The sequence below is a fragment of the Canis lupus genome, chromosome 19, assembly GCF_011100685.1.
Source record: "Canis lupus familiaris isolate Mischka breed German Shepherd chromosome 19, alternate assembly UU_Cfam_GSD_1.0, whole genome shotgun sequence".
Classification (NCBI taxonomy): Eukaryota; Metazoa; Chordata; class Mammalia; order Carnivora; family Canidae; genus Canis; species Canis lupus.
Window position 1 is genome coordinate 4,209,874 of NC_049240.1, and position 288,358 is coordinate 4,498,231.

Here is a 288,358-nt window from a genome sequence, read left to right on the forward strand (position 1 = left end):
GGGAGCGGACACCAACTGCCCTGGAGGAGGCGGGGGGCGCTCGCGGGGCCCGGTCCCTTGTGCTTAAAGGCTTGAGTTCCTTAGTTCAAGAGAACGCCCGGGCTCGCCGTGTTTTCCAACTAAGGGGCCCGTGAAACTTCATCGGAGTTAAGAGGATCTCTTCACGAACCCCGTTTGCTGTCCGGCTGCCCCCCACGTTTAAAAGTAAAAAAGAAAGGGACGCCCGGGTGGCTCAGCGGTTGGGCGCCCGCCTTCGGCCCAGGGCGTGACCCTGGGGTCCCGGGATCGAGTCCCGCGTCGGCCTCCCCGCTGGGAGCCTGCTGCTCCCTCGGCCTGCGTCTCTGCCTCTCTCTCCCTGTGTCTCTCATGAATAAATAGTCTTAAAAAAAAAAACAAAAACAAAAAGCAACTCTCTGAAGAAGTCACCAGAGTGGCTTTTCCAGGTGGGGAAAGAAGAATCCCGCCGGCCCCCCCACGGGGCGCCGGGAGCCCCAAGAAGGAAGAGGCCCCACCTTCTCGGTTCCCCGGGGACAGCGGCGCGGCCGGCGGCTCTGAGCTGAGCCGCACCCCTGGGGCATTTCCAGGGCCCCCACGCCCTGCCTTCAGGGGCTTTTCTGGCCTCGCGGCTGGCCGAGGAGCCGCGGGGAAGCTGGAGGCGGGCGCGGGGAGCCCGGGCGGGCGGGGTGGGGGCGCGGTGCGGGCCGCGTGGGTGCAGGGTGCGGCCGGGGGGGCGCGGGGCGCGGGCGGGGCGCGGGCGGGGCGGGTGCAGGGAGCGCGGCCGCAGGAGGCGGGAGCGCACGCGGCCGGTCGGTCCGCGCTCCGGGGCGCCCGTCGCTTTGTTCCGGGAGCGGCGGCAGGGAGCGGGCGGCGGCCGGGCGTGGCGGCGCGGGAACCGGCCGAGGCGCAACTTCGCGTCCGTCCGTCCGTCCGTCCGCACCAGCGCGCGGGAGCTCCTCGCCGCCGGCGTCCGCGCACCGGGGCCCCTCGGTGCCCAAGGGGGTCCGGGGCGTGCGGCTCCCGCCGGGTCTCGCTGCCGGGCTCCCCCGCCCGGGGCGCCCCCGCCGCCTGCCCGCCGCCCTCCCGCCGCGGGCCGAGCGGGGCGCGACAAAGGCTCGGTGCGGGGCCCTCCGCGCCCCGCAGCTGCGCGCTGAGCCCGCCGCCGCCGCCCCCGCGGGCACCAACCGCCGCGCCGCCGGGCCGTTGGGCGGGGGTCATTTCTGGGAACGGGGCGGGGTCGCGGGCGAGCGCGGCGGCGGCGGCGGCGGAGGAGGAGCGGGCGGCGCCGAGGCCGCGAGGCGGGGGGGCGGGGCGGCCGGAGCGTCACGGGCGGGGCGGGGCCGGGGCGGGGCCTGGAGGGGGCGGGGCCGCGGCGCGCTCGGTCCGCCGCGCCCCCGCCCGTCCCTGGCGGCGGCCGAGGAGTGGAGCCTGGGCGGGCGGCGGGGGGGACCTGCGCGGGGAGTTTTCCCGAGCCCCGGCCCCGGTAACGGCCGCACTGGCCGAGCGCGGAGCTGAGCCCGGGAGGGGCCGGAGTGACAGCGGGGCCGCGGGAGGCTGTGCCGTGCGGCCCGGGCGGCGGGGAGCGGGAGCGGGAGCGGGAGCGGGAGCGGGAGCGGGCGCTGCAGGTGCACGCGCTGCCCCCGCCCGGCGCACGGCGGGGCCCCCGCGGAGGGCTGCGGTGGCAGCGGCGGCTGCGGGAGCCCCGAGCGGGGACGGGACAGGTGGCCCGCCTTGACCTGGGCGAGCGGGCTCGGGAGAAGTTGGGGGCCGGGGGCGGGCCGGGGGCGCGGGGCCCCGCGGGGCGCGAACTGCCGGCCCCGGGTGACAGGCGCGGCGGCGACGGGCGGGCCTCCCCGAGCCGCGCGGGGAGGGGCGCGGCGGGGCGGGGCGGGGAGGACGGGGGAGGCGGACGCGAGTGTCCTGGTGGCGGCGGCAGGAGGCCGAGGGGGAGGAGCCGAGGCGGGGGGCGGGGGCGGGGCGGGGGCGGGGCGGGGCGGGGGCCCCCACTGCTCCCCGCGCCGGGCTCTGTGTCGCCGCCGTCGCCTCGGCGGTTGGGCATCGCGGGGCGGCGCGGGCGGGGCGGGGCGCTGCGCGGGGCGGCCGCCGCTGTTTTGTTCGGTCGTCTCCCGGCGGAGCGGCTCGGGCTGCCGGGGAGGCCCCGGGCCCCTCGGGGCGAGTCGGCGGCCGGGCCGGGAGGAGAGCGGCGCGGCGGAGAGCAGGTAAGAGCGCGGGCCGCCGGGGCCTCGCCGTCCGGGTCCCCGCCCCGGGCGCTGCCGGCGGCTCCCCGGAGGCTGCGGCGGTGACAACGGCCGGGCGCCGCGGGGCAGCGGCGGGGCGGCGGGACTCGGGGCGCGGGGGGCGGGGGGCCCGCGGGCGGGGGATGGGCCGCGCGGCCGGCCCGCCGTGTTTACATCTCCGCGAGTCGCCCGTGCGGCCGGGACGGGGCTGAGCCGCTGCCCCGCGGGGAGGCCGGGCGGCGGGGCCGGGCGGCGGGGCCGGGGCCGGGCCGGGCCGGGGCGGGGGCGGGGGCGGGGGGCGGCCCGCAGGAAGCGCGTCCCGGGGGCGGGGGGGCCGGGGGGGCCGGGGCGGGACCGGGCGGCCCCGGGGCGGCGGGGGGCCGGGCGCGCGCTCCTTCCCCGTCGGGCCCTCCGGCCGCCGCTCCCGTGCCCGCCCGGCGGCTCGCGTGGCAGGTTGTGCGCGGTTCTTCTTTTATTCTCGGCTCCGCGCCGGCGCCCGCCCGCCCGCCCGCCCGCTGCCCCCGGGGGCCGGAGGCTCGAGGCTCGGCGCTGCGCGCAGGCTGGGCTGGAAACCAAACAAAAACGGGCTGTGTGGCGCGCGTCCCGCGGCCGCCCTGGGTCCCCGCCGGGCGAGGCTGCCCCCCGGGACCGCGCGGGAGGGGGCCTGGGGCTCCGCCGGGGCGGCTGCTGCGGACTCCCCAGCGCCTTCGCGAGCCGAGCCCCCGCGCCCCCCGTACTCCCCGAGCCCCCCGAGCCCCGCAGCCCCGCACCTCCCGAGCCCCCCGCACCCCCGCTCGGCTGGGACATCTTTACTCCATGTCGGTAAAGGACGGAGAAAACACCCCACAAGGGCCCAGAGCAGTCCCGAGTGCACCGTTCCCCGCGTCTCCCGCCGCCCGCCCCCCGGGCTCCCTTCCCAGGACCTGGACTCGCCGCCGAGCAGCCCGAGAGTTGTTAGTCGTCGTTTAAACGAGGGGGGAGGACGGGGGGGAAACACTTCATTGGAAAACCTGTAAAATTTCCCCCCCTTCGTGGCCATTTGCTCTCAGCTGCGTGGTTTACATTTTAATCCGGTGATGATACAACAGTAATCTTGCGTTTGGTAATCAGATTTGCTTTCCTTTTTACCTGTGAGTCACTGTAGAGAGGGAAATGCGCACTTTCTCTAGGGCCGTGACACAGAGCAGGGCCAGCACCGCGGAGGGACGGCCGCTTTGCCAAGGTAGGATGGGGCACTCGCGTTTCAGAGTTTCTTCCTTTCTTTAAGAGGGAGAAACGACTTTATGCAAGCCTGGGGATCACTAGATTACATGTAAGGAATTTAGGGACGACTGAAGTTTGTATGTCGTGCAATACAGTTCATGCAGTGTGTTGCTTTGAATGTCCCCGAGCTCTCTCCTAGTGCACACATTAAGTAGAAGATTGAAATATCTTGGGCATATGAAGTTTGAACATTTACTGTCAACCTATGTTTAAAGGTTAGTGACTGAACTAGTTACTCTGATTAATCATTGCTTCCCATTTCAGATATGTATATATACATATATATACACACACATATATATGTGTATATATACAGACACACTAATTTACCAAATTATCAGAGTGTGATTGGAAGGTATTTATAACTTTGAGATTTTTCTGTCCTAAATATTAGGATGTTAACTTTGGATGTGGCAGGCCTAACCAGTGTTGTTGGCTTTACCTACTCACCGGTCATACACCAAGGTGGGGTTTTTTGTTTGTTTGTCTTGGTAGCAGTTTTATTGAGATATAATTTATGTACCATTCAATTCACCAATTTAAATTTAACGTGTAAAATTAAGCGGTTTTTACTATATTCACAGAGTTCTTGCACTATCACCATAATCGATTTTAAGACATTTTCATCATCCGGAAAAGGAATCCTATACCCATTAATGGTTACTCTTCTTTTTCCCCTAAAATCCCTAGCTCTAGGCAACCACTGATTTGTCTCTATAGATTTGCCTATTGTGGACATTTTTTTTATAAGTAGAATCAGGAGCGCTGGGTGGCTCAGTGGGTTGAGCTCTGACTCATGATTTTGGCTCAGGTCCTGATCTTAGGGTGGGAAGATGGAGTTGGGGGTGGAGCCTTCTTAAGATTCTCTCCCCTGCCTGGCCGCCCCGCCCTTGCTTAAAGCACACACACACTCAAAAAATAAAAGAATCATATAATATGTAATTTTTCATGACTAGTTTGTTTTAATATACTGTTTTAAAAGCCCATGTTGTAGCATATGTCATTGTTTCTTTTTATTGCTAATATTCTATTGTATGGATATACTACGTTACTTATTAGTGGACGTTTGAGTTTTCACTTTCTTGTTATTATGAACAATGCTGCTTTAAACATTTTTGTACACTTTTTTGTGGTTATGTTTTCATTTCTCTTGGGTATGTACCTAGCATAGAAAGTTAATATGCAAAAAATAAAAATAAAAAAGAAAGTTAATATGCATAAGTCTATTGCATTTCCATTCCCAAATATGAACTATCAGAGAGATTAAGAAAACAATCCCATGCACAATTGCATAAAATACTGAGGAGTAAATTTAACCAAGGAGTTAATAGACCTTACTCTGAAAACTATAAAACATTGATGAAAGAAATTGAAGATGAAAAAAAAAAAAAGAAATTGAAGATGATACAAATAAATGGAAAGATAAACCATACTCATTGGATTAGAGAAATTAATATTGTTAAAATATCCGTACTATCTGAAGCAATCTACAAATTCATTGCAACCTCTATCAAAATTTCAATGGCATTTTTCACAGAAGTAGGAAAAATAATCCTAAAATTTGTATAGAATTTTATTTGTATACAAAAGACCGTATAGCCAAAGCAATCTTGAGAAGGAAGAATGAAGCTGAAGATACTAATCTCCCTGATTTCAAACTATACTACAAAGCTATATAGTTAAAGCAGTATGGTACCTCCCCAAAAACAGACATAGATCAATAGCACAGGATACAGCCGAGGAAATAAACCCATTCTTATAAGGTCAAATAATGTTTGACAGAGGAGGCAGGAAGTTACAATGGAAGAAACGTCTCTTCAATAAATGGTGCTGGGAAAACTGGACAGTTACATTGCAAAAGAATGAAACTGGACCACTTTATTGTTTTATTTTTAAATTTTTATTTATTTTGGAAGTAATCTCTCTGCCCAGTGTAGGACCTGAACTTATGACCCCAAGATCGAGAGCCAAGTACTCCACAGATTGAGCCAGCCAGGTGCCCCTAGACTACTTTCTTTCTTTCTTTTTTTTTTTTTTTTAAGATTTTATTTATTCATTCATAAGAGAGACAGAGAGAGAGAGGTAGAGACACAGGCAGAGGGAGAAGCAGGCTCCATGCAGGGAGCCCAACGTAGGACTCGATCCCGGGACTCCAGGATCAGGCTCTGGCCTGAAGGCAGCGCTAAACCGCTGAGCCACCCGGGCTGCCCGGCATTGGCTATTTTTACATATAATTATTAGCCATTAATGTATCCTTTTTGTTGAAGTAGCCATCCAAATCTTTGCCCATTTTTATTTTATTATTGAGTTCTAAAAGTTCTTCTTTTAAAAAATGTATTTACCTGAGAGAGAGAGAAAGAGAGAGAGGAGGGAGGGGCAGAGGAAGAGGGAGAGAAAATCAAGCAGATTCCCCAATGAGTGGGAAGCCTGACCTGGGGCTCAGTCTCACAACCCTGAGATCATGCCCTGAGCTGAAATCAAGAGTCAGATGCCGGGATCCCTGGGTGGCGCAGCGGTTTGGCGCCTGCCTTTGGCCCAGGGCGCGATCCTGGAGACCCGGGATCGAATCCCACATCGGGCTCCCGGCATGGAGCCTGCTTCTCCCTCTGCCTGTGTCTCTGCCTCTCTCTCTCTCTCTGTGTGACTATCATAAATAAATAAAAATTAAAAAAAAAAGAATAGTTCAATCTTTAACTTTAAAAAAAAAAAAAAAAAAAAAAAAAAAAAAAAAAAAAGAGTCAGATGCCTAACCGACTGAGCCACCCAGGCCCCCTGAGTTGTAAAAGTTCCTTATGTGTTCTGGATGTAAGCCCGTTATTAGATACATGATTTGCAAATATTTTCTCCTAGTCTGCGGCTTGTCTTGACCTTTTTTTATTGGAGCCCTTTGAGATGCAAAAAATTTTAAAATATATGTATTTTTAGAGTTTTTATTTTTTAAAGTATGCTCTAGGCTCAATGTGGGGCTCGAACTCATAACCCCAAGAGTCCATATGCTCCACTGAGCCAGCCAGGTGCCCCCCCCCCAAATTTTAATTTTTATGGAGTTTAATTTCCCAGCTTTTTCTTTCATAGATCATGCTTTTGTTGTAAGAACTCTCTGCATAATCCAGGGTCTCGAAGATTTTCTCCTTTGTTTTCTTCTAGATGTTTTATAGTTTTTGCTCTTAGATTTAGGATCTATTTTGAGTTAATTTTTGTTTTTGTTTTTGTTTTTGTTTTTGGTTTTTTTGAGTTAATTTTTATGTATGGTGTGAAGTAAGGGTCTAAATTCATCTGTTGTAATATGGAGTGTGTTAGAACAATTTGTTGAAAAGATACCATTTCTCCATTGATTATAAACGTAAAGATTTATTTCTGGACTCAGTTCTATTATCTATATATCTATCTTTACACTAGCTGAGACTAACTCCGTCTTTATTATTGTGCCCAGTGGTAACTTATGAAACCAGGTAGTGTAAGCCTCTGGTTTTGTTTTTGTTTTTAAAAGTTATAGCTCTTCTGGGCCCAATGTAAGAATTTTAGGATTAGCTTATTAATGTCTGCAAAACAGTCTTGGGGTTTTTATGGGTAGGCATTGAATCTGTAGGTCAGTTTGGGGAGAATTATAAATCTCGGAATATTTACTTTTCTGATACAGGAACATGAAAATTTCTCTTGATTTATTGACCTTTAATTTTCTCAGTGATGTTTTGTAATTTCAGTGTATAAATCTTATGCTTAATTTTTTAATTTTATTGTGGTAAGAACACAACACAAAATCTACTTCCTGAACTTTTTAAGTATTTAATGCAATACTGTTTACTATAGGCACAGGTGTTGTATAGAACATCTTTATATTTGATAGAGGATTCCTTTTAAATCCTAGTTTGTTCCTGAATTTTTATCATGAATGAGTATTAGGTTTTGTCAAATGCTTTTTCTGCATCTGTTAGCTTGACCAACTGTCACAGTTTGCCCAAGACTGTTGTGGTTTTAGCACTGAAATTCCTGCATTTTGGGAAACTCTTCTGCCCTGAACAAACCAGTATGGTTGGTCACCTCAGTATCTTAAATGATCATGTGGTTCCTGTCCTTTATTCCATTAATATTGTGTGTTATATTAATTGATTCTCAGATATTAAATTTAGCCTTAGTCCTAGGATAAATCTCACTTTGTCATGGCATATAATTCTTACTATAGTTGCTGGCTTTCCTTTGCCAATGTTTAGTTGAACATTTTTGTGTCTGTGTTTATGAAAGATACTGGTCTGTAGGTTTTTTTTTAAATATATTTTTGGATTTTGTAACATAGTAATACTAGCCTCAGAATGAATTGAGAAGTATTTCCTCTTTTATTTTCTATAAGAGTTTGTGAATAGTTGATATTATTATCTCTTGGAATACATCTGATAGAATTTACTACTGAAAGCATCTGGGCCTGGATTTTCTTCTTTTGGAAAATTTTTAAACTGCTAATTCAGATTCTTTATTGGTCATAGGTCTGTTCAAATTTTCTGCTTATTTTTGAGGTAGTTTCTGTAATTGTGTTTCTTGGGATTTGTTTGTTTCTTCTAAGCTATTTAATATTTTTGGCACATAGTTCAGAATGTTCTTGGATGTACTTTTAATTTTACTAGTGTAGGTAGTGATGTCCCTCCTCTTTTTTTTTTTTTTTAATTTTATTTATTTGAGAGAGGGCGCATGAGGGGCAGAGGGAAAAGCAGGCTCCCCACGAGCAGGGAGCCTGATGCAGGGCTGAATCGGGGGACTTCAGGATCATGATGTAAGCCGAAGGCAGATGCTTAACCTGCTGAGCCACCCAAGCATCCCACTCCTTATTTCTTTTTTGTGAATTTGACTTTTGGACTGGTTATTTTCTTTCAGTCTAACGGATTTCGTGTAAGATTTCTTGTGTGGCAGGTCTGTTATCAATGAACTATTTCAATCTTTGTTTTTTGGGATTGCTTTTATTTTGCTTTTATTTTTGAAGAATAGTTTTGCTGGATATAGAGTTCTTTGTTACAGATTTTTTTTCTTTCGGCACCTTGACTGTGTTGTTTCCTGCTTTCTGACCACCATTGTTTCTGATGAGTTGTTTTTCTCTTTGTGCTTTCATGATTTTCTATGCCTTTGGCTTTCAATAATGATATGTCTAGGTGTTGATCTCTTTGTGTTTATCCTACTTTGGATTCATTAAACTTGAATCTATAGATTTCAACAGTTTGGCAAGTTCTGACCATAATCTTCAAATATTTTTTTCTGTCCTTTTCTCCCTCTTTGTTCCTTCTGAAACTTGCAATAAATGTACTTTGGTTGTTTGATGGTATCCCGTAAGTCTCAGGCTGTGTTCATTTTTTAAAATTCTTTTTTTCTCTTCTTCAGAATTGGTAATTTCTGTTGATGGATCTCCAAGTTCACTGACCCTTGTGTCATCTCAAATCAGCTATTGAACTCTGCTAGAGAATCTTAAATTTTGGTTGATTACTTTTTAACTCTTTTTTTTTTTTTTTTTTTTTTTTTTTTACTTTTTAACTCTTGAATTGTATTTTCACCTCCAGAATTTCCATTTTTTCCCATATTTTTAATGTAGTAGTAGTGTATCTTTTTTAAGATTGCCCATTTTTTGAGTTATAGTTGTCATGCTTTCCTTTAATTCTTTAAACATGATCTCTTTAATTGCAGATAAAGTTATATTTTAGGTAGAAGATGATATCTAATCTATGTTAAATTCTAAAACGTTGCTTGTTTTATTTCTTAATTATGTTCAATAATTTTTATCTATCTTATGATAGACAGGAGTGTATATTACTCATAAATGCTAAATTTTATCTGATAGTTTTTATTTAGACATAATTAACAATTCACTTATAATTTCTAATGTTTACTGATATGTAGGATCAGTGTATAACTTGAAAGATATACCATTAATTCTGAAACTTTGAGGGGATCCCTGGGTGGCTCAGCAGTTTAGCGCCTGCCTTTGGCCCAGGGCGTGATCCTGGAGTCCCGGGATCAAGTCCCACGTCAGGCTCCCAGCATAGAGCCTGCTTCTCCCTCCTCCTGTGTCTCTGCCTCTCCCTCTCTCTCTCTCTCTCTCTCTCTCTCTCTATGTCTATCATAAATAAATAAATCTTTAAAAAAAATTCTGAAACTTTGAGTCAGTTTCTGAGCTGCTTATACAGTATAACATCTTCTTGCTGTACATATTTTTTAGTTAACCAGTTCTCTTACTGTAAGTGTTAATGCATAGAAAAAAATGGAAGATGCCTTAAGAGAGCCATATGTGTGAGAATGGTTATAAAATATCAAAATCTTCATATTAGGGACTCACTTAGTTTTGATATGAAAACCTAACTGATATTAATTTTGCCAAAAAATATCAAAATCTGCCTGACTTCTGATCATTTTGCTACTAAAGATGGTTCTATCAAGGATGGTTTGTCTCTTGCCAGAGTTAAGCAACTTGGATGCTAACAAACTATGGTTACATACTAACATGAGAAAAGATCTCAAAAGGAGGTGGAAAATAGTGATAAAGATAGAAGAAACTTGAGGGCAGCCCAGGTGGCTCAGTGGTTGAGCATCTGCCTTTAGCTCAGGGCATGGTCCCGAATCCGGGCAATCAAGTCCCATGTTGGGCTCCCTGTATGGAGCCTGCTTCTCTCTCTATCTGTGTCTCTGCCTCTCTGTGTGTCTCTCATGAATAAATAAATAAAAATCTTAAAAAAAACCCCAGAAATCTCCATATTAGCCTGTACATTTAATAGTATAGTATTAATTCATTTTAGGTTCTTGAGAGATTGTGGTGAACAAGATAAATGCAGTACTTGCTCTTATGGAACTTACATTCTGGTAGAGAAGACAAACATTAAACATAAATGAGTAAGATAATTTTAGTGATAAATATAATGAAATAAAATAGGTTATTGTGATATCAGATAGAGACTGATGAGGGAGCTATATGGCGATGGATGATTGGAACTGGGGAGCCATGATAGAAATGGCTCTTTATTTTTAAAAAAATTTTTTTCTTAATAATAAATTTATTTTTTATTGTTCAATTTGCCAACATACAGAATAACACCCAGTGCTCATCCCGTCAAGTGCCCCCCTCAGTGCCCATCACCCATTCACCCCCACTCCCCGCCCTCTTCCCCTTCCACCACCCCTAGTTCGTTTCCCAGAGTTAGGAGTCTTTATGTTCTGTCTCCCTTTCTGATATTTCCACACATTTCTTCTCCCTTCCCTTCACTCCCTTTCACTATTATTTATATTCCCCAAATGAATGAGAACATATAATGTTTGTCCTTTAAAGGGATGGTTCTTGAGGTGATATTTGTGTAGTGGGTGAGGAGGATTCAGTCTGTGGATGACCTGTAGAGCCTGTAGCCTAGGGAATGGGAGGTCCAGAATAAGCTTATTTTGTTGCAGAATAGGGCCACCGTAGTTGCAGCTCAGGAAGCCAGTGAAGGAGCTGAGGTCAGAGAAGTGGGGTGGGCTAACCTGAGATGCTCTTTATATAGACCATGTTTAAGATTTTAGATTTTTTTTTCTAAATGTGGTGGGAACCCACTGGAAAAATATTATAGTGACCTTCATTCTTATTTATTTATTTATTATTATTTTTTTTAGTGATCTTCATTCTTGACTAAAGAGTTAACTCAGTTTGTTTTTTTTTTTTTGAATTAAAAAAATTTTTTTTTATTTTTAATTTTTATTTATTTTTTATTTTATGATAGTCACAGAGAGAGAGAGAGGCAGAGATATAGGCAGAGGGAGAAGCAGGCTCCATGCACCAGGAGCCCGATGTGGGATTCGATCCCGGGTCTCCAGGATCGCACCCTGGGCCAAAGGCAGGCGCCAAACCGCTGCACCACCCAGGGATCCCGTTAACTCAGTTTGTAATTTTATTCTGTAATGATTTTTGAGTATGAGTAAATGTATGTCAGATTTTTGTCTAAATGATTTTAGCTTTATAAAGAGCAATAGGGAAAATCACTTTTCCTAATGTTTCTAACTTGAAAATTAGCTACCTAAAAATGAAATAAAATGTCAATATCTACAAAACTTTAAATTTGTTATACAGTTATAACAATGACAGAGATTCTTATAACAATTTTATTTATTTATTTTAAAGATTTTATTTATTTATTCATAGACACAGAGAGAGAGAGGCAGAGACACAGGCAGAGGGAGAAGCAGGCTCCCTGCAGGGAGCCTGACATGGGACTCGATCCAGGGTCTCCAGGACCACACCCCAGACCGCAGGCAGCGCCAAGCCGCTGCGCCACCGGGGCTGCCCTGATAACAATTTTAACCAATTTATGTTAATATTATAAAATTATACTCTCAACTATTCATAATTATGAGCTAAAATTTACAGATGGCATGATGTAGTTAGTTGTATGGTGACTTTCTAAATAGAACTATTTTTCCTCTCTGTTCCACTAGCAAAAACAGTCACAGTTTTTTTAAAAAATATTTTTAAAGATTTTAGTTTTTATTTGAGAGACAGAGAGAATGAAGGAGCCTGGTGGACAGGGGTGGGAGCCAGAGGGACAACTGGACTCCCTGCTGAGCAGGGAGCTGAATGGGGGGCTCCATTCAGGATCCATCCCAGGATCCCGAGATTATGATCTGAGCTGAAGGCAAACACTCAACCAAGTGAGCCACCCAGGTGCCCCAGTCACAGTTATTTTTGTTTGACTAATATTAACATAAAATAAATATGACTTCAAGTCACTTCAGATTAGACAAAGTGGAATATAGTCCTCTAAAGCTTTATGTGAATAAAATTTATGAAGATAAACTACTTTTTCAAAATATTACTATTTGTTAAACGACAGTAAATTATGGTTTTTGTAAGTGAAAAGTGAAAGTGAATAGTAACCTCCAGTATTTCCCCTTATAATGTCATGTATATTTTTAATATTTAAAATGTACTTTTCTAGAGGTGCCTGGGTGGCTCCCTTGGTTAAATGGCTGCCTTTGGCTCAGGTCATGATCCTAGGGTCCTGGGATTAAGTCCTGTGTTGGGTTTCCTGTTCAGTGAGGAGTCTGCTTCTCCCTCTTCCTCCGTGCCTGCCCCCCTTTTGTGCCTTCTCTCTCTCTCTCTCACAAACAAACAAACTGTGCTTTTCTATAATATTTAAAATATACTTTTTTGGTATTAGAAATATATTGAAAATTTCAGATAAGCTAGCTATATCAAACCAACTCAGGTATAATATAATTTGGAGGGTACTTTTAAATTACTCTAATTCTGTGTTAATATTGGTTTGCAGTGTGTATCTGAATATATTTCTTTGCCTTTTTTATTCACTAACATTTAATCTGACTATATTCAGTATTATATATATAGTTGTTAAAAGGTGCTTCCTTTTTCCCCCCAAATGATTTATTTTTTTATTTTTTAAAATATTTATTCATAAGAGACACAGAGAGAGAGAGAGAGAGAGAGAGAGACAGAGGCAGAGACATAGGCAGAGGGAGAAGCAGGCCCCATACAGTGAGCCCGACGTGGGATTCGATCCTGGGTCTCCAGAATTATGCCCTGGGCCGAAGGCGGCCCCAAACCGCTGAGCCACCAGGGCTGCCCCCAATAATGATTTAAAGAGCCTTAACAAAGGACACACAGAGATATATATTAGTGATAGTAAAATAGAGGAAGGAAGCCAAGAACAAGAAAACTTGAGTCAGGAGTTAAAATTGTTGTCTATTATGTGCCAGACACTGTTCTGAGAGGTGTGTATACGATGGTGATTAAAATAGCTATGGCTCAGCTCTAATGGAGCTTATATTCTAGTTTGTGTTGGTGGGGTGATAGAACGATTTGCATTAAGCATGTAAGAAAAAAACCTTCACCTTTTACTTCATTCCAGAGGAATGACAAGATGATTTGGGACAGGATAAAATCCAGACAACTAAAAAATTCTATTGTCTAATGCCTTTAATATCCTTGATATGATTCACTTAAGTAGAATAAAGCTAATTTGTTTTGGTTCCCACGCTAGCATATGTTACTTTACATTATTGGATTATAAATTTGGTCAAAAAAACAAAACCAAAAAATTTCTCTAATCTGGTAATTTATATGGTCTATAGGTTTCTACTCAGCGATAATCAGAGATGATAAGGAAGCTTAGAGGGACATTGCTGTAGATTGATTATAGGGCTAAGCTATATAAATAATGTAAAAATAAGTTAAATTCATGAGTTGGGATAAAACAAGCAAATAATATAGTAATTTCAGAATAAATACTAAAATGCAGAGTCCTTTGGTTTCTTATCTATACTTGAAGGCCAAAGTTTCTTTTTTTTTAATAATAAATTTATTTTTTATTGGTGTTCAATTTGCCAACATACAGAATAACACCCAGTGCCCATCCTGTCAAGTGCCCCCCTCAGTGCCCGCCACCCAGTCACCCCCACCCCCCACCCTCCTCCCCTTCCACCACCCCTAGTTTGTTTCCCAGAGTTAGGAGTCTTCATGTTCTGTCTCCCTTTCTGATATTTCCTACCCATTTCTTCTCCCTTCCCCTCTATTCCCTTTCACTATTATTTATATTCCCCAAATGAATGAGAACATATAAAGTTTGTCCTTCTCAGATTGACTTACTTCACTCAGCATCATACCCTCCAGTTCCATCCACGTCGAAGCAAATAGTGGGTATTTGTCGTTTCTAATGGCTGAGGAATATCCCATTGTATACATAGACCACAGCTTCTTTATCCATCATCTTTGGATGGACACCGAGGCTCCTTCCACAGTTTGGCTGTTGTGGCCATTGCTGCTAGAAACATCGGGGTGCGGGTGTCCTGGCGTTTCATTGCATCTGTATCTTTGGGGTAAATCCCCAGCAGTGCAATTGCTGGTTCGTAGGGAAGGCCAAAGTTTCAATCTTTTCTTTCTTTTCTTTTCTGGTGTCTTGTAGTTTATGAGGTTTAGGGTAGGGCTTGGCGGGGAGGGAAGGGTAGGGAGGGGAAGGGGGGGAAGGAAGGGAGGGAAGGGAGAAGGGAAGACGGGAAGGGACAGGGAAGGGAGGGAAGGGAAGGGAAGGGAAGGGAGAAGGGAGGGAAGAGGCGGGCCGTTAAGGGAGGGGAGGGAGGGGGGAGGCTCCTGGAAGGCAGTGAACTGCCCTTCTCCCTCCCTTCCCTTCCCTTCCCTTCCCTTCCCTTCCCTTCCCTTCCCTCTCTTTCTCTCTTTCTTTCATTTTTACAAGATTTATCCATTTATTCATGAGAGAGGCAGAGAGTGGGGCAGAGACATAGGCAGAGGGAGAAGCAGGCTCCCTGCAAGGAGCCCCATGCGGCTTTGTCCCGGGACCCTTGGATCACACCCTGAGGGAAAGGCAGACGCTCAACCACTGAGCCACCCGGGTGACTTTAATGATAAAGCATCTTAATCTTCACATATCTTTTATAGGAGAAGATGGGGGTCTGTGTCTTCTTCATTCCAGATCATTATGATTTTTATCATCTAAAAGTGCTGTTGGGTTGAAGATAAAGTTAGAAGTTTTACATTATCTGCAACTTTCTGTAGCTCTCATCATTATCATGAAGTGATCTTTATGAAGTCTTGCCATCACACTGGATAACAATACTATGATAGTTACATTATAATAATCATAGTAGCTGTGAGGTAGTTTCTATTGTTTTTTCCTTTTCACAGATGAATCTGAGACTTCAAGAAGTTAAATAACTTGCTGCATGGTAGAGTTAAGATAGTAGGTCTGAGACTGCTCTCCTTGGAAAGGCCTGTTTGCAGGGTTGGCCCATGGTTGGCATCTGGGAACTCCGCTCTCAGAGTGTTTCCAGTAACTGATGAGGTTGATTCACTGTGCCTAGACTGTGCAAACAATATGGTTTATGTTGAACACCTGCTTTCTTTCTGGGGGTCTGGAATTTTGGCATACATGTGGCAGAGGGTACCATGTGAGCAGCCCTCAATAAAACTCTGGGTGCCTTCTCTCTGATGGGCTTCCCTGGGCAGAAACATTGCACATACGTTGGTGTTTTTTTGTTGATGGGCTTCAAGTAAGTTCTGCATGCCCTCCTCTCATGGGAAGGAGAGAGTGTAAGGAAGCCTGCTGGTGGACTCCTCCATTTTATACCTGTCTCTCTTCTTTATTGCCTGCTGCATATCTTACTGTATCCATGAATGCAACTGTATGCTGAGATCTGTGAGATCTCCTGACACACTTTTTCAAGACTAAGATTCAGCCCTGCTGAAGCTGAGGATTTGTGTGTGTGTGTGTTAAAGATACTTATTTGAGAGAGAGAGAGAGACAGAGAGATTACAAGGGGGGCAGAGGGAGAAGCAGACTCCCTGCTGAGCAGGGAGCCGGACGTGGGACTCCAGCCCAGGACCCTGAGATGATGATCCAAGCTGACGGCAGACACTTAACTGACTGAGCTACCCAGGCGCCCTGAAGATTGGTGTTTTAACCTCTGGGGAAGCAGTTTATTTACCTTTGCCTGTCGATTAGAGACCTAGGTACAATGGAGAAGATGCTATTTCGTCCTTCAAATAAAAATAAGCCTGCATTCGTTCAGTCATCCATTCATTATACATTCTATGGGCCCATATGTGCCCATGTTCCAGGCCCTGAGGGGGGAGCTGTAAACCTTGGCTTCATTAGGTAAAGAGAGTCACCTTGTAAATAGTTTAGGCCTCAAAGTGGCCTAGGTCTTGTTGCTTCTGCAGGGGGCCTGCCTATCTATCTATCTATCTATCTATCTATCTATCTATCTATCTATCATCTATCAAGATTTTTATTTTTAGGTAATCTCCATAGCCAACTTGGACTCAAACTTAACCATCCTGAGATCATGAGTTGCATGCTCCACCAGGGGAGCCAGACAGGCACCTCTGCAGGGGACCTTTTTGTTTAGCACTATGAAAACGTTTATATTTTGGTTTTAGATAGTTCTTTTATTTGAAATAATAGGTAAACTTGAACTATACGCCCTATATCTGAGAATATTCGCTTGCTGCTAATACAGAATTCCACACCAAAATTTCTTTCTAAAAAGCAAACTCAACGCTGAAGAGAGCAAAGTAGAAAGAATTTCTAATGCTTTCACTTTCTTCCTAAGGCCTATAGAAATTATATGAGAGAATCTATGAGTTGAAGAATTCACACCCCCCCCCCCCCCGGTCCATGCCCCTCCCCCACTTTTTTTGAAAGAGAAAAAAGATCTATATACTTAATGTAGATAAGATATATATAATTTCCACTTAAAACGTTTTAAGCCTTCTAATTAGCCCATGTTATGAGCCAATTAGAAATAAGGAGAAAAATCTCCCATGGTGGGGTGGGAGATATTCTATGCATTTCTTTTACAGTTTTAATAAAACAAAAACAGACGCCTGTATAACCAAGAGACAGAAAAACTTAAAGATTGAGAGCATAGATGGACTCTGGAGCCAGACTGCTTGAGTTGAAATTGTGACTCTGTCACTTGTCTGTTGCTTAACCTTGGGTAAATTATTTGAATCTCCCCATGCCTCAGGTTTTCCCAAATATAAAATAGGAATGATAATGCCTGTTTTGTAGGATTGTGCAGATTAAGTAGTTAACACATATAATGAATTTAAACCAATGCCTGGCACAGAGCAAGTGCTGTATGAATGTTACCTATTATTATCCCTCTTTTGTTTGAGAAAAGAAGGAAAAATATTGTAAACTAAGCTAATTATTGACTGTCCTCTAGGATAAATTCACTTTAATGGATTCATGTCCTATCAAATCAGAATATTTAAACAGTTTGTGCTCATTTCAGCAGCACATATACTAGAATATTAAAATGATTCTAATATAAGGCAGTTTTTCTTTTTTTTTTAAATCCTGAAAGTAAGGAAGTTGGTTAAGTTTTTAGAATTAAATATACCAAGATGTCAGAATGTCAGTTGCTGGACTGGCAATTTATCCCTCCTTAAGAAAGAAAATTTCTTCCAGTTTGCTTTTTGGAATAGAACTTAACTAGATGTTGGGCTTTCTTAATGACTGGGAACCTGCCATATATCCCAACCACCTCTGTCTTGTAAAGGACTTGCTTGGCTACCATGATGCAGTTGAAACAAGACTTCTAAGCTTTTATGTATCTCTCTCTTTTTTTTTTAAGATTTTATTTATTCATGAGAGACAGAGAGAGAGAGAGAGAGAGAGGCAGAGACACAGGCAGAGGGAAAAGCAGGCTCCATGCAGGGAGCCCGACGTGGGACTCCATCCCGGGACCCCAGGATCAGGCCCTGGGCTGAAGGCGGCCCTAAACCGCTGAGCCACCCAGGCTGACCTATGAATCTCTTTTTGTATAAACAAGAGGCTATTGTAACCAGACTTTAGACTTTTCAAATCTCTGAGCAATAGTTAGGGAATAAGCCTTTACTTTGATTGTTACTTTTTCCCTAACTAAACCTCAGAGTATTTGTCCTTTTATCTGGTTCTGAATTGATTTGGAAATTTGCTTGTTTGCAGAATATGCATGGCTAAACATATTTATTCCCACAATTTAGTATTTCTTACAAATAGTTCATGAAGTCAGGGAATGAATAGTCCCATAAATTTGGGGTTATTGATAAATAATCAAAACTTTGTTGCTTCAGCCTCAAGATAGGTTGGATTCTATAGCTTTTGTTGAAGATTTATTTATTTATTTTGATGGGGGTAGGAATAGAGGGAGAGGGAATAAGAAACCCAAACAGACTCGTGCAGAGCACAGAACCCGATGTGGGGCTCAGTCGCAGGACCCTGAGATCACAACCTGAGCCAGAGACTTAATCCAGCTGGGCTATCCAGGCTCCCTGAGATAGTTGGATTCTAAACTGCACTTGATGTGAGTCCTTCCTCCATATACTTATTCTGACCCTTATTATCGCTGCCCTAGACTTTGAGCATTATGTGAACTGGTAACAGAGATTAGGAAGATAATAATATTAAAGGAGTATAACTAGGCAACAGTATAATTTTTTAGCTTCAATGGTGACTGTGGGCAGCCAGGTCAGGTTTGTTTTGCCTTGGTGTCTCTTTGCTCCTCAGTTGCTGTTGCTGCTGCTGCTGTTGCTTCTTCAAGATTTTATTTATTTGAGAGAGAAAAGAGTGAGTGAGAAAGAGCATGAGCAGGGGGAGAGGCAGAGGGAGAAGCCGACTCCCAGTGAGCAGGGAGCCTGACGTGGGGCTCCATCCCAGGACCCTGGGATCATGACCTGAGCTGAAGGCAGCTGCTTAACTGACTGAGCACCCAGACACCGTCATCAGTTCTTTAAATAACTGTAAAGTTTGAGTATTTGGAGTATTTTTAAATGTTGTTGTTTTAAGAGAGAGCAAGTGCCTTTGGGCGCATGTGCAAGTGGAGGGGGAGACAGAGGGAGAGAGAAAATCTTAAGCAGGCTCCATGCCCAGCACAGAGCCTAATGCTGGGCTTAATCTCACAACCCTGAGATCAAGACCTGAGCTAAAATCAAATTGGACGCCTAACCACTGAGCCACCCAGGTGTCCCCAGAGTATTTTTATATGATATGTCTCTTTAGATTTTAATCATCATACTAAAATATTTTGAATAAGTTATCGTTGATTAGGTTACACCTGGGAACCTGGCCATTGTAGTTCTTAGGTTGAAGAAACCAACCAAAGCATGCTTTCAGGGAAAGCATCAAAATATTGTAAACAATTTAGATGAAGTCAGAGATTATATAAATTCAGTTCTTATATGTCATTCATACGTATTGTGCATAAGAATATATAAAGTTAAGAAAATGTATCTTAGTTGGATTAAGAAAATGTATCTTAATTGGATAACAATATCAGGGCCATGAGTAAATAAGGATGTTAAAAATACTGTTATCCATGGTATGGGACTCTTGAAATGCAAAGCTTTTTACAGTTGGTGAGCTATTTCACTCAATTTTCTGATTATTCTCTTCCATCTAATTTTTTCTTTTATAAAATGAGCTCATTTTCTTTTATCCTGTGCAATTTCTACAACTGCATTTATCGTATAAATTTCTAGCATCCAATTTTAAATATCTGGATCAATCACCTTGCCCTAAAGTAGGTCTCATGACATGAACTCTTGCTGCCAGATTTATTTCCAGTCCTGACTTATGGGCCCAAATATTTCTAAACTGTATGCTCCTTAGACTTAGTGAATGGCTTCACTCCCATTTCAAAGGAATCTTTTTTTAAAAGCTTCATTAACTAACTTTTTATCCTTTTATTTATTTAAAATTTTTAGTTTTGTTTATTTTTTAAAGATTTTTATTTATTTATTCATGAGAGACACACAGAGAGAGGCAGAGACACAGGCAGAGGGAGAAGCAGGCTCCTGGCAAGGAGCCCGGTGTAGGGCTCGATCCCAGGACTGGGATCACACCCTAAGCCAAAGGCAGACGCTCAACCAGTGAGCCATCTAGGCATCTCATATTTAAAATTTTTTTTTTTATTTAAAAATTTTAAAAAAGATTTTACTGTATTTATTTTAGAGCAGGATAGAGAATGAGGTGGGGGAGAAGGGCAAAAGAGGGAGAGAGAGAATCCCAAGCTGACTCAGTGTGTGGAGCCCGACGTGGGGTCAATCCCAGGACCTTGAGATCATGACCTGAACCAAAATCATGAGTCAGATGCTTAACTGAGCCACCCAGGTGCCCCTTATTTATTTGTTTTTAAAAGTGTATTCATTTGTTTGTTTGCTTAATTAATTAATTAATTAATTTATTTTTAAGTAATCTCTATATGCAACATGAGGCTCAAACTCAAAACCCTGAGATCAAGAGTTGCAGGGTCTTCTGACTGAGCCAACTAGGTGCTCCTGCTTTTTATACCTTTAAAATGTTGTACTTAAAAAAAAAAAAGTTGTGCTTATTTTTGTCTTAAATCATAAAAATGAACAGCTCAATTTTGCATGAAGAATAGTTAGGTTAGGTTTTAGGCATAATCTATTCTGCTACTGCTTTATTCTTACATCAAGCTTTAGAAATACACAGTTCCAACATTCTACCAAAGAGATGATAATAATAAATTCAATGATATTCAGTGCTCATAATGTACCAGATGCTTTATGTGAGGAGTGAAAAAAACTAAACACACCTACTTCCCAGAGTTGTTTTACTATCTTATTTTGGATGAAGACATTGAAGTTTAAAGAGATAAATAATTGTCCAGGATTATGTAGTCAGAGGTAAAGCCAAAATTCAGCAAATATTTGCTGAGTGCCTACTGTGTTCTGGGGATGCAGTAGCCAACAGGCTCTTACCTGTTAAATCATAGTAGCTCTTAAATATAAAGCATACTGTCAAAATAATCTTCATGTAATAAGGGGGACAATTATACCTACTTCTTAGGGTCCAAGGATGAATAGACAATGCATACAATTGTGTGGTTCAGTAACTAGAAAAATACATGGTGAGACTATTATATTGAGACTATTAGCATTATAAACTATTTATATAATTCCTGTCAGACTTTGTAGATAATTTTTAAAAATGGGACAATGAATATATAAATCAAAAGTATTTCAGGAATTGAGTTCCATATTAAAAACATTTAATTTTACCAGTAAAATGGCTAAGAATAATAAGGATTTGAGGGGAGAGTATTTGAGAATTTACTGATTCTACAGGCAAGGATCAGTTGTGAATTAATTGTGTATGGATTTAGATTACAAGCTATAGTTCTTAACATCATAATATTGTTAATATTGAATAAGAGTGTATCTAATAAGTTAAATTCTAATTTTCAACACTGTCCTCTCCCTCTTTTAAAGTCAAGTTTTTTGAAGTTTATATATAGTGAAATTCATCCTTACATTTCCATGAGTTTTTTTTTTTGTATTTCCATGAGTTTGACAGATGCTTAGCATTCTGCAATCATTACCACAATCAAGATATAGAATATTTCTAGCATTCCAAGGGGTGCCTGAATAGTGTATTCAATTGAGCATCCAACTCTTGGTTTTGGTTCAGGTGCAGATCTCAGGGTCGTGGGATGGAGCCCTGGGTTGGGCTCTGCGCTCAGCACAGAGTTTGCTTGAGACTCCCTCCCACTTGTGCTCTCTCTCTCTCAAATATATAAATCTTTAAAATCTTTTTTTTTTTTTAAAGAACATTTGTATCACCTCCAGAAAGTTTCCTGGTGCCCTTGGAGGTCAGCTCCTTCCCACTGATTTTCTGTTCCTATAGTTTTACCTTTGGTTGAATATCATATAAATGGAATTGCCCTTCTTCCTTCTGTGTAGTTGTTTAGATATGGTTGCTGCAGTAGTAAACAAGATGACTAACCCCTATGCTGATATAGCTTTCTCACAAATTAGGAATTGCAGTAAGAAGCAATTCGATGAGAAACACATGGCTTGTTAAATTGTAAAAAAGACAGTTTGTCAAAGGATTAGTATTTTTCAGTGTATATGACATATTTAAAAAGAACCGGTTTAGGTTTTCATACTTCAGATGGGAAACTAATAAAATCAAAATGGTTTTGAACCTCCTACCTTGGGCCCCAGTTGTACAAAATTAGGTGAGTCATAATCCTTGATCCATGAAACACTTAAATACTTAGCCCAAGAATGGCTGTTTATTTTTTTTAATAATCTAACAAACACACATTAATCCATCATTCAACATGAGAACTAGAACCTTATCAAGAATTCACTTTACATTTACCCATGTGTATCTTGATTATATAAAAATCTTCTTTTTTTTTAAGATTTATTTATTTATTTATCATAGACAGAAAGAGAATGGCAGAGACACAGGAGGAGGGAGACGCAGGCTCCATGCCTGATCCCGGACTCCAGGATCGCGCCCTGGGCCAAAGGCAGGCACTAAACCGCTGAGCCACCCGGGGATCTCCTATATAAAAATCTTTTAATAGAATTTTGGTTATATATATTTCTTATTAATTAGTAGGTGTATTTTCCCCTCCCTTTTTTGGGAGGGGGAGGAAGGGAATAAATTTTCCCAGTCTCTTGTCCTTCAATTTTGTTTTTGGTTTCTGTTGTTATGCATTAAAAAAAAAAGTTGGCGTAGTCAAGTTCATTAATTCTTTGTTTTTTGCTTTCCATGTCTTACTAGTAATTTTTCCTTAACTCTGAGTTCATTAAGATATTGTATATTTTCTTCTAATTTTGCAAAATATTTTGTATATTTAGGTTGTTAGCATACCTGTAATTTGTTTTGTGAATGGTGTGAGGTGTAATGATTTAATTTCTTATCTTGTATGGATAATTACTTGTCTCAGTGTCATTTATTACATTTTTCATTGATTTTAATACACTCCTGTCATATATTGTTTCCAATATGCCTGAGTCTTTTTCTGGCCTTTATATTCTGTTCCATTAGCATATTTGACTGTATATAAACCGCTACTTATTTTACTTACTGCCTAACTGTATAGACTAGGGCAATTCTTCAGGAGGGTCTTAGCTGACTTTTGCCCTGTACTCTTTTACATACTTTTACTTTTTTTCACTATTAAGTTTTTTTGTTAAACGCTTTTGGGATTTTTGGCTGGAAATACATTAAATTTGTTAGATGAATTTGGTGAGAATTGACATCTTTAAGATATTGAGCTTTCCTTTCCCTGGGCATGGGTATCTCTACAAATACATAAGACTTTTTAAATTCCTTTCAATAAATTTTATGATTTTCTCCATAGAGGTCTTTGTACATTTTTTGTTAAATTGAATCTTAGGTGTCTTCTAGTTTTTGTGATTATGTTATCCCATTGATTGATTGATTGATTGTACTCCATTAATATGCTAAAGGTCATTTAGTTATATACTTTATTTTTTAAAGATTTTACTTATTTATTTGAAAGAGAGAGTGAGCACAAGCAGGCAGAGGAAGATGGAGAAACAGACTCATTAGTGAGCAGGGAGCCTGTCGCAGGGCTAAATCCCAGGACCCTGGAATCATGACCTGAGCCAAAGGCAGACACTTAACCAACTGAGCCACCCAGGTTCCTTGAGTTAGATGCTCTAAGTGGGCAACTGAGTGGTATGTCAGTTGTATCTCAGTAGAGTTCTTTAAGGGGCTCCTGGGTGGCTCTGTGGGCTAGTATCCCACTCGGTTTTGGCTCAGGTCATAATTTCAGCTCCATGTTCAGTGTGGAGTCTGCTTGAGATTCATTCTTGCTCCCTCTCCCTTTGCTCCTTCCTCTGCTTCTCTAAATTAAATAAAAATATTTTTTAAAAAAAGTTCTTTAAAAAAGGGTGTGTATATACTTTACTTAGATATTGCCAAATTGTATCAGTTTGCATTCCCACCAGCAATGTATAAGGGTGCACAGTTTCACCAACACAATATACATTTTAATTTTTCACTTTAGTTTTTCACCAATTTGATAGATGAGAGAAATGGTTTCTTATTTTTAAGAAAATTTTTAAAATATTTGCATTTCTCTGTGAGTGAATTTGAACATCTTTTCGTATGTTTAAGGGCCATTTTTATATCTGCTATTGTGAATTGTATGTGTTTTCTGTATTTTTCTCTTAGGTTTTTTGGTCCTTTATTCCTCTATTTTAAGTGTTCTTTATGTATTAGTGATATTAACCCTTTGAAATACATTATCCCATTTCTAATATCATAGTTTGAGTTTTCCTTGCTTTTGCACTTTATATAAATAAAGTTATACACAAACTTTTTAAAAAAATATTTTATTTATTTATTCATAGAAACACAGGGAGAGAATGAGAGGCAGAGACACAGGCAGAGGGAGAAGCAGGCTTCATGCAGGGAGCCCGATGTGGGACTCGATCCCGGGTCTCCAGGTGGCGCTAAACCGCTGCGCCACTGGGGCTGCCCTACACAAACTGTTTTTGATGAGAGTGTGATTTGTACTCTAAGCACCTAAATTATAGTCTGAGCAGAATTTACTTCTGAGTGATACTTAAGTTTTTATCATTTTGCAGTTTTTTTCAATCCTGAGGATAGCATTTGTTATTCAAAGTTCTCATTTCTACGCCAATTTCTATCCTGTCTCCTAGTCCCAGAGCAAATGATGGCTCCTTTCTGAAGTTTTTCTAGAACTCCCTGAGGTTGACTCAGATGTTCCTTTTTTTAATATTCTATACTTTGTAATTTCTTTAATGGGATTTACATGGTTGTAATTGCTTTTATATAGTTTCTTTTTACTAGACTTTAAGCTGTTTGAAGGCTAAGTTCTGACTTCACTTTTGTGTTCCTGGCATAGTTCTGTGTTTGGGAAATACTAAGTGCTAGATAAAGATTATTTGGGATGCCTGGGTGGCTCAGCAGTTGAGCGTCTGCCTTTGGCTCAGGGTGTGATCCCGAAGTCCCAGGATCGAGTCCCACATTGGGCTCCCTGCATGGAGCCTGCTTCTCCCTCTGCCTATGTCTCTGCCTCTCTCTCTCTCTCTCTCTCATAAGTAAATGAATAAATAAATAAAACCTTTAAAAAATAAAGATTATTAAAAGAACTGGTGTAGTAAGAGATGGGAAGGGGATGACATAATTGTAGGGAAAAAATTTGAATAACCAAAGAAGAGGGCATTCCTGGTGAGAGAAGAGCACTAGCAAAGGGAATAGGGATGGGGATGAGCATGGTATGTAAGTGAACAGTGAAGATACTTGTCTGATTGGAACATGTTTGTTTATTCTTGTACTCGTCACGTCTTTATTGTGTATCTGCCGTATGAAAGGCACTAGTTTAGATGATATAAACCACAGATTTTTAAAACTTGGTACTTTGGGAAAGTAGATGTAAGATCAGGAAGGTAAAGAGGAGCAGGATTTTAGAGGGGCTGGAAGGAAGTTGGGCTTGAAGATTGGTAAGAGGTGGCAAGTGAAGGATCTGCTGGAAGTTGTTATTTCTCTGATGTTTTTATGAGGGAGGTACATGTGTGGCTGGGGGAAGAGAGTCCTAGAAGATGATATTAAGCCTGAGGGGATCAGGTTACCTTACAGCCTGAGACCTGTAAGACAGCTGGGAATTGGCCAAATGAGCAAGCAAAGGAAGGATATTCACGATAAGAGAGAGAGAAGGACATACAGAACTATGAACAATGTGGTTTAACATTAGGTAAAGGGAATAAAGGAAGATGAAACTGGACAAGTGAGCATGGTTTGGATTTGTGATTTCTGTACCTGAGCATATCAGAATGAACATTTCATAACTTGAGAAAAGTTGACCTATCCCCTTGCTTGTTCCTACTAAGTTAAGATTTGCACTCCCCTTGCAAAGAGGTTGAGATTTCATTGCACAGGTGATGAGGAACTATTGAAGAATTTTGAGAGTGGCCTAACATTATTGCATCTTGGATCATCCTGATATTGCAGAAGGTAGAGTTGAAGGATGGGAAGATGAGAGATAAAGAGGCAAATTCGGGGCCCATTAAAACAATATAGAGAAATGATAATAGGACCTTGGCTAAGGGAGGATATAAGATTATAGAAATGAGGTCAAGAGTGACAGAGTATGATAGTGTTGATTAACTCTGTTTTTCAGGAACTCTGAACTTCAGGAACTTTACTTTTTAGACAACTTGTGTGGCTGTTAAGGCAGCTTACTGAGCTAGCACAGCAGGAGAAGTAATGTTTCCTAGCAGAGGAAGAAGTGGGTTTAGTTTGGGACACATTGGACTTCTCTTCCCACACTTTCCTCTATCCCATTGAATGGCTATTCCAATGTGCTTTGTTGTCTTTGGATTCATTCTTGATTCTTCTTTTTATCTCATATCCACATCCAGATTGCTATAAAATTTGTCCATTTACCTTCAAACTATATCTAACAGTTGATGACTTTTTACTTTCTCCAGAACCTACCACCCTCATCTTAACCACTATCATTTCTCACTTAATTATTATAGTAGCTTCCTAACTGATTTCCCTGTTTATGCCTTTGTCGGTTTTCAACCCAGCTTTGAATGATTCTTATAATAATCAATCATCTCTTTGCATAAAACTCTCCTTTCCTTGGAGTAAATGTCACAGACTTCAAGGAGGGCCTACATGATCCTTTCTCCTTATTCACTCTCATCTTTTTTTACTTTTTTTTTTTTTTTGCTTACTTCACTCCAGCCACATTGGCCTCCTTGCTGATCCTTGAACTAATCTGACATATGCCATTCTGAAGATATGCATTTCCCTTTCCTTTGACTAGAGGGCTCCTCCCTCAGTCACTGACACAGTTCACTCCCTACTTTCAGGTTTTTACTCATTTGTTACTTTTTTAGTGAATCCTTCACTGACCATCCAGTTTGAAATTATAGTTCTCTTCACTGCTGAATATTCTTTCCCTCTGGTTCATTTGTCTCCTTAGCCTTTATCACTATCTACGTGTATGCCAAACATATTTTGTTTATTTTCTTTTTTTGTTTAAAAGATTTTATTTATTTATTCATGAGAGATAGAGAGAGAGAGAGAGAGAGAGAGAGAGAGAGGGAGAGAGGCAGAGACACAGGCAGAGTGAGACACAGGCTCCATGCAGGGAACCTGATGTGGGACTCGATCCTGGGACTCCAGGATCATGCCCCGGGCTAAGGCAGGCGCTAAACCCGCTGAGCCTCTCAGGGATCCCTATTTTGTTTATTTTCATCTCTTCCTACTGGAATTTAAGATCCATAAGAATGAGGAGTTTTGCTTTATTTGCTACTGTACGTTTAACACTGAAAACTGTTAGCATATAATGGGTACTCAATATTCATTGAATGACTTAAATTAATTGATGGAATGTTTGGGATATCCTGGGATAGATGCTTACTATTTATTTATACCCTTTTTAATTTCACAAAGAAGTAGGCAAGGAAGTGTCTAACAGACAGGTATGCCTGGATAGCTCAGTCAGTTAGGTGTCTACCTTCAGCTCAGGTCATGATCTCAGTGTCTTGGGATTGAGCCTGTATCAAGCTCCCTGCTCAGCAGGAAACCTGCTTCTCCCTCTGCCCTTCGCCCTGCTCATGTCCTCTCTTTCTCTCAAATAAATAAAATATTTTTTAAAAAAGAATGTGTCTAGTAGACAAACTGGAGCCCATTAAAATGGTTTAGATTGGAAGAGAGATATGCATGAAGCCATGGCAATACATAAGATAGCTTAGAGAGAGTGTAAAGAGTCAGAAGACGATTAGGGGTGGGATTCTGGAAACACCTCCATGTAAGGGCTGACCAGAGAGTAACATTGTTCTTTGACTTTGACAAGCAGGAACCTGCTTTAGGCCTTGTGGTTTATGACCTTGTGAAGGTCCTCATCCTGACCTTCATGGAGCTATACCCCTCCTGATGGGATGAGGCGTGTATGTGTGTATGTATGTGTGGCTAGAGAGGGGAGCACAAGGGAACTAGTTCATTTGGTACCCATTTCTAGACTTGAGTTCTGAATATTTGAACCCTAGAATTCCCTGCCCACGTGGCCCTTCTAAAGCCTCTTCTCTTCTCTCTTGACTGAACACATGTATGGGCTTCTCTTGGTGTAAGGAATGACCAAGAAGCTGCTGTTTGCAGGCATGTGGCCAGAACTTGGACATGTAGGATGGGATGTCTACATGTATACATATGAGGTTCCTTATAGTATGGAGTAGAGCTAAAGGTGGGAATAGAAAAAGGGGCAGGCTCCCAAAGAATTTGAGTGACTCCCATGCTCCTATAAAACTTGAGGTGGTTTGAGAATTCCAATCAGAACTTAGCCTTTTAGGTTGTTATCAAAGTATACATATCAAGATAGGAGGATAGAATAATAATTTAACAACCTGTTAGCTTGATGTATAATTTAAAAATATTTAGACATATGGAATGTAGGCTTCCGTTTGTACTCTTGATCTAAACCCCTTGAAAATTAGGGGTTGGCTTACAGGAGGGAACTGCAAAGGAGTAGCTAGAGAGGGAGAGGATAAATTCAAGATAGAGTTTCAAGGAGGGATGATAAATAGTGTCAAATACTTCAGAGACATTAAGTCCTATGAAAACAGATGTATCCATTGGATTTAACCGACAATCAGAATTTAGTAAAAATTTCAGCTGGTGGTGATGGTTGCCAAACTCCCATAAAAGGGAGAATACCTGAAGAATTAGGAAGTGGATATTGAAGATAGAAGTTTGTTTTTTTTATATCTGTCTCTGAGAAAGGAAGAAACTAGAAGAGTAGCTGGAGTGGTTTGTAGGGTCATGGAGGAAGACCTTTCTATGTTTAAGATGAAAATGTCTTACAAATGCTGAGATGTTAATGGAGAGGACCCAATGTCAAGTAAGAGAAGATTAAGGAAAAGGAGGGAATGATTGATGGAGCAAGACCTTACATCCAGTACATGGGTCATTAGATTAGCCTTTGAAGGGATGAGGGCTATTTGAGGAAGCTTGGGATGTTTGGACGTATATGGAAGCTAAGTTTGGAGGATTAGAGAGTCGGAAAGTGACTTAATAGGCAATAGAATATTGATTTTGTTTTACAGTGGTTTTGTGAGTTAGTGTTTTTAAACATGATTTTATATTTCTAGGCATCAGGGGTTATTATACCTGCAACCACTCCTGTCGGTTGATGGAAATATAGCCATACTATGAGGCATAGGCTGTAGCATTTTGGATCTATCATTATTCAAAAGATCCAGTATAACAAATATATAAACTCGGCAATTTAGTGGTGACTTAAAATTTCTGATTCCTCCAGTAGCCTAGAAATAATTTTTTATTATGCTTATTATATATATGTATGTATATTATATAATGTATGCTCAGGATTTGGAGATGGTTTGTTATAAGAAGTACATATTGTCTGAGTCATACCTATTTTGGGCAAAATATTTTTAAATAGAATTATATTAATACTGTCTTTTTCCTCCTCCCAACAGTAGTTCCAAAGAACTGCTGGTTTATATTTTAGCTCTTGCCAAGTTGTGAAAATAGTGAAGGATGCTTACACTACTTAACATTCAAATTGTAAGTAAACTTTATTTCTGCTATTATTACCTTTATGTTAAGAAAACAGAAATTGAAAATAGTCATTACCCTAATATGATAATAGTGAGCTTTAGTGTGATGTGGATTATGGATTTTTACTAATTTTTGTTGTTAAGATATTAATACATCCTATCCCATTTTCTGTGATGAGATCAAAAAGAATATTTATAGTTCTGAATGAATCTTATATAGTAGGTATGAAATTTCTGCTTTTTTCCCCCAGGTATTTTATTGTATAAATTAATGGAAATTCTTTATTATTTTATTTCATATCTGTATAGTGCCAGTGGTCAAACTTAATGTAGGATATAATATTAATGAAATGATTTATTAGAAATACATGTTTAGGGATCCCTGAGTGGCGCAGCGGTTTGGCGCCTGCCTTTGGCCCAGGGCGCAATCCTGGAGACCTGGGATTGAATCCCGTGTCGGGCTCCCGGTGCATGGAGCCTGCTTCTCCCTCTGCCTGTGTCTCTGCCTCTCTCTCTCTCTCTGTGTGACTATCATAAATAAATAAATAATTTAAAAAAAAAAAAAAGAAATACATGTTTATTTCTCTTTAAATATGCTTACTTCTTCTACATTACATGATTTTTATCTGAACATCTGCAAAAAATAAATCTTTAATTCCGCCATGAAAAATTTAACCTATATAAAATCAAATAAAATATAACTTTTTAGGAATAATCTAATGCATAAATCTAGATGATGTATGTATATATCAATATTCATCTCTGCTAGGAGAAAAAAGTTTGAATTATGTTTACTTGAAACCATTTGCTATGTTGAAATTTTTTTTAAAGATTTATTTATTTTAGAACGAGCACGAGTGGTGGGGAGGGGTGAAGGGAGAGGGCATCCTTGCTGAGAGCAGAGCCCTACATGGGGCTTGATCCCATGACCCTGAGATCATGACCTGAGTGGAAACTGAGTCAGACTCTTAACTGACTGAGCTACCTAGGTGCTGCTACTATAGTGAATTTTTTTTTTAAAGATTTTTATTGATTTGTTTGACACTGAGAGAGAGAGAGAGAGAGAGAGAGAGGAAGAGTGGAGGGAGAGAGAGGGTGAGAAAGAGAGAGAGAAAAAATAAGCAGGGGGAGCAGGAGAGGGAGAAGCAGGCTCCCCATTGAGCAGGGAGCCTGTTGGGGGGCTTGATCCCAGACCATGGGATCATGACCTGAGCTGAAGGCAGACTCTTTAGCCTACTGAGCCACCCAGGCACCTCTGCTATAATGAATTTTTAACCAAGAGCAAAAAAACTAGTTTTTTTTCTAAATCAGGATATTTCTACTTTATTTTATTTTATTTTAATTCAATTTGCCAACATGTAACACCTAAGGCTCATCACATCATTTGTAGCAAAAAAACTATAGAGAAATTAAGAATGTTAAAGTAATACTAAAGGCATTCCAAGTGATTTTGCTACTTTATTTTTGAACTACTCTATTTGAAATTATAAATATACAACTCAGATTAATCCGTTTTATATGCCGTATATGGTATTCAAAATCTGAACACAAAATGAGATTGCTACTATAAGCAAAAGACAAGTGTAATTATATTATTCAAATAAAGAAACCAAATGAGCCAAAGAATAGTGAAATATTTACAAACCAATAAATCTTTTAATTTGCTAAATAGGCAAATAGTTTTAGAAGTTGTCTTGATTTAGCATATTTTGTTATCAATGCATAAAAGATTTTTAAAATTTCTACCAAAATTATTTTGGGAATAAAAGTACATCTTCATAAAAGGACAAAGTTATAACATTTTATCTCTTGGAATGTCAATGTCATAAGGTCATCCATGTGCAATAGCTTGGTTGCAATAAATTGTTTATGAACTTGACAGCTCTAAGAAGTAGAATGCTCATTACTGCCCTCTTTAGACCCTGGCTTTATTTTTTTTTATTTTATTTTTTAAAAAAGATTTATTTATTTATTCATGATAGAGAGAGAAAGAGAGAGGCAGAGACACAGGCAGAGGGAGAAGCAGGCTCCATGCCAGAAGCCCGACGTGGGACTCGATCCCGGGACTCCAGGATTGCACCCTGGGCCAAAGGCATGCGCTAAACCGCTGAGCCACCCAGGGATCCCCTAGACACTGGCTTTATAAGCCTAAGCTCCTTTTTCTTGGTTTACAAAAATGTCAAAGATTAGATTGTAAAATAGGTTGTACTTTATATACTTCCTGTATATTTTTAATAACTTTTCAAATTCTTCCTCTTTTTAGGCTCTTTGGCTAATCATCTTTAGAAGACTGGATTTCTGGATATCTCCTTCACTCCATGTCTATTGACTTTTAAAACATAATGCAAACCTGTACCACTGGCCATCATCCATGAACCTTTAAATTACACTGATTTATAGTGTTTGAAGCTTCCTCAGGGAGTAACAATGACATCAGCAGTGGTTGACAATGGAGGTTCTATTTTGGAGCTTTCCAGCAATGGAGTAGAAAATCAAGAGGTTAGGCATCCAATGTATTACATTTCTGTTTTGTTCATAGAAATCATTATATGAACTAATTTTGAAATTAATGGGAAATAGGTATTTTTGAGTAGAGTTAAATGTATGATGCATGAAATTGTATATGTCATGTGCCCTCAAAACTTAGTTAGGCTCATCTGAGTTGTTGGAACATGCATATGTTGGAATGAACTGGAGGAAAAATTGAAAGAAAGAACACAGAAAGTATTAGTTGAGATAGATTTTTAATTCCTGATAAAAATCCATTGTTTTGGATTAAAGTGTTTATAGGTATATACTGTATCTAAGTACATAAATTATATTCATCTTAAATTAGAATTCTGTATCTCCTTTAGTTGTCATCTTTTGTTATTCTACCTGATTCAGTGTGAAGATCTATCATATTTTAATCCTAAGTGTATATACTTAAGAATTTGGATGGTTTGTAAATCAGAAAAGTTTTGAGATTTTATACATATAGATCTCTGCATCATTAACATATCTGGTTATTTTTTTGTTATTGATAACATTAAAGAATAGGAGATAGAGTAGAAAAATAACAGTACCAGAAACATATGGACTTCCAGGGCCTGACTTCTGTTCCCACCATTCACTAAAGACTGAATATTGGGAAGAATCTAAATTAAAATATGGTAATGCTGTTACAATAATAGACAGATACTTGGTCAGAGATGAGAGGGACAAATGGAGAGTTGGCTGTATTTAAAAAATCTGTTTTCTCTATATTCTGTGAAAGATATTGCTGTTACTGGTCCTTAGTACCAGCATATAATACTGTGACAGAACCAAGAAATAAGTTAGGATTTAGGCTGTTTTTGGAGTCTGCTTCTTTTTCTTGCTTGTTTGTGTCTCTTCAATCTTCCAAGATAACTATGGTTAAAGTCAGTGGGAAGGAGATAAACTGAAGATATTACTTTTTCTTTGTTCTCAGTGGACTTGGTAACCAGAATGTTCTAATTGTATTTGAATCTAAAACTGGTTCAAAGTCCATTAAGAGAAGCCACAGCCAGAGAACATACTTAATTCTCTTCATCGATTTCTACTTGTTCCTTGAAGATTTGCTTTCTATATAATCACTTCTAGGTATGACTCACCAAGGAGATCAGGGTCTCAGGGGACTTACTATCCCCTTCACATCACCCAGACCAATTATTATTTCTTTTTCCAGTGCTTCCTCTTTGTTGTATAATTTTACTCTGTAGTATTTAACCCTAAGAAGGGAACCACCAGGAGTAATAGGCAGAGTATATTTACCTTGTACTGGTTTGGTATCATTAATGTGGGAAAAAGAATACAACAGTTTCTGGAAGACACTATATTTTTCTTTCTTTATATGGAACCCAGTGTTCATGGTCTGGAGAACTGATTATTATATAAGAATGAATCTGATAAATGAAATCATTTCACCAAGGCATTGTTGACTAATGATTTATGTGGTAGATAGTCACAGGCATTTTAGGTAGTATGGCACTAGAATGGGAGAAATTGTTCTTGGGGAACTCTTTCTTCAAATTATATGATATAGGTACCCACTTACTTTCACTTATTTGTCCCTTCAGCAGATATTAATTGACCACTTTCTGTGTGTCAAGTACTTTTTAAGGCATTGGGAATAAAAATATTTGGCTATGAAAAATAAATCAGGGCTAGAAATAGAGAGGTGGTAGGGGATATTTTAGTTAGGGTGGTCAGGGAAATAGTTTCTGAAAGAGTAGCATTTTAGTTTAGATCTAAACAAAGTAACGGCTTGGGCTATAGAAATAGGAACATCTAGGGGAAGAGAATTCCAGGAAGAAATTGAAAAGCCACTAGTATCTGAAATATCTCCTAATATTACAGAGGGAATTTTGAGGATAGTGTATGGAAAGATAGATTTAATAACTACACTCTAGAATGTGGGGTGGGGTGAAAAAAATGACCTGTTAAAATTTTATAATCACAGCTCTAGAATCTGAAGAAAAAAAATAAATGTTTAAAAAGTTGTGGGCATTTGAAGAGTTATTGATGATTTTTAGGCTTTATTTTTTTAACTTTATTCCTTATTATAAAAGTAATAATTTTATAAAATTAGAATAATTATATTCCTTATTATAAAAGTAATAATTTTATAAAATTAGAATAATTATATTTCTGACAAAGAGACCTGATTATAAAAGTAATGCATTTTATAAAATTAGAATCATTTTATTTCTGACAGAGACCAAAAACCAAAGATACCTACTTACTTATCGGAGTATAGATGCAAAAACAAAAAATAGAATAGAAATAAATATATAAAATGGAGTCCAGTGCCAAATAGGATTTCAGATACACAAGGATATTTCAATATAAAAAAAAACCTAGTTAATATATATATAAGCCCTAATAATAGGATACATGATCTATGACATGTTAATAGGGATAAAATAACTGATGAAATGAGATTTTATGAAATTAAATATCCATTTCTGATAAAAACTCTTAATAATATAAATATAAGTATATATTTCTGTAACATTGTAAAAAAATAACTGTTACAAATCAGTAGCCAGAATCCTGTTTAATGGTGAAGTACTAGAGTATTTCCTCTAAAGTGTGGGCAGTACCATAACTATTATTTAATATTTTCCTGTAATCAGATAAGATAATGAAAAAATATATAAGTGTTAGAAGACCAAATTATTATTTTCAGATAATATGATTCTCTACCTGGAAAAACCAGAGGAAATCCATGAAAACCAATTAGAACTAATAACAGTGCTTGGTAGTTTGGCGGGTACCCTGATTTAATTAACTTAAAAAATATCTAGCTATCCTTTGTAAGGAAATAGAAGAGATCATGGAAAATAAGATTCCGTTCAGAAAATTAGCAAAAAATATAAAATATTGAGGAATAAATGTAAAAGACATATGGGGCTTCTTTGAAGACATTGAAGTACATGAAAGAAGGTACATGAAAGAAGACTTCCATAAATAAAGAGATATACTTTGTACTTGGATAGGAGAGATGGAAGGAGTCAATATTGTGGAGGATGTCAATTTCCTGCAGTTTATGTATTTTATTCCATCTCTATCAAATCTTAGGGCAAGTTTGGGGGAAATTGATAATGAATGTATATAGATTGTATGGAAGAATAGATAGGAATAACCAGATCAGTTTTTGAAAAGGAAATGTATAGCAGGTAAGTCTCATAAAAGTCAGAGTTAATGCTGAAAAATAAAGAGGATTTAAATACATTTTTAAAAACATAGCAAATACAATTCTAGAGAGCATCTACTTTCAGACAAATAAGATTGGGAGTTCTGTGGAATAACTGAGACCAGATTTTTATTCCCACCATAAACAACTAGGAAAATGAACAAACATGTGAAAGCACAGTTCTGAAACATTGGTGCTATGGCCTGAATGTTTGTGACCCCCCCTCCCAAATTCATATGTTGAACACTACCCTCCAAACATAATGGTATTGGAAGCTAGGGCCTTTGGGAGGTAATTAAGTCATGAGGGAGGAACTGTCATGCATGGGATTAGTGCTCTTTTAAAAGGTTCCATGGAGATCCCTTGTTCCTTCTGCTGTGTAAGGATATACAATAAGGAGTCCTTGACCTGGAAAAAGACCCTCATCCAGTCATGCTGGCACCTTGATTTTGGACTTACAGCTCCCACAACTATGAACGATAAATTTCTACTGTTCATAAGCCACATCAGTGTTATTTTGTTGGAGCAGCCTGAATGGACTAAGACAATTGGACATCAGGAAGCACAGCAGTGTGTTTCTTAAGAGAAGAGCAGATAATCTCTGTACTGACTCATTGCTTGAAGCAACTTTCTGGATCTAGCATAGTGGGGAGGAACCCAAGCAAAGAGTGATAGTCTCACTGAATTGAGGAAGTACAATTTGGAATATGGAGAGACAAACATGACTAATTTGAAGTGCAAAGTATCTGAGAGGAAGAAGCTGCTCAGAGGAAGAATACCAGAATTCAGCCTCAAGTAACCTGATCTTTAGCTGAATAAGCTGCTCAGATATAATATGAAACTCCATGAAACCAGGCAAAGAATGACCAGAAAGGTATAAATTCAATAATATACCGAAAAATCTAGAGTTCAGTCCTAAGCAGTTAGAAGAGAGAGTCCTTATTAAATGCTCAGGACATTCCTACAGACTCCAGAAGTGTTATGCCTTCCAGTAGGGCTGTAGTAGCCGTAGAATAAAGGGTAGTTCAAACTTGACCTAAAAAGTTAAAAAAGAGGCCTTGAAGAAGTTGATCATAAATAACGATTTTTTTTTTTAGGATTTTATTTTTAAGTAATCTCTACACCCAACATGGGGCTTGAACTCACAATGCAGAGATTAAGAGTTGCATGCTCTTCTGACTGAGCCAGCCAGGTGCCCCTTGAGCCATAAAGAACCTAAACATTATTAAGATATGACAACAGTATGTAAATTGTACCCAACAGTGTAAAATTTACATATCTAACACCTAACCATGTTAAATGCAAAGAAGCAGGAATAATGTAACCTATAACCTGAAGAAAAAATGTATCAAGACAAAAACAAATGATAGAGATGACGAAAGGAGCAGATAAGACTTAAAAACAGCCATTATAAATATGGTCAAGATGTTAGAAAATATGCACCTCAGAGGAGAGGCATAAAAGACATTAAAAAAAATTCCAGAGATGAAATATATACTTTGTAAAGAAAATTTCACTGAATAAAATTAAAAATAGATCAGGTACTACAGATGAAAAGACAAATAAATTTGAAGAGAGCAATAGAAACTGCATTATGAAGCACAAAGAAAAACTGAAAAAAAAAAAACATGAAAAAAGACGTAGTTATCTGTGGGAAATACCAAGTTGTCTAAAATACATGTAATTTGAGTCACAGAATGAGAGGAGTGGAGGGAAACAGAAAACAATAAATGAAATAATGACCATCAAAATTTTCAATTTTGATGAAAAATAAAAACCCATAGATCTGAGAATCTTAACCTCAAGCAGGATAAAGCAGAGGCACTGAGGCACATTATTATTATTTTTGACACTGGGCCACATTATAACAAAAATGCTGAAAGCAAATTTCAGAAAGAAAATCCTGAAAGCATGCAGAGAAAAAAAATCCTACAAACAGAAAAACAAATGTAGTGACAACAGACATCTTGATACTGATACTATGCAAGTGAGAAGATAATGACTTCTTTAAAATGTAGCAAGAGGGATCCCTGGGTGGCGCAGCGGTTTGGCGCCTGCCTTTGGCCCAGGGCGCGATCCTGGAGACCTGGGATCGAATCCCACATCGGGCTCCCGGTGCATGGAGCCTGCTTCTCCCTCTGCCTGTGTCTCTGCGCCTCTCTCTTTCTCTCTCTCTCTCTCTCACTGTGTGGCTATCACATATTAAAAAAAAAGAAAATGTAGCAAGACTAAAACTTGTCAGCCTATAAGGATATAGCCAGTGAGAATATCTCTCAAAAGTGAAGTGAAAAGTGAATTTGTCATCAGCAAACTTTTGTTAATAAGAATTGTTACAAGAAGTTCTATAGGTAGGGCAGCCCGGGTGGCTCAGCGGTTTGGTGTTGCCTTCAGCCCAGGGTGTGATCCTGGAGACCCGGGATCGAGTCCCATGTCGGGCTCCCTGCATGGAGCCTGCTTCTCCCTCTGCCTGTGTCTCTGCCTCTCTCTCTCTCTTTCTGTGTATTCTCATGAATAAGTAAATAAAATCTTAAAAAAAAAAAAAGTTCTATAGGCACTAAGGTAGATGATACCGAATGGTATAGATCTACATAAAGGAATGAAAAGCCCTGGAAATGTGTAAATATAAAATTTATATTTATATAAACATAAAATTAAAGATCAGTTCTTAACTTAAAAAAATATTTGTTTAAGACAATAACAGTGTCTTGGGTTTACAACGTGAAGAAGTAAATGTATGACAACAGTAAGCAAAGGATAGGAGAGAACTGTAGGAATACTATTGTAAGCTTGTACATTATACACGAAGTAACATTACGCATATATAAACTGTGGTAAACATATTGTAAACTTTAGAGAACCACTAGGAAATGAAGCAAAGAACTATGGATAGCAAGCAATTTTTGAATTAAAAATTGCTACTAAAAAAAGACTCAGTTCAAAAGATGACAGAGTAAAGAGAGGAATAAATGAAACAACAAACAGAGCAAGGGGGTGGATTTAAATCCCATTTTATTGATAATAAATGTAAATATTCTAAACAGTGCAATTAAAATGCAGATATTGTCAGATTGGGTTAAAAACCAAATCTATTTATGTTTCATACAAACAACTCATTCTAAGTATAACAACATAGCATAAAAGTAGTATAGGAATACACTACAAACATTAATCATAAAAAAGCTGAAGTGGCTTCAGGACAAAAATATTACCAGGGATAAAGATAGATATTTTCTATATGATAAAAGGACCATTTGTCAAGAAATAGGTATGCATTCAATATTAGAGCTTCAAAATACATAAAGCATAAAGTGACAGAAGTGAAAGAAAACATAGATAAATCCACAGTATTAGCTGGAGGTTGCTGCATTCTTCTCAGAAGCTGCAATCCTCTCAGAAGCTCTCTACCCAGTAGTACCAGAATACACATTTATTTTGAGTGCACATAGTGAACCAAAATAGAGAATATGCTGGGCTATATATCTCAATAGTTTTTTATTAATTTTTTTTATTTTTAAGTAATCTCTACACTCAACATGGGGCTCAAACTCAACCTTGAGATCAAGAGTCACATGCTGAGCCACAAAGATGCCCCATACATCTCAATACTTTAAAAAAAATTATTTATTTATTTTAGAGAAAGAAAGGGCAAGCAGGGAGAGGGGCAGAGAGAGAGGGAGAGGGAGACAATCAGATTACCTGCTGAGTGAGGAGCCTGACATGGGGCTCGATCCCACAACTCTGAGATCAACCTGAGCAACCTGAAATGAAATAAAAAGTTGGATGCTTTCCTTCCTTGATTAAAACTTTCCACACTGTAGGGATAGAGGGAACATACCTCAGTATCATAAAAGCCATTTACAAAAAGCCCACAGTGAATATCATTCTCAACAGGGAAAAACTGAGAGCTTTCTCCCTAAAGTCAGGAACACGGCAGGGATTACCACTCTCACCACTTTTGTTCAAAATAGTATTAGAAGTCCTAGCCTCAGTAATCAGACACACATAGAAATAAAAGGCACTGGGGTGGGCAAGAAGAAGTCAAATTCTCACTCTTCACAAATGACATGATACTCTATGTGGAAAACCCAAAAGATTCCACTGCAAAATTGCCAGAACTCATACAGAAATTCAGCAAAGTGGCAGGGTATAAAATCAGTGCACAGAAATCAGTTGCATTTTTATACACTAACAATGGGACAGAAGGAAGAGAAATTAAGTAGTGGATCCCATTTACAACTGCACCAAAACCCATAAGATACCTAGGAATAACCAAAGAGGCAAGGGATCTGCACTCTGAAAATAATAGAACACTCATGAAAGAAATTGAGGAAGACACAAAGAAATGGAAAGATGTTCCATGCTCATGCTTTGGAAGAAAAATATTGTTAAAATGTCTATGCTACCTAGAGCAATCTATACCTTCAGTGCGATCCCTATCAAAATATCATCAACATTTCTCACTGAGCTGGAACAAGTAATCCTAAAATGTGTATAGAACTAGAAAAGGGACAGCCCGGGTGGCTCAGCGGTTTAGCGCTGCCTTCAGCCCAGGGCCTGATCCTGGAGACCCGGGACCAAATCCTGCGTCAGGCTTCCTGCACGGAGCCTGCTTCTCCCTCTGCCTGTCTCTCTGTGTCTCTAATAAATAAATAAAATCTTAAAAAAAAAAATAGAAAAGACCAGGAAAGGGTTGTTGAAAAAGAAAACCAAAGCCGGGACATCTCAATTCCGGACCTCAAGCTCTATTACAAAGCTGTAATCATCAAGACAGTGTGGTCCTGGCACAAGAACAGACATATAGGTCGATGGAACAGAAGAGAGAACCCAGGAATGGACCCTCCACTCTTTGATCAACTAATCTTTAACAAAGCAGGAAAGAATATCCACTGGAAAAAAGAGTCTCTTCAACAAGTGGTGTTGGGAAAAGTGGACAGCCACATGCAGAAGAATGAACCTGGACCATTTCCTCACACCATACACAAAAGTAGACTCGAAATGGATGAAAGACCTAAATGTGAAACAGGAATCCATCAGAATCCTAGAGGAGAACACAGGCAACAACCTCTTTGACCTTGGCCACAGCAACTTGCTTCTAGAAAAGCTCCCAAAGGCAAGGGAGACAAAGGCAAAAATGAACTATTGGGACTTCATCAAGATAAAAAGTGCACAGCAAAGGAAACAGTTGACAAAGCCAAAAGACAACCACAGAATGGGAGAAGATACTACAAATATCTTATCAGATAAAGGGCTATTATCCAAAATCTATAAAGAATGTACCAAATTCAACACCTGAAGAACAAACTGTCCAATCAAGAAATGGGCAGAAAACATGAACAGACATTTCTCCAAAGAAGACATACAGATGGCCAGGAGACACATGAAAAAATGCCCAACATCTCTCAGCATCAGAGACACATTGAACACTTTTACAAATCAAAACCACAATGAGAAACCACCTCATGCCAGTCAGAATGGCTAAAATTAACAAATCAGTAAATGAGATGTTGGTGGAGATGTGGAGAAAGGGGAACCGTCTTACACTGTTGATGGGAATACAAGGTGGTATGGCCTCCCTGGAAAACCATGTGGAGGTTCCTCAAAAAGTTGAAAATAGAGCTGCCCTACGACCCAGCAATTGGACTACTAGGTATTTACCTCAAAGATACAAGTGAAGTGACCTGAAGGGGCACCTACACCCCAATGTTTATAGCGGCAGTGTCTGCAGTAGCCAAACTATGGAAAGACCCCAGATGTCCATCGACAAGAGAATGGATAAAGAAGATGTGGTACATATACACAATGGACTACTACTCAGTTATTAAAAAAAAAAAAAGAAATCTTGCCATTTGCAACAATGTGGATGGAACTAGAGGGTATTATGCTGAGCGAAATCAAGCAAAGAAAGACAGTTCTATGATTCACTCGTGGAATTTAAGGAACAAAACAGAGGATCATAGGGGAAGAGAGGGAAACATAAAGGAAGACTAAATCAGAGAGGGAGACAAACCATAGAGACTCTTAATTTTAGGAAACAAACTGAGGGTTGCTGATGTTGATAGGGGTGAGGAGATGGTGTAACTGGGTGACTGGCATTAAGGCATGTGATGTAATGAGCACTGGGCACACAACTGATGAATCACTGAAATCTATACTTCTGAAACTAATAATACACTATATGTTATTAATTGAATTTAAATTTTTAAAAATCCCTCCACCAAAATAAAATAGTCCATGTTTAAAAAAACGTTGGATGCTTAACTGACTTAGCCACCTAGGTGCCCCACATTCAATAATTTTTAAAGGATTGAAATCATACAGAGAAAGTTGTTTGACCAAAGCATAATTATGTTAGAAATTAACAAAAACGTTTGCAAAATCTTTAGATATTTGGATACTAAACAGCTCACTTTTATAGAACTCATGGTTTAAAAAGAAATCACAAGAGAAATTAGAGACTATCCTAACGGAATGAAAATGAGAACACAGTATATTAAAATTTGAGGAATGTAGGTAAAGCAGTACACAGAGGGAAATTTATAGCTTCTTTTTTTTTTAAATAAAGATTATTTATTATTCATGAGAGAGAGAGAGAGAGACAAAACAGAGGCAGAGGGAGGAGCAGGCTCCATGCAGGGAGCCTGATGTGGGACTCGATCCCAGGTCTGAGGGATTATGCCCTGAGCCAAAGGCAGACACTCAACCGCTGAGCCACCCAGGCATCCCAATTTAGAGCTTCAAATACTTATATTAGAAAGGGTGTAGCCTAAAATCATTTAAGCTTTTATCTCAATCAGCTAGAATATGAGGATCAAATTAAACCCAAAGTAGAAGGGAGGCAATAACCAAAATAAATAAAGGTCAGTGAAGTAGAAAATGGACAAACATTAGGGAAATTAACTATCAGCTGGTCCTTTGAAAAGATTAATAAGGGACACCTGGGTGGCTCAGCATTTGAGCTCCTGCCTTCGGCCCAGGGCATGATCCTGGAGTCCTGGGATTGAGTCCCGCATTGGGCTCCCTGCATGGAGCCTGTTTCTCCCTCTGCCTGTGTCTCTGCTTCTCTCTCTGTGTCTCTCATGAATAAATGAATAAAATCTTTATTTTAAAAAAGGAAAGATTAATAAAATTAACAAATCTCTAAGTAGACAACCAAAGGGAAAAAGAAACAAGTCAAAAATTACTAGTATAAGGAATGAAAGAGCCATTAGTATAGATACTAAATATTATGAACAATTTTATGTCAATAAGCTTCTTAACCCAGATGAAATGGACAAAATCCTTGAATGTCATTCCAAAAGGAATAGAAAGTCTGAATAGCCCTCTATCTTAAAATAAACTGAAATTCTAGTAAAAACCTTTTCCACAAAGAAATTTCCATGGCAAAGTGGCTTTATTAATCATCTGGGCCTGCTCTTTTTTTTTTTTTTTTTTTTTTTTTAAAGTAGTCTCCAGTCCCAGCATGGAGCCCATGGCAGGGCTTGAACTCACAACCTTGAGATCAGGGCCCTGAGATCAGGACCTGAGCTGAGATCAAGAGTCAGACATTCAACTGACAGAACCACCCAGGTGCCCTGGCTTTGTTGATGATTTAACAAGCATTTAGGGAAGAAATAATAACAATCTTATAGAACTCTTTTAGAAAATAGACATCATAGCATTTCCTAACTCATTTTGAGTCCAGCATTATCCTGATACCAAGATAAAAAATACACAGGCAAAGAAAACTACAATGTCTTTCATGGGCACATTAAAAAACATTCTTGATAAAATACTAGCATTTAAACCCAGTAACATATAAAAGGGATCTATGTCCCAATAAGGTGGGTTTAATCAATCAATGCAGTTTATCACATTAACAAAAAAAAATCATGTGATCATATCAGTAGGCACAAAAAACCCTTTAGGCAACTTCTTCAACCCTATAAGTGCATCTGTGAAAAACCCACAGCCACATCATGCTTAAAGGTGAAAAAGGAATATTTTCCTTGTGAGGTTTATAGTAAAGCAAAGATGTCTGCTCTAATCACTTCTATTCAACATTGCAGTGGTGACCTTGCTGCAGGGTAAGAAAAATAAAAGACGTATAGATTGGAAGAGAAGAGTAGAAGTGTCTGTATTTCTAAATGATACAGTCATATGTATAGAAATTCCTAAGAAGGGACACCTGGGTGGCTCGGTTGTTGACCTTCTGCCTTTGGCTCAGGCTGTGACCCCGGGGTCCTGGGATCGAGTCCCACGTCCGGCTCCCTGGATGGAGCCTGCTTCTCCCTCTGCCTGTGTCTCTGCCTCTTTCTCTGTGTCTCTCATGAATAAATGAATAAAATCTTTAAAAAAATTTCATAAGAAATCTATACAACTGTTAGAAGTAATAAATTTAGAACATGTGAATATGTAAAATTCAAGTACGTTCATATGTCTTTGTGAAATACAACTGGAAAATGAAATTTAAGAAGCAGTGCTTCTGGGCCACGTGGGTGGCTCAGTCAGTTAAACCATCTGTCTTCAGCTCAGGTCATGATCCCAGGAGCCCGGAGTCAGGCTCCCTGCTAAGCAAGCAGAGAGCCTGCTTCTCCTACTCCCTCTGTCCCTCTCCCTGCTTGTGCTGTCTCTCACTCTTGCTTACCCTCTCTCTCTCTCTCTCTCAAATAAATAAATAAATAAATAAATAAATAAATAAATAAATAAATAAATAAAATCTTAGGGGAAAAAAGTACTGGTTAGAAGCATCAAAGTAACATAGGGATATGTTTAAGGAAGTAACTAAAAGATCTGTATGGAGACAACCACAACATAATGTTGAGAGAAATTAAAAGACCTGAATAAATGAAGAGTTATACTATGTTTATAGATTGGAAGACTTATGTCAAAGAAAGTCAGAGGGCTTATCTACCTGCTTTAAAGATTTCCCTTGACATTCCAGTAATTGAGACAGTGTAGTTTGATATGTCAATAGACATGTAAATCAGTTGACATAATATGGAGCCACATAAGACTGATTATTTTTCAATAATGGTGGCAATGTAATTTGGTGGAGAAAGGATAGTCTTTTAAACAATGGTGAAACTTTTGGATATCCATATGCAAAAGAATGAACTCAATCCTTTCTGACATCATACACCATGAACTCAAAATTGATCCTGGAATTAAATGTTTAAACTATAAAAACTTCTGGAAGAAAACACAGGAGAAAATTTTTTGAATCAGTGGTTTCTTTAGATTGAACACAAAAACTTGAAAAAACTTGAAAAGAAAAAAATGATGAATTTAAGTTAAAAACGAATGTTCTTTAAAAAATCTTTAAAAAGGTGAAGCAAAATTTGGAAAAATACTAAATATACTGACAAAGGATTTATATTCAGAATACATAAGTTGGAGATAATACATTAAAATGGGGGAAAGATTTGAAAGGATAATAATATGACTGGCTAATAAGTGCATATAAAAATGCCCAATGCTATTCACTGTCAGGGAAACACAAATTAAAACCACAGGCAAGGGTGCCTGAGTGGCTCAGTCAGTTAAGTGTCTGCCTTCAGCTCAGATCGTGATCCCAGGGTACCGAGACTAAGCCCCGTATCCAACTCCTTGCTCAGCAGGAAGCCTGTTCTCCCTTTCCCTCTGCCTGCCACTCCCCCTGCTTGTGCTTTCTCTCTTTGTCAAATAAGTAAATAAAATCTTAAAAACAAAAACCAGAGGGAGATACTACTACATACTTACGCAGAATGGCAAAAATAACAGAGGGATACCGTGTGTTGGAAAGGTTGTAGAGCACTGGAACTCTCATTTATAGTGCAAATATAAAATAATACAATTTGAGTATTCTTTTAAAATGAAGTGTACAACTACTGTATGATCCGGTAAATTGACTCATAGGTGAGTATGGAATAGAATGGAACAGAAGGGTGGGGAAGAGCAGGGACGTTCACAGGAGCATTACAGCCCAGGTTATGATAATTTGTTATAGTAGCTCCAAAAATTAATATACCCACCTTTGCAGCCTTATTTCCTGCATTACTTCTCATAGCTCTTTGATTACTTGCTTTGCCTCTAATTCCGCAATGTGAAAGCCTCTCTGACTTTTGCTCGTGTTCATCTTGTAGCCTACAATTGCCTTCCACATCTGTCCAAATCCTTTTCATCCATTCATGACCCAGTTCTAGGAAGTCTTCTATCATCCCCCAATCTGAATCAATTCAACATCTAACAAGTGGGTTGAGGGTTATATTTCAGAGTGTTAAAAACCATTGTTTTGTGTGTTCAACCTTCGTTTTAGACAAATGAGGAGTCATGAAAGCTTTTTGTACAAAGAAGTAATACAGACAATTCTGATTGTAGTGTGAAGAGATGCCTTCCAAAGTTGAGGGCAAATAGTAGGTTTGAATACTATTGCTAATGTTACAATATGATGATTAGCTGTCACTAATCGAGTATTTACTTTGTTCTAAACGCTGTGCTAAGTATATGTACTTTGTGGATATTTAATTCTCAAGGGACCTTGAGAGGTATGAATATTGTAATTTTTTTAAATGTGAAGAAATAGGTTGAGAGAAGAACACAGGACAGGGAAACAGGTACAGATGTTGACAATTTGTTTTAATATTTATTTATTTATTTATTTATTTATTTATTTTTAACATTTAAACATGTTAAGCTTAGAGTATTAGCTGATTATTCTTGTACTGATGTTAAATTGGTAGTTTAAAATCTGGTTCGGGAGTTCAGGTGATGAGTCAGAGAAGACAAATATTTAGTAATCATTAGTATAGAGGTGCTATTTTTAAAATAAGCCCTAAGAATGGGTGGCCTTGCCAGGGAAGGTAGAAGAGAGTAAAAGGGAAATGCTGAAGACAGAACCATAGAAGGTTGGCTATGTTTTAGTCACTGGAGACGGAAGAAGAATCAAAGATGCTTAAAAGCAGAGTGGTAGAGAGAGAACAAAAATGATGGAAGCGACAGTTTTTAAAGTGAGGTAAGAGTGTAAGAGTCTGCAGAAAGGGAAAGGAGGATGAAAGCTGGAATAGAATTTTGTCCTTCTTGACATTTAAGAGAATAGTTTCAGTGTGGTGGTGGAATCCAGATCACAAGGTAGGTGTAGATAACTAGTCAGGGAGTTAAACTATCTTTTGAGAGGGTATACAGGTAAAAGAAGCAAAGATCTGGAGTTCAGTTGAAAGAAGAATTGAACATTTTTAATAAAGATTTTTCTTTTTTATAAAAATTAAGGAGAAGGATGGGGCGTCTCAGTCGGGTAAGCGTCTGCCCTCGGCTCAGGTCATGATCTCAGGGTCCTGGGATGGAGCCCCACAGGGGGCTCCCTCTCATCGGGGAGCCTGCTTCTCCCTCTCCTCCCTCCTTGTGCTCTCTCTCTGTCTCTCAAATAAATAAAATCTTTTATTTATTTATTTTTTAAATAAAATCTTTTAAAAAAAGTTAATGAGAAGGAACCATTGAGATCTTAAAACCCAACTAACGTGTATAAGAGAGAAGAGTGGGTCTAGAATCCTAATTGGTGGAGAAGAGAGTATAGATGGGGAAATTGGCTTTATACAGACTTCTAGACCTCAAGTATTTCATAGTTTAGAAAATTTATTTCCTGCTGGTAAGGTGGAGGTGGAGAGTTCACAATATAAAATGATTTCAGGTTAATGTTACTATTAATAATACTCTTAGATTTCAGAGGAATGAGAGAAGTTATAAATCTCTTGGGTTATATATAAATATTTACTGGGTGGGTCAGTACTAGCCTCAAATGCTACTTATGTTGTTGCTTTCTGAGTTTTTGATGAGCGTAGATCTCATCAGTCTTTTCTTACCCCACGCTTCTCATTAACAGCTATTACAGCTAGGTGATGCTGCCTGTAGGTTGTGGTTATAAAGCTGAGCAAGCAGCATAGAGATTCAACTGTTAGTATATCCAGTTTGTGGAAAGAGTTTTTTTTAAAGGCTTATTTATTTGAGAGACAGAAAGTGCTTGAGTAGGGGGTAGGACAGAGGGAGAGGGGAAGCCGACTCCCTATGAACACAGAGCCTGACAGGGGGCTTAGAGCTTGATCCCAGGACCCTGAGATAGTGACCTGAGCCGAAACCAAATGTCAGTTGCTTAACCAAGTGAGCCACTCAGACGCCCCAGGATGGTTTTTTTTAATGTTAAAATTTTTTAGTCTTACAGAGTAGGAAATTCAATGTTAATATTCAGCATATGCTTGCTTATTTTTAATTTATTATACATTTGTTTTTAATATGTTTAAAATTTATTGTGAAATATTTGATGCAAAATGAAGTGTATAAAATATATGTTTAAGAGCAAAAAATAGTACGTATCAGTCAGGTTAAAAAATAGAAATTAGTAGTATTTTAGGATATTAAATGTGTCCCCTTTCTTAATAACCCCAGAGATGCCATTATCCTGACTTAATAAATGGTAATATTCCTTTACTTTCCATTATAGTTTTGTCTTTGTATATATTCCTAAACAACATGTTGTTTACTTTGAAAAAATGATTAATGTTCCAAGCTGAGTTAGGAAAGGATAGTATTACCACAGTTAGATTAAAGTTTCCAGGAAAAGGAGGAGTAGTCTGGCATCAGGTTCACTGAGTTTCAAGAGGTTCTACTCAGGAAATCAGCAAGCAATGTTATGAGTTAGTTCTTAGAAACATAGGGCCGTCTTGGTCAGGTTTCAGGCAATAGTATGATCTGGTGTTGAAGGTTTGTTCAGCAGGTATACATGCAGTCACAGGGAAAGAATGCTGGTTGGTTGTTTTTTGTTTTGTTTTGTTTTGTTTCTAGGCTTTGTGGTCTTCTTCCAACACTTAAGGGTAGATCAAAGCAGAACACATCTTGGAGGTGAAATGAGTCTTAACTGATCCAGGTAGCAGTACAAGGTAGAGTGAATAGATAAAGCAAACCAAATATGAATGAAAACCAGGAATAGGCTTATCTGGACACTCTGTCCTTAGGAGCAATGCCAGTGGTTATCTTGGTGATGACAGTTTATAATGCTGTCTCCAGAATCATGTTCCTACAATCCAGACTGGTGGCCCTATAAATCTAGTGCATAGCGGGCATCCCAGAATCTCTCTTCACAAGATTCTCTTGAAGATTACCGTCATCTCTCCCGTTTTGGATCTCCTGTATTCTCTATCTTGAGTTGTTGTCTTTATTAAAATTTTACTTTTGTTTTGATGAAATACACTCTCCACTTGCTTCTTGAGAAAGGATGTATGGAAGGTAAATGTTTTGAGATCTTTTGATTCTGAGAAAGTATCTTATTTTCATAAGGTGATTTGACTGGCTGAAGAATTCTAGGTTAGAAATAATGTTCCTTTACAATTTGAAGAAATTGTTTCACTGTCATTTCCTTCTAATATGACTGTTGAGAAGACAGAAGTCTGAGTCCATATTCTTTGCATGTGACCTGTATTTTCTCTCTAGAAACTTTAAAATCTTCCTTTCTGTCCCCAGCATTGTGATGTTTCACAGTGGCATGCTTCAGTGTAGTTCTCCCTTAACTTTTTATATTAAGTATCTGGTGGGTCCTTTCAAATGGGCAGCTTGTATCTTTCAGCTCTAGGAAATTTTCTGGAATTCTTCTCATTTCTTTCCAACCCTTTTTTCCCCCTCCTCTATTTTCTCCTTCTGGAACTCTATTATTCAGATATTGGACCTCCTGGACTGGTCCTCTAATACTGTTCTGTCTTCTGTCCTGTTTTTCAAAACTTTATCTTTTTTCTCTGATTTCTGGAAGACTGCCTCAATTTTATCTTCCAACCCTCTGTCTTTTTTATTTCAGTCATTGTGTTTTTAACTTCTAGGAACTCTTTCTTTTTAAATATCTTTATTAAATTGTATTCTGTTCTTGTTTTATGGATTTATCTTATCTGAGGAAGATTTATCTTATCTTCTGAGGAAGATTTATCTTATCTGAGGAATATGACTGTGTGTTTGTGTGTGTGTGTGTGTGTGTGTGTGTGTGTGTGTGTATTCTGTGGTAGAGGCTTTTCCTTAGATGGTTAATAATACTTAGCTGTCTGGTCATGATTAAAAGTGGAGGACTAAAAAGCTGATTGAAAATTCTCTTTTTAATGCGGAATCAATGCTAACAAATCAATGCTAACAATGTGCCTAATATACCTCAAAGATGCTCTTGTTTTTCCCTCACCAGAAAGTTAATTCTCCAATCTTCTGCTGAGATGAGGGCCAGTTGCCCAGCATCATGGAGGGAACAGGTCTAGGAATTAAAGTGCTTTTCAAACAGCTTTAATGGAACCTTCCTGTTTGAACCCCTCCTTTCTCTACCACCTGCTGCTCCACTTCCAGGAGTAATGGGTACTGCCTTCTGTGGGTTCTCCACTGTAAAGTGTGTCATTTCTCAGCTTCTTTTTGCTGCCAGACTGTGATTTGGCTTTCCCGGGTCTGCTAAACCATTTCATAACACTTACCCATCCACTTTCAATCTTCCAAGATTTTGTTGCTCTTATTTCTTCTCCTTTGTTGCTCTTCTCTCTTCTCTTTATGGATTTGTGTTAAAAAGTCTTTTACTTTGTTTTTGTGGGTTTTGTGAGACAGTGCAGTTGCATGCATGTTTTTAATTTGTCATCTTAATTCTGAAGCCCTGCTTATGTAAAATGTTTATGTCTTACCTCCTGAGATTTGAAAAGATGATTAAAGTTCCCTTTTCATCTCGTTTTGGTTTTTACATTCATACTCGTAATACATGAAACTTGTTATGTAGCCCCCTTGACACTATGTGAACTCAAGTATTTATAAGTAAATCCAGAATTTGTGAATTAAAAGGTTGTTTTCTAAATTTGCTCTTGCAGGAAAGTGAAAAGGTTTCTGAATATCCAGCAGTGATTGTGGAGCCAGTTCCAAGTGCCAGATTAGAGCAGGGCTATGCAGCCCAGGTCCTGGTTTATGATGATGAGACTTACATGATGCAAGATGTGGCCGAGGAACAAGAAGTCGAGACCGAAAATGTGGAAACAGGTAGATGTCTCATGAAATGTTCATTACTTGTGAGTTCTTATTTGATGTGTCCACAGTACTATTGCTAAATGAGTAATAGAGCACAGAACCTCTTTCTGCTTGGAAACTGGTGGCAAATCTTTCATTGAAGGGAATTTTTTATAAAGTTCAACATTACAATTCTTTGAAGTATAACAGGTTTCAAATCATGGACCCTAAGGACAAGTTAATAGGCCCATAATAATAAAATTATCTTTATCATTTTTTTCTAAGAGTGTGAGTATTGACTAGTTACTTATAGAAGTCTTTAGGCTAGTAAAGGAGGGTAACTAATTCAAAAACAAACACAGTATTCTCATTCTATAACCAATTAAGAATTTCTTTGAATCAGTATTGGTGGAGCAGCATGATTCCTTTTTTCTTAGATCAGGAGCATCTTTCTAACAGTCTATCAGAGTCTCCTTCCCTTTTTGTCTTCTGAGAAATTTTGGTATTTCAGTCTGTCTGTGGTGAGATAACTATATGTTTAATTGGAGGTTAATCTATATAATTCTTGGAAACCATTTCATTTTTGCCACTGACCATAAAGAAAATAGAGTATTTTACCAGAAAGACTGTAATGACTATTTTTATAAAAATAAACATTAAAATTTATCTTTAGCTCTTAATGGAGAAAAAGAATCCTTATGCTTGGTTTATAATTCTAATGAACACCCTTAAGTATGTATGTATGTACTACGTATGTATTTATGTAGGCTCCATGCCCAGCGTGAAGCCTGACATGGGACTTGAATTCATGACCAGGAGATCAAGACCTGAGCTGAGATTAAGAGTTAACCAACTGAGCCACCCAGTTGCCCCAGCATTCTTAAGTATTTAGATAAATTTCTATAAATGTAGCAAAGTCTCATGATTAAAAATTTTGAATATTTGATGTTTTTCTGCTTGTGGAGGCCCAGTAGCACACCCTAAGACTATTAGCTTAGTCTAGCTTAATGGCTTAATGCTGCCCTTCCTCCAGTTTCACTTTTATTTTGTTTTTTCTCTCCAGTTTTATTTTTTATTGAGCTAAGGGATTAAAAGTTACCTTGCTCTGCAGAGCAATGATTACAGCAGTGCCTGCAAACCCCATGTGAAGGGATAATCAGTTCATTTTCTCAAAATAGGTAGCTACACACTTTATAGAGACTTTGTGACTAGACTGGAGTGGTACGTGATGGACAGTAGATAATGGAAGTGGCAGGAAGATATATATGTATGTTTTTTTGAGGGTTTTGGAGAGTTTTCCAGTCTGAAGCCAGAAGCATCATGGCAGAGATGAATTTTCTTCTTGAGGAAAAAAATTGTGAGAACAGTTAAAAGTATTATGCAGGATGATATTTTGAAGTAGATTTTGTAACTGATTTTATTATGGAAGTATAACTAGAGTGTAACTAAACAAAACTAGTAGCACAAGAAAAAAAAGCATGATAGCTTAAATTGATTGAAAAAAAAAAGAGCCGGTTTGAAATTTCTTGAAAGTGTTTTGTTTGTTTTTTGTTTGTTTGTTTTCAAAATTTATTTATTCATGAGAGACCCACAGAGAGAGGCAGAAACACAGGCAGAGGGAGAAGCAGGCTCTGTGTGGGGAGCCTGATGTGGGACTCGATCTCAGGACCTTGGGGTCACGCCCTGGGCTGAAGGCAGATGCTCAACCAATGAGCCACCCAGGCATCCCCTGGAAAATGTTTTGATCAAAAAAATAAAAAAGACTATTATTTTGGTAACAAATGGGAAACTTTAAAATATGAAAACTACAATACCAAATTCCCATTAAAAAATTTTAAAAAAGGGCAGCCCAGGTGGCTCAGCGGTTTAGCACGCCTACAGCCCAGGGCGTGATCCTGGAGACCCGGGATCGAGTCCCACGTCAGGCTCCCTGCATGGAGCCTGCTTCTCTCTCTGCCTCTATCTCTCTCTCTCTTGATTAAATAAGTAAAACCTTTAAAAAAAATTTTTTTTTTAATTTAAATTATGGATACTTATCACATTAAAATACCAGAGCAGGGCTGAGCCCCGGTGGCTCAGCAGTTTAGTGCTGCCTTAAGCCCAGGGCTTGATCCAGGATCAAGTCCCATGTCCGGCTCCCTGTGTGGAGCCTGCTTCTCCCTCTGCCTGTGTCTCTGCCTCTCTCTCTCTCTCTCTCTCTGTGTCTCTCATGAATGAATAAATAAAATCTTTAAAAAAAAATAAAATAAAATGCCAGAGCAGATCAGCCAAATCTTATTGGTTGTATAAATTGATGATTAGTGCTTCATTGAATTACTTAGGTAAAAACAATTTCAAATAGGAAGCGAATATCATCTGTTCAAAGGATTTTACTTTCTTAGTTATCTTGAACTCTAAGGGTGATGACAGTCATTTGCTGAGCACGGGTATGAATGATTGTGATATTGAAAAATGGAATATACATCATCTGGCTAAAAAGAACAGTTACTTTTGTGATATTTTAAAAATGGTTTTTGACTAGTTGGTAATATGTTTTAGATTGATTTTTCTTCAACACTAAAAGGAAATGTTAGTAAATAACTTACATTATTCTAAAATAGTCTAAAAGTACTTGAGAAGTTCATCTTAAACATTTTTTTAAAAATGTATGTTTGCTTTATTACTTCAAAAAATAAAGAATAGTATAGTATAGCTATTCTTGTCTCTCTTTATAGAATAACACTGAAACTTAGAATTCATTTACAGCTCTTTTAAAGGCAATGCCAAATTCAGACTGAAATCTGCTGGCTCATACATCTCATAAATGTATAATTAGAACAATTTAAAATACTCCCATTTATTCATCATAAGGCATGCAGAACTTGAGACTACAATATACGGACTTACTTGAAAATACATGTGGCTAATGTAACTTTCTAAGGATTGTTAATATGTATAGATTAGTTTAGAATCAGCTAATCTAAACTTAATTTTTTAATTTAAAGAATAAAATGCATTTTTAAAAAGATTTTATTTTCACATAATCTCTATACCCAGCATGAGGCTTGAATTTAACAATCCTGAGATCGAGAGTCCCATGCTCTAATGACTGAGCCAGCCAGGCACCCCATAAAGAATAAAATGCATTTTTAAACAAGTTAAAATCTGAATAAATATTTTTTCATTCTTCTGATATCTAGAACATATACAGATAAATAAAGCTGTTATGACTTATCCTAATGTATGTTTCCTTTTAGGTAGTTGATTAGGATTAGGTTCATTTCTTGTGGTGCTAGACATTTTTAACCTAAATTCCAGATATGTATAGGCTTTGGAAAAGAAGCTGACTAGGGAGAAAAGGAAAAGGAGTATTTATAAGATGTCTACAGCAGTTTTTATTTAGTGAATTGGTGGAAATGAGATCGTATAGAACAAGATTTCCTTTTGTACATCTAGGAACTACTTCCTGGAATGCTCCTGTATTATAACTTAAATTATATTAGTCTAAAAATGTTCATAATTACACTTACTGACCTGTTATATTTGTTTCCTGCATGTTTACACTGAAGTTTTTCTTGTTTTATTCCTATATACCCATATGTATATGTCTCCAACAGAAATAATGTTCATGATGAAATCCAGGCAGGAGTACTAAAATTATTTAGTGATGTACATTTAGCCATCCTAATTATTTTATGTATAAAATGATTTCTCATTTTGTTAGTTGTAACTGTTGGCTATTTTGCTTCACCTTTTGTATAGACCAAGAAAATGTACATTTTCCTCACAGAGCTTATATGTAATAGTAATCCTCTCAAATTTTATAGGAAAAACCAAACATGTTTGAGACTTTAAAAATAAGCGTATTCATCTATAAATTGCCTTTTTAAAAAATAAAATTGTTTTTTGATGATAACTGGAGATCAATAATCATAAAGTGTCTTTAAGGAGTGGTAATGGAGTATGAGTGAAGGGTGGTCTTGACTGGCAGGCTGAAAGTACCTTTGCCAGTAGCTGCAGACCCCACCAGCTCTGGAGGCCCGCTAGATAGACTGAGGTGGTGAGTTGGGGATGGAGAGGAGTCTCTGGGATTCCCTACTAAGATTTGAAGATGTAGCTTTTATGTTCACTCTCAAAAAATTATATATGTGTGTGTATATATATATATATATATACATACACACATGTATAAAATACATATAAATTTTAAAGGTTATTAGACAGATTACCATTTAACAAGTAGTAAGTTTATGCCAATGCAACCAATAGTAGCTAAATGTTGATAGAAATATTTTAAGGCTTAGCTGAGAAGATTGACCTATTTAGGATCTGTTTCTTCATTTTGCACTTTAACTTACTGTATTTATCCCCTTAAACTTCTACTTTAATTTATGATAATATATCAGTAAATAGTTTGTATTTCTTATGTACGAGAGTACTATCTTCAACATGTTTCTTTCCCTCAAGGGGTTAATAATTTACATATATATATATAAGTTAATAATATATAATATATATTATATTGAAAATATAAGGCAGTATAGAATCAACTGAGTGCTATTTACGAAGTTAAAGAAATTTTCAGAAGAAAGTTCAATTTACAGAATTAGGGAATGGTTAGAGAAAGTAAAGGAGGACAGATGGTGGGATTAGGATGGGACAAGATAGGAGGTTAGTGAAAGGCAGAGGGAAATATAATTAATAATGGGTGGAATATTAAAGTTTAAGGCATGTTTAGAAGTTACTGAGTAAATGAGACCATGACAGGGAGTTCCACTAAGAGTTGTGACTAAAATACCATTTGAATCCAAGAGTTAGTGATAAGGCATGTAAAAAGCAGAAAGACTTGGAAGGTTTTGAGTAGAAAGTACTATGTAATTAGTATCTCAGGAGATACAGGATGATTGTAGGGGAAGGGATGAAGCAGGAAGACTAGCTGTCGTAATATGAGTTAAGGGATGACTTGAGTTAAACAAGGTAGAAACCACAGGAACAGAAAGGGCTTATCTAAGTAATACTACTACATAAGATCTAGCAATACTTTTTTTTTTTTTAAGATTTTATTTATTTATTCATGAGAGACATAGGGAGAGAGAGGCAGAGACACAGGCAGAGGAAGAGGCAGGCCCCATGCAGGGAGCCTGATGTGGGACTCAATCCCTGGTCTCCAGGATCAGGCCCTGGGCCAAAGGGGATGCTAAACCCCTGAGCCACCTGGGCTGCCCAGATCTAGCAATACTTGACATGACAAATTAGGGGGACAGGCACAGGTAGGTAGATATTACTCAGTTTTTTAACCCTACGTGATGACCATAGTATCATATAGGGATTTGAGGAAGGCAAGACTGTTTTGGGAACCATATAAGTCTGGTAGTAGTGTTGATTTTGAGTTGAAGCAGAGCTTCTAAGGAGAAATATTTAGGTATTTAAAGGTGCACAAATGTATAGTCAGGGCCCTATCACAAGGGAGATGTCATACTCAAATTAGAACAATTTAAAAATATTTAATAAATGACTAGTCATAAATATATGGGCAAGTATAGGGTGACCATAAAAAATAGAACTGTAGTTCAGAGGTGGCAGTAGCAGAGTTGTTTCTTCCCATAGGGAGGGAATGATTGCTGGAACCCAGAAGGAGAGAGCCCTGGAGAACGAGGATTACCTTGGGAGAATCTGGAACCTTTGGTCAAGGATACAGCTGGCTTGAGGGTAATGGCACAGAGAGGGAGCCAGGGAATAAGGACTCTGATTTTCTTCTCCTTCTTCCCTCTAATCCCCTGGCAAGGCTCTCCACTGACCAAGTGCAATCTAAAGCAATAGGATGTTGAAGTCAGCCTTCTGGGACAGAGAGCAGCATCAAGAAGGGTGGAGAATAGATCTGGAGGGGCAAATAGAAGTTATCTAGTACAAGTGAAGCTTAGTAAAGAAAGGTCAAGGAGAGATAGTTTTAGAAATCAGTAATTGATGCCATGGAAATAAATGGAATCTCCAAAAGCAAAGGTATTTGAGAGATTTCTCCAAGGGAAAGATATTTAGATTCTGTGTTTGACTCTCTGTGATCAAGAACAAAGGACACAGGATTAAGAAGTAACCTTAGGGAATGTTTACATTTTGAGGAACATGAAGAAGAGCCAAGAATAGTCAGATATGATAGAAAGTCCTATTCCTGGGATTAATATTTTTTTCTTTTAAAGCCTTTTTAAGTAGTTGTCTTTAGAAGAAAAGGGAAGAATATTGATGGTTAGTCTTGGTTTCAGATTCCTACTTTATTACTTACCTGTCAGTGTTTAACTTTTTTGAGTCTGTTTCACAGTCATAAAATAGTAATTCAAGATTGTGAGGACTATATAAAATAAATATACAAAGCACAGTGCTTGTGATGTAGTAAGTGCTCCATAAGTATTTCCTTAACTTCATTAGGACCTTTGCTTATGTCTTCGAATATGGAGAAGGTCTTTTATACATTAAAACAGAACATTTGTTTACTTCTCTGTTTTATTTTTCTCTTTCCTTTCACTTCACTTTTTTTAAAAAGGAAAATGCTCTATACCTTCAGTCTGTGCTTTTTCCTTGTTATTCCTTCCTTAAGTTACTGTGCTTTGGCACCTACATTTATCATTCTTCTGAAGCTCTTTATTAGATTTCAAAAGCCACTCCTCTGCCAAGATCAGTTACCCATGGAATCATCCAGAAGTAGATCCTTCTTAATCTGGACTTCTTATCTACTGAAACATTGTATTCTAGGTTTCCTTATTACCCCTTGCATGGACTGTGCTATTTATGCTTCTGAGCTTTTGTGCAAGTATAGTTTTCTATCAATACTGTGATTAGATATTATCCATTTCTTCAAGGCCCAGCTACATGAAGCTTTCCACAGTGGTTATGGCCTACATTAAGGATGCTCTTTCCTGATCTTGTGTTAGACCATCTGGACTAAAGCACTTGATCATTTACTTTCTTATACTGTTCTTGTGTGTATACATACTCCTTTTGTTTTCAAAGTGGATATATAAGTCTCTTGAAGACAGAGACCATATATTTAAATTTTGTTGAATATAGTATATAGTGTTTAACACATAGCTCTTAGGAAATGAAGATTGAAATAAATTGATTTTTGCCTCAGTATTGCAGATAACTGAGAACCATCTATATAAAATCTTAAATATATTTTCTTTTTTGAAAGGTTTATATGCTAAACCTTGAATACTTCAGTGTTATTTAAAATATAAAAAGGTAGTCATCCAAAAACATAAATATGACCATCCAAAATATATCAGAGCCATAATGTTGTCATATTAGATTAACTTCATCTGAAGGTCACAACAGGTTTTAATCATTCATTCTTATACCTAAATTTGATTTTTTTCTTATAATAAAATCAATACATGCTCATTGGAGAAATTGGGAAGTATTAAAAAGAAAAAAAGTGAAAATCACTCATAATCTTACCAGCAAGGGAACAGCAAGTACTTCTTTTTATATTTCCTGCTGGTCTTTTAAAAATGTATATTTTAAGCAAAATTAACATCATGTTCTGTAATACAAGTAGATTTATTAATCTTTACAAAAGACATGGCTGAAAGCAGTCTGGTAGCTTCTTACTTCTCTCTTCTGATCCTTAGGACCAGGACTTTGGTTTTTAACCAGGTAGCAAAACATAAAAATTTGGTGTTAATAGTTAAATAATTCAAGAAAACTTTTTTGTGATCAACAAAATTGCGTTTAGATTCTAGTTGAAAAGGTAGACAAATGATAAGAATTTTTACATAATTCAACAAGAAAGAACTGCTTTTTTTTTAAGTAAATGAAAGCTTAGCTTTTTAAAGTGCAGTTTTAAAAAATAAAACGAGATTTCTGTCTTGAAAAATAAGTTCAAGAGCCAAATTTCTTTCTTGAAAAATCTCAAGATTAATTTGACTTCATGATGAGCTGTGATAACTTTTGTATTTGTTATACCATCAGAAATCCTCCCTGTGGCACAAAAGGACTCTTTTAATTAGAACATATTGTTGCCACAGGGAGGTAGAAGATCGACATGAAAAACTGGGGATCTGAAAAGGAGCCCCTATCCTAGGATTACCTGAAGGTGAAACAGATTGAGCCAGAAGGAAGACAATGCTGGTAGGTTGGTTTTTAATTTACTAAGAATGTTTACAATTTTACATTTAATTACAATTATTTCAACTACTTCTACCATATTTTTGTTTAAAGGGTGACAATGATTCCTCCTTAAGGAGAAAAAAATAATACAACAGTATCTTTCCTCCTAAATAATTTGTTATCTTTGCTAACCCCTGCCATGTTCCTAATATTTGTTTCTTTTTATAGATTAAGCTCTAGGGCTATTTCATGCCTCCACTTCCTTGGAAGCTACTACTGACTGAACATCTTCAAGTCTTTTTTTTTTTTTTTTCATTTCTGTTATTTCTGCTTCTTAAATCTAACTTCTGCTGCATTTTTATTTAAAGAAGCATTTTCTTTCAATTATCTACTTTTTGAGTTTAGCCTAGTCACTAGTTTTCTAAAAAGGTAAAACATGAATCTTAAGTTTATTTAGTTTTGATTCTAGAACTGTTTGAATTATTATTGTACTGTGATTTAGACCAGTTAGAAAGCATTATTAGAGAAAAGTTTAAAACATTTTAATAACTGTGTTTCATTTAGCCAAGATACAATCTATTGTAAGAAACATTTTTAGACCAATAAAAGAAGTAAATGCTGCCAATTATAAATTTTAGGATACCATCAGTTGTAAGACACATCTTGATTTCAGAGGTGTTAAAATGTGAAAAAAAAAGTACATCTTAGAATTAATGAAATACGGTATCATGCAATTAGGAATATTCCTGAAAATCCCTATTTACTGGGAATTGGACATTACAAGTATCAAGTTTATAAAAAATGGAGGTGAGTTGTGTTTGTGGAAGCCCGTATATGCTGAGTAAAGTCACTAAATTCTTTACTTGTCTTTTAATAGAGGGTGTTTAAGTGAAAAATCATTTAACCATAGTGTTTAAAAGTATACAAAGTAGCTATAAGGTATTAAATTATGAAGAGTGTAGAAGATGAGTGTTTTAATATGACACATTTACTTAAATCAATAGAGTTTTATTGTAGTTGTTACTTTTTATAGAGATTTTGCGATCCAAAAAGAAAATAAAACAAAGCTTCTGCTTTGTCACCTATAATTGAAAAACCAGGATCCTTTAAGGCCTCTTTAAAATAACAACTGATTCTTAGTGCACTTGAATATATGTTTTACAGGTTGTTATGTAAAGGAAAAAAATAGTGGCCAAAAGTAAAGAACTACCTTGCCAGTTAATAAAGCAGAAACGAAAAGGAATGGTTTTAAATGGTATTTGTATGCTCTAAGAATCATGTTTTATATAGAAGGAAAGAGAAGTATATATAGCTAGAAAACAGATCAATAAAGGGCGTTTGCTTTTGGAAACTAGTAGCACTCATTCTTTTGTGCTCAGACTTTTAGTTTTTATTTTTTATTTATTTTTTAAAAAGATTTTATTTATTTATTTGAGAGAGAGTGAACGAGCAAGCAAGGGGAGGGGCAGAGAGAGAGGTAGAGAATGATCATAACCCCGAGATCATGCCCTGAGCTGAAATCAAGTGTTGGTTGCTCAACCAACTGAGATACCAGACATTTTAATTTTTAAAACACTAGTTAATTCTCAATTTCACTATTTAACAATGTGTCTAAGTAATAAATTTTTACTCATTTAGACGGAGGAGAAGGCTAAATATTGATTATATAGAATTTTAAATGAGTACACAAGGTTTATAAATGTCAAGTAGGGATAGCTAAAGGTTCTTAAATGTAGGAATGCTTTAAAACCTATCTGTAGGCAAAGTATCCATCTATTCATCCTCTACCAGCTGTTACTGAGGGCTGTAGCTGTCAGGCTCAGAGCTGAGTGTCTTGTGGTAAATAAGACCCTGTCTTTGCTCTCACCAGGCTTTCAGCTATATGGAGGAATGAACAATTAAACATGTTATTATAATCAAATGTGATGAGCCTTATGAAAGGATTAATGAAAGGTTTAGGGAGTATACCACTGGGGAATGCCTAGGAGGGCAGAGAGTGCCTCCCTGAGGAAGTGACATTTGAGCATATTTGAAGGGTTTGAAGTAATTAGCCAAGCAGAGACTAGCATGGTTGGAAGTCTGGAGGAAGACAAACATGGACTATTTGAATTATAGAAGGAATTGAATATAGCTAGAATATGGGTTATGGGAAGGAAAGGGGATTAAAATGAAGCTGAAGAGGTAAGAGAGTCTTATTGCTGACGACTTTGTAAGGTTTGTGTCTCTTTGTTGGGCTTTATCTAAAAGGCAATGGAAAGCCTCTTAAGAGTTTTAAAAAACAAAGTCTGTTTCTTTTTTTTAAAATTTTATTTTTAATTAATCAATTTATTTATGACAGTCACAAAGAGAGAGAGAGAGAGAGAGAGGCAGAAACACAGGCAGAGGGAGAAGCAGGCTCCATGCACCGGGATCCCGATGTGGGACTCGATCCCAGGTCTCCAGGATCAGGCCCTGGGCCAAAGGCAGGCACCAAACCCCTGCGCTACCCAGGGATCCCCACAAAGTCTGTTTCTTATACAAATTTAGTTGTTTCCCAAATAGTACTGTAAATGAAAAGTAAAACAAGACAATCAAGGCATTACCTAAAATAAAGTCTGAACTCCTTAGCTTCTTATTCAGAAGTCCCTACTAGTTGGTTAACTATTTTTATTCACCTTCCACTAAATGGTCTGCCTCTGTAGATCGGAGCTATAGGTATGCCCATCGCTTAAACTAAACTAAAAATGATAGAGATTAAGGTAGTCGCAGCTTGCCTTTCTTTCCAGAATGCAAAGCTGCGTGCCTTGGTACAATGTTGTTTCAGGAAAGGGAGTCGTTGTCCCTTATGCGTCCTTCATGCCCACTTGTAAACTGGGAAAGAGGCTTGTGGGTTTTCTCAGGTTCATGAAAGGGCATCACTTAAAGGGGGTCAAAGAACATTTTCAACATAGCGATGAACTTTTCTAGAGTTTTTTTCATCTTTTTTGTGTCAGGCCTCTTTGATCATATGGTGAATTCCAGCCTCTGGGCCTTCTCACAGAACAATTTTTTAAAATATATAAAATATAATATCTAGGATTACCAAGGAACCAAATACAGTAAAATGTAGCTTTCAGACTATTTTTAATTGTGATATATTAATGCACTTGCCTTGTTACTAATGCATTAAATAATGAGAGCTAGTGGCAGATCTAATTTATGCCTGTAATTTCAAACTAGTGATGACCATAAATTATATTTTGAGATATCTGTAATAACTATAAATATGAGAATATTTATGATTTCTGTTGGTTATAAAGTCACAGATATTGCCAGAACTATTGTGATTGTGCCTTTATTTGAAATGAAAGTGCTTACTTTCAATTAGAATATGAGAAGCAGTTTTTCTAGGTCTCATCCATGTATTATTTTTCTCATACTTTCCTGCTCTGTAATTCTGTCTACCGCTGTTGTTTTTTCCCTAATAACTCATAGTAGGGATCTGAAAGCCATTTTATTTTATTTTATTTTATTTTATTTTATTTTATTTTATTTTATTTTATTTTATTTTATTTTATTTTATTTTATTTTTTTTGTTTTTTTTTTGAAAGCCATTTTAAATGTCGCTTGAATTGAATACACTTTTATGATCCTTGCTAAGGAAAAAAAAATGGCCTTCAACTATGTAGTGGTAATTTTCTTTCTATGTCTCTTAAATTGATTGACCTCATTTAACTTATTGTAGGACACTCTAATTTTTGAACATGTAGTATATTTCTTTAAAGCCTCATGTAATATTTTATGACCTGTGTTTTGAGATCCCTCTATTTCCAGACAAAAATTTCTGTGGCCGGTGGTTCTCAAATTTGACCACACATCAGAATCCTCTGGAGCACTTGTTAAAATACAGATTGCGAGCTGCACACCTCCAGTGGATCTGGGATGGGACTTGAGAATTTACATTTTTAACAAGTCCCTCGGTGGGTGATGCTGATGCTGATGTTGGCCAAGGGGTCATACTTTGAGAACCATTGCCTAGACTATTAGGAATGATAGTGCTGGAAGAGAGCTGCTGCTATTGTGAAAACCCAGTTAATGTACTAGCTTTTATGATACTGTGTTAGACCTATCACCAAATATTGTTATTGGGGTGGGGGGGTAGATACTAAAATTCTTTTAGGTTTATATGAGATAATGTAATGAATTCCTATGAATTAATTTATCAGTAAATATTAATTGAGCATCTACTATATGCCAGGCACTATTCTAAGCATGGACTAGAGGGGCAGACCAGACAGGCAACATACCTGCATTCAAGGTGCTTAGAATCTTAGAATCTAGAAGAGAAAGCATATACATTTGCCATACTATAGAACTGCTCTGTCACAGCTCAGATCACATAAATGAACACCTCCTGAAATTGTTCTTTAATTCGCAATTAAGCTAAGACCATTTCTTTTCGAACATTTTGAAGCAGCAGAAGTTCTCCCTCTTCCTCTGTCATATGATACTCATTAAGTACAGTTGAGATACTGGTAGGCTTCACATTTATATGTACAAAGTACTTACATTCAAACAGCGTCGTGGCTTCTAGGGAGTAAGTGATTCAAAGTTGAATAAGGCATGGGGCCTGGCCTCAAGCTTACCAACTAAATTAAGATACACAAGCATTCAAGGAAATAATACTATGGAGTAGGGAGGGCTGGGGAAAGTTGAGAAAAGACAAAGAATTGCCAAATAGGGTAGCTAATTTAAAGGTTCCACATTATTGCATTTTTGCTATGTGGTGGGACATTTTAAGTTTCATCGTGAGGGCATAGTTGACAGTTAAGGCCTCTGGGTTTAGGGGCAGAGGAGCAAGTCAAATGGAATTAAGCATTCCTAAATGTCACCATTTTAATTTTTTTATGTGTGGAAATGGGCCCATGAAACCCATGAGCGACTTTTTTTTTTTTCCATTCACAAAATCAGGACAATGAAAAAACACAAATTGTTTGCAGTGCTTAGTTACAATTTGGGAGTGGGTAGGAAATGAGATGGGACTAATTGTTATTTTTAAAATTGTGTTTCTGTAATTTTTTTCATTGGGTATGTCAGAGAAGAAAATATAACCCATTTCTTCTCTTTCACTTAGTCATTTTTAAGACAGAGTGCCAGTTTTTATAATAGATATCCCATATTCTCCTAGATTAAGGTCAATGCCTGATCGTAATTGGATGTTTGAGTTCTTTCCACTTTGTTTCTTAAAGATTTATTTATTTATTTGAGAGAAAGAGCTCCTGGGAGAGAGGGGTAGTAGAGGGAGAGAATCTTTCAAGCAGACTCCCTCCTGGATCTATCAATTTCTTTCCATCTTTGTTGCTACTAGCTTAGACCAATCTGTAGTTATTTGTTATTATATAGGTTACTACCATGGCCATTGGCCTTCTAACTTCTTGTCTTCATTCTTGGCCTTTCTCCCTTTTACTCCAAGCAATGTATTCTCTATATATTAGCCAAAATGATTTTAAAAATATATTTGTAAATTTAATCATTACACTCCCTGCCCTAAAACCTTTCAGTAGGTTTTCTTTTTTCTTTTCTTTTCTTTTTTCCTTTCAGTAGGTTCTAATTGCACTTAGGATAATATTCAGAAATTTCAACATGGCCTTCAAGACACTGAATAATTTGGCTCCTCTCACTCATTTGGAAACAATAATAGCAACAAAACCAAAACCCTAAAAAACAAAAACAAAACCCCAAAACCCTAATATTTAAAATTTCTTTACTATATTGTCAGGAATAGTTCTTAGGGCTTGACATATTAATATATTAATATTCTAAACAACCTTAGTCTGAGTAACCCTTCCAAGGTTAGACAGTTCTTTAAGTGGTGGAGCAAGGATTTAAATTCAGATAGTAAGTAGGGCTCCAAGAGTCCAAGCTCTGAAGCATTATACTCTGATGAATTATATTCCACCCCTTTCACGCCAGTACTCACTCACACCCCCCCCCCCCCCAACACACACACAGTTATCTTTTTGGAGTTCCACAAATCCAAACTTGACCTTCATAGGGTGCTTACATAACACTGTTTACTTTCCAGTTTTTCGGTTTCATACTCCTGGTCATTCTTTAGATCTCAGTTTGAATGTCACTTTCTCAGAGAGGGATTGCCTTTAGCTGGTACTCATCAATCTCAACTAGAGGCTGTTCTGTTATTTTTGTCCTAGGCCCCCAGTTTTCTTTTTTGGTTAGTAGCTACAACTTGTGATACAGTAAACTCCCACGATGAGGTGATTAAATAATTCTAAAAACCTTAGATCACAAAAAATATGGCTTTATTGTGAGTTTAATAAAACGACCCAACACAGTGTGTTGAGGAAGATGTGTGGAAGGGGTTCCAGGACTCAGATAAAGACCTCCCAATCAGTCAAAGGTCTGGTTGTGGTTTGGTGCCACCTGGTGGGTAGTTGTGTATTCCAGTGACAGTTGTTTGAGGGTATAGTGGAAGACGGGAGCCAATTACCACCAGTTAACTTAGCTGAATTCATTCATGTATTCATGGTGTTCTATTCTGTTCTATTTATGTTTATTTAATGTTTCCACATGATGCTTCATAAAACCAGGGACCTTATCCTTTGCATTTACGGTATTGCTCAGAGTTAGGCACCAAGTAAGTTTTCAATAAATTATTTGTTGATTGAATGAGATAGTAAATGAGAAGACATCACGAACCAGAAGAGAATGCCAGGAATTTTGTATTTTATTTAGAGATTGACAAGCAATATGGTTTAACTAGATGTATGGCTTTGTAGAGGCATATGGTAGAGAGAGAGGTAAGGCTAGAAAGATAGAGTGGAACCAGACTGTGGTGGCCTTTGAATAAAATAGTTATTAGGAACTGTGTGAAATGTGATCTGGAGAAGATGAGAAGTGAAAAGGACATTTATTTTAAGCAACTAGCACATACTAACATAATAGAAATAGAAGGTATAGCTTCTAAAATACTAAGTTGGGGGTAGTAAATAAAGTAAACTTGACCAATCTAATAAAAGGCAACAAAGGAGAAAAAAATGGAAATACAAATCATAAATCAAAATAGTAGAAATAAGTCCAAAACACCAGAAATTATATTAAAATAATCTATGGTGATCTTAACATGAGTCTGTGTTATTTTTAACAGATACACAAAACAAAATGTTATAAAAAGGATAGAATAATATCTTCATCCAAAAAATCCTAACCAATGTAAGCTGGTGTAATAAAATAGAATTTAGTGTAAAAAATTTTTTTTAAAGATTTTATTTATTTATTCATGATAGTCACACAGAGAGAGACAGAGAGGTAGAGACCCAGCAGGCTCCATACAGGGAGCCCGACATGGGATTCGATCCCAGGTCTCCAGGATCGTGCCCCGGGCCAAAGGCAGGCACCAAACCACTGTGCCACCCAGGGATCCCTAGTGTAAAAAAGTTTTAATTGGGGGCAGCCCCGGTGGCTCAGTGGTTTAGCGCTGCCTTCAGCCCGGGGTGTGATCCTGGAGACAAAAGATGGAGTCCCATGTCAGGCTCCCTGCATGGAGCCTGCTTCTCCCTCTGCCTGTGTCTCTGCCTCTCTCTCTCTCTCTCTGTCTCTGTCTCTCATTAATAAAATACATAAAATCTTAAAAAAAGTTTTAATTGGGACAGAGACTCTTCAAACTGCTAAAAGGAACAACCCAGAAAATAGAATCATCATAAACTTATATGCATCTAACAACATAGCCTTGAGATATCATTTAAAGCAAAAACTTTTAGAATTGCAAGTAGTGGACATGCCTACAAAACATGAGACTTTAACACACCTCTGCCAAAATTGAAAAATGAAACAGATAAAAAATGAAAAATGAGATCAAAGAATTGAACCACAGGATTGACAAACCTCATAAACTAGAGATATGTGGAACATTGTACCTAACCTAATAAAATGTTGTACAGGGTTATATACTTTTTTCAGTTATATGTAGGTCAGCTTTTAACTGTGTACTAGGTTATAGACAAATCTCAACAATGTCCAGAAAATCTGTATCATTCAAAATGTATCAGTTCATCATAAAACAATAAAATTAGAAAACGAGGTGAAAATCAAAATACTTTATATTGTCTCACTAATTAATGGATGAAAGAGAAAATGAACACTATAAAATATTTGCAACTAAATAACAATGAAAGCATTGCATATAAAAATTTGAGATGGGATTTAAATAGAACCCACTGGAAAATTTAGTAGCTCTAAATGCACTTATTGGAAAATATGAAAGATATAGTGAGCATATGTTCATCTAGATGGTAATAAAGGTCCAACAGAATAAATCCAAATTAAACAGAAGAAATTATAAAGATAAAAAATAAATATTAATGAAATATAAAAGAAAATAGTAAAACCACAAAGTTTAAAAAAATAGATGAACCTCTGAGAAGACAGATCAAAGAAAAATGAACACTATGAAGAACAAGAAATATGACCAATAGAATAGTTTGAAAATCATAAGAAAATACTATGAACCACCTGTTGCTAAGGACTTTGAAAACCTGTGGACAATTAAAAAAATATAAATGTATGTAAATTACAACTGACTCAAGAAGAAATAGAAAACGTTCAAGTCAGGCTTTTAAGTTCTTTAATTTTACATATGCATTTCCTCATTCAAATAAAATCCATCAGACCCAGGCCTATTACTAAAATTTCAAGGAATACATAAGCCTTATTATACAATTATGGAAACAGTAAAAGAGAGAAAGCTTTCCCAACTTATTTTATGGAGGTGTAGTTAACCTTAACTTTAAAATGGACCCAGCATTTAAAAAAAGTAAGTTTCTTGCTGAATTTATGTATCATAATAGCTACAAATATTCTAAATAAATAATAGTAAATCTAGCACTGGTTTAAAAACACAAAATGGGGTCCTTGGGTGGCTCTGCCTTTGGCTCAGGTCATGATCCCGGGGTCCTGGGATCCAGTCGTGCATTGGGCTCTCAGCTCAGCGGGGAGTCTGCTTCTCCCTCTCCCTCCGCCCCTCCCTCCTGCTCATGTGCATACCTTCTCTATCTCTCTCAAATAAACTCTTAAAAAAAAATACATGATGACTAAATACATACTAGGAAGGCAAAGAAGGCCATTGGAAAATCTGTTAATATAATTTGCCATATGAATAGATTAAAAGAGAAAACCCATATAATCATCCCAGTAGATCCAAAAAGCATTTGTTAAAATTCACCATCTTCTGAGACTCTTAATCTGGATTGGGACTTGATAAGGTGTCTATATTAAAGATTTATGGCAAGTATCATATTTATTATTGATATATTTATTTATTAAATAATATCATATTAATTATAATAGGGAAACAGGGTGTCAGCTCCCATCTTTCTAACAAGCGTAATTTCCAGGGATTCTAGCGAATGGGAGTAAGAAAAACAACTAAAAGTCATGAAGATCAGAAGGGAAAAAACAAAATTGGTATTCACGATGTTTTAACACAAAAATTCTAAGAAACTGTATAGATTTTAAACCTGCATAGAGAGTTAATCAGGGATACTGTATACAAGAACAACAATCAGAAAATGATAAAGATGTGGTGTGTACACACACACACACACACACACGCACACAATGGAATATTACTCAGTCATAAAAATAGAATGAAGTCTTGCCATCTGTGACAACATGGATGGACCCAGAGGATATAATATGCTAAGTGAAGTAAGTCAGACAGAGAAAGACAAATATCATACAGTTTCATTTAATATATGTGGAATCTAAAAGAAAACAAAAACCACAAACAGGTCCATTAATACAGGACAAAGTGTTGGTTGTCAGCTATGCTTCAGTAATGAAAATTTAAAAATAAATTTTTTTTTAAAAAAGATCCCATTCACAATGGTAAAAAAAAACTTAAATAGGTATCTAGGAATAAATCTAACAATAATATGCAATGCCTTTATGAAAATAATAATTTAACTTTATTGAGGGGCATAAATAAGTGAAGAGATAAACAACTTAAGAGAAAATAGACCAAAACCATTTGATTTCCTTTAATCCTTAACCCACAAACACACATGGAAAGATGGACAAGATAGAGCTGTTAATTCTTCTGCATCTATATATTCAGAACAATTCCAGTCAAAATCTCGAGAGGACTTGGTTTTGGAGGAATTTTATAAACTCTTAGGTAAAGATCCAAAAATCTAGACAATTATGCAAAAGAACAAATTATAGGGTGCTTGCCCTCCTTCCTACAGGAATGATTCTAAGGCCCTAGAAAAATTTTATTTTATTTAAAGATTTTATTTATTCATGAGAGAGAGAGAGAGAGGCAGAAACACAGGCAGAGGGAGAAGCAGGCTCTATGTAGGAAGCCTGATGTGGGACTTGATCCCAGGACTCTAGGATCATGCGCTGGGCCGAAGGCAGGCGCTAAACTGCTGAGCCACCCGGGGATTCCCCTAGAAAAAATTTAAATGTGTTGTTGGCCTGCAGACAGTTTATGAGGATAGACTAGAGACCCCAGAAACAGAGTAAGAATGTATTTATACCTGGCATTATACCTCTATAATAGACATAGATTTATAAGTCAGTGGGAAAGGATGGACTATTTAATAAGTTACATTGATAATTGACTTTTTATATAAAGAAAAAGGTTTTAGCTATTTCATACCCTGTTTTTTCAGTTGATGTATTCCTTTCTACCCTTTTTTATTTATGCAGCAGTCATCTCCCTCGCTCATAAGCATCCAATGTAATTTGATTAATACATATTTTTAACATATTGTGTATATGCTGTCGTATATATTTAACATTTATATAAATGGTCTTATGTATCCTACTGTTTCCTACTCTTTTTGGTAACTACTGTTTTTAACATCCATGCATGTTGCTTTGTATGTATCTAATGTGTTGCTGCTTATTGCCGCACAATACTCCACTGTAGATATCCATCACATTTTATTTTTGTAGCACTGTAGATATCCATCACATTTTATTTTTGTAGTCGCCCAGTAATGGATACCCATAACTCCTTACTTGTGTCAGCTATTGTTGCATAACAACCACCACTCCCCCTAAAGTTTATTGGCTTAAAACGAGAACTAGTTCTTGGTTTTCCTGACACTGTGGATTCTAGCCATTTGGTTCTGCTGAGATGAGCTGCACTGATTTCCCTATCTGTGGTCATCTGTGGATCAGTTGGGAGCTCACCAGTCTAGGTGGGCTTCAGCTGGTACAACTGAGCCCTCCTCCCTTCTTTCCAGTTATCTTACATCTTTTTCTTACAATGTTGGTCAAGAACTCTAATATGATGAGGAGTGGTGATAATAATTGGCATCACTATTTTGTTCCTAATCTTGTAGTGTATTTCAAATTTCAACTTGAAGTTTAATGTTTGTTGTAGTTCTTAGCGTATAGGGAATTCCCATCTATGCCTTTGTTTTGGTTTTGTGTTAAAGATGGTTTTTCTGCATTTTTTGGGTAGATCATAATTTTTCTCCTTTAAATCTATTAATGGGGCCAGTTAATTTATGGATTCTCAGATGTTGAACTCTCCTTGCATTTAAAGATACATGTTGCTCATCATTTTGCTTTGTTTTCCTTTAAGTTTAGGACCTTTCATAAGTAATATGGAAAGGAGGTTTTGGACTACATTTTAATTTCTTTACTACTTAGTACTTATTTTCTTCTTTATATAATTTACACAGTTTATACAAGTCATCCACATTTAAACTTAACATATAATTGTTCAAAATACTGACTTATTTTTTATATGTATTGTCTCTGTGGTTATTTCTCCCCCTTTAGCTTTATATTTGCGCTTTCTTTGTTTTTGATAATTCTTGCCGAGGTCTGTTTTACTAATCTTTTCAGAATCATCTTTTGATTTTGTGAATCTGTACTATTTTTAAAAATCACTGTTCTCAGGACACCTGGGTGACTTGGTTTGTTAAGCATCTGACTCTTCATGATCTCAGGGTTGTGCGATCAAGCTCCCATTGGGTTCTGTGCCAGGTATGGAGCCTGCTTAAAATCATCTCTCTCTCCATCTGCCCCTTCCTGCACCCTCTCTAAAAAAAATTATTGTTTTCTATTCATTTTTCCTATTCTTTTTAAAAAAAATTTTTTTAATTTTTATTTATTTATGATAGTCACAGAGAGAGAGAGAGGCAGAGACACAAGCAGGCTCCATGCACCAGGAGCGCGATGTGGGACTCGATCCCGGGTCTCCAGGATCGCGCCCTGGGCCAAAGGCAGGCGCTAAACCGCTGCGCCACCCAGGGATCCCCACATTTTTCCTATTCTTTATTATTTATTTCCTTCTATTTCTTTGGTTTTGTTCTGTTGATTTGTCCATCTTTATGAATCAAATGCTTAGCTTGTTTAAGACCTTTTCGTCTCCTGACCTCTGAGTTCTCTTTTGTGTCACACCTATTTGACATATTATATTTTAATCATAATTCGTTTCTACATATTTCTTAGTTTCTTTATGATTTCCTTTTTTATTCCAGGGACTATTTAACATACATTGGAAGGTAAAATGTGTATTAATTTGACTGCATCAAAGTCTAAATTTTTGTAGGACAAAGGATACTATAGACCAACCAAATTAAAAGTCAAACAGCAGTTTGGCTGAAGGTATTTGCAACACATATCTGAATTATCATCTAGAATATGTTAACATTCTATAGATCAATAAGACAAAAAGTATCACAGAAAAATGACAAAGGATGTGACTAGGCAGTTTAAAGGGAAGTATTATAATAGCCAATAAGTACGTGAAAAAGTAACCTCAGTACTTAAGTACATGCAGATTAATATGACAGTTTTTTTGTCAGCCAACAGATGGAAAAAATTTTAAAGTCTGATTATATTTTATATTGACAAGAATTTGAGAGAAGTGGATACTCTTAAAACATCATGTGGAATTTTAGGCTTTCACAGCTACTTTGTGTGAGTGACATAAAATTAAAAATGCACTACTCTATTATGTAAAAATTCTATTTGTATGTAAAAATTTATATTATATACTGTGGAGACAATCTAGCACGCATGTTTAAGGAAACACGGAGGAGTTTTTTGCAGCATTGTTCATAAAAGTTCAAAGTGGAAATAAATTTATTTGCTGACCAGTAGATAATTTGATGAATAAAGTGGGATAAACTCATGCAGTGGAATAATGTGTAGCATCTAAAAAGCATAGCTATATTTATTTATACCAACATGGATAGAATGTAAATCTTGAATGGAAAGAAAGAAAATTTTAGCATGGCATATATAGAATAATGTCATTTATGTACCCAAAGCATGCAAAATAGTATATATATTACTCTGGGATTCACACACACACACGTACACAAAAACATAAAAGTGTAAAAAATAGACTAGAGGACTAGAGATAAAACTTAATGGTAGTAGTTTTTTCAGAGAGATGGGATGGTGAATGAGAACTGGGGGTGGTAGTATTCAAAGATGCTATCTTCCCCTGTAATGTGTTATTTCTTATGGAGAATAAAACATTTTTAGGCATAAATAACAAAATGTTAACAGTTGTTGGTTCTGGGTGTTGGGAAGGTGACTGTTATGTTATTTTTTATAATTTCATGTATCTTTTAAATCCTCCTCAAAAGTTGTATAGTAGACATGTTCCTAAACTAGGATCATAAGTGACTCAGATTTGTAACCTGGGATGATGGTAATGTTATTGATAGAAGAAACAAAGGAGATTTGTAGATAAAAGACCTTTAAGTACCAGTGGGTTGGCCAAATAAAGATGTTTGCTATATAATTGGAGATTAGAACCTAGATCCAAAAAAATAAGTCAAGCCTGTAGTCAGTGATTTTTGAATCAGTAAAGAAATAATATTGAAAATCCCGGCAGTCACTGGACAATAAATACAATTCTTGGGAGAGTGAAGGATGAAGAGAGAAGGTGGTTAAGGATCCCACTTTGGGAGAAAACCACATTTAAGGGTTGTGCGAAAGTGGATGAAATCAACTGAAATAGAAAACAAAGGCGGACAGTTTATTCTCATGAAAATTAAATGAAGGAAAGGTTTTCAGTAGCAGGTGATTAATAATGTCACTTGTTCAGAGAAGTAGAGTCAGGTGAAGACTAAGTGGAGATAGATGGATTTGGCAATTCAAAGCTCAGTGATGACCTCTGAGGAACTTTTGGGTGGGTAGAGTGCAGAAGCTCTCTTGTAAGAGTGAAGAAATTAGTTGTTCTGAATATTCCTTTAGGAATCAACCAAAATAGTATTTGATTTAACTCCATTATAAATTTTTTTCATGAACATGCTAAATGAGAATGTGTGTTATTAGCTCTTACACAGTTTCACAGGAATTGAAAAAAATTTCCAAAGTATTCAAGATACTCCATATTCTCTAATGATAACAAACCCAAGCCCTTGAAATCACTTGTCATAAATGTTATCTAAAATATAGAGATCATTAATTATTTAAACTCATTTTGCAGGAGGTCTTGTACATATGGGTGCTTAATAAATGCTATTTGGAAAGAGCTGTTTGTCTAATACTGTTAGAAAAGACTAGCTACAATATCAGTCTTCTAGGAGTGGCTGCTAAGAATCAGAAGCAGTGTGTCTACCTTCACCATAGAGTGAAGAGTCAACAAGCTCAAGGAGGGTCTTGCCCAGGATAACTTAATAAGTAAAATGCAGAAAACGTGAATCTAAACCAAACCATCAGCTTTTTTTCTTAAGGCTTTTATTTATTTATTTTAGAGAGGTAGAACATGAGGGAGCACGCGGGGGGGGGGGGGGGGGGGGGGGGAGAGGGGAGGGGAGGGAGGGACAGAGAATCTGGAGCAGACTCTGTGCTGCCCTGAGTGCAGAGCCCCACTTGTGGCTCCATCTCACTCACTGCCGGGAGATCATGACCTGAGCTGAAACCAGGAATTGGACTGAGCTACCCAAGTGCCCCAAAACTATCCATCTTAAAAATGGTACATAATGAATCTTTACTCAGTGTAGAGTGTTTGTAGTCCATAAATGCATATGGCAAGGTAGCTTATGATAAAATAACTTTTAGTAATCATGGATCTCTTTGAGAATCTAAAACAAGCCATGGCCCTTCTCTTTAGAAAAATGCTCATTGTACTAACAAAACGTTGGCTTTGTGAACCCCTCATTAAAAATCTATCCTTTATAAAGGCTTTTTATACATATAAATACTTTAACTTTCCAGGGTCATAGTCCAAATGTAGTATATACTCACTATTTCTCTAATTTCATGTATAATCAATTTCATATATCATACTGTCTTTAAGGATTCGACCCTTAGTGGGAGGTCTGTGTGAATTAGGAAGGCTTAATTTTTTTCTTTTGTTATATAACAGTGCTACCAGGTGTAATAATAGATGCCTAGGACAGAAACTTGCTCAAAGCAAGTGCTAGATAATTACTTGTTGAATAAATGGATGAATATGCAACTATGGGTTCAAACACCTTCATTTTAATAATACTTTATAAAAACTGACTATTAGGGATCCCTGGGTGGCGCAGCGGTTTGGCGCCTGCCTTTGGCCCAGGGCATGATCCTGGAGACCTGGGATCAAATCCCATGTCGGGCTCCCTGCATGGAGCCTGCTTCTCCCTCTGCCTCTCTCTCTCTCTCTGTGACTATGATGAATAAATAAATAAAATTAAAAAAAAAAAACCAAAAAAAAACTGACTATTAAGTAAAACAAATCAGCAGTATAAAAAACTGCAAATAGATAATAGCATAAAATGTGAAATAATTCATTTTTTTCTCTGTAAATCTGTAGACTGTACTTCTACATCAGTTGTCAAGGCTGATGAATTAAGCTTTGCTGAGTGGTCCTAAATCACTTGATTTCCAGTTTGTCCTTGATAAGCATATTTTTCTTATAGTGTAGTTTTCTTGACTTTTTTTTCTCTTAAACATTGCCAACACATCATATCCCAGCTTTAAATTTTGTTAGTAATTCAGTTGTATCAGAAAGCTTAGACCATCTGGCCTCTTACTCTCCTACCATTCACTGCTTAAAATTTTTTTTCATTTTTTTTCTCAATTTGTCAGAAAGACATTAACCGTTGCTTTAACGTTTGACATTAAAAAGCAAAACTTCAATCATTTTGCAACTTATAGTTCATAAATACAGTAGCAGTAAAAGGGATTTAACTTTTAATCTATTTTAGGGCACCTGGGTGGCTCAGTGGTTGAGCGTTTTGGCTTCGACTCAGGTGGTGATCCTGTGGTCTTGGGATCGAGTCCATGCCCCGTTCCCCCCCCCCCCCCCCCCCCCCCCCCCCCCCGCAGGGAGCCTGCTTCTCCCTCTGCCTCACTCATGAATAAATAAATAAAATCTGTTTTTTTTTTTAAGGATTTTATTTATTCATGAGAGACACACAGAGAGAGGCAGAGACAGAGGCAGAGGGCGAAGCAGACTCCATGCAGGGAGCCCGATGTGGGACTCGATCCTGGGACTCCAAGATCACCTTCTGAGCCAAAGGCAGATGCTTAACCGCTGAGCCACCCAGGCGTCCCTAAATAAATAAAATCTTAAAAAAAACCCTTTTCATCTGTTTTTTAATTTCTAAGTTTTATAGAAGATTGCTCTTTAGAATTTTTGACCTTGAAATAATAAGATACTACATGACTGATCAAATTATTTAATTTCTTGGGCCCTCAGTTTTTCCTGGCAGACACAGGCAGAGGGAGAAGCAGGCTCCCTGCAGGAAGCCTGATGTGGGACTTGATCCCAGGTCTCCAGGATCATGTCCCAGGCCAAAGGCAGGCGCTAAACCGCTGAGCCACCCAGGCTGCCCTAAATTGGTGATTCTTAAATAACTCTCATTGTTAGAGAGTTGTTATTACTAACATAGGAAATTGGCATCCTTCTTCCGAATTGTAGGAAGATAGCATTAATGCATGGAACGTCTACTCCCTTAGATTCCAACCCATAATTCTTTTTAAACTTTAAAGTCTGTGCCTTTTGTTTTTATTAGTATCTAATAGAGCACATAATTATATATTTGGTTTTTAAAATGTAATGTATCTAACATGGTAGTGAGGAAGAGAGATCATGATATTCAGGTTCTTTATTTTTTGAAAAATTCTAGGTGATGTTTCCTCTAGGATTTTTTCAATCTGTAACATTTTATGATTCTTTATACTAGTTAAATGCAAAGCACAAATGAAATCATCAAGGTAATCTAAAAATAAAAACATCTGAAACTTATATGGTACTGGAAACAATTATATATCTATATCTCTCTCAAGAATGTTTTCCATTTTGGTTACTATGGGACCGTAAAATCAAAAAGCCAAAGGAATCTATTTTTTTTTTGGTTATATTAGACTGTAATGATAATGATTATATTATAAAGACTTATTTTTAAAATGGAGAGGTTGGAGGTTAAGAGTTGATGCCCAGACTATAAAGAATTAAGAAATGGGAAGAACTGCTCAGGATTCTGTAGTTAAAAGTTAAAGTTATTTATAAACTTTACCCTTTTTTAAAAGCCTAAGCTGTGAAATGTAACAAGAGTTTAAATGCCTTCCTTCTGTATTAATTTTCCTTTGCAAACAAATTACCCCAAATTTAGCAGCTTAAAGCAGCAGTCATTTATGGTAGTTTTTATGGTTAAGGATTGGGGAGTAGCTTACTTGCTGGCTGTAGCTCAGGGTGTTTCCTGAAGCTGCAGTCCTCTGAAAGCTTGGTTAGGGCTGACGGGCCGGTCTTCTAATTAGCTCAGATGTAAGGCTGTCGGCAAGATACCGTTGTTTCTTGCCTAAAGGGCCTCTCCACAGTTACCTGAGTGTACTCATGACATGGCAGTTGGCTTCCTTGTAGAGTGACCCAAAAGGAAGGGATCAAGCGGACCGTTTCTGAAGTCCCACACCATCACTTCAGCTTTATACTGTTGGTTAGAAGTGAGTCACGAAGTCCAGCTCACACTCAAAGGGAGAAGGGCATTAGGTTCTATGTCTTGAAGGAAGGAATATAAAAGAATTTTCAGGGATGCCTGGGTGGCTCAGTCGGTTAAGCATCTGACTCTCAATTTCGACTCAGGTTACAATCTCAGGATTGTGAGATCGAGGCCCATGTTGAGCTCCACACTGAGTGTGGAGCCTGCTTCAAATTTTCTCTCTCCCTCTCCTCCTGCCCTTCCCCTGCTTGCTCGCTCTCTATAAAAGAAGAAAAAAAAAGAATAATTTTCAGATGAGAAAATGGACAGGTACTAAATGCATTATAATTAATAGAAAGGTCTTGTTGCTTTGGTGCTTCAGTGGTGTTTGAGGTTAAGGGCTCTGGAGTTAGTACTTCAGTTCAGATCCTGGACCAGCCTTCCATGAACTGTATGACCTTAGTCAAGGAACCTTAGATTGCACATGTGTAAAATGAGGACAACAGTAATATATATTTCACAGGAACATGGAGAGGACTCTGTGAAAAAAGTGAAGGTAAAGCATGCAGCATAGCGGCTTTTGTTTCAGGAAGAGATAGCTATTTTATTTTATTTTACTTTATTTTATTTTATTTTTTTTGCCCTCGTAGGACATAGCTGGGATTTTGATGTAGGAGAGATCTTTCTGTAATGTCATTAGTAGAGTATGAATTTCTCTCAAGTGTCTACCATGATAAGCAATCCTTACTCAGTTTTTTATTCTGCTTATTAACACCTGCTTACTCTTGAAGACTTGAGAAATGCAGAGGAGTGTGCACACGTGCATACAGTATATTACATACACCTATTCACATGTCCTATAGAGTTTGAGTCATGATGGTGTTAGAAATATATATTTAAATCTTGGCACATGTGTATTTTTACTATCTTACTGTATTGTTAAAGATTTTTCAAACTCTTTTTAATGGAACAACCCATTGAGTGTCTTACTTCCTCAGGCAAGGTCCAGGAAATGAAACTCCTGGGGTCAGAGTGTGTGAACCTCTTTCAGGTTCTTGACATATAGTGCCACGCTGCTTTCCCGAAAGTCTGTACCAATTAATACCTCCAGCAGCAGCCGCCGCCGCCGCAGCCTATCCTTACTTGCTGTTTCCAATACAGTGTTTTTGGTTTCTAGGAAGTGTTGGTGGCTCTTGAAAGCCTGGTTTCGGTAGCAAGGCAGGACTGCATAGAGCCCGGGGAGTTGTGTTTTTACAAGAGCTGTACATTTATAGGAATATTTTCCGGCCTTTCTGAATTTATGGTCCCACGCCCGTACACTGTGCAGTATTAGGCAGGGGTAGATGCAGCTCCTCTTCTCCTGGCGCTCAAAGGGCAAGGCGGGGGGAATACATAGGATCAACATGTACAAAGTAAAATTCTCACATACCATTGACTTGTTAGGATCTATCTCAAGAAGCCAATTGTGAGGTGGAAGTTACCCATCAGGCTGCAAATCGAGTCGTGTACTGCATGTTCCTTCTTGAGCCACGTTAACCTGTTGCCTCCGGAAAAGATAAGCTTGTCTTCCTTTTTAAGTGTGTGAAAAGCTACTGGCTGATAGTGGAGATTCCGGTTTCTGGTCAGTTTTGGTGAGGTGTCAGCGCCGGCCAGGGCTCCCCGGTGTCCCCTGCCCCCCCATCCCCCCGTTAAGGTGCTGCGTGGAGCGGGCGGCCCCGGTTCACACCGACTAGGGGCGAGGGAGCTCCCGGCCGCGAGGCGCCTCCGGCCCAACAGGTGAGGCTGGGCCCGGCGCGGGAGGGGGCTCCCCGGGTTCGGGGGCCGTGGCCGGGCGGTGGCCTCCCGGCCGCTGCGGGCGGGGCGGGGCGGGGCGGGGCGGGGGCGCGGCGCCGGGGCCCGGGGCCGGGGGGAGCGAGGCGGCGGGCGGGGGGGGGGGGCCGGGGGGGCCGGTCCCGGGGACTCCCGGCGACTCACGGTGCGGACGGCGCTGCTGTGCGGCCCGCGCGCGAGCCCCGGGGCGGCGGGGCTTCGGCCCCTCAGGGTCATTTCAGTGAGGCTTCCCGCGGGGGCGGCCCCTCGGCGGCGGGCTCGTCGTCCCCGCGTCTTCCTCCTCGTCCTGGTCCTCATCCTCGTCCGCCGCCGCCGCCGCCGCTCCGCGGGGGTCGCCCCGGCCCCTGGTCCCTGGTCCCTGGTCCCTGGTCCCTGTCCGGGCGCGGGCCTCGTCGTCGTCGTCCTCCGCCGCCTCCCCCGCGGGCCGGGCCGGGCCGGGCCGGCGTCCGCCTCAGGTGCGTGCGGCCGGGGCGGCGCCGGCGGGCGGGCGGGCGGGCGGGCGTCGGGACTTCCTGTGTGGGCGCGGGGCGGAAGGATCGCGCCGCCCGCCGCCGCCGCCGCCGCCGCCGCCGCCGCCGCCGCCCCTGCCGTTGGTGCTGGGGCCGCTGAGCCCCGCGGCGGGAGGCGGGAGGGAGGCGGGAGGCGGGAGGCGGGCGGCGGGCGGGAGGCGGGAGGCGGGCCGGCCGCGGCTTCCTGTCGGCGCGCAAGGATCCGGGCGTGCGAGTGTGTGCGAGTGCGTGAGTGTGTGGGGCGCACGGCGTGGCCCGGCCGCGGGTTCCGCCTCCTCCCCCGCCGCCGCGGCTCGCGGTGGAAGCCAATGTGAGGCGGCAGCTCCAGCCCCGGGGTAAACATGGCGACGTCGCTGCAGGAGGGGCCCACGAACCAGCTGGATCTGCTCATCCGCGCCGGTAGGGACGCGGGAAGTGCGCCCCGCGCGCCGCGGCGGCCGGCGGGGGGCGGGGGCGGGGGCCGGGGGGGCCGGGGTCGGCGGCGGGCGCCGTCACGGGGCGGCCGGGGAGGGGGCGGCGAGCGCGGCCATGGAGGCGGCGGATCAGGAAGTGAGCGCCGCGGGGGCGCCTGCGGCCGGAGGGGCGCTGTCGCCGCGGGCTGCGCTGGGCGGGCGGCGGCCGGGACCCGCCGCAGCCGACTCGGGGCCCGGGGCGCGCGGCGCGAGCGCTGGAGCCCGGCGCCGGCAACCAGGAAGTGAGCGAGCCCGTTGTCCGCCGCGGCGCCTGCCACGCTGTCCGCCGCCGCCTCCGCCCGCCCGCCCGCCCGCCCGCCCGGGGCTGCCGCGGGGCCCGGGGTAACGGTTCCCCCCGGGGCGCCGGGGGTGCCTCGGGGCCCGCCTCCCGCCCCGGCCCCTGCCCCTGCCCCTGCCCCGTCCCCGCCCGCGGGCTGCTGCCCGGCGCTCGGGGGCGGCGGTCCCGGGGGAGGACGCGGACGACGGCGCGGGGCGGCACGTTTACTGGGGCGCACGGGGGCGCGGGCGGGCGGGCGGGCGGGCGGCGCGGGGAGCCCGGGCGCCGAGCGGCCCCGAGCGGCCCCGAGCGGCCCCGCTCCCCTCCGCTCCCCTCCGCTCCCCTCCCCCCGGCCTCCCACCGCAGCGGAAGCGCCGCGCAGAGGACGGCCCGGCGCCGATTGACGGGCCGCGGGTCCCAATCTGCTCGCCGACAGGTTCCAGGCGAGAACGCTGGCCGCGGGGGGCGGGCCCGGGCGCTCGGCGGCCAATGGCGGCGGGGCGGGAGCGAGGCTGACAATGCACGCCTGGAATTGGAGGGAAGAGGAGTGTAAACACGGAAGTGGCCGCCGTGGGGGATGTGCGGCGCGGCGGCGGCGGCGGCGGCGGAAGGGCCCGGGCCGGGGCCGGGGCCGGGGCCGCGGGGGGCCGGGCGCGGGGACCCGCGGGGACCCGGGGAGGAGGGGGGGCTGCGGGGCCCGGGGGCGCACCCGCTCTGCACCGTCGGCGGGGGGGCTCCGGCACACGAGGGCGCGTCGCCCGACCTCGCAGGACTTTGAGCCCGAATGAGTGGCCTCCGTGCTTCGGCTGGGCTGGGCCGGGCGTTGTGGGGCACGCCGCGAGCAGCCTCGCACTCTGTAGCATGTCCCATCCCACGACTCAAAAGGCCCCAAGGAAAAGAAAATCACAGTTCACGGCGCGGCCCCTACAGCACGTTTCCCAGTTATTTCAGGTACGAGCAGGAACTCAAGGATCAGGAAGGCAGACCTTGGGGTCCTCCGTGTACGTTGGGTCCGTTAACACGGGCACATGGCTCCAGGGCCGGTGCCGAGGTGCCTGCGCCTGTGGGTCGCCCCGGGGAGCCTCGAGCCACTGCAGGTTCCGGGCTGACGTTGCCAACGAAGATGCCGCTTTGGCCAGCGTCGGAATCAGGAAGCTGAGCGGCCGCAGGTGCTCTGCGGGGAGCGCAGACCTGGAGCCAGCCCAGCCCCAGGCGCAGCCGGTCTCTCCCCTCCGGAGAAGGCGGCTTCTGGATTCTGAGGTTGAGCGTCGTTTTCTGGCCCTGGCGCATTCCTTCAGTATTTGTGGATCTTAACAGCTGAAGTTTCCTTTAGGATAATAGTGTTTTGTAAGGAATGTTTTACATATAGTTGTGTTCAGATTGCTTCCTCCATCATTTTCATGTAAGCTGAAGCTCTTACAAGCCCCTGTCGTAGAAGGAACTTGAGACAGGTTTGCTGATTGACCCAAGTGTTGAGGAAGGAAGGTGGTCGCGGATGAAGAACCACGGATCTCACTCAGTAAAAATTTATATTGCCGCCAGTTTCCAGGGATGTCGGGAGAGGCATGTTTGTGAAGTTTGTATGTGTAAAATAGAAGGGTGCCTTTTTTTCCCCCTTGAGGGGACTGTGTGTTAGGCATGATTCTTCCTTACAAAGGTCTTACAGTCTGAGTGAGGAGACAGCTGTAAATCTCCCTAGTACGGAAATGCTGATACAACTACAGTGATTGCTGTAATGGTTTGATTACTAGTGCTCTAATGACTGATTATTAATGAAGACTTACAGAGGCGATAAGCTTTAGGTTGAATATTGGCAGCATAACTCTTGTTTCTAAGCAATTACAAAGCACTTCATATTACCAGTGCTGTATTGTTATATTAGGGTACCAGGGGATATACTTTTGCTGTTAATTTTCCTTCTTTTGAGGCTTAACAGTCAACTTTAGTTATCAGCTTCAGCTTTAGTTACCAGCATTTTTTTTTTTTTTTTTTTTGCTGTCAGAAGAGTCTGAGTTAAGAATGAAATAAATAAGCTTGTTTATTAAAGATCATTTATTTCAACATACAAAATACTTTTGTGGTGAAGATTTGACACATTTTGTGAAACTTTGACTTACACCGTGATGTATGAGAAAGAGTCTAGACCTGAAGTCAGGAGAGGAGGATCACATCTCACTGTCACGGAACTAGCTCTGTGTTAGTGACTTAACTTCTTTAACGCTTCATATTTTGGTAAAAGGACAAGATTGGCTAGGTGATCTCTACATAACTTTTAAGGCTCTAAAATTATAAGTCGTTTCAATAATTTAATGGAAAGTGAAGGCTTCTTTTTCTTTCTGGATTTTTTACATTACATGGTGTGAATGAGGTGTGTCTGTAAGGTCATTACATAATTGGGAGGTTCATTTCTGCTAGCCAGTGTTTGTGCCAAATTGGAACTTGCAGCCAGGTCGGTCTATACATTGAGTGAGACTAGGATACAGTTTTGGATCATCTTCATATACGTATACATAAAAGTTCTATATATATATATCATATATGTATATACACACACACTGTTAATCTTTCATGTATAACAGATTACAGGAAAAACATGCCTATAGGGAAAAAGTCTTTATGTGAAAGTATTGTGTACCTATGATCTAGATTTTCTGGAAGATTTTCAGTTTAAAATGTTCTGCCTTCTTATTTTCAAGTATACTTTCTTTGACTTGTTTCTTCTCTTTTTGAGAAACTGAGAATTAAATTGGAGAATTTGAGAGTTGAGAGATATGGTCACCCAACTTTTGTTCTATTAGGTCGCTGTTATTAAATGGGAGGGAGGGAGTTTTCTGGAAATCTAGCTTAAGTATTTTAACTGATAAGACAAATCTGTCTAGTTTGTCAAAGTTCATTGTGAAATTTGAACTTGAAAATCTTATTTCCAGTTTACTGTAAATGGAAATATCTGGTATCAATCTTGAAAAGTTAAATTTGAAAACAATTTAGGATGTGAAAAGATGAAGCATATGTTGAAATAAAACTGGAAGAATGGCATTCACTTTTTGTTTTTATTTTTCAAGATCTATTTATTTTAGAGAGTGAGCGTGAACACAGCTGGGAGGGGCAGAGAGAGGGAGAGAAACTTCAGCAGACTCTGTGCTGAGCTTGGAGTCCCAACGGAGCCCAACGCGGGGCTCAATCTCACTACCCTGAGATAAGGAAGGACCTGAGCTGAAACCAAGAGTCGGAGGTTGAACTGACTGTGCCACCTAGGCCCCCATTATAAAAAAAAAAAAAAAAAAAAAAAAAAAAAAAAAGGAAGAAAGAAAAAATAAATTATTTAAAAATGTGTTTAAGAAATTACTTTTCAGAAGTCATTGCAGCATTATTAGTAAAATTCATGAAAAAAATGAGTCGATGAATAACATCAGTATTTAAGGATTCAATCAGGATAATTGAACATAAAACAATTTCCTTTAGAAACATGTGGCTGGTGGAGAAGGGCAGGCAGGAGCATGTTCTTGATAATTATTTAGATACCTTGTGTTATCTATAGCTTAAATGTTCAAAGGGATGCAAAGAAAGTATTTATGAAAAACTTGACAAAAACTCCTTTATGTGTAAGTGGACAAAGTGCTGCTGTACTTACGGAAAATGGAGTCATCGTTTTTCATCTGTACACTTGTTTAAAAGCTAAAGCTTATAGAAACATGAGGATAGAATTGGGTGTTATTACTATGTTTGGTAATAAATTATAGCTGCAGTTCTTAAAGACTGAAATAAAATCTGATCTGAGGATCTGGGGAGTCAGTCCCTAGACTCTTTCAGGGAGTCTGTAAAGTCAGAATTGGCTTCATAATAATTCTAAGACATTATTTGCCTTTTCACTTTCAGAGTTTTCTAGAGGCGACGTGATTTGATTTTACAGGAAATTCAGTGAAGAAGCAAATATGAATCCAACTGCTTTCTACCATGTATTAAAAAGATTTACCAAAATGTACAACAAAGCTACTCACTAATTTTATTATAGAAAAGCTATTTTTTCATTAAATTACTTAAAAGTGTTAGGTTTATTATCTTAAATGAATTGATAAATATTTTAATGTCTTCTTAATTTCAATTGAATAGAATAATGTCTAAAATTAGGACTTACATAAACAGAATCTCTTTGTGGTCCTCATTAGTTTGAGTGTGAAAGTTTCTTTTGACCAAAAAAGTTTGAGAGTAGCTGTGTTGCAGTTTTGTTTTTGTTTTTTGTTTTTTGTTTTTTTTGGTTTTCTTTTCTTTTTTTTTTTTTTTTTGGTCTGCACTTTTCAGTACCATAGCCAGTAGCTATTTGTATTTGTGGCTGAAAAACTGAATTTTTAATTTTTAAAAATTTTAAATGTAAACTTAACAAGCTGTGGTAAACTTTTATATTGATTACATCTTGAAGTGACAATAGTTTGGCTATCCTGGGTTAAAGGAAAGGCATTAATTTCAGTTTCCACTTTTTAAAATCTGGCTGTCGGAAATTTGAAAATTATACGTGGCTCACGTATTTTCATCAGGGAGCTCTGTTTTAGAAAATAATTTTAGTTCCTTTTTCCTTTTAAACTTTTAAATTGTAACTATATTGATTAGAAAGTCAGAGAAACCAGAAAAGATGGAGTGTCCCAGAGTTTCACCTTTGCCTCTCCCCCTCCCCTTTTTATTACATTCATTTGTATTCTTCACTCACCTATTATGCCTTGGGGCATTAGAAGATAAGCTGTGGTAAGTCAGGTGCCTGCTTCTGCCTGCTTGAGGGATGACCTTGTATTATTAGTTTATGGTCTTTTGCTTGTAGGGACATACTACTATCATTTAAGGAAGGGTTTTCTAATTTTTTCCCATTGCTCTCAAATTAATTGCTATTTTTATTTTTGACTTTAAGAACTTTGTTATGAGCTAGATCCATTGCCAGTATTCTCTTCTGCAAAGCTGAGAGGTATGTCTCTTGTCAGACTTAATTACCAAGTTTGGTATTTTGTAACAGCTGTTGAGTGAGTCTGGAATAGTCTACCATACAAACACCAGTTGATTAGAAAGCTGGAAATGGAACAAGAAGACTTTTACCAATAGTAAAGGAGGACATGAGCAAATTTGATTTTTGGCACTATGATTAAAGTTAAAATTCTTTTGAAATTTATTTGATACGTTTATTTCTTCAAGAGGAATTGACCAGCAACACCAAGTACTACTCTTTAAGTAGAAAATGATACCTGTCAGATTACTTTTAGCTTCATTGTTTCTATTTTTAAAAGGAATTGCTCCCCCCCCCCCCATTAATTTCATACACAGGTCTAAAAAGATCCTAGTAAATCAAGTTTTAAGTAAGAGATAAGGATTTTTCAGCCCTTGCCTATAGTGTGCTTATTTGCTTCCTTGGATTGTACAACACTGTTAAATTCATGTTTATCCTTAAGAATTGTGCATAATTCTAGTTTAAATTGTATTTTAATTACTGAGTTAAACGAAATGAATTGAAAAATTTTCAAAAATTATCAAAAGCTATTGACATAACAAAAATTTTTTTAAAGTGCTTTCTTTTTCAAATGGTGAAGTATTCTTGGAAACTGGTAGGTACACTATTGTAAATTGATCTAAGTATGAGCTGTTAGGTATTTATTCGCATGTGCTCAGAGTTACTTGATAAAAATGACAAAAAGTAGAATTAGAAAGCATAAAAAAAAATCAGTGCTCTACTTAACAAGCTCTTAGCTTACAGAGTAAATTATTTTATACCTTTCGCTAGTTTTGAACTGTTTTATTTCCATTTGTGTTTTTGATACTACTGTTTATGTTTTTGAACTATTAGTACAAGCCTCACGAGGCCAGAGATCCATTCACATTTATCTTTCACATTTATAACACAGGGTCTGGCATATGTGGTAAATGCTCAACACCCAAATGTTGACTGTACATAGAGTACTAGATCTGATTGAGAATATTCACAGAGAACGTATGCATTTTTTATATTCTCACCCTAAATTTAAAATATGAATTAATAAACTGCATTCTTAAGTTTGTATGTGTTCTGTTTTACTCTGTAAATGTAAAATATTTCTGGGAAATAATATGTTGAATTTAGGGGGAAGGGGAATTTGAGGTCAGAGATAGGAGCAAGAAAATGCACTTTTTAAGAAATGATTTCCAAGGACATGACTAACATGAAATCATGGTTTTATGAATGGGCCTCAAACTACATAAAAACCTGGGGCACCATTACTTGTAATTGTTAGGCATGCTTCATTTTGCTTATAACTGAAAACATTAAAAACTTGGGTAAAATTCTGTTGCTGTATTATCAAGTCTTTGAAGCACTTATTTTAATATGGCAAGGTTTTTAGGGTGTGTCTTAATACAATTACATAAGGAATTAGTTTACCCGGGATAGTTTATTAATAGCACCTAAGACAACACCTAAATTGCAACACAAGCAGACTTTAAAGAGAATGAAGTTCCTAGAATAAATCTAAAACCCTGAGAATTTGCTTTCCAGGGTTCTTTAGTATATGTGAGTATTGTGGGAAGCACTGAAAAAAATTCTTGAGAATGGTAATATATTTTATACTTACTAAGTTTCTTAAAGTTGAGCTAGAAGGACTGATTGAATCCTTTGCTTCAGTGAAGCTGCAGATAAGAGTAAGCAGGGTCACCTAAAGATAGATTTACTTAGAGGTTTGGCTGCCTCTCTGGAACTGTTTAGCTTTGAGCAGATTTCCATAAATGGAAAGAGCAACTGGAGAGACCCAGTACCTTGGTTGAGAGTGTGGATGATGTGCAACAGGTGGTAAAACAGTCGCTGGATTTTTTTCTTTTCTTTTCTTTTAATAAATGCTCTCCAAATGACTGCTGTTTAAGGCTTTATTATTAGCATTTGGTGAATTTTGTGATTAAGTAAATTTTCTTTTTCAATTTAAAGTTTGCTGGAAGCAGTTTCTAAAAATTCGTATCATTAGTGTATAGAACTTGTGAATTTGTGATAAAGTTTATAAGATATGTACAGATACTTCCTTTTTTTTTTTTTTTTTTTTTTTAAAGATTTTATTTATTTATTCATGAGAGAGAGAGAAAGGCAGAGATACAGGCAGAGGGAGAAGCAGGCTCCATGCAGGGAGCCCGATTTGGGACTTGATCGATTTGGGACTTGATCCGGGGTCTCCAGGATCACGCCTTGCCCCAAAGGCAGGCACTAAACCGCTGAGCCACCCAGGGATCCACCCCCCCCCCCTTTTTTTTTTTTAAAGATTTTATTTATTCATGAGAGAGAGAGGCAGAGCAAATACTTCCTTTTAGTCTTTTTAGAGGACATCTTGAGAAAAATCTATCAAATTAAAAACTTACATATTCATGTTTCAGAACCAAGTAGAATATCCAATATTTTTAAGGTAATATCATTTATATAAGTTTGTGTTTGAATGGCCAGTTTCCCTGGGTTGTTCTTAACCTTAATATATAAAAGAAATCCTTGCGTGCCTGTTGTATTAAAAATCTACATTGGGAATTGTAGCAGATAATAAAGATGAAGTAAGATAGCCCCCACAACCTCAAGAAACTTAGAATCTTAACAGAAATGATAAGAAATTATCACCATCTATTGAATTCTTATCCATCTGCCAGGCATTGTACATGTTTTTTTATGAGTATTACCTCACTTAATTCTCACAACTGTATGAGGTTAAGTGGTACTCCTCCGTTTTGGGAAAGAGGAAACTGAGCCTTACAAGAAATTAAATTGCTGGTCTAGGGTAACCTGTAAGTAGCAGAGTCTAGGGCCCAACCTTGGACTTGAAAAGCCAAACGATCACTGTATACTTGACTTTTTCACTAGTTATTCAAGCAGCACAGCATAGGGTAAGTGCTAAAAGGGAGTTACAGAAGGTGGCAGGATTGGAAAAAGGCTTCAAGGAAAACAGACATAGACACTTTAAAAGCAAATTTATTGGGTAAAACCAGAAAAAAATTGAGTGAAGTCTTGAAGAAGAAGAGACAAGGTTATTGGGAATTGAGTTCCTGGGTATCTGGTGCTGTGCTGCTGCACTCACCTCGGAAGGTCTGTAAGAATCCGAGTAATTCGTTTAACTTAGGAAATGCATGTTTCTGACTGATTCTGCAAGTTCCTGCCCCTGATTTCAGTGGCTGTATGTATATCACGATACATCATTGACCTCCTGGGATTGTTCATCGCCAGCCATCCTCCCACCACCTCCAAGTTAGTTTTGCTCTAAAATTGATACAGGGTTCAGATTTCAAGGGTCTTTCTTTGTTTTCCTTTGGATAAGATTCAGAAGTTTCTCAGTAATCATTGCTTGATAATCAACATCCATTTTGCAAAGTATAGATACTAGTGATTTCGTTTTTAAAATTATTTCTGTAAATAATTTATATGGACTGATATGTGTCAGTGACTTAATTTAGAGTTATCCACACAAGAATTAGTTTTTCATAGAGTAATACATTTTAATTTAGTCATGTATTCAGTGCATTTTTAATTGAGTAGAACTTCTTTTCCCCCCAGTGGAAGCATCAGTTCATAGCAGTAATGCACACTGTACAGATAAGACAATTGAAGCTGCTGAAGCCCTGCTTCATATGGAATCTCCTACCTGCTTGAGGGATTCAAGAAGTCCTGGTATGTGACTTGTTCTTTTTTATATTAAACACGTCACATCACTTCGCATATCTACAATGGGTGTTTTTCTTAAATACGCGGGGATTATCGTTGTTCTCAAGGTTTATTATGCATGAATACCTGTAGCAGCAATAAATGATCTTTGTCAAAGTTCCCAAGTCTCACATACTTGAAATACTTAATTTTTTTATAATAAATGATACAGAAAATGCCTACCGTAGACAGATAAATGTTTGTTAAATTGCTTTTTTTTTTATGCCCTTATGTCTTATTTCCTTAACTCTGGGTAAATTTATAATTTTGTACTAATTATATAACCTTTGTAGTCAGTCCTTAAGGCAGGTGGGGGTGGGGGAGTTGTGTCCCGTGACTACTTTCTATCTTGTATTCAGTGGTAAATAGGCAGTAGCTCCAGGGAACCTTCCATGGTGGAGAGAGGAGATAGCTTCCACCATTTCCTCATACTCTCTCTCAGGCTGAGAGTTTCCTTCTCTTTTGGTCTCTTTTTCCTTAAGAGTGCCTTTGAGAGCCATTTTGCCCTCTAATTTTAATGCCCGAGTGTTAATTTCACTTAATTCAATAATATTGGCCCTTCTTATTAGAGGGATTTATAATAACTACCAAGAGCAACTGTACTTTTCAATTAGAATAGGAATGCCATGTATTATTCAGTGATGTGAGAAGAAAATCAGGGCATATTGGTCAGTGTATTAATCCAGTTTTAGCACATGTGCTGCTGAAGTGAGCGCAATGTATTAGTCCACAGTAGCAGTATTAACTGTCTCTTAATTGAAATAGTAATGACATATCATGACTATTCAGGCACTTTGGAAGGAAGCTGGAGCAACACTGTTGTATCTAACAGAACACCAAATGGCAGTCTCTATGTACTGTTTTAGTGACCTAAGACATCAGGACTGTTATATTTAATAAAATTTTAGATACTGAAAGATGATATTCCTTGGGCTTTGATGAACAGGTTTTTCTTTTCTTCATATTTTGAAATGATCTGTAAGTGCTTTCTTTTCATTGGAGACACATAAGAATGTTTTTAATTTTATACCATGTGCATGTTTTACCTAGTTAGAGAATAATGGTGGGCAGTAGTGGGAAGGAAAGTGACTGTTAAAGAACTCATTATTATTCCATTATTTTATTTCCAAATGTTTTCCCAATTGTCAGAATAACTCAAAAGTCTTCTACAGTAAGCTTGAAAGTATGTCAAAATGTGAAGAAAGGGGGTGATTCCTCATGACCCCTACCTTACTTATGGGATTAACATTTTCCTTCAAGGTGATTTTCTTTGCATTTATTTCCTAACATACTTTAAACTGTATTACATATTCAGCAAAGTAACTTCAGGCTCTTACCCTACTTTGATGAATTGTTAAATAAACCTCACCTCTATTAAATATTGAATTGTCCACATGAGAAAGTACTAATGGGGGTGGGAAATTTTAATATTTCAACTTTTTTTTATAGTGGAAGTGTTTGTCCCTCCTTGTGTATCAACTCCAGAATTTATCCATGCTGCTATGAGGCCAGATGTCATTACAGAAACTGTAGTGGAGGTGTCAACTGAAGAATCTGAACCAATGGATACCTCTCCTATTCCTACATCACCAGATAGCCATGAACCAATGAAAAAGAAAAAAGGTAGAGTATATTTACAGATTTCCAGAAAAGTGGGTGAAATATCTTTCCCCCCATCAGGGGACTTAGGAAATATATGCTGTAGATTTAAGATTGATGTTATCTTTACCTAGGTATTCTCAAAGTATCAGTCAATTGAGATTTTAATTTTGTGTTAAGGTGTTCATACTGTTTAAAGGAGTTAGTATTTGAGCTCTAAAGAAAGTTGCCTGCTTGTGTTGGACAAGCAGAAGGAAGATCAGAGATTCACTGCTTGTTTGCTTTCTGATCCTTTTAGGGTACTTGGTTATTTTTAAAAAACATTTTATTTTTTAACTTTTTCTATTTTTCATCTTATCTTCCCACTCTTTTTGTGGGCTTTATAATAAAAAGCCCAATGCTGTTTTCTCCCCTGTACCTTCCGTCTTAATTAAAACACCCAAGGTTGCCAACAAGGACTTTTAAGTGGAATAAACTCACCAGTGGGTAAAGAGCATTTCATTTCCACTTACTATTTGACTCCTGCTGAAACTTCTCCTCACTCGATCCTGATGGGTGAGGCCGAAGGCCCCTCACACCTCCAACAGCACTAGGAGATGGGCAGCAAGTGGGTCCTTTTCCTGTCTGAATCAGAAGTAAAACTTGAAAGAAATAAAATTCTGTATAAATGAGTACTCATCTAATTCCACTTTCTTCTGTATCTTTTTTTCACATGTTAGAAATCAAAGGCAAAAGTAAAAAAAAAAACTTGTGTTAGAAATAATGGTATTTTCTTTCATTTGTTAGAGGTATTTCAAATTGTTGTGGTGTTGGTGGGTCTGTGCTCGTTATTGTGAGGGACAGAGTGAAGAATAAGATTTGAGTGTCTTCCCTCCTGTATTTTGTGAGATTACATGTATTTTGTGAGAGGTATGACCGAGAGAATTTTGAAGGAAGGATTAGTTGCTGCTGTAAATGTTTAAAAAAAAAAAAAAAGGCAAACATATTAATAGTCCTGTTTACCTACTTCCTCACTATCGCCTTTGGCTGGTTGTATTTGATAGGAGCTATTAAAAAATATTTAGAAAATTTTTAGATTTATTTTTTTAGGGGGTGGGGGGTGGGGGGGACACAGAGAGAGAATCTCAAGCAGGCTCCATGCCCGAGGCAGGGCTTGGTCTCACGACTCTGAAATCAGGACCCTGGCCGAAATCCAGAGTTGGACATTTAGCTGAATGACCCATCCATGTGCCCCAGGAAATTTTTAGATTTAAAAGAAGATGAAAAAGACCATAAAAAGCTGGGAACCAAGACCTCTAGATAAATAAATTGATCTGCTTATGTGGTCTGATATAACCCAGGAAATGATTTGCCAATTTAATATTAATTTTATTTATTTGAAAATAGATTATCTTAATGATCATTTAGAAATTATTTATAATGTATATATAAATATACATATATTATGTATTTATTTGTGCTTAAGTTCATTTGGGACGTGCAAAGTTAGGTTACTTTTTAAACTTTTTATTTAAACTCAATTTTAGAGCTTCTAATATACTAATGTGTGTTGTGATTCTGCGAGAGAAGATAACATGCAGTGTTCTAAAGTTAATTTGACTGTAGAACCTTGTTTCTTACTCATGAATAAACTAGATCTTAAGAAGTATGATTTAGGAAATACTGCTTTATATGAAAATAAATTAGGCCTTTTAGGGCTAACGTTTTGATGAAGGAAGTTGAAGGATTTTTTTGTTGTTGTTTTTGTTTTTTTTTGCTTGAGTCTTATCACTGATTGATTTATACTCTGTAAATTGAGAAATTAATTTCTGTTCTAATAAAGGAGACCAGAGAAACTTTCCATTTATTTTTGCCAAAGCACACTTCTTACTGATTAGTTACCATAATGAAATCCGAGAATATAATAGCTATGTATTTTGAAATAAATTAAAACACTTTGATTTTTAGGTATTTATTTAGCTCTAAATACACTCTGCTAATAAAGAGCAGAGTGACATCAGAAATCCCAGATGTATGACAGTCACCAAATTAGTAATAATATACTCAATCTGCAAATTATAATAAACTCGACTATTCCCAGCCTTTCTGGAGGCTTCCCCTCGTCAGCCAGCATTCTTTTACCAGTGCTGAGGATTGAAAACAAGGCATTTCAGCCTTATGCCTTCTTTGGTATAATTATAGCTTTTGCTTTTCCTTTCATTGTGGATGCTAGTCTGTCTGAGAGAACCTTACGGTAGAAGTGAAGAGAAGCGAAAGGAAGGGCACACTTGGGACACCTGCATGGCTTGGTGGTTGAGCATCTGCCTTGGGCTCAGGGTGTGATCCCGGCCAGGGTCCTGGGATCGAGTCCCACACATCGGGCTCCCCGCGAGGAGCCTGCTTCTCTGCCTCTCTCTGTGGGTCTCTCATGAATAAGTCAAGTTTTATAAAAGGGCACACTTATTAAATATGGGAGATAATTAATTTTTTTTTATCTGTATAATGTACCTGCATATCAAGGTGGGGAAATTTGAACACTTATGCTTAAATTCTGGTGAATTGATTGGCTCAGAGCAGTTGAGTGTTTAAAATAATATTTTTTACTTTTCCTCGTTTGAGCTCAAAGGGCCTCGCAGATTATCAGATCCTCTGCAATAGGTAGGTAAAGCTTTTTCTAACAATCCTGTAGAACAGAAAAGAAAAAAGTTTTGTTCTAGAATTTGTTTCCCTTGCTATACATTATTGGAAGAGGTTTAGCAAATTGAGGCTCTGACCGAGTAAATAATAGGTTGGTAGCACCTGACTTGCCATATACACTGAAATTATTGCCAACTAACTGCTGTAATCTAAAATTACAGAAGTGCTTTTAATGCTCCTTTTAAATGCAACTTTTTGTATACACACTGAGTATATTAATCCACAAATTAGTGTCTAATTTCATGAGTAATGTGTTATCAAAGAGTCTGCTAATCATGCTTCTATTATTTTTCCTGTTTTCAATGTGTGGTTTCAATCTTATTTTTTCAGTTGGCCGTAAACCAAAGACCCAGCAGTCACCAATTTCCAATGGGTCTCCTGAGTTAGGTATAAAGAAGAAACCCAGAGAAGGAAAAGGTAATTTGGGGAGGGCTGTTTTGGAGGTTGAGATGATCGTTTTTTTCAGTTGACATTTTTTGCATTTGTAAGAAAGTTTGTGAAGACCATTATTTCCAGTACATGTACAGGTGAAGTACTGTCTTTGGTAGTAGTAGTATCCTTAATCAGAGATATATATGAGCATTGCCTCGGGAGCTTTTTCCCAGTTCCTACCCCACTGAGATTCTATAGTCATAGATACACTGCAGGGGAATAAACGATAGTAGGCATTTGTGTTTGGAAAAGGCCATCTAACATGCAGTCTGGGGATGGCCGGGTGGCCCAGTGGTTGAGCATCTGCCTTTGGCTCTGGTCGTGATCCCTGGGCCCTGGGATCAAGTCCCACATCGGGCTCCCAAAGGGAGCCTGTTTCTCCCTCTGCCTGCGTCTCTTGTGAATAAACAAAATCTTTAAAAATAAATAAATAAATGAATACATACATAAATAAGTAAATAAATACATAAATAAATAAATAAATAAAAATGCAGACTGATGCACAGCCTTCTTAAGAGCCATTGTTCTTAAGGGAGGTACGTGTGTATAATAGCACTCCTCTTCACATAGAGCCACTTGGAATTGAAGGGGGGTAGGTTTATAACTAAGAGTTATTTCTAATACCTAATTTTTTCACTGATAGAAGTAATGCAAGAATTCTCAAGGCAAGTTGAATTCAATCTCCTAGTCAACCAATTTCAGTCATACCAGGAATCAGAAAAAAAAAAACCTTACCATATTTTGGCTTTAGAATTTATTTTATTTTCATTAAAACCAAATTAATGACAAACCTCCCACATTCTGCACTCTTAGTTTGTTAGATGATTTAAGGTAGTGTTTTAATCGTGGTTTTAGGTATGTTCTGATAATCAGAATTTATCATTTCTGTGAATGTTTTTAGACTAATATTTAATAGATAGATTTTGGATTAATATATTCAGGTTTATTCTATCCTCAACAGATGGTCTTATATCTACTCTTAAATAATTAAATCAAAAATTAAATCTCTAGGGGAGAAAAAAAAAGTTCTATTAAGTCTATCGAGAAATTTAGAACAAAAAAAATACAGTTACATTTAACTGTTACTTATTCAGGAACTAATAAAATTCAACATAGGATAAATTTAGGATATTTTTCTGTCTTTGGTCATTTTACATTTCTAACATCTTAGGTTTTGTCTTTTATGTTGAAAACTTTAAAACTTACATAATAGTATTAAACATTAGATAAACTGTAAGTCTGTAGTTATTTTATTGTGTTTTAAATAATTCCCATCATCATTGGTCTCTTGTACCCAAAGACCTTATGCTTAACACTGGAGAAACACATTGTGATGACCTGTTTTTGCCAAAGTTTCAGTCTTGTATCATCAAACTTGAGGCAACATGTTGAATGCAAAGATTAAAAATTAAAAATCTAATACAGGGCATCTGGCTGGTTCAGTCAGTAGAACATGCGACTCTTGATCATGAGGGTTGTAAGTTCAAGCCCCATGTTGAGTATAGGAGCACTTAAAAATCTTAAGGAAAAAAGATCCAGTGTTTCTTCTGTAAAATATCAATCTAAATGCTGATAATGTCTGTCATAGGCTTAATGAGCTACCTTATCTGATAAATGTGGCTTCCCTTTCTGAATTGTTCTCCTTAAAATGAGATAGAGAACTTTGAGTTTTAACTTGAGGGTGGGAACTGGGGTGGAGTGAGTATCCAAAGAGAACCTGAGGAGTGTTGTTGAGGGTTTTTTTTTTTTGGTCTGTTTTTTTAAGATTTCATTTATTTGAGAGAGTGCAAGAGAGCACAAGCAGGAGGGGGGGAGGTGCGGGGGTGGGCAGGGGGTGTTGGGAGAGGGAGAAGCAGGCTCCCTGCTGATGTGAAGCTCCATCCCAGGACTCTGGGATCACCACCTGAACGTAAAGGCAGATGCTTAACCGACTGAGCCACCACCCAGGCACCCCGGGGCCAAGTTTTAAATGCTTTTCTGTATCCTCTACTACACTTAAGCATATAGTGTATGATGAATAAGTATGTTATTCTGCAGAAATACCTCATTTTCAGATTTGGATAGTCATGTGATCAAATGTTATAGTTAGCATTTGATGAATGCTCGACTAGTTAAAGGAGTTGCTTGTTACTTTAATGCTGAAGCACAAATGTATTTACTCAACTGTTCATATATAGATGATGAAATCCTAATATATATTGCTGGTCTGCATCGTGACCAGTAGAAAGAGATTAGCAATAAAAAAAAGAACCTGCCAGTTTTTAGAGGTGGGAGGTCTCCTTGATGATCAAATCCAAATTAACTAGTAGTCCAGAGGGTAATGGAAAGCTGTTTAAAGAGTCATGGGTAATTTGTACTAATTTATACGCTTCAGAGTTCCTGCATAATGGTGAATCAAAGAAAAATATATGTTTTGGGGTACCTGGTTATCTCATTTGGTGGGACATGTGACTCTTGATCTTGGGGTTCCAGCCCCATGTTGGGTGTGGAGATTACTTAAAACCTGAAAGAAAATTAAAATAGGTTTCTTTTAAAGACACTAGGACTGATGTCTACAAGTTTTGCAGATTTCACTGTGTATTGCTTGTCTTTTCAGCAAATAAAGTGCTTTTTGATGAATTTTGATCATGGAATTGGGGCTTATATAACAAACATACTGGTGCAAATTTTATTCATGGTTTATATCTGTGTAAATTAATAAATTAGAAAACTCTGTTTAATTCAGGTTCACTTTGTGTCACGCATTATGCCTTTGCCTTGCCTTTACTGAACTCAATTTAGGATAAGATGATGCATAATAGTACAAAATCCAGGACCTCTATTATATTAGTATCATAACTATTAGTGACTAACAAATATATTTAGGATTATGTTACAGTGTATATGAAACTTACTAGGCAACACACTTTGATACTGTATAAATGATTGCTCATATAATCAAATACTTAATGACAGACTGCTAGAATAGTTGTTCTACCATTAGGTAGTGAATTTTTGTCCAGTGTAGTTAAATACTTGCTTTTTGTTGTTGTTGAGCGAGAGGACAAGTGGAGGTGGGGTGGGGGAGAATCTTAAGCAGGCTGCACACCCAGTGCAGAGCCTGACATGGGGCTCAATCTCAGAACTCTGAGATCATGATCTGCAGAAAATAAGAGTTGGATGCTTAACTGAGCTACCCAAGTGTCCCTGAATATTTGCTTTTAATTATATTAATGAATTTTTAACCAATGTCTTTTCATTTCTTCAAAGGAAACACAACCTATCTGTGGGAGTTTCTTTTAGATCTACTCCAGGATAAAAATACTTGTCCGCGGTATATTAAGTGGACCCAGAGAGAAAAAGGCATATTCAAGCTTGTGGATTCAAAGGCCGTCTCTAAACTTTGGGGAAAGCATAAGAACAAGCCAGATATGAACTATGAAACTATGGGACGAGCTCTGAGGTAGGAATACAAGGAAATGAATTTTTAAACAAAACCTACTTGCCTCTGTATTATCTATTAATTGTTTAATAGAAAAGCTCTAAAAACCTAACCTTTTTCTAACTTTGAATTTTGGGGGATATTCTAGAGGAGTTCTTGGACTTGGAGGTAGATGGAGATAAAGATTTTGGTCTAGATGTCTGAAATCTCAGCCATCATTGGAAAAATGTGTCTTAACACTTAGGACTGACTGTTCCTTAATCAAGAAGTTGGAAGGCCTTTAAGAAAATTAAACCCAGATGAAATAATAGTTTCCAATACAGCTTTTCAGTTCTTGTGGATTTATCTTAATAGGAATATTTCTCTGAAGTTTTGTCAGTTTTTGAGAAACCCACAAAACTGCAGTGTAGATGGCTTCTAATTAGGGATGTTTGTAAATGGACACAGTTTATATATAGGACAGTATTCACGTGTCCCACAGATTTACCTGTTTTTTTTTTTTTTTTTTTTTAAATCACACAGAGAGAGAGAGGCAGAGACACAGGCAGAGGGAGAAGCAGGCTCCATGCACCAGGAGCCCGATGTGGGATTCGATCCCGGGTCTCCAGGATCGCGCCCTGGGCCAAAGGCAGGCGCCAAACCGCTGCGCCACCCAGGGATCCCCAGATTTACCTGTTTAAGCACAGCTTAATTTTTCTATATAATGCCAGATTATTCTTATAACCTGTGTAAATCAGAGTTGAATTTTTGCTGATGCTGTAAAATACAATAAAATATTCAGTATTTAGTTTGAATTATTTCCTTTTAGAAAGAGATCTTTTAGCTACTTTATAGACCTAAAGTTTTAAAGGACCTTTGGTACTAGGTTCCACCTGCATTCCTAGCCAGATTCTTAGCCTTTTAAAACAACCCAGCCAATAAGAGCTCCTTCTCATCTCTAACAGGAATAAGCGAATGTTTCTACATGGTGGGTTTTTTTTTTTGGGCGGTGTGTGTGTGTAAAATACAATACACTTGACTCATTTAGTACTGTCTCCGTTACAGGTATTATTACCAAAGGGGTATTCTTGCAAAGGTCGAAGGACAGAGGCTTGTCTATCAGTTCAAGGATATGCCCAAAAACATAGTGGTCATAGATGATGACAAAAGTGAAACTTGTAATGAAGATTTAGCAGCAGCTACTGATGAAAAGTCATTAGAACGAGTATCACTGTCTGCAGAGAGTCTCCTGAAAGCAGCTTCTGTTCGTGGTGGCAAAAACTCATCTCTAAACTGCTCCAGAGCAGAGAAAGGTGTAGCTAGAGTTGTGAATATCACTTCCCCTGGTCATGATACTCCATCCAGGTGTCCTACTACCACCGCATCTGTGTCAGCAACAACAGCTCCAAGGTCAGTGAAGGAAAACTACTTGTGTTTATTTCTCAGCAAGTTCTTTAGCAAAAAACGATTATGTTCCTTTTTTACCGTTAGCAGCTTAAGAATCTACTGTCGTCAAGACTTTGAAAAGTGCTTGATGTTTAAAAAAAAAAAAGTGCTTCATCTTTTAAATGTATTTTATTTTGTTAAAGTAGAGGTCTCAACTAACTTGAATTGGTTTTTTATGGTTTTACAGATGGAACTTAATGTGGGCAGCATTTTAAAAATATATTTCATGTTTCATATTCTAAATGGTCATATACCTGTAAAATTTGGGAACATTCCTTCTGTACATTAGATTTGCATCATCTTTTTGCTCAAAAAACCTATTGTTTAACATTAAATCAACTTTTTTGAATCTACCAGGACAGTTCGTGTGGCAATGCAAGTACCTGTTGTAATGACATCGTTGGGTCAGAAAATCTCGACTGTGGCAGTTCAGTCAGTTAATGCAGGTGCACCATTGATAACCAGCACTAGTCCCACAACAGCAACCTCTCCAAAGGTAGTTATTCAGACAATCCCTACTGTGATGCCAGCCTCTTCTGAAAATGGAGACAAAATCACCATGCAGCCTGCCAAAATTATCACCATCCCAGCTACACAACTTGCACAGTGTCAACTGCAGACAAAGTCAAATCTGACTGGGTCAGGAAGCATTAACATTGTCGGAACCCCGCTGGCTGTGAGAGCACTTACCCCTGTTTCAATAGCCCACGGTACACCTGTAATGAGACTATCAGTGCCTACCCAACAGGCATCTGGCCAGACTCCCCCGCGAGTTATCAGTGCGGTCATAAAAGGGCCAGAGGTAAAATCAGAAGCGGTGGCAAAAAAGCAAGAACATGACGTGAAAACTTTGCAGCTGGTACAAGAAGAAAAACCGGCAGATGGAAATAAGACAGTGACCCACGTAGTGGTTGTCAGTGCGCCTTCTGCTATTGCCCTTCCTGTAACTATGAAAACGGAAGGACTGGTGACATGTGAGAAATGAAAGAGCAGCTCTGCCGTGGGCTTTAGACTGTTAGTGGGAGTACTAACATAAATGTTCCCAAGGGAGGTCATCAAGAAAAGTCAAAAGACTTTAAAACATTTTTAATGCATATAAGAAAACAATCAGACTTACTGGAAATAAATTACCTATCCCATGTTTCAGTGGGAAATGAACGTACATACGGAGATGCTGACAGAAAACTGCCTCTTACAGTAGGAAACAACTGAATCCTGTCGACGAGGAGGAGGAGGATTGAAAGGGACCAAGCAACTCACTACAATAGCAAGTTACACTAAGACTTGGAACACTAACATTCTGTAAGAGGTTCTATAGTTTTCAGTGGGGAGGGGTTGGGATGGGTGATCTCGTTGTTACATATAGCAATTTTTGATGCATTTTATATGCATACCAGCAATTATTACTGTGTTCACACAGAACTCACTTAACTGGTGCTATGTGAAGACTGCTAATATAGGTATTTTAGAATGTGAATTGAAAATGGATCCAAAAGCTTTTCAGAAAGAGGATAGCAAAAAAGATCTAGTGCGATTTTTTTTTATATCATATAGCTTAAGCTGATTTAAAACAAAGGCCTTAGACTAATTTTCAGTTTTCTTTATTGAAATAAGCTAATGGCTTGTTTGTGTAAAGCTTTTTTATTAAAAGAAAAAATTTAAAAATCTTGTACCTAGCACAGTATTGTTATAGAATTTACATGTAACATTTTATATGGTAGTTTTAAGTCTGTCAGTTTCTTAATTGTGGACAAATTAACAGTTGGCTCTGGCCTTTTGCTGTAACCTGCCTGTGTCACTCACTTAGCCCTGGCATCTGTGCAGACATATCAGTTTCAGTTCTTCTGTCACTTGGACGTTCAGGCTCAGCATGAATTTTTGTCAGGTAGCTCTAATACCTGGTGTTTTCGTTTGTTTTTGTTTTCCTTCCTTTTTTTTTTTTTTTTTTTTAGTTAAAGTTTAAGAGGGAAAGTACCAGTGTTCAGATTTGAACTATAATAGTTTGTATATTCAACATTTGAAGTATATTCTATTTTGTTGTACTCTTGTTTCAAAGTGTATTCAAGTAGGTTTTCTGAAATATAGAAACGAAATTTATGTTGTGTTTTGGTCTCTGGTATTTATAACAATACTCAAAAGTAGTATAGAGACACCGTTTTAGTTAAGAAGTCTTATTTCTCCTTCCCTACTGTGTGAAGAAATTTTCCTTCTGTTTTGTTCCATTACATCAATATCTGGCAAATATCTGCATGTTGCCACTTATTTTCTATCATGAACTATAATGTTCTATTTACCATAATGAGTTTATTATTTTAATGTTGGCCACACTTAAAGAATTTGTATTTCAAATCAGACCAGTTACGTTAAGAAGATCAAGTAATACCCTAGCCCTTTTACAAATTTAGCAAATGGAGGTACCGGAGGGATTACATGAACTTCCTAATTTCACACCAAATTAGGGCCTGTGACTCTACATCTTAATGCTCTTTCTACTACAAAGAAAAGTTGTCTATTTTTACATCTTTTAGAAATTAAATAAACTGATACTTAATGTTTTGTGGCCTTCAGTTGTGCATTTGATCAGATACTAATACTTAGGTCGACAAAAATTTTTTTTATGACAGCACCCTCTGTACTTGTTGTCTTTTCCATAAACATACCTGATGGTACTTTTCAATAAAAGCTCAAAGAAAAACTCCATTCTTATCCCATTTGGGAATTAAGTTCAAATTCTACCTACTTTTAAAACATTTCCTAAATATTTATTTCAGTTTTCTCTGGCGCTTAATTGTATCGTTTCCTCTAGTCCTCCTGTCTCCCATATTTTTAGAGGGCAAAGAGTAAATAGCTTACACCATACCTACACCTCTCCCCAAATGCTGAGCATACTGAACGCTCAGACGTGTCCTGGTTTTGGTAACACATCTGCTAAGAATCTAAGTCCGTTGCCGTGGAGGACAGCTAACGGGACTCAATACTGTGTGAATAATGCCCACCCGCAATGTATTTCTAGTCGGTTCTAACTGGGGTAGGTCAGAACTACCTAGGTTATCTCCACCTCTCTTCCTAGACATTTTTCTGTCTCTTTAAGTACACCTGAGGTCTTATTTGGAAACAGATGTAAACAGTATGTACTGATCAGAGTGTTTCTGCGGATTAAGAGTGGCAAGGCTTTTTGTCTTAACCCGTCCAAACTATAAACCACTGTAGCTTACGTTTACTTTTTGTCCAGTATCTTAGAGAACTAAAAACAATAGCTTGATGCCACTATGTATTCCAGCTTCACTTAGGGCCTTTGAACCATCACCAGCAGTCTGTTCATTTATTCCCTAGGTCTTCTTCCAGCAACAGCTCCGGCCTTACCCAAATGACCAGTATACCTTTTAAAGAGAAGGTGGAGGTCACGAGCTGTGAACTCCCTCCACTTCTGGACCCTTTGCCCTAAGAGCATCTACTCCCTCTGGCATCCATCCTTACCCACCTGTTTCAGGAAGGAGGCAGGCGTGTCTTCCTCCTGTACTCAGCCTTTCCTCTCCTTTCACACCTTCTTGGTCTCCTTGTTCCAACAAGTTTTATAGCTATTACTCTCTCTTGAGGTAGCTGAATCCTGGCTCAGAGAAACAGTTCTCATTAAAGCCCAACAATCCAGTAGTAAAATCAAACAGACACTTCATTTTTTTTTTTATGTGATCTTGTGTGTCAGCCTACTTCTTAAAAATCCTTTGGTTTTCCACAACATCCTCCTCCTGGTTTACTTCAGTCGTCTGAGTCTGCTTTGCTCTCCTTCAGTTTCCCATTTAGCGTTAATGCTTTGCAAGATTCTGTGGGTCTCTTCAGAGAGTACTTGCAAGAATTAAATGGATATATTAAGGACTTAGAGTCAGTGCCTGGCATATAGCAAGCACTCAAAGTGTTTACTATCATGATTTCACTTCAACTTAATGGTTAGATAATTTCATCCATGCCTGTGGTTTCCACTCCCAAAAGTGTTCTAGCCTAGGGTTTTAAGGCTCAGATGGGTTTATCTAATTGCCTAGGATTTTGTTTCCTCCTGAATGACCTTTGTTCTAAAATCTGTTCTTATTACCTCAGTAAATGACAATTTTACATGCAGCCCATTACTCACGCCACACACAAAAACCCATACCACTCTAGACAACTTACTTCCTACCTCCAGTCATTCATCAAATCCTGCTGATGGTATGTTTACATAGCTTCCTTCCCCAATCCCCCCTACCTTCGCTGTTTTTCCTCTTATGAAGCCTCCCTCTAATCCGTTTCTCAAGCTACAAGTTGAGCGCATTCTAAAATGCAGATTTTGTCACTCCCCTGCAATTGCTTTACATTCTTCAATGGCGGGACAGCCTGGGTGGCTCAACCGTTTTTGAGTGTCTGCCTTGGGCTCAGGGCGTGACTCCAGAGTCCTGGGATGAGTCCCGCATCGGGGTCCCCACAGGGAGCCTGCTTCTCCCTTTGCGTGTGTCTCTGCTTGTGTGTGTGTCTCATGAATAAATAAATCTTAAAAAAAAAAAAAAACAACTCTTCAATGGCATCTCTTCCTAAAAAAGTCTAAGTCCTTTGATCCAGCCTCTGGCCACCTTCCCAAGCCTTATTCTATTTAAAAAAAAAAAAAAAAAAAATGGCCTTATTTATTTGAGAATGAGCGAGCAAGGGCATACAAGCAGGGGCCAGAGAAGCAGGGAGCCCAGTGCAGGACTCGATCCCAGGATCTCAGAATCATGACCTGAGCCGATTGAGTCACCCAGGTGCCCCTCTTGCTGCTCTTTTAGTCGTCTCTGGCCTACAGACATTCCAGGCACCTGTACCTCACTGGGCCCTACCATGGATAGCTACTCTCTAGACCATTCTGCTTTCACTGAGATAGGAGTTCACTTTATTTACGGAGTTAGAAGTGACAGACATCAAAATAAAAATTTCTGAAATAGGCTTGAAAACACCCAGGTTGCAGAGTGGTCCACTTTGCATTCTGAGTCTAGTGACTAAGAGGTATAAAGTATGTGAAGATGAGGGTTAGGGGGAGGAACAGGAACCTGCAGGGAAATGAAGGGCTGTTGGCAGAGAAAGCACAGAGGGAACATTTCCAGATGGGGTGGGTGGCGCTATCAAGGATAGCAGGAAGGGCTACGCGAGTAAGAGTTAAAAAAAAAAAAAAAAAAAAAAAAAAAAAGCCAGAGGTTGATATGAAAATAAAAGGGCAGTCCCAGCAGGGAGATGGCCTTGGCAGCAGATAGGGGAGGGGCACCCGGTATATCCCCATTTGCTAGCCTCACACCTTGCAGTACTTCACCACGGAGAAGGCAGCTCTGATCACTGTATATATAAAAAGTCGTGTGTAAGCAACGACCAGCTAAACTTCTACGCAAAGACCACCTTTGGGCTTTGGGGTTATTTACGAAGTATCCTAAGCTCCTCTTATTTGAAGTCACCTGGCCTGCTCCAAGCAGGAGTAACAACCCTACCCTAGTTCCACAAGTGTCACTGCACCTTCTCCCCGTTACTACAGGTTTGACCCATTCCTAACACAACCCCTCTGTAGTTGTGATTTATCTGGACTTCAGCGCTCTGTTGTACGATCACGTCCCCCATAATTAAGACCAACCGTATTCTGCAGGAGGGCGGCACACAGTGATGCCCGTCCGAAGGAGAACGAGGTTACTATTCACCCTTTCAAGTGTGCTGATTGGCCTTTCTGCACCACCCTTCCGAGGCTTTGAAACCTCAATGGCAGCAGGGAAATGGACTGGATTCTCATCTATTTTACTTTTTAAGCAACCATAACTGTTTTGTGAACACTGTGACTCAGCAGTAATGTGGAGTTCAGGACTTAAGCACAATATATCACAACTTCTAAAGTGCGAACTTCTAAGACAGGACACGACTGCTTAATGCAGAATACTGCAGGGGCGCCTGGGTGGCTCAGCCAGTTAAGTGTCCAACTCTTGGCTTCAGCTCCATTCGTGATCTTGGGGCTGTGGTACTGAGCCTGGCATCCAGCTCCCGGCTCGGTGGAGTCTACTTGAGATCCTCTCCTCCTCCTGCCCCTCCTGCTTGTGCTCTCTTTGTCTCTCAAATAAATCTCAAAAAAACAAAACAAAACAAAAACAAAAACAAAAAACCCTCCATATCAAAAACAAAACAACTATAAATAGGCTGTAAACCAACAGTTGTCTTCTCCCAAGATGTTTCTCCCTATCCCGTTGTTGTAATGTTTAACTTTGAGAAAATGTCTATTTTAGAAGACTTTCCTTAATGAAGTGATACCATCACTGTCATAACAGGTGAAATACTGCTTATATGCAAATTATTTCTGAGTTACTGTAGCACATTAATTAGTTCACTGTAACACAATGGTAATGTTGCTGCCCATTAGAACCACCCGGAAAGAATTACCAATCCTGTTGCCCAGGTCACACTCCATACTAATTAAATTACAGTGTGTGGGAGTGGGAGCCAGGCAGCAGGATTTTAAAAATATCTCTAGGAAACTTCATTGTTGCCCTCAAGTTTGGGAACCACATTGCCATCCAGATACAATCAAGGGAAGCTTTATGTTCAAGGATCTGTGTCCTAACCTAAGCTTTTCTAAAATGTTCAGTGGAAAAAGGTAGTTTGAGATACATCTATTAAGTATTACAAGGAGTTTTTGAAAAGCCTATGAACTGTAGATTTCATCAATTCTTAGGCCTTTATCTCCTATTTAACATCTCTGTAATTACAATGAAAGAGTCTTACACAACAGTACACCGTGCTAAGGTGCCTCGCCCCTTTAACAAATTATTTTGGGAAGCTATACTAATGCCGACAACGTTACCATTGTTCAGAAATACTTTTGAATTGCTTCCTGGAGCAGTGCCTAAAACTTAAAACATAAATAATACAGGCAAGTTCTCTGCTGAGGAAGATTTTAGTTTTAGAAATAGTCAGATCACTTGAGGTTAAGAAACTGATGTGAATCAAGCTAGGTGATGCCCTATGTGGCTATTAAATTCACACTGGTTTTGAGACCTTCATCAAACTGGATACGGAAGCAGTTCCACAAAATTGCAAAGATATTTTTGAGCAGTGGCAAATCTTGTTGAAGTGCCTCAGTTTAATGTTTTAAAAACCCTTAGAGATTTTCTTACCTATTGCCTGTATTTACAAATAAACTAAAGTTCAGGAAAAAATGGACTCCTCGGTCTCAGTTCAGCTAGTCAGTGGCAGACCTAAAAACAGAACTCCCCTGCCTCCCAATTTAGTTTAGGTTTAACCTCAACCTACATTCCCTCCCATTAAAAAAAAAGGGGGTGGGGTGGGGGCAGAGGTTGGTTTAGGAGTTAGGTCTATCCTATCCTACCACATCATGATCCTTTCTCACAAACTAAATCTTACAGTGCCGCAGAATTTTGCTGTGTGTTCTCTCTGGGTGTACCAATCTGTGGGAACCACAATGAGAAGTCCGACACAGTCCTTGAGTGGTGCTTCTCCATATTAGAGAAGGCTCCGTAACCCTACGCTGCCATTCTTGTACACAACTCGTCTCCATCTAGAGGCCTCAATCTATTTAATGTAGCAAGATACTTTATACTCTGCTTTATTTCCAAAAGAATTTCTGACAGTTTACATCACCTAAGAATAAGTGAAAGTCAAAATGATAAAAAAGGTAAAAGAAAAGTAGGCAAAGAAAAAAGAATGGCAAAAAGATGAAAGCATTACAGATCGCATACGGTAACACTACATTGTAAAATGTTACCGAGTAAGATTCAGCTGTAGGGTCTGGCTTTGAAGGTCTTGGAAGACAGAGCAAAAGAGACGTTCGTTGATCAGTAATGAGAATCATATGATCCAGTTTACCAGCAACAAAGCTTTTCCTGGTCTTCTGTCAAGAGGACTGGCCGTGTCCGCACGTCTAACCTCAGGTGAGTGTTTTCTTAGACCCGAACTTCCCACAGAAATCCAGGAGACAAGGGCCTGGAATTTTGAATATTCTGTTTCAAGGCACTATTTTTTACTTTACAAATCAAAGTAGGGTTGGCATCCTCTCATGGGATTAAAGAACCAGATCACCTACAACCTCATGTATGCACAAATAGGAAAAAAAGTATCTTGCCATTCTATCAGCTCCTCGCCTACTTGGGGCTTAATTTTCTTAACCCTGTTATTTCTCCATTTTCAAACTAAAAGATGATGATTTGTGGAATAGTAAGAGTGGGTTGTTAGAACACCCATGGTATTGATCAGGTACAATGCCCTTCCCTGTCTTGCTCTGAACTTTTGAAATGAAGTTCAGGGATCCTGTGTATATTTTACACGAGAGTTTGCAATATTATTTTACAAACATCTCACAAAGCTATGGGGTTGGCAGGGCAGGTGTGACGCAATTGTCTGTGGATGAGAAAACGGAGGCCCTAGAGATGGAGCCCAGTTCTAGGCCATACTAGGCCGAGCTGTCCTCACCTAGAACCGGGCCCCTTCTCCCTGATGTTGCTTGCTTTCCCCTCCCCTGGATTTAGAAGCCCAAGCGCCAGCCCTCTACAATTCTGGTATCTCTCTCCTCTAGATGGAAGCTTGCCTGTGCCATATTTTTATACATGGCATTAAAAAAAGCTCTTTCTGCAAGTGCGTTCGTTTTTTTGGATGCCTTTCCTTTTCTAAAATTGAGATCAATTACGATTATGAGCATGTTTTTATCCCTTCTCAGAATTTATATCTTGGATATAAACTTCCTCAAGCCTAAAACACATTATCTAATTATATGCAACATTCCCTTCACTATCGTAAAATCTTGGATGTTTTAAAAAATGGCTCAAATACAGAATATCTGCATCAATTTCTTCTAGTTTGAAACACTTCCTAGAGTAACTGTTCTTGCTTCTTTCTAAAAAGCTACCATCAAAGTAAGCAAACAGGGCAGCCCAGGTGCCTCGGCGGTTCAGTGCCGCCTTCAGTCCAGGGCATGACCCTGGGGTCCTGGGATCAAGTCCCACGTCGGGCTCCCTGCATGAAGCCTGCTTCTCCCTTTGCCTGTGTCTCTGCCTCTCTCTCTCTCTGGGTCTCTCATGAATAAATAAATAAAATCTTAAAAAAAAAAAAAAAAAAGAAACCAAAGTATGCAAACAGTATTAGATGTTCTACTTTTGAACTACCTTCATCAGAGGAACTGAGATCTGCTCTGGCAGCCATGAGCTGGCCTCTGAATCTTGCTTCTATACTGTAGTGCACATGTACTACAAAATACTTGCTTCAGGTGTCTGGCCATTTCTCACTGAACAGATCTCTTCCTCCCCCATGTATCACTTTTCTCTCCAACTGTACTCCCTCAAGGCCAACGGGGGGCACGTTGGTGAAGAAAGAAGGAAGCACTCTGAAATCAACACAGACCTGGGTTTGAATACTGGCTGTACTACTATTAAACTGGTCAAAATGATTTGATGTTTTACTCCTCATTTTAAATTAAGAGTAGGTATAGACAAATTAAAAGAGAGTAGTTGGAAGATTGTATGTAAAGCTCTTAGAGCCAAAGGTAGGGAACTCAAAATGTTAGTTACTTCTTACGTAGTATACACCATTATCCTTTGCTTAAATAAATGAAGAGGTCATTGTATTCCTGCCACCTTGTAGAAGGGAATCTACTGAAATACAGCATGGAGGAGGAAAAAATCCATTGCCATTCTCTCTTCAAATCTGCAGTTTACTTTTTAAGACTCTTACTACCATGATTAAAATATTATGTGATAATATAAAAGGAAAAACTGAATCAAAAAAGGTACAGGCGATGGAATAAGAAAAATTCATTAAGTGGAACATGTCTAAAAACTTAGAATACAGATGTGTTACTTACCATTCTGCTTCCGGTTACTGCTAGTCCAGAAGGCAAGGGTGTCTGTCTACGAAGACTTAAAAGGAAAAATAAAATATGAAGTACAATGCAACACGATTTAATATACTACTAAAAAATTGTTTACTTACACATAAAATGTTCACGTAACTACATTTTAAATAAAGACAAATACAAAAGCAGCAAACAAGCATACTGAAGTGTTTAGCCTCCTATAATAACTCCAAAGGATCAGTCATAAGGAGAGAGTTCCATCAGAATTTTCCCCCTAGCTCCTTCATTTACAGGCACATTACAATCACATGGCATTTCCAGCTTTTTTGCTCATTAGCATTCCTAGCCACCCCTCGTCTAACCCTCAGTCCATAGCCTGTTAATTCATACACTGGTGGACAACATTTGAAATTCAAACATTTTTTTGGCTTTCATACTCATCCGGATTTGCTCATCTTATGGCTGTTGTGATAGTTTCTCTTCAGGTTGGTGTATTTTGGGGCACGCAAACAATACCTAATGACCGTATACAAGACCTAATGCCTGTATCAATCAGCTTTTGGTTTCTCAACAGCATATGAGTACCATTCTCATGCTAGGATTTCAACCAAATAACAGTTGGTACGGATGCTCTTCCTGCTTGACATTACAATGTACTGAAAACCTTGTTTGTTTCAAAGGTAGTTCCGATGCAGAATATTTGGGTGAACCATTTTGGGGAATTCCAACCTTGATGCCTAGAGATGTTACATAAGCATAGATGCCTTCAGTGTGCAGCTACAAATCCACCTTTGTCCACTTTAAAAATGAAGGTCTGTGTGTAAATAGTAATCCATTACTGTGGGTCACCAGGTTAACAGTATTCAAAGATCAAATGTACTCCCAGGTTCTTTCTGGACTAAAAAGACAAGATATTAAAAGCACTAGCTTTAAAAGACCATTTATTATTCTTAAATATTTACAACTCACGGGTTATCAATTTATCACCAACAGGTTATTTGTTAGGATTTTGTTTGAAAGGGGCTTCACCTTGTGATCTTTACCACTTTTATTTCGTCGGAACAGAATTCCAGGTTACCTTTCTAAGTTTTTACACTCTTCTAGATGTTTTGGACTAGCCACCTGGCTATCTTAGGAGATTTCAAGGACAGCTTTGTTAATAGGCTTCCTAGTTTCCCATCTCTGAAAAGAAGGCCCCACTTACTTTTTAGCTACTGCCACATAGCAGTTCCTAAATAACCTAGTGTGAAAAGCACGTCCAATACAAATAGACATTGAGTGACCTCAAATGTATACCATAGCCTTCTAATGGAAAACGCTTAAGCGCGTAACACTGATTCAATAATGAAGACTGATTGGCCAAGGAATCTCTTTAAGAACCCAACAATGGGAACATGGAGGCATAGCAAGGATTACTTATAAAGAAAGTATCAAGGACACCTGATATGTCCACTTATAGAACAAACAAAAAGCCCCGTCTAAATAGTCCCTTTGTATACTACTAGACCCCCAAATAAAAAGATCTTAGAGATTTAAGAAAATCACTATAAATTACTCTATATAACTTATGTTCTGCGTGGTTTTAAAACATTCACAATGCTCTAATTACTTAATCTTACATGAAAATATAAAAAAAATAAATATTGCCATGCATACCTTGCTGACATTGTAACAACCACAAATAAATAACCTGAAATGCTGTCTAGAGGAATTGTTCTTGTATACTTGTTAATTATGGAGGGCTCAAGCAAGTCTATCCTTAATCTGAAAAGGCTACAAAACAAACCTAATTTTTAATGCCCTTAAATGATGAAAATGTAACGCTAAGGGAAAGAAAATCCTACAAGCTAAAACTGGAGTGCAAACACCTTTTTTGCTATAGGTTTTAAGGAAAACGTTTGTAGACTAATGGGGATTCCTTCCCAAGGGCATGCTGGAAACATGGAAAATGATGTAAGAGAAACTGGGAATCCTTCCTCAAGCAACTTATCCTATTTCAGTTTCCTGAAACATCCCTGGTTAAGACTCTGGTGATTAAAGAGACATAGACAAGCATTTATAAAAGTCCATCAGGTTCCTCGTTAAAGCTGAAGTCACACACTAGAGACAGGTGGTCTGAAGGATAATTAAAAGATGGTAGCCGGTTGGGTCCAATCTGTTCTTCTGTGAGCAAATCAAGAGCTGACTTCACACTTAGAGCATGTTTAGAATACCATATATAATCCAGTGTATGCCGGCACTCCCCTGAGGTCCGGATCTTCCAGGTAGTATACGGAGGTTCTGACTGCCCATCAGCACTCAGCAGCTTGTACGCACTGTTCAGGTTGAGGCTGGAGGAAGCAAAGTGCTTGTAGACCTCCTCTGTTGGCTCTGCATTGAAGTCCCCACAAACAATGAGGGGAATCTTGGCTCCTTGGGTGATGTTCTGCAGGTTCTGGAGAAGGTCACAGCCTTGAGCTGAGCGAAATCGTTCCCAGCCTGTACGTGCTTTTAAGTGAGTGACAGCAATACAGAACTGTCGACTGGACTCCTTGCACTCCAGAGTTTGTACAATGGCCACCTGATTGGTTTTCAATGTCATGGCCGTCAGCCTAATATTGGCACTATTGACTAACTTGAATCGGTTCTGGAGAAAAAACAAGGCACAGCCATCTGGTCCATTGTTGTGTTCTACATCTAGACAAGGTGACCAGGGCTTTGGGAAAAACGTGCCCTGATAGCCCAATCTACTGAGGAGTGGTTGAAAGGTGTCAAAATAGTGGTCCACCTCTTGGAGACATAATATATCGGGCTGGTAGGCTAGAATTTCTTCTAGGATGAGACATTTCCTTTCTTCCCACTTGAGGGCTTCCACAGGGCATTGTACAAAGTTGTCTTTTCCTTCTCCAAGAGCTGAAATAAAAAAGCCAGTCAGTTGTCACAGGGTAGTTAGAAGTCATGGTTCTATAGTAGCTAAGTACCTGGCAAGTCTCTTTCGGTTTGACACGACTCAAGACCCTCAGAATGCTTTCTCTACTTCAGATGCTTTGGGCGATTCTTGTCTGTCTAAACTGTATTAATCTATCAAACTGAGGTGCCTGGGTGGCTCAGTCAGTTAACATCCATCCAGTACCTCTTGATTTTGGCTCAGGTTACAATCTCAGGGTCGTGAGACTAAGCCCTGCGTTGGACCCTGCTCTGCGTGGAGCCTGCTTCAGATTCTCTCTCCCCTTCTGCCTGTCCCCCAGGCTCATGCGTGCACATGTCTGTGCTCGCTCTCTCAAAAAAACAAAACAAACAAACAAACAAACAAAAACAGGGGCGCCTGGGGTGCTCAGCGGTTGAGCATCTGCCTTCAGCCCAGGGCGTGATCCTGGATATCCAGGATCGAGTCCCACATCAGGCTCCCTGCATGGAGCCTGTTTCTCCCTCTGCCTGTGTCTCTGCCTCTCAATCTGTGTCTCTCATGAATAAATAAAATCTTTTTTAAAAAAATTAAAAAAATAAGAAGTAAAAAACCCCCAAAACCAAACAAAAAAAGCTACCAAACTAAATAACCTCTTACTATTCAGATAAAGGAAGCTATTTATTTTCTTTCATATTAAAACTATTTCATGTAACTGTATCCTAGGACATAAGAGCTTAAATTTTTAGCCTTAAACAGTGTTCTTCACAGTCCCTGGGATCTAAACCATGTCGATGAAAAATATATTTAACTTTTTATGTCAATTAAAAAAAAAGATTTTATTTTTAAGTAATCCCTACACCAAACATGGGGCTTGAACTCACAACCCATGATCAAGAGTCGCATGCTCTACCGACGGAGTCAGCCAGGTGCCCCATCTATAATTTTAACACTATGTAATGAGCCATATGAACCAATGTGGATGGAACCTATCTTAAATAGGCAGCTTTTCCTACTTATGGACGAACACCTAGGAGGATAAAAAAACAAATCTAAGATGGAAAAGTCGGTATATGCCCTTCTTTAAAAAGCTGCCTTGCTTCTTAAAATTTCAACTGCTACATGAAAGGGGGTAATACTACAGAGTTCACTAATACATTTTCGGCAGACCTAGGTTGTCCTTTCTACCGTAACAAAGTAACATTTTAACTAACATTTTAACGAATAAAGAACTAAAGCAATGATCTCTTTGGCTTCAAGTTACAGAGACACACACAGGTGGGAATCTGGCTTCCACACTCGCACCACCTCACTACCCCCAGAGAGTCCCCCCCATTCCTTGAAGAAAGTTATACATGTTACCCCTTCAGCAGGTTTAGTTTCTCCCTTGCAAGTGTTATCTTGGTGCTGAGGAATGAGAGAGGCAACAGAAGTTTGAGGCTAATAAAACACAAGGTCCTTTAAATACGGACATGCTGGGAAGTAGATACTGTATTAGGATAGCCTGCAAACATGGAAGGTAAGGTATAAATCTTGAGTGCAAGATTTATTTGTGCAAACTGGATGGGCTTCTTTCTTTCCCTCCCCTTCTGGGAGCTCCTCACGGCTGCCCTAAGTCACCCAATCCTCCTACACCTCTACCTGCCCACACCTCTTCCCTCCACATAACACATCAGTGCTCCAGGCACGTACAGAAACGGAAAGGCAGTCATAGCAAACTTAACTGCTCAGGCACAAATGCATCAGACATACCTTGGGCAAGAATGTTCCACTGCATGACTCGAATAGGTGGGTGGCTACTGGGGCAGTCTGTCCTCAGATCCACAAAATCCCTCTGGAACCGGGGAGGTCGAGTGTGCAGGACAGCCCTGCATTCCTCAAGGAGTTCTTTGGGATCAATGGGCTCCAGATGTTCAGAGTCAGGTGATACCAAATATTCTGGGTGCTGGGAGGCAGCACTGCCGTTCAGTGTCTTGGCAAGAGCACTATAGAGTCTGCTCGTACCGTTTCCCATGGAACACACTGTAGAAAAGAAAGGCACAATCATACACTCAGCTCCCTTTTCTGCCCTTCTTCCATTTTCACTCAGCTCAACTAGAAGATAAAATATTTATTGTTCCATAGAAGCCAAAGGAACTCCACTGAGGGCAATGTTGCCAGGTTCATGTATGAAGCATTTCCACAGAGGTGGTGGCTTACAGGGGTTTCCAGGTTCTAGCTTCCTACTAGGGCAGGTTAACTGAAATACTATGTTCATAACAGCCTCTGATTAAGATAAATCTTTTAAGGGAGATATACCTTGATCTTTATGTCCTCTTCCAGTTTAGGATTTCTTTGTAACTTACAGACCCAGTCTTATTATGAAAGCAGGGCATGACAAAAATCCACATTCGTCTTTCTACATGTTTTAATAAAAACTTGAAGGCCAGTTTGTAAAAAGCCAGATGTTAGAAAACCCGTGATAATCCTGGAGAAAAGATCAGGTGATAGCAGGCTGCTGCTCTGGCCACCTCATCTATACAGATCCCTCTGTTACGGAAAGTGAAAGCTGGGTTAAATCCATATCCATTTTTTCTTAAATGTTAATTATCCATCAGAGCTCTGGCTTTCTGCAGGACTCTGAACATCACTGAGCAATAGAGTCTATAATATCAATTGCCAGATGTTTTAAGAATCCAGAAAAAGGGTTGGAGGTAGAAGGGGTAAGAGAAGGTTGCCCACATTTCCTGGGATCCTGGAAAGAGAAATGATATGGAGAGGAGCAGGATCACACCGAGCTCAGTGCGTTTCCTAGTGCTTCACTCTTTATCCTGATATCCTATTATAATTCACTGAGGAGAGGAGAGCACGATCTCCCACTATTTAGCTCAAGGGAAGCTGCACCTGGAAGCAAGTGACCGCTCTTTCTGGCTCCTTATTACAGTATAACTTAGGGTCAAGTTTTTGCTTGGAATAACCTCCAAGATTCTGTATATGACAAACCGTGGTAGGGAGGAATCTGGGTTTCCGTACCACATCCATATCCTTGCCTCTCGAGAGAAACACAGTTTTCTAGTAAAATACATAATCTGGCAGGCTGTTGACGGAATCTGAAGCCAGCAGTCAATCATGTTCACTGATAGAGGTCACAAAAGCAAATTCAAATATTTACCACCAAATGTTCTTAAATATCAAGGTCAATAAGCATGCACGCATGCTCTGTTGTTCCTTTTCATCAACTCAATGTAGACGTGGTCTTTTTCCCCAGTAAGAATACTAGATTAAGGCAAAGAAACGCATTACCCCATTTAAGTGTACGTGCAGCCTCAAGCAAGCCTGTTTGTTCTCTCACACACATACATGCGCAAATGCATGCACACACTTGTTTCCAGTCTGATTTGAGCATATTAAATTATTTTTATTTTTATTTTTTTTAATTTTTATTTATTTATGATAGTCACACACAGAGAGAGAGAGAGAGGCGGAGACGTAGGCAGAGGGAGAAGCAGGCTCCATGCACCAGGAGCCCGATATGGGATTCGATCGCGGGTCTCCAGGATCGCGCCCTGGGCCAAAGGCAGGCGCTAAACCGCTGCGCCACACAGGGATCCCATATTAAATTATTTTTAATCAATCTGCTTGCCTATCTGAGTGCATGGGTCCAGAGGAAGGAATTTTCTTCTCAAGTGGTAGTACAACTTTGAAAATCTTTCTTCTGTACTTCTAGTTTTTAAGAAAAAAGAAGTTAACGGTCTTACTGGTTGGTTTCTCAAGTGTAGTCTACAGAGCAGTAGCACCACCCAAACTGTACACCAAAATGTCACAGGGGCACCACGGGGCAGGTTACATTTGAAACATATGGCAATGTTTGACATACGTCAGGCTGGAAGCACACTATTGGCCTATTGTGGTAGTTCAGTTAACAGGTTTGCTCCACTCTTTTTGATGTATCATTGTCAAGCAGAGTTGTGGGGTCGTTATTGTGATAAAAAGCAAGTACGCAAAATTGAACATGAAGGATGGTCCAGGGATCCCTGGGTGATGCAGCGGTTTGGCGCCTGCCTTTGGCCCAGGGCGCGATCCTGGAGACCCGGGATCGAATCCCGCGTCGGGCTCCCGGTGCCTGGAGCCTGCTTCTCCCTCTGCCTGTGTCTCTGCCTCTCTCTCTCTCTCTCTATCATAAATAAATAAAAATTAAAAAAATAAAATCTTTAAAAAAAAAAAAAAAAAGATGGTCCAACAGGACTCCAAGGTTTGACGAGTTATGTGAAGCCAGATTAAACCATCCTGAACCTTTGACGTGGATGGAACTGGAGGGTATTATGCTGAGTGAAATAAGTCAATCGGAGAAGGATGAAGGACAAACATTATATGGTCTCATTCATTTGGGGAATATAAAAAATAGTGATAGGGAATAAAGGGGAAAGGAGAAAAAATGAGTGGGAAATATCAGAAAGGAGACAGAACATGAGAGACTCTTAACTCTGGAAAACAAACTAGGGGTGGGGGAAGGGGGAGTGGAGGTGACTGGGTGACGGGCACTGAGGGGGGCACTTGATGGGATGAGCACTGGGTGTTATTTTATATGTTGGCAAATTGAACACCAATAAAAAATAAATTTATAAATAAATATAAACCATTCTGAACCACACTTCCTTCTAAAGTTAGAAAAACCTTCACATAAAGAGCAACATCCATTTCAGCCAATGAAAGCGTACCAAATATACATGCCCAGAAAGCAAATAAAAACTGTATCTTAATACAAATGACCTGAAAGTCACTAAGAAAATGACAGGATAGTCTAAGTCAATTAGAAAACTCAGAAATTAGCAACAAAAGAGAATTAGGTAATAAGAAAATGAGATAGTGGCAAATATATGTGCTTAATTTAATCAAAGATCCAATATACAGGTAATAGGAATTCTTGTAGCAGGAAAACCAATGCAAGGAAATGAAATGAATACTTAACTATAAATCAAGAAAGTTTTTAGAATACAAAATTTCAATCATGCAGGGTTGAATTAATTTCTGGAGATATAATTTCAGCATGTAACTGTAGTTAACAACTGTATTGTATTCTTGAAATCTTTTAAGAGAGTAGATCTTAAGTGATTTCAACACACACACACACACACACACACAGTAACTGTGAAGTTGAAAATGTGTTAATTAGCTCAGTTGAAGTAATCATTTCACAATGCATATGTATACCAAAACATCATGTAGTATATCTTAAATATATACTATTTTTATCTGTATTAATTTCAATTAGCTGGAAAAAAATAAAATGATTTTTTAATTTTTTTAATAAAATGGTTTAAAAGAAAAAAATTATGTAAGGTTAGAAAAGACAGACACAAAGGTCTGTCTTTTATCTAAAAAAAAGAAAAAAGAAAAAAAACTGGAAAAAAAATACTTGAAACTACGTATTGAAAAACACAACACATACCTGAGAATATCAACCCAGAATGACCAACACCAAATGGACTGTAAAGAGAAAAAAAAATCTCTTGGGCATCCAGGCAGAAACATTAAGTAACTTATAAGGAAAATAAGAGTATCACCAGACTGCAACTGCAATGTTTTATGCCAAGAGAAAACGAAGTTACATATTTTAAATTTATAACTCAAACTTTATATATAAAGCTCCTCCATATGTGGGCAGAGAATTTATATCCAGCATGGAAAACTGACTCCATGAGCCTTTCTTGAGGAAACTATAGAGCAGGGCTGACAAACTGTAGCCAGGCATATTTTTGTACAGTCCTCTAGCTAAGAATGGTTTTAAAGGGTTGTTAAACACACAGACTCACACATACACACAGTATGGAATAGGATCTCTCCCCTTGTGCTCTCCCCCCCCCCCATCTCTGTCAAATAAATAATTTTTTTTTTAAAAAGCAAGACTCTGGGACCTGTGGGTGGCTCAGTGGTTGAGCATCTGCCTTTGGCTCAAGGCGTGACCCCGGGGTCCTGGGATCGAGTCCCTGCAGGGAGCCTGCTTCTCTCTCTGCCTGGGTCTCTGCCTCTCTCTCTCTCTCTCTCTGTGTCTCTCATGAGTAAATAAATAAAATATTAAAAATAAACGAACCTACAGCAAGTCAGAAAATCAAGTCTAAATGAGGTTAAGAGAGTACAATATGTAACAGCTGTCTAATCCCACAACGAACTTGTGAAAACTTATACAACTAAAAGGGGGAAGGACAGGGACCAGAATAAGGAAAATATATTCAATTTTGTAAATTTTATTAAAAAAATTTTAAACTGGGGGTGCCTGATTTAGTTGCAAGAGCCTACAGTTCTTCATCTCAAGGTTGTGAGTTCAAGCCCCACGTGAGTGTAGAGGTTACTAAAAAAAAAAAAAAGAAAAAAAGAAAAACTTTAATTGTAAAGCATTTACAGTAATCATAATTAGTGGCAGGATTTGATTGTTACTGTGACATTGTTGTGTAGATGTGAAACGAAGCAAATGAATATTCTGATTCCATCATTCTCTATTGTCTTTTTTGGGGTTTAGCCTATAAATGCATTTTCAAAACTATGAACTACAACACTCAAGGAAAGCACTCTTGGTAAAGGCAACTCATTTTGGACCACCAGCAGATTATTTAAAGTTTGATCATCTATCTTATTTGGCCTCTCAGTCTTCTGGTGGTTTTCAAAAATTAAATCTACCCTCAAAAGACAAAGCTTTGCAGCAAAAAAGATGAACTGTAGCATGACTAAGTAGTAAGGCCTTGAAAGGGACAGGCATCCACAGACCAATTACCATCCAGTTCTATCACGGTTTAGCTGTGCACAACTCTCTAGACCTGCTTATAGACCTTTCAAATCAGGGCTTTCTAAAGGATCCTAATTTCCTCAAGATTTTTTGGGAAAACGCATCCAGGTTAGAACAGGTGGCGACTTCAAAATAACATGTTATTTGTACTACAGACACATATTTATATTAAGAAAACTTGCATGTACTGTTAAGAATGACTTTTGTTCCTCTATTTGAGACCCATAATGGACACTTTCATGTGTTAACAGTACAGGTGACTCTGAACAACACAAGTTTGAAGATGTGATCCAATTATATGTGGATTTTTTTATAGTACAGTACTCTAGGTGTATTTCCTCTTCCTTATGATTTTCTTAAAGAGCACTTTCTTTTCTCAAGAATACAGTATATAACACAACATACAAAATATGTGCTAGGGCAGCCCGGGGGGCTTGGTGGTTTAGCGCCACCTTCAGCCCAGGGCATGATCCTGGGGACCCAGGATCGGGTCCCACATCGGGCTCCCTGCATGGAGCCTGCTTATCCCTCTGCTTGTGTCCCTGCCTCTCTCTCTGTGTCTCTCATGAATAAATACATAAAATCTTAAAACAAAGCAAAATATGTGCTAGTCAACTGCTTATGTTCAGCAAGGCTTCTGGTCAACAGAATATTAGTACAGTTTTGGAGGAATCAAATTACATGCAAATTTTTGATCATGCAGGGGTTTGGTTCCCCCACCTTCCTTGTGTTGTTCAACAGTCCATTGTACTTGGGTATGAAATACCTGAAAATAACCTTTAAAAATGTTTTACTAGCATAGACCTTTTGCTGTTATTTCACTGTAGTTTCATTTGCCTGAGAAAGAGGTCATTAGGCTAAATTTCAAATGAGAGACTAGGTGGAGGGGTATTGTTAGGAAGTATTTATTATAGTCCTGTACTCTGCTCCTTGGATCTTATAGGAAACTCAGAAATGGTCCCTAAGGTGGACTGATGCAAATGTGAACATCAATTTATGTAATAACAAAGCGACCCAGCACAAGCCTTCTAATACTAAAGTACCTAGGAAGCTGATTAATGAATCAACCTGTTGCATAGTGAGCCTGAATGAAGAGAGAGCGCCAGATGATTTGAAAGATGTCTCTGCCAGTCCACTCTTCTGCACACTCAAGGGCCCCCTGTGTGTCAGGTTCTGTCCTCATAGTACACTCTGCAATTTAATCACCTCTACCTTTTCCTCTTTCCGGTGTGGTCTGGAGCAAAACTCTAATCTTCGTAATCTAGTCTAATTGCACAGTCCTTAGAGACAATTGGCCGGGCGGTAAGTTAATTTTACAATCTTATTTCCCTATGCTGAGTTTCAGGAAGGGCACTTCAAACCAGTAAGATACATGTTGATCTTTTCTCTCAAGAATTTGGGGAAAGGTTAATACACATGAACTAATGAGAGAAAAACTGAGTGCTTACTATGTGGATGGGCTAGGGTATAATAAGGGTTAAAGCAGGATAGGTAACAGTAATCAGAAAAACACTGTAAAAAAAAATAAGACTTAAAATATGGAACTTTAATTCCATATTAATTCCAAATGACTAAGCCATTTCCTTGGTCCATCATAGGTCGCCACCATAATTTCTTGCCTCACTCTCCCAAACACACAGACACTAGATACCAGACACATTCTGGCCCACTGCAGGTGGATCACTGAATAGACTAAAATCTCTGTCCTCAGGGAGCTTATACTGTAGTATGAGCTTTAAGACGATGGTCACATGGTGAAAAGTACCATGGAGAAAAATAAAAGAAGAGGAAATAGAGAATGCTGGTGACTGGGGAGTTGTTGATTTACACGGGATGCTCAAGGAAGTCTCACTAAAAGATGGAATTTGAGCAGAGAGACCTGAAGGTGGTAAGGAAATAAATCTGGAAGTCTTAATGGAGATCCAGTGGAAGAACCTTCTGGACAGAAGGAACAGCAAATGCAAAAGCCCTGAGAAAGGAACATGTTTGGCAAGGTTGATAAACAGGAACACACTGAAATGATTTACAGAATGAATGAGAGAGGAAGTCAGTGAGACAGTAAGGACAGGAGGGCAGATTATAGGGCATTGTAAGCCATTCAAAGTACCTGAGCTTTTATCTGAGATGGGAAGCCACAGGAGAACTGTAAGCAGGAATAAGAATCTCATTTACGTTTAAAAAAAAAATCTCATTGGGGATGCTTGGGGGGCTCAATCTGTTAGGTGACAGACTCCTGGTTTTGGCTCAGGTCATGATCTCAGGGTTGTGAGATCAAGCCCCACGTTGGGCTTCACGCTGGGCAGGGAGCCTGCTTAAGATTCTCTTCCTCTGCCCTTCCCCCATGCCTCCTCTCACTATAAAAAAAAATAAAATAAATAAAAAATAAAAAAAAACCTCACTGGCTGATGTATTAAAAATATACTACATTGCAGGAAAATAAGAGGAGACATAGAAAACCCAGTAGAGGATAATTAACAATCATCTGGCAAAAGACAGTGGTGGCTTAGAGTCGTGATGATAGCCGTTAAAGTGGCTGGATTCTGAATAAATCTAATTTGAGCCATGAAGTTTTAGTGATAACCTGGATGTGGCCTGAGAGAAAACAAATAGTCAAAAAGGTCCCGAAGGTTGCCAGCAGAGCAGCTAGAAAGATGACGCTGCCAGTACCAGCCAGGAAGATTTGATGGTTGGCCAAATAGGAGTTTGGCAATTAGACAGGACTGAGGCTTAGGAGAGAGGAGTACACTGGAAATAAATGGTTGGGAGAAGTCCATGGACACTGGAGACTGAAGTGAGTTGAGAGAAAACACGTCTAAGGGCTGAGCTCTGGGGCAAACTGGGGAAGATGTGGTGAAAATCTGAGGATGACATGCCAGAGAAGCAGGAGAAGAGGAAGGGGAGCATGATCTTCCTGGAAACAAAGTAAACAAAGTGTTTCATCCATGAAGTAGTTACCGCCAGTGTCAAACACTACTGACAGTTCCAGGAAAATGAAGTCTGAGACCATCTGGATTTAGCAGCATGGAAAACTTCAGTGGCTTTAACGAGCAATTTTCAATTTTTGGTGGAGTTGTGGGGAAAAGAGGAGCTAGGACAGAGCAGAGAACCAATCTGAGGAAATTTTGCCCTGAAAGAGTCGAGAGAAATGGAGCAGTGGCTAGGGATGGAGGCAAGAGAATTTTTGGAGGCTATTATTATACATGCTTGTTTGCTAATGGCGATACAATAAAGGGAAAACCACAGAAGCAGGAGACTTTGGACCTGATGGGCATGCGGGAGCCCACAAATCCCTCTCCTCCCAAAGCTCTATAAACCTAAGGAGAACTCTCAAAACCAACCATTTCAACGCTCTGAATATGGATCAAAGGCATACAGCAAAAAGGAGCTTTGATATTCATGGGAGCTTCTGGACTTCAGGAAAGAAGAGTATAATCTGCGATACTCCTGCACCAGAGCTAGTCCCCCCAGCCCCTCAAGCTCTATGGGAGTAGTTCAATTAGTGCAGCAAAGAGACTGAATTATCAAGCCCAGGCTCTGATGCTTCACTGGTATGTCTACCAAATATTTATTTATTTATTTATTTATTTATTTATTTTAATTTCACTCATTTATGACAGTCACACAGAGAGAGAGAGAGAGAGAGGCAGAGACACAGGCAAAAGGAGAAGCAGGCTCCATGCACCGGGAGCCTGATGTGGGATTCGATCCCGGGTCTCCAGGATCACGCCCTGGGCCAAAGGCAGGCGCCAAACCGCTGCGCCACCCAGGGATCCCTCCAAATATTTAAATAAGAAATGATACCACTCCTTCACAAACTGCCATTTATTGCTTCCCATGAACAGCCCCTCTGGAAGACAGTTTGGCAGGTTTTTATAATTTTTAAGATTTATTTATTTATGATAGACATAGAGAGAGGCAGAGACACAGGCAGAGGGAGAAGCAGGCTCCATGCCGGGAGCCCTATGTGGGACTCGATCCCGGGACTCCAGGATCATGCCCTGGGCCAAAGGCAGGCGCTAAACCACTGAGCCACCCAAGGATCCCCAAGGTTTTTATAAATTAAACACAAGACTAACCATATGGCCCAGAACTCCTGCCCCTAGGTATTTTACCTACAGTAACCTGAAAACTTATGTTCATGCAAAAAACATATGTACAAAAACGTTAGGAAGCAGTTTTATTAATAACTGCCCCAAACTGGAAGCAACCAAGATGCCCTTCACCATGGAATGGTAAACTACTGCAGCACATCACATCCTAATAATAAAACAGTATCCAGGAATGAAAAGGAACAAATTGTTGATTTGCAAGATTCATACATGTAACATGGATGAATCTCAAATGTATTTTGTAAATCAAAGAAGCCAGACCCTAAAACTTACATATTATATGGTTTTGTTCATACGACATTCTGGAAAAGGCAAAACTATCTGGATTGGTAGCTGCCAGAGGATGGGGGGGCAGGGGTAGGGGGACAGTGGTGGCTGACTAGGGGAATTTTGAGGGTGAGGGAACTGCTCTGTACGGCCCTAGGCTGGGATATACACAACCCCATGCATTCGTCAAAATCCATACAACCATCCATCAAAAAGAAGAAACTTTAACATGCACAAATTGAAAATACCAATCAGAAGACGGAACAATCAGGACAGAATGTAGACTTCGACATACGAACCTAACTGTAGTACAAATGTATGGCAATCTTACAAAAGGGATTCAAGTGAAAAAAGAGCTGTGATCTGAGTAATTTCGGGAAACAGCGTTTTAATGGGAAACTACCCAGCTCAAGCCTAAAGGAACTGTACTCCAGTGAGGAAAGTTTCTCACGGGGGTGGCAGGTGTTAACAGCTCCAGAACTGCTTCGCATACACATTGGGGCTGAAGAAGGGGCGGACAGTGGAGGGTGGGAACCATATTTCTCACTGAAAGAGGCAAGTTACAGACAAAGGAAATAAGGAAATAAGCCAGGATGAATTATGCCGTACTGAGCTAGAGTCAGAAGTCTCAGGATGAATCCATGTTTCACTGACTATACACACAGGTGTACAGATAGAGATAAATTACAGACACGTATATTGTAGGACTCTGATTTTCCACATGCTGTCTGCCATTAGCTAACCATTTAGCTATCTCTGCCATCTAGCTGCTTTTCCCCCATGCTACAAACATATATTTTATATCTTCATATGTCCAGAATTATTGTGAGGATAAAATAAAGACAGGAATCTAAAGCATTTTTAAATAAAATATAACATTACATCTAAGGAATTCTGCTTGCATTTATTTATTTACTTATTTGTGATAGAGAGAGAGAGAGAGAGAGAGAGAGAGAGAGAGGCAGAGACACAGGAGGAGGGAGAAGCAGGCTCCATGCTGGGAGCCCGACACAGGACTCAATCCAGGGACTCAAGGATCGCACCCTGGGCCAAAGGCAGGCACTAAACTGCTGAGCCAGCCAGGGATCCCCTGCATTTATTTGTGGCCTGAGATGGTCCCGATGCCTTGTCTAATCACTCCTCAGCAGATACTGCATTTCTGTGGTGATGAACACATTAGGTTAAAAATGTCATTAAAAAAAGTCATTTCACATGTCACTCTGTGAGCATATATAATAAATGCATATGAATATTTATATACTTATATGTATAACTTGGTAGGATACATATTTTAAGCCAACGTAAAAACTTAAGCAACAAATGAAGCCTATGTTCCCAACTCAGTACACACCGTGGCATATATAAATATCTAATGAGCTTCACAAAATGATTATTTCTTATGCAGGAATGCTGGTCTTGACCCAATGAAATTGAGTTAACAGCCCACTAATGAAGCTGTTCTAGCAGCGGTTCTCCAAGGGTGCCCTATAGACCCTTGGGGATGTTTGAGACCCTTTTATTTTTTTTGAGACCCTTTTAAAGGTATGCGTGACTCTTACTTTCATAATAATACTAATACACCATTTTTCTGTTTATCCACGAACATGTTAAAACTGCTTTTGCCTTAACATGAATCAAGCATTGGCATCAGACCATCAGTAGCCATAGTATTCTTCACCACCACACACACTCAGTTTTTTAAAAAAGTCAGTTTTACTTAAAAACATCCTTAATGAGGCAGTGGTATTTTTGTTAAATCTGGAACCTTGATAACATGTCTTTTTAAGGTTATTTATTTATTCATTCATTCATGAGAGACAGAGGGATAGCAGGCTCCCTGCAGGGAGCTCGGTGGGACCCCACGCCAGGACTCCAGGATCACACCCTGAGCAGAGGGCAGGCGCTCAAACACTGAGCCATCCAGGCATCCAGATAACATGTGTCTTTTTATATGTGACAATGGAAAATACGTATAAAGCACTTTTGCTGCATACCAAAATTCAATGTCTTACAGAAAAGTACTTGAGTTGCAAAATGAATAGCCCCCTTTTTCACAGAGCACCATTTTCACCTGAAGGTAAACCTGACCAAGTATAGTTAATCAGATAAGGACATCAGGCATTTTCACTAAAATGTGTGAGGGACGCCTGGGTGGCTCGGCAGTTGAGCGTCTGCCTTTGGCCCAGGGCGTGATCCCAGGATCCAGGATCGAGTCCCACATAGGGCTCCTTGTGGGGAGCCTGCTTCTCCCTCTGTCTGTGTCTCTGCCTCTGTGTGTCTGTCATGAATAAATAAATAAAATCTTTTAAAAAAATGTGTAAGTGAGCCTGTCACTTTAAGGAAAATAAAAGATAGTTATTTGCATCAATGATAAAAATTTTCACGTGAGGGGTGCCTGGGTGGCTCAGTCGATTAAGAGGCTGCCTTTGGCTCAGATTGTGATCCCAGGGTCCTGGGATCAAGCCCCATACCGGGAAGCCTGTTTCTCCCTCTCCCTGTGGCTCCCTCTGCTATGTGCGCTGTCAAATAAATAAATAGAATCTTTAAAAAAATTTTTTTTTTCAAGTGAAAACTTTGGAAAACTTTTACCTGACATCAGGGGCATGACAGGTTCAAAATACTTAAAGACTTCTGAGAAGATGGGTAGTATATTAACTAATGCTATTTTCTGATACTGTATAATATTTGAAAGATCTGCATAACCCAGGTAACCAACATTTTCCAAATGACAGATAACAAAATCACTCATGGATTAAAAAATTCAAAACAACATATCATTGATTTTAATGTAACAATACAAAAAGTTCATTGATAACGGCACCATGTAGCAAATGACTACTAACATAGAAACTACCACAAATAACCAAAATTACCTAAAAATGCTGTTAAAAGTAATTTTTTTTAAAGTAATTTTTTTCCAACTACATACCTGTGAGACTGGATTTTCCTCATTGACTTTTTTTTAAAGATTTATTTATTTATTCATTCATTCAGAGAGAGAGAGAGAGAGACAGGCAGAGGGAGAAGTAGGCTCCATGCAGGGAGCCCGACATGAGACTCGATCCCTGGACCCCAGGATCACTCCCTGGGCTGAAGGCGGCGCTAAACTGCTGTGCCACCGGGGCTGCCCTTCTTCATTGACTTTAACCAAAACAACTTATTGAATGTAGAAGCAGATATGAGAGTTCTAGCTGTCTCCTATTAAGCCAGACTTCTTCAAGAGATTTTCAAAAATGTAAAACAATGCCACTCTTCTAATTTTTTTGCTTTGAAAAATATAGCTACTTTTCCATAAAAATGTTATTTATGGGGGCAGCCCGAGTGGCTCAGCGGTTTAGCGCCTGCCTGCAGCCCAGGGCGTGATCCTGGAGACTCGGGATGGAGTCCCATGTCGGGCTCCCTGCATGGAGCCTGCTTCTTCCTCTGCCTGTGTCTCTGCCTCTCTCTAAAATCTTTCAAAAAAAAGTTATTTATTTTAATACTGATTTTATTAAGTGACTTGATATTTTTACATTTCTCATGTGCTACTTTCTAACATATTTATCGATACGTATACCAAATATAACCCACATAAACAAAAGTTCTTTAGGCCCTCAAAATTTAAGACTAAAAAAAGGATCCAGTAAGTAAAAAGTGAGAATTTCTATTCTAGATCAACCACCTTAAAAGTGCAGACATCCTGTTTTGGGAGACAAGGCAATCTCCTGGAAAGAAAATGAAAACTTTTTTTTTTATCTAAAAAAAAAAAAAAAAAAAGCAATAGATTGAAAGCAGACATGTCACTTAAATCATGTGAACACAAAGCACATATCTAAATTTGTTTTAGGGATGCCTGGTGGCTCAGTCCACTAAGTATCTGCCTCCACTCAGGCCAGGATCCCAGAGTCCTGGGATTGAGCCCCACTGCTCATGAGCAAGCAAGCCCGTGCGTGTGCTCTTTCCACCCACATAAGGACTGCAGTGTAGTAATAAGGCTATGTCATCTTGAAAACAAAAGCAAGCTAAATATATGGGGCACTTCTCTCTTCCCCCCATCCTAAAAATGCCAGCAGCAGCTAATAAGGATTACTGAATCCTTAACATGCACCATTTACAAATTCTTCTGCCTGCTTTGATTGCATTTTCAATTAAATCTCATTACAAATCCTAAGAGGTAGCTGCTCTTATTATGCCCTTTTCACAATGAGGAAGTAACTTAGTAACAGTTCTCATTGTTTCTTACCTGTTTTTAAAAAGATAATGTTTATTTTTCTTTTAGAGTATGAACCAATTTAAAAAAATTATTTCCATTCGTAAACAGATTTCAAGCCATTGAACTTAGCTTTATGCCATAATAGGGGTTGCTATATGGAGCTCTGTGAAAACTGTCCAAGGTTCAGAACAGCTCAACATCCAAAGCCAATTTCCCCAGGTGAGATAGCACAAATAATTCATCCCTATGATAATTAAGATGTTGAAAAGTACAAAATCTTGCCAAAACCTCTGTTAAACTTTATTTGGCACTCATACTGCCTTCTAGGTGGGTTTTACATGTATTTGTGGAGATGGGTATTTTTTATTTGACCCTATACTGCCTCGCTGCTATCTTATTTTATAGAACAGATAAATCTTCCCTCTTTCATAATAGCCTTTAAAGATTTGCCAGAGAATTGAGATTTAGATTCCTGAAGTACAGTGGCAGTATGTAAACAACACCCGTTTACTCATCTCTTTCCTAGAAAACAAAGCAAAAGTGGGCTAATCAGTAAAATACAGAACACACGTTTACTCTTTATGTCACCAACTAACTATATGTGCTTCTGAAGCAATAGGCAGAGACCGCAACACAAGCTCCCAGGTGTCAACCATCAGAGGGAAATGAACGGGGTTTAATGAAACACTTTCACATCAATAATCAAGACGCTGGATGAGAACGCTAACAGTTGAGACCCCAACTGACCAGGCTTTCCGTTCCAAGCATCCTAACAGCACCGAGAAATCACACCAGAAAGATCTCTCTCCACGCAGTGTGTCTCGAGTTACCCAGCAGTTGCATATCCTGGCCTTTGCCCGAACAATTCAGTCTGTGAATAATTTCTCTCACAATTAATTTGAGTTTCGTCTCCTGAATCTGTGACTTGGTCCAAAAAAAACAGATCAAACACCCAAACCAAACAAACCCCAAGGTAATCTGCATACACACCTGGGAAGCTGCTGGAGCTGACCAACCTCGGCCCAAGAAAACCTCACACGACAGAGCACACGGAACTGTAAAGGACAGACGTCACACGAAGGCTGGGGGAACGGCAAACTTCTGCTGCCATCTACTGGCCACTGTTGAACCATTCCAGAAAATCCAGCTGGCTCAGCAGCAGACTCCCACTAGGCTTCCCGGATAAACGTGGCCTTCAGGACCAGTGAGTGCTAACACCGGTAAGACGAGCAACATGACCAGCCTGGATGCTTATCTAATACTTATTGAAGAAATCAATAAAGATTTATGGCCTCCCGGCCTGCGCAGCTTTATCAATCAAGCCCTCTTTTTTTTTAAGATAGATTTATTTATTTATTTATTTATTTATTTATTTATTTATTTATTTATTTATTTATTAATTATAGACCTAGAGAGAGAGAGAGGCAGAGACACAGGAGGAGGGAGAAGCAGGCTCCATGCCAGGAGCCCGACACGGGACTCAATCCCGGGACTCCAGGATCACGCCCTGGGTCAGAGGCAGGCGCTAAACCGCTGAGCCACCCAGGGATCCCCCAAGCCCTCTTTCTTACACCTGGTTAGCTTTGCTTATTAAATTGTCCTTGGTATTTGTACCACAATCCTGGTCCTTTACCTATTAGACTCTAAGTTCCAAGAGGGAAGGGACTGTGTCTACCTCCTTTACTTCCTCAAATACCTAGCCCATAAAAGGAAAGATGCTGAAACTAATAACACCACTAAGTGCTAACTATCCTGGACTTAAAATTTTAAAAATAAAGAAAAAATTAAAGATGCCAAGAGACAGCAAAGTGCCACGGAATCCTGTCAACACTGCCAGAGGAGCTGCCTCACGCTGATGGAGGACCGTGGTACCTGTTAGGGTCTTAAGAACTCCTTGGGCTCTTTCAGGGATGAGGTCACTAAGGCTCACAAGTTTAAGTCACTTGTCTCAAGACCCTGTGAAAGATAACTCTTTCTAGAATTTTGTGAGATCGTAGTTGGGGCCCTCTCTCCGTGTTAGTACGGAGGCCCACCTGGTCCATGCACATGATCACCTTCAAACTTTGTGTAGGACTGTGGACGTGAAGCACATTAATTCCTGGATCCTGTGGACTAAGGGCCAATTTAGGAAGATACTATTTTCCGGTGGGGGTTAAATACTGTAGTCGGTGTCCAGTCTTCAAATCTATTGCTGAGCACCGCTGACTGACCGTGACGGGCCGCACAGAACACTTAGCAGGCAAGTCCGTTAGTACAGAAAGTCCTGTGACCAAAGCTCCAACTTTTCTCAGGTAAGATGAGGCTGCAGGGATCCCCGGGTGCCTCAGCGGGTGAGCGCCTGCCTTCGGCCCAGGCCGTGACCCTGGGGTCCCAGGATCGAGTCCCGCGTCGGGATCCCTGCAGGGAGCCCGCTTCTCCCTCGGCCTGTCTCTCTGTCCCCCCACCCCCCGTGTCTATCATTAATAAATTATCTTAAAAAAAAAAAAAAAACCCACATCAGGCTACAGTTCAGCAGACGCGAACACAGCCCTAGACACGGGCACGCAGGTTGGGCCGCCTCGCTTCAACTCCCAGCTCCTCCTCCTCCGAACAGGATCCCGGACCAGTTATTCGCCTCTTTTGTCCTCGTTTCTTCATGTGGGGGTCACGCTCTCTTCACTGGGTGACCGTGAGGTCGCAGTTCCCCTGGACGCCCCGGGAACCCTCAGGTCAGTGAAGGGTCGCTCCCGTCCCACTCGGCGAGCGCACTTCCGGGGTCGGCCCCCCCCCCGCCCCCCACCGTCCAGCGCCGTCTGACAGAAACGTACAGAAACGTACGGACGCGAGGGGTCGGAGAGGGGGCGAGGGGTGGGCACGCAGCGTTTCCGGATGGCACAAGAGCTGGGGCCCGGCCCTGGAGGGGGCCTGAGGGGGCGGCTGCGGCGGCGCCACCCCGTGGCCTTGCCGGGGATGCCGAGGGAGGGCCGGCCGGGACCCTCAACCCACCGGGTCTACGAACACGAGGCCCGCGAGCCAGCGTGGCAAGCCGCGGGGCCCTCCGCAGGCCGGGCTGAGGCAGCCCCCCGCCCCGCCGGAGGGGACCCCCCGAGGCAGCCCCCCGCCCCGCCGGAGGGGACCCCCCGAGGCAGCCCCCCGCCCCGCAGGAGGGGACCCCCCGAGGCAGCCCCCCGCCCCGCAGGAGGGGACCCACCGCCTCCACAAGCCCGGCTCTTCCCGCGGCGTCCTCTGAGGTGAGAGGTGAAAAGGCAGAAACTGACTGAATCTGGCGGGACAACCGTTCCCGGCTCAGAAACGAAGCCTGCGTTACCACAGGGCGCCCCAGAGAGCGGCCCATTTGTACAGCTGGGAATGCAAAGGAACGCTCTGCTGCGGGTGCGGGTGCGCGTGCGCGATCGGAGCCCACCGACCACAGCCCCGCCTGCGCTGCTGCGGATCGTGCACATTTTTTAATGTTTGGGGAAAAAAAATTCACCATGATACTATTTCATGGCAAGGGAAACTATAGGAAATTGGAATTTCGGTGTCTGTAAGCTGACGTGTTGTCCATGGCCCCTTCCACACTCGCGGTAGCGGAGTCGCCGGGACGCAGATGCATGGGCCCCAAAGCCTAAAATATTTCCCACCTTACAGCACAAGTTTGCAGATCCCTGTTCTAGATTATATTGCACTGAAATCAATCGCCAGTTTGTATATATTTCATAAAACCAATGAAAAATTTTCAGTCACTTGAAATAGGGGAAGACAATCTTCACGTATGAATTTCCACCGCCTGAGGGCCTGGGTAGGGCCTGGCTGGTGAAGCGTCGGCCTTCAGCACAGATCAGGATCCAGGGGTCCTGGGATCAGTCCTGCATCCCGCTCCCTCCTCGGCAGGGAGCCTACAGCTCCCTCTCCCCCTACCCCTGCTCATGCTCGCTCTCTTACAAAAATAATAAAAATCTTTAAGTTAAAGAAAAAAAAAATTCCATGGCCTCCCTTGAATAATTAAAGCACATGTACAGAAAAGAATGATCTTCCACAATCTGAAGTAAAACTGTAAACAGCTTTAAAAATCTCTATTCCTACCACTCATTTTTAAAATGGGAATTGAAACAATTAAAAAAATAAAATGGGAATTGATAGGTTACACTCAATAGGTCACTCGGCATGAAGTAGAACATACATTCACTTTTCCTTCCTAAGAGCTTTCAGGAATAAACTATGTGTGTCAAAATTTTTAAAAAGAATGAAACAATAGACAAGAAAGGATGCCATCAATGTGCCCAAGGTTCCAGGAAAGCAGAAACGGGCAGGTTGGCGTTAGCAGAGAAACCAGAGTGGAGGAAAACCAGCACAAGTTACCAAAGTACATGAAACATGGTTCTTCCCAAGGGACCTCTGAAGAAACTCCAAGCTGAGTCAACAGAGACAAAGGGCAGGGGGGGCAGGGGGTCAAGTGTTAGGGTAAGTCCATTTAACAGGGGCTTTTGAAGCAGCTGTGCTGGTTACCCTACTTTCCCCTCTCCTAGATAGAAGCTGGCAAAGGTGGTTTCTACCTGGGGCAGAATCAGAGAACACGTCCCAAAAAAGTCGGAGCTATGTCTTGGAAGGGCTATCAAGGGTGAGAGACCTAAAGGCAAGGCGGACTAGAGGCTCAGGCACAGGAGCAGGAGACTCTTGATCTCGGGGTCACGAGTTTGAGCCCTCTGCTGGGTGCAGAGATCACTAAAAAAAAAAAAAAAAAATACATAAAAGATCAAGGTCTAAGTCTGATCACAAGAAAATTTTAGAAGTACAGTAAGGAGTTTACGCAGATTAGCACACACAGAAAGAAGCCTTCCTAGCTTTGGCAAAGGTGGAGGCCTCCAGCCCGCTCCCTCTTCGGGGTGCCTACCTGTCCACCCACCGTGTGACTTTCCCATTCACAGGACACGGAAACTGCTCTCCCCTTTAGGAGACACCCGTGGGAGGAACAGGCATATAGAGCTATGGATATTTAAAGCTACAGGAGAGTCCTGTGGACACAAAACAAGAATGGGATTCTAGAACTAGAGAATATCTAGAAATTTTAAATGACTGCAATAGAAATATTCAGGAAACCTCACAAAATGGAGAAGAGATAAAGACATTAAAAAATGAGAGAAGACACAGGACAGATCCACATGGCCACCAATCTGTCTAACAGGAGTTTAAGAACATGAAAAGATGACAGGGTTGATAAAATGATCCAAAAACTAACAGAGTTTTTCCTTTGCTAAAGAAAGGTATGCTTTCAGATTAAATGGGCTCCCTCAATGCTGTGACATTTTTCCTGATGGAATTTTGGAACATAAAGGATTAAGAGGGCAGCCTGGGTGGCGCAGCGGTTTAGCGCCGCCTTCGGCCCAGGTCGTGATCCTGGAGATCCAGGATAGAGTCCCACGTCGGCTCCCTGCATGGAGCCTCCTACTCCCTCTGCCTGTGTCTCTGCCTCTCTCTCTCAATCCTCTCTGTGTGTTCTCATGAATAAATAAATAAAATCTTAAAAAAAAAAAAAAAGGATTAAGAAAAATCCTGTAAGCTTCTAGAAATACTCAATAGACATTTAAAGTTTTGAAGGCAAGATTATTAATGGGCATCTGTTACTCGTAATTTTCTAAAAACTGAATTTTAAAAATCATAATGACTTTTTTCCAAATAAAATTCAGAACAATGAACCACCTAAAAGAGAAACTAATTCCAGAATACCTCAGCAAACCTATCTGACGTATATACAATTTCAAAGACAAAGTTCTTTCAGCAGTCCCTCCGTAATCCACAATAACAAAACATAAAAAAGAAATATAAAACTATTATATTAAAGGTATCTTTAGAATCTGCAAACTAGGGGTGCCTGGATGGCTCAGTCAGTTAAGCGTCTGCCTTCGGCTCGGGTCATGATGCCTGGATCGCCCCACATCGGGCTCCTGGCTCAGTGTGCTTCTCCCTCTCCCTGCTCATGCACTTTGGCTAACTGTTCCTCTTTCAAATAAATAAATACAATCTTTAAAAAGAAAAAAGAATCTGCACACTAATTTACTTTGTACCCTGTCACAAGTGTATCTGCAGGTTGGCAATGCACCTACTCAAGGACTGGAAGCTCAAAGAGCTGGGGGAAAGGAAGACAGTGGGAGGAGGCACAATAGGGACTCCCTGAACTTCCTACTGCAACTGTTCTCTGCTGTAATTTTGTCTGCATTGTAACTTTACTTTCCTAGACTTTTCATACTACCTCTTTTCTGAAGATGGAATAAAACCGGCTTTAAAATTTTCCTTTTGGGGTACTTGAGTGGCTCAGTCGGTTAAGCACCTGACTCCTGTTTTTGGCTCAGGTCATGATCTCAGGGTTCCTTTAAAAAAAAAAAAAAAAATTCTTATTTATTCTTGAGAGACATAGGCAGAGACCCAGGTAGAGGGAGAAGTAGGCCCCCTGCAGAAAGAGCCTGATGCAGGGACACAGGGACTGGACCCTGCGATTCTGGGATCACGCCCTGAGCCAAGGGCAGAGCTCAACTACTGAGTCACTCAGGCGTCCCTGATGAGGGTTCTGAGATTGAGCCCTGGGCTCTGAGCTGGGTGTGGAGCCTACTTGAGATTCTCTCTCTGCACCTCCTCTTCCCGAGCTCACTTGTGCTCCCTCTCTCTCTCAAAGTATATACACATACATGGATGTATAACACATATATGTGTGTTTGTATGACACATATATTTGTATAGGATACACATATATATAATCCTCCTTCCTCCATAATCCCTCATAATCCAATAGCAGAATCTAACTTTTGGAGGCATGAGAATCAATGTATCAGTAAGAAACTTCTGGCAGGCTTTTGTGCATTTAGTAAAACAAATGTCCTCACTGGCTGGGTGTCCACCTGTGTTGTAACTGGCTGTCCTCCAGGCTATACACCAGAATCACCAGATGCTCAGGCCCCACGTGAGAAGATCAGAATAGGCCCACACATTTTTTGATGCTGGAAGGAGAAAAAAGTATTTTTTGGGGGGAGGGAGCATTCAAATATGACAATAATAATTTTCTTTATCCCTCTTTTTCCAAAGCATGCCTGCCCAGATCCCTGACACAGAATTCATGGTACCTGGTATGTTAAGTGTTCCTTTGACACCACACAGAGACAAGAGAACAGCTAAAATTATCCACTTGAGGTCCTACTCCCTGTGGGAAGGCTGGCTTTTGCCTATTTTTTTTTTCTTTTAAAGATTTACTTATTAGAGAGAGAGCAAACACGCAAATAAGAGGTAGGGAGGGGTGGAGACAAGGCGTCTGAGTCTGGGGTTGATCTCACAACCCTAAAATTATGACTCCAGCTGAAGTCAAGACTCAGATGCTTAACAGAATGAGCCACCCAGGTGGCTATCCACTTGGCCTATTCTAACAATAAACCCAAAACATTTTACCTGTTTTTCACGAAAGTACAAAGAAGTATGAAGCCAAATATCGGTGCACATCTTTGAATTTCCCAGTATTTATTCAAGCAGATAAATCCTGAGAATTTAAGCAAATAAAGATGCTTCCTCCCTTCCGCCGCCTAGTTCCACGAAATCAGAAAATTGCTTCACGTCTCCATTAGCAGACATCATCGAAACCTACACGGTATATTTACCCACCTACCCACGCCCGAGGTTGTACAAGTCAGTCTCAAGTTTTTCCTTACTGAGCTTTCACAAATACACCAATTCCTTCCCTTTCGTAAAGCCTGCTTTGTTCAACTATTTGTTCTTGCTCAGAGGCCTTCTAAACTGCCTTGGGGCCCAAGCTCAAAGATTTTAACACTATCAGAATCCTCTCCCAGGTTTCTCAAACTTTCCAGAAATAAATATCTTTAGAAAGGAGTGGAGCTTATAAAATACTCCCCAAGTGTTCCAGAATCACCCGGGGCACTTGTTAAATATACAACTTAACCAGGCTTCTCCCGGAAGTAACGGATTCAAGTGCATAGGTGAAAGACAAGAAATTTGTATTTTAACAAGTGTCCCAGATTCTGGAAGTACATCTTTTTCTGATGGTATCACTACTCCTGTGCCTGCCAGCTTCTCATGCGGTTTTCCCTCCCTGTCATCCACCGTGCTCCCTTCCACGGATATACCTTCCTGTTACCTATTCATAGTAGTTTTTTCCTCCAACAAATCCAGCCACACGGATTTCTCATTCTTCTCAATTCCTGACACATATAAGTCCTGTGATACAGTATTTGACCTTTAAGTGTACTATATTCAGTATAACTTGTGGATTGAAGGGTATCTATCTTGTTTATTTTTTCTAGTTAAAGTCCAGTGTTGAAATAGCAAGCAACATTAAATGATTTGCAAATGTTCATAAAGTGTGTTGAATGTGCTTCTGAAGCCATGTTTATTAACTCAAACGCCCCCAGTGGTTTCCTAAACTCTTAGCATTGATATGCTACAAGAAAATGATACCTTAGTTCTCCCACAAGGAAAGCAATTTTTTCTGTAGAAACTTGATAATTACAAGCTTTCCCATTTCTCCTCCCTCATCAGCAGCTTACTCAGAGTTAAGGGACACACTAAATACAGCGGCCTCCTGAAATGAGGTGGTATTTGCTTTTAAACTTGTACCAAGAAAAATGCAACGTGTGATGAACAGTAATTCAGCCAACTCTTAACTATCTGAGAAGGACTCTGGAAGACAGCATTTATAAACCCACAGAGGACTCCGGACTGCTTTTCACCTAGTACAGTAACTGTGGCAATCGCTGCTTCTTTGTGGGGGTGCTGTCCTTGCGTGAGAAAAGACAGCAAAACACTGAGACTGTCTCCCAGTTCCCCTTCAAATTCTAGTATGGGAGGATTGAATGGCTGTACTTATCTTCCTAGTGATCTCTGATTGCCAAGGGGCAGAAGTTAGGAAGGAAATGATTATCAAGTGGAGTCCAGAGTTGGGACTCAATACGTCCCCCCAGGCCCTCAACCATGTACTCTCTCAAGGGAGAGTACCTATCAGGTACCTGTAGACTTCTCTTGCCAGATTGCCAAACGCCTAAACTTTGGGCATAGAAGAATGATCTGGAGCTTCATTATTATTGTTAGTTTTTTAAGTAATGTGGACTCTGGGGCCCAGCAATAACAACTCTATTAATAGGTCTAGAGTAGGATCCATTAGTCTATATTTTTAAAAGCACCTAATGCTGGTTCTAAGCCTCTTTGGAAAACATTATAGGGAGGCTCTTCTCTCACCCTGCTGCATCGATGCTGCATGCGTTTCCCTTTTTGCTCCTCCCTTTTCCTAAGTAAAATGTTTTAATTTTTTTTCAAACCTAACCATATTTCAAGGCCCAGCTCAAGTTATCTATCAGTTCTTGAAGCCTTAAAAAAAAAAAAAAAAAAAAAAAATCACCTTTGCTGTAAGGGACTTCCCAACCTCCAGGACCCTTGTGCCAACTGTAAAAGAATAAAAGGTGTTCCCTTAAGGTAGACACTTCATGTGCAAGCACTTCTGTCTCTAGGGAGTAAACTCTGTAAAGGCAGACTAAGGTTCACACTGTTTTACCACCTATGATAATAAGCACATACAGTGTATGAGGCATCCTGCAGACTTCTGGAATGAGTGAGTGATCAACCAATGAGCGAATGAATGTTGTTTCTTCTAACAAGTGGCTGAAACTAAAAATGCATGAAAAAGGAAAACTGCCTAGACTCTGTAGTAACTAAGAACCATAAAAGTCTCTCAATTTGTCAAACTAGGGTTTCAGAGACTTTTTAAAAGTTCATTAAACACCTCTCTGTGGGGATCCCTGGGTGGCTCAGCGTTTGGCACCTGCCTTCAGTCCAGGGCGTGACCCCGGGGTCCTGGGATCGAATCCCGCGTCAGGCTCCCTGTATGGAACCTGCTTCTCCCTCTGCCTGTGTCTCTGCCTGCCTCTCTGTGTCTCTCATGGATAAATAAAAACTTAAACAAAAACAAAAACAAAAAACCCTCTCTGTGTCAGAAGCCAAACATTCCAAATGCTCTTTTTCCCCTCAGCTAACAGCACGGTTATCCGTATCTGCGTTACACAAGATACCGGTAATTGCAGATGTATCTAGGAACCTGGCCTGAGGGACTCAGATACGAGCTGGTGCAGGAGACACCAACTTGTTTTCTCTTTCATTTCTCCCACCTCAAACCTAACAACGTTCCTTTTTAAAATTTCCAGCAAGAACGAATGCTAAGAGTCATTAGGTGGCACCCATTCTAATAGCTATTTCACAACGAATTCCTATTTGGGGCGGGGGGGTGGGGGGGGGGGACCCAAAATCCTGGGAATAGGATCAGGGTGATTTCATGTAATGAATGTGTTTACTGCACTATTAAAAACAACAACCAAAAGCATAAAACCTGAGTAATACGGAGTGTAGAGTCTACAGTAACCAGGTTAGCCACTCTAATTTTAAAAGTATGTCTCAGCCTAACCAGCCACCAATAATCTAAGAGCTTAAAGTCTTAGCTTCAATCGCTTTTAGATTTCAGATGATCACTTTCGTTAAAAACATGAAAGCCACGTTAGACATATTCTACCTCTCTGTTTGTCCTAATTAATCCAAGACTTTTGAGTGAAATGTACTTATAATGTAGGATGGTTGGACCAATGTCCTGGACGGTAATAACCTAACTTGAGCACAGCTAAAATACGTTTAGTGCAGTGAATTGCCAGTTTTGAAAGAGAATCTTCATTTCTCATATTAAAAAGTATCATTAGAGGGCTATCTCTGGGTGGCTCAGTGGTTGAGCATCTGCCTTGGGGCCAGGGCGTGACCCCGGACACCCCCGATGGAGTCCCACATCGGACTCCCTGCAAGGAGCCTGCTTCTTCCTCTGTCTCTGCCAGTGTGTCTTTCATGAATAAACAAAAATCTTAAAAAAAAAAAAAAAGTATCATTAGGGACACCTGGGTGGCTCAGTGGTTGAGCTTGGGCTCAGGGTGTGATCCTGGGGTCTTGATGTCAAATCCCCCCCCCCCCCCCCCCCCCGCATTGGGCTCCCCGCAGGGGGCCGGCTTCTCCCTCGGCCTGTGTCTGAGCCATGAATGAATCAATGAATCAATTAAAAAAAAAAAGTATCATTAATTTGTATGTAATCTTTGGCCACAGTACTGTATCCTCGGGCGGAAGAGGAGGCAGCAAAAAAGGGCAAGTCCAGGGAATGTGATGTAGGAAATTGGCTCCCGACAAACGGAAGGCATCACCTTTACAAGATCTCAACCCAGGCACACGGGACACAGATGGACTAGGTGGGAGAGTGCAAGGCTCCGAAAAAAAATCCAAATAAATGTAATAGGAGTCAATGTGTGTTACCATATGGTGAACACGATTAAAAAAAAAAATCCGTACCATCTAAATCATGCAATTCCGTGACCAAACGAGTATCACCTTAGATGACTTTTGTACGCAAAATTCCCATGATTAGCACAATAAGCAGGAAAACCGTCAGACGCTAATCCGCGGCCAAGTCGGGAAAGCGATGCGCCCCGGGCACCGCGTCTGGGGCCCCAAGGGGGACCCGGATGACGCGCAAGGAGGGGAACGCGGGGACGGGGCGCAGGGACGGGGCGCAGGAGAGGGAACGCGGGGAGGGGGCGCAGGGAGGGCAAGGGGGGCGCCGGGACCCGGCGCGGGGAGGGCAAGGGAAATGCGGGGAGGGGGCGCGGGGACCCGGCGCAGAGAGGGCAAGGGGAACGCGGGGGGGGGGGGGGGCGCGGGGAGGGAACGCGGGGGGAGGGCGCAGGGACCTGGCGCGGGGACCGCAAGGGGAACGCGGGGAGGGGGGGGGGGGGGGGGGAACGCGGGGGGGGGGCTCCGCTTCCCGGGCCTGACCCCCCCGCCCCGCCCCGCCCCGCCCCGCGCCGCGCACTCACCGGTCCGGGGACACGACCTGGCGGGGGGCGCCGAGGCCGCCGGGAGCCGGGAGGCCGCGGGCGGAGGCGAGCGGCGGCGCAGGCCGGGGGCGGGCAGGCGGCGCAGGCCGGGCGCGTCTCGGTGCAGCAGGGCGGAGCAGAGCCGCCGCGGGCTCTGATACATGCCGGGCGCCGGCGCCGAGGCCCCGCGCGGGAGGGGAGGGGAGGGGAGGGGAGGGGAGGAGCGGGTCGGGCCGGGGCCGGGGCCGGGGCGGGCGCGCCCAGCGGGCTCTCGGGGCGCTCGGGGCCGCGGCGCTCAGGCTCCCGGCCGCGCGGCCCAGGCCTCGGCGCAGCGCGGGGCAGGCGAGCCCGACGGCGGCGGCGGAGCAGCGTCCCGCGGGCCGGCTAGGGCTGAGCGCAACCGGCGAGCTCCGCGCGCTGACAAAGCGGGCGCGACCACGCGAGGCCGGGAGGGGGGCGCCGAGGGGCCGGGCGGCGGCAAGACCCGGCTGCGGCTGCGGGACGCCGGGGGCGGTCCTCGGGAAGCGGGCGGGCGCCGGGCTCCGCGTGCGGTGGAGGCTGTGCGCGGCGCAGGCGGACGAGGGGCGGCGAGAGGGTTTTAAGGAGACGCGCCTCCCCTTCCGCTGGCGGCAATGGAACCGCCCACAGGCTGGGCGTCGGGAGCCGCGCGGCTGTGGCCCCGGGGACACGTGTGCGTCCAGGTGGGGGCCGCGTCCGCGCGAGCGGCAGGGGCGGGGGAGGGGTGCGGGGAGGGCGTGCGGGTGCGGGTGCGGGTGCGGGCGGAGGGGGCCCCGGGGAGGGCGTGCGGGTGCGGGCGGAGGGGCGGAGGTGTGGGCCGGGGAGGGCGTGCGGGTGCGGATGGAGGGGGCGGGGGAGGGCTGCGGGTGCGGGCGGAGGGGCGGAGGTGTGGGCCGGGAAGGGCGTGCGGGTGCGGGCGGAGGTGCGGGCCGGGGAGGGGGTGCGGGTGCGGGCGGAGGGGGCGGAGGAGGGGGCCCCGGGGAGGGCGTGCCGGTGCGGGCGGAGGGGGCCCCGGGGATGGCGTGCGGGTGCGGTGCGGGTGGAGGGAGCGGAGGTGGGGGCAGGGGAGGGGGTGCGGGCGGAGGGGCGGAGCAGCGGCGGGGTCCCGGGTCCCCGAAAGCCGCCGGTGAGGCCCCGTGGGTGCGGCCGTGCCGCGTAGGCCGGTGCTTCTCTCCTGGGCCGCGTTTTACTCACGCTAAAGGGCACAAGGTGGCAAGAAAAATCAGGCTGCAAGGCTCTGATGGAAACCAGCGCTAGAAGATCCCCAAGCTTCGCAGTAGAGGTTACAACAGGCTTGAGAGGGGAAAAAGAAAGGAGAATTTGAAAGTAAAAAAATGTTCAAGAGAGGGGGGGGAAAAACCAGGCTCGAGGATTCCGGGAGGTTTCCTGGAACCGGCGTTCGAGTTGGGCCTTGACTGGGTGTAGGTTTCAGCACGGGGAAGGGGGGCGGGGAGCGGGGGTGCGGGTACCTGCGGAAAGGAGAGGAGCAGAGGGCCCGGGGCGTATTCGGGGAAACCCGGACTCTTAGTTCTGTGGGATGGAAGCTAAGGAGCCAGATGCATAGATGAACCCTAGTGTGGATGGCACAGGTGATACCAGGCGTTGGGTAGGAAACGTGGCTTGTTAATGTTTTGTGAGCTATGCAGAGATATGAGGGTCATTTTTATTTATTTATTTTTACTTTTTTAAAGATTTTATTTAATCATGAGAGACGCAGAGGGAGAAGCAGGCTCCATGCAGGGAGCCCGACGTGGGACTCGATCCCGGGACCCCGGGGTCACGCCCTGGGCCGAAGGCAGACGCTCAACCGCTGAGCCACCTGGGCTGCCCAAGGGTCATGTTTTAAATGGAGGTCTTGTGTCTCTGCCACATGAAAAGGCAGGAGAAAATAGACCAGCTGAGATGAAAGATCTTTCTAGATCAGCATCTGGTATTGCAAAAGAATGGATGGAAGAAGCATCTCCCATTGGGCGGGAAATGGCTGACCAGGAGTGGAAGCGGAGTGAGGGGGACGGTGACCCGAGACTGGATTCCTCTTTCAATGAGTTATGAGCCAGAAATGTTTTCTTGGTTTTCCCATGATTTCCCTGATTTCTCCTATCTTGTGGAATTGGAAGCCTTTCATTAGCAAGGATATTCAAAACATTTTTCAGACCCAGGTTATATGTCTAATACCCACAGGGTATGGATGAGTCACCTGGCACAAGTTGATCATAACTCTAGGAGATAATCTCTTTAGCAAATCCTTAAGTTCTCTTGGTCTCCATTTCCTTATCTATAAAACATAGAATTATACTTCAGTCATTACATGAAATAAAAGGTGATAAGAAAATTAGCCTATAAAAAGTGGGCTAATATAACAATATAACAATATGTTGAACTAGAATCTAGGTAATGGGTATGTGGGTGTTCATTTACAATTCTTTTTCTTTTCCCTATGTTTGGAAATACTCATAATTTTTTTTTTTTTTTTTTTTTGGAATTACTCAGTGCGGAAAAGTGCTCTGAAAAGTTAAAAGTGGGGATCCCTGGGTGGCGCAGCGGTTTGGCGCCTGCCTTTGGCCCAGGCGTGTGTCTGTGTGTGACTATCACAAATAAACAAAATTTAAAAAAAAACTAAAAAGTTAAAAGTGCTGTTCAAATATAAACTCATTAAAAGGATTTCAAAGGACAATTCTATGCTGGGAGTGCATCAGTACTATTATTTTTATGATATACTAAACCTGCCTATTTTAAACAATCAGAAAAACATAAGACCTACTTAAAAAATTCATCCAGTAAACATTTATTGAGTGCACGGTATGCCCCAGGCTCTATGTTAGGGCATGCAATAATGGACTGAACAGTCTGTTCACTGTTGAGTGGGTGAAACATTGTATAAACACGAAGATAACTACCCGATAGTAAATACAGAATCATGATAGGAGCAAGATACCATGGAGACACAGGAAATACCTAGTTGCCTGGAGAAGTCAGGGAGGCATTTGGAACAAGGTGACTTCTAAGCAGAAAGGGATGAGGGATGATATCCCCTGAGAAGAGCGAGGCAAAGAAAGGAGGGATGTTCCAGGAACAGCAAGTACCACGCTTTGATAAGGCTTGAGTGCAGGGTGCCCATACGGGAGTGGCAGAGATGAGGTGGAAGCAAGAACCAAAGTGTGAAGGGCTCTCAGAAGAGTTTGGACTTTATCCTGAAGGCTCTGAAGAACCTCTGAAAAAATAAGCAGATCGTTTGCACTATCCTGGTTGCATTTTTTTTTTCCCCCATGCCGTCAGCAGTGGGAAGATGGACTGGAGACCAGGGAAGAGTAAGAAAACGCAGGTAAGGAAGAGCATGTGCTGGGTCGGAATCCCAGGAGGAGAGGCAGGGCAAGGATGCCTATTTTTAAAAAACAAAACACAACACACAGGTGATTCTGACGCATATCTCTCTTCCTCTCTCAGCAAATAAATTGGGGGCAGTGATGGTGGAAAAGAGAAGGGTTTTAAGAACTATGATGGAAACAAACCACAGGGCTGAGTGGCTGGTTAAATCTAATGGTCGAGGGAGGAAAGGACAGAGTCTAGGTCTGACTTGGGTGAGGGTGGATAGCAGTACCAAATAAGGAAAAGAGGTGGAAATGCTGCTCTCCAGGGAGCACTGAAGGTCAGCACATATAATTGTGATGTGCTCATGGAACTCCCAGGTGGAGTCACTTTGTAGACAAATAAAAACGATGGACTTGGAGTTCATAGGGTCAGGGGCAAGCACTTTCAAGAGCTCCGGAGCTGAAGCCTTGGATAGTGAGGTCATCCACAAAAAGTCTTTTGAGTGAGACAGGAAAAGCGTGAAGGAGGAGATCCCTGGAAACACGTACCTTTAAGGATTGGTAGAAGGGAGACTCGACACCTGGTCAGAGGAGAACAAGGAGAGGTTGGTGTCTAAAAGTAAGGGGGCAAAAAGCTTTGGGGCACCTGGGTGGCTCTGTTAAGTGTCTGCCTTCAGCTCCTGTCATGATCTCAGGCTCCTGGGATCGAGTCCCTTCCTGCTCAGTGGGGAGCCTGTTTCTCCTCCCTCGGCCCCTCCCTCCAGCTTATAGGCTCTTGGTCTCTCTCTTTCAAACGAAATCTTAAAAAAAAGTTTCTAGAAGGATATAGTAATGATGAACGCTCCCAAGAAATCAAGGTGGGGACTGAATCCTTTGACAGAAGGCGGGTCTTTAGCTACTGTGAATAGTTGTAGACAGGCATGGGAGTGGTGGAGGAAATCAGATTGCACGGATTAGTGGGGCTGGAAGGCTGGAGGTCCATGAAAAACAATGGGATAAAGCCCCAAGTGAGTTTTCTTTGTTTCTTGATATTGGAGCAACCTCAAAATAGAAGCTGAGGAGAGGGTGCCCACTAAACATAGGAGACGTAGTTTTTCTGCTGTTAAGACTTTCTGCTTAGTGCCATTGTTGGCCTGGGAATTCTGTGACTCTGTCTACTAGCTAATCTCTGTTTACTAACATCAGCTGTCTGAAGCAAAGCTACACAAAAAGAGCACGTGTGAAGGCTGGAGGGCAAGGGAAATCTCTCTCCCTCTTTTTTTTTTCTTTTCCAGATAATCTCTATGCTCAACATGGGGCTCAAACCACCCCAAGATCAAGAGTCACATGCTCTATCTACTGAGCCAGCCAGGCATCCTCTCTCCTTTTTCTAATCAGACCATCAGTCCTTTTGGATTAGGGTGCTATCCTTATGACCTTATTTAACCCTAATTACCTTCCTAAAGGTTTTATCTCCAAATACAGTCATGTTGGGGGTTAGGGTTTCAGCATATGCATTTTGGGGGACACCAGTCTGTAGCACTGTCAAAGATCGGAAATACATCAGTTGGTTAGTAATCAAACAAAATGAAACAAAGTAAACAATGCTCAAGTTGTCACTTTAAGTTATTCTTTCATTTTTATTAACAGTTAATAAACTGAGTTCATTAATTTATTTTTAACTAGCCTCCACACCCAATGTGGAGCCCAATGCAGAGCTCGAACTTACAACCCTGAGATCAAGACCTGAGCTGAGATCAAGAGAAAGACACTCAACTGACTGAGACACCCAGGTGCCCCAATAAACTGAATTTAATAACAGATATTATCTTGAGCATATTTAAAAATGCAGAAAAATCTCAATTGTTTTAACTAGATTTTTTTATAGTTAATAAATTCATTTGAATATCTATGTTAGACTCCTTTGGAGTTTTTTTATTCATTATATGCTTTTTTCTCAGAAGGTCACACTTTTTGTAAGTTGTCTTTTCAGAGGCTGGATCATCAGGCATCCTGAGTCAGGAGAATGTGTCTCACATCTCCTGTAACTGCAAGCAGGTTTGATTGCTCTGGACCCCATAACTGCTGTGGGGCTGGGGTCTTGCTTCCCATAACATGCGTCTAGCTCGCAGCTGATGTGCCCTGAGCGCGCCAAGGTCAAAGGAATTAGGTTCCTGCAAAATGTAGGACTACTTTGAGGAGTAATTGAATTTGGCTCAGTAACTCCACACAGGCCTTATAAATTCTCTGAGAACGGCATTGCTGCCTGCCATCCCTTCCTCCTTTCCTCCCTGCCTGCTTTCTCTGCATCTTGCCTCAGACCTGCTGTAGGATGACCGCTCTCTCAGCCTCCTCCAAGTCTTTCCTGTTCCCTTCACAGACCTTGCCCTAACAAATCTTTTGCATGTGTTAAATGCCAGCTCCCAAATCTCAACAAGATGGAACTGAGTTTGTTGCTCACTGTTGCACAGGAGAGTTACCACCTCCAGAGAGCTTTGTTGTGTCCCAAAGGGGAAAGGGTGAGGCCTGTTTCTATGGAGATTTTGAAGTTTGATTTAAGGCAGGTCCACCAAGGAGGAGATCAGTCAGGTTCAATTTGTGATATGATAGTGATTTAGGATTGGTGGAAACGGGGAAGGATTAGCGAGGTTGGGAGAAGAGTGGTGGTAGGAAAAATGTCAACGGTTTCTATTAAAGAGTTGATTTTTCTTCTTTTCTTTAGGTTTATTTGAGAGAGAAATCGAGTGAGCACGTATGGACACACAGAGGGAGAAGCAGACTCCCAGCTGAGTGGGGAGCCCAATGCAGAGCTCCATCCCAGGACCCCAGGATCATGACCTGAGCCCAAGGCAGATGCTTAATCCACTAAGCCACCCAGACACCCCCAGTTGATGATTTTTCAAACAAGTTCCTGAATGAACAATAAAGTCATTTGCCCGGATAAGAGGCTTCTGGAATAGTACAGTTATGCCAATGAAGACAATGGAACAGTAAGTCAGGTTACTGTAGACTGGGGTGGGGGGTGGGGGTGGCTGGTTTAGGTTTCACATTCATTCATTTTAGGTTAATTACTTGGCCTCTACTTCTTGGAGGACAGACTTACACAGCTACAAATATAAAAGCAAATTTCAAAAACCTTTCCTTGTTTTCTTTGTCTCAGTAATGGACAAACTCTCGTAGCAGTCCATGACCAGAAATTAGATTTTAATCTTTTATTCTTCATGGCCTCAAGGAACCATCAGATTTCCTCTTTATTCCTGAATTGTAACATCCAAAGCTATTTCATGGTCTTACTCTTGCAAGGTAAGGTCCAATGATGCCATATGAAATGACTATTCCCTGCTTCCAATTTATGGGCCAAATATTCTTTTTCATGATTAAAATTAAAACATGGCGATTAGCTCAATAAGAAGCTCTTCTTATTCTTTAAAAAATAAGTACATAAAGCAAAATATCTCTTTTTTAAAGTCACCAACTTTTGTTACAATTCATGTATATCATAGAAAAAGGAATGTAGCAAACAGGGTAACATGAAGAAATGTTTTAAAACTGCAGGTTTGTACATGCTGCTCTGTTTACATCTGGAACAGGTTCTCCCTCACATCAGGCACAGCAGCTGCACTTGCCTGATGCCTCCTTGGCAGATGCAGCCCTGGGCATGCTTGGCACAGCCCATGGGGCAGCAGGGGCAGCAGCTCTGCTTACAGCATATGCACGAGTGGGCACAGATGCGGGAGCCACGGGGGGAGTGGGAGCAGTTGGAGTCCCTTTTGAGCCAAAGTGAGGAACAAGGCCCAGAGCAGGTAATGCTGAGAGACACTGGTGTGGCTGGAGGCGTGGTCCATTTCTCCCTTTTTTTTTTTTAAATGATTTCATCTATTTTTTTTTTTTTTTTTAATTTATGATAGTCACAGAGAGAGAGAGAGGCAGAGACACAGGCAGAAGGAGAAGCAGGCTCCATGCACTGGGAGCCCGACGTGGGATTCGATCCCGGGTCTCCAGGATCACGCCCTGGGCCAAAGGCCCACGCCAAACCGCTGCGCCACCCAGGGATCCCTGATTTCATCTATTTATTCATGAGAGAGAGGCAGAGACACAGGCAGAGGGAGAAGCAGGCTCTCTGCAGGGAGCCCGAAGTGGGACTTGATCCCAGGACCCCGGGGTCACGCCCTGAGCTGAAGGTAGACGTCTGCTCAACCAGGTGTCCCCATTTCTCTGTATTTTTATTTTTTAATTTTTTTTGTGTTTTAATTTTTTTCCTCTTTTTTCTTTTTTTTCTCTTTTTTTTCCTCTGTGTTTTTAAAGAACATTCATAGTATGACTGAAATCTTCAAAGCTTTACAAAGAGGACAGCCCATTTAGTTCATCGGTTTGAGATTGTGTTTAGCTGATAAGAAACCTGAAATAACTGGCTTAAAACATAAAGATAGTGCTTCCTTTTTTTTTCTTATTTAAAATAGCATAGAAGCAGGCAGTCCAGGGGTTGGTGTGGTTGACCAAGAAAGAATTCACTGACCATTTAAGCAAACGGGGATTTTTTTTGGGCAATTAGAATTGTGATTCAGAGACAGATTCAGGTAGAAACCTGACTTGTGTTCCGAGGAAGAGGAAGGAGGAGCAGAGTTATGAAGATGAAAGGTCACGAATGCAATCCTTATTTAGGATCAGTGAGCCAAACAGGGATGTGAAAGTCGGTCAACTGGGATTGGTTGGGTTAATATGCAAAAGAGGAATTGAAACTTGTCCTCAGATTGAGTTGGCTCCTTTTGAAGTGAGAAATGTGAAAAGTCATTCAGGTGTCCTGGTGAGAAGAGAGTTAAGTCCAGGCTGAGAGCCTGCCCCTGGCAAAGGGTTCATAGTTTCTCAGGTGATGATTTGCATAAATTCCTCCCTTATGGCCTCCTGATCCATCGATCTATCTAATCTATTTAAAGAAACTGAAAACAGTTTAGGTTTTTTTTTTTTTCTTTTTAAGATTTATTTATTCATGAGAGAGAAAGAGAGGTGGAGACACAGGTAGAGGGAGAAGCAGGCTCCCTGCAGGGAGCCCGATGAGGGACTAAATCCCAGGACCCCAGGGTCACGACCTGAGCAGATGCTCAACCACTGAGCCACGGAGGTGTCCCCCTCCTGGTCCTATTTAAAAGAAACTCTTAGCTAGGCTTGCTTGCTCCATTTTGAAATCTTTTACATCTCCACATCACCTGAGATTGTGATTCTGATGATGGATAGTTGGAAGATAAGGATCCCTGCCTTTGGAGGAACTCATCCTTTAAAAGATTTTACACCACCCTGGAAGGAGCCCTCCACCCTTTCCCACATGATAGATGACAAAGACCTGATCAGATGACAGGCACATGTTTGATCAGATTAAAACACCCCACCCACAAGCTCATAAAAACCCCTAGACGTAGAAACTCCCCATGGCAACGTTCTTGGGTCCCATCCCTCTTTGGGAGCTTTGTACTATCACTCAATAAACTTTGTTCTGCGGCCCACACTCCGTCTGGTCCATCTCTTCATTCTTTGAAGCAGCGTGACCAAGAAGCACGGGCATCGAAGGAAACGAAATCCTGCAATGGGATGCCTGGCGGCAATGGGATGCTCGTTCTCTGTGTCTCTCATGAATAAATAAAATATATATTTTTTTAATCCTACAATGATTCCTTGTATCTTTCTGCTCTATCACCCACTGAATAGAGTTTCCAGCATTCAGTTTACCTCATTGTTCAAGATAGGGCTGTTGGAGCCATCACGTTCACACCGTAGGCAGGAAGCAGAAGGAAAACAAAGGACCACACCAGCTATTTGTTCCCATTTTCAAAGAGCTTTCTTTAAAGGACTTCCAACAAGTTCCATGTAGATCTCATTAGTCATTTGGCCACACCTGTCGGCCTGTAGAGAAGAGTAGAAATGAGGGCTTCTAGTGGAGCACATGGTCTTCAAACAAGCTAGAGAACCTGACATTAGATTGGCAACTAGTAGTTTCTGCTACACATGAGAACCGAGGAAGTGTGACTTTTATATTTGGAGTAAGCATGTGATACGTCATCAAAGCTTAAATTGTGTCACGGTAAATAATACCAGAGGATGGGATGAATATAGGAACATCCTCTTTTGCCCGTGCTGTTACAATCTGCTATGGAATATAGCTGCTTGAGTATCAGAACTGATAATAATAATGACCAAAAAAATAAACTTCCCCTATTTCTTTTTTAATTTTTATTTATTTATGATAGTCACACACAGAGAAAGAGAGAGGCAGATACATAGGCAGAGGGAGAAGCAGGCTCCATCCACTGGGAGCCTGACGTGGGATTCGATCCCGGGTCTCCAGGATCGCACCCTGGGCCAAAGGCAGGTGCTAAACTGCTGCACCACCCAGGGTTCCCAAACTTGCCCTATTTCATTTCTTTTTTTTTTTAAAGGCTTTTAAAAAAATTTTTTATTCATGAGAGACAGAGAGAGAGAGAGAGGCAGACATAGGCAGAGGGAGAAGCAGGCTCCATGCAAGGAGCCCTACATGGGACTTGATCCCAGGTCTCCAGGATCAGGCCCTGGGATGAAGGCAGCACTAAACCGCTGAGCCACCCGGGCTGCTGTATTTCATTTGTTCTTTTTTTTTTTTTTCATTTGTTTTTAAAACAAATATTTAAGTGTCAGGCACTGTTCGAGATGCTTGAGATCTACCAATAAACCAAGATTCCTGCCCTTGTAGAGCTTAGATTCTAAAAAGGGTATATAGATAATGAACAATAAGTAACTATTTCTTTAAAAAAAATTTTGTTTGAGAGCAAGGTAGTGAGGGCAGGCTCCACGCTGAGCATAAGCCCTATGTGGGACCTCATCTCACAACCCTGAGATCATGACTTGAGCCTAAATCAAGAGTCAGACACTTAACTGACTGAGCCACCGGCATATGCCCCACTAAATATTTCAATAATGAAGACCTAACTTAGAAATTTCAGGTCTTAAATTATACTTTAGGACACTAAATCTATCTTAACCATCTCTATCAAATGACAAGACTACAATTTAGTAACCAATTTGATGTCCATTATTCAAGGGAAACCAATCTGTGTACGTCTAGGGAAGTACAGTGCCTCAAGAGCGATGGAGTGCTCTTCCCGAGGGATTTGGTGCAAGTCTCACAGAGCTTTAGAAGGAGCAACTGAGAAACAGCATGATTGGCTAGGAGATCAGGGATTTCCTTATAAGGCTAGCAGGTTTGGTCTTCTAGGGTAAGGTAAGCTAGCTAAAGCTGAGTTGGATGGTTATGATTGGTGTACAGTGGGATTCCTTGACTGGTGTTTCTGGTCCATGCAGACTGACTTGAGTTTAGATTTGTGACTTGGACTGGGCCACTGGGTAACCTTCATTTTGTGGGTCCAGTTATATAAAGTAGATTAATGATATCACTACTCCATATAAGTGTAAATTGGTACAACTTCTTGACAAATGCTATGAAATGGTCATATCCTTTGATTCATTAATTTTAATTCTTAGGAATCAGAATCTACCGCAGGAAATAATCCTAAACACCAAAGGCTTTCTGCATAAAGATATTAATCTTTTTTCCCATTGTTTCAGATAGAGAAAAACTGGAAGCAATCTATCCGTCCAGTGATAACATAATGGTTAAATAAACCAATACCTCCATTGACATTAAATGATGTTTATGAAAACTACTTAATGGCATGGAGAAAAAAAAATGGCATGGAGAAATGCTTCTAGTGTTTAGTGACAAAAACCCAAAACACCTACAGTGCAAAATTATTGGAAGAAAATACACTGAAATATTAATAGTGATTATCTTTGAAGGTTGGGGTCCTTATCCCCCTACTTGGATACATTTTTTTCTTATTTTCTTGATTGGTCATTTATAAACAGGTAAAAATAAGAAATGAACACAATTACTGGAGACTGATTTATTGTTCTAAGGTGAGTACTAAGTAATTGACCTCCACAAGTATTGACCTCACATTGTTATGCATCTGTTGTCTTTCTTTTTTTATTTTTTTTATTTTTTATTTATTTTATTTTATTTTTTTTTATCTGTTGTCTTTCTGTCTATACAAAGATCTGCTATAAGTTTTTCATAATCGGCCCTGCTAATCATCTAAATAAATTGAAATCATATCAGATTTTGACTAGGTCTAAGGAGAAGAAGAAAACCAGCACTTCCACTGATGGAGTAGTCCAAGCTCCTTCAGTGTCACAGGAAGAACTTTCAGAGATTATCTGTGCAATCTTTTTTATTCACAAATGAGAAAAAAACAGAGGCCCATAAGGTTAGGCTGATAATAGCTAAACAGGAAACGGGAGTTAGGGTTACTGACTTCCTGAAAAATCAAGCCAATCTCTAAAGTCCAACCAGAGCTTCATGATTCAATTCCCCAGTACTGGCTATAATTAAAAAAAAAAAGAAAAAAAACAAGCTATCTGAGAATGCTGATGGTAAGGGGAAGCAGAATAACTAGCTGTCAACTCGACATTTGGACATCTGCTTGAATATGGAAACAGATGATTTAAGGTTTTCGTTTTAACAGCTTTTTTGAGATAAATACCATAACAGTTCACCTGTTTGAAGTATACAATGCAATGGTTTTTAATACATTTGCAAAATTGTGCAACCATCATGGCAATCAATTTTAAAACATTTTGATGATCCTAAAAAGAAATCCCATAGACACTAGCAGTTACTTCTTCATTTCTCCACAAGCCTATCCCCGGGCAATCATGAATCTCCTGTCTGTCTCTATAGATTACCCTATCATGGACAGTTCATATAAGTGGAGCCATGCAATATGTGGTCTTTTGGGGCTGCTTCTTTCACTTAGCATAATCTTTTCAAGATTCAGGTACTCATTCATTGTCATGGCCAAAAAAGTTCTATTATAAGGATATACTGCATGTTGTGTACCATTTCGGTTGGTATATTTGAGTTTCCACTTTTTGGCTATTACGAATAATGCTGTTGTGAACATGTGTGTGCCAGTTTTGTGTGGACATATGTTTTCCTTTCTCTTGGATTTATACATTAGAATGGAATGGCTGAGCCATATGGTGACTCTATATTTAGCCTCCTGAGGGATTGTCAGACTATTTTCCAAAGCAGCTGTACCATTTTACATCCTACCAGCCATGTTAGGAGAGTGCCTATCCGCCCACCCCCCCTTAGCAGCAAGTGTTACTTTGTTTGTTTATAGCCATTTTAGCTAGCGGGTATGAATTGATGTTTTATTGTTTTTGATTTGCTTTTCCCTAATTATTGATGACGTTCAGGGAAATGTTTATTCATATTTTTGTGCCCATTTAAAACATTTGGATGATTTGTCTTTTTATTATTGAGGGTTTTTTTTTTTTAAAGATTTTATGTATTTGTTCATGAGAGACACAGAGAGAGAGAGGCAGAGACACAGGCAGAGGGAGAAGCAGGTTCCCCACAGGAAACCTGATGCGGGACTTGATCCCAGGACCCAAGGGTGACACCCTGAGCCAAAGGCAGATACTCAACCACTGAGCCACCCAGCACCCCTATTATTGAGTTGTAAGATTTATTCTTATATTCTAGATAGAAGGCCTTTATCAGATATAATTTCCACAACTTTTTTCCTATATTTTAGGGTTGTCTTTTCAGTTTCTTTTTTCTTTTTTTTTAAGTTTTACTGTTTTTTTTTTTTTTAAGATTTTATTCATTTATTTATGAGAGACACAGAGAGGCAGAGACACAGGCAGAGGGAGAAGCAGGCTCCATGTAGGGAGCCCGATGAGGGACTCGATCCCAGGACCCCAGGGTCATGCCCTGAGCCAAAGGCAGAGGCTCAACCGCTGAGCCACGTGTGTTCCTGTCTTTTCAGTTTCTTGATGCTATTATTTAAAGCATAAAAGTTTTGAGTTTTGATGAAGTGAAAAAGTATTTGTTTTTATCACTTGTACTAAGTGGTTTTGTATCTAAGAAACCATTGCCTAACCCAAAGTCACAAAGATTTACCCCTATACTTTTTTCTAAGAGCTCTGTAGTTTTAGCTTTTACATTTGGATCTATGATTTTTTTTTTTAATAATCTCTACACTCAATATGGGTTTGACCACTCACAACCCTGAGATCAAGAGTCACATGCTCTTGCAACCAAGCCAGCCAAGTACTCCTCTATGACCCATTTTGAGTTCATTTTTGTATATGGTGTTAGGTAAGGGTCCAACTTTGAATTGTCTTGGCACTTTTCTTGAAAATCATTTGACCATGGGACACCCAGGTGGCTCAGCGGTTGAGCGTTTGCCTTTGGCTCAGGGCATGATCCTGGGATCTGGATCTGCATCGGGTCCACATCAGGCTCCCTGCATGGAGCCTGCTTCTCCCTCTGCCTCTCTGTCTCTTATGAATAAATAAACAAATCTTAAAAAAAAAAAAAAAAAAAGAAAATCATTTGACCATGAACATAGGAGTTTATTTCTAGACTTTCTATTCTATTCTATTAAATTATATCTATCCTTTGAGAAAAAAAAGGATGGGGGAGGGGGGGAGGGGGGTGGGGGAGGGGGGGGGGAGGGAGGGAGGGAGGGCGGGAGGTGAGGGAGGGAGGGAGGGAGGAGGAAGGAAGTAACTGGAAGGACGAGGCAGGAAGGAGGACAGTGAGGGGGATGGAGTAGGCAGTGAGGGCTGGTGGTAGTGATGGAGTCTGTTATGTGGGGAGGGAGGCCGGAACGGAATAAAGAAGTCTCCGACGGCAACGTGTTGGTAGTTTTTCTTACTTCCTTATTCCTAATTCCGTACGTCTTCCTTCCTATCTCATTCCTTCTTCTGTCTTTTCTTTCTTCTTTCTTTCTTTCTTCTCTTCTTTCTTCTTTCTTTTTCTTTCTTCTTTCTTCTTTCTCTCTCTCTCTTTTTTTTTTTTTTTGAGAGAGGGAGCTGGGAGGGTCAGAGAGAGGAGGAAAGAGAGAGATTCTTAAGTAGGCTCCTACTCCCAGTTTTGAGCCCAACACTGGGCTCAATATTATAACTTCAAGTTCATGACCTCAGCCAAAATCAAGAGTTGGACACTCAACCAACTGAACCACCCAGACCCCTCAGACTGCCTTGACTACTGTAACTTTGTGGTAAGTTTTGAAATTAGAAAGTTGTGAGTCCTTCAGCTTTGTTCCTTTTTTTTTTTTTTTAACTTTGTTCTTTTTCAAGATTGTATTGGCTATTGTTGGTTCCGTGAATTTCTATGTGAATTTTAGGATCAACTTAATTTCTGCAAAAAAGGCCAGTTGGGATTTCGATAAGAAATGTGTAAATCTAGGGATCCCTGGGTGGCGCAGCGGTTTGGCGCCTGCCTTTGGCCTAGGGCGCGATCCTGGAGACCCAGGATCGAATCCCACATCGGGCTCCCGGTGCATGGAGCCTGCTTCTCCCTCTGCCTGTGTCTCTGCCTCTCTCTCTCTCTCTCTGTGACTATCATAAAATAAAAAAATAAAAAAATAAAAAAAAATAAAAAAAAAAAGAAATGTGGAAATCTGTAGATCAATTTGGGTAATATCGCCATTTTAACAATAATAAATATTCTGATCCATAGACATGGGTGTCTTTCCTTTATTTAAATGTTCTTTAATTTTTTTCAACAATAATTTTGCAGTTTTTAGAGTATAAGGACCACCTGATTTCGTGGAAAGAGCAATAGGTTTGGGATTAGTCAGGTCTGGATTTTTTTTTTAAAAGACTTTATTTATTTATTCATGAGAGGCACAAAGAGAGGTAGAGACACAGGCAGAGGGAGAAGCAGGCTCCCTGCAGGGAGCCCGATGCAGGATTCAATCCCAGGACTCCAGGATCATGCCCTGAACCAGAGGCAGCCGCTCAATCTCTGAGCCACCCAGGTGCCCCAGGTCTGGATTTTAATCCCAATTTTACCACCCAGAAACAGTGACATTGGAAAGTTACATAATTTCATGGATGTACATTCTTCATCTGACTAATGAGAATGGCCAAACCTATTTTACATTAAAGTTAGGGTTAGATAAGGAAAATACCCTTAGCAATTGAGTCCAGCACATAGTAGGTATTCAATAATATTAATTCCTTTGGAATATTACTCAGCCATTAGAAACAACAAATACCCACCATTTGCTTCGACATGGATGGAACTGGAGGGTATTATGCTGAGTGAAATAAGTCAATCAGAGAAGGACGAACATTATATGGTCTCATTCATTTGGGGAATATAAAAAATAGTGAAGGGGAATATAAAAAATAGTGAAAGGGAATAAAGGGGAAAGGAGAGAAAATGAGTGGGAAATATCAGAGAGGGAGACAGAACATGAGAGACTCCTAACTCTGGGAAACGAACTAGGGGTGGTGGAAAGGGAGGTGGGTGGAGGGTGGGGGTGACTGGGTGACGGGCACTGAGGGGGGCACTTGATGGGATGAGCACTGGGTGTTATGCTATATGTTGGCAAATTGAGGCTCTAATAAAAATTAATTAATTGATTGATTGATTAAAAAAAACAAAAACCAAAGGATGGATTTAAAATTTTAATTTATTCTTTTGTGTGGCTTGGAAGCAGGTCCTAAGAAATAAAAAAATAAAAAATCACTTAAAAAATTATTAATTCCTTTGGGAAATTCCTCATAGCATTACATCAGGTCATGGTGTTACCCTTCTTTCCTTCCTTCCTTCCTTCCTTCCTTCCTTCCTTCCTTCCTTCCTTCCTTCCTTCCTTCCTTCCTTCCTCCTTATTTCTTTCTTTCCTTGGCTCCTTGTCCAATGTTGGGCTTGAACTCATGACCCTGGGATTAAGAGTCCCATGCTCTACCAACTGAACCACCTAGGCACCCCTCATGATCTACTTTCTGATTGATCGATGTCATTGTTTTATTTTTGTGTGGACCTGTTTTTAAAGTGTAAGTGGCCTGTCTACTCTTGTCTATTTTCTGCACCATGGTAGTCAGACCAATTTCCTACAATACCGTTTCCAATTATATTATACTCTGTTGAATAGCTTGCAGTTTTGCCCTGGTACTTTCTCTATAGAGTCTAAACATCTCCAACTTTCCAGGTCTCATACTACCCTGTCAGCATTCTATTCAGGTTAGTTTTCTCTCTCTAGAAATTAGACCAGAGATTCTATGTCATGTAGGAAAGCAAAGAGAGTTGGGATGCCATCTTGGGCTTTCTGCCACAGACATCTGTCCCTCCATCTCCACAATATGTGGGCAACAAACCAGGTTTGGACAATTGTAGGCAGCTAGACAATTAAGAGCATTCTGTCTTGTAGGCTTCAGGTTGCATGGCTCTATAATTAAGCAGAACTCCTCTTTATTGATCGTGAAGTAGTAAAATAGAGACTGTCTCAGTTATACAGACGATTGATAAGATTGGAAATTTAGAAGGTTAAAACCGATAGTCCAAACCAGCCATTCAAAATGTAAATAAAACAAAATGTAAATAAATAAGCAGAGAAAATATTACATTGCATTTATTAATATAAACATGATAGGATAGATCCTTTTGACTAGTTATCAGTCTCCAGCTGACCGAATCCCAAGCCTACCATGGCAACCAAAATTTATTTAAATCCCCAGTGTCCATCAGTGAAACCTATAACAATAAAAACAAAAACAACAGATAAACAACCCTATAACATTCCAGTTGGTTTAACGATTGGAAGTGTGGGTTCCACACTTCCTTGGAGGTGTTGTTTTGGGAATAAGAGACCAATTGAAAAGTTTCTCCCTGATTATCTCTCTAAGATACCGCAGTGGGCTTGGAAAGGTAGATGTGATTATTTCAGTCCAAACTAATGACTTCACAGGGCCTACATACTGACACAGATCCTCTTCCTAATGGACTCTTGTATAAAAATAGTCCTCCCACTCAGAGCTCCTAATTAATCTGGCCTGCAGTTTGTTCTGAGCACATATCCAGTTCTGAGTCTTGCCCCAACAACATTTCTGCCTCATGGTCATTATGTTTTACATATATTTCTCTTTGGCCTCTTTCCCAGTTAAGGAAATGTGTGCCTCAGCCCAGTCCTCATCTCCCACGCCGTGTATCATCAATTCTAAGACACAGATTTGATTTTTTTCCTCACATTTTAATACCTTGGAATTTGAGATGGTTTCTTAAGTCCAGTGAAATTTGATATGTACATTCATCAGAGGTATAATTATAACCAATCTTTTCCCAGATCTTTTTTGAGATCTGGTTTTGTTCACCTAATGCTGACCAGGAAATTTATGGTTTTCCTGCCTTTTGCTAAATCCTGGTTGGGAAACCCTATGACAGGGTCATCATAGAACCCAGAGTCTTGGATCCCAAAGGACAGAACTTCTATAATTTTCAGGATGTCTTAGACATTTTTTCCCAATGTCTAAATATTGTGTCTTCCAGTGCAGCAGATGCAAGGGTCCCAACCTTACTTTTTTATTTGGCTTAAATGTCATCTATTTGTAAAAGCCCAAGGCATTAGGAAGTGTAGTTTCCCATATATAATATTTCAGATGTTCCCTCCTCTGTTTCCCCCACCCAAACGCCCTGAAAAACTGTGTTAGTACTAAGGCAAACTGATTGAGCTGATTTTTATTAACATTAGAAAGTCTCTGAGCTACTTGTCCATATAAACTATAATCCATTTATCTCATAATCAAACTTTGGTACATGTTGCTAAGCTCTTTGCTATCTGTGCCCTAAAAAAAGAAATGTTTTTTATATATATCATTTGCAGATCTCCCTGTCAGATGTCTGGAACTAATTTGATAGTCCTCCAAATTGTATTCCTAAACTTTTCATTAGCTTGTATAATAATTGTAGGGAGCAAACACCAAAATTGGTAGTATTCTAGGGAGCTTTATTTAAAATTGAACCAGGACCTTTAAGCAGACACTATAATAGGATCTCATCAGCTGCATGAAGCTCTGCAATTAAAACTTCCATCCATGAAAGATTTATCTGCAGAAAACTCTGGTACCTTTAGCATCAAAGGAACTGCTAGGCTGGAAGTATAATCACAAGTTAAGACTGTATGCTTTCAGGGCCACATAGAATTATTTATCAGAATCAAGACCCTTCCTTGCAAATCAGCTGATATTCCTAAAGCTGTGTGAAATGGCTGGGAAATTATATTTTGTAGCAGCAATATTATTATTACATAGGGACTCTATTTAAATGGGATCACCAGTCATTTTCCAACTTTTAAAAACATCAGAACATTTCTATTAAAAATCATAATTAAAAAAATCAATTGGCAATGTTAAAAACACAAAATGGAATCAAGTAATTTTGAAGTTCTAATTGGCATTATTAAATGGTTAATGAAATTAAGTGTATTGGGCAGCATCCCATCAGTAAGGAGAGGACAGCTCCTGAGTTGTACAAAATCGAAGGTTTTAATAGGAAGGAGGGTGGGGCCGGCAAGCTATTAGCGAGAGAAAAGAAAGGCTTGTTTCAGGCCAGATCACCCACCTTCCCTCACAGGGGAGCGCGAGGGTCTTATTATGCAGATGACCTCATCTCCCTTGGGGGGATGGAGAAGGCCCCCGGGATGGATTATCTTACGGGTATTTATGGGAAAATGCCTGACTCACCCATTAAGGTTTCTCGTTTCTGGGGGAGGTTGAAACTGCAATTAGGTTAGGTATTAAGTCCTGGCTTGGTGACTTGGCCTGGCCTAAGTGACACCATTTGGGGCCTAGTTTTCTTTAAACAGCAGCTGGTACAAATCAATACTATGTAAGACAGGAGTACTATTGGGATGTAGAGGCTACAGGCTCCAAGCAGAGTAAACTCTGTAATTGGTGATAAGGTCAGAAAACAGACAGCTGTAACTAGAGCCAACAAGTAACAACAAACAGGTGTGTAGTGGAAACAGTGCTGGGCAGTGGGGAAAGGGGGTGCTTCTCAAGCTTGGCCAGTCCACAGGGACTAACCCATGATCAAATTTCTTCAGGTCTCTTGTTTAATCATAAAAATAAGTGCGAGTCTGGTCTTATTGTACACCATAACATGGTTATGTTTGTGTTAAGTAAACTCGTTTTATTCCTAAATCCTGGAGCAAAATGTGTATCACATAAATATGCTGTGTGTATGGTGTGGCTTTGTTACAGGATTTCTTTTCCTTCTGTTCCCGAGGTTCTTGGCCAAGCTGCTTCGAAGAATGGAGAGGTGGACTAGACAGAGAGGTGGGCAGCAGAGCAAGGTTTATTGAGCCCCAGCACACAGCTCCCAAAGAGGGAGGGGGCCCCAGAGAGAGTTTCTACCTCTAGGGGTTTTATGGGTTTGTTGGCGGGCTGTTTTAATCCGATTAACCCTCTCTGGGCTGGCCACCCAATCAGGTTTTTGTCATCTACCTACCACATGGGAAAGGTTGGGGGGGGGGAGTGCTCCTTCCCTCTTAGGGTGGGGCCTCCTGTCCCTGCCTGCCTCTCCTCTGGCTCTCCTGCATTAGCTTCAGAGAAGCTGGCATGGTGCTGAGCTCTAAACTGTTGTGCACTGAGCTGGGCTGGGGGTGGGTGTTGGGAAGTCTGCCGGCTTTGGGGAGAGAGAGCAAGAGAGCTGAGGTGCAACAGTCCCAGCTGTAACTCCTACAAGCTGCATGAATGTGGGCAAGTTATTTATGCAGTCTGAGCTCTACGCTTCAGTTTCCTCAGCTCTAAGATGGTCTCAGTACTGCCTATCATGGAATGGCTATTCATTTTTCCCCTTCCTCTTAAGTAACAGCACCCTGGGTTTTAGCAGGGCACAGGGTTCAAAGACTACATTTCCCAGCCGCCTTTGCGTGATGATGGGGCCATATAACTAAGTTGAAGTTAGCAGGTGTGGAAGGGACTGCAATAGGGTGCAGTTGTCTCCTGGAAGGTGGGTATGACCACTGGAACTCTGGAAGTCTTTTTTTTTTTTTTTTTTTTTTTAATTGTTCTTATTTAATCATGAGAGACAGAGAGAGGCAGAGACACAGGCAGAGGGAGAAGCAGGCTCCATGCCGGGAGCCCAATGTGGGCCTCGATCCTGGGACCCCGGGGATCACGCCCTGAACCAAGGGCAGATGCTCATCCAGGTGTCTCTGGAAGTCCTTTTGAATCATGAGAAGAAGGGTAACACTCTACAGATGGTGGAATGGAACTGAAAGGACCACTTTATTTTTTTATTTTTAAAGATTTTATTTATTTACTCATGACAGACACAGAGAGAGAGAGAGAGAGAGAAGCAGAGACACAGGCAGAGGGAGAAGCAGGCTCCATCCAAGGAGCCTGATATGGAACTTGAACCTGGGACTTCAGGATCACACCCTGGGCTGAAGGCAGGGGCTAAACCGCTGAGCCACCCAGGGATCCCAGGACCACTTTACACACTGGCATACTACTCCAGAACCGCCTACCTCAGGTCATCTCTTACATGAGAGAAAATGAGATTTATGAAATACAACAGGAGGGAGAAAGGGTTCTTTTATATCAGTTGAACCTAATCCTAACAGATAACTCTCTCTCTCTCTCTCTCTCTCTCTATATATATATATATATATATATACACACACACACACCCATACGAAATTATTATATGTAACGTATTAGTATATTACATGTATAGTATTAATCAAAGGAGATAAATTATCTAGACCAGGCAAGATCTGGAGCCCAATGAATAACTTCTGTAAAGTAGATTCTATTGATGATTTTGTCCTAAATCAATTATTACTGTGATTGTTGTAAAATAATAAATTTGACCCATCATTCTGTCTATATTTATTAACTGGCATTCCATTTTATTTATTTATTTTTTTAAAATTTATTTATGATAGTCATACAGAGAGAAAGAGAGAGAGGCAGAGACCCAGGCAGAGGGAGAAGCAGGCTCCATGCACCGGGAGCCTGATGTGGGATTCGATCCCGGGTCTCCAGGATCGCGCCCTGGGCCAAAGGCAGGCGCCAAACCGCTGCGCCACCCAGGGATCCCCTGACATTCCATTTTAAAGAAGAGCTTTCCCTTTTCCCTCACTAATGAATGTATGTATGTAAGTGAATATGTGTGTTTCTATGTATGAACTCATGGGTATTTATTTTACTCTTACAGGTTAAATGCCATTATGTTTATTATTTATTTATTTTCATAATTTTATTGTAGTGTATTATGCCAGTAGGCTAGCTCTTGTGTCCTTTTCACATGTTCCTACCATTTTGGGGGTTTACCTTCATTTTCTGGCACAATACCTTGTCCCAACCCCAGAAGTATCCATTTCTTTAAAGAGGCCTGTTTTTTTTTTTTTTTTTAAAGAGGCTTGGTTTTTTTCAGTGGGAAGTGGTATCATTTTCTTTTTCTTTTTTTAAGATTTTATTTATTTATTCATGAGAGACACACAGAGAGAGACAGAGACACAGGCAGAGGGAGAAGCAAGCTCCCTGTGGGGAGCACGATGTGGGACTCCATCCCAGGACCCTGGGGTCACACCCTGAGCTGAAGACAGATGCTCAACCACTGAGCCACTCAGGCGCCCCAAAAATAATTTTTTTAATATAAGTATGTCCTGTGTAATATTTGGGAATATGGATACCACAAAATGATTCATTTGTTTGGGTCTGAAATTCAAATTTAACTGGACATCCTCTATTTTATCGGACAGCCCTACCTTCTCAGAATCTCTCAAAATAGCACAGACTGCTATCTGAGCTCCAGAATGCTCTGTCTCCCATTTGGCTTTCCAGCTTCATATTTCTCAGTCTCCCTTGAAGTTAGATAGAGCCAGGTTATTAAGTTTTCCAAAGAAATATAAGCAGGCCATGGTATGTGCTACTTCTAAGCCTGCTCCATAAAATACCCCCTATGCTTTCCTTTGTGTGTGTGTGTGTGGTGTGTGTGTGTGTGTGTGTGTGTGTATGTGCTTTCCTTTATATTCTTTCTTTCCTCCTCTCAGGGGCTGAATTTCCGATGATAGAAGTGGCCAGAGTGACTTGGGGAGTGATTTATTCAAGATGTGGAGACTCAGTCAGCCTGGGTCCCTGAATGACTGTGTGAACCAGAGCCCTCAACAACTTGGGATCTCTGGCCCTGAATGTTATTTGAAAAGGAAAGAAGTCTGTTTTTGAATCGCTAAGTTTTAGTGGTTCAAACTTGTCAGTACAGTTTGCCTTACTCTAGCTAACACACACATTTTAACTGTTTTTCTCAAATCTAAATGCCCTCTACCCTGTTGTGTGCTGGGGTGGCTTGTAATGGGGAGTGTCTCTTTTCAGACCCTGTTCAATAACATCACATTGGTTGCTTGAAAAATGCCGTGCTGGGAATATTTACACCAGGGAAATGGACAGATACCCCCAAATCAGGGCTCCCATACCCACCAGAGCTGTTTGTTAAACATTTACCAGCACACCACTGCCCTTCACTGTATTTCACTCAGGTGCTTATCAGCTTATACTTGGCATATTTTGTTACCTCTTAAATGATTTCCTTGCCTTTCAATTTACCTTAAAAATCTCTTATACTTCCTTGATGGCTTCAGGTTTAGTTCAAATTCCTTAAGCTTCTTGCAATCCAGTGTCTTAAAAATTTGCCTCCATTTCTAAGTGAGTTTTGTCGAATGTATACACTTCTGTCATCACTGACACAATGAAGATGACAACATTTCCAACCCCCTGGAAAGTTCCCTTGTGCTCTTTCTTAGTAAAAACTCACCCCCCAAATCCTGACCTCGGGCAAACAATGATCTCCTTCCTATTTATTATTATAGACTCAATTTTTTTCTAGAGTTAAGTGAAATATGCAGTATACACTCTTCAACATAATGCTTTTGTGATTCATGCATGTTGTGTGTCTCTTCAGGTCCCTTCATGTTATTACTGGAGAGTATTCTGTGTGCACTACAATTTGTTTATTCACTCACTGGTTTTTGGACATTTGCATTGTGTCCAGCTTTGGCTTTTAAGAATAAAGTGCTATGGATGCTCATGTGCTAGTCTTTGTGTGGACATATGTCTTCACTTCCTTTGGGTAAATGCCCGAGTGGAGTTGCTGAATTGTGTGGTAAATGTACATTCATGAAAAAAGACAAATTACTTTTCAAGTGGCTGTTTCCCAGGAAGACAGTCTCATTCTAAGAAGATAAGTTAGAGGTTTATTTTAAAAGTAAGTTTATTTTCTCTTTTTATTATATATATACATTTTAAAGATTTTATTTATTTATTCCTGAGAGACACACAGAGAGAGGCAGAGACACAGGCCGAGGGAGAAGCAGGCTCCCTGCGGGGAGCTTGATGAAGGACTTGATGTCAGGTCTCTGGGATCACTCCCTGAGCCAAAGGCAGATGCTCAACCACTGAGCCACCCAGATGTCCCTTCTGTTTTTATTATAAATGATGCATGAATACAGGCTCACTTTAAGACATTAAATCGTTCAAACAACAGAAGGACAACCCTCACTTGTGACTCCTCCTTCCCTCCTAGGTAACTCTCATCAGTTTTCTGGGGAGGAGCCTACCCAAGGCAACTGGGAGAAGCAGTTCCTGGGCCACCAGGGTGGAAAGGAGACGGGGTACCTGAGCGGAATAGCACTGGAGCAACCGAGTCTCTTTCTCAGTTGCTCCTTTGGCTTGCTAGCTTCGAAAGGATTGCTTTTCACTTTTGCAGCATGATTATGTTTAGAGAAGGACTGGCTATTTAGAAGCAAATATGCTCTTTCCTAGAATACACAGTGTTTGAGAAACACAAGCAGATTCTTCCTTCTGGTGCTCATTTTTTTTAGACTCCATATGAACCACACCCCCCTGTGTGTAACTCGAAAGAAGTTTAAGTTTGTTTGTTTGTTTGTTTGTTTGTTTGTTTCTTTCTTTCTTTCTTTCTTTCTTTCTTTCTTTCTTTCTTTCTTTCTTTCAGATCTTATTTATTTGGGAGAGAGTGATAGAGAGCGAGAGCACAGATGAGCAGGGCGGAGGGGTAGAGGGAGAGGTAGACTTACCACTGAGCACGGAGCGCAATGGGGGACTCAGTCCCAGGAGCCTGGGATCATGACCTGAGCCAAAGGCAGACAACCAGCCGAGCCACCCAGGCACCCAAAAGTTTAAGTTTCTTAACATCTCTGTATTCCAGTCCTGTCTTCCTGAGGATACACCCTAGGTGGCGACTTAGCAAGCACATGATCTTTTCAACGTCTGGAAGATGTGGGTACTAGCCATTGGGTGTTCTCTTTGCAAATGGTAAATTTATCAAAATTTTATCTCTTTTGGGGGTGGGATAGAGACACCTTCTTAACAGTAATTCTTAGCACATTAAGTATTTGCCTTTTTCTTTAAGAACAAACTTCAGACTATAAATTCTTGGATTGCGGGATACTTGTCCCACGATGTGGTATACATTGGGGAGCTGTTTTATGGCCACTAAGATTTGAGGCAGAAGGTACGGATCTTTACGCACTCCTTCATTTGTTTATCCACACTTACACAGAGCACCCACTTTACTCAGGCAGTGCCAGGTACTGCACACACAACAGTAAACAAGACAGACAACAGTGCTGTAGAGAGTTTACGTTTGAGTTCAGGGAAAAGACACAGATAATAAGCCAGCAAAATATATAGGACAGTTATACAGTGTGGTCAGTGCTATGAAGGAACTAAATCAGATGATGTGATAGAAAGTAATATTTGAATTGAGACTTGAAGGATGAGAATGAACCCCTGTATGGGAAGAGCTGAGGCAGGGAGCTGCCAGGGTAATGGCTTTGGGGTGGGAAAATCATTTAATGACTTTGAGGGACAGGGGCCAATGTGATTGAAGCCAGATCACACTGACATATAGAGTTTGGATATTACTCTAAGAGCACTGGAAAACCATTAGAGGCTAAGCAACAAAGAAACTATCTGATTATGTTCTTTTTTTTTTTTAAGATTTTATTTATTTGTTTATTAGAGAGAGAGAGAGAGAAAGCACAATCAGGGGGAGTGGCAGGCAGAGGAAAAGGGAAAAGTGGTCTCCCCACTGGGCAGAGAGCCCAACTGTGGGGACAGGATGAGGACGAGGATGTGGGGCTCCATCCAAGGACCCTGGGATCATGACCTGAGCTGAAAGCAGACACTTAATGACTGAGCCACCCAGGTGCCCCATGATTTATGTTCTTAAATATAAAACATATTTAAAAACATAGCATATAAAACATTTGGCTGTGGGGTGGAGAAGGCGTTGTTAGGGGGCAGAGTAATAATGGAATCCGATTCTGCTATCTCCCTGGTGACTTCCTAGCTGAAGACAGCAAGTGCTATGCAAACAGCAAGAGCAGGAAACTCCACTTTCAACTCCCCTCTTCATAACCACAGGAGTCTTTTCCCCTGGATCCTAGCAGTATGGAAAAGACCTGTGTATGTGTGAGGAGAGCACACCATTGACAACAAGACTTGGACGTCAGGGCCTACGGGCTGGGAGAGGTCTTTTCTCAACTCCTTTTCCAGACTTTTTTGGACTTTGTCCATGGTTCTCTGGACTAATGGAAAGTTCCAGTTGGATGGGTGGTGACTCAATGATCCGGCCACAGGACCTGTGTCACAGGAACTGGGGCAATACCAGTCCGTGATAACGAAAATGACAGTGAATAATGAAATATGAACAAAATACCAGAAGAAATTACAAAAAAAAAAAAAAAATCAGCAAATAGCAGGAAGAGGACCTCTAAGTCTTTTGACCCAGAAAAGAAACATAAAGGGAACTTAAAAAGTCTTGTCATCCCAGAAGTTTGATATGTAAATGAAGCTAAATATAAAATAACTTCCTTCTCAGAAGTAAATTTACAGCAATATAAGCAGTCTTTAGGATGAAGATATAATTTATTTATGTTGCTCTGATGCGGCCTTGACGTCCTGTCTAGATTATTCATGACATGACTTTCTATTATATAAATCTCAAGATAAAGATAGATTTAACCTTTTAAGAAGCTCATGTTTCTTAGAGTATTGAAAACAAAAGTGAGATATTAGACACATTTTCTTTACTCATTTTTTTTCTTTTGAGGAGAGTACATATAGAGCCAACCCTTTCATTATAAACTAACAAAGTAAAAATTCTTTTTTTTTTTTTTAAGATTTTATTTATTCATGATAGAGAGAGAGAGAGAGAGAGAGAGAGGCAGAGACACAGGCAGAGGGAGGAGCAGGCTCCATGCAGGGAGTCTGACATGGGACTCAATCCTGGGACTCCAGGATCACGCCCTGGGCGGAAGGCAGGCGCTTAAACTGCTGGGCCACCCAGGCTACCCAGTAAAAATTCTTATACAGTTATGTATGTGTATATATAACATCTCTGTCTCTATCTCTGTGTGTCTGTATCTGTATCATCCCCAACTGGGTTATGTTTCAGTTGTGTTAAAATATACATAACATAAAGTTTACTTTAGCCATTTTTAAGTGTACATTTCAGTGACATTAAATATATTTGTATTATTGTGCAACCATTACCACCATCAATCCCCAACTAGGTTTTTTTTTTTTTTTAAAGATTTTATTTATTTATTTATTTATTTATTTATTTATTTATTTATTTATTTATGAGAGACACAGAGAGGGAGAGAGGCAGAGACACAGGCAGAGGTAGAAGCAGGCTCTATGCAGGGAGCCCACTGTGGGACTTGATCCCAGGTCTCCAGGGTCAGGCCCTGGGCTGAAGGCGGCACTAAACCACTGAGCCACCTGGGCTGCTCCCCAACTAGGTTTTATCCCTGTGTGGAGCCTGATACGGAACTTGATCCCAGGACCCTCGGGATCACAACCTGAGCCAAAGGTCAACCACTCAACCTCTGAGCTACCCAGGTGCCCCTAAACTTAGATAATTTCACTGGAGATTTCTACCAAACATTAAAAAAAAATGAACACCAAGTTTCAGCAATTTTTTTTATTGTATGCAATTTCTTTTGAAAGTAGAAAAGGAAGAAGCATTTCAAATTCATTTTATGAAGCTAATATTACCTTATACCAAAACCAGATAAAGAGAGTATAAAAAAGTAAAGTACAGACCCATATCTTTCATGAATACAAATGCAAAACTTCTTAAGAAAATATTAGCAAGTAGATTTCAGCAACATATACAAAGACTTCTATACTGTAAGCAGATTGGACTTATCTAGAGATATCTAGAATATCTAGAGATATTTCAATATTTGAAAAGGAATCAAATATAATCTACCATGTTAACAGGCTAAAGAAGAAAATCACATGATTATATTAATTGACATAGAGAGAGCATTTCACAAACTTTAATACCCATTCGTGATAAAAATTCTCAGAAAAATAGGAATACATGGGAACTTCCTCAGGTTGATAAAGAACATCTATAAAACCCCTCTACACCTTTTTATACTTTTTTTTTTTTTTTTGCTAGCATTATACTTAATGGAGAAAAGGTGCATGCATACTTTAGCCTTGTATTAGTTTGTTAGTACTGCCATAGCAAAGTACTAGACTCAGTGGCTTAAACAACCGAAACTTACTTTCTCACAATTCTAGAAAGTATAGCAAAGTGTGAATAGGGGTGATTTCTTATGAGGCCTCCCTCCTTGGCTTGTAGATGTTCATCTTCTATGATGTCTTCACAGAGTCTTTCCTCTGTGAGTTTGTGTCCTAATCTCTTCTCATAAGGATGTCAATCATACTGGATTAGGGCCCACCCTAAAGACATCATTTAATTTATTTACAACTTTAAAGACCCTACCTTCAAATAAAGTCACATTCTGAGGTTCTGAGGGCAAGACTTTAGCATATAGATGGGAGGGGGACCACAATTTCAGCCCATCATACTCCCCAGGTCGAGGGACAAGGCAAAGATACTCACTTTCACCATTCTTATTATGGTATTAGAAGTTTCAGCCAGGACAATATGACAGGAAAAATAATTAAAGGCATGTGGAAATAAAATTGTCCCTATTTGCAGATAACATGATTTTCTTGGTAGAAAACCCTAAGAAATCTACAAAAAAACCCTCCTACAACTAATAAATGAGTTCTGCACATTCACATGATACAGTATAAACATGCAAAAATCAATTGTACTTCTGTATTCCAGCAATGAACATGCAGATATTGAAGTTAAAAATACAATACCATTTACAGTTGGTTAAAAAAAGTAATACTCAAGTGTAAATCTCACAAAACATGTACAGAATTTGTATGCTAAAAACTACACAAAGTTGGTGAAAGAAATCAAAGCAAACCAAAATAAATGGAGAGGCATATGTTCATGGATTGGAGAATTCAGCATAGCAAAGATGACAATTCTCCCTAAACCCACAGAAAAGTTTAATGCAATTCTTATCAAAATCTCAGTGAGACTTTCTTTTTTTAGCTATAGATGAGATTACAATTTATGAGTAAAGGCAAAGAAATTAGAATAACTAAAACATTTTTTTAGAAGATATTTATTTGACAGAGAGAGAGAGAGAGTGCACAAGCAGAGGGAAAAGTAGAGGGAGAGGGAGAAGCAGGTTCTCCGTTGAGCAGGAAGCCCAATATGGGACTCAATCCCAAAATCCCAGGATCATAACCCAAGCCAAAGGTGACACTTAACTGACTGGGCACCCAGGTGCCCCTAACTAAAACAATTTTGAAAAAGAATAAAGTGGGAAGAAGGAATCAGTTGATCCAATTTCAAGCTACTTGTAGCTGTAGTAGTTAAGAGTGTGCAGTACTGGTAGAAAGATAGACAATTGAATAGTGGAACAAAATGAGGGACCCAGAATAAACCCCACAGAAATATGCCAACTAATTTTTGACAAAGATGCAAAAACAAGTCAATAGAGGAGAGGTAGTCTTTTCAACAAATGGTACTAGAGGAACTGGATACCCATAGGCAAAAAAATAAACCTCCACCTAAGTCTTATACCTTATATAAAAATCAGCTGAGAATAGATCACAGACTTATGCATAAAATAAACAAGTATAACATTTTTGGGAAAAAAAAAAGGAGAAAATCTTCAAGATCTATGGCTAGGCAAAGAGTTCTTAGACTGGACACTAAAAACACAATCCCAGGGATGTAAAATTGATAAATTGGACTTCATCAAAATGGAAACTTTCGTTCTATGAAAGTCTCTGTTAAGAGGATGGAAAGACATGGGCAGCCCGGGTGGCTCAGTGGTTTAGCCCAGGATGTGGTCCTGGAGTCCCAGGATCGAGTCCCATGTCGGGCTCCCTATAGGGAGCCTGCTTCTCCTTCTGCCTGTGTCTCTGCCTCTCTCTGTGTGTTTCTCATGAACAAACAAATAAAAAAAATCTAAAAAAAAAAAAAGAGGATGGGAAGACACACTTAGAGTAGGAGAAAATACTTGCAAACTATATATCCTACAAAGGATAGTATATAGTATACACAGAGAACTCTCAAAATTCAAATGCAAAAAAGTAAACAATCCAGTTAGAATATGGGCAAAAGCTATGAAGAAACATCTCACCAAAGAAGATACATAGATGGCAAAGGAGCACATGAAAATATGCGCAATGGCATTGGCTACTAGGGACATGCAAGTTAAAATCACAATGAAATGTTATCACATACCCATCAGAATGGCTAAAATAAAAAAATAGTGGGAACACCAAATGTTGGCAAGGATGGGGAGAGACTGGATTTCCCATACATTGCTGGTGGGAATATAAAATACAGCCAATCTGGAAAGTAGTTTGGCAGTTTCTTATAAAACTAAACATGCAGCTGCCATACAAACCAGCCATAGTCCTCCTGAGCAGTTATTCTAGAGAAATGAAGACTTATTGGACAAGAATCTATGCATGAATGTTCATAGCAGCTTTGTTAGGAATAGCCCAAACCTGGAGACAACACAGATGTTCTCCAACAGGTAAATAGTTAAACACACAGTGCTACATCCACACCACGGAATAATACTTAGCAGCGCAAAGAGAGAACTAAGGATTCACACAACAACCTAGATGAATCTCTAGAGCATTAAATCCTGAAAGATTGGGGTGCCTGGGTGGCTCAGTCGGTAAAGCATCTGCTTTTGGCTCAGGTCACGATCTCAGTGTCCTGGGATGGAACCCTGTGTTGGTCTCCCCCCTTGACAGGGAGCCTGCCTCCACCCTCCCTCAAATAAATAAATAAAATCTTAAAAAAAAAAAAACAGCCCAGAGATTATATACTGTATGATTCCATTTAAGTCACATTCTGTACTGTGAGACTTCTAGAAAAGAACAGATCAATGGTGCCTCCGGGTTAGGGTAGGAGGCAGGGAGATGTGACTAGGAAAGGCCATCATGAGGGACGCTCGTGGTGGTGGAGCTGTGTCCTGGCCGCGTCACTGCCAGTATGCTGGTTGTGATACTGGATATGGTGTGGCAAGATGTTACCACGAGGGAGACTGCGTAACGGCTACGCAAGGCCTCTCCCTATCATTTCCTACAACTGCATCTAAATTTGTAATTACCTCAAAAAATTTAATGACTAAAAAAAGACAAAATCTGCTTGTTCTGTTCTCTGGCTCCCCTTTGTCGGCATTTGCCTTGACCTCTTAGGGAGGCCTTGCTCTGGAAGCCTTGTTCTTACCGTCTTCCTGCCCGGGGCACTGGGTCAGTTCTCCAGAAAGTGTTTCTGAGGACTCTTCCAAATATGTCAGAGAGGACTGCGGTTCGTCAGCCTGTAGGGGAAGTTGCAAGAACGTTTCCTTAGCAGATTTCTGGGGCTCCTCTGGCTAAAATTGGCAACAGGGATATTAGTGGATTGCTAATTCCCACTGGGAAACTCTAGGAGGGGAAACAATGAGAGTTTAGAGCTCTCGGTTATGTTCCCTAAAGATTGAGAGGAAGCCAGTGGGGAAGAAGTCAGTAAACAACTCTAAATGGATTTGCAGCATTTTGCAACCTTACTGGCTTCTTGTCCTCTCCCTTGCCCCTGCCTCCTAGAGGATACATTAAAAAAAAATTTTTTTTTTGACGATTTTATTTATTGGGATGCCTGGGTGGCTCAGGGGTTGAGTGTCTGCCTTTGGCTCAGGGTGTGATCCTGGAGACCAGGGATCAAGTCCCACATGGGGCTCCCTGCATGGAGCCTGCTTCTCCCTCTGCCTGTGTCTCTGCCTCTCTCTCTGTGTCTCTCATGAATTAAAAAAAAAAAAAAATTTATTTATTTGAGAGAGAGAGGGAACCAGCCGGGGAGGAGGGGCAGAAAGGGAGGGAGAAGCAGGCACCCCACTGAACAGGGAGCCCGTCCATGTGGAACTGGATCCCAGGCCCTTGAGATCCCAACCTGAGCCAATGGCAGAGGCTTAACCAACTAAGCCACCCAGGCATCCCTGGAGAATACATTTGAATTTATTTTTTATTTATTTATTTTTTTAAATACATTTGAATTTAGTTGGCTATCCCTAAGATATCCATCTTTGTAGTCCTTGTCGTTTTTTTTCTTTTTCTATCGGTATATGAATTTTTAAAATTAATTTATTAAATTTTTAATTTAAATTTTAAATTAAATATAAATTTAATTTAAATTAATTAAATTAAAATTTTTTTCTTTATCAGTATATGAATTTTTAAAATTAAATATTTTTGCTTGTTTTGATAAGCAAAAGGGAAAGGAACTCATGTTTATTGAGTGACAACACGTTGTGCTAAGCATTTTACATTCGTTATTTGATTCTTTTGGCCGAGTAGTCACTATTTCCCCCAGTTCCTAGATGAGGAAATTCAAGCTCAGGTTATGTGACTTCTCCAGAGATCAGACAGGCAGGCAGTATCAGAGGCAGCTTAATGACACATGTCTATGTGGCCCCGGTGTCACACCAGTCTGTGTATCTATCTAATCATCTATTTATCTACCTATCCCAGAGAGTAAAAATCCATGTTGTATATGCTGAACTATCACTTTCACATGGGGGACACATCAACTCTAAATTAATATATTTAGTGCATTCTCTAGGGTGGCCAAATAAGAGTTTGAAAGCAAGTGTCTAGCTCAGGTGAAGGTTAACAAACAGCCACAAAGTCCTGGGTGGTCTCTTTCATGAGGAAGAGTGCCTATGGCCAAGTGAAATTTTTGCTACCGATTTGCTTATGACATTTATGCGGATGCGCTGTAAATCATAGATTCTAGCAGCAAAGCAAACAGAGGTGCAACCTTTCTAGTTTACTGAGAAGGAAATTGAGCGCTTACCTGCCCAGAGAGTCAGTTAGAGCCCAGATCAACTGTCTGTAGGCCAGTGCTCTTTCCAGTTTAGCATGTTGCTATGGAAAGAATATCCGGTTTATTTTCCATGCTCATAAACTCTGTCTTTTTTTTTTTAAGATTTTTTATTTATTTATTCATGATAGACAGAGAGAGAGAGAGAGGCAGAGACACAGGCAGAGGGAGAAGCAGGCTCCATGCCGGGAGCCCGACGTGGGACTCGATCCCGGAACCCCAGGATCACGCCCTGGGCCAAAGGCAGGCACCAAACCACTGAGCCACCCAGGGATCCCCTCATAACCTCTTTCTATGGGAAAAGCCTAGCCTGCTGCTTAAGGTCACAGACTCTGAAATTACCTGGCTCCACCTCCAGGATCTGTGACATGAAACAAGCTATCAACTGTTTCCTCTTCTGTGAACTGGGATGATGATAGTACTGGGATGAAAATGAGATGGGACATTGCATGTCAGTGCTTAGAACAGAGCTTGGCCTGCAGCAAACACTTGATAAGCTTTAGATAGTTTTGCATTTAAGCAGGGGGTTTGCGAGGTCATCATGAAGGGATGACCAGTGCTTATGGAGATTATTGATATCTAAGGCACTGGAACTCAGAGTAGACCTGTGTCGTTAAGCTGCCTTTGACGTTTACTGGCTCTCTGATCTTTGGAGAAGTCACATGATCCATCTGAGCTTTATTTTCCCCATCTAGGAAATGGGGGAAATAGTACTTACCTCGCCAAGAGAATTAAAAAACACGTGAAATGCATAGCAGAACATTCTGGCACTCAATAACGAGGAGTTCCTTCCCCCTTTTGCTTTTTCAAACAGTTATGTAGCTTTTTTTTAATTTAATTTTTTTATTGAAGTTCGATTTGCCAATGTATAGTATAACACCCAGTGTTCATCCCATCAATTGCCCTCCTCAGTGCTTGTCACCCAGTTACCCCAACCCCCCATCCACCTCCCCTTCCACAACCCTTTGTTCGTTCCCCAGATTTAGGAGTCTCTCACAGTTTGTCTCTCTCTCTAATTTTTCCCACTCAGTTCCCCTCTTTTCCCTTATAATCCCTTTCACTATTTCTTATATTCCCCATATAATGAAACCATATGATGCTTGTCTTTCTCCGACTGACTTACTCCACTCAGCATAATACCCTCCACTTCCACCCATGTCGAAGCAAATAGTGGGTATCTGTCCTTTCTCTTGGCTGAGGAATATTCCATTGCATATATAGACCAGGTCTTCTTTATCCATTCATCTGTCAAAGGGCATCATGGCTCTTTCCACAGTTTGGCTATTGTGGACATTGCAGTTATGTAGCTTTTGGTTTGAAATGTTGTCTGCTGGCCGTCAGGTGGCTTCAGGGTTCATTCACCATGAATGTGATCATAATTTAATCTGGAACAAAAGTAACTCCAAAACTCCCCCTACACAGGGGAACGTGTTGTATGTCAGCCATGCTTCAGGACCTATGCGCTATCCATCTCATAAGTCATGTTTAGTTACTGTTTTAATGCTTCGAGAGAACCAGTGGCAACCACCTGCAAAATAGCAGGCTGTAGAGGAGGGTCAAGGCTTTGGGCTCACAAAATGTTGGGTGGGAGAGCTGGGGCTGCGTGCTAGCTGAGGACCTAGGGCGGGTTTCCCAGTCAGAGTTTCCCATTCAGGGGGGATTAGAGAGAGAAACGTAGCCCTTGAAGGGTTGCTGTGAGGCTGGAGCTCTATACAAAACACAGAGAAGCAATAATAGCTAATATCGAGCATTTATTCTGTGCCATCCATTGTTCTAATTATTGCATTTAATTGTCACAAACATCCTGGAGGGGGGGTGCAATCACCACCATATTGTGGATTAAAAACCCAGGCACTAAGAATTTATGTCTCCTGCCCAAGACAACACAGCTAGTTAAGCAGCAGAGTCTGAATTTAAACCCAGGCATTGTGGTTCCAAAATCTCAACAATTAGCTACCAAGCTTTACTGTCACCTTGGCACATAATAGATAATAAATATTAGTTTCCCATCCTTTCACTACAGATTAGCTTGTTGGGACACCTGGATGGCTCAGTGGTTGAGCGTCTGCCTTTGGCTCAGCCTAAACTCGCATTTCCAGCAAGGGGTGGAGCCAAGAGTCAAACCAGTCATGTCTGAGTCTTCAGCTGACGGCCTCCACTCCATCCCTGCCTCTGGTCCAGGAGTCACATGGCCATATTTCTCAGAGTCTGCCAAGACTTCCAAGTCAGGAAGTGTCATTGGCTGGGATTTCCAGTGCCTGTGCTTGGTTATTCCTGGAAAGCCTTGTTCCTAAGTATGGCTGTTGAATGAACGGGTGCAGGAGGAGGTCCTCCTCCCCTCTGAGCCAGGACAGTCTCGGCTTGCTCTTTTCCTACCACTGGCACGGACATCCTACTGCTTTCTCTGAATTTAGCAGGTGTCCAAACTTGAGACTTACTTCTGTTCCTCTTAAATGCACACGGGCCTGGGGTAAATGGGGGCCCATGCGGTAGGCCGTACAGGGGACTATTTATATGAGTCACCAAGGAGGATTCCAGCAAAGAATTTGTCCCAAGGTTAGGGTCAAGGCACATCAGTGTGATCTGAGCCTTTGCTGCCAGACCAGAGGGGAGAGATGTGTGTCTTTTTTGCCAACTCTGAAACACTCCAGTCTCGAGCCGTGGGGAGGAAGGTCTGGGAGTAGAAACAGAAAGAGCGGCTTGACTAAAATCTCTGTGATTGGAACCCACAGCTCATGCGTAATAGCACAAAGCTGGGTCTGAGGAACGTGGAGGCACCCTGCTGCAGGGAGCCAGCACCCACCAGGGAGAGCGCGAGATATCTAAGGGGACCAGAGGAGCCTTCAGGGAGACCCACCCAGGACCCCTGGAGCCCTAAAGTGGGTCAGGGGCAAGGGGCTGGGGTGGACCTTGAACCGAGCTTGAAGGATCCATACTAGCAAGTGAGGTAGATTCGAAGAGATAGTTTTGATGCCATCCCATTGGCCCCACTCCCACTCCTAAATTGGAATGTTGAAGGCAAGGTGTGTTGGGCTGTGCTTTCAGAATGCCTCTGATCCCCAGAGACATGGTTTGCGACTCTGAACCTAATCTGGAGGAGACATCTCACACCTGGTAATTAAACATTCACACAAATACGTAACTTCAAACTGAGCCAAGTCCCATGAGTGGGGAGTACAAGGTGCCTGGCTGGTGCACACAGGGAATCTGATTGGCCTGGGGGATGAGAGAACAGTAAGGAGAGGTTTCCTGGAGGGTGTCATGCACCATGGGGAGGGCTGCCAAGATCCTGCAGCAGATGTGGGGAGGGCAGGTAAGCTTCAGACTGCCAGGGGGCGGCCCAACACGACCTACGGGCTATTTCTTCCCTAACCTGCATTTTATTGATTTATTTATTTACTTTTAAAGATTTTGTTCATTTATTTGATAGAGAGAGAGCATGGGTGAGGGTAAGAGCAGAGGAGAAGCAGATTCGCTGCTGATCGAGGAGCCCCACCCAGGACCCCGAGATCTTGATCTGAGCTGAAGGCAGACAGGGGAACGGACTGAGTCACCCAGGCGCCCCTCTGATCTGCATTTTATTTGTTTGTTTACTTATTTTTAGGTGTATAAACTATTAACAGACGAGGCCTACAGATTCATTTCCTCTCGGGCACACCCATGGTGCGGCCCTGTGATCGTGGTGGGCCGGCCTCCCACACAAAGTCCCCAGGAGTGGCTCAGCCTCCGGGGGCCCGCATCTTCACTCACTCCAGGTCTTCACAAAGCTTGTTGTCCAGACCACTGGCTGGGACCTGGCTGTCCTCTCCATCCTTCTCGTCCTTTTGTCTGTTCAAAAGACCGGTTTGGGATCTTACACTGGCTTAGATTCTGCATTGTAGTGGCCACACGTCCCATGTCATCCTCAGTGAGCTCTCTGGCTCTCTTGGTGAGCTGACGTCTGTTTTCCTCAACGTCACTGGAGCACAACTTCGCCCCACACTGTTAGCTGCAGTGATGGCAAAGGCTATTACCTGCGTATCCACAAAATCTGCCGGACCTTCTCAGGGATCACTAGAGACATGGCGGTGGTGTGTAGGCCTCTTTTGGGAGAGATGATCTGCATTTTGTTTTATTTTATTTTGATCTGCATTTTAAAACACGGATTATATTTATAAAAGCAGAAGTGAGTCCTTGAATGGTCTGTTTTGCCCAGTGGGTCAGCTTGGCCTTTCAAGGTGTGTGGATGGGAGGGGGGATGGTTGGGGAATCCAATAACCTGAACTCTACTTATGACTATTGGCCAACAAGGTGTATGAGTTCAAGCCGATTTTATCACCTCCATTTCTCTACATATAGAAGGCAGAGACAGGAGTGGAGTCTGCCAAACGGTCTCTGCAAGTCCTTCCAACGCTTAAAAAGAAAATCTAATAGCAGCTTTTTAAAAAAATCCCCTGATATTTAACTTTTTAAAAAAATATTTTATTTAAATTCAATTTGCCAGCATATAGTATAACACCCAGTGCTCATCCCATCAAATGCCCTCCTTAGTGCCCATCATCCAGTCACCCCATCCCGCCTGACATTTAACTTTTGGAGAAAGAGCTTATTCTTTTAACATCTTACTTCCTCAGAGGGATCCAGTCTTCCCTGTTGACTCTCAAAGTGGGCCTTAGGATAATAGAACTTAATTTGCTACCGTGTGAGGTGTCATTATTTTATGGAACACATGTTGCCATTCATTACTTCACACCCGGTCTGGGTGCCAAGCATTCAAAGGAGACTAGAATGTGTCACTGCCCCTTCCAATGGCCCCTGGGCCGCTGTCAGCTTGGAGGACAAACGTGTTATCGGGTAATTGCAATATAATGTGATGAATGCATTGCTAGAGATACATGGAAGGCGTTAAGGGAAACTAGAGGAAGGCCACCAAAGCATGCGTAAGCGTCATATAGTTGGTTACGCTGGGGCTATAAAAAATTGGCATGTCAAGCATAGTGGCTGCTTAATGAATGGTTGTGGCCCAACAGGTGAATGGGTTGTATTGCTGTGACTTTAACCTCACACTTAGATGCCGATTCTAAGACCCCTATTGTTTTTTTTCATGTCATAAAAAGGAAGAAATTAATAACAGTTGGCAATTGTGATTCTGAAGAGTACCCAAGCGCTGCACATACCCACATGGGTAATGTTTACCTGCGCTGTGTTTTTTCCCCTCACTTTTCATTAGGTGATTGTTTCTACCACGAATCTTTCCTCCCAGAGACTGGAAAGTCTGCCCTTGGCCATGTTCATCTCGTTGTGTTAAACTGTGTTAGAAGGCGAGGGGTTCAATGTACATAACACAAAAGACAGGGAGAAGACTAAAAGCTGGGGAGAGCAATTCAATGAAAGTTTGCTCCCCAAGGATGGAGGCACCAGAGGGAGTAATGCGAGTCTGCGAAATGATGCAGTCATTACTGCGCTGTGGAGATAGTGAGGTTGAAAGATCAGAGTTTCCCCCTCTCCCTCTAATTTGCGCTGAACGCTTGCTATCGTAAAAAAATGGGATTGGGAGCCCTAAGTGAAGATCATCAACTTCAGAAGAAAAATGTTACTTTTATGCTGTCCATTAAAACATTTACCTGCTCCGTATGCGCCAGCACTTACCAGAGAAAGAGGGATTTGCCCAATGAAAATTGAGAGCACATTTCTGAAAAATTGTTTTCCATAAATCTTGCAAACTGCCATGCTCAACTATTCTAGGTTGTAGCCAGACCAACCTCTGGGGAGCGATTATCAGGGAAATAACCATGAACAGCAATGAGATCTTGCACAGATCTGACTAGCAACGCCAGGATGTGACCTTTTTGTGCAGAAGGCATGCATGTGGGCCCGCCCGAGTTGCCAGGAGCACGGTAATTAATGGGGCGCCAGGGAATGGCTTCTTCTCTATGAGCTGCTAATGAGTCCTCCCGGAGACACATATCCGGAACCATATCCAGGGTTTCATGTTCCGATCCTGCTTGCTAAATGGAATTGGATGAGTGTGTAAGGGCTACACTGACTAAATCCCAGCACCACCGTGCTGTGCTCCTGCCTTTTCTCCCAGTGTGGTCCCATGGGAGGAAAACTCTGGGAATTGAGTAATACCTAGTTTCTATTTTCCTTTTTTGGATGGAGGCAATGCGTGATTTCATTAGCAGTATCATGAGTATCAAATATACAATGGTTTTGATCTCACAGATCGGTTTTGGCTTCATTTTTACAGTACGATGTTTTGGGTGGATAGTGTGACACGGAGAACACTACCCCCCAGAGTCAGGGGGTGTGGAAACCTACCTGCAGGGTTGGGCGGGTAGGACCCTGCACAAGGACGCCAGCTGAACCTAGCCCACTGTCCACCCACTCGGCATGTGTCTCAGCACATTGGAACCCAGCCACTCTGGCTCCAGAGTTTGAATTTAAAGTCTTAATCACACACCATATGGACTTTATCAATGAATAGTGGCCCTGGAAACCAGCTCTATCATTGACCAGCTAGCTGTCATTGAAGCCTTAAGAGAATATGAAGGCTGAAGCAAACCTTTCTTTTTTTTTTTTTTTTTAAGATTTTATTTATTTATTCATGAGAGACACACAGAGAGAGGCAGAGACACAGGCACAGGGAGAGGCAGACCCCATGTAGGGACCTTGGGATCATACCCTGAGCCAAAGGCAGACCCTCAACCACTGAGCCATCCAGGAGCCCCTGAAGCCAATCTTTTAAAACCAAAAAGTAGGTTAGGTACTAGGATATGGCTTGTGATTGGTATTTCCCAAAGAAAGAATCACTCACCCTAGCACCCACAGCGTGTTTTCCTTCTCCTACTCAGTAGGAAGGTCTGTGAGTAAACAGATGGGATTGTTTATTCACATCTCTTCCAGCGAGACACGAAGGCCTGGTTCACCTGGGTAAAGGTTGCCCTGTAACTGATGTTTAACATCCGTGTACGCAATTCTGCTGAATCGGTTCGCAGACCGAGGCTCTGTCCTTGGCAATGGTGCTCTGCAAGCACTGCTGGAAACCCTGCGGGCTTGGGGACGGGCCCAGCCTCAGCCCTTGCCAGCTGAGGGGACTTCAGCATTTAGCTTCCGAGCTGCAATTCCCTTATCTGTAAGATGCCCTGTCCTCCTTAGCAGGAAAGAAACAGCTAAGACCTCTAGCACAGAGCCTGGAGCAACATCGCAGGTTCTCAGTCGATACTGGTTTTCTCCAGCCCCTCTTGAATACCTTGGACGATTCCCATATTAGTTTTCTAGGACTGCCGTAACAAAATACAACAAATTGGGTGGCTTAAAACAACAGAAACTCATTCTTACAGTTCCGGAGGCCAGAAGTCCAAAGCCAAGGTGTTGGCAGGGCCATGCTCTCTTGGAAGCCTCCAGGCGAGGCTCCTTCCTCACGTCTTGCATCTCCTGCCAACCTCATGTGTTCCTTGGCTCCTGGCAGCACAACTGGGTCTCATCACAGCCTGTGTCCTCACAGCGTGTTCTCTCTGTGTGTCTGTGTCCAATGGGTCTCTTCTTTTAGGAGGCTGGTCATAGTGGCCTAAGGGTCCATCCTGATAACTTCATCTTAACTTGATTACATCTGGAAAGACCCTATTAGGTCACATTTATATTGTATTGAATTGAATTTGTATTGTATTGTATTGTATTGTATTGTATTGTATTGTATTGTATTGTGTTGTATTCAATGAGGTCACATTTGTAGGTGCCAGGGATTAGAGTGTCAACATCTGGGGTGCCTGAGTAGCTCAGTTGATTAAGAGTCTGCCTTTGGCTCAGGTCATGATCCCAGGGTCCTTGGGTGGAGCCCCGCAAGAAGCCCCGCATGGAACCCCTGCATCAGGCTCCCTGATCAGCAGGGAGTATGCTTCTCCCTCTCCTTCTATCTGCTGCTTTCGAGGCTGGTGTTCTCTCTCCCTCTGTCAAATAAATAAATAAATAAATAAATAAATAAATAAATAAAGTCTTAAAAAAAAGAAAAAGTCATTTAGTGTCAACCTTTCTTTTCAGAGGACAAGTTCAAGACATACCAATTTCTCATCATCTGTAGGAAAATAATAATTAATAATCATTGTTTAATGACTTGAGGGTTTCTTTCTTCTTTATTTTTTTTAAGATTTTATTTATTTATTCATGAGAGAGAGAGAGGGAGAGAGGCAGAGACATGGGCAGAGGGAGAAGCAGGCTCCCTATCAGGAGCCCGATGTGGGACTTGATCCTGGAACCCGGGATCACCCCCTGAGCCAAAGACAGATTGCTCAATTGCTGAGCCACCCAGGCTTCCCAACTTGAGAGTTTCTAAAAGTCTTTTATTATATCTGCCCTGGGAGACAGGACTTTATATTTTTTTAAAGGGGGAAATTTCCATTAAATCTAGGTGGCAGTTTTGTTATAGGAGGTGAAGATACCAACTTAGGTTTGGTGTAAAAATCTCTTGTTTTAGAAAATATCACCAGAAGATACCATTTTTCTTTTAAGATTTCACCACAATCACTTTTCCATGTCAGAACATAGTTTTTATAATTTTCATAATTGATATATGCTCTAGTTGATGTACCACATTTTATTTTCTGCTTGTTGGGTATTTACAAGTCTCTGATCAAGAATGTTTTGGGGTGCCTGGGTGGGTTAAACGTCCAACTCTTGATCTCAGCTCAGGTTTCAATCTCAGGGTGGTGAGTTCAAACTGTGCTTCACCATGGACATGGAGCCTATTTAAAAAAAAAAAAAGTCTTGACTGGGGGCACATGGCTAGCTGAGTCAGTAGAGCATATGAATCTTGATCTTAGGGTCATGAGTTCAAGCCTCATGTAGGGCATGGAGCCTACTTAAAAAATAAAAGAAAATGCTATTAAAAAAAGTCTTGGTTGAATTAAGAATTCAACTGATGTCATATAACTATATAGTACTGCTAAACCAGTCTTCCCAGATTGGTGCTAAATTATTGGCAACTGTGTACTGGAAACAAAGTACGTCCTGGAGTGATACCAACAGTCATGTCTCAATGCCCGGCCTTTGCAGCTATGTGAACTTGGCATATTAAGAAAAAAAAGAAAGTGGTAGAACCATATGTAAAATAAGCATATATTTATATTCATGTGAAAAACTATATTTTATCTGCCCAGAAAAGAATCTGGAAAGATCCTTAACAAAAACTGTTAAGCAGGGCAAGCCCTGAGAAGTGAGAATGGAAATGAGATGCGGGGAGTTCACATTTTACTACATGTACATTTATATTAAAAATATTTTTTCAGGGTTGGTTGGGTGGCTAAGTCAGTTAAACATCCAACTCTTGATTTTAGCTCAGGATAGAATCTCAGGGTGGTTGGATAAAGCCCTGAGCAGGGCTCCTGGCTCAGTGGGGAGTTTGCTTGAGATTGTCTCCCTCTGCCCTTCCTCCCCCACTCCATGCACTCTCTCTTTCTCTCTCTAAAATAAACAAATAAATCTTAATTTTTTTTTTCAACAAGCAGGTACTTTTCCTAATTGTTAAAGAATCAATTTAAAATAAGCAAAGAGGGGTGCCCGGCTGGCTGAGTTGGTAAAGTATCTCAGCCAGTTGGTAAAGCACCTGATTTCGGGCAGTGAGTTTGAGCCCTACTTTGGGCAAGGAGCCTACTTAAAAAAACAAAACAAACAAAGAAAAACACTTATTATAAAAGCAGGTCATCATTTGGAAACTAAAGGAATTTAACACTTTGAATTTAACCATTTCCTTTCTATCACTTACTTACCAGTTAGAAAAGATAAATGTGGGGAAAAGACAACTTGAAAAGAGAAATGGAAAAGAGAAATCTTTATTGCTCTTACTCGTTTCCAATTATAATTTCCTTGTAACCCACTCATAGTTCACTCAGACCTCTGAGTTTCTTTAATGGTCTTCCTTTTTTTTTTTTTTTAATTTTTTTTTTTTAATTTTTATTTATTTATGATAGTCACACACAGAGAGAGAGAGAGAGGCAGAGACACAGGCAGAGGGAGAAGCAGGCTCCATGCACCGAGAGCCCGATGTGGGATTCGATCCCGGGTCTCCAGGATCGCGCCCTGGGCCAAAGGCAGGCGCCAAACCGCTGCGCCACCCAGGGATCCCCGGTCTTCCTTTTTATAGAAAAAAAAACCTTCCTTTTTTTTATAGAAAAAAATTAAAAAAAATTTTTTTTTGGAAAAATAAATATATCCTTTTATTAGAATTGTCAGAGAAGTATTTAGAATTTTTGCTTTTCCTGTTGCTGATGTTGTTTCTTAAGGTTTTATTTTACAGCTGAAACTTGGTTTTGCATTGTAAGCAAGTATTCTTACTTTTATGGACAAAAGTTATCCTTAGTTTATAAGGTTCTGGAAAGTATATGTACTCAGTAAAAACTTCAGAATGATTGTAAGTCTCCTTGGTATAGTAGTAATGATTCCTCAATAATTTTTTCTACAGTTCTGTTCAATAAATTGTTTTCTCAAAGAAAGCAGATCTCAGCATCACACGTCATGTGTTATTACTTTTTTTCTTTCTTTAAAGTAAGCTCTAGGCCCCAACATGGGGCTTGAACTCATGACCTGGAAATCAAGAGTGTCCTGCTCTACTGACTGAGCCAGCCAGGCGCCCCCTATACCCTTTTCAATGTCTGCTTTTGAAAAAGCAGTGTATACAAGTTTTAAAAGATCAAAATTCTTCCACTTTACTCTCCTTACCATTCTAACAAATACTTTTGAAAAACTAGGAAGTTAGTGATGTACCTGGGAAAGGAAATGACTTTAAAAAAATGTAATTTCCTTATTTTTTCTTCAATATCTTTCTGTTGTTATTCATTTAATTTCCATTTGGCTTAGAGAACGTTTCTTTCTTTTTTCTTTTTTTAGTTTACTCATGAGAGACACAGAGAGAGGCAGAGACACAGGCTCCCTGTAGGGAGCCCCACATGGGACTCGATCCTGAAACTCTGGGGTCATGCCCTGAGCCGAAGGCAGACACCCAGCCGCCGAGCCACCCAGGCGTCCCAAGAGAAAATTTCTTTATGCAAGATCATTCCTGTTTGATTTATACTTATTGAGGTTATCGAGAGTTTTCACAAATAATTGGGCCTGAAAAAATTACATTTGATTTATAAATTATGTATTAACACAAATTAATAAGATCTGTTTCAGTAAGTATAGGAAGTTTCATCATCAATTATTGACAGGTTGAAACAGATCAGTTAGTGTTATTTGAATACTTGACAGATTCTGATGAGTGAAAACAAGAACTAAGTTCAGGTTGAGAGGTCATTGAGAATATTTCGAAACCATTCGTACGTCACTGGTGAGAATACAAAGATGGTTTAAATGACCTTATGTACGTATATGGTCCTACATTGATTTCTCTAATGCTTCTTGTGGCTGCCAGTTCTCATTATTCTTTAATACTCTCATCATCATCGGTTTTATTTAAAAAGAATTTATTAGTCACCTAACGACACACAGATGGTTAGTATGATGGTATGCGCGGATGATACCTAGAGAGGTCCGTGTAGTAAACAGTAAACAGTAAAAGCTGCTGTTAATGTTTGATATTGGGCCTTTTGTGCATTAGGTAGCATAAACGTGGCCTCTCTCTGAGTTTATAGATAAAAGATGAGACCCAGATAATCCTGTGTTGCTTCTGTGGATTGAGGACAGACTAGTTCTTAGGTATTTTGAAGCCTTATAACAGCAAGCCCAGAACCTGACACATGAAAGCTCTTTAGTAAGTGCTTACCGCATGACAAGAAGACCTCCAACTGAATGTGAATGAAAGCATAGAGAAAAAAAATCTCAGGAGAGTAAATGTAATGCTTGGGCCACACGCTATAGTATCCACTTGCCCAATTGTTTTTTTAGAAGGAAACAAAAATACAAACACATTCTTTTGTGTGGCTATTAGGGCTTTGGACATTGGAAAAGCAGAATAATTAGATTTCCACTTTCAAATCTTTTCAAACAACGTGGGATAAAAATATCATTTCCTTTTCTATCAGAAATTTTTTTTTCAAATTTTTTATTTATTCATGATAGTCACACACAGAGAGAGAGAGAGAGAGAGAGAGGCAGAGACACAGGCAGAGGGAGACGCAGGCTCCATGCTGGGAGCCCGATGTGGGATTCGATCCCGGGACTCCAGGATCACGCCCTGGGCCAAAGGCAGGTGCTAAACCGCTGCACCACCCAGGGATCCCCTTTATCAGAAATTTGAGACATACTGAAAAATTGAGAAATGTAACTCCCAGGAAAATAAGCAATTTCAACATTAGGAGGCCCCAAAATGCAATTAATTAATTATTAATCAATTAAAAAAGAATAATCAAATAATGACCTTATCAGATGCTGAAAAGACAGTTGACAAAATTCAATATGCATTCTTTATTTTAAAAGAAACTTTTTTTTTTAAAGATTTTATTTATTTATTCATGAGAGATAGAGAGGGAGAGACACAGGCAGAGGGAGAAGCAGGCTCCATGCAGGGAGCCCGACGCGGGACTTGATCCCGGGACTCCAAGATCGCGCCCTGGGCTGAAGGCAGGTGCTAAACCTCTGAGCCACCCAGGGATACCCTTAAAAGAAGCTGTTAATAATAACAATAAAAAGCTGTTAATAAACTTTGATAAAGTAGGAAAACTCTGCGAATAGCATAATAATGAGACATTAGGAGATTTCCACTAAAGATAGGAATGGGATACCATCACCATGATGTCATGTTAAATTTTTGTTTCATACCACACTCAGAAGCATATTCCAAATGAATTAACAACTCAAATATTAAAAAGCTTTCATAAAAAGTACTAGAGGAAAGTACAGCCCCCCCCCCCCTTTTAAATCATCTTGGGGTGAAGATGGCCTTCCAAAGGAGAAACTGATGCACCTGCTCTCGGAAATATTTTTTAAACTTCTATTTAATGAATTATGCCTAAACAAAACGAGATGTCAAGCAGCAGAGAGAGAGGAAATGTTTCCCCAGAACCATATGAGAACCATCATATATAAAGAACGTCCTGAAACCACAAGAAAAAAAGTAGGGTTCTCTTCCCTCAAACAGGGGCCAACAGAAGGCAGTCGACACATAAAGAAATACAAATGGCCAAGAAACACGAAAAGTTCCCCAACCTCACAAATACTCTGGAACATCCAAACAGGAACAATAATAAAATGTGATTTTCATCTCCCAAATTCGTAAACATAAATAAAAATAAACTCAGATTCAATCAGTGGGAGTGTTCATCGTTATGAACTTTTATGGAGAGCAATTTGGCAACACCTAACAGGGCAGTAATGCTCCTGGACACGTTGACTCAGCAGTGTATGTCACCGCGCGTGGATATTCATGGCAGCGTTGCTTGCATCAAACAGCCACACTGGGAAATAGTGGAATACTTTATGGTACAGTGGTAACTATTATTTGCTAAGGAGGGTGAGGCAGGGTTACATGAGCTGACGTGGAAAATGTTTCTGACTCAACGTTAAGCAACTTTCAGAACAATGTGTTTAGCACACACCAGTGTGTGTAGAAAAATAAAATTCACAACACTTATACATATAAACAGACGTATATACATAGAAAAAGTTCTGGAATAACACATGGTGGACATTCCTACCATATGGGAGGGTTCCCACCCTTGTAGGGCCCAGGGAAATATGATCAGAGATTTTGACTTTTTAAAAAAAAATTTATAGAGATTGTAGTGAATCTCTCTCTCTCTCTCTTTTTTTTTTTTAATTTTTATTTATTTATGAGAGACAAGGAGAGAGAGAGAGCAGCAGAGACGTAGGTAGAGAGAGGCAGGCTCCATGCAGAAGCCCGACGTGGGACTCCATCCCAGGACTCCAGGATCATGCTCTGGGACAAAGGCAGGTGCTCAACCGCTGAGCCACCCAGGGATCCCAGATTTTGACTTTTTTACTCTATACACTTCTGTCTTGTTTGAGTTTTCAAGCACAAATGCATATTTGTACTGTAAAAAGTTAATTATAAAAAGAGAGAAAAGTAAGCCGTGTAACGTATAGATTGTTGTTGTTTTTCATAAACATATTAGGGGGCAAGCAAGGTGCATGAAATTATGTAGGACTTTAAAAAAAGCGCTTTCATCATAGGCAGGGAAACTGTTGTCTCATTGACAGAAGATTTTTTATTTTCTTTGAATGTCAATTAATGTAATTTGCTATTTTTCACCCTGGAGGAGTATCTGCTGGGCCTTCCACCCTGGTTGTTGAAATGGAAATTTGAGTATAAGCAGAGCTCAGTTAAATGCAAGGATTTTTCTTATTGGGAATGTAGCATTAAAAGAAAAGCTGAAAGGAGCACCTGGCGGGCTCAGTCAGTTAAGCGTCTGCCTTCCGCTCAGGTCATGATCTCAGGGTCCTGGGATCAAGCCCCAGGTCCGGCTCCTTGCTCAGTGGGGAGCCTGCTTCTCCCTCTCGCTCTGCCCCTTCCCTCCTCATGCTCACACACTCTCTCTGTCTCTCAAATAGATAAATGAAATCTTAAAAAAAAAAGAAAAAAAAGAAAATAAGAGAAAAACTTAAAAAAATTAAAAGAAAACGTTTATTTTTTTGCTTGTCTTTTTAAATTTTATTTTTTCTTTTATTTAAATTCAGTTTAACATATAGTGTATTTACTTGTGTTTTTTAAAGTTTTTATTTAAATTCTAGTTTGTTAACGTACAGTGTAATATTGGTTTTAGGAGTAGAATTTAGTGATTTGTCACTTACGTACAACACCCAGTGCTTGTCACAAGTGCCCTCCTTAGTATCCATCACCCATCTAGCTCATCCTCTGCCTACCTTCCTTCCAGCAACTCTGTTTGTTCTCTTTAGTTGAGTCCTTTATGGGTTGTCTCCCCCTCCCCTCTTTTTTTCTTCCTTCCCCTATGTTCATCTGTTTTATTTCTTACATTCCACATATGAGTGAAATGATATTTGTCATTCTCTGACTGACCTATTTCACTTAGCATAACACTCTGGCTCTATTCACATCACTGCAAATGGCAAGATTTCATCCTTTCTGATGGCTGAGTCATATTCCATTGTATATATGTACCACCTCTTCTTTATCCATTCATCAGTTGATGGACATTTGAGCTTCTCCCATAATTTGGCTACTGTTTTTTTTTTTAAGATTTTATTTATTTATTCATGAGAGACACACACACAGAGAGAGAGATAGAGACACAGGCAGAGGGAGAAGCAGGCTCCCTGCAGGGAGCCCGACATGGGACTTGATCCCAGGACTTCAGGATCACGCCCTGGGCCCAAGGCAGGTGCTAAACCACTGAGCCACCTGGGAATCCCTTGGTTATTGTTGATAGCACTGCTACACACATCAAGGTGCATGTACCCCTTTGAATCAGTATTTTTGTATCCTTTGGGTAAATACCTAGTAGCGTAATTGCTGGATCATAGAGTAGCTCTATTTTCAACTTTTTGAGGACCCTTCCTACTGTTCTCCAGAGTGGCTGCACCAGTTTGCATTCCCACAATCAGTGTAAGAGGGGTCTCCTTATTCCATATCCTTGCCAACATCTCTTGTTTCCTGTGTTGTTAATTTTAGCTCAGAAGAAAAACTTTTAGGGGATCCCTGGGTGGCTCAGCAGTTTAGCACCTGCCTTCGGCCCAGGGCGTGATCCTGGAGTCCCGGGATTGAGTCCCACGTCGGGCTCCCTGCGTGGAGCCTGCTTCTCCCTGTGTCTCTGCCTCTCTCTCTCTCTCTCTCTCTCTCTGTGTGTCTCTCATGAATAAAGAAATAAAATCTTAAAAAAAAAAGAAGAAAAACTTTTAAAGGCATTGCTAGTTGAAGTCTCTTGTTGAGTATGATGGGCTATTGTGACTTTTAATTTTTTTTATTTTTAAAATATTTTATTTATTTATTTATTCATGAGAGACACAGAGAGAGAGGCAGAGGGAGAAGCAGGCTCCCCGTGGGAGTCTGATGTAGGACTCGATCCCAGGACTCCTGGATCACACCCAGAGAGGAAAGCATATGCTCAACCACTGAGCCACCCAGGCATCCCTATTGTGACTTTCTAAAAACACCTTCCTTCATCTCTTTTCAATATTTCTGGTCTTGGACAGGCCAGGGAAGAAGGAGGGCAGGTAAACTGAAGTTATGCAATGAGATCTACATGGACAAGAACAGAGGCCAGTCTCACAGTGTACTACCTAGCCTTGACTTTCTAAGTACCCTTAGATGCACTATGACACCTCAATCAATCCCGAGGCAGCCAGCCAGGAGATGAAAGGAAGAATCTGGCACAAGAGACAGGGAAAGCTTGCCTGGCGTAGAAAGAACCCACTGGAGGTGTCCAGTCGACTGAATGCCAGGCTTCAGGGTGGGGAGGTGACGTGGAGCTGGCACATGGCAACAGGAGGTTGAGCAAAGTGATACCTGGGAGCAGGGGAATGACAGAAATCCAAAGCTTATATAATTCCCCAGAAAGACTCTTTTCTAAGAATATCTCAAAAGAGATGTTACGACTTCCTTCTCCAGAAGTTGTGCTGATTAATTGGAATTAGAGCTCAGAAACAAGGGAAGGAGGTCATCTGTCTCTTCCAATGGAACAGATCACTCTCCTGATTACCAGGAGTGTGTACAAAGCCAGTTTGTACAACACTTTTGCACCACAGCAGCGAAATCCTTACTTTCTTAAGGCAGGTAGTTCACTGTTTCTAACGTCAAGGTGCTTGTTACCTCTTATGTTTCTTTGTAGGTTACAAGCTCCCAATAATGGGAAGACAGGCCGTCATCTTGTGTTCCTTGGGATGTTTTGTTCCATGGCCCTGAAACATAAATCTCTTTCCTAACTTGAGTTTTATAACACCTCTGTCTCAGCATGTCTGTTCCCCTGGCACCCTGTTTCCTATACATACAGGATTCTGAGAGTAAGGTTATTACTCTTAGCAGAATCTATTTATGATCCCACAGGCCTGGCAGGGATGTTGAAATATTGTTAGAACAATATTGAAGTATAAATCTTGCTCCCTCCATTGTCAAGCCTTCAGTACAGGTCAATCATTTCCTATTGCTTAACCATGTATCGATGGTCTTTTCTATCGATCATAGGTCAATTAGCTGGCTTCAGCCAACCCAGCATTTTGACTATTGTATGTGATTTTGGTTACCTGCAGTGGCTCCTAGGGCAGGAGGTGTTCTGGAATCTGAAGATACCAGGTGTTTATTCAAAACTCTCTCTTATCTCACCCATGACTGCATTTTTTGTTTGTTTTAAGTGACATCGCCTTGACCTGGGGCTCCAAAGGGTGGCTCTTTTTCCTTTCATTTTGATTGCCATTTATGTCTCAGGGGTTCTTGCTTAAAACCTTAAAAACCTTAACACTTCTCGATATTTCTAATTTTACACACATTTCTAAAGCACTGGGTTCCGACTTTGGCTTTGACTGTTAATCAGTTTTGAGATCTTGAGATTTCTCCTTATGGAATCCTTGTTTAAGCCAACAAGGAAGACAGTTGTAGCAGAAGGTCCTTGACTGAAATCACCTGCCTCCACACAGGATGCTTCTGATTTACCCAGATTTAGGTAGATAGGTAGATAGATAGATAGAAAGATAGGCTGAGAGAAATTGATGTTTGGTTTCCCTTATCATGAAAGAGTAGGAGGCTCAAGAGTAGCCCAAATATGGGCCGCTGTGACTTGTTCTGTGATCACATCTGTTTTTTTGAGCAGAGCAGAAGGCTCTGACACACCACCTACTTCCTTCCTGGCTTTGAAAATTACAAGTGAGACTGAGTTAAGTTAAGGTGGACACGCCACTAGTTAGGGTGTGAAATTCAGAGTCACACTGGGTGAGACATAAGCCAGCTTCATAAACAAACAAGCAAGCGAAAAGGATGGTTCATCAGAGAGCAGACATAGGTCAGAGACAGAGTGTAGTTACCCTACAATCTAGCAGCTCCACTCCTAGGGAGAGCCCCGTGAGAAATGAAAACGTAGGGCTATGCAAAACCTTGTGCATGGGTGTTCATAGGAACATTATTGATAGTAGCCTCAGAGTGGAAATGACCCAAATGCCCATCTGCTGATGAATGGTGAGCAAAATGTGACATATCCACGCAATGGAACATTATTTGATGACAAAAAGGAGTGAAGTCTGGCATGTGCTACACGAATGTGGATGAACCTTGAAGACACGATGTGAAGTGGAAGAAAAGCTGGACTCAAAAGGTCACATATTGTGTGATTTCATGTACATGGAAGACCCAGCATAGGTACATAAATCCATACAGACAGAAAATAGATATGTGGTTGCTTAGGGCTGAGGAGTTCGGCAGGATAGGGAGTGACTGCTGATGGGTATGAGGTTCCTTTTATAACAATGTTCTAAAATTACACTGTGGCGATGTTTGTACAACTAAGTGAACATATTCCAGACAATTCTATACTCTTATTTTTTTATTTTATTTATTATTATTATTATTTTTAATTCTATACTTTTAATGGGTAAATTGGATGGTATGTGAATCATATCTCAATAAAGCTGTTTTCTTATTTATTTATTTATTATTTTTGTTTTCATTTTTATTTTTATTTATTTTTATTTATTTATTTTTTTGTTTTCATTTTTAAAGAAAGAAACAGCACATTTAGAAGGAACGAGTAAAAATATAGTATTGGCAACAGACATCTAGGTGTGTGTGGCAATCAGGAAGCCACACCCCAACCCCATTTCCTCCCCTGGCAATGTCTCCTGCCTACCACCCTCCAACTGATCTTCCTAAAGTCCTGTGTTTCTTGCATCAGAGCTGCTGCTCAGAACTAACATCGATTCCCCACTGTCTAATGGATTCTGGATCTCAAATGCACCTTTCTAACCTTATGTCCCACAATTGCCCTTTGTTCCAAGTTTTCTGGTCTCCTCACCCTCTGCCAAACCCTCGCATGCATTCCTATTCACTCACACTGTTCCGCCAACTGGAAATAACATCTTCCTAGCCTTCCCTCTTTCCATCTGCAAGATAAACTAGTACAAGCCCCACCATCTTCTCTGTGTGCCCTGATCACCTGAAGGGCTCCCCTCTCCAATTCACATCTTCCTCATTGCTCCATTCCCTTTCACAACATAGACACTGCCTGTGTGCATAGGAAAGTGTCACACATTTTCTCGTGTGCGCATTTCTCCCTGCCTCCCCATCACTCATATGCATTTGTTTTGGGGGTGATGGAGGAGTAGACTGGGTTTTGAAGGATCCCTGATTCTATTGCACCCCTCCCCAACCTGCTACGGTCAAATGATAACTTCCAACACATTGAAGAGTTAAGGATGACACGAAACAAAATGGTCTTTTGAAAATACGGTTTTCCTATTGCTAGGAGAAAAACACATTGGAATATAGAACACTGGGAAATAGAGGAGAGCACAGAGAAAAAAATAAAAATTGTCCTTAATTTCCCTGCCCAGAGGTAGGTAACATTAGCATATTCTTTTTTTTTACATTAGCATTTTCTTCTATGACATTGTGTATGCACACGTCCACATATGTAGCAGTTTTAAAACTCAAAGGGGCAGAAATGCAATGTGTGTGTGTGTTTGTGTGTGTGTGTGTGTGTGTGTGTGTGTGTGTGATTGGATTCAACCTGCTTGTCATCTCTCATTTCTGCTGATGGAGAGGAAAAACACTGTCTTTTGGTTAAATATTCACTCAGATTAAGGGATCTCCTCGTCCTTTCCGCTTGCCCTTGCTCCTATCCTGCCAACGTCTCTTCATATTAACCTATCCTGCACGTGGCTAGACTGGTGAAAGGATGGTGGTTCCTAAACACAGACGTCGTCATGACGCTCCCTCTCCCCACTTGAAGATCTTCAATGGCTCCCATTGCCCATCGGAAGAAGTCCTCATTCCTTAGCAGGCCTCAGAAACCCTCCACAGCCTAGCCCCAATCTCCTTTGCATCTCCTATCTTGCTGCTCCTACGATTGCATTCTCCCTACCAGATACCAAGGTATTTGCTTTTTCCTGAACATAGCAAACATCTGCAGCCTCTTGTTCACTCTGTTTCCTCTACATGGAATATTCTTCTCAGCTTTGGTCACCAGACGAATATTCTTTGCAATGCCCAGTTTAAATGCTACTTCCCCTGGGTAATCTTGCTTGACTCCTTTACATTGAACTAATCCTTCCCTCAATTTTCCCCCCTTGGGCCCTTGCATATGCCTCTCTTACTGAACTTGTTACGCTGGATTAAAATCTGCGAATCTATCCCCTCCTCTGGAATGTGAATTTATTCAGGCCTACTTTTATTTTTATTTTATTTTATTTTATTTTATTTTATTTTATTTTATTTTATTTTATTTTACATTTGGCCTTCTACAGTGGAGTATTACACCCAGAATGTTGAAGGTGCTAAATAATAGTTGAAAACAAAATGAAATAATATCTCTCAGTACATATGTATTGGTTGGCTGAAAAAAAAAAAAAAACAGGATAGATAGGTTCAGAGATATGGAAAGAAATGCAGAATGCCCAGGTGAGGAAATGCAGACCGTATTATTTGTTAGGGGCTCATTCATGGGCTGCCAAAGAAAAGCTAACTGCGAACGGTCCCCTTCTGATTTCTCATTGACCTCAGAAAGAAAATCCCCGAGTCCTCACGCAAGTATGACCAAGGGACCGCAATTGCACATCCTGTAGACTTGCTTCTACAGCAAGGGCATGGCTTTCCAAATGGTTGCATGCATTTATCTTGAACTAAAAAACACAAACAAATGTCGATGCATAGATGAATGGATACACAAAAGATGGTACATACAGACAGTGAAATATTAGTCTTAAAAAGGAAAGAAATCCTGTCACTTGCTGCAACATGGATGAACTTGGAGGACGCTATGCTAAGTGAAAGAAGCCAGTCACAGGAAGACAAATACTATAGGATTCCACTGACATGAGGCATTTAGGAGTAGTCAAATTCATAGAGGTAGAAAGTAAATGGTGGGACTTACTGTCTTGTTTTGCAAGCTTCAGTTTTGCAAGTTGAAAGAAGTCCTGGAGACAAATGGTGGAGAGATGGTTGCACAACAGTGGGAATGTGGGGCAGCCTGGCTGGTTCAGTCAGAGCACACAATTCTTGATTTGGGGGTTATGAGTTCAGACCTCATGTTGGGTGTGGATATTACTAAAAAAAAATCTTTAAAACAAACACCAAATGTGAGTGGACTTAACACCACTGACTTAAAATGGTTGAGATGGTACGTGTTGTGTGTATGTGTGTGTGTGTGTTTACCACGATTACCATTTAGAAAGATAAAAAAGTGTAAGAGCACATGACCCATTGTTTTACTTGCGGAGGAGAGAACCCAGGTTTTGTGGGGTCTGCAGCTTATAGAATTTAGAGACCCTTTTCTAGAAAAAGTTTACAAAAGGAAATTAGATAAGAAAGCAAGTATTTATTGAGAAGGAGACCAGGAAGGGATTCTGTAAATGAGGGGTCCTGATGACTAAGCTTCCCCAGCTTTATGGAGAACCTGTTTCTGCGGATCAGAAAAGTTTTATATTTTATTTTATTTTACTTATTTATTTTTTATAAATTTATTTTCTTATTGGTGTTCAATTTGCCAACATACAGAATAACACCCAGTGCTCATCTCGTCAACTGCCCCCCTCAGTGCCCGTCACCCAGTCACCCCCACCCCCCGGCCACCTCCCCTTCCACATGCCTAGTTCGTTTCCCAGAGTTAGGAGTCTCTCATGTTCTGTCTCCCTTTCTGATATTTCCCACTCATTTTTTTCTCCTTTCCCCTTTATTCCCTTTCACTAAATGAAGAAAGAGAAATTAAGGAGTCAGTCCCATTTACAATTGCACCCAAAAGCATAAGATACCTAGGAATAAACCTAACCAAAGAGGTAAAGGATCTATACCCTCAAAACTATAGAACACTTCTGAAAGAAATTGAGGAAGACACAAAGAGATGGAAAAACATTCCATGTTCATGGATTGAAAGAATTAATATTGTGAAAATGTCAATGCTACCCAGGGCAATTTACACGCTTAATGCAATCCCTATCAAAATACCACGGACTTTCTTCAGAGAGTTAGAGCAACTTTTATATTTTATACACACCGTAGTACAATGTGGATTGTAGGGCTCACTACCTTTCCTGTGCTTATTAATGCTTAGATAAGAATGAGATTCAAGGCAACCCAAAAACCCACTTCCTCTTGATTTTCCTGGAATAAGTATTTGAGCCTTTTGTCTGGTGTAGACGAGTTTGATCTCTGTATCCCCACACACTGTTGTAAGACTTCAGTAAATATAGCTGGTGTAGTCTTTGTGTGTGAAGTTAATGCTTTCATATGTGTGCCTTTGGAACACCAAAGCTGGGGTATTTAAATTGGTAGATTGTCAATCTTTTGGCTCTGGGGCAGGGGCAAGTACAAACAGAAAAACCAAGAAGAATCATCTTTCAGTTTCTCAGTTAATGCCTTTTTTGGAGAAAAAGAAGGCAGCACGGTGTGGGTGTGGGGTAATGGGCAGGCCCGTGTAGGAGCCGGGGATGTGTTTTGGGCACATTTGGGGGCGCAGCTGCCTCCACCATCCTCTCTGATGATGTTGCTGGGCTCAGATTGGTCATGCAAGCTGTTTGCAATCTCCTGACTTCATTTTCAGTTGCAAAGAATTCCCTGGAAAATGACAAAGTTAAAAACGCGGATGGGGACTTCCTCCAGGAGAGTTTCTGGGGAAAAACAAAACAAAACAAAACCAACCTCCCTTTCTCCTTACAGAGTCTGAGCTGTCGAACTCCCCCTTCCTCGGGCTCCTGTTTAATCGTAGCAGCCAGCAGAGCTGTTCTTCAGAAATGTTGTTCACGGGTTACGTTTATTTTCAGGGTCTGTTTAAACCAGAAGACAGGAGTGGATGAGAATTTATTATTTTGAAATGATAAGAAAGGTCAGGATATAATCTTTATATTTAACCCAAGATGCATGGGATGAGATGAAGTGCAGAATGGAGCACAGTTTGAGATTTTCCAAATTACCTTCTGGTCTCAGCTACCTCGGGTTTCAGATGATGGCTTATAATCCCTCAACTAATGAATAAATGGGATAGAAGGCTGGGCTCTTGAAAAGAAATGACTTTTCATCTAATTATAGAAGCAATGTGTATGCATTGAGGAACGTTTTTATCTATAGAAAATAATGAAAAAAAAAATAAAAGAAATGTGTCCTGTCATTTTACTGTTCGGAAATAATCCCCGTAAACTTTTAGGTTAATGTTAAAGTATGTTTTCCTTTGATGTTTGACACAGATAATAACTTTTACGTAAAATGAGCAATTTGAAAAAGTAGAGAAAAAAAGAAAAAAAAAAGGAAAAAAAGAAGGAAAAAAAGAAAATCTAGAGACTATGTTAAATCATGTAGACTCTTCGCATTCAAGAATTTAACGTTCAGAGCTTTGGATATATTTAGCAATCTGCAAGGGCTGTGACATGTGGAAACACGGTTTTTTGCTGACAAGCTGGTGGGTAGGAGTGAGTCAGCGGGCCCGTGAGTCACAGAGTGGCCGCCAAGTGTCGGCATCTCCATTGGGCTTTGCTGTTCTCCATGGGGGAAGAGCAAATAATGGACGATTTGTGGTCAGCACTGCGTTAGTGCCTCCCAGGACACATTCTCTCCCTCTTTAGTGGCTAGCCATGAGGTTGTAGAACCAAAAGAAAACATTTCTAATTTCCTTTGTAAACCTGTGACTGTCTTTTGGTCAATGAGAAGTGAGAACAATTCCTGGGAAGTGTTCTTTTGCCCTTTCTCCTGGGTGGAATGCGGTTGCTGTGGCTGGAGTTCAGCAGCCAGCTTAGCCCTTGAGGATGAGGGCCACTGAAGCTGAGAAGTACGCTAGCTACCTCCTGAGCATGTTAGGGGGCTGCTGTGCCAGTGTTGGGCTGCCCAACCCAACCCAGAGCGATAGGTTTCTGTCTGGTTTAAGCCAAAGTAAAATAAGTAAGTAAGTAAGTAAATAAATAAATAAACAGATTTTTTTTTGTTTTGTTCTTGTATTCAGTTAAATGTATCCTAATGAATATAGGCTTGTTCACTATCATTTATCTAATGGGGGGAGTTGTTGACTCACCTGTGGGAAAACCAGGATTGAGTGATCTCACTGTGGAGGATTGAGCCAGGAGGCATCCTGACCCTGGTTTGATGTTTACTCATGTCTATTCCTGCCTTGTGCTGTCTCCCAGGACCCAGGTCTGTGGACTCCTCTGCAAGCACACCTCTTAAAGGGTGGGCCTTGCTCTGCGTTTCTGGAGTGGACTGGGGCAAGAAGACCCTCTGGCCTCACAGGGAGGGAAATAACAGTCAAGAATAACCAGAAGTGGGGCGCCTGGGTGGCTCAGTGGTTGAGCGTCTGCCTTTGGCTCAGGGCGTGATCCTGGTCCTGGGATCGAGTCCTATATCAGGCTCCTTGCCAGGAGCCTGCCTCTCCCTCTGCCTGGGTCTCTGCCTCTCTCTCTGTGTCTCTCATGAATAAATAAATAAAATATTAAAAAAAAATAACCAGAAGGTGAAGGCATTCTCAGACGGTTTTTTTTCCCTCAGGCCCCTGTTCCTTTCTTTTCCTTCCTTCCTTCCCTCCCTCCTTTCCTCCTTCCTTCCTATTTATTTATTCATGAGAGACACACAGAGAGAGGCAGAGACATAGGCAGAGAAAGAAGCAGACTCCCTACGGGGAGCCCCATGCAAAATTCAATCCCAGGACCTCAGGGTCACCCCCCGAGCCAAAGGCAGACGTTCGACCACTGAGTCACCCATGTATGCCCCCCACCCCCCCTTTAAAAGATTTATTTATTTGAGAGAGAGAGAGAGAGTACATGAGCTGAGAGGGAGAGGCAGAAGGAAAGGGAAAGCAGACTCCGCACTGAGCAGGGAGCCCAGTTCCCAGGGCCTTGGGATCACCCACCTGAGTCAAAGGCAGACACTTAACGACCGAGCCACCCAGGTGCTCCACTAAGGCAGTTGTTTTTAAAGTATGTCCTGGGATACCCAGGATTCCTTGAGGCCCTCTCAGAGAGTCCATGAGGTCAGAACTATTTTCATAATACTCACAAGTTACTTCCCTTTCCCAAAAAGTTTGAGAGCTGCTTTAAGGTTTTCCTTATGGAGAGCGTCCCCCAACCAAACCGATGGCCTCTAGCCGCTGAGAGCAGCAGCTGCAGGTCATCCTCACTTCTTGGGCCGTGAATGGTTCTACCTAAAGACTCTTCTGGACTCGATAATCTTCCAGGAAGATAGACTCAAGGACCCGAGAGTGGAGGAGACAATGCCAAGTACGGGCAGGGGGTATTACGGCTGAAATGTGTCTCTGCCAACTTGGTGCATTGAGTTCTCACCCCTTGGACCTCAAAGTGTGACTTTATTTGGGACGTAGGTGATTTTCTTTTTAAGGTTTTGGTTTGGCAATGTTTTCCTTTTTTAAATTGTGGTATGATTGACATATTACATTAGTTTCAAGTGTACACTGTGAAAATTCAATATTTACACGTATTAGGAAATGATCACCACAATACATCTAGCTAACGTCCTCACCATACATAGTGACAATTTTTTTTTTCTTGTGATGAGCTCTTTTAAGATCTACTTTCCCAGGAACTTCCGAATATGCAGTACACTATTATTAGCTATAGCCACTGTGCTGGGCATCGTATTCCCATGGCTTATGTATTTTATAACTGGAAGTTCATACCTGTTGGGACCCTTCACCCATTTGGTCTACGTGGGAGATGGGTGATTTAGATCACAGACGTGCTTAAGGTCATTGCGGTGGGCCCTAAGCCAACCCTTAGAAGAAGAAAAAATTTGGACACAGACTTGTATGAAGGGAGACCCTGTGAAGACACAGGGACAATATGTCATTTATAAGCCAAGGAGAGAGGCCTTTGGACGCAACCAGCATCTTGATTTTGGATTCTAGCCACTGGTCTATGGGACCTGGTCCTGACAGTGCTGGCAAATGAATAAGGCAGCGGGTGTCTTGGATCCCTTGCTGCCAAGGAGGGGGGTGAGGCAGCTAGAGCCACTTTCCACCCCGTGTGCCTTGAACCATCCTGACGGCTGTGACTCCTCATTTGAAAAAGCTGTCAGTTCCCCAGAATTTGAAAAAAGGTCTGAAAAGTTAAAGGAACATAACTCAAAAGAGTGCCCTAAGAGGAAAATCTCTGCTTCCCTCATTTTACAGATGGGGTGACAATACCAGATGTGATTTCCCCATGGGGAGAGCATGGCTTCCTAATGAAGAGGCAGGGTACAAGCGCCTGGCCTCAGGGGCCTTACACAGAGCTGATGTTTCTTCTTCTTTTTTTCTTTTCTTTTCTTTCTTTCTTTCTTTCTTTCTTTCTTTCTTTCTTTCTTTCTTTCTTTCTTTCTTCTTCTTCTTCTTCTTCTTCTTCTTCTTCTTCTTCTTCTTTATTTTATTTTATTTTATTTTATTTTATTTTATTTTATTATTTATTCATGAGAGACACAGGCGGAGGGAGAAGCAGTCTCTCTGCACGGAGCATGATGTAGGACTCGATCCCGGGGTGCCTGGTTCACACCCTGAGCCCAAGGCAGATGCTCAACCACTGAGCCCCCTAGGTGTCCCCAGTCTGGATGTTCCTAAGGCCTTCTAGGCCATGAGGAGGGGTTTAGGGTGTGTGTGTGGTAGGAGGGAAAGAGGAACCCCCGGGAGACTCCCTCTGCCCCCTTTCTTCTCCCCATGGCTCCCTCTGATTGGAAGAGCTTTTTTTTTTTTTTTTTTTTTGGTCTGATCCTCTTCAGTGGGATGGCCAGCCTCGTGGCTGAGTCAGGATGATCAATGGTTCCTCCTTTGCCTGGGATTGAGGGGTGCCCTGCTGAAGCTAGAACAGTCCTCAGCCCACTGGGCCGAGCTGGTCCCCTGGGCCTAGCTGTCTATGCTTACCTGCCTTTAGTCCACACACACCGAGGCGAACCTTGCAATATGAAGTGAGTTGGACTTGGGTTTGCGCTGTGGAGACATGGGGGAAATCTCTGTGGCTTGGTAGTGCTTCACTAAGGGAAATCCCATTTCCCTAAGGGCATTTGGAAACGCTTGGGAGCATTTCTTATTGCAACTGGAACTGCACTGTGCTATTGGCATTTATTGAGGTGGGGAAATGTCTGCGAAGGTCTCCAAGTACAATAATTGTGCTGCTTGAAATGCCAGTGGCGACCCACTGAGGACCCAGGCGAGAGGGTGTAACCTTGCCTTTCAAGCTCAGTGTTTTGCTAGAGGCCAAACCCTTCTCTCTTGCCCTGGGGCTTCAAATCTTAGTGATGTGTCCTCCTAAGCATATCTTAGGAGGCTTCTAGAAGATATACTTTAAAAGGAGAAATTACATGCAGAGGTAGGATGTTTGCAAAATACTCGCCTATTCACAAAACAAAGGTCTCGAGCTCTGATCAGTGAAGAAGGGCCTAGAGGAAGCACTAGGGATCTCACAGAGGACAGGAGGATGGGACAAGAACAAGCTAAACTACTGAAAAGTAAGATATGACATGAAGTTGAATGAATCTCCCAGCTGTTGGGCTCAAGGGTCCTGACCCACTCTTCTGTGAGGAGGAACTTAAGATCAAGTCCGGAAACTTCCATGGAACCTTTATAGATCGTTGTATGTGTATAGAGTTCTCCTTACAGAGCAAATCCATTTGTCATCTGAATAAAATTTCAACTCAGAAAAGACATTCAGATGTTGTGATATACAGCTGTTGGACAGAGCAACTTTAGTATCGAGGTTTTGAGGCTCAGATAGGCAAAGATGGAGGAGGAATGTGGTCTTCAGGAGGCTTTCCCCTGCGGCTGGGGTGCTCTACAGCATAGAGCGGGGGAGCCCCTGCAACAAAGACAGCCCCAAAGAGTTTTCAGTTTATACAGAGCCTCTTTCTTTGCTTACACTAAAGTTATTGTAATACTTACATGATCATCTTTTTGGAACAAATTTATGCACAGACTCTCTAATATTTACTCAACGCCCACTGCAATGGCCTTCTAGCACCATCGTGCTTTGTTTCTGGCTGTGTGGCATCTAAACCCATTTCCCTGGTCTTAGGGGGTGAGGTGGGGGCAGGGGGCAGTCTATAAGGTTCCTAGTGTATAGTATCTATTTCATCAATTCTAAGATTCACATAATCCCACTTTTTTTTTGTCTTTTCAGTTGGGATGCTTCTTACAGTCAATGGCATATTATAGTTTAATGAGCAATGTTATATTTGTCTTAGTTGATAATAAAATAATGATGTGCCTTACAAATGGTTGCACCTTAGTTTTTTTCTTTTTTTTTACCTTAGTTTTAATGGAAAACAGTAATAAATACCTTACTACTTGTCTTAGCTCGGGCTGCCATCACAAAATTGCACGGATGATGTGGCTTAAGGAACAGAAGTTTATTTTTTTCAGTTCTGGAGGCTGGAAGTCTGAGATCAAGGTTCCAGCTGCTTTGGTGTCTGATGAGAGCTTTCTTTCTAGCTCACAGACAGCTGCCTTTTCACTGTGCCCTCACATGGCCATGGCCTTTCTTCAACAAGTGCACAAAGAGAGAGCGATAAGGAGAGAGGGAGAGAGGGCTCGAGATGGAGCCCGAACACTCTCTAGTGTCTCTTTTTACAAGGACACCATCCCTATTGGGCCTGGCTCCACACTGACAACCTCACTGAACCTTAATTACTTCCTTAGCCAAATATACTTCCAAATACAACCACAGTGCGGGGTTGGAGTTTCAACATGTGAGTTTTGTGGGGACGTATATTTTGTCCGTAGCATCGTTTAAATCAGATAAAGTAGATTATGTTGTTTGCAACTGAACATTCTGAAATATAGAATACAGACAGAAAAGGACCTGAAGGTAAGATGGAATTAAAGTAACTGAATCCTGCCCAGGTCGTTAAAAAAAAAAAATTCTATCTGGTTTTCTAAAAAGAAAAAAAAGTTGTGTGCATCAGAGCTTTCTAGAAATGCATGGGATATTTTGCGATACTTGACAGCTTCTTAAAAACTATTACAAGTTCATTTCCAGGATGATCAAAGTTTTTCTCCATCACTCACCTTCTACGCCTCATTATATCTGAATTTCTCCCAACTCTTCTTTTTTTTTTTCTCTTTTTAAATCATAAGAGAAACTTGTATAAGATGTGATTGTTACCTAACACTGAGTGTGTGTGTTGTTGTTGTTAACTGTTTTCCCATAATGTAATCCAGGACCAAACAGATGTATGTAATTCTGCATTAGTAGCATCACCACCCATCCTGATACTATCGCCCCAGGTATTTCAGTGCATATGTGATCACTGTGGTAAATGTCTGCCATCAAGTCTAACTGTTCTTATTTCTGACCTCGCTCTTGAATCTGACTCCTTTCATTCCCACTGGTACTATTTTGGCTGGTCTCTCCTCTAGGTAATTGCAGCATTCTCCTTGCATGGAGCCCTGTCCTTACCTTTTCAGTCTACTCTCCTTATAGTGATCAGAGGTCTCTCAGGCAGCTTAGGACCTTGGGTCTTGGGGGTTGTGGCTGAGCAAAGCAGGTACGCAGGTGCTTCTGTTGAGAGGGATTAGGCATTTCCCTACCCCCAGGTATTCGTTTATATTTTTGACATCACTTAAGAGCAGGGAAAATTCCCACAAGAAAAAGCAAATTGAACCCCTGTTCAGCCTTGTTAGGTTCTGTTATAAGTCAGATTATAGGAGGGATAATGGTGAGTACACACACACACACACACACACACACACACACACAAATCAGAATTCATGATAGGAAATGTAGTACAATTAGCCAACTCAAAATCAAAGTCTAAGTATTTTTTTTAAGATTCTATTTATTTATTCATAAGAGAGGCAGAGACACAGGCAGAGGGAGAACCAGGCTCCCTGCAGGGAGCCCGATGAGGGACTCGATCCAAGGACCCTGGGGTCACGGTCTGGGCCAAAGGCAGATGCTCAACCACTGAGTCGCCCAGTGTCCCAAGGTCTAAGTATTTGATGGGGGTGAATGTTCTACCTGAAAGCCTTACCTGGCTACATGTATGAGTCTTGTAGGAAAGAGCGATGTGTAGGCTAAAACTAGACTGCTGTAACAAAGAGACTCACAATATTCAAGAGGCTTATGGAAGATTGAAGTTTATTTCTTTGTTAGCTGTAGTGCAAGGTGAGCTCTGCTCCGTGAAGTCATTCAGGTACCCAGCTTTCTCATTGTGTCTTTTTTCTGCATTTTTCTCATGAGCTTTTTCTCATCTTTTAAATCCTGGTTTCTAATTAACATGGTTGAAACTGAATCACAATCAGTCAGTCTTCCAGTTTGAGGGCAGATGAAAGTACAGGGAGGAATACATGTATAATATCCTAAGGCCGGGGACTACAAGCGGGGTATCCCACTGTGCCCATGTTCCATTGGTGGGAAGTCATATGACCTCATCTACATTGACCAAGGAGGGCTGATGTCATCTCTAACTAGATGGCTGTGTGCTTGGATATAAATCTACTATTATAGTAGATGGAGAGAATGGATTTGGGGAGACGATGTGAATATATAAGATTATGATGCTTTGAGAACCAGACAATTTTGATATGGGACAACCTTGCATTGAGCTTTCTCTTTCTTCAAAAGGGACCTCCTGGTTCTATCATCCAGGACTGAGGTGGTGGTGGTTACAGCAGATCTCTCTTAACATAGTGGAGTGCTCCCTTGAGGGATATGCGAGAGGTCCCACACCACGGGTCAAGGCGGCAATAAGTTATCACCAGGATTGACTGAAAAACTCATGTAAACAACCCTTGGAGAAGTTGGAAATATACAGGAAGAGAAACCCTGGGCAAAGATTGGACCTCCTGTTACTCAAGCAGTGGATAGTCAGAGTAAGACCTGGGGTAGCTATTCAAATGTGGCCTGATTTATACTCTTAGGCTGGTGAAGCCTGGGCATTCCAGGTATTCATAAACATGATTATGTAATCTATATATTTGCATAAGAAAAACCTTATCATTTTCTCTTGTGGCCAAAATAAAGTACAAACTCTTTTACATCTTATTCAAGATTCCTCATGGGCTGACTGCATCTAACCCTTCACATCGAATCTTTCCTCACCCCCTTCCGTGCTCTGGCTGCATTGCATTAATTACTCTCCTCCAGATGCCATAGAAATTTTCATACCTCTGTGCCTTTGCTCTTACTGTTCCATATGCCTGGAATGCCCTTCCATGTCTTGGATTACTTTTATTCAACCTTCAAGTCTTGTGGCAAGTAATAATAATGATGATAACTAGTAATTAGGTGCTTGTTTTACACCTGGCCCTGTTTTCAGCACTTTACATGGTTTATCTTCCTTAAGTTTCACAACAGATAGAAGATAGGTACTATTATTATCCTCATTCTACCACCAAAGAAAGAAAGACATAAGGAAGAAAGTGAGTGTCAGAGCCGGAATTTGAGCCAAGTGGATCGAGCTGATACAGTGTGGTACACTTAATAACTAGTTTATAGGGCTTTAATATCCTGTTTCTTGAGTTCTAAGTCTACTCCAAGTTCACTCTAGTAGGAAGTGAATTGGAAAGAAATTTTACAACAATTTTGACAACAAAGAAATTTTACAATTGTTGAGAAATTATAGACTTGATTTGGATCTAAACGAAAGGTATCTTCTTTACTCACCTTCAGCATTTTTATTAATAAAGGAGAAAATCAAGAAAAAAATGGACTGCAAAACAAAAGTGATTAAGGGGAATGACAAGATCCATTGTAATTGTTTTTGATATCAAAAAGTGAATTTTAGGGACACCTGAGTCCTAAGTGCTCAGTTGTTTGAAAGGCTGACTCCTGATTTTGGCTCAGGTCATGATCTCAGGGTCCTGAATTGAGCCCCACACTGGGTTCCACACTCAGCAGGGAGTTTGCTTGAAGATTCTCTCTCCCTCTTCCTTTGCCCCTCCCCCTGCTCATTCTCTCTCTCTCTCTCTCTCATAAATAAATAAATAAATAAATAAATAAATAAATAAATAAATCTTTAGGAAACAAAGAAGTGAATTATGATAAAACTTTTTCAGTTCATGCCATAGGTGGTAGTCCATTGAGAAGAACTAAATTTTGAATAGAAATAATGAATAAGGTCTTAGGTGTTTGATAGCACAACTGATGAAAAGGAATGAATTGCGTAAACACATTAGGAAAGGATCTACATTTCTTTTCTTTTTTTTTTGAAGATTTTATTTATTTATTTGAGAGAGAGCGAGCAGGCGAGAGAGAGAGAGAGAGAGAGAGAGAGAGAGAGAGCACCAGCAGGGGGGAGAGGCAGAGGGAGAAGCAGACTCCCCGTTGAGGTGGGAGCCTGAGGTGGGGCTCAATCCCAAGACCTTGAGATCACGACCCAAGTTGAAAACAGACAGTTAACTGACTGAGCCACCCAGGTGCCCCAAGATCTACATTTCTTACTTATTTGATAAAATACTGGTATTCATAAAGAAAATAAAATTCCTAATATGTCATTGTATTGAGGATATTGATGACAAACTAATGAAATGTCAGCCAATACTACTTACGATTAACTACTGCTCAAGAAAATTTAGAAATGCCCTGAATTTTTATACCTCATTTATAAAAGAAACTTGTTAGAGGTCTTTTCAAATTTGATAATTCTAAACATTTTACTTGGGTTCAATAATGAGTTGTGGAACTTCGAAACTAAAAGAAACCTTTCTACACTATCAATAATAAAAATACATTTTAGTCAGTTATAATGGAAGAGGGACTGAATTATCTTTTAATTTTTTTTCTATAGAAAGTGATTTTCTAAATCTCATGATATGAAGAGGCAAAGGATAGGCAGCCAAAAAAAAAGTAACAAAAAAAAATGTTTTATAGATGTGTGTCAGGTAATTAATAAGACTATCAAGTTACCTTTCTAATGTTGGTGATTATGGTGTTTGACAGCTTTATTTTATTTTTTATTTTTTAATTTTTTTGGTGGACAGCAAAGCAAAGTTTGTTGAGCCATAGTAAAGTGATAATACAAAGCTCCCAAAGAGGGAGGGGACCTGAGAGGGGTGCTCCTGTTTGACAGCTTTAAATAATTCATAATTTGCTGAGCTGTCTTGTTTGGCTGTATACAGATATATACCTAATTAAAAAATTCAGTTTCTTCTAGAGGAACCCCAACTGTAGGATCCTCAGGCTCTCCAAAACCTAGTTTTCCACTTTGCTAATACTTTTCTTCTTATCTGTTGCCTTTTCCCCCTCTAAGAACTGGAGATTAGATTTCCAGGGTTTCAGAGACTATGATGACATGTAGAAACCCACAAGGTTGGACCTCAGACTAGGCTCGATTCAAATTTATATCTCAGTAAAATGACAAATCATTACCTGCCATCAATCTTGGGGGTTGCCTGAGTATAACTGACACCTCAATGTTGATGAGCAAGACTTTAGCATCAAATCTTTGTCCTCAGGGACAGTTATCTGATCTCCTTTGAAAAAGTTACTCCTCCCTCCAAAAAAAAAAAAAAAATAAAAACAAATAAATAAATAAATAAAAATAAATAAAAAAAAGGAAAAAGTTACTCCCATGCTAATTTTAGATTTCAGAATATCCCCCGACTACCCTTATTTTGTGATTGGATGTCAGCTTTCAAATATCCGGTTTCACTGCCTCAAAGAGCAAGAGGCCTTCTGTCCTTTGGAACTAGCAAATGTAAATCAGGATCTGACAGGGCCCAGCCATTTGTTAGTGGGTTAATAATTCTTGGTGCCCTTACTGTATTCAGAGAAGGCTTACTGAACACGGAACTCTTGTTAGTGGTGTAATCCCCATTTCAGCAAGCAGCTATGGTCTGGCTATCCGTATGTATCTCGTTAGAAAAGTTTTTGCGTCATTGACAGAAAGGACAAGGTCAAAGATGGTAATCCCCTTTATGAGGAAACACTCAGGTTCCTCCTGTGGAATACCAGGCATCTTTTTCCTTCAATCTGGGGGTTGTGGGGGAGAAGCTTCTGTGTATATTGCTCACTGTCAGTGATGGCTCTTAACAGGGGACGCCTGGGTTCTGAGTTGACCTTGACAGATAGAGCTGCCCTTGCCTCTCAATTGCCACAGGTGACTGTCCACCGGCTTTTCTGCTGTGCTTCAGGCTCCCTTTGTGGGCTCTGGCGATCAGGGAACACGGGCATGCGTCCCTGATAAGTAGCAGTGATCTGAGCCACCAAGGACCTGGGGAGAAATCCCTCCATGGGCAACAGAGAGGCTGTGCCAGATGATACCTTGCCTCGGAGTCGCAGGTACCACCTGCTGTTCAGTACCAGCGGATTAGCACTCAGAACTGTTCATGGTCTGTGATTTTGCTCAGGGGCTTGCCTTGACCTGGAACGCTCCTTCTTCCCATTTTCACATGTCAAAAATTTTAGTCGTAACTCCACCAACCCAGCTAAATAGTTTCTGTTCCTTCTATAAGATTGTCTTCTCTCTCTCTCTCTCTTTTTAAAATTATGTATTTATTAGAGAGAGAGACAGAGAGGGAGAGCGAGCAGAGCAAGCAAGAACGTGAGTTGGAGGGAGGGACAGAGGGAGAGGGAGAAGCAGACTCCGCACTGAATGGCGAGCCCGATGTGGGGCTCGGTGTGGGACTTGATCCCAGGACTCTGGGATCATGACTTAAGCCCAAAGCAGGTGCTTAGCCAACTGAGCCACCCAGACACCCAACGTTGCCTTCTCTTTTGCATCCCTATATGAGCACTGTATTTATTTTTCGATTAAGGCATTTGCCTCGTCTTGCTCCATCTGCAATTTCTGCAGTGCAGATGCTGGGCACCCTGAGAGTCTGCATACATCAGTGAGATTGGCAGTGACTGCTTCCCCTTACATGAGGTTGGAACACTCCGCTTGTATAGCCTGGAAAAATTCCCGGGATGACAAACTCCTAGAGTTCAGAGGCAGCTGGTCATCACTGACGCCTTTCACTTTAACTTTAAAGTGAAAATTACTTTTCTGACCTCAGGGAGAAGCTATATTTCATCTCTAAGGTGTTATGACCCTACCCTGTCCCCATACAAATTGCTTTTAGGATCAGCATGATTCTTTAGACAAAAGGTGCCTTTAAACATCCCAAATTTTCTATCCGAAAAAAAACCCCAACCTTCCCCATAATTTCAGATCTTGAAACCTCTATGATGTCACCCTTGCATTTCCATCCAGCAATTCGTATCGTATTGGAATGGAAGTATTTAAAAGTCATGGTTATTAACCTGGATCTTATGAGGCCCTTGCCCAAATTTCTCTATTTCAAGTTCTGTTATTACACACTAGATGTCACTCTCTACCCAGTGAATTCCAGAGCAAAGCGTGTGTCATGGCAAGTTAATTAGAAAAGAAAGCTATTTGGAAAAGAGTTTGTAAGTGGCTGCAAAACATATTTTCAATTACTTCCAAATAGGACATTTTCTCCCACGGTTTGCAAGGGGCATTCCTTATTTCTTTGATAAAAAGAAACCCTTCAAAACTCATTAAAGGGAAGAAGAGCCAAGTCAATGGCAGTCTTTTCTCCTTCCAGCCCTGTGGGGTTGAGACAGGTGTGTAGCTGGTCTGAAATAAAGCTTGCCTCGGAAATTCTTTCCTCATCAAGGGCAGAGCCATGGAACGTGGGCACCGAGTCTGTTTCCAGGGGTGCAGGGGTTCTCTCACTCCTTGCGCACAACACCACCTCAGAAAGGACCCCCTGACTGTGTAGGAAGCCTCGTGACTTAATTTCATTTTCTAGATTCACCTGGCATTTCCAGTCATGACACGTACGCCTAACCTAACCTTTCAGTTGCATTGCCAAGGTGCAAGAAACCTAAAGAACCCTCTGCAGGCGTAGAGCTGTCTATGGGAAGTTCTTCAGGTTAAGCAGCCTTTGATGCACGATTGCCATGTCTCCCTTATTCCAGAAGGTTGGCTGAAGAGCGATTGTCTTAGAGCCATCGCCTTGGAACCAAAGAACAAGGCAAGTTAGTGTGGCCTTGCTTTGTTTAAATTCTGTCCTGCAAAATTCTTTACGCCACGGTTGCCCCCTAAATCACAAAACTTCTTTATAATTTCAAAACTTGAGAGGGAAGTAGGGACTTGAGTGTCTTGGTGGGTTGTGGGCGATCTTACTCCACGTGGCCTTGGTAAGCCCGAGGCGTGTAAAGGAGGGATTCCAGAACTGCTTTTCATTTTAAGCAACTGAAACTTTTTTTTTTTTTTTTTTTGGTTTAAAGTGACTCTCATCCCCAACATTCCCCAAACCACAATATCCCCAAAATGATGAAAATAAAGGCGACAGCTCAAAGGATAGGCCTGTGGCTTCAAGTGTGAGCAGACTTGCTCTCTATTTCCTAGAAATCTGTGGGCCAACTAAGCTTGTGACCAGAACTTTACCTGGCAAAGATTTGCCACGTGTTTGACTGATGTGTCATCACTTTGCTGGCACTTCGAGATCTGCTTTGCACGTTCATGTGTGTACATGCATAAGCAAAAAAAAAAAAAAAAAAATTATGGGGTTTTATAACAAATCAGGTTTATTATTTTTTTATTTTATTTATTTATTTTTTTACAAATCAGGTTTATTAAATTAAATTTTAGATGTTTATCTGCTTTGAAGCTAATAGAATTCTCAAATAGTTCTGTCTTTGGAGAAGCTGGGTCACTTGTGGCTGTTGCCAAACCATTACTCCTGAACCATAATCTGACCATGTTTGGCTGCTATTAGAAGGTCACATGGTCAGTCTTCATGTGTACATGTCTGGGTGTGATGACATTTTGAGATAATTCTTGGTGGTCTTGTTCATGTCTCAGTGAGGCTGGGTTTGAATTACACCTGAACCTTTTCTCCCCAAATGACAAGTTTACATATGTAGAAGGTCCTCCAAGCAGAAGCAGTATGTAAGGAAATGAACTGAATTCATTTATTCCTCAAGTATTTGGAGGGTATTTACTATCTCTTAATAAGGACATTTTTCTCATTATAAAAGTAGGACATGTGCATTGTAAGAATTTGGAAAATATAGATAGGTACAAGGAGAATATATACTCCATTCATAATTCTACTATGTAGAGATTTTGATATTTATATCTTGGTGATTTACTAATATTTGGTTGATAAATTTCTAGTTTCAGCATCTGTTTATTTATGTGATCACGTTGTGTGTACTGTTTTGTAAACTATTTCTCTCTCATCTACATTATAATTAAATGTTTTTCAACGCCCTAATTCCTATAGGAATAAAAGCATTTTGTTATTTAGACAGTTTTAAAAACCAATCCCGCATGGTTGGACAGTCTCACAGCTAATCAAATCATGTATACTCATGAGTAAGTTCTTCAGGAAACATGAAAGTTTTGGGGTCAAGGGAATTAATATTTTTAAGTCTCCTCCCTGTTGCAAATGACCTTCTTATCTTTTGAAAGTCAATTTACATTTTTTTTTTTTTTGAATAGTACACAAAAGTTCCTGGAACTTTGTGCTGTTGCCTTAGAAGTTTTTATTAAAAAAAAAAACGAATTATTTATTTATTTGAGAGAGGGAGCAGGAGCAGGGGAGAGGGAGAAGCAGACTCCCCACTGAGCAGGGAGCCTGATGCGAGGCTCCACCCCAGGACCCTGAGACCATGACCTGAGCTGAAGGCAGATGCTCAACTGACTGAGCCACCCAGGTGCCCCTGGAAATCTTCTTTATTTTTATTTTTATTTTTATTTTTTACTTTTAATTTTTTAAAAATTTTTAATTTTTTTAATTTTAATTTTTTGGGAAATCTTCTTATAGTAACCTCCAATGCTAGTGTTCTTAGTAAAAACCACACAGGTTTGTTTAACATCAATCTTAAGATAAAAAAGGAAATTTTAGATTGGATTAAAGTGAGAGCAAATAAACAATAAAAAGTAAGAGTATCGCATCTCTGACTCTGCATTTATTCCAACAGGAACAGCTTAGTTTTAATTACTGGTGATAAATACCTCGTAGTCGACTAATAAACATCCTGCAGTATGTCTTGAAAAATGCAATAAACTCTTTGTCAGGTGAGAATTCACTATAGCTCTTGGCCTCTAAATCTCTGGTTGAAAAGAAAAATAAAACTGCCATTTTTTTCCTGGTGAGAATTATTGAGAAGACTGATAAAGAAGTGAGACTTAGCAAGGTTCTGAAATAATTACTGCCATTAGGACAAAAATTGGGAAAATATACCTGAGCATTAATGCAGCACTAATATTAGTTCAAGTCAGTACTTTGTAAGAACATTATAAACATTAAGCACAGTGCTCGAGAGATAAATGAGAAAGTTCAGACTAAGTTAGTTTGGAAAGAAAACCATTTTAGTTCAGATAGCTGCATTTGAAAACGTATCGCTGGATCAATAGATTAGGGATGAGTTTGCGTGGGGGCTGCTTTGACATTCTCTTTTTGGTAAAGTTGGCAAAATCGAGGCAAAAATATTCAAGTCAGAGAACAGTCAGGTTCTAATTTTTGTGCTGCCTTTAAGGATGCTCTTGGGAATCAGGAAGACATTCCTTTTTATTCATTTTGTGGAAATTCTTTCTTTCTTTTTCTTTTTTTAAAGATTTTATTTACTTATTCATGAGAGACCCACAGAGAGAGGCAGAGGCCCAGGCAGAGGGAGAAGCAGGGTCCATGCAGGGAGCCCGACGTGGGACTCGATCCCAGGACCCCAGGCTCATGTCCTGACCCAAAGGCAGACGCTCAACCACTAGGCCACCCAGGTGTCCCTTGTGGAAATTTCTTACTCATTTTAAAGAGTTCAAAATAGAAATAGCTTTTTGTTTTTTTCTGATTTATAAAAAGGATATGCACTCATTGTAAAAATAATCATACAACATAGAAAAGCATAAAGAAAAAAGGAAAACCTCATTAAAAGTACCACTACTCAAAGGTAAATTGCTGTTAATATTTGGTGAACATCTTTTCAGCTAGTTGACTCTCCTGTCAAAAGACACACAATTTTATCCAAATGTACTTGTGCAACATGTGTTCCTCAATAACCTTCTTTTCTTTTTCAGAAACCTACGTCATGACCATATTTTGGGGTCAATGTGACTAGATCTACAGCATCAGTTTTATTTATTTATTTATTTATTTATTTATTTATTTATTTATTTATTTATTTATTTATATTTATTTATGATAGTCACACAGAGAGAGACAGAGAGGCAGAGACATAGGCAGAGGGAGAAGCAGGCTCCATTCACCGGGAGCCCGACGTGGGATTCGATCCCGTGTCTCCAGGATCGCGGCCTGGGCCAAAGGCAGGCACTAAACTGTTGCTCCACCCAGGGATCCCCAGCATCAGTTTTAATGGCTACTTAATATTCTTTTGTAGGGATGTGAAGTCAGTGATTTTAATTTACTTTTAACATTTGAATTTTTAAAATTTACCGCAAAGATATATGCTTCTGTCATGGTTTTTTTTTTTTTTTCTCAATGTCACAGAAGTACATAAAGGATGAGTCTCATTTATTTTCTCTCTGCTACAGTGAATTCCACCCCCAAAGGTAACCCTGAAATATGATCTCCTCCAGAAACATTTAAAAGAAGGTATAAACTTTTATACACATCTTTCCCCCCAAATGGGATCATTTTGTGTTCTATTCGCAATATACTGTCTACGTATTCCAGATCATCGTGTATAATGTCACCTAATTCTTTTTTAACACCTGCAGATGCACTATGGATTTACCGTAATCGATTAGCCCTGTGCCCAATAGATGGCTGCTGCTGTTATTATGATTGTTAGAGACTCTAGTTAATGCTGTGGTGAACGACCTTGCGTATTCGCCTTCATAAAACTCCTCTTGTCTCTCTAGTAGATTTCTAACAATGTCATTGCTGAATCAAACACAATAACATTTAATATAATAAATTATAATAATAATTATAATATAATATATTATAATAATAATAATTTTGGTATTTTGATCCGTGTAGTCGAAGCATCCTCCAGTTACCTTCGGCTTCAGGTAGAAATTAATACATAAAAAAAATAAAAAAATAGAAATTAATACATCATTGTTGTTTCCTTTTGCATTTCATTTATCAGTGAGTCTTGAAACGTTTTCCGATGCTTCTGGTTGGTCACGTGAAATTGTTTTGTGATGTGCTGGACACCGTGTTTGGAATGGTCATCTTTCTCTTAATGTTTTGCAAGAGCTTTTGAAATGTGCAGGACGTTTGTTATCTTTCTGTCACGTATGTTGCAATCGGTTTGCCAACTGCTTTTAGATTTTCGGGTGCCCTTGAAAAATCATTCAAAAGTTTGAAAACTGTGATGTGGTAAGGAACTCAGATCAGCTTTTTTCCATTCCAGGTAAATGTCTGACTTGATAAAACACATTCTACCAATCTCTCCCATTGGCTTGCTAAATGAGGAAAGATAGGAGAGGGAACTACGGGCTGTTCTATCTCTCCCCTTCCGCCCATGTCATAATTTTCAGTGTGGTTGGCCAAGCAGATAGAACAGGAGCGGGAAAGGAGGTGACAGGGTTCCTTGCCCATGCTTTCTGCTTACAATACTATTGACTTCTTTCAGGCCCCAAACATTTCTTTCTCTGGTTTGAAGAGAAAATGTGGCTTCTTATGAGGGCTGGTGCTGAGGGGGGGGCACCCCTTAGTGGTGATGCAACAGAGTCATGGTGGACTCCCACACGTCACGGCAACACTGGGAATCTACACATGGGCACTGCACATGTGAGTGGGTGGTGAGCAATGCTGTGACCCCATGTGAACACACGTATCTCCTCCGCTCATGCCCCTGCTCCATTGACCTATTGGACCTCACTTATAAACCAGAGGTTCAAAGATAAAATTATCAGGCATTTTTAGATGGCAACACGGGAGTATGAAATCAAGCGTGAGGTCCTTTTCAGTGGGGGTTCTACATGGCTGCACATAAAGTTGGCCCTTTGGGGACCCCATGTTGATTCCTGCTGGTGGCTGGGCTCTGGGGGTCCAGGCTGTTAGGGAGAAGAAAGGGACTCTGATCTGCCGGGTGGTGGTAAAAAGGCCCCGAGACCCTTAGGATTGATCCATGACGCAGTCTCCTATCTCCAAAGAACACTGCTCCCTCTCGCACTAGCTCTGCACCCCTGACCCCCAGTTCCAACTGCCTGGGACATTTAACTTAACACATTTTTGCTCATTCGAGCCATGACTGTAAGGAGGGTGAAGGGTGAGTGGACAGCACATCACAGGCCTCAGCTCACTCCTACTGGAATAGTCCTGAGCCTTGTACCCACCAGCCCACCTCTACTCTCATACAGAAATGCCCTGGAAAAAAAAAAAAAAAGAGAGAGAAGAAAGAAAGAAAAATTAGAAATTTCATAAGCACACTTATAAAATAACCTTTCTTCCTGAAAGCATATTTGCTTTCTGGCTGAGCAGCTGTCTTTATTCCACCCTAGACACAACTGCCTTCAGATGACTGGTGAGGGACCCTTTATAAAAGTTTGTAAAATGCTGGAAAAGGCGTCCAGAAAAAAAGATACCATGCAAGCATAAGGCACTATTATCACTTGTTTGAAAGTCTGCTTTGCTACCGAACATTCTCCCCTGGTGACATATAGATCAGCATGGCTTATTATAAGCAAGGCCATGTGTGGCTTCCCATAGTCCCACCACTTGCCTGGAGAGGGTCCTAGTCTTACTGACTTTCCGCATCAGAACAAAACCATCCATAAAGCGCGAAGAGGCACACAGTGAGGCTAGGGGGATTTGAGAATTCTTTATTTTCCCTACCAACAAGTGAAGAATCTAATGCCCTAATCCATCAGATCTCCCAGACGGAAGCCACAAATCTTTTTTGTTTTGTTCAGCATATTGCCACAGTGACAAGTTCATATTACACTCCGTCTACAATCTCTCTCGTTACCTCCCCAAGTCTCAACAAGTTCACAAAGAGGGCTGAGGCAAATAACCCTGGAATGCAGGTGATTGTTTATTTGTGTATTTACCTTGTTACATAGGAGTCTATACCCAGGGCCTTTCCAGAAGAGCTTCATAAAAAGTAATAGTAACTGACATTCATCACACGCTGAGCCTCTCTTTCCATTTCCTGTGTCTTTAATAGATCCCTACAGAGGGTGCGCGGGAAAGCTCAGGCTATTGCCAATCGTATTACTCCACTCTCTCCAAGCTCATCAAAAATTCTTCTGCTGCTGTTTGAGTGAGATGTATTTTTGAAGAGATGACATGGGTGTCATTTGTAGATATGTCTGCCAACGTTTGGCCACCATTTTCCTTGACCTCAATCACATTCATGCCAACCCATTCCCAACGTGCACGATTCTCCCGAGGGAGGGCCTTACAGATCAGGGAAGAAGGAGGGGGACGTGATAACCCCTTCTTGCACTTAGGGTCACTACTCAGGAAATTTCGAAACACTTCGCAGTGTAAACTTCCTCCATTCCTCTGATAAAAATAATGAAAAGTGTTTGGGTTTATGATGAGAGGCTCTCTGTAGACTCTGATCTGGGTAGACCAGGTCCATCTATGGGAAGAAGGTTTCTCCATATAAAGGAACATTTCCAGTTCCTTTCTGCTGGGGGGCCTGTTTGGCCTCCTCCTTCCTCTCCCTCTCTTCCTCCTCTTTTCTTGTTCCGGTTTGAAACTATTTTGAGATGTTTCAAAATATAAAGATATTTTGAAAATGGATTATTTGATCATTCAGTTGGCTTCCATGTGACAACAGAGTAGTCTTCCAAGGGCTTGGAAGGTCCCAATTACAAACTCCCTTCCTTGGGTTTGGATATACTCAGTATGTGGATTTAGTCATTCATTTCAAATATGGCCATGCCTGCAGACGCTCCCTGCCCTTTGATGGACTGACTGATGACTTTTGCCTTTGTCATGCTGTAGAAGTAATATATGCATTTGGTTGGAGACTATACTTTGAGTTTTGCTCCTTTTCTGGGCTGGAATGCCCTATGTGGGGTGATATGCCCTATGAAACTGTCTCATGATGCTGGCCAGTGGCAGCCATGCAATCATGAGGGTAAATAACTGGCATAGGCTTACAACCATGTGTGCCCACACGGCCATTCTGTTTTCGCTTTCAGCCCAGTAGTCAGTAAATTACATGAGGTACTCACCACTCTATTACCAAATAGGCTTGGTGTTAGAGGATTTTTGCCAATCTTAAGCTAATGTCAATGCTCTGAGCACCTGGAAGGTAGACAAGGCTAAGCTGTGGTGTTTGGCAGGTTAGGTGTAGTGAATACATTTTCCACTTGGTAACGGGTTTAGTGGACTGATCCTAAGGAGAGGACGATTTATATTTGGATACAAATGGAAAGGAGGGTGGAGCTGCAATGGGGTGAGAACAAGTTTTAAGGCTCAACTGAGTCCCCTGGGAAGCCTGCCTCTCTTCTTCTTCTCTTCCACCCCTCCAACTGTGTTAGGAATGTTCCTCGTTGCTTCTGCACAACTATGCACACAGCTTGGTCGTTGCACTCACTGCTTTTCTTTTCTTTTCTTTTTTTTTTTTTTAAGAAATGGGAGGAGCAGAGAGGGGGCAGAGGGAAAGGGAGAGAGAGAAAATCTCAATCTCTGTTGGGCGTGGAGCCCTACAGGGCTCTGGTCTCAGAACCCTGAGATCATGACCTGAGCCGAAATCAAGAGTCTGACACTTAACTGACTGAGCCACCCAGGCATCCTTCACTTTTTTTTTTTTTTCCTTTCTGAGTTGCCTGAATTACCTAGTGTTGCCAGGACAATTTTTAGTTATTGTTAAACAAAATTTAATGGGAAGACTAAAAATAAATACTTCAATTGCAGTGATTTTTAAAAATGATAATAATTCAGAGTTATAATAATTTCTAACTAATAAGAAAGCTTTATTTTTTAATTAATTTTTTATTTATTTTATTTATTTATTTTTTATTTTTATTTTTTTAAAGAATGCTTTATACTACCTCTTTTTAATTCTATTAGGTGGAACACATAGAAATCAATATTGGTGGGAGATCTCCTTGTGGGAAACAATTTGATAAAAAAAAAATCAGTGTGAATCTGAGTGCCTGCCTTGGTGGTTTTGAGACAATACACTTATTCACTGCAAATGCTGGGAAGCAAATGGAGGTGATTTGAGGGGATTACTGGGTCCAAGGACTAATTTCTGATTTGTCTTGCTTACATCCTTCAAAAATGTACTATGGTGGGCTCTTTTAGAATGTTCTGGAATCTGGATGATAAGGTCCTGACTTTATCATCGAAATAGCCACTCCTTTAGACTTTCTATTTTAGGGCTTGACATGCAAGGTGAATTTCGGATCTTGAGCCACATTACATTCAGAACAATCAGTTTCGGGCTCACTCGTTTGAAATTGTATTTGTATTTTCTCTCCGTGACACAAGTGGCACAGCTCTTCAGGTGGTCTCCAGATGTATCTCCGGTTCCTCCCTTGGATGTCTTCCTTGCTCAGGGTTTTGGCTTCTGGAAGGACGCTGCCCATCTCCAGGTGCTCAAGAGTACACCTGGCTTCTCCCTCTGCCTGTGTCTCTGCCTCTCTCTCTCTCTGTGTGACTATCATGAATAAAAAAAAAAAAAAATTAAAGAAAAAAAAAAGAGTACACCTGGCTCTTGCTTCCGGTCCTTGGGGGCCCCCCGGTGTAGCCCCAAGTGGCGACTACATGGAAGAGCCTCCTTGATCAGCCCTCATGTTGCTACCTCTTTCTGTCATAAAAGATCTATGAAGCACCTGCTCTGTGCCAGATTTTGGACTAGAAATTGAGGACGCAACAGAGAAAAAGATTTAGAGTTTTGGACTCTTACATCTCTCAAATTTTCCTAGCCCTTGCTGATGAGGAGCTAGGATTTGTTTATCCTCAAGATGACAGTTTTCCCTAGCATGATTTCTTATGTGAATGCACAGAGGAGAAAAATAGAAAAATTAAAATGGACAACTGTGAGGAAAATAAAAATCCTGAATATTTTGAAGTCCTCTTTACCATCCAGAAAATTACAGCAACATTCAAAATATATAGATTTATAAATTTAAACTTTCAGCATATTGTGTTACTCTGAATGATGCGATGTGTTATTCCTTTGCAGGACAAGAAAAATAATTGTTGTTCCTTCCTGCTCCTAAACACCCTTTCCCAAAGTAGACTTCAACTCTGTCACATAGCCATGTATGACACCAATTATTTTGGTGCCAATAACAAAGAAACAATAAACTAAATTTTATTATGTAGATGATTAATGTATGTGTTCTTTTCCTAGAGGGTGAGGAGTCTGTTTTTCACATTACAGTAGCTAGAGCCCAGTATACCTAGAACATAGCAGGGATTTAATGGATGTTTGCCGGATAAATAAATGAAGGTGAGCTGGATGATCCAGGAAGCTTAAAAGAGGATAATCCTTCTCTTGACTTGATTATGCTGAGTGGGAGGGAAAGAAGGGAATGAAAACAGAAAGGTCAGGGCCCATACACACGTTGTGTGTTGATTGTGCCCCTAGTTGAGCTAAGTGCTTTGCATACATGACAGGTAGGAACTCTCATACTTCATTTCATGAAAGAAGAGGCATCAGTTTCATTTTACAAATGAGCTTTCAATTTTTTTGTAAAAATTTGAAGCTTAGTGGGTTTATGAAACATGTTCAAATCACACAGCAGATTGCCCGGCAAAGCCATCACTGGAACCCAGGTCAGAAGTTCAGGTTCACTTCAGATTTAGCGCTTTTCTTAAAAAAAAAAATTATTATTATTTTTTAAATATTTTATTTATTTATTTATTCATGAAGGACACAGAGAGAGAGAGAGACAGAGACACAGGCAGAGGAAGAAGCAGGCTCCATGCAGGGAGCCTGATGTGGGACTCGATCCCGGGTCTCCAGGATCACGCCCTGGGCTAAAGGCAGCACTAAACCGCTGAGCCACCCGGGCGGCCCTAAAAAAAAATTATTTATTCATGAGCGACACAGGGACACAGGCAGAGGGAGAAGCAGGCTATGGGAGAAGCTCCTATGGGGAGCCTGATGCAGGACTCGATCCCAGGACCCTGTGATCACGACCTAAGGGGAGGGCAGATGCTCAACCGCTGAGCCACCCCCGTGTCCCTAGATTTAGGGTTTTTAACTATTAAAATGTGCTGCACATTACAGACATTAGTGCTTGGGTTTATGCAGAGCTGCTGGTAGGTCCCTCCCTGATCCCCTACCCCATTCCCCTCTGGCGGATCTTGTCCTGTTCCCCCACCCTTCCCCAGCCACCTAGGATGTTGAGTCTGCAAGTATTAGTGTCAGGAGAGAAAATATCAAGGTGTGAGTGTTCCTGGAACATCATTAAACATAGATTCCTGATGAGGAGTTATTTGAGGATGAAACTATTGCCTTATTTCAGGAGGACAGAGGGTGTGTGTGTGTGCTGGGGCAGAGAGAGAGAGAGAGAGAGAGAGCTATGAAAGCTTTCCTGTGCTTGAATGTAGTATTAAGCCGATTAAGCATAGTATCAACCAAATTTTTTAAAATAAAAAAAAAATAAATAGAAGAATAAAATCTCCCACTTATTTCTGGGAGCTCCTGCTTCTTCTTTGCCCTGAGCCTATTCATTCAATCATTCATTCATTTATTTCAGGGTAACAGCACATATTACTGAAATTCTGAATAATGGAAATATCTGCTCTTTAAAAGCAGGAGCCACCCTGGGTGCAGACGGACGCTTCCCTTCAAATATGGGCCAGAGAATTTTCTTTTTGAGGACAGGGCCCCCTCCCACCTTCAGGGTGAAGGGCAATACTTGACATACTTATTTAAAGCACGTCTGGCTATTACTGTCTGAATGGGGAGGGGGACATTTCCTCCCTCGCCTGCTTGGGTTTGCAAGGACAGCCCAGAATGGGTATGTCTCCTCCCTGATGGAAGGAGGAGAGTCTAAAAGAAGGCACTGGAAACATCTCTCCCTTGTATCACTGGCCTCCTTGCGTCTGTCACAGGCCCTGCCCGACTGACACAACATTGCACAAATAACTCTTCTTCTTAAGCAGCGACCAGGCAGCAGCAGGCATTTTTTCCTTTTGAGTCTATCAACTGAGAATTGATAAAGTCATCAGAGAACAACGGTAGCTTAACCCTGACCTGACAAAAGAGATGGAAAATGTCTGGCTGGAGAGAAAGCGAGGGGGCCGGGGACCTCATGGGCCCAGAAAGAAGCTGTGAGTGGGCTCAGGGCTGGCAGCTGAGCATCTGGCCGAGTGTGCTTAATAACTGAGGAGTAAATAACAGAAGGGCAGTCAATAAACAATTGTGGTTTAATATATTATTCATTTTAACAATACTTGCAGGGTTTGCCCTCTGAACCTGCTTGGATGTGGAGCGAGCGGGTCCCAGTCCGGCCGGCAGAGGGCGCTCGGGTCACATCCGCAGGAGGCGAGGCAGGTGGAGAAAGGAGGAGATGCCCGACCTCGAGAACAGCTACCGGGAACCGTCCACGAGAGGTACCGGCAGGATAGCAAGCGAGTGGGGAAAAAAAAAATCATGTACTAAAAAATTCTGCATTTTAACTAAACCAATTAAAACCTATGCAAAAAATTTTGTGTTGAAGTTTAGTTACTGCAATTAAGAAAATCCAATGCAATAAAGACTTAGAATAAAGCATGGAAAAAAAAAATAGAAAAGCTAGTGGAGAGGCATGGAAATGAAAAAAAAAAAGAGATATTTTTCACACCGTAGATCAAATCCAACCCTGTACCGAAGCAAGGCAGGAGAAAATAAATAGAAAAGAGTTGTTCTTTATTCCACGGTTAAAATTACTTATTTATTTGAAAGACTGTAGAATGACAGATTTGGAACAGTCAGGGCAAGGGCAAGGGGATATTTGATAAATCCAACAGATTATTTCCATCTTGAAAGCCAGACTCTGATTTTCAGGAAATACTCTCAGGGATCAAGTGGGTCTCATGGGCTTCGCTGCCCATGATCAAAAATGCTGCACAGCTGCTGAGAGGCCCTAGGCCGCTTGGAACAAAAACCCTACCACGCTTTAAAGTACGCCCTGCATGGAAATGAATCCCTAATATGGGTCAAACTCTGCGTTCATTTTCCGTGCTCATGGTGTGGTGCTGCAGCCTTAGTTTCTTTAGGAAACCGTGTTCCATGAGGCAAGACTCCTGTCCTAGGTTGGGGAGGGCCGTTATGCTTCCTGGGATGTTTACTGTATACCTAAGGCGCTGACGTATGATCTGTCCTGTACAGTAATGCAGATGCTAAGGCGAGTGTATTTCTTTAGGCTAAGGCTCGTGGGAGGCAGCCCACAGGGAAGTGTCATCTTGTTTGTAATCAATCCTGGCGCCAGGCCGTGTTGCAGCACCATCAGCCTCTGCATTAAGTGACAAGCTGGCTTCGTCTTCTAATTCTGACTGTCATTTTTCTTCAGTGGAGATCCATCATCTTTGCTACAAGGCCTTGGAGCCTATTACCACAGACACACACACACACAAATGTACATCCCGTGGCCGTGCTCAGGAAAAACCCCATTATCCCCCTACGCCCACGAGCAAACCCCCTTTTCTACCACTGCTCAGGGGGAGCACTAAGATGTGGAAAGGGCAGGCAAAGCAGAAGAGTGTGTTGCGCTTGCGGCAAGGTAGACACTGAGGCATCTGGTGATGGTGAGTCGTTACTGAGCTAACATTGGTATCGTTTGAGTTCAGTCAGGAGCTTGGTGAGAGTGCGTGCCTCAGTCCACAGGACCAAGCCAATGAGAACATTTAAAAGGAGACTTTTTTTTGTTTTAACGGTAGATGAAGTCTTCTATCACCCTGTGGCAGACAGACTCTTGATATAGTTCCTCTCCTGCCCCCCCCAGTCCTCACCTCCTGGCGATCACACGCTTATGACTCCCTTCCCTTGACTGAGGGAAGGGTCTGTGACTTGCTTCCAACTGATAGAATATGGCAAAAGTGATAGGATGTATGAGGTTAGGTGTTCATGATTACATGATCCTATTACATAGGATTATAGCTCACGTCTTGCTGGAATCTCTCTCTTTATTTATTTTTAAAGATTTTATTTATTTATTTATGAGAGAGAGAGAGAGAGAGAGAGAGAGGCAGAGACATAGGCAGAGGGAGAAGCAGGCTCCACACAGGGAGCCGGATGTGGGACTCCATCCCAGGACTCTGGGACCACACTCTGGGCCAAAGGCAGGCGTTAAACCACTGAGCCACCTAGGCATCCCTCTTTATTTATTTTTTAAAAAGATTTTTTATTTGAGAGAGAGAGAATGAGAAGGAAGGGCAGAGGGAGAGGGAGAGAATCTTAAACAGACTCTGTGCTGAGCACGGAGCCTGATGCAGGGCTTGATCTCACATCCCTGAGATCATGACCTGAGCCGAAGAGTTGGATGCTTAATTGACTGCCCCCTCTCCCTTTAAAGAAGCAGGAAGCCATGTGGGAAACCCCAGGTGGCAAGGAAATGCAGTTGGCCTGTAGAAGCTGAGGGCTGCCTCAAGCTGATATTCAGCAAAAAACTAAACCCACAGTCCTACAACCTCAAGGAGCTGCATTTTTGTCAACAAACTGAAGAAACGAAAAGCAGATCCTTCCCCAGCTGAGTCTCGGGTGAGATTGCAGCCCAATCAACATCTTGATTGTGGCCTTCCCGGACTCTAAGCAGAAGACCCAGCCCAGCTGTGCTCAGATTCCTGACCCACAGAAATCTATAGTTATAGAACAACTATATGTGTTTTTAAAGCTACTAACTTTGTGGTAACCTTGTTACACAGTAGTAGGTAACAGTCCAAACTATATCCCCTTTTTCCCGTGTCACTGTCTCATCAATCTGTCAAAAACTAAACTAATGAACTACTTCTAAAGTGAGCTGAATGAATTTTCTTGCTTAAGCAATCTAGGCATACCTTGTTTTATTGTACTTTGCACTTCAAAGATATTGAGGCTTTTTTATAAACTGAAGATTTGTGGCAACCCTGTGTTAAGCGTGTCTATTGGTGCTATTTTTCCAATAGTATTTGCTTACTTCATGTTTCTGTGTCACATTTGGTAATTCTTACAATATTTTAAACCTTTTCATCGTTATTGTATTTGTTTTGATGATCTTTGATTGGTGATCATGACTCTCTGAAGCCTCAGATGGTGGTTAGGATTGTTTAGCAATAAGATATTTTTAATTAGGCACCTGGGTGGCTCACTTGGCTAAGCATCTGATTCTTGATTCTGGATCAGGTCATGATCTCAGATTGGGGGATGGAGCCCCAAGTCAGGCTTCGCATTCAGCACGGAGTCTGCTCGTCCCTCTCCCTCTGCTCTTCCCTCCTGCTCATGCACATGCTCTCTCTCTCAAATAAACAAATAAATGAAATCCTACAAAATATATTTTGATGAGGGTATGTACATTTTTAAAGGATAATGTTATTGTACATTTAAAAGACTATAGGAGGGATCCCTGGGTGGCGCAGCGGTTTGGCGACTGCCTTTGGCCCAGGGCGCGATCCTGGAGACCCGGGATCGAATCCCACGTCGGGCTCCCGGTGCATGGAGCCTGCTTCTCCCTCGGCCTATGTCTCTGCCTCTCTCTCTCTCTCTCTATGACTATCATAAATAAATAAAAATTGAAAAAAAAATTAAAAAAAAAGACTATAGGATAGTGTAAGTATAACATATATGCACTGGGAAACCAAAAAAATTCATCTGACTCACTGTATTGTGAGATTTGCTTTACTGAGGTGGTCTGGAACTAAACCCACAATATCTCTGGGTATGCTTGTATCAGCTCAGGGTTGGATTTTTGTTTTTGTTTTTGTTTTTGTTTAAATTCCAGTTAGCTGGGGCTCCTGGGTGGCTCAGTGGTTGAGCATCTGCCTTTGGCTCTCAGGTTGTGACCCTGGGATCCTGGGATCGAGTCCCGTGTTGGGCTCCCTGCAGGGATCCTGCTTCTCCCTCTGCCTGTGTCTCTGTCTCTATCTCTCTGTGTCTCTCCTGAATAAAGAAAAATTAAAAAAAATTCCAGTTAGTAAACATACAGATTCAGGTGTACAATTTAGTGACTTATCACTTATCAGCTTAGGTCTTAAAGACAAATTTGTCAGACAATTTGGAATAGGATTTGCTTTGTATTTAGAATAAACCAAATGTTAGGTAGAAAGTGAATCCAAATTACAGTGAAACTGAACTGATGTAGTTAATAATAACCAGTGTGAGGACTGGATCTGGTTATAAACTAGATTATGGTTATTTGGTTAAAGGAAGAGGTTCTCAGAGAGCATGCAAAAGTGGGAAATATGCAGGTTGAATGCACTAGTTTTTTTTTTTAAGATTTATTTATTTGTTTTAGAGAGAGAGAGAGAGAGAGAGCATGAGCAGGAGGGGCACAGCGAGAGGGAGAGAGAATCTCAAGCAAACTCCATGCTGAGCACAAAGCCTCATGTGAGGCTTGATCTCATGACCCTGAGATCACAACCTGAGCCGAAACCAAGGGTCAGATGCTCAACTTACTGTGCCACCCAGGTGCCCTGCTCTTGGCCCTTTTTGAGGGTCTACTTTATGTTAAGTGATGGACATCTTCTAAAGTTGAGAGTCTTGAAGCTCTAGGGACATGTAGAAGTCCACCAGTTGCTGGAGAAAGAATACCAGTGATGGGAACCCATACAACGGAGGAGAGAAAGAGAAATGGTAGGTGGTTCTAGTGAGTTAAGACAATGTAAAACCAAGGTGACTAAGTGTCGGCCTACGGCCTACTCACTGAGCGTGAAGCACAGAGGCTCTCTGAGAACTGTCACGCCTGAGAGGCCAATTCTACAAACGGGGGGTTAAAGTATCACAAAGGCATTGCTGCTTTTGATCAGATCACTCTTCTTTTCTGGAAAGTTCCATATACCATACTATTCAGTTCCTTTGGGCCCAAACACTATACCCTCATGAAATCTTCCACCAAGTTCTTGATTTCAAGCCATAGAAACTCTCTCACATTCTTTTAAATAATAAAGAGATGTTATTGGTTCCTGTCACTGAGTGGTTTATAGGTAAATTAGGCTTTGTGTGAGGTTGATCAAGTGTATCATCACCAACACAAAATCATCGGGACACTAGCCTTTTTTTTTTTTTTTTTTTAATTTCAAAGTTCTATTTCCTTCCGGCTCTCCTCATGGTAACAAAAATGACTTTATTTCACACTTTTCAGAGGAAGAAAAAAATATGTTTGTCTTAAAGTTCCAAGCAAAGCACTAATAATTGATCTGTATGACATGCTTAGTTGACAGTGCTCAGCTCTGAGCCTGACGAGGGGTTGGTAAGTGCTGACTGGCACGGACTATGCGTGAGGGTCTATCCCTGGGATAGAATCAGCTGGAACCACATGAATTCACAAACAGAAAGCCAGTGTCCACCCAACAGTTATTAACTCTAGCCCATCCCTGTTTATCTTTGAAATAAAAATTTAAGAAGAATATTGAATGAATGAACAAATATTTAATGTTTTTGGCAAGTCAGTATTGTTACTTATTTTCTTAGTTCCTTAATAGAGTTAGAATGCTTATTTCCAATTTTTAAAAGAAGATTTTATTTATTTGAGAGACATTGACAAAGAGAGACATAGCGAGGAGGAGGGGCAGAGGGAGAGGGAGAAGCAGGCTCCCCACTGAGCAGGGAGCCTGATGTGGGGCTTGATCCCATGACCCTGGGATCATGACCTGAGCTGAAGGCAGATGCTTAACTGGCTGAGCCACCCAGGTGCCTCTGTTTTTTTCCAATTTTGATCCTTCCACGTTTCATGCGTGGGTTACAGATCTTTCCTAATGAGATCATATGCCTATTGAAAGCAAGACCTACACAGAATTCCTCAAGGACTTGCCCCACCAGATGCAGGTTATTGGATTGATGCCTCGTAGACCATCCTCATGCATTTTCATCAGTTATTCCCATTACTGCTTTGAAATTTTTATTGTGGAAATGGATCTGATGGAACTCAGACATCATGTTTGCTTTTTTACGTCATACTTATGAAAAGATTTGGGAGACAACTGGAATCTCATTTTTGCGCTCTTTCTGAACAAAGGACTCCATTAATAGTTCCTTTGAAAAACAACATAAGATGGAATGGGTTGGTGGTTAAACTCTCAGGTTCTGGAGCCAGACAGACTTGGGTTCAAATTCTGACCCATCCCTTCAGAATTTTATGTCCTACATCATGGTTTTATTTTCTCTAAGCCTCAGTGATCTGATTTAAAAAATGAGGAAAACAGTAGAAATGGAAAAAAAAAGATGGACAAAGCATATGAAAAGAGAGCTTACCAAAAGGAAATATAAATGTCCCCAAAATGTTATGAAAAGATCCTGAACCTTACAAGAGAAAATTACAGGTACATGGAGATATTATATTTTTAACCCACCAGATTGGATGAACTCAGAGCTTTGACAAAACCTCTCTTGTTAAGGCCAATGGGAAGACAGGTGCCCCCACCTCTTGTTAGCGCCACCGGTGTATCTCCTACAGAGGGCAAATTGCCATTAGCTGTCTAAATTGCAAGCACGTATATCCTTTGAACCAGGAACCCACTTTTGGGCATTTAACGTATAGATACACTGGCTTACGAATGAAATGGCGTATGTTCAAAATCATTCATTGTAATATCTTTCTTAGCGGCAAAAGATTGGAAACAACTCAACTGCCTGTTAATATGGAACTGGTTAAATCAGTTGTGATCAATACAAAAGGATGCTAAGCAATAATACACTGCAGTGTAAAAGAAGAGGGAAGACTCTACCGTATAAAAGAAGAGGGAAAACTCTTTCATTGGTGCGGAAAGACCGACAAGTCTGGTTAAGTGGAAAATAAAACAAGGTGCAGACCAGGATGTAGAACATTCCCTTTTGTGAAAAACAAGGAAGAAACAGATGCGTGTTCATATGTGCTTGTATTTGCATGAAGGAACTCTGAAGAATATCCTCAGAATTCGATACAGTGGTTACCTTTTTTTTTTTTTAAGATTTTATTTATTTATTCATGATAGACATAGAGAGAGAGAAGCAGAGACACAGGTAGAGGGAGAAGCAGACTCCATGCAGGGAGCCCGATGTGGGACTCGATCCTAGGACTCCAGGACCACGCCCTGGGCCAAAGGCAGGCACCAAACCACTGAGCCACCCAGGGATCCCCTGGTTACCTTTTTTGGAGAGCCGATCAGGGATGGGGTGGGAATAAAGACGTTTCACTCTGTACTTCTGAAGATGGTTTGATTTTTGAAACCTGTGTTTTCCCTATTCAAAAAAATTGAAAAAAATTCTGAGCATTTCCAAGGCCTTTTTCTGCCACCGGTCTGGGGAGCAGTGGTTGGAACACCTCCGTAGACTCATTTATCATTTATATGGCATGTGTACTGCCTCTTGCCTTAGGCCGGAGCGAGGGGGGACAGACTGTAATGGTAAAGAGTATGCCTGGAGTTTGGGGTCAGTCAAACCCGGATTCCTATTTCAGAGCCATTGCTTACTAGCTGTGTGATCAAGGCAAGCTACCCGGTCTCTCTGAGCTCTGTTTCTTCATTTACCAAATGAGGATAAATGTCAATTTCCAGGTGCCCTCTCACCCCTCTTTTGACACTTATGATTTATTTGAAAAATAAATCAGGTGTCAGGATGCTTAGCGCAGTGGACGGCCGCCCCTAAATACTCCCTAAATGATGGCTCGTAGGAGATGATAAGCGCCACACGTCAGAGGCTTTTTGATTTGTGTTTTTGTTTTGTTAGTTGCTCCCTCCAAATCAGTTTTTTTTTTCCTCTCCAAATCAGTTTTGAGAGTATTTTGTACAAAACGCAGAGGGCTCTTCAGGAACATGACATGATGCGGCTGGTGACGCACTTGCTGTTGCTTGAGGGATTGCAGGGAGACAGGTATTTTCATTTTTAACTCATAATTAAAAAGAGTAAGTCCTCACCTAGGATTGGAACAGGAGGAAAGAAACTGCTGCTTCTCTTCCCCCCAAGGCATGACCTACCCCGGTTTCCAGCGTCAGCAGGGAGCACGACAGGACAGCCCCTGTGAACTCAGGAGCTCCCGGTGGACTGGCCCCGAGGGAGCAGGGTGGAGGCTCAGCAGGTGAGCCTCAGGTGCAGGTAAGCATTTCACAGACAATTCTTTCCACACTGATGCCAGGACCTGGGGACTATCATTAGTTTAACAAATAATTACGAACACCTAGCATGTGCCCGGCGGCTGCTTATGAATCCGGAGAGATAAAGACAAATGAGATCTGGTTTTTGATCATAGGTAAAGCCAGTTCTTAGAACAGGTGCCCTTTGTTTACTGTGAAGGTTGAAATATGTGGATTTTCCCCAGCTCCTTCCATCTCGGGTCTGTCTTCCTATCCTCTTAATTTAGACATTTTAGATGTAGCTGAGACCATGCTCACCTAAATGAACAACGTTTAAGACCGTTAACCTGAAGGTCCAAATGCAGGGAGAAGTCTAGGTTGCGCAGGGATGCGTGTAGTTGGAGCCACACGAGCAGTCACAGAAGAGCAGCGAGGATGCAGCCAATTTATTTGCATTCCCCCCTCTGCGTCCATGCAGGGCAGGCAAGAGAGGTATCCTCAGATGAGTGAGAGGAGCTTGTGACCCGGACCCAGAGCTCCTGCCCTCTCACCCCTCTTTTGACACTTACGACCTTTGGCAAACATGGAACTTAATGGGACTTCTGATTTTTTTTCCATTTGTCAGATCGAGGCTATGATGATAGCAGTGAGAGGGTGGCACAGGGATCATCGAGGATTTCTAAATGAGAGGACTCTATGTAACACCCCAAATACTGCCGAGGCACTTTGATGTCCTAATACCAAGAAATTGCTGAACTTCCCTGGGGCCCGGAGAGAACCCTGCTGCCTTTTCTGAGACAGCCTGGTTGGGTCCAACAGATGAAGATGCAAATAAAAGGGAAGTTTACACCTATTCATACTGCCTGTTTCCTACCTGATGCATTTTCTCTCTTCCCTTCCTTCCTTTGTAGCAGGTAGTAGCTGTCCCTCCAGCAAACAACAGACCCTCACGGTATAGGAGGCCCGGCTCTCCAGGGCCTGGGGTTTGGCTCCCCTGTGTCTCGAGCCCCCCACCCACCCCACTCCTGGGGTGGGGGGTGATGCTCCCAATCCGTGGGCTCCGCAGGGCTCCCTCCATGGCCAAGGGGGTGAGGGGGTGGGGGTGATGCTCCCAATCCGTGGGCTCCGCAGGGCTCCCTCCGTGGCCAGGGTGGTGGTGGTGGGGGTGATGCTTCCAATCAGTGGGCTCTGCAGGGCTCCCTCCATGGACAAGGGGGTGAGGGGGTGGGGGGGACGCTCCCAATCCGTGGGCTCCGCAGGGCTCCCTCCGTGGCCACGTGGGTGGCTGAGTGGCACCGAAGTGGGAGACGAGCAAAGGCTTTAAGAGGCCGTGGGTGTGGGGACGCCCGGGGGCGCCGCGGGTGAGCACCTGTCAAGGCCCAAGGCCTGACCCCGGGGTCAGGGGATCGAGTCTCGCATCGGGGAGCCTGTGTCTCCCTCTGCCTGGGTCTCTGCCTCTCTCTCTCTCTGGGTCTCTCAGGAATACATACACAAAATAATAAGAAAAAAATAAAATAACAGGTCGCGGGTGGAAGAGAAGGGCGGCCCCCACTGCCATCCCCCCGCCCCGTGTCCCCCGCCAGCCAGAGCAGCAGCGCTGCTATGGAAACTGCAAGCACCCGCAGTCCTGGCTGCACTGGCACTTGCAGTGGAGACAGAGACAAGGGCTTCGTCGTGCTCTGTTGGATACTGATGCTCAGTCGCCGGTACCCTCGGGCTGCACCGTCCCTGCTCTTTTGTCCCCTTCCCTGTGGCCTGGGGGTGCAGGCTGCAGAGGACCCCCCCCCAGCCGGGCCTGCTCACTATCCTGATGACAACCCGAGCTTTGCACTCTGCTGGCTTCACTCTGGGAGGTGGGGGGCCCTGCGCTCTGTCCCCGGGCTGCTGACCTCCAGCTCCCTGAGTCCAGCCTACTGGCAAGTCGTGCATCAGTGCCCCCCCGCCCCGCCCAACTTCCCCGACCCCCCCTACTAATAAACACATTGTCCTGGAGACACCTGCCACTCCGAGGCAGTATGATGGGCAACACTCGTCCCAGCGGGAGCAGCCCCGGCCCGCACTCGGAACAGGTGGCTGGACACTTTCCTCCCAGAGCGAGCACAAATCACAGCCCTCTGCACACCCATCTACTACTGCGAAGATTAGTAAAACTTCTCTGCTGGCTGCAACATTTAAAAAGAGGTCAGTTGATCATATCCAACCTTAACCATAATAATGCTGGGAGGACGAGAGTCTTGGAGATTGAATAATGGGGTGCGAGGGCCCCTCACCCCGGTGGCCAGGTTAGATCAGCCACAGCGTGCAGGGGGTCGCTGTGGACAAACACAGCTGGGCTTAGCACCTGCCGAAGTCTTGGTCGGCTTTTCCAATATTTGCACTTTGAGAAGAGCTTTCTGCTTGAAATGCAACCTTTCTTGCTTGAAGCTCCCGTGTGCAGTGGGAGAAAGTCCCTGGCCACCTCTGTGTCTGAGCTTCTCAGGGACTGGCTTTCTCATACTCCTAGGGTGTCCCCGCCTCTCCCCCCTGCCACCCCTAAGCAACACCCATTTTCTCTGGTTTCAAGCTGCTCTGTTCTGGGAGAGATAACCGTGGAAAAATCTTCTGACCCATTTGCTTGCAAATGCTTTTCTTGGGTGAGAAATATTTGATATTCTTAAAGCTCTTGCCATATAAAGTAGGGTGATTTTCAAATTCTATTTGATCCATCTAAAAGCTAGCTAGGCTTGTTCTCAGAGAAATTGTGGTACAGGGACACACAAAAATAGTCCTAATTCCTGACTGTGATTTCACACTCGCAGCTTGCTGCTCACCGGGGTATTTGGATGAGATGGGTGGGTGGGGGTGAGGACATAATCACTAATGGGCCTCCACCTTCTTTCCCCGAGAGAATGGAGCAAGGAATCTCTGGCTAAGAATTTAACAGAGTCCTTGCATATGGTAATTTTATTTTATTTTATTTTATTTTATTTTATTTTATTTTATTTTATTTTATTTTATTAATTTATTTATTTTTACATAAAAAAAATTGGAGTTCAATTTGCCAACATATAGCATAACACCCGGTGGTGACGGGCACTGAGGGGGGCACTTGATGGCATATGGTAATTTTAAAGCTTAGGGCAGGGCTTCCTGTAATAAGAGAGCTGCAGTTCTGTGTGTGTGTGTGTGTGTGTGTGTGCACACCTATCAATGGGTTGGTGACCATAGAGGCAGAGTTTGAATTTGAGGATTTATAGAGGAAGACATAGACATGGCCAACAAGCACATGAGGAAATGCTCCTCATTACTGGCCATCAGGGAAATACAAATCAAAACCACAATGAGATCCCACCTCACACCAGTGAGAATGGGGAAAATTAACAAGGCAGGAAACCACAAATGTTGGAGAGGATGTGGAGAAAGGGGAACCCTCTTACACTGTTGGAGGGAATGTGAACTGGTGCAGCCACTCTGGAAAACTGTGTGGAGGTTCCTCAAAGAGTTAAAAATAGAGCTGCCCTACGACCCAGCAATTGCACTGCTGGGGATTTACCCCAAAGATACAGATGCAGGGAAACGCCGGGACACCTGCACCCCGATGTTTATAGCAGCAATGGCCACGATAGCCAAATGTGGAAGGAGCCTCGGTGTCCAACGAAAGATGAATGGATAAAGTAGATGTGGTTTATGTATACAATGGAATATTACTCAGCTATTAGAAATGACAAATACCCACCATTTGCTTCAACGTGGATGGAACTGGAGGGTATGATGCTGAGTGAAGTAAGTCAGTCGGAGAAGGACAAACTTTATATGGTCTCATTCATTTGGGGAATATAAAAAAATAGTGAAAGGGAATAAAGGGAAAGGAGAGAAAATGAGTGAAAATATCAGTGAGGGTGACAGCACATGAGAGACTCCTGACTCTGGGAAACGAACAAGGGGTGGTGGAAGGGGAGGTGGGCGGGGGATGGGGTGACTGGGTGATGGGCACTGAGGGGCACACTTGGCGGGATGAGCACTGGGTGTTATGCTATATGTTGGCAAATTGAACTCCAATAAAAAAAATTAAAAAAAAGAATTTGAGGATTTGGGGGTGGGGGAGGGTTGGTGGTAAAGGGAAGGTTTTGCTGTGCATAATTATAGGTTGTTAACTCCGCTGTGAGAGAGGCGGCCTTGCAGACTATGGGGCAGGAGTTCAAGAAACCATACAGGGTTGAAAGGGGTGATGCGAAAAGGTAATGTGAGAAGGCGCGGGCAGGTGTAGCAAGCGTTCAGTTGTGTTTGACGTGCAAAGTGTTTGTTTTTAATTTGGGGTGATTGCCAAATCACCAAACTTTGGAGACTTTAGATAGAAACCCAGATTTCTATCTTCTTTTAAGCAATTGGAGGATCTGCACGGTAGCGGTTGGAGGGACTGCTAGAGGCTGCTTCCTTTAGGGAAGGCGCACCTTCCTGGGTCTGCCGTGGGTTTACACCTGGCCGGCCTCTCTCGTCGGCATCACCTGTGTGACTGCTCCAGACGTGTGAGTTTGTGAGTCTTGGTCCAAGACTATCTTGCTGGATTCCCCTTTGGAACTTGAAGTGCCAAAGTCATCACTCGGGGTTCTGCTAAAGGCTCGCTTCTTTCTTGGGGCATCGTGTGGGATGGCTGGCTCAGATCTGGTAGGGGAAGGAGATAGGTCCTGGAGCCCCTGAGGGTAGGGGTGTCTTGCATGGTAAATGAAGTGTCGTAGTCCAAGGTGTGTTTGTGCAGGTAACCAACGCTGTGCCGCGCTAACGTCTAGGCCTTAGATTCACAGAGGCTCGGCACAGTAGGGGTTTACGCCTTGCTCACTGCACACACTGGGTCTCAGGTAGGTGGGCACTTGCCCATCTTGTAGTGATGCTGCACCTGAAACACGCAGCCTCCAAGGACTTTGGAGCTGGAGAGGAGGAGGAGTGGAGACTCCCAGGCAAGGAGTTCATGACCAGGCCTAGACGTGGAAAACATCACTGGCAATCATCTCCCATGGTCTAGGCCCCAGCCATATGCCCTAACATTAACTGCAAGTGAGCTGGGAAAGGAGGCTTCCTGCATGCCCGGGAAGAGGAGAAGGAACGAGGACTGGTTAACACAGTGTTGTCTACTACAGAGCATCAAGGAAAGACACGTTTTCTTTCTTTCTTTTTTTTTTTTTAGAAAATTTTTTTAAAGATTTTATTTATTCATTCATGAGAGACACACAGAGAGAGAAAGGCAGAGACACAGGCAGAAGGAGAAGCAGGCTCCATGCAGGGAGCCCGATGTGGGACTCGATCCTGGGACTCCAGGATCATGCCCTGGGCCAAAGGCAGGCGCACTAAACCGCTGAGCCACCCAGGGATCCCCTGACACGTTTTCCAGATGTGGGCAGACCTGAGGATAGGAGAGCAGTGTTGGGAAGTGGGATGCACCTCTTGATGGAGGGGGTTAGTTTTCTGGGTCCATTTCCCCCCGGGGCCATGGGCAACATCGTCTTTAGCATAGAACCTTGCGTTCTCTTCCAATGTTGTAATTCACTTTAATTCCCCCAACCTTTTAGGGAAATCCAGTACACATCCCTGTGTGGCCTTCCGCTGAGTGATGCAGAGAATAAAGAGACAGCACACTAAAAGGAGGAGCCGTCTGCACACGTGCCTCTCTGCTGGCTCCCTTAGAGAAGCAGCAGCCGCCGTCTGAAGTCTACGTCGCGGGTCCCAGACAGTGACCAGCCCCAAGGTGAGTGGTGACCTGCCCTGGAGGAGCGAGTGCTTCCCAACAGGGAGCTCAGGCAGGAGGTAACTGGAGCCTTGCTTTGTTCCTGCCTACCAAAGAAAGCTGACCTTTGAAAGAGGGACGCTAATTGCCGGGGTTGTGCTTTCCCATAAAAATAGCTCAGAGCCCAGGTCTTATCCAGTAGCCTTTACTATTGATTAACACCGTTGACTGAGAGCCTACGGAGCCAGGCACTACACCAGCCACAGGCTTTGCAGCCTCATCTCACTAATCCTCATGACAACCTCATGAGGTGGATGTAGTTCTTCCCATTTTACAGGTGACAAAATAGAGTCCAAGAGGTTATTTAGTCTCTGGTCACAAAGCTGGTGAGTGGCACAGCCAAGAGTTTAACCCAAGTCTGTTTGATCCTAAAGCCAGTCCTCTACTTTCCTCACCAGCAATGGGGCAACTCCATTATAGTCATTGATGAAGGATGACTGTCATTTTCTTTAGCAGTTAAGACTCCTCAGGGGATCCTCAGTAACTAGGCCTCTGTCTGTGACTCGTTGGGGTCTGCTGATTATATTCCAGGATTTGAGGCAGGTTGGAGATTCCTCTCAGGTCGTAGTTGGAACCAAAAGTCCTACTTTGTGAAACGCTTTAGAGCTAGACGTCCTAAAATCCTGGGAGAGCTGAGACGGGAACAGATTCCAAGCCTGCTCAGCAGTTTCTATCACTTTTTCGTAGTACAGAGAGTCCTGGAGTATCAGGCTGAAAATAGATGAAAGGGATGAAAGAAAGAAATAAGGAAAAAAGGAGGGAGGGAAGAAAGGAAGGAGGATTCACGATACAACACACGTACATACGAATCATCTAAACGCCGTGATTGTTAGTATTTTTTTTAAAGATTTTATTTATTTATTCATGAGAGACAGAGAGAGAGGCAGAGACACAGATCAAGGGAGAAGCAGGCTCCATTTGGGGAGCCCGATGCAGGACTCGATCCCAGGACCCTGGGATCACAACCTGAGTTGAAGGCAGATGCTCAACCGCTGATCCACCCGGGCAGTTCTGTTAGTGTTTAAACTTCCACACACCACTCATATTTAAAAAAAAAAAAAAAAATAAAAAAAAAATAAATTTACAAAAATTATATTCAACTCTAGTAGTCTTTTCGTAGCAGGCTTTTGAGTATTCTTGTTGAACGTGTTAGCGCTGTGGGGCTGCTGAGCATCAGTCCTCAGGTACTAGCTGAGATCCAGGTCCACCATGAGACAAGACGTAGGCCTAGAAGCCCTATAAGAGGGGAGGGGAGGACTCATTTCAGAGCTGGGGAACAACCAGATGATCCCACAGGCCTGTGTGTGTGGTGTAGTAGTGACCTGACCCTGAAAGGGGGCAAAACCCGCATCTTTCTCATTTGGTTTTTAAAATTTAATTTACTTTTTATTTATTTATTTTATTTTAATTTTTATTTTTTTCTCATTCGGTTTTATAAACAGTTTAATAGGAGGATGCCTTGGAATTACCTGGGATGACATCAGTGATTTTCTCTCCATGTTCTATCTAGGTCTGCCTCATTTAAAAAAAACAAAAACAAAAACAAAAACAAAAAAACCCCACAACTTGGCTTGGGCAGGGGTCCAATGGATGGAGGTTCAGAGCTGGCATAGTCTTCTTCTCAGGCACAGAGGTGGACACTCACAGAGCACAGAGCTGATGCCCCTTCCCCCGTGCCCCCTTCCTCCTCTAGTTCAGGAGCTTGGTCTTTGCAGCACCTACGCTTTTACATTCCGAAACTGAGAAGTAAAATCTGTCTTCCTTGGCCTTGCGTCTGAGGGGGGCCCCGCAGAGGAACACGCAGGGCCTTCATGGTTTATAAATGAATAAATGAGTGGATTAAACTGACTGGAGGTTGGAGTTCAGTGAAGTATCAAGTTTTTCATAGTTTCCTCCAAGTACAACATTGAAATGACCTCATTTGAAGTGTTGGTTTAGGGCTTTTGCTTTTTAAATAAAGGCTTCAACCCGTTCCATTAGGTAAGTCAGGCTGCATTACCTAAAATATGCTGTTTTCGGCTGCGGGGAGGAAGGGAACAGAGGGCGTGTTGGAAGTCAGAGAACGTCCCTGACAGTTAAAGTGGAATCAATACCCATTTCTTCTTGGGACCCAAGTGTATCGTTTAATTTCTAGGCATGGAGAGAACCCAGGCCTTCCAATTAACAACTCATTTTTCTTTTTTTCCATACTGAGTGTAATAAACACTGTAAACTCGAAAAAGAGAGGAAAAAGAAAAACGATGAAATAAAATGTGAAAGACAGAAATCCTGTTGCCTTAAGGCTACTTAGGGGCTTTTATTCAAAACAAAGGATAAGGTAACCATGTTATCTCAGGTCTAAACTGAGGCTGCTTTTAGAGCAGCTGGTAATCCGAGAGGGTGCTTGGGTGTTGGGGAGGAGGTGGGGGGGGGGGCAGGTGCGGTGTAGGGGGTGGAGTGGGGAGGAGCTGCAGGTAGGAGTTCCCACATCTCCTCCCAAGAGGATGGGAGTCCTTCATTGAGGAAGCTGAGAGGAGGGACTCATTGGCTCCCTGGTGCCTGTTATTTGAAGACCAATAATCCTCATTTATTGACATCCACTGATGCCAGCGACATTAATGACCTTGAATCCTTGCATTTCTTAAGATGACTATTATTTCCTCATTTTCTAAGAGTAGAAATGGAGGCTTGGAAAGGTTAAGAAATTTGCCTGCTGACTTGTTAAAACAAATGGAGTACTTATTATGCATCAGGTCATGCTCTAGGTACTTTCAAAGTATCAGCTTATTTCTTCTTCGTGATGTTCCTATGATGTAGGCCACTTGTATTCTCCCCATTTTACAGATGGGGAAACCGAGGCAGCAGAGGTAAAGGGACTCATCCAAAGTCACGTTATTAGTAATGGAAGGGCCGGGATTCAAAGCAAGTCTGTCTGACTCCTCCAATCTTTTTTTTCCCTGCCTCACCATGTTGCAGGTCAAGAAGCTGAAAAATTTCACAAACATCACAAAATCCAGAAAATAACATATTATTTTTACTGATATATTTTCCAGGATACCTTTATATTTTTTTCCCCTACTCTTTTTGGCAGTGTGCTTTGGTTGCCTCTTTACATGACAAGGATTTTGTAATATCAATTCTTTTTTCTTTTTCTTTTTACTTTATTTATTTATTTATTTATTTATTTATTTATTTATTTATTTATTGTAATATCAATTTCTATGGTGCTAATACGTAATTCAGTCCTTCCTTCAGCATGATCAAAGCTTTTTCATTTTACTTGTTAGAGTTGAAAATACATAAATCATGTGATGCCACACAGAGACAACCTTGTTTAATACAACTACGGTATTTTGGCCTATGATAAGGGAGTTATGGTAAATTCTGTTTTGTACAACTCTCACCAAAAAAGAAAAAAATACTGAGTGCATGTATAATTGTGTATCATGTCTTATTGCATATATTTCTGACAGAAAAGAACTTTTGTTTTGAGTAGGCTTCGACGCCTAAATGGAATCTTCCAGTTATAATATTACATGTTTGAAGATTCAAATGATTTTCCATATACTGGCTTCTGGTTCGCTCCATTTCAAATCTTGTTTCTCTTCTGCTACATACAAACTTCCAGTGGGCACCCACCTCCCAGGGGGATGCTATAGATAGGGTGACAATCTATTCTGGGGTTTTCAGGCCAGTACCAATTTATACTTGTTGTCTTGGCATAATTATTAATACGGCCTTTCCATTCCCTGTCAAAAGGGTCCAGGGGGGAGGAGGAAGGAATTAAAGAGGCTCATCCATTTCTCCTCTGATTCTTGGGGGAATCCTCCCAAAAAAGTAAGGAGGTGGCTTGGTGCCACCTCCCTGTAAACATGCTGACAACTGGACCTCCTGATAGACTAATGATTTTTGATAGGAAAAGTCTTTATATATGGAATGTTCTTGCCTGGATATTTCTGATTTAAGATTACTTATGGTCAACAAATCTAGATGTTAAACATTTATAAGGTATGATCCCCGGAGGAGATCATGTCATCTGTACAACTATCTGGGTATAAACTGAGGATGTTTCATAACCTAAAAACCCCCTGCTGTGAGAGGGCATGTGTAAACCTCATCTAGAGACCCCATGTGTTATTACTCCGGGCCAGAGGATGTGTGTCTGATGTGGGACGGAAAGACCTGGTGGTCATGCAGACCTCACTCTGTTTTGCCTATGTTTCCTATTTATTTATATCCTTAAAATTACTAGTACAGCTTGGTTTTGGGCAAAGTCTCTGATTTGAGTCAGATGTGACAACCTGAAAAAAAAAAAAAAGATTTGACAACCTGATCCTGTAGGTTGGCTCACCTGGTTGGAACTGTATATATATATATAGGGGGCACCCTAGCCTTCAGACATAGGCACAGTGTCATGTGACCTCTGGCCTTGTAGCTCTGTGTTGAGGTGCTGGGCGTGTTGGCCTTGAAGGAGTTTTTCTGGGATCCTACCGAGATTTGACTAGACACAGAAATGACTGGCAGCTTCCCAGGTGCTGCTGCTGTTGCTGTTCTGAGAACCTCTAGCTTAAAACCACTGATTGGACTCTCTGGGTATCGGGCCCATTCTTGGGTCTTGCTCGGACAACAGGAATCTGCGAGTCTTTGATACCTCACTTCCCAAATCATGCTTATGAGAGCTTTTGGGCCTGACCTTGTAGGACTAAGGTATGAGTCTATCTGACTCCCAAGAACCACTGCATCAGCACATTTTTGAGTCCCAGGCTCCCTCAATGACTTTAGCATCATTTAAACCAGAGAATTTAATTTTCCGGGGGACCTAGTCAGAACAAGAACCTCACAGACCTTCAGCAAATTTCTGAATTCGAATGAATCAGAGATACGGATTATACGAAGGCTGTTGAGGACCCAAGAAATAGTACCTTTCCCCTCTGGCCCTATTGTTGAGCATTGCATATTAGAGAATCCAGAAGGAGATTAAATGGCCTAATAATAAATGCCAACAACAGAGAGATACCCCAAAGTTGGGTAGAAAGTCTTTCTCATGATCATATTCCCAGGTTGAAATTAAGGTTCAGTAATTAAATGCCCTTGAAATTTCAAGTCCAGAGATGGTAAGGTCCAAAGGATGTAGAATTAGAAATAATTACCTTTTGTCCTTCAGTTAAACACTCTTATGTTAAAAGCCCCCAGATCACTGCCTCCATTTTCTTATTCTGCTGAGTCACTGGAACCCGCATCATGCATGTCATGTACAACCAAGTCAAGTCGTAGCAGCCTGTACCACTTCTGCTGAGACCTCCCTCATGGTCCCAGAGCCTTAGCTGAAGGCCAAATGGCCTGAACCCTCCCCTAGTGGCTCATTTGCCTTTGCCAAAATCTGGGGTCTGTGAGAGGCCAGAGTGCAGGGAGCAATGGCTGGAAGCCACCATGTACACAGCCTTCCTTCTAAGGAAGCAGTCACTGGTGTGAGGACAAAGCCACCGTAGTCTGCAGAAGAGGGAAGAAGCTTTTCCCATTAACCCATACCAGTGGGCTTCACCACTCAGTGTGGCCTCTGAGGCCCACAGACCCAAGGTTCCGTCCTGAGGGATTCTGATGAAGGCTTGGAGCAGGGCCCGGAAATCGGTATTTTCACAAGCACCTGAGGTGATTCTGATGAAACTTTGGTCGGCTGCATTTGATTGCAAATTCTTTGAATGTATTCCCAGTTTATAGCACAGCATCTGGAACTTATTAGGAGCTCAATGAATATTTGTGTACTGAATAAATCACATTGAATCTGAAAGGTGAGAAGGGAGGATAAAAAAAAAATCTGTGGAAGAATTTCATACTGTTCTTCAGTGTACCGAGAGTTCTTCTACAGCTTTGTCAAGGATAGACATTTCCCTTACAACGTATTTGTTAGTAAGTCCTTAGGTCTTGATGGAGGTGGGACTGGGAAGGAGTGGGAGGGGACATTATAAAGTCAATTGCTTCTAAAATTACGGGGACTGTGTACGTATATCAAATGATCACATTGTACACTTTAAACATATTATAATTTTATTTGCCAATTATACCTCAATAAAGCCAAAGTTATGTCAAGCTGTTTGCCAATGAATGTCACCTTCTACAGTGAATGGTGGGGACCATTAAACAGTCAGGTAGAACCTACATTGGATGCAGAATCTAATTTATTTTCTCATTGCTTTATAGTCATAATTTTATGCAGCCACTTCTGACTTGAGCTCCCCTTTGGCTTCCACCTGTATCCTGTTAGCCCTTATCACTAACACCCCTGCTTTTTAAAAACTTAGGAATTACGGATCAAATTCTTGTCTCCGTGGAAGTTTCTCGCATTGTGTCATGCTTTACTCCTTCTCTCCCCACATTGCCTGCACCTCTCTAAAATAGATCGTTAAATCTCTGCAGCCAATTTGATTTTCGAAGAAATCACTGAAAATCCTTCGATGAAGGAATTTAGTCAACAGCAATCTGTATAGAATGAAGTTTAAACTTACACGTGCCCATGCTCTGTATTTTTCAGCAAGTCACAGATTTTACTTATGTTGGCTTAGTGGTGAGTCCTCAAACAGGATGAGGCCTGTTTTCCTGCTGGTTGGAAAGTTGTCACCAGATCTAAGGGAGATGAAGTAGTTATGGAGCAAAATGTGGTTTCTGTTGGTTGGCCATGTGGTGTCCTTAAGGTTAATAGAGTAATCCAGGTGGGCATGGGAATGTGTGAGAGCGGGTGTGCCACCAGCAGGAATCAGGGAGATCAGGAAAGGCTCCTGAGCCACCTAGCCACCGCTCTCCAGGCCTGAATACCTGCAGGTGAGGCCGGCTGGGTCCACTGTAATGTGAGCCACCGTGCAGTCAGTCTGCTCCTCCCTTTTGTTTCCGAATCTCCCATTGCAAGGGGAGAAAACCCAAATCCTCAGACATTTTATACACTGTGTTCTTTGGGGCATATCCTAAATTTTTCGGACTTTCCCCTTCCACCCATGAAGGAAGAAGACCCAGCTCTAAAAGCAACTCTGGGTGCTGACAGTGTCACATTCTAACACGGTCCCTATCCCCTTAGTCCCAGAGTAAACAGGTGCAATGGCTGCGGCCTCCTTCCTCCCCTCCTGGTGCTGCTTGTGTGCTCCTTTGGTGGGGACCCAGTACCTCTTCTATGAAGTGGCAGCTGAGGACACTCTGGCACTCATCACAGCCAATGAAAGGCCCAAGGAAGGAGTGAAGACTGAGAACAACGACCATATTAATTTGAAGGTGGTGGGGCAGGATGGTTCTGGGGTGTAGTTTAAGATTAAGAGGCACACATCACTTAGGAAACTAATGAAAGCCTACCGTGAACAACAGGGTTTGCCAATGAGGCAGATCAGATTCCGGGTTGATGGGCAGCCAATCAATGAAACAGACACACCTGCACAGTGGGACATGGAGGGTGAAGAGACCATTGATGTGTTCCGGCAGCAGACAGGGGGTGTCTACCAAAAAGGGAATCTGCTCCTTTATTCCAGAACTCTGTTCCTCCAGACCAAGAAGACATTCTCAAATAGAAAGCTGTAATTTGGTTCCTCCGCACCCTGACTACGACAGTAGAGTTTTCTCTATTCTTTTGTTTTCCCCTTCCCCCCTCCTCTATTGTACGTAAAGTGTGTATGTGCACAAGCATATTCTCCTTCTTCTTTTTTTTTTTTTAAAGATTTTTATCCATTTATTCATGAGAGACCCAGGGAGAGAGAGACAGGCAGAGATACAGGCAGAGGGAGAAGCAGGCTCCACACAGGGAGCCTGACGCGGGACTCGATCCTGGGTCTCCAGGATCACGCCCTGAGCCAAAGGCGAATGCTCAACCGCTGAGCCACCCAGGTGTCCCTCCTTTTTTTTTTTTTTTTAACTAAATGGCCAATGGTATGTTTTGATTGACATCAAATGGAGATGGGATGGGGGAGAATACTGCTTCTGTGAAAATACCCCCTCTTTCCATTAGTGGCAGGCGCACTCTGCTCTTATGTTCATATTCCAGTAAGTTATTTTGCTCGCACTGTTTAACAACAACAACAACAACAACAACAACAAAAAGACAACATAAAAATCCTTGCATACCTTGTTCGATTGGAGAATTTTAATGTTTTTCATTTATCATTGTAAAACCAAGGACAATTTTATAACTTTTTTGTATGTAGCTATTACATGTAGGGCAATCTGTCTTTAAGTAGGGATAAGTTACTCTAAAAGAAATGCATCCTAGATAGTTTTCCCTCCAAGTCAAGCATCTTGTTGTTTATTTTTTATTTTTCTAAAGATTTTATTTATTTATTCATGAGAAACACACACAGAAAGAGAGAGAGAGAGAGAAAGAGGCAGAGACCCAGGCAGAGGGAGAAGCAGGCTCCACACAGAGAACCCGATATGGGACTCGATCCTGGGTCTCCAGGATCACAACCTGGGCCAAATGCGGCACTAAACTGCTGAGCCACCAGGGCTGCCTAGCATCTTGTTGTTTAAATAAACTTCTTGTTAAAAAAAAAAAAAACAGATGCATATCATGTACGTTGGCCAAACACAGAAATTGGGTCTCAGCCACTGCACTCATCTGCCATCTCTGTTGGTCTTCTGCAAATGTATGCAAACCATAACCCAGGGGTAGTTGGTTTTCATCAAAAAACCTGCTTCCCGTCTTGCATCTGCAGTATCAGTTTATTTGCCCAGAAATGATTTTACCTAATCTCTTCACTAGAGTTCTCGAACATTAGCATGCATCAGCACCACCTGAAGTTTGTGAACATATAGCCTGCTGGGTCCCACCCCTGAATTTCTGATTCAATTGGTTTGGGGAGGGGTCTGAGAATTTGCCTTTCTACAAAGTCTCCAAGTGATCCTGATGCTGTTGCTGGTCCAGGGACTACACTTTGAGAACCACTGCCCTAAACCGATTTTATTGATTCTGATTAACTTCTGTGATAAATGTAAAATATCATCTGGGTAATTTAAATAACATCAGGTGGAAATGATGTTTAATTAAATTAGATTAAATAAATTAAAGCGATTAGATCAATTTAAAATGCCATCAGATAAATTTAAATACCATTGGGTAAATTTAAAATACCATCAGTCAGAGATAATAGTTCACCCACAGATCCTCTGAAAAGTGGCAACAACAAAAAAAAATCAAGAGTAAGTGAGAGCTTTGAGAACCTCTTGCTCCTACAAATTCTTCAAAAATATATAGGAAGCAATTGAGGCAGTGAATTGTGCACATTTGTGTGTTGATACAAATACAACAGAACATACTAATGTTATGGGGAATGATTATATCAGCTCAGCTCAATTATGGCTCAGAATATATCACAGCCTGATAAGGTCCAATATGCTGATAAGGCAGGAGTTCGTTCTATCACTTACTTCAGAAAATGGTTATTGAGGGTCTATCATGTGCATGATGTTAGACTAAGCATAGTCATGGAGGTTAGATGACAAGACATGGTTCTAGGGGTTTGCAATTCGGGATGTGCTGTTAGAACCACAATACAAGATGTAGTATGAGTGTCATGAGAGAAGCACAAACACATTATTTTGGATGTTCAAAGGAAGAAAGGATCCTTTGAGGCTGAGCTGTATAATGGAGAGAGAGAAGAAGTGTGATCGAGGGGGTCTTCCGAGGGGACAGTGAACTTCCCAGGTCAGAGACTGTGCCTGTGTATTTGAGGGCACTGCTGTGGCTCCTGTGCAGGTAGGTGGTCATAGAGTGTTTGTGGGCACGTGTCTTGAGGGATGATTATGACTTAGATGGGTGGAAAGGGGCAAGGGCTCTCATCAGAAGAGCAGAGAATTTTGAGGGGAAGCTCAAGGAAGATGGCAGGTACAACAGGGTCAGAGGGGAGGGCTCTACATACCAGGTTGAGAAATTTACTTTCAAAGTCTTTGGGGGGACTCCTTGTGGTTTTTGAGCTGGAGAAACAATCTGGGCAAATAAGAGGGATGAATTGGGATAGGCTGAATAGAATGGGTTACGTCCAGTAAGCATGTGCTGCTGAGCTAGGCTCTGTGCTAAATGCTCCGTGTGGAATATACCGTTTAATCCTCATACCGACTCTGACCAGTCAGTACATTGTCATTCTGATTATCCAGATGAGGACACAGAAGCCTGGGAAACCTGAAGGGAGTTGCCCAGGGTCTCCTTATTACTAGCAAATACTGAGATGCTGAGGAAGGTGATGGTGGCAGGAGTCCTCAGCAGGGGACATGTTCCGGCAAGAAGTGTTGCAGAGATGGTATCCACAGGGCTAGGCAATGGTCAATTTTGAGATGACGAGGAGAGAGACAAGTGAAAGGTGATTCCAAAATCTCGAGGCTGGACAACTTGCGGAGAAGTGTTACCATTACCTTGTTTTCCGGTCCTGATGACATCAGTGTCATAAAGAGGCTTGCATGTTTTTGAGAAGGAACTTTAGAAAACAAAAGGGAGAGGGATATGTGGTTGAAAAGGATGTGAAGAGAGGGAGATGAGGGGGGGGACCATACTGCCAGGACGCTGCTGTGTGAGGGGCACAGACATAGCATCCACTTTGATCCTCTTTTCAGCACCACCAAAGCTCCAGAATCTCCTCGTTGTCTCTGCCTCTCTATGCTATGAAGTATGATTGCAAATGGTCACAATTTCTTTGCACCTCCCTCCATAAAGAGATAGGGTCAATTTCCGCGGTCTTTGGATTTGGTCTGACCTTGGCCATGTTTGATGTGGTGGACGTGAAGTTGTGCAAATTCTAAGCCTGCTCCTTGAGATGGGTTGCGCGTTATACTTGCTCTCTCGTAGCGTGGCCACCATGTAAGGAAGGCCCTGCTGGCCTGCTGAGGAGGAGCCTAGAGAGCAGAGATAAGCCAGTACCAGCTGGGTCTCCAGACAGGTGAGTGAGGTCATCCTAGCCCACCTGGTCCCACCTGAGCCAGGTCAAAACCAAAAAAACCATCCAACCAAACTTTGGAATCATGAGTCAATAAATGGTGGTTATTTCAAGCCTCCAAGTTTTGGAGTGCTTTGTTACATAGCAAACGCTGGCTGGCTCACCATGTCACTTGGTGGACCCCTGGTCAATATGATCGGTTGTGGCTTTCCCAGACTTCCACAGAGCCACAGGACCCTACCACTTATTGTGTCACCCCACTGCAAACACTGGACTTCCCAGTCCCGGAGGGCTTCATCTTTTAACAACAAAACAAAATAAGAAGTCAACTTGATGATGAACCTGGGAAAAATGTTCTCCTGAGTTCAATCGTTAAACGACTAGATCCCTTTGACTCAATCTCGATAAGAAAATTTCTCATAAAGGATAATTATTGTTGCCTACATTGGTGACTTCTAATTTCTAATGGGCATAAGTATAACCTGAATAGCTCGTAAAGTGTGTATTCTTGGGCCCCATTCTCAGTGATGGGGCTCAGGAATCTGTGTTGGTGAGAAGGGGCCTGGGTAGTTATAATGCAGGTACTTCACTGATCACACTTTGGGAATATTGGCCTGAATATTAAAGATTGACTTTGAAATAGCCTATGTCTGCTCTCTGGGCTTGCTCCGTGATTTGCCCTTAATTATAAGTAATTGGAAACATTTCCTGAAACGGGCCAACTGGTAAACAAATATCAGTATGCCAAGAATGCCAATCTCCCATCCTTCTGCCATACAGATGCTGGATTTACTCGTGTAATTCCCTCTGTTCTCTTTGATATTTTTATTCCAAGTGAGGTATATTGAGGGAATTAATATAACGAGCGTCCTGTTCTGCAGGCATCTTCTTTAACTTTCATCAATCATTGACATTCTTATTCCCAGTTACCAAGGAGGCTTGAAAAGGTACACAGCAAGCAGGGGGCAAAATTAATTGGTGTCTAGATTGCCTTAACAGTTCTGTCTCCTTTCTTCTCAGTGTCATTCCTGAAAAGTGTTGTTTGGATGAGAAATATTCAAAATGTGTATGGGGGAGGGGAGAGAGAGAGAGAAAAAGAGGGAGAAAGGGAGAGAAGGAGGGAGGGAGAGAGAGCGAGTGAGTTGAGTTAGGTAAGAAAAAGGAGAGAATGTGTAAAATTATTAAAGAGCGATGTGTACAGCTGTTATTTCCTTTCAAGTTTTCAAGTTTCGGGAAAATTTGCGCAGACTTGAAGAAAGGACCCTGTCCTTTGAGTTTGCATGGTGTCAGTTCAAGTTTGCGTGGCTTCCTTTCTGACCAACTTCTCCACCCGACAACTCAGTAGTTCCTGCAAGATGGTGATAGTTGAAGTAAGAAGAGAGCTGGGAATCTTTAGAAGAGGGACGGATTTTCCCTGTGCTCAACCGGGACTCTTTAAGTTCACCTTTTCACTCTTTTCCCCACCTGGCTAGAATACAGAACTTTTTCCCTCCCTTTGGTAGTTTTTTAGGGTTTTGATGGTGTCTGCTGGCTGCGTTAGTGAGGGTTTGAATGAAACAAAAGTGAAGTGACCATTACACAGGGGAGAGGCTCTGGTTTTTCTTTGTAGTAGAGGGATCAAGATGTGTGGGTGAAAATGAGAGAAGCAAGAGAGTAAGACGCTAGGCCTCCTACGATGTCAAATCACATCTGAACTATTTCTAGATGATTTCCAAATAACTAGTAACTTGCTTTGTTTCGAACATACCTTCAATTTAGTGAAATAGAATCGGTCCATCTGATTTTTTGATTGGGTTAGCCTCTCGACTTGGCTAAAGCCACGGTTTTTCAACCCAAGGTGGTGTGTTTGGAGGGTGGCGGGGGAGGGGGGGGGTAGTAGGGAATTCCAGATCTGAATCTACTAGAGAGACTTCTTTTTTTGCTTCAAAACACACCTGCTCAGGCTTCCCTCACTTTTGGTTGCTTTGGGGGTCCCGAAGGGGCACCCTGTTGAGAGTCTTTCAGTTAAAGGGCCACATTCAGGGAATTTGAAAGGCCTAAGATGGTTCCCTGTCCTCAGCAGTTTTAATAAAAAATAAATAAATAAATAAAAGGGAGTGAACTGATGGTTGATTTTCCAAAAGAGAAAACATGAATGATACTATGCTTATCCTAAATGATTGGGGAACCATTTCTTCTGGGGAGGCTTAGCGGCCTAGGCGCTTCGGGTCACGTTCCGGGGAGGCACTGAAGCCTACAGCACAAACGTGAACCTTTGGTTCATCTGAATCCTTGACTTCTCCTTTGAACTTCTGCACGGAAGCCGTTTTCAGCTGCCTCTGACAGTGGAGGCCTTTCTCTTTTGAATGTTTGTTTTATGATCTAAAACCCAGCCTCACTCGCAGAATAGTAACTTCCCTGCACGACAAGGCCGTGTGCCATCCGGGGATTTACTAATGGCTAAGCCGCATTATGAACGGAGATTTATGATCACCTTCCCAGTCAATTAAAATTCCAGATATTACTAAGACAGAATTCAATTAAGGTTAATTGGGGCTTCTGAAAACTGCTTTTCCAAAGGGAAACCGTGATGGGATTGTGACTCCTAGTGGGTTTCGATCAGTTTTAAATAACTTTCCGTGCCTTTCTTTTCTTGGCACAAGGCACATCCTCCCCCTGCTGCCTGGCTTCTGCTATTATCATTCGATTCAGATGTTGATTTTTCTGTCATAAGTTATCACGGTGACTTATTTGGTTTTCGCCTTGTCTTTTTCTTAAAAGCGACACAACAGCAACAACAACAAAAAAAACCGAAACAAAACTCTGGAGCCTCTCAGCAGCCCAGAACCCTAACGAAACCCTAACCCGTGTCGTGCAGAAATCGCAGTGGTCTGACATGAGAGAAATATAGTCATTTGCAAGACTGTGACAACATTTCGGAAGCGATTACCCAAACTGGAAAAACAACCCATTTCTTTTTCTTTGTCATTAAGGTGGATGGAAAGGTTGGCCAGCATGGCCAGCGAGGGGGGAAAGGAAGCAAGAAGGGGAGAAACAGGTGCAGACCAGAATTACCATGCGAGTCAGGCTTTCCATTCTCCCCTAAATTTTATTTTCTTGTCGTCAGGGGCTATTGTGACAGTTCTTAGCACAGTTGATTGAACTGGGAAAACACATGGGACGGGGCCCGAGTCACCGAATGCAGAGCATGTAGCCCGCAGCTCACAGAGCAATCTGGAGCAAGGAGTGAATAATAATTGCAGCGGTTTATGTTCCCCGAATTGCCAACCTATTGTTCATCACTGGAGGCTGGTAACACAAAGCTAGAGAGACATTTTCCTTTTTGGCAAGAAGAAATGAGAAGTGTGCGAGTTGGGGAGAGACGTCTCCGCTGCTTCGATGTGCTCAGCAGGGCCGGGCACTTGCCACAGGCAGACAGGAGCCCCGACCGAGGCTGCCTCCTTCTAGAATGAGCAACTGCCTCTGCGTCTCCCAGGCCCGCGGCCCTCACTGTCCAGCTGCCCTCAGGAGAGACAGAGAGAGATAGAGACACAGGCAGCGGGAGAAGCAGGTGCTCTGTAGGGAGTCTCATCGGGACTCGATCCCGTGACCCCGGGGTCACAACCTGAGCCGAAGGCAGACACTCAACTGCTGAGCCCCCTGGGTGCCCCTCAGTGAGCTTCTTTCCAGTGAACCTTTAGTTGGCAAGACGGACGCACCCTGGAACTGTTTTGTAGGGATGACGGTGATGGTCTCATCAGCCTGGTGCTCCCCCCCATTCCTTTAATCCGCCAGTGGTACACAATCTAGGAAGGAAGGTACCTTTCTTTCTTTCTTTCTTTCTTTCTTTCTTTCTTTCTTTCTTTCTTTCTTTCTTTCTTTCTTTCTTTCTTTCTTCTGCCAGTTTCCTGTTTCTGATCTCTCTCTCTCTCTCTTTTTTTAAAAAGATTTTTAATTTATTTATTCATGATAGACATAGAGAGAGAGGGGCAGAGACACAGGCAGAGGGAGAAGCAGGCTCCATGCAGGGAGCCCGACATGCGACTCGATCCCAGGACTCCAGGACCGTGCCCTTGGCCAAAGGCGGGAGCCAAACCTCTGAGCCACCCAGGGATCCCTGGGTCGACTGGAAGAGGAGACCGGCCAAGGAGAGATTTTAAAACTGTACAGAGGTGAAGGGGAGAAGTTTCTGTAATCAGAAATCTGGGGTATAATTATAAGATAGCCAGAAGAAAGAAAGATGCAGGTGGAAGAAGTCTCTAGAGCACGATTACTAATGAATTCTCTGTTCCTTATGGAAAAGAGCCACATTTGTAAAATTAAAAGTCAATGCCTCTTTGATGAGAGGATTTGCTGGCTGTGCCGTCCTCTTTTCAAATATTGTGTGCCTGGGAAGATGAGTGAGGAAGCTCAGCCTCTAGTCTGGGGCATTGGAGCAGAGCAGGGGGTCTGGCTTTTACCCCCTATTTCTTTTTTAAAAAGATTTTACTTATTTATTCATGATCTATATCTATATCTATATCTATAGAGAGAGGCAGAGACACAGGCAGAGGGAGAAGTAGGCTCCATGCAGGGAGCCCGATCCGGACTTGATCCCAGGATCCTTGGGATCATGACCTGAGCCAAAGGCAGCCGCTCAACCCCTGAGCCCCCCCAGCAGTCCCTTCACTGTGCATTCCAATGTTGGGGGCCGTGTAGAGTTCCTGGCTATGTGTTTCCGCTGACATGAAGTACAAGAGCAGCGGCCACCAGCGGGCACAGGGTGGCCCATCTGTCTGGTGGTAGAGCGTCTACTGAAAAACACTTACAATTTGACAGGAGAGCGAGAAACACCTACTGCATAGACCTGCAAAGTTACCTGCAGAAAAATTCGACCTTTGTAGTTGATCTCTTGAGTCACATAAAAAATGTCACCGATTAGTCGTCCCCTCGGCAAACCAGAGACAGGGCCCCAATGGGAAGCGGGTGGGACGGTTTGCTGCAGGCAGCCTCTGTGGGCAAGATAGAGCTCACTATCCTCTGGGCACTCGTGAGCTGGTCTTAAACACAGCCGTTGTTGTCATGAATTAAATTCTATAACCTACAATTGAATAGATTACGTTAGAAACAAAGGTAATAAATGCTAAAAACTCATCATTTTCTAATTATTTTATAATGCTTGATGTTTTGAAGCTTTCCGCGCCTGCTGTGTCCGTGTGGTAGAAATGCTGTGTAAGGACGATTCGGTGTCTCTTCCCGACTCCCCATCGGGTGACATCCTGTTGGTTATTCGAAATGAACCATGGTGGTAGTGTTTATGCTCTTGAAGAGGCAAATCTTGCAAGTCAGGGCAGTTTTTCTTTTAGAGCTGGACTGATGAACATTTACCAGCACAACACTGCGTACGTGTGAGTTGGGGGTCAGGGGTGGTGGTGGCCCAAGGCCTTGTGTACTAGATAAACACACATGTTTGTTTCTAAGTTGGGGGGAGTGTCTTAGTTCCAGCTGCTACAACCAGAATACCAGATTGAGGGGCTTAAACGGACATTTATATCTTATGGTTCTGGAGGCTAGGAAGTCTGAGGTCATGGTGCCAGCATGGTTGGGTTCTGGTGAGAATGTCTTCCTGAATTTCCTCACATGGGGATGACAGGGGGAGGGAGAGGAGGAGGAGGAGGAAGTCGGAGGGAGGGGGGGAGAGAAAGAGAGAGAGAGAGAGAGAGCTCGAGCTCAGCTGCCTCTTCTTATAAGGTCACCCATCTATCATGAGGTCCCCATCCTCATGACCTAATTGCCTCCCAAAGACCCCACCTCCAAATACCATCACATTGGGGATTAAGGTTTCAACATACGAATTTTGGGTTTTTGGGATTTTGGGATTTTGGAATTTTGGGAGGACACACACATTGAGTCCACAGTAGGGAGAAAAACTCTCAGCAGAGGGCAGACAGGGGGAGGTAGGCTCCTGGAGACCCCGGGCTTCCCTGGAGAGGGATGCTATCCAAGGATGGGAGGCTTCCGAGAGAGGGGCTGAAGGGTCCCGGATAAACTCTCTACACTTTGCAGTTGTGTCTGGGGCAGCCTGAGGTAGGAGGAGGTCTTCGAGAGCTCTTCTCTTCTGCTTTTTCCACTTGCGTTGGCCATCGGCATGTCAGCACTGGTCAATGGTCTTTACCAATACCCAGCCTCATTACTTACTACCGGAAACTTCTTTTTTATTTTAGAAAGATTTTATTTATTTATTCATGAGAGACACAGAGAGAGAGAGGCAGAGACACAGGCAGAGGGAGAAGCAGGCTCCACGCAGGGAGCCCAATGGGGGACTTGATCCCAGGACCCAGGATCACGCCCTGAGCTGCTCAACTGCTGAGCCCCCCAGGTGCCCACTATTGGAAACTTCCGACAGACCCTGGGTTCTGTGGTTCAGGTTACATCATGGACTAAACGACTGGGTCCCCCCAAAAGTCATATGTTGAAGTCCTAATGTGTTGGGATTTGGAGATGAGGCCTTTGGGAAATAATTAGGTTTCAATTAGGTCATGAGAGTGGAGCCCCATGATTAGTGTCCTTGTAACAGGGGGAGGGACACAGAGGCTCTCTCCCCGAGCCAGCGCAGCGCACACCAGCAAAGACCAGGCAGGCACACCTGCAGGAGGAGGCATCCACAAACCTGGGTGGGGGGGCAGCTCATCAGATACCACACCCGCTGGCACCTTGACTTGGGTCTCCTCAGCCTTCAGAACCATAAGAAATGACATTGAGCCCACTGCACCTTTCCCCTCATAGCCTGCATTTTCTTTTCATGATACTTAATTTTCCTCCTTTATCTCTTATTTTTATTTTTTCCTTCTTTTTTTCTTCTTTCTTCTTTCTTTTTCTTATTTTAATTTTGATCTTCTTTCCTCCCTTCTTCCTCTGTTTTGCTCTTCCAGTCCTTCTCTTCTTCCCCTCAATCATATAATATTTAGACTTCGTTCCCTTGTTTAAAAATATCAGTATCCCCTTTTGTTATTTGCTCCTTAAAGCCTTACCTCCTCCTGAAATACTTTAGTACCTTTTACTGCTGTGGGACCCTCAAGGATTTCCTGACTCGTGGCCCTAATGTTTCTCACCCCGGGAGTAGGTTGCGGGAATTGCTGGGGGAATTCATCTAGGCCGGGCAGGTTGATGCTTGCAAAAACGGTGCAGCTGAGGCTTCGCATCCCAGCTTTCCCTGAAAGAGGGACGGCAATTAACCTTGGCAGTGGAGCAGAACTCACTTGAATTTGTGCTTGTAAATGTGCATCTCTCCTTAAACAAATAGGAGGGGAAGAATCCAGATTTTCATCAAAAATAAATTAAAACTAGAGTCCTCACATTATGAAAGAATTCATGGGGAGATTTCTTCAGTGAACAGCTCGGGCCTGGCGTATTGAAGCTGTGTCTTGATTCACAGAAATTCAGCCCTGATAGGGCTTTGCCCAGTAGCACCCTGAGAACGTGAGGCGCCCCTGGGGGGAGCCACGTAGGCACTTCATGTGCTCAGTACATTGATTAACCAGTATCAATCCTTATTTCTTGTGGCATTTTGCTGCTTTTGGGGTTTTCTCCTGTTACGGGGGAAGCCAAGCCCAGGTGAGCCTGCTGTTTCACTCCCACCCATTAGGGCTTAAGACACAGCTCATTTATTGAGACTCTTGGCTCCGTCCTCTTTTCACTTTAGGCACGGATTTGGGTTTGTGCAACGCGTGGAGTGAGAAAGTAGGTCACTAGTGAAATGCTGCGTGCCACGGAAAAAGGATCTCCATCTGAACAGCACACAAAGGACCTTCACCAAAGGGACAGTCCAGACAGAGAGCAAGAGGCGAAGCCAGTGGAGGAAGGCCCTCCAGGAACTGTCCAGGACGTCCTGGCCAGGCCAGGTGTCTGCCCTGGAAACTCTGGTCTGGCGGCAGATTCACGCCAAGGTTGCCGGGGCGCTATTGACGGGTGGTGGGTGGTCCCCACTTTCTTTGGGACAGAGTTTCCCAGAGGTCGGATGGGGAGATTGGAGCCTTGGAAGCTGGTTTTTCAGCTCTGTGTTCACAAGGCCTCATCTCTAAGTCTCTCCTGCTCCCTTCGGATGATCTGGAATGTGGGGCCCCAGGGAGAAGGTGCAGCCCGGAGTGAAGTCGCGGAGACCACAATTCCCCTTTGAAGATGTTCTCTCCTTCCATTTACCTGCCCCCTCACGGCCTGCAGTGGCTCCCTGTTGCGACCGTTGCAGAGCACCCCAAACTTGGTGGGTTGAAACAACAGAAATTCATTCTCTTACCAACCTGGGCGGCTGGAAGTCGGAGAGCAGTTTCCCTGGGCTGAAATCCAGGTGTCTGCAGGGCCGTGTTTCCCCCTGGAGCTCAGGAGGGAATCCGTTGCTCACCTCTTCTCGATTCTTCGAGCAGCCAGGTTGCCTTCTTTTCTGCCTGTGTCAAATCTCCCTTTGCCTCTTCTTTACGAGGCTGCTTAGGATGGCATTCAGGGCCCATTGAGACCATCTGAGACGATTCCTCCAACCTCAAGCCCCTTAATCACCTCTGCAAAGGTTTCGCCAAGTGAAGTAACATTGACGGGCTCTGGCTATGAAGACCTGATATCTTGGGGGGCCCTCCTGCGGGCCCTCCACGGCGTCACCTCTCTTCACTTTTCCGCAGGACTGTGGTTCAGGGTTAGGGTGGCACTAACCATTCGTAACTACTGAGCAGCATCAGAAAGCTCTTCCGGGGACTTCCTGCCAACTGGGGGCTCTCTGTCCTCAGAGCAAACAGGTGTCTGGGTGTGTGTACAATGAGACACCCTGGCCAAGAGGGGCGTTTTAGCAGACACTGCTTTCAATGGCCTTTGCAGGGTGACAATAGAAGGCAGGGCGACCGAGCCAGGTCTATCCCTGTATCCACATTCTCTCGTGACCATGCACGTCTCTTGTCCTGCACGCGGGGCTAAACATTCCCACATCCACCACCTTCGTACATTGTTGCTCCGGCCAATGTCTCAGTAAAGAAGCCAGTTCCTCCTTTGGGAGGCCCAGAGAGGTAGAGAAGACCTGCCCACGGGGTCACGCCCTGGCCCCGCGCTCCTGGCCCCTCGCTCACTGTTCCGGGCTGAGCTCTTGGGACTTGTACCCTTCAGGTCCCACCGCTGGCTTCTCATGTACTGGGCGATGAGGGCTCCAGAGGGTCAGCCTGACCCTCGGGCTCCTCTTCTGAGTTGTCACCCTCTCCCCACTCCAGGGTTTTTGCCCCCTCTTTTCCCAGTCCAGGTGTGGTTAGAGAGCAGGAGGTTCTTTCTCTAGCTCTCCTGCTTCCTGCAGCAGGTGGAGCATCTGGTCCAAGGGCCCTAATGCTGCTCATCATGCAGAAACAGAACAGGGGGGACAGAAACCAGACACGGAGGGGGCGGGTAGCAAAGATTCTAGGCATCTTGTGACATTCCTTTGGCGACGGGTCCTATCTACAGTTCTGTGCTCCCTCTCTTAAATTGTGTTGGGAAATCCCACGGAGACGTTCCTGGACGTCCTTCTTGCCCCATGTGGCCCGTTTTAGCTACCCAGGGCTGCGTAGGCTGGATGCAGCCCATGCGGCTCAGGCCGACGGGCCTATGGATCTTCCCAGTCCTCCTTCCTAATATTTTCGAGGTGTGGGGGGCCTTATATCGGCTTCGGGTTCCCTGAGGTGGCTCTTGGGAACTGCTTTGCATGAGCGCCTTTGCACAGGCCGCCCATTCCTGTCTTGTGACATTCATTTCCCTGGACCTTCCCAAAAGCACGTGCGTGGGGTGCAGAGCCAGGCAGAGGTTGGACTAAAGCCCAAGACCAAGGTAGAGACTGCAAGCTCGGGCGACTTGGGGACTTAGGGACTCCTCTTCCTGGGTCAGAAATAGCTTTGTGTGGCCTCGGACACCAGAGGAAGGCCAGGCGACCTTCGGGACCCGTCTGGCCTACTTCTGTGTCCTCTCCGCCACCGCGACCATTCTCAGAGGGGGGAAGCTCGCAGGAGGGCCCCCCCCCCCCCCAGGCTTTCCTTCCTCTAAGTAAGTAGTCGTGTTCACCCTTCCCTGAGAGCTCCAGGCTGTTGCTCCCAAGGTCCAATTCGTATTTTAAACTTCGATTCATCCATGTAGACATTGCTTTCTGGGATGGGTGGAGTGAGGATGGGCTACCTTGCAGGTCACCGTCCTGTCCCCTTTCCAGATGCCTGCCTGCTGCTTCTCTTATTTCCCCTCTGTGTTCTTCTCTCCCTGCTCCCCTCTTCCCCATGCCCTCGATGGAGCAGTCTTTTAAGATTTCATCTTTAAAAAAGGAAATACTTTGAAACACAGAGACAATGAAAGACCTAATACCCACAGAGGGACCACGAGATAATTTTCTCGCGTGCATTTTTTTTTTTTTGGCACAGTTTTGGCAAAGCTGCTTCCCAAACAGATGCATGGAATATTCCCCACCGCAGGTGTGTGCCTAATGTGGTCGTCGAGTAAATAACACTCAGAATTGTAATTGCCGGGTGGCCCTGGGACGAGCCAGGCCGTCTACCCAGGTGTCTTCCCTGTGAATCAGGGGTGGAGGAGGCCTGGGACCGGGGCTCCGGGGCTGCAGAGCTAGGTTTGCTTCCGCTCAGCAGCGTGGAGCCACCAACCTGTGGTTAATTCAGCTACCCTGCTAGCCCCCTCCTGCTTCACAGGTGAGAAAAACAGGCCCTGAGTAGCTAAAGATTAGAGCCTAAGTACCTCAGTCCCCTCATCTCTGAGATGCAGAGGAGGGCCTAATGTTTCTCCTCATTCTAAAATGGTCTGATTCTATAAAATCACTCCTTCCAAATTTATACACCACTGCTGATGAGTGCGGCTGCCTCTCTAATTTCCGAGGGATGTGAAGGGTTTTCTAGCAATCGGCAGGCTGAGCTGAATGCCTCTTTGTGCTCGCCATCGCAGCCTAAAAGAAAATCTTTGGAATCATAGCAGGGGGAGAAAAAAAACAAAACAAAACAAACCCAAGACACCAAACCCATCCCATCTGAAAAAGTCTAGGAAAAAAGAAAAGTGCCTTCCCTGTAGCCTCTGTTCCACAAAAGGAAAAAAAAGATCTTGACATTTCCCCGGGAGTGAATAAGCAGGTGCAGCGATTGCACGAGTTAATGGCAAGGTTTCCCGAGCGCTCTGGGGTCAGGACAGGACCCCGAGCGAGCTTCTCACGGAGCCTCGAGGGACGACGCGCGGCCGGAGCCGGGGATGTGTGTGCTGCTGGGTGAGGACCAGGGAGGACCAGGGGCTCTCGCTGTACCCCTCGCCTTAGCGGCCTGGGGTCTGTCGATCTACGTATCTGTGCGTGTGTCTGTCTGTCTCTGTCGTTCCACGCGTGTACGTGGGCACACACGTGTGCATCCATCCATCATTGCGCGTGTGCGTGCGCCTGTGTCTCCGTGCATCTGTCCTTCGGGGGAGCCCCCCATCCGTCTGCCTGTCCGTCTCATCTTCTCGCTCGCTCGCTCTGTCTGCCTCTGCTCATTTTCGTCTCGTCGGGCTGAAATTACTTGTCTTCCCAGGAAGGATGAATAATGAAGCGCTTTCCCCCGCCCGTGGCATGTCAATCTTTCTCCTGAGTGGACTGTTGGGAGAGTGTCACTGAATTGAAATTCCGGGTGTGCCCTGGAAGTGGAAGCACGCATCTAGACTGCTTGCCAGGGGTTTGCAGGGACCCCACGGCGGGTGATCCCCACCATGGGGCTCTCTCCCTGGAAGGGTCCCCCGGGGAGGCGGTTGCGCGTGGTCATCCAGGAGGCCTTGCAGGGTGCAGGGCAGCAGCAGAGTCCCCAACTTCCCATTGCAGTTCTCCCGGCCTCCTGACGGGTGGGTGGAATGGGGGGGAGGGGCTGCAGACCCCCATGGACTAGCTCCCAGCGCTTCCTCCTCCTTATGGAGCTTGAGGCCCTGAAAGGATGACGTGCATTTCCTGAAAACGTAGTCATGCTACCTACCCAGAGAATTTTCGAAGAGCAAACAGTCATTCTCAGCCCCCCGGCCCCGCTCGTTTGGGGTGCTGCACGTGGGGAGCCGCAGCCGCGTTTACTGAGAGCACAGGCGCCGTTACAAGCCTTGCACACGTATCCACACGCTCAACTCTCCACCAGCCCAATGGGCTGGATGCTGGGAAGGGCTCTGTCTTGCAGGTGCGGGTTAATGAGGTCACTGATATGGTTTTGATGGTTAAGGTTCACATTTTTTACTTGGGCATTAAATAGGGGAATCTGAAAAGTGAGTTGCTGTCCCACCCACATTTTGCTTTTAAATTCCCAGTTGGCAGGCAAACATAATTTAAAAATAATGTAAAAAGAAAAAAAATAGGGCAATAAAGATAAATAGGGCAGGGGGAAAGATAGAGCAGTGGCGACGAGATTCCCGACCTGCCAGGGTTGAGGTGAGTGGAGGCTGTGGTCGGGACCCCAGGGCCCTCCCCGGCCGCCAGCCTGTCCTTGGGAAGCTCTGGAAGGCAGGGGGGCTGTCGCTCAAGCTTTAGTGCCACAGGCCTCCCGAGCCCGGCGGGGACGGTGGTGCCCCCCCTTCAGGTCCCCTCCCGGATGCAGGCTTGCTGGAGGAGCCAGGATCCGGGTGTCACGGATGATCGGCGTCTGTTCACCCTCTTAGAGGTCACGGGCCAAGTCGTGGGGCTCCTGAGGGGTCGGGGGAGCACAAGGAAAAGGGGGCGACGGAGAGCAGGTGTCTAGGCCTCTGACCATTTTGCCCCGTGACCGTGGGGCAGGTTCAGGGTCGCAGAGGGGGAGGGGACTGGCCCCCCCGGTCATGGCCTTTGTGAGGCCGCAGCGCCAGCTGCCGTGTGACCTCCTGGACGGCCCCGCTCACCGCCAGCCTGCATCGCCTTGCATTCGGGGCCTTTTTTTTTTTTTTAAAGATTTTATTTATTTATTCATGAGAGACACCCAGAGAGAGGCAGAGACCCAGGCAGAGGGAGAGGCAGGCTCCATGCAGGGAGCCCGACGTGGGACTCGATCCCAGGACCCCGGGGTCACGGCCTGGGCCCAAGGCAGGCGCTCAACCGCTGGGCCCCCGGGGGCCCCGTTTCTGGGCCTTTGAACCAGAGCATGGACAAAGGGGGTCCCTCTGGTTCAGGGTGTCGACAGCTGACTGAAATGTGGAGGCCCCGGGGAGGGTGGGTTGGCGGGGTTGGCGGCCTGGAGGCCAGCACGAGGCCTGAGGACCCTCCTGCGGCTTCCCCACAACACACACACACACACACACACACACACAAACTCACACACACTCACACACGCTCCCCCCCTCCCCGCCCCGGGTGTCCCAGACAGTGTGTCTCCCGCAGGTGACTGAGGCACTTCACGAATTGGCTTGAGATGGCTAATTCCTGTCACGAGGCCACGCCGCAGGCCGCGGCTCTGTCCTGTGAGGAAATGCCGTGCCCAGCCCGCCCTTCTGAGGCCCCGCACGTCCTGTGCCAAGCCCTTAGGGCAGGAGCTCTGGAGCTTTCTTCCACTGCCAGGGCCTCCCCTTCTCCTCAAAATCTGAGGAAAACGCTTGTGAGAGACCTCGCGGCGCAGCGCACGGCCACTAGATGGGGCCAAAGGTCCGTGCAAGATCTTGTGCGGGTGTGTGCGGGTGTGAGCTGGGCCACCTAAATCGGTAATTCCGCCCTCAGCTCAAGACTCCTTGTGGAAGAGAGAGACTCGCTCATAAATCCCACACGCACTAACGGGTGCATAATGCAGCCTTGTGACTACATGTTGTATTTTTTTTCCTCCCGCAGAAATAAAATTTCTCTCTCAGCGGAGAAGGACGTTCCTGGACATCTGACACGTGCCACTGCTACTGTTGAATCTCCTTCCCAGGAGGCCCGCGCTAGGCCCTTAACGTGCACTGACCCAGACACCTGGGCAACGTCCGCAGGGAGATGCGGACTGGGAGCTTGAGGGACGCGGGTCACAGAAGCCACAGTCCCGGCTGTTCTTCCCCCAACAAAATGAATATTCGACTCGTCCAAAACATGTTCTCATTGATCCACTGAGTCAGGATCTGCAGGTTCCAGAGACAACCTGACAGAAACTCTCCTTCCCTGTGGAAGGGGCGTTAAGGGGGAAGCACAAGAATTTCTTCTGTTGAGAACGTACCCGCCTATGGCGCAAGTGAGTTTAAGAACAAAATATTGGTGGGCAGAAATACAGTTCTTTGTGGCCGTGACTCTTAGGTGACTCTTAGGTTCCTTCAGTCTCGCGTGTTCCCTGGGCACTGGGAGTCGCAGAATGTGGGACAATTGTCAAGTGAGAACCGACAGCAGCGTCTACATGAAGCCAGCCCCACACATTCGTGGACGTCTCAATTTATTCTCAATATCGACTCTTTTCTTAGCGGTGCCATGAACAAAAGGCTGAAATTTCCTACTTATGATGCCCCTTTCGGTATCTTACTGATGAACTCTTTGTGTGCTCATTGTTTATTTTGTGCAAAATGTACTTACGGGGAGCTAAAAAAAAAAAACCCAAGCCCCCCAAACCCACATACCTACCCTTAATTTGATGTTGAGTTACAAATCCTTTGAAATCTCTTACCTGTCATAGATCTCCAGCTAATTCTCCAAATTAATTTTCTGGAACTGCACTAGGAGGGCAGATGCCTTGCACGTCTTTTTCACTCTCTTAGGCTCAGCTCCTGGCATCGTGTTTGGCACACGGTGGGTTCTCGGTCTACTTGCTCAACGCACGAATGGCATGAAGGCCTGGCCTGCATGGACTTGGCCTGGAGAGAACAGGGTAGTTGCTATGTGTGCAGGGCTCACATTCTGGGATCTGCCTGTAGCAGAGGGACCCTTCCGGAGGCAGGGACTTACCTAGAGACCTTGCAAGCTTATGATTGGAAAAAAGTAGGCTACAAATCAGTGCATTCTCCTTCCAAAAATGGGGACTAACCCTGATGCATCTCAAAGAAATCAAATCAAGATTCCCAAAGGTGAATGTGGCACAGTGATTTTGAACAGGTTTGTTGTTTTTATTACTGTGTATTGTAGGTAAGAGACAGTTAGTCTGCCAATGTTCTCCCCACACCCACCCCGAGTTCCATGGTGTCTTATTGGTTTCCATCATGCTAAACAGTCATCCCATATTGACTTCGGGCCCACGTGGCCATTTGCAAAAGAGGTGCCAGTGTACAGTAAGGCACGCATGCATGTTTATTTATTTTTAAAGATGTATTATTTCTTGGGGCGGGGGGTACTGCAGAGGGAGAGAGAGTCTTGAGCAGAGTCCACACTGAGGGCAGAGCCTGGTCTCAGAACCTTGAGATCATGACCCAAGCTGAAACCAAGAATTGGACCCTTCACCAACCACCACCCAGGTGCCCTGCACACATTCATGTTTAGACCCTAAGCTAAATAATGCAGAAGCTCTCAATGAGATGAGAGCTTTCATCAACAGGCTTTTTGGACAAACTTCATTTCCAGAGTAATAAAGGAAGCAGATGGATTTGCCTTTATCTTTGATACTTCCAAAGACTTTATTATTTATTTGTTTGTTTGTTTATTTATTTATTTATTTATTTATTTATTTATTTATTTATTTTACCAGCAATGTCTTTCTCTCCATCCCCTCTCTTCCCTTCCTCTCTCCTCTTCCTCTAGGTAAGGAGATAGGTATCTGTCTTTCCCTTCAAGATGAGGTAAATCATGGTCCCCGGTCTTCAAATGGGGAATAATGGTTCTATCTCCTTGGGCGGCATCCCCATTCAGTGATGTGGAGCCACACATGGGTCAAGGCTGGGACTGTTACCTGCTGCCCAACATCCAGACCACAGAGGTTGAGATGTGACCACAGCAGGACCAGAAATGTCTACCTCCTCCCCGGCTGCTGAAGCCCCTGACCCGGTAGGGAGGGAGCCAGAATTGGCCTGCAGCTCCTCCTCCAGCCAAATTCTCTTCCTTTCAGCCTTCCTTTGGCTGTCGGACTCATGAAGCAAACTGAACGCAGGGCAGATCTCCTGGGTTTTCACATTTCAATCGCTCTTTCTTCTGAGCGTTGCTTACTCTGGTCAGAAGGTAAGGAGATAGCTACATAGAACGCTTGCTCAGTGTGCTCCTCTGAAGTCTTCTTACTGCTCTGGGTAGGACCCCACCTGCCCCACAAGGAGTTTTGTTGGGTACTCAGAGCAGCATAGCTGTGTCTGAAGACATCTTTATGGATATTCTCATCAAAACACCTCATCAAAGTTATTGGGCCTCGATGCCCTCTTTTCATACCCTTATCAGAATACACAACCAAGGGTTGTGGAAGGGGTTCTGGGACCATCTCTATGAATCTGCTGGGAGTGATGTGTCCCAGTCATCTTGATAGCAGATACCCTTTTTGTGGCACCTCAGTTGGGATGGGAGCAGAGTCTCATTCTAATATCCCATTCCTTGAGGACTGAAGGGGGTCTGCAAGAAAGCCAACTGTGAAGACGTCTCTGTCAACCATAAATTTCTATGCACATGTCACTCACCAGCCTCACCACTCTCTGTTAATCTGATAAGGGAGTCTTATTACAACTTCTACCAGGAAGTATTAAAAACCCATTCCAGTCTGAAAATATCCTTGCTGGAAACAATTTTTAGAGTCTAGGTTTCTTGGTAAGTGATCATAGGTGGTAGAGGAGCAGTCAATTTCCAATCCCCTCTCAGAGGCAGTGGACAAGCGGAGAGTCGTGTGCCACAACTCGTGTGGAGTGGAATCTAACCATTGTTGCTGAGGAGACATCCCTAGTCCAGGTTGTGTGAGGACAGGCAGTGGCAGATCGAGTAACTGTGAAGCAATGTAGTTGTTTTCAAAAGCCAAAGAGGAATTCAGTCGGCGTTTAGTAACTAAAGGAATGAGAGGGACGGAAGGAAGATGGTACCCAGGCATAGCCTGGGCATGCAACAGAAAGAAGGGATCACATGGGGGCGTGCGCTCATGCACACATGTGCTTGTGTACCTGCGAATGGGGGAAAGGGTGTCATCAGGGCATGAATTAGACATGAATTGGTCTAATAGAAAATTGACAGAAGGAAGGTCTTAAGAGCCAATGTTGAGTTTAGAGTTGATGAATGGTGAATCACACTGGGTTCTCTTAAAACATGTTTCCTTTTGGGGCACCCGGATGGCTCAGTTGCTGGAGTGTCTGACTCTTGGTTTCTGCTCAGGTCATGATCTCATGGGTCATGAGATTGAGCCCCGGGTTGGGCTCCCTGCTGAGTGGGCAGTCTCCCTGAGCCTCTCTTTCTCCATCTCCCCCTCCCTCCATAAGCATGCCTGTGCACATTTTCTCTCTCCCTCTCTCTCTTAATAAACATATCTTGAAAAAAGTCTCTCTCTCTCTTTTTTTAAAGATTTATTTATTTATTTATTTATTTATTTATTTATTTATGATACACACAGAGAGAGAGAGAGGCAGAGACACAGGCAGAGGGAGAAGCAGGCTCCATGCAGAGAGCCCTATGTGGGACTCGATCCCGAGACTCCAGGACCGTGCCCTGGGCCAAAGGCAGGCACCAAACCGCTGAGCCACTCAGGGATCCCCAAAAGTCTCTTTTTTTAAAAAAAGATTTTTTAAAAAAATTTGTTTGAGAGAGAAAGAGAGAATCTTAGGCAGACTCCACACAGAGCCTGGAGCCAGACACAGGGCTCGATCCCACAACCTTGAGATTATGAATTAAGCCCAAATCAAGAGTCGGTGCTTACGCTTCTGAGCCATCCTGGTGCCCCTAAAGATTTTATTTTTAGGTGATCTCTACACCCAGCGTGGTGCTTGAACTCACAACCCTGAGATCAAGAGTCGCACATTCTTCTGACTGAGCCATCCGCGTGTCCCTAAAACATGTTTCTCATCACCAAATAGTATGTACATGCAGCAGAAAGGGAAAACATGATGAAATGTTCATATATCAGGGCTGGTATGTTCCCATGGCCATCCTGGCAGTAATTTCGTATTTGTTCATCTAGCCCGGAGCAAGGCTTTACTTACCCCTGTAACCACTTTCTATTGCTCATGGTCCATCTGGTTTGGGGCAAGTTGACAGGTCATGAGTATTTGGTGTTGTTGAACTAGCTACTGGGAGTGTTCCACTGGTGGTGGGTAGGAAGCAGGCATGGGGCGGTGCTGGGTACACGGGGCGCCGAGATCAATGTCATTCTCAGGTGAGCATCACCAGGTGGCAAACCACCCTTGGCCATGGGTGGTCCTCACCGAGGCACGGAGGGAAGATAACCTGGCCACTCTCAGCTCCCTGCAGCTCCCTGGACCTGGCAAGCCTTTCTTTCCTCCCTGGGGCTCACAACTTCTCCTTGTCACCCTCTCCGGTCCCTGGTGGTGCCCCCTGCATGTCTTCTCTCCTGCACTTCTCCTTTTCTTCCTGTGTTGTTCCTTCTTAAACCTTTGCTCTGTTAGCATGTGGCAGAAATCTTCCCGCCCTAGATTCGGAGCAGAAAACAAACACATTTTTGTTTTCCTTCAAAGTTGAGTATTGGCAACATTTTTTCTTGTTCTGTCGTGTGTGACTCATGCCAGGGCACCTGTAAAGGGTTTTGGTGACTCTAGTTCTGGGGCTACACATACTGATTAATAATCAGAAATATTCCCACATTATACTTCAAGACAGAAAGTGCTTCCTAACACCATCCCTTAGAACGAACCGCTATGTACATTTGCTCTATGTTCTTCTCTACCATTCTAGGCACGTAATGACGTGTAACGGTACGTGCAAATGTGACCTGTAATTATGGTGACGTTATTTATGGAAATGGAATGACTCTTTGGCATCTTGTGTCTTTACCTAACACACCTTGGACATCTTTCCAAATTGTTAGTTGTGGATCAACCTCAGAATCTCTGAGGCGGGGTGGTGGCGGGGGTGGGGGAGAATGACATTCTGGAAAAGCTGCTCAGGCAATTCTGATAGCAAATCTCCCCCCCCCCCCCCCCCCGCCAGGTGCTGCTGTGGGACCCCTCTATGGGTGATACCCTCACCTCTTGGTGCCGGCCCGTGAGCACTGTGCTTGATGACATAGCAGCAGGCTCATTGGCACCCCCTTATTTTTTTTTTTTTAATTTGAAAATGTTCTCTAGCATCTCTGTCTCCCTCCCTCCCTCCCTCTCTCCTTTCTCTTCTTTCCTTTTCATTTCTTCTCTTTTGCTTTTCTTTCTTTCCCTCTTTACCATTAAAAACAACCAGTCAAATATAAATACCATTAATAAGCAAAAGAACAACAGAAAGGCTTTTGTCTACCTTTTGTGTCCTATAGATAGAACCGTACCCGAGTTTTGGTCACCCCAAGAGAGGAGCCACATTTAAAGCCCCCCCCCCCTGCTGAGCAGCCCATGCCCCCCCCCCCCCCATGGCCTCCCCGTGCCCTGGGGAGAAGCCCCCCGAGGAGGAGCAGGGGTCTGGGAAGCAGGCTCTGCAGGGACCTCAGGGCTGAGCTGAGGCTCCCTTGATTCCTTGGAGAAAAGCATTCCTCCCCTGCCAGAAACCACTGAGGTTTCTTACCAGCTGTATTTGTGGTTCTGCGTAAGGGCCTAGGAGGGGAGGACGCAGATAGAACCAGAGCAGCTCTGGGGCTCCTGTGATTTCCTCACTCATCCTGTTGGGGGAGAGGAGACGAGCGGTCACCTGGCTCCCCATCCTCCCCCAGCTCCCCTGCTCCGTTGCTGGTGTTCTTGCCTGCCACAATCGGGCCTGTATGTCCAGGCTGGAGCTGGGAGGGCCTCGGCCTCCATCCTCACACTACCCGTATTGAGGCCTTCATGGCAGAGGCACCATTAGAATTCCAGCTTCCCCTGGAAACAAGGGAGATGGTTCAGCAAATATCCCTCTGACTTCAATATTCTGTCCCTGTCTGATCAATAAGGAAACATTTTTGACAAGTCTGATGTTCAGTTTTTAGGAAGAAAATAACCTTCTTGGGCTGACGGAGGAAAGATTTCCGCGCCAGGGCACAGACGAGAAAGCCCTCGCCTTTCACCCTGGGCTTGCGTAATGTAATGGGTGCTTGGCTTCTTTTGCCTCTGTGACAGCTTCTTTCCATGAGGGCCTTTTTTCCTAAGCTCACCTATCAGGGCTAGCAGCAGACATTACAAACCACGACACTGGCAATCACAAAGAAGAAAAAAGAAGTTTCCTGAAAAGTGCACGGCATCCTTTGGTTTTCTTAGGAATAAGGGACACTGCTATATTATTATCCTGTTTCAGAAGGAGCTGTTCTGACCCTCGAATGGGATTTCGGGAGAAATCTTCCAGGGGAAATAGAATTAATCTTGCAGGAGAAGATTAATTGCCCTGCTTTACGTTCCTCTGTCCAGTGTTTTATTTGGTGACTCTTCCTTTCTGTCTTACCAATGAGGAATCTGAGGTCCCGCCGGGCTTGGTAAGTATCCAGGAGCAATTTGACACCTTTGGTCACCTGCTTATTAAAATATGTCCATCTCAATTTTCATATTCCTCCTAGGCTTGAGGTCAGAAGATGTTGTAGATGCCCAGGAGAATTTCAGCATAGAGGCAGGAAACCCGCCAGAGTTTGGGGGTGCTACCTCATATGGGCCATTTGGCCTGGCCTCACCCCGACCTGGTGGTTCCCTCTGCCAATAAATCAGGTTTGAGACCATCCTGCTTTCTGCTTTTGAGGTCCATGGGATGTAGGACAACGAACTGTGGTCAGATGGGATATTAATTGTGGGCTCCAATTAAGTGGGATGTACACAAGGCCCTTTCACCCCTGGAAGACACCGGAGGGAGACTCCATACGCCCTTCAGAAGTCTATATACTTCCAAGAGGTTTGAGAAGGGTCTTCTCTCTAAGGGCAGACCAATTCCAACTCTGAAGCAGATGTGTTGAAATGATTGACTGGGAGTGTAGACACCTAATCAGGATCTGAAAAAAGAAAGCTAGGGATTTCCACCCAAGGAGCTAACTGAATGTTGGTGGAAATCAATGCTTTAAGCGGAATTGAGCTGGTGGCTGGAGCCCCAGCCAGTCGGGGCCTGGGACTTGGGCACTCGGTTTATCAGCTGTGAGTCTAGTTTTGTTCACCGACGACGAGCCCATAGTAGTTCTGCATGCTGATTGGCTGGGGGAGGTTCTCTTCTCCTCCAAAGAGAAGATCATCAATCATGTTACTGGCTTTTGTCTTGGCGAAGGTATTTAGATTTCAGCCAGCTGGTTAGCTGCCTGGAGGCCACCTGCTTGACGGAAAAATAAAGAATCAGTCTCTTTCCCTTTGTAAGGAGAGGGGAGGAAGTATCGACTTGTGTGATAATTTTAGGTGGATGATTAAATTTGGCCTCTTAGGCTCCAGCTGAAAATTCAATTCAGATGACTGGTTCTCCTTTTCATACATGGTCGAGCAAGCCCGTGTGCTGCCAAGGCTAATGTTCCTGATGCTGATTGTCCCTTCACTTTAACAAAGCACAGAATCCCAGGCCCACTCTCTATTTCGTGTGCCTCCGGGCTACGGGAGCATAATAAGGAAATGCACTCTTTCTGCCTAAGTTAAGAACACTACTCTTAGGCGGGCAGGCTCAGGGGCTCTCTCGACTAACAAAAATTGCTCTGTAGGAGTGACTCAGAACAGTGATGATTTCTCTGACGACAGTTTATAAAATATACCAGTTTCCTCTGGTGCATTTCAAATTTGCAGCGCAATTGGTCATTCCTCTGGTGCCACTTGGCTGAAACATCCCAATCTCAGATGCCAAAGTAGTGGACAGCGTCAGAGTGGATGAGCTAGCCCAAGCCGGAGAGGCATTTGGACTCTCCCATTTTGCGCTATCAAGTCTGTCAGCAAATCCTGGCATTCTATTTCCAAAGCATTTCTCCAAACTTCCCACTTCTCTCCATCTCCACTAATTGCCACCCAGTGAAAGCCTCCATCATCTCTCCCTGGACCACTGCAATGGCCTAAGTGGCCTCCCTGTTGCCATTTTTGCTTCCCAAAGCCATTTCTCCCACAGAAGCTAGGGTACTCTTTTTTTTTTGTTTTTTTTTGTTTTTTAAGATTTTATTTATTTAATTGAGAGACAGAGAGAGAGAGATAAGGAGAGAGAGCTCCTGGGGGTGGGGGGTGGGGAGAGGGAGAAAGAGGCTCCCTGCTGAGCAGGGAACCCCATGTGGAGCTCTGTCCCAGGACCCTGGGATCATGACCTGAGCTGAAGGCAGATGCTTAACCGACTGAGCCCCCCGGGAGGCCCTAGAAGCTATGGTACTCTTAAAAAGAAAGAATTGGGTCAGAAAGCTCTCTTTATTATCAACCTCTATTAGCTCCCATTATTACTAGGCCCAAATGGAGCTCTCCAACGGAGTCTTCAGGACCTTACGAGTTCTGGCCCCTGCCCACCTACTGACCTTATCTTGTATTTCTCTTCTCTCTTACCCCACCTTGCCATGTCTTGAAAACCTCTAGTTGTCTTCTGTCTTAGGGCCTTTGCACTAAGTACTCCCTGTGTCTGGAATGTTCTTCCCCTGGCCAACATCTTCCCAGGGTGTCATCATTTTATTCCAGTTTCAACACAAATGTCAACTCCTCAGAGCTGCTTGACTATTCAAAAGTAGTCTTGTCCTTCTGTAGCTTATTAACCTGGTTAATCTTCAAAATAGCACTAGTTCCTGCCATACACTTTTCATGTTTATTTGGTTATTGCCTGTGTCCTTTACTAGAATGTAAGATTTATTATAATGCGGACTTTGTCTCTCGTGTTTAGAGCCTGCCAGGAGCCTAGAACAGTGTCTCGTAAATAGCAGGTCCCCAGGAAGTGGTTAGCAGATGCGGCTGCAAAGAAGAGATTTTCCTGCATGATACAGGACACTTTAGGTGTGGCCCTACCAAGAACTAGGAGATGAGGCTCTTTGCACGTTTATTTATGATCCATATTCCAAGCTTCTAAGTTATCAGATATTTTCTGGGGCCTAAAGTCTGCGGTGTCGTTAAATGTACTCAAACAATGACAGCCTCTTATCTGGAGGAGCTAGGGGGCGGATCTGGCCAGCTGAAAAGCAAGAGTACTGTTAATTTTAGGATCTATTCTGCGTGACATTTTTGTCTTGCTAAAGGTGAGGGGCCGATGGGAGAACGGGAGAAGACCGCTACCCAATGTTTCTGTATTCACATTCGGAAATGAGTTGGCACTGGGGACCATCTGTGTGCTCACCCTGATTTGAGATCTAGGTCTTATTTTTCCAGGAAGGGCTGGTGTCTATGCCGTGTCCTCAGTGTCTAAAATGTCTTATTCATGCATAAACAAAGGGCAGGCCTGATTCAGACAGGATGAATCCCTGAACCTCACAGACAGGAGAAAAATGTAGAGTCGTGATACTTAAGACATTTCTCAGCCTTAGTTGTCAGCACTGGTACCCACTTCAGCACATTTCTGAAATGAACTCTGCTAAGGCTAGGTCAGCGATGCCATAAAAAAGAATTTTGCAATTAAAAAGGCTTAAAGGGATCACTGGCAAGATGGCCTTTTTTTTTTTTTTTTTTTTTTAAACCAAGTTACTTAAAGAAGTCAACTCAATAGAAATATTTCCTTACATCAGTTTTGCCCAGCAGTCAAAGTGAAGGGAATGCTGGCTGAGAAGATCTGCCATTTGAGCCTCTACATGGCAGTTTTTAGACTTCAGCCTTTGCTTGAGAAGCCAATTTTTAAAAAGTTTTTATTTATTTATTCATGAGAGACCCAAAGAGAGAGAGAGAGAGGCAGAGACACAGGCAGAGGGAGAAGCAGGCTCCCTGCGGGGACCTGATGCAGGACTTGACTCCCAGGACCCTGGGGTCACACCCTGAACCGAAGGCAGATGCTCAACTGCTGAGCCACCCAGGTGCCCCGAGAAGTCATTTTTAACCTGATGAAGGCAACTATATGGTGACTTCCGTGGTCCTTAATGTTTGATAATCTACAGAGAAAGATAATAGGAATAGGAAATGAGATACAGATAAAACAGCTCATTGGAAAAGTCGTACCTTATGAACAGCCATAAGCCTCACTATTTTAATTTACCAGATGGATGGTAGCGATTTAAAATATTATAATACAGGAAAACAATCACCTCTACCAAATCACTTACTATTTAATGTACATTTACTGCATTCAACCCATCTGGGTCTCAGGAATTAGATCCTACAGGCTGTTTGATATGTTAGCCATAGTACCCCAAATCAAAGGCAACAACGTGAAACAAAAAGAAGCAAAAGTCATTAGTGTCTGGTGTCCTCTCGCTGTTTTAAGGGGAAGCAGCTGTTTTCATGAGCCATCCTGTAATGATAAGTGTCTAGAGGAGTTGACTTGAGTTCAGACTTTCTCTTGAATGGAAGGCAAGTAGAATCCATAGTGAGAGATTATCCCGTGGGAGGAGTTTTAAATTAGAAAATTGACTACTTCTTTCTGATAGTTTGCAATTACCAGGACCATGCACATACATGCAGAGTGAAAAGGACCACATAACTCTGTGAGGGGATGGAATGGGGGGTTTAGAGAGTGTTTGAGCTGGGAGGTCTGGAGAGCATCCAACCTGAACCTCCTCTTTTTGCCAACAAGGAAACTGAGATCTGAAAGGGTTAAATGCTGGGCCAAGGGCCACACAGATAGTATATGAGTGACTAAGTCAGGGCTAGTACTGGATTGTGGTGACCCATAGTTCTTCTAGACAGAATGGAAAATTAGAAAAAATCCATTATTTCTTATGCTGATGATACTTTCTCCTAAAGACTGTCGTTCTCCTATGAGGTTGTATATGTGATGAAAGAACTGTGGTGTCTGAGGCTGAACACGGGATCTTCTACTTTTAGCTGTCTGATGCTGGGTAAATTATTTAACCAATCTGGGTTCCCGTCCCTTGATCTTTGGAAAGTACAAACGTAGACAGTGGTGAGATTTAGAGACAGTATATGCGAAGGCTAGTGTATAGTAAACTCTTGGCAAATGGTAGGTATCGCTGTCATTATATTAGAGGAAATATTGTTTACTGATTCAAAGAGTGGGTAGTGGGGTCAAACGGACAGGCTTTGAATCCTGCCTCCATCACTTCCTAGTCCTGGAAGCCTTGGATCCTTCATTTATTTATTTACTTTTTGAGTGGGGTGGGGGCAGGAGGGGCAGAGGGAGAGGGAGAGAGAATCTCAAGCAGGTTCCATGCCCAGTGTGGAGCCCGATGGGGGGCTCATTCTCACAACCCTGAGATCATGACCTGAGCTAAGAGTCAGACACTCAACCGAGTGAACCACCCAGGCGCCCTGGATCCTTCACTTTTAAAATGCGGGAAAACAAAAAGATCTACTCCATGTTGATGGATGATATAAAACAAAAAGATCTCTCCATGTTGATGGATGATAGCTGTTGTGGGTGATATAATTCATGTCATGTGTTTAATAGTGTATTGAATATTGAAAAGTTTGATAAACATTGGCCCTTACTATAATTATTTTTCACTTTGCCATGGAAGATAAAGGGCAGGGATCAGTAGATTATTTTTTTTTTATAAATTTATTTTTTATTGGTGTTCAATTTGCCAACATATAGAATAACACCCAGAGCTCATCCCATCAAGTGCCCCTTATTTTTTTTTAATAAAGGATAAATAAGTGGATATCAGGGGTTGCATGCCATGAGCACCTTGTCGCAACTACTTAACTATGCCATTGTGGCAGAAAAGCAGCTGTAGGTAATACATAAATGAATCAGTATGGCTGTGTTGGAACACACAATAAAACTATATTTGCAAAAACAGACAATGGGCTGGACTTGGCCTGTGGGCCATAGTTTGCCAACGCCTGATACGTTGCAATTAAGAAGAACTCCTGCTCTGGGTTGATACAGGCATCTTGTTGATACAGGTAAAGAGGGCAGGTGTCTTTTTTCAGGGAAAGAAGAGCTAAAGGAGTCACCCTTGGCTCATGTTTCCTATCTTCAGACCCTGTTCACTAGAACTGACTAGTAACAGGGCAAGGGGGTCTCATTTTCGCCCCCTGACCACAATGTGCTTTCTCCTTCAAGACAAGGCCAGTCAGGTACATCAAGAGACAAAGAACCTAAGGGTCGGCTCATAGTCAGATCCAGTCAGTTTCTGTGCTATCTTTGAATCGCATTTCACGATGCCAGCATACGAGATCATGGCTGTTACTTGCAAATCCTGTGTGCTTCTGATATTGGCGTGATTTGCAGTCTCCTTTATCACAGATGTTAGGGTTTTTCAGTTCCCCTGTTTGGGGAATACCAGGTGGCTCTGTCCTTGCTTTGATTCCTTACACCCTTCTCGAGAAGAAGGTCTTCGGAGACAAGGTATTTTTGGCCTTTGGCACTGCCAGCTGACCTTCTTCCTGTTGTTCGCGAACCTACCAGGCAGAAGGTTGGGTGGCCCACTTCTGGAAATGATTAAAGGTGGCACTTTGCTCCAGAGTGGAGGCCTAATCTTATTAATCTGGTACCAGAGTACATGTTGCAGAGAGAGAAAGAGAGAGCTTTAAATCTGACCACTTTCACACTCTGTGTCGAGACGACTTATTTTCTACCCACTGATCTAGGTTCTGGGGCTGCAGGAAAGAAGCATATGGGACAGCTGCAAAAATTAAGGAGTGAATTCTGATAGATAAACGCTCAGTTGCTTTACACAGAGCACGGTGATTGCCAGCAATAGTCTAAATGGCAATGAGCTAATCATTAGGGTGAGGCCCCAAGACTTTATCAACAGCAGTGATACGAGGTTAAGTGCTCCCCACAGAGCACATGTGCAGAGAAAGCTATTTATGGGGAAAAGGATCAGGTCCTTGTGGTTTCAGCAGAAACTGTGACCAATTTTCCCTGGTTAAAGTCAGGCAGGGCAGTTAGAAAGCACCACGACATTTGGTAGGTGGGGAATGTTCTCTCTCGCATTTCCGGCAGTAAATCATCGTGCTATTTTAGAACCTTCATAGACAGATATTGATAATTAACTTTCCCAGAATCCTCCTTACTATAGACCTCCAACTCTCTGAGGGGGCATCAAATTTGTCGTTTTTAATCAGAGTCCCAGAATTAGTAAGATATCACCTTGCCTGTTGTCAATTATGGCAATTTTCATATTGTCTTCATTACGTGAATAGTGTTTCTATAGGCATTAAAGTATATTTATTTTCTCAGGCATGATCTTATTTTGTTCTATCTAGACAAGAGGGTTGACGTTCCTTCAACACGAACTCATTTTATATTCCACTTCTTCGTGTGCTTCTTTCTGATTTCTGAGCTAACATTTAATTATCTATTAAATTAATTTTGTATTAATAGATGAGGAATTAATGTACAAGCTTTTAAAAGGCGTTTACTTTTCAGACAGAAGATTCTGCGAGACACAGTACTTTAACCCAAAAAGATGACTCTTCAATCACGTACTCAGCGTAGAGCGGTGCTCTGTGCGTGGTGGTGGTGGGGACGGTGGGGGTGGAGAGCTCATCACCTCTGAAGCCTCACCGGATAGCTGGCTGCCCAGCTAGGAATAAAGCCCTGTGGCAGGTAGGTGCCCTCACCAGACCGAGGCGAGGTACAGGGGAGCAGATCCAGTGGGACTTCAGTGCAAAGGACTGTAAGAAGAGTTTCCTTGGTCATGTCAGGTCTCTCCAAAAAGTCCAAAAGGTTAGGAGTCCATAGAGACTATTTAATTTGACAAAAGGTTTGGACTTTATGATCTTAGAGAGTAATTTCAGTGGCGTGGTGGATGTGGAAGCTGTATTTTAGGTATTTATGGAGAGAATGGGTTATGAGGTGTGAAGAGTCTGGCTGTTGAAGAAAGGATTAAAATACGACAATATTTGCAAGGGGTTGCAAGGCCAACATATGGAAATACAGCACAGGGGGAAATGATGCTCCTAACAGTTTTAAAAAAATCTTATGTATTTATTCATGAGAGACACAGGCAGAGGGAGAAGCAAGCTCCCTGCAGGGAGCCCGATGTGGGGCTCGATCCCAGGACCCCGGGATCACACCCTGAGGCAAAGGCAGATGCTCAGCCACTGAGCCACCAAGGTGCCCCTGCTCCCAGCTGTCTTGAGGGTGTCATGTGGGCACATGGAGCTGGGAGCTGCATCTCCTGATATCTAGCCTGGGGAGGATTCTCCACAGAAGGGGAATGCAAGCATATTGGATGACAGAAGGAATGGGACGCTGGAGGCTTGGTGGACGATGCTGGAGAGGCAGAAGGTTTTTGAGAAAAAGAAAGTCTCTCTTCTTTTAAGGCTGTGAGGGAAGACCAAAAGGTAGAGAAATAAGGGAGGCAGATGGAGGAGTTGTTATGCTCCTCTGGAGAGTCTGTGTTAATGGTAAATGAAAAATCTCTCTCTCTCTCTCTTTCTCCCCCCCCCTACATGCATGCACACCCACATAATATGCTAACACACATTAGTGAATGATGGAAAGAACTTTAATAATTCTTACTTGGGCAGATTCTTCTCCTTTGCAAGGAGCTAATCTTCAAATAATTGCTATGACTAGTTATTGTGGATTTATGGAGAGAGAGGGAGAAAATTGTTCCCATTTTCTTGTTTAAGGCCCTTTTGAGTTTGAGACTTTTTAGGACTCTTTTGATGCAATTCTTTGCCTAACAATATAGATTTTGGTGGAGCTAGCTATATTTCATGGAGACATGAGATCACTAGCCTACCTCCCTTCCTTTTTTTCTCTTAGAAACTGATTTCTAAATGTTGAGTGCATTCCAAGACCAGGATCTATAAAATAGCCTTAACAATTTTACCAGAACTAACTATGGATCATTTCAAGATATCTCTTTAAGGTGGGACAACACAAACAATAAGCAGTCTACCAACTCTACCAACACCATGCTTGAGTCACATTTGGGGGCTAAGTGGACAGCATGTACATTTTGCAAATTCTCTTACAGTGTTACTTTGGTTTGCCTTGTTAGGAAATGCAAGGGGAAAAAGAATTAGTATTTTACAATCACTATAAATAAAAGACCCAGAATCCTTTAATTTCACATTTATTGTGATGACAAGCCTTCATTCCTGTTCCAAGAGCTTGTTCCCATCTGTAGTTCGAGAGCTAATAGCTAAGATGATCCTCTTCTTGGATTTGTAATCTCAGGATAAACTGTAGGTCTTAGAAATGAACCAGTAAATTCATGTTTATCCGAAGTTCAAACATCCCGAGAGCTCACATTAGCGGAGCCTATTTCTAGAAGTGCTGGCCAGCGATAAACAACTTTCCTAATCGTCACCTAAGGTTTGGAATAATCCTGAGGTGGATTATGGGAGAGAGATCCCTTTTCGTTGGATCTTAGTATTTGGTTTCTTTCATTTGATTTCCTAATTTCCTGGGAACTGATAGAGTATGGTTCGTTCAACCTTAGCCAGAACCCTTGATTAGCAGGGGCACTGCATTTGTAGGCCTTTTGAATGAATGGAAACAAAAGGAAAGAAAACCCTGCCATATTCTTTGTCTGGCAGAGGCAACAGGGATGGTGAGAGACAAAGTCTCTTCTTTGCAGGAGAGCTGCATGTTGTGAAAACGGGAAGGGAATGGTCTTGCCTACCTGGCCTGACCACCTGAGCTCAACCACCAGAGGAAATAACACCCACCACAGGGGTAGTTTCTGACACCAGAGCCCTGCTTGGGCCACCAGAGGTGAAAGGCAGGCGAGTAAGGCTGCTTCCCTGGTCTAATTACCAGGGGAAAAGCTGGGGGGGGGGGGGGCCCAGTCTTGGCAGGAGGCCCTGCCCTCCCTACCCAGCTGCTCAGGCTGAGGGGGACACGCCTCCCTGTTAATCCCACACAGAGCCCTCTCTTCTGTTAGTTGCTATTTTCCTTCCTCACCTCTGGACACTTCGGCACATTCACTCGAAACATCATCACAGGAGAACTCGACTTTGACAGAAACCTCTCTGAAATGATTTTTTTTTTTCCTGTTCCGGCTTGCACTTGAATAATTCTCCATCAACAGCACGTCTGATTGAGTTGGCATCACAAACCCTTTTGTATGCTATTTTTTTTTTTCCTCAAGAAATATTAAAGTCTGAATAAAATTGGAATAGCTGCCTGGTAATGATCTCATTATATATAAATACAGAAGTGCTCACAGGGGAGATAATGACTCCAAGATGCAGGTATGCGGCGAATACCTATTATCTTCCAAGGAGTGGGCCCGCGTTCAACCCTCCTCCACTGCCCCCCACCCGTCCCTCTTTCAGCTGAAGGTTCAAGTTGCAGAAAACGAATGGCTGATTGAAGCTGGGAATAGGGCTTTTTCTTTCCCCCTTCATGACATATGTTAGGAGATGAAAGGAACCTGGGCCGTGTGTTTACTCTTCATTTGGGACTTTCACATGTTCTGATTGATCGGAAAGACAAAAAGGCAGAAGGAGAGACATTTGGTGCTGGCTGAACACCATATCCATTCTCAATGTGAAGTTGCCTCGTTTGGTGAGGATAATTGTGATGAGGCAGTTCTGGGTATAGACGCCACTAAAAGATTTTTAAAAATAACATGCTCGCCACCCAGTTTGAGTTCTTATATAGCAAGAGAACAAACACAGATGGTGGCAGTAGGGGTGGGGGCTGCGGAGGGCGGGGGAAGGCCCTTCTAAAGTGGGAGTTTACTAGTTATTAGCCCCAGTATATCTTTTCTGGATGCCAAGGAGGAAGCGGATGAGTTTAGCACATCACAGAGGACCACATATAGGGTCTGATTCTCAGTATGGACTAAGTAACCCTGGAGAAAGTTTACTTCTTGTGATTTGCAACAACAAAAAAAGAAACTGTTGTGTGGGGGAAAAGGTAGATTGCAATGCTCTAACTGTTCCTGTTAGGTTCTAAAGGGCATTTATCTAAAGGGGGATCGCCACCTGCCATCCTAGGCCGGAAAGAGAGATGGTGTGGAGGAGGAGTTCTTGACTATTTCCAACAGCTGGGGTTATAAGGCCCATTTTTCTCTTCTGATGTCCATATTAGGCATGATTAAAATGCAAAATAACATCATAAGCGTAATTCTTTGGCAAAAGAATGGAATGGATGGCAAAAATATTTTGCCCCTGGTTAAGTCTTTCATACGATGTAGGTGGTATGCTGTTGAGCAATGACAATAAATTCCTATTGACTGAGAGAGAGTTATGGCCATAAAATTTAAAGAAGGCAAGGTTAGTCACACTAGACAGAGGCCTATGTGGCCTGAGGGGGTCTCCTGGTCTCACGTGAGACTATTCCCATTGTGGGGACAATTAGGGCAACTATCCTTGGCCACCAATGGTTCTACACGAACACACGCTATTTGATACACTGCTAAGTTTTTCCTTCCTTTATTTACTTATTTACTCTGTGTACAGTATACTTTATTGATGGTACATGACAAGGTAGGGCTCCCTAAGCCCCTCCCTGTCTTCAGGGGGTCTGGGATGGTAACTGTTGAGGTCGGGAGATTCTCAGTATATTGGGGGATGAGTCGGAGCAAGGACTTCCCAGCAGCTGAAGGCTTCTTTCTTCCTCTTGCTCTCATTGGGGATGTTTGTCCAGGCCGCTCTTACTCCTTGGAGGCCATGTGGACCATAAGGTCCGCCACCCAGTTGCTATAGCCAAATTCATTGTCATACCAGGGAATGAGCTTGAAAAATTGGTCATTGAGAGCAATGCCAGCCCTAGCATCGAAGGCGGAAGAGTAGGTGTCACTGTTAAAGTCGTGGGAGACAAATCGCCTGGTCCTCAATGTAGCCCAGGATGTCCTTGTGGGGGCCTTCTGATGTCTTCTTCACCACCTTCTTGATGTCATCATATTTGGCAGCTTTCTCCAGGTGGCAGCTCGGATCCACAACTGACATGCGGGGGCTGGGGACATGGAAGGCCATGCCAGTGAGCTTCCCATTTAGCACAGGGATGACCTTGTCTACAGCCTTGGTGGTACGAGTAGAAGCAGATGATGTGGGCAGCCCCTCGGCCATTACCCCACAGCTTCCCGGAGGGGCTGTCCACAGTCTTCTGGGGGGCAGTCATGGCATAAACTGTAGTCATGAGTCCCTCCATGATGCCAAAGTTGTCATGGATGAACTTGGCCAGAGGGGCCAAGAAATTGGTGGTGCAGAAGGCATTGCTGACAATCTTGAGTGGTTGTCATACTTCTCATGGTTCGTGCCCATCAAAAACATGGGGGCATCAGCAAAAGGGGCTGAGATGATGACCCTCTTGGCCCTACCCTTCAAGTGAGCCCCAGCCTTCTCCATGGTGATGAAGACCCTGACGGGCTCCACAACATTCAGCACCAGCATCACCCCATTTGATGTTGGTGGGATCTTGCTCCTGGAAGATGGAGATGAGTTTTCCATGGATGAAAGTTTCCTATTCTCAGCCTTGACTGTGCTGTGGAATTTGTTGTGGGTGGAATCATACTGGAACGTGTAGACCGTGTAGTTGAGGTCAATGAAGGGGTCATTGATGGTGACAATATCTACTTTGCCAGAGTTAAAAGCAGCCCTGGTGCCAATATGGTGTCCAATATGGCTCAATCCTTTTACTCTGACCCTCACCATCATGACTCAGGGAAGCAGCTGGCACGCATTAGAAGATATGACTGTCTATTGAACCCTTAGTCGAGAGTCCTCAGTTTATTATGTGTTGCTCTATGTAATGCCTTGGCCCCAAGGAAAGAATCTTTTTCTTCCCCTCCAGTGCTACAAGTACTGTCAGGAAATATTTTCTCCACTTGTGCTCTGACTTCCTCGGATGACGGCAATTGAATATGAATTAGATTGTTTGCAGAAATCGAGTGTTGGAACCCTACCTTCTTGTATTTTTCCTCCTATTTTGCTTGTGGAAGAATCTAAGAGAAATTCCCAGTTCAGTAATTATATGTCCCCCCAATCTCCAGTTATATTTCAGGTTGCCTCCGTTTTTATGATAATGATAAATCATCATCATCATCATCATCATCATCATCATCATCATCTACTACTCTTTGAATGTTGAGCATGAACCAGGTGCTGTGCTACATGCCTCATACACTTTATCTCATTTGACCCTCACAACTCTGGGAGGTAGATACTTTTATGGCACTTAACATATGATGTCCTAGATAGCAGCCTGATGACCAGTGTGAGAAGGATTGGTTTGTGTCTACAAGTATTTGGAGGCTGTGGAGGCAGGAGTGGAAATGGTTTACATAGAAGAGAGGTCTCTGAAGGAATCTCTTAATTTCCTCAATCCCTATGCATTTATTTAACTCACTTTAATGGTGACTTCAATATCCAGCCTCCACTGTTTTGGATGCTACAGAAATATAAGGACCAGTATCTGTTTTCAGGCATCTGTAAATCTAGTATGTGGATCAGAATAGAACATGAAAACACCACGTAGAATAAATTTGGGTTAGGCCTCTTTGGGTTAGGCCTTTCTGGGCCTGAGCTTCTATTTAAAAACTAAATGATTGGACTAGTTCAGAAGTCTGCAAACTTTTTTTTTTTTTTAGAAGTCTGCAAACTTTTTAAAATAAAGGACCAGATAGTAAATATTTTAGGCTTTTTGGGCCATACTGCTTTTTTCTCCACTATTCAGCTCTGCTATTGTAGCATGACAGCAGCTGTAGACGATGCGTAACAAATAAGCATGTTGCGTTCAAGTGAAATTTTATTTACCCACACCTGCAAATCAAAATCAGGTGGCCTGGATTTAGCCCATCGCCGACCCCTGAACTAGTTGAATACTATAGACCCTCTCTAGCAAGAAAGTGCTATAGTTTCTTCACATTGCACATTGATTTCAGCCTTGGAGTATGGAGACATTTCTTTGGCTTTTCCCTTCTTGAGGAGAAATGTATAAAAAATGGCAATAGAAGTGGTCCTGGAGAGGCACCAGGAGGGATTCCCAGCACTGTTCTGATTGAAATCGCAATGGGAGGAAGCCATTAAAAAAGGTGGGGAGAAAGGTCCCATTAATCAGAGATGGGTACTGCTGTTTTAGTTGGAGATCTGGCTATTAGCTCAGCAGGAAGACAAAGAAGACAAGATGAGGAAGGCTGGAAACATGGGTTTCCCAGAGGCAGAATGCAAAAAAAAATTATCTTAAGAACGAAATTTTTATGTAATTCCTTATATGAGTTTTAGAATCCAAGGCATAGTTAGTAATGAAACTTTATTCTGAGAAACAATCCAACATAGCAATCTAACCACCTAATACAATCTAACAATTACAGCAATCGAACACATTCTAAATATAGATTTGATTTTTGTTGAAGAAATATATATATACGTCCATTTGAAAACTCTCTCATTTATTATTTCCATACATTTGAGTAACTGGATTTTCCAAGGCATTAAAACAAATTTATAATCATAGGCCACTTCCTGTTGCAAGTAACAGAGATGCTTTGCTCAGAAAAGGGAAAATATTGGCTTGGAATACAACACGGTCAAGGGAATCTCAGCTTCTAATCCAGACCCAGGGGCAAGGTCTAATCCAGAATATCAAATGAGATCATTAGTTTCTTGTCTCTTTTGTTTCTGCCTTCTGTGCAGCAGCTCATTTTAGGGCTGACTCTTTCCACGGTAGTAGGATGCCAACCCAAGACTCATCTTATGTTTCCAAATACAGAAACGGAGCAGGACTTCTTTTTTTTTTTTTTTTTCTTTTTTCAAAAGCTGTAGCATCGTCTCCTCATGTCTCCTTTGTCCTGATTAGGTTATGTGCTCATTCCTAAACAGATTTCTGTGGCCTCAGCCAGTTGGGGTTCACAAGGTGGCTAGGATGGTGGAAGGAAGGTTCCTCAAAGGAGAGCTGTATTGCATTTATCAGAAAAAAGTGGATGGTTGTTGGGTAACAAACAGCAGATGTCCAGGGCTGTGACACTTTATGATTTTTAAAACACTTCTAGGGAAATGGTTTCATATGATTTTATAACGGTTTTATAGGAATATGTTTGTCAGCTATTACTATTTCCACTTTCAGATGCGAACACTGGAGCTCAAGTCACATGACTTGCTCGAATTCACATAGTGGGTGAAAGACATTATATTAGCTTTTCTAGGCTAGCAATGTGATGTCTGACCCTCATACAACAGAACTACTGTTTTGGACTAGAAGCCTATTAATGAATCTAAAATTGAATGAGCAGGAGCACCTGGTTGGTCAGATGAGCATCAGACTCTTGGTTTTGGCTTAGGTCATGATCTCATGGGTCATGGGATCAAGCCCTACCTTGGGCTCCATGCTCAGCAGGGAGTCTGCTTGAAGCTTCTCTCCCTCTGCCCCTTCTCCCACTCTCTCTGTCTCTCTCTCTCAAATAACAAATGAATCCTTAAAAAAAATCGAATTAGCATTTTGGGCGGTCATATCACAATGGCTTATCCTGATTTTATAAGCAAAGTAAGAGGCTCACTGATTTTTCACATGATTTTTGGTAAAATATAATATACCTATAATGGCTTTTTAAAAAAATTATTTATTTATTTATTCACGAGAGACACAGAGAGAGAGGCAGAGACACAGGCCGAGGGAGAAGCAGGCTCCATGCAGGGAGCCCGATGCGGGACTCTACCCCAGGACCCCCGGGGTCACGACCTGAGCCAAAGGCAGACGCTCAACCACTGAGCCCCCCTAGGTGTCCTGGCTCAAGAAACCTTAAAGGACGATGAGTAATTTTTATGAATATTGGGATTGGTTATTATTATAGTTGAAACGAGACTATCACATGTTCCATCAGCCCCACTCTGGGAAGGTGTGGAGAAGGCCTTTCTCCCTGAAGCCTGCTCCTGTGGCAAAAGCCTTTGGGGCCACATTCCATCCCAGGTGGCCATCCCTGACCCCCCAAGGACCAGAGCACAGCTCTTCTGGTCTCCACCCCTCCCCACCCCTGCGTCTTGCAGAGGCCCCACCATTACTTAGGTGTCTCATAGAGAAATTTTGCTTTCCCACTGCTCAATAGGTTTCAGAGAAAAAAAAATGAATGAAAGCGATTCCTTTTTCCCTTTTCCCATTAAGGGATTAGCCATACTTCTGGAAAAAATACTGTTTCTATTTAAGAGGAGAAATATTTAGACAGCACACCACCTTCCCCCTTTTTCCTAACGACGCTCACAAAACAAGAAAACGGCAGCTTGTTCTCCTCTGGTTCAGGGCCCTGGCCCGCCCCCTCCTCTGTCAGGGCCCCCCTCGGCCCCCCTCTCTTTCCACATCTTTCCTGAGCCACAAGAACAGGTTATCAAGGTGATAATAAGCGAGAAAATGTTCCAGCCTTGTTTTAAGCCTCAGCCACGCTGCACTGCTCACAGGAGGTTAAATGCTTGTGTGAACCTGTGTCCCCCACCCCCCCCCACCACGCAGCCCTGAGCCAGGCTGAGCTGGCCTTGTCTTGCTCCCTCTGCACAGGAGGCCCGCTGGGGCAGGGTGGTGGGGGCGGCCTCAGCCCCCCTAGCAGCCGCTGACTTACACTCAGCAACTCAATCCTCTCAAGGTAATTCCTCAGCTTGCAAAAAACTTCTAGCAACGAATTCCAAATCCAACGCCTCCCCCTTCAAGCAGGCTAGAGGCAGGCTTGCTGACTTCCACGGGGACCCCGGGCTCGGGATGCATGGGGGGCCTCATATCGCAGGAAGCAGGACTTGGGTGGTCTCCTTAGGAGATTTCTAGATATTTCTAGAACATCACTCTCAATCTTCTTTCTCTTCGGAGGTCTTCTAGTCGCAGGTGCCTCGGAGCCTGGCAAGGCCCTTCCTGGGCCCAGGACTGAGGAGCCTGACTTCAGACGTCCGAGGGAGCGAAGATGTGCTTCTGTGTTCTCTTGGGTGCAACAGCTCTCCCTGCTCGGAGGGGCACTTGGGACTAAGGCTGAGGAGCAAACTAATTGTGCAAAAAGAGGTGCAGTTACCATTTTGTATGGTAACTTTGTCACCTCCTACGGGCTGGCGGAGATGAATATCCTTGGCAGAAGCAGGCGTGGGGCCAGGCTTGGAGGCATTTCTCTCAACGCAGGAAGGTTGTCCAGAGACTGTGAAATAACCCTTTGGGTCATTCTTCCCTAGCAGTAAGCATTTCCTCTTCTTCCCCTTCCTCCCTCCAAGAGCTGCTCCTGTCCCCAGTAGCAGGAAGTCTCGGGTTGTGGCTGCAGATGCTGCTGCGAGTCCCTCTGCCCCCTCACAGGGACAGCTTTGCTGTGGGAGGACGTGAACGTCCTCGTTGTCTTCTAAAGCTTCGGCTCTGAGCTTCGGGATGTGTTTTGGCAAGTGCAAAATCCAATAGTCATTGAACCCTTGATAATCTTTTATGCCCTGTAGAAGTATGTTTTTATTCATCCGTTTCTTCAGGAGGTAAGAAATAAAGCTGTTCCATTCTGGGCATAAATTAGCATTTATAACAATGCAGTGCAAAAAATGTAATTTAAATAGAACTGATTAGAATTTTGATAGGGCACCTAGGAACCTCTAAACAAATGCTGATCTGGTAATGACTGGAACAAGTCATTTATTTTAGTGGTTCAGCTATCTGTTCAATGATTGGGTCACAGTTTCCCAAACATACACGGTGACTGTTCATTAATTATTCACTTCTCGCTCGGTAATTGTCCAATTTGACTACAAACTGTGAGCTTATAGGCAAAGCCGCAGAAGACAGCAGAGGGAAGAAGTGACAACCCAGATAAAAGTGTATTTTCTTTTTGTGATAACGTTCTCTAATTCAAGGACTCAGGGAGAGGGGAGCTATTGTTAGACTTTGGCCTTGGTCTTGGCTTTGCGCAATGGACTTAATTGCTCACCATTTGTTAGGCAGGGACGTTGAAGCTCCAGAGTGCCGAGCTCTGCAAATGAGGTTGTACCAGTTGGCAAGCAGCCTGTCTCCGTAGGTGTAGCCTCCTCTTGGGGTCAGTGTGCAGCACGTTGTAAGTGGGACAGATGAGCTTCGGAAGGCTATCCGCTGAATCACACGTTCCCTCGGGTACGTCATCTGGAAAATGTCCTGAGCCAGTCCGGAAGTTCATTTGCAAGATTTCCCTCCTTTGATATTTTGCAGGTTTTTCCTTTATTAGCCAGATGAAAATGTTTCCCTCTTACTTCCCGAGTGAGTGCAACCTCCACCCAGGAAGTTCTTGATAGGGCTGCTCCCCTCACGTATATTAAATGGCGTGTTCTCTTGCTACTTCTTGATTCTCTTAATTGGTAATTGAAGGAGTTTATCAACCCTGTTACCTTGATATAATATTGATATTAGTTGGGTGTCATTTTCTAGAATGCAGATTAGGAGCTAAATCCCAAGAAAGGTAAGGGGTTAGACATTTTCTTCCCGGCTCAACTCAGGATGCAACACTGTTTGAAGGGAAGGGTCATCAATTTATGGTGGTTTTAATGTTGCTCTCCTTGCCCTGGGCGAGGGGGTGGGGGCGCAGGACTTCCAGGGATGTGGCTCTGCAAAATGCATCGTGCCTTGAATGAGCACCCATATGGGAGGCCGGTGATGGGAATCGGCTACCACAGTCCTACAGTCTGATGGGCTGACGTTGGGCATTGCAATGTGTGCATGGTGCTCACCTTTATTGACGCTGCTGCCTCAACAGGGGATACCTTCCATCCTGTAGGTCATCGCTGGGTATAAAGCAAGCATATAAGGCAGCACCCAGTGGAGGCACCTACATTACTGAATTAATAAAGCTGGGGACTGGGGAAGGCGCACATGCAGGCGGTGGAGTGACAGGCGTGTGTAGAAACAACAGCGGCTATCTCTTTGTCGCCCACACTTACTGTGTCACTAGGGAAGGAGGAAAATGAGAGTTTGTCATCGCAGGAGGGACTTGCAGTGCTATAGGTTTGCAAAATCCCGTGATCATCATTTGGGTTGACCTAGTTCTACTAACTGGCACCAGGCCATTTTGCAGCTGAGTAAATGAAGGCAAAGAGGGGTGAAGACCGGCCATCCACGCTCACAAAATGATTCTAAGGCCCAGAGAAATAGGCAATTCTAAGTTGCACAGGTCTATGCCTAACCCCAGGCCTCTTTTTAAAGGAAAACCAAAAGGCATTAGATAGACTGTTAAAAATAGAGCATATCGTTTTCCACGGTGATGACTTTGGTGCTAATGAGTGATGCTTCCGAGAAACGCGCTAAGCGCATCCACTACCTTGAAACAAGCAAATGGAGATCGGATAAAAATCTTGTGTTTGGGGTAATTTATTTTCTCCGGCTATGTGAACTCTTGAGCGATTAACTGGATTACTTCCCTCACGTGGACGTGACTCTGTTCCTAGTGAAACAATTAATTGGACCATCGTTCTGCGGGGAGCCTTTCTTCCCGTGTTTTTTCCTCCTCCCCACGTTACCTCTGTTTGGGCGCACGCCCGGCCCTCTCTGTGAGCACGACCTCAGGAGCCTGGGGTCCATGCAAAGATTGTCAGCTCTCAAAAATCAGAGCGAGGAACGGTGGCTGCAACGTTGATTCTCGGCAGATCTCTGCAGATCTTCAGATTTTTATGTTTTGCTTACTTCACCATCACATCATTCCCTGTTATAGTGCCTCTGGTATTTTTGGGGGACACCTGAGTGCTCATCGTCTCCCGGGAGGCCTCCACAGCTTACCTGATCATAATATTGAAAAGCAATTTCTCCAGACTGCTGTGAACCAGCGCCAGAAATCCAAAATGCTGCCACAGTCATTAAGTGATTTCCAATTAGTTAATTGGCTTCACAGGCTGCTTCTTCCTAAACTGTACCTTAAATGAAAAGCAGAACCATCCCGTTTTTTTTTTTTTTTTGAAAGAGGGGAAGTCTTGGGGCCTTCGGGTTGCACAAGCCTGAAGCAGCATGTGCTTTGGAAGGAGCTTGACAAAAAAGGTCAGTCCCACAGCACAGAAATGTTCTTATTATGACTGAAGAGAATGGGACCTCTCTCCCGGCATTCTCATCTTGTCTAGGATTTGTTTTGCCCACGTTAGTGTGGAATGAAAGGGACTTAGACAGATGATCACAGAGCAGCACAGAATGTGGAGAATTCTAGATCAACCCCAATTCTTCTCTAGGGAAGCTCCCTTGGCCTCTATGTTGGGTGTCCCGGGGTCAGAGCTGCTTGGCTGCTCTGGGCCACCCTCGTAGACCTCACTGAGCAGGAGGCTGACGTCCCTGAGACTGGTGGGGAAGCTGCTTTTTGGAAAGGGAATTTCAGCTGTAGATGCATGGGCAGAAGGAATAGGGGAGGGAAGTGAGAAGCTGGTCTAGAACATCGCTGGTCAACACCCGTGTTGTTAATGGTGGGGGCCATAAGCATGAATTTTGAGCAACAGCTGATTTATACAACAGGATAAATGTTTACCCAATAGGGTAAGTAGGGTAATAATTACCCAATAGGGTAAATCAGTCATCTATTTTCTCTGCAAGAGAAGCTTGACTTTAATAGTAGACAGAATGCATAAAAAATGAATGCAAATTTTCCTCTCTGTTAGACAGAGATGCAATCACTCAAATAAGACGCAGCGGAGTGGAGCGGTTAAATGCGTGGACTCTGGAGACCAACCGTCTGCGTGGAAATCCTGACAGTCACTTTCCAGTTGTGTGACTTTGGGCAAGTTTCTTGACCTCTCTGTGCTTCAGTCTCCCGGGGAGTGAGGGAGAGGAGTAACACTCTCCCAGGGGCGTTACAGAGAGTAAAGAGGTGGCTGAAGTTCACAAGTCCCTTCCAATCAGTGGTGACACACGGTTTGCTTGATAAACCAAATTTTATAACATGCCAGGTTTTAAAAGAGTCACCTTTTGGTCTTTCTGTTGAAGAAAACCTTCTCATCTTCTGCTTAATTACCCATGAGAACCAATTCTCAAAGGAGGGCAGCCAACGGGATGCTGTCCGCCCAGGCAGCCGGTCAGTCCATCTGTCGGTCAGCTATGTCTCCTGCCATCAGTTCCTTAAGACAATTTCTTTCCCCCGCAGACTCACTAGCTTGATCTTTTTGGTTAGAGAGCCGGGTTTGCATTGGAGAAGTGGAGGAGGAGTAGATTCAACTGGAAGCATAGAGGAGGCCGTGATTGGGATATCGGGTTGCAAAGGGGCAAAGAAATTGTGTGTGTGTGTGTGTGTGTGTGAGAGAGAGAGAGAGAGACAGAGACACGGGGACATGGACACAGAGACACAGAGACAGAGCGAGACACAAGGGAGAGACAAGTATAGCTATAGAGACAGAGCAGTTGGATAGCAACAGAACCTTTTTGGTGTGAGTAGGAGAACAGGGACGGGGAAGTCAGCACACTGCAGGGAAGGACATCAGAGGCAAGAGAGGAATAAGGGAGACCAAGGAGGGACCTGAGGGACACAAAACCCGGACCGACTCTGGTGCCTTCCTGTCTGCTTTAGAAGCAGTTGGTTCATCATTGCAGCAGCCCGAAGCCCTCCAGTAATGACTTTATAGATTAAAATTTTAAACCAAATTAGATGTGTTTACAAAACGGCAGCCACACTGAATTGATAACAAGCTGCCAGAGTTGGGCTCCTGATTTTCCTGGAGCTCTGGCTTGTGCTGCTCTGGTGGAGGGTCTGGGTGTTTGTTGGCGTGGGTAAAACTGTAGCCACCTCTTCTCCCATGTCATGTCCCCACCCTGATGTAAGGACAGCACTTGTAAGTGATACTCTGGTCGGCCATGCGTTCACAGGCACATGGTTCCTGGTCTTGATAATGACTCTGTTAGATATTTGTCTGCTCCTTTTGGGGTGTGTTTGACATTTTGATGTTTAAGTTTCATTATGCAGCATATCCATTTCAATTGAAACCGTCGTTTGAGAAACACTAAATATGAAATCTCATAATTATGCAGGATTTTTGAGGTTGTGTGCGTTGAAAGTGAAATGTTGTCAGGGATTTTGAATTTTCCTGCCCCCCTCCACGGCAGACCCTCCATTGCCTATCACCTAGTCATTTCAGAGAGGGAGAATCTTATATTTCAAGTCTATGGACTAGAATGCAGTATTTTCTACTCATATTTTTTAGAACAGGAGCTGCTCTTTCAAGTCGTTATTCAGTATAAAGGAGAGAAAGCATCCAAGGGAATGCTGCTTGGTCCTGTTGAAAGAGAGCCATGTTTTTTTCTTGTAATGAAGTATGTTGATAGATTTGTTTCTATGGTACATGAGGATAGTTAGGACTCAATGAATGTTAAGTCAATCTCAGCAATAACCTGTTTCTTTCCTCAATGAACTTACGATCTACTAAAACAAGATGAATAGGGTGTATCTTTATCTTTTAATATTCTTTTGCCTTCTATTTATGGAAAGTAAAATTTCAAGAATTCCCCTCCAGGGAGTCTGAAGAGGTCTGGGCCATTATACACTTAAATTCATTTACAAGCCACTGAGAAGATTTGCTTGGACTTATTTACTTGAGGAGTAGTAATACTTGTGAAATGGCTCCTTTATGAAGAAGAGGTAAGTGCTCATGCTCTAGGAGAGATCATGTGATAAGCCACAAAATAAGTCTCAATAAATGTAAGAAGATTGAAATTATATCAAGCATCTTTTTTTTTTTTTAAGATTTTTTTTTTAAAGTAATCTCTACACCCAGCTTGGGGCTTGAACTCACAACCCTGAGATTAAGAGTCGCATCCTCCACTGACTGACTGAGCCAGCCAGGAGCCCCTCAAGGATCTTTTCTGAAAAGAAAATGGCATGAAACTAGAAATCAATTACAAAAAAAAAAAAAAAAAAAGGAAGGAACATAAACATGTGGAGGCTAAATTACATGTTACTAGACAAACGATGGGTCAATGAAGAAATAAAAGAGGAAATAAAAAAATATCTGGAGATCAATAAAAACAGAAACACTATGGCTCACAATCTTTGGGACAAAGCAAAAGCCATTCTAAGGGGAAGTTCATGGCAATATGGGCCTATTTCAAGAAAGAAGAAAAACCTGGAATAAACAATCCAACCTTATACCCAAGGGAACTAGAAAAAGAAGAACAAGTAAAACCCAAAATTAGCAGAAGGAAGGAAATAATAATGATTAGAGCAGAAATAAATGAAAGAGATATGAAAAAAAAAACCCATGGAAAAGAGCAATGGGACTAAGAGCTGGTTCTTTGAAAAGATAAACAAAACTGATAAACCTTTAGCCAGTCTCATCAGGAAGAAAAGAAAGAGGGCTCAAATAAAAGCAGAAATGAAAGAGGAGAAGCTACAAGCGATACCACAGACATACAAAAATCCTGAGATTGCTACAAAAGCCTATATGTCAAATAATCCTAAAATTTGTATGGATCTAGTCCATTTTTGTATGTACAAAAGACCTCAAACAGCCAAAGCGATCTTGAGAAGGATCGAAGCTGGAGGCATCACAATCCCAGATCCCAAGATACACTACAAAGCTGTGGTAACCAAAAGCATGGTACTGGCACAAGAATAGACACACAGGTCAGAGGAGTAGGATAGACAGCCCAGAAATCCACCCACATGTAAGTGGTTAATTAAACTCCAACAGAGGACACAAAATATCCAACGGGAAAAAGTCTCTTTAGCAAATGGCGTTGGGAAAACTGGACAACAACTTGCAGAAGAATGAACTGGGCCACTTTATTCTACTATAGACACAAAAATCAACTCAACGTGGATTGAAGACCTACACAGAAGACATAAGACCACAGAGCTGCACAAGAAAACAGTACCGAGGTTCCGGAGAAACACAAAAATAGAAGTATCATACGATCCAGTTATTCCACTTCTGGGTATTTACCCCAGGAAGATGAAAACACTAACTCAAAAAGACGTATGCACCCTTATGATGTTTACTGCAGCATTTCCTACAACAGCGAAGATATGGAAGCAATCTAACTGTCCATCCGTAGATGAATGGATAAAGAAGACGTGGTGCGCACACACAATGGGCTACTACTCAGCCACAAAAAAGGGTGAAATCTTGCCATTGGTGACAACACGGATGGACCCAGAGGGTAATATGCTGAGTGAAATAAATCCAAGAGACACAAATACCATTTGAGTTCGCTTATACGTGGAATCCAAAAAACAAAACAAATGACAAACAACGACAACAAGAGAAACAGACTCACAAACTGGTGGTCAGCAGAGGGGAGGAGAAGGGAGGGATGGGAGAAATAGGTGAAGGGGATCAAGAGGTACAAAGTCCCAGTTATGACGTAGGAACAAGTCACAGGGGCAAAAAGTACAGCACAGGGCATGTCGTCAATAATATTGTTATTCCTTTGTGGGGCGACACGTGGTAACTCCACTGCTGGTGAGCATCTTGTGATGAGTATCATTGTTGATTCCCTGTCGTACACCTGAAACTAGTAAAATAGATGATGTCAATGATACTTAGACAACAATTGGATAAAACAAATTATGGAAACAAGACCCCCGCCCAATAAAAGAGTTGGGTGGCTAAAAATAACATGGGAGCAGAAGCAAGGAGGCCGCTGCTGATGGTTGGAAGGGGTGTGCGCTGTGTCCCCCGAGGACAAGGAGGGGGCAGCGAGCGCACAGGGGCAGGACTTTGCCATCTGTTAATCAGGGGATTTAAAACCACAATTCAATTACATGGGATTCCATGCTAACATTCCCCTGTCGCGTGGCTTTTCCATTTCAGAAGGTGAGGATCCCACCACATAGTCCATGCATGTCTAAAAGCCTGATTAAATGTGTGGTGGCGCACGTGGAACATTTTAGTCTCTGGATATTATTTATATTGAGAGAAGAGCATCTTGGGGGACTGGAGATGCATTAAACCTTCACACTTAACGGATGATCTTTCACTGCCAGACAGGCTGCATGTTGCTGTTTGGGCTCCAGTGGCTCCGGGTAAGCTCTCGGCTTCTTCTTGACCTGCGGGAAACCTGCTCTCCTGGCTCGAGACACATTGGAAAGAAGCCAAATGCACTTGTTTGAATTGATACTGGGCATTAGGGGGCCCCTGGGCTTTAGGTCGGGGTCTCGGATAGGAGTGGTTATCCTCTGGTTGCACTGGGGTTTGGGTGACAGGAGATTTGAAACTAAATGGGGTAGAAGCTTGACCCCTGGGTATGTTTAGTCTTGTGTTTTATATATAATTTATATATAATTATTATTTTTTTAAAGATTTCATTTATTTATTCATGAGACACACACAGAGAGAGAGAGAGAGAGAGAGAGAGAGAGAGAGAGAGGCAGAGACCCAGGCAGAGGGAGAGGCAGGTTCCATGCAGGGAGCCCAACGTGGGACTCGATCCTGGCCCTCCAGGATCAGGGCCTGGGCTGAAGGCTGCACTAAACCGCTGAGCCACTATTTTTTTTTTTTTTAATTGAAGTTCGATTTGCCAAGTCTTGTGAACATGACTTAGCCCCCCGGCCTTTAGGAAGCCCCAGAGCCTGCAGGAGGGAAGATGAGATCCTCTGTTAGAGATTTTGGTCGGCTGCTCACCTTGTCCTCTGCAGCCGGAAGGAGGGCCCTTCCTTCTGCCTCCAGATGCCCACACTCGACTCATTCCTCAGGCTGCATTGGCACATTGGTCTTCCCCCATAACCCTTTATGCCCCAACCCCCAACCCCCCCTAAAACCCAGGAAGCATGGTATCATAGAAAAATTTTGGATTTTGCACTTGATAGATCAGAGTTTACGTTCTGGGTCTTGGAGTTACTAAGGCGTATCCACCTGGGAAGGCTCCTCTTCTAGCCTTACTTTCCCTTAACTTTAAAATGGGGATAATATCACTTATTTTTGGGCCTATACTCAATAGTTATTAGTTTCTTTATATCCTTTGTAGTTCATTCAGATAACTAATCTTTTTTTAACCTTTTGGGGCTCCTGGTGTGTTTGAGCATCCCCCGCTGGGAATCATGTTCTTCCCTTCTCAGAAAAAAAAAACATACGCAAAAACTTCACACAATTTTGGAGACTTTCAGGATCTCTAAAGTCCAGACAAGAGCCCTTTAGGGGAGGTTGATTCCTAGGTCAAAGCCCCTCGGCTGCCCCATTAGAACCAACTTTTAAACATATGTGCAAAGCACCTGGAAAGTGGCTTGGAGCCTTGCACAGATCCCCGTGAGTTTCTCTTCTTCCCAAATCGCAATCAGAACATACCCTGTGCCCGGAGGAAATCTAGCTATAATTTGTCCTTATATTTCGTTTGGAGAAGCTGTCACGTACAAGTAACAGAAACACCCCGAGCGGGGACGGCGGCCGGGACTGACGCCTTCCAGCCGGCCCTGCTGGTGGCCACAATCTGGCCTTTGCAGAAATCCTCCCTCTCCCGGCCACTGTGCCCGCGGCCCAGGTGTGCTGCTAGCAGCTGGGCGCCCCGTCCTGCTGCCATCTGGCTTCCTCTCTGCGTGGCCAGTCCCGGGTCTGGATGTCAGTAGGCTGCCCGCCCCCCGGGCCTCCACCGCTCCCCAGACACGGTAGCTGCAGCTCTGCTGAGGCCTAATGTCACCCCTCACCAGAGGCTGGGGTGGGGGGCGGCCAGGGGTTGCTGACACCTGTCCCTCCCCTCATCAGATGCCCGGGGGGCGGGGTGTCCAGGGGTTGTTGACACTTGTCCCTCCCCTCATCAGATGCCTGGGTTGGGGGGGTCCAGGGTTTGCTGACATCTGTCCCTCCCCTCATCAGAGGCCAGCGGTGCCCAGGGGGTTCTTAACCTGTCTCCCCTCTCATCAGATGCCCGGGAGGGCCCAGGGGTTGCTGATGCCTGTCCCTCCTCTCATCAGATGCCGGGGCGGGGGGCGGGTCCAGGGGTTGCTGACATCTGTCCCTCCCCTCATCAGAGGCCAGCGGTGCCCAGGGGGTTCTTAACCTGTCCCTCCCCTCATCAGATGCCGGGGGGCCCAGGGGTTGCTGACGCCTGTCCCCCCCTTCCCCCCCTCATCAGATGCCGGGGGGTGGTCCAGGGGTTGCTGACACCTGTCCCTCCCCTCATCACAGGCCAGGGGGTAGGTTCAGGGACTGCTGACCCCTGTTCCTCCCCTCTCAAGGCTGCTGGTGCAGGTGTCCCCTGCACAATGTTTTGAAGCACAGAGGATGTGCCGGTCTGGCCGAGATCCAGCTCCCTGGAACGACCTTAGCAGGAACCCGGATGACTCAGGCCCTCGGAGTGTGTGGGTAGCCTTCTCTCCCTGGATGGGCTTGCCTGGCTGCGTACAGCAGGTAAATGAACTGCATAATCGCCATATTTCTATTCCACTCTGTGCTGTGTAGACTGCACCCCTGGAAACCAA

The 288,358-nt window shown here is 42.3% G+C and overlaps 2 protein-coding genes, 2 long non-coding RNA genes and 1 pseudogene across 28 annotated transcripts; 3 read left to right on the forward strand and 2 right to left on the reverse strand.

The window, feature by feature from the left end:
- The first annotated feature begins 2,111 nt into the window (after positions 1-2,111).
- ELF2 (E74 like ETS transcription factor 2) lies at positions 2,112-99,796 on the forward strand. 21 transcript variants are annotated; one of them, XM_038564603.1, is made up of 12 exons: positions 3,502-3,712; positions 3,892-3,962; positions 29,275-29,362; positions 31,619-31,854; positions 49,876-50,041; positions 87,523-87,654; positions 89,137-89,310; positions 91,885-91,923; positions 92,293-92,379; positions 95,644-95,836; positions 96,860-97,204; positions 97,598-99,796. In XM_038564603.1, the coding sequence occupies exons 4-12, from the start codon at positions 31,783-31,785 to the stop codon at positions 98,223-98,225; spliced, it is 1,836 nt and encodes a 611-aa protein (XP_038420531.1). In that variant the 5' UTR covers positions 3,502-3,712; positions 3,892-3,962; positions 29,275-29,362; positions 31,619-31,782; the 3' UTR covers positions 98,226-99,796. The 21 variants fall into 21 exon arrangements, with proteins under 21 accessions (XP_038420533.1, XP_038420532.1, XP_038420531.1 ...); XM_038564607.1 differs by having other exon boundaries at positions 3,637-3,712; positions 87,541-87,654; XM_038564608.1 differs by having other exon boundaries at positions 3,641-3,712; positions 89,173-89,310.
- LOC102155998 lies at positions 75,121-77,767 on the reverse strand. The gene is made up of 2 exons (XR_005373887.1): positions 77,378-77,767; positions 75,121-76,228 (listed from the first exon to the last, which is right to left on the reverse strand). It is a non-coding gene; the product is annotated as an uncharacterized LOC102155998 (long non-coding RNA).
- A 7,381-nt stretch (positions 99,797-107,177) lies between the features above and the next one.
- Positions 107,178-137,314, reverse strand: NOCT (nocturnin). Of its 5 annotated transcripts, XM_038564627.1 has the most exons (4): positions 131,514-131,528; positions 129,820-129,988; positions 111,709-111,978; positions 107,178-109,964 (listed from the first exon to the last, which is right to left on the reverse strand). In XM_038564627.1, the coding sequence occupies exons 3-4, from the start codon at positions 111,968-111,970 to the stop codon at positions 109,129-109,131; spliced, it is 1,098 nt and encodes a 365-aa protein (XP_038420555.1). In that variant the 5' UTR covers positions 111,971-111,978; positions 129,820-129,988; positions 131,514-131,528; the 3' UTR covers positions 107,178-109,128. The 5 variants fall into 5 exon arrangements, with proteins under 5 accessions (XP_038420555.1, XP_038420553.1, XP_038420556.1 ...); XM_038564625.1 differs by lacking the exons at positions 129,820-129,988; positions 131,514-131,528 and adding an exon at positions 137,152-137,314; XM_038564628.1 differs by lacking the exons at positions 129,820-129,988; positions 131,514-131,528 and adding an exon at positions 136,628-136,745.
- A 1,329-nt stretch (positions 137,315-138,643) lies between these two features.
- On the forward strand, positions 138,644-144,419 carry LOC119864434. The gene is made up of 3 exons (XR_005373888.1): positions 138,644-143,446; positions 144,047-144,259; positions 144,365-144,419. It is a non-coding gene; the product is annotated as an uncharacterized LOC119864434 (long non-coding RNA).
- A 93,028-nt stretch (positions 144,420-237,447) lies between these two features.
- LOC100686009 lies at positions 237,448-237,918 on the forward strand (annotated as a pseudogene).
- The last annotated feature ends 50,440 nt before the right edge of the window (positions 237,919-288,358 follow it).

Excerpts from the sequence above, each read along its gene's own strand:
- ELF2 (XM_038564605.1), top strand. The coding sequence starts at position 31,783 with ATGACATCAGCAGTGGTTGACAATGGAGGTTCTATTTTGGAGCTTTCC. Across the intron at positions 50,042-87,522 it reads GACCGAAAATGTGGAAACAG|AACTTCTTTTCCCCCCAGTG; the intron begins GTAGATGTCTCA and ends TTAATTGAGTAG. Across the intron at positions 95,837-96,859 it reads ACTATGGGACGAGCTCTGAG|GTATTATTACCAAAGGGGTA; the intron begins GTAGGAATACAA and ends TCTCCGTTACAG.
- NOCT (XM_038564624.1), bottom strand. The coding sequence starts at position 128,727 with ATGTGCACGATCCGCAGCAGCGCAGGCGGGGCTGTGGTCGGTGGGCTC. Across the intron at positions 111,979-128,474 it reads GAGCCGGGCTTGTGGAGGCG|TGTGTTCCATGGGAAACGGT; the intron begins GTGGGTCCCCTC and ends TCTTTTCTACAG. Across the intron at positions 109,965-111,708 it reads GTGGAACATTCTTGCCCAAG|CTCTTGGAGAAGGAAAAGAC; the intron begins GTATGTCTGATG and ends TTTTTATTTCAG.